Source organism: Corvus hawaiiensis, chromosome 21 (assembly GCF_020740725.1).
Source record: "Corvus hawaiiensis isolate bCorHaw1 chromosome 21, bCorHaw1.pri.cur, whole genome shotgun sequence".
Lineage (NCBI taxonomy): Eukaryota > Metazoa > Chordata > Aves > Passeriformes > Corvidae > Corvus > Corvus hawaiiensis.
In genome coordinates, this window is record NC_063233.1 from 9,184,703 (window position 1) to 9,468,890 (window position 284,188).

The 284,188-nt window shown below is 52.0% G+C and overlaps 4 protein-coding genes and 1 long non-coding RNA gene across 42 annotated transcripts in view; all 5 read right to left on the reverse strand.

Annotated features, from left to right (window-relative positions):
- The window catches only part of CACNA1B (calcium voltage-gated channel subunit alpha1 B), a 268,511-nt gene extending 203,240 nt beyond the window's left edge, over window positions 1–65,271 (reverse strand). For 17 of the 24 annotated variants that reach the window (XM_048325195.1, XM_048325193.1, XM_048325189.1 and 14 more), the window contains exons 1-3: window positions 64,596–65,268; window positions 61,402–61,507; window positions 54,701–54,840 (exon numbers count right to left, since the gene is read on the reverse strand). In XM_048325195.1, coding sequence (XP_048181152.1) covers window positions 54,701–54,840; window positions 61,402–61,507; window positions 64,596–64,855 — 506 coding nt within the window. In that variant the 5' untranslated portion in view covers window positions 64,856–65,268. Of the gene's footprint in view, window positions 1–54,700; window positions 54,841–61,401; window positions 61,508–64,595 lie in introns of all 24 variants that reach the window. The other 7 variants (XM_048325198.1, XM_048325191.1, XM_048325185.1 and 4 more) reach the window with 4 other exon arrangements.
- Window positions 65,272–84,053: 18,782 nt separating this feature from the next.
- On the reverse strand, window positions 84,054–200,710 carry EHMT1 (euchromatic histone lysine methyltransferase 1). Of its 12 annotated transcripts, none has more exons than XM_048325339.1 (28): window positions 200,647–200,710; window positions 147,255–147,342; window positions 135,608–136,161; window positions 133,039–133,080; window positions 125,909–126,086; window positions 124,200–124,336; window positions 123,303–123,491; window positions 122,588–122,668; window positions 120,443–120,563; window positions 118,534–118,665; window positions 115,924–116,069; window positions 112,847–112,990; window positions 110,900–111,126; window positions 110,100–110,264; window positions 108,958–109,040; window positions 107,586–107,692; window positions 105,601–105,723; window positions 103,340–103,441; window positions 102,557–102,661; window positions 99,578–99,732; window positions 98,690–98,857; window positions 98,215–98,359; window positions 97,272–97,349; window positions 95,882–95,997; window positions 93,575–93,661; window positions 89,090–89,168; window positions 86,803–86,978; window positions 84,054–86,009 (listed from the first exon to the last, which is right to left on the reverse strand). In XM_048325339.1, exons 1-28 carry the CDS (start codon window positions 200,665–200,667, stop codon window positions 85,826–85,828), a joined length of 3,933 nt encoding a protein of 1,310 aa, XP_048181296.1. In that variant the 5' UTR covers window positions 200,668–200,710; the 3' UTR covers window positions 84,054–85,825. The 12 variants fall into 12 exon arrangements, with proteins under 12 accessions (XP_048181296.1, XP_048181300.1, XP_048181299.1 ...); XM_048325343.1 differs by lacking the exon at window positions 200,647–200,710 and adding an exon at window positions 194,790–194,942; XM_048325342.1 differs by lacking the exon at window positions 200,647–200,710 and adding an exon at window positions 182,038–182,121.
- A 3,487-nt stretch (window positions 200,711–204,197) lies between these two features.
- Window positions 204,198–240,904, reverse strand: ARRDC1 (arrestin domain containing 1). Its single transcript, XM_048325725.1, has 8 exons — window positions 240,721–240,904; window positions 223,494–223,604; window positions 211,650–211,700; window positions 211,375–211,529; window positions 210,713–210,895; window positions 210,228–210,404; window positions 209,668–210,079; window positions 204,198–208,768 (listed from the first exon to the last, which is right to left on the reverse strand). Exons 1-8 carry the CDS (start codon window positions 240,836–240,838, stop codon window positions 208,704–208,706), a joined length of 1,272 nt encoding a protein of 423 aa, XP_048181682.1. The 5' UTR covers window positions 240,839–240,904; the 3' UTR covers window positions 204,198–208,703.
- Window positions 240,905–254,786: 13,882 nt separating this feature from the next.
- Window positions 254,787–272,982, reverse strand: LOC125336814 (glutamine synthetase). Of its 3 annotated transcripts, none has more exons than XM_048325881.1 (7): window positions 272,496–272,982; window positions 260,589–260,764; window positions 259,853–260,014; window positions 258,048–258,194; window positions 257,059–257,186; window positions 255,825–256,024; window positions 254,787–255,542 (listed from the first exon to the last, which is right to left on the reverse strand). In XM_048325881.1, the coding sequence occupies exons 2-7, from the start codon at window positions 260,752–260,754 to the stop codon at window positions 255,221–255,223; spliced, it is 1,125 nt and encodes a 374-aa protein (XP_048181838.1). In that variant the 5' UTR covers window positions 260,755–260,764; window positions 272,496–272,982; the 3' UTR covers window positions 254,787–255,220. The 3 variants fall into 3 exon arrangements, with proteins under 3 accessions (XP_048181838.1, XP_048181837.1, XP_048181836.1); XM_048325880.1 differs by lacking the exon at window positions 272,496–272,982 and adding an exon at window positions 260,880–260,959; XM_048325879.1 differs by lacking the exon at window positions 272,496–272,982 and having other exon boundaries at window positions 260,589–260,808.
- Window positions 272,983–274,552: 1,570 nt separating this feature from the next.
- On the reverse strand, window positions 274,553–280,943 carry LOC125336843. Of its 2 annotated transcripts, XR_007207860.1 has the most exons (3): window positions 280,700–280,928; window positions 279,964–280,507; window positions 274,553–276,412 (listed from the first exon to the last, which is right to left on the reverse strand). It is a non-coding gene; the product is annotated as an uncharacterized LOC125336843 (long non-coding RNA). The 2 variants fall into 2 exon arrangements; XR_007207859.1 differs by having other exon boundaries at window positions 279,964–280,943.
- Between the last annotated feature and the right edge of the window lie 3,245 nt (window positions 280,944–284,188).

Consider the following 284,188-nt stretch of genomic DNA (forward strand, 5'->3'; position numbering starts at 1 on the left):
CCCTGAGGGGGCAGAGGCACCGAACTCCACACCCAAAGGGACCATGACAGTGAGGGATAGGCACAGAGCAGAGCACAGCCCTCCCCACAGCGCTGGTCCTGTGGGGTCAGCACCTCGCAGCTCAAATCCATTTTGGAAACGCTTCCAGCAGTTCCCCAACCCAGCCAGTCCTTCAACCACTCGCCCTTCATGGTCCCTACCTTTATCAGAAGGAAATCTCCTACAGCTACCCTACAAAATTGTTCTTTGAGTGAGCCCCAGGTTCTCCTCTTTCCTAGGAAACGACCTGTGGAAGGATCCTCCAGTATCCACCATCAAATCCCCCAATAAACACCTCCAAAATCCATCCCAAAGCATCCTCACCCTCCCCTGGAGAGAGCTGGCCGGAACAGGAGCACTGCACCTGCTGCTGAGCTTAAAACCCCAAACAAAGGGAGAGGGAAGACCAGGGGGCAATTAATGGGGAGGAATTGGCTTCTTTAGCAGCTCCAGCTCCATCAGGCATGAAAGTTTTGGATGCTCTCGGGGGAGGGAAGATTCTTGTCTCAAGGCAAACTGGCCTACTCACTCTATTTATAGAGGAGAGGCAGCATTTGAGCCCTGCTGCAGCTCAGCAGAGCCCACTGAGATGCTCTGCTCATTATGCAAGTGCTCCAGAGCCATGTTTGTCCCCTGGCCCGGCCCCACAAGGAGCTGCAAGGACCACGAGATGTCCCATGCAGGGCAGGAGTCCCCACGCGGCACATCCGCGGGGACACTCAAGCACAGGACATCCCTCTCCGCCACTGACACAAACTTGGCCTGGAAAAGCAAAACAGAGCATCCAGCTTTCCCTGACCCCCTCAGCTGGGAAGGACATGGAACTTCAAGGAGAAAAAGGGAGAAAATGGGGTTATTTGGAGGGTCCTGTGTTGATGGGAATGGCAAAAATATTCTGCTCTCTGCCCCAGTGCCAGGCCTGGGGACACTCCAGGTGTCCCTTCATCCGGGGTGGGCCGACATCCAGGGAGCAGAGCAGGGGCTGCTGCTGCAAGCAGGACTTTGGCCTTCAAGGTTCTGTCCTTGCTTTTGGGACCAAAAGAGCCACTTTGGGACCCAAACAGACCCTTTGGCCACCCCATGGTGCACAGGAGGCAGATGTTGGGCAGTGACCATGGCACAGCCAACTTAATGAATACCCCTTAATGAATATCCCCTTTCTTCTCCTTATCTTTCCCAAGCCAGTTTAGCCTCCTAAAGAATGCTTTGCCTGTCTCCCACCTCATCTCAAAGGGAACCATCGGGGGAATTGAATCCTCATCTTTCAGGACGGGTCATGGGATGTTTCAGGAATTTAGGGTGCTCCTCATGTGCCAACAGCAAGAGCAAGAAAGGCACATGGAACAACAAAATCTTATAAATCTCATGCTCGTGGGAGCCCTCAAGACTGAAAATCCATGGCTTTATAACCAAACCCCAAATCTGATCCATCCACAAACACTGAGGCCTCCCTCACACCCCTCAGTCCGACCCTTGGGAGCTTCCCACAGGCATGGGATCAAACAGCAGGGCTGCGAGGGTGAGCAGCAGAATGGGAATGGTTTTTCTTCCCGCAGCATCTGCCACCTGGCCCAGCACAAGGGATTCAAATAAAGCCGCCAAAGAAAAACATTGAAACCTCCACAGATAAATTCCCAGCCAGAGCTGACTCCTGCAGAGTCAGGGACACTTTAACACGGAGCAGGGCTTGCTGAACACAATGGGCTGTGCTGCTTTTTAGGGATAATTCACCAAGAGCCGGGGATTTCTTGGGCATCTCCATCACCCCACCAGCCTGCCTCGTTACTTATTCACCATCTTCAATATTAACCTTTGAGAAACTGCTTAAAACTCCAAATCCAGATGCCACAGGAGTTCACCCTGTGACAGTCACAGTCTTAGAGCCAGAGGGGATGGTCAAGGCCCAATCTCCCCTGGGGTGGGAGATTCGAAGCAAACAAAAGCAAAGCACCAGCTCTGGGTGTGGGAAGGGCACAGATGGCTGAGGCTGGCACTCCAGGGAGGAACACGGGATCTTAGCAAGCTCTTGAAATGTTACTTTTAACAAAAACTGGGTGAGAGCAAAACATTTCTCGAGACAAACGCTCCTAATGGCAGGGACAGAGCCAGGGAAAGCCCTGATGGAGCAGGGAGAGGCTGAAAAGAACAGGAGGATCCTGCAAACACACCCAGAGTCCCAGGTCACATGTGAATATTTGACAGTTCATTGCCTCAGGCTGCAATGGCATCGGTCCTCAAATGGGGGTGACACCAAGTGACAACCTGGCATTATTAAGGGAGGGAAAGGAAAGGGAGGAAGAGAGAGAAAGAGAGAGAAAGAGAGAGAAAGAGAGAGAAAGAGAGAGAAAGAGAGAGAAAGAGAGAGAAAGAGAGAGAAAGAGAGAGAAAGAGAGAGAGAAAGAGAGAGAAAGAGAGAGGAAAGAGAGAGAGAAAGAGAGAGAGAGAAAGAGAGAGAGAAAGAGAGAGAGAAAGAGAGAGAGAAAGAGAGAGAGAAAGAGGAGGAGAGAAGAGAGAGAGAGAGAGAAAGAGAGAGAAAGAGAGAGAAAGAGAGAGAAAGAGAGAGAAAGAGAGAGAAAGAGAGAGAAAGAGAGAGAAAGAGAGAGAAAGAGAGAGAAAGAGAGAGAAAGAGAGAATCTGAGAACAGATCAGTGATTTAGACCCAGGGGCTCCTTGCTCAGGCTCCTGGGGGCATTCTCACAGTGGCTGCCTGATTTCCCCACAGGCACAATCTGGGATTAGCAACAGCAGCCTCCCAATTTCCAGGGATTCTTGCAAGGCTGAGGTTAATTTCTCCAGCTGCTCCATGAGGGAAGCTAAAAGCACGTGGCATTGTTCAGTTACCACTTGCACACGTTTGCCATGTGTCTGCAGTGTCCCGAGAGCTGTTTGGAGGGGACAGAGCTGTCCTTGTCCGTGTCTGTGCCTCCCTGGCGGCAGGTGGGCCACAGCAGAGTGGCACAGCCAGTGTCTGTCCTCACTCCTCCTTCCTGCACAAGGACAGCAGCTTTGAATGGGAAAAATTGACAGAACAATGCTGAATATCAAGGATAATGCCAAGTGTGAGATCCTGGCACCGCTGCTGCCACCTCAGCAATGCCTTGAGTTGCTCCAAGAAGAAATACTGAGATTGCCACAGCCCCGGTGTCATCCTGCTGTGGATTAAAACACACAGGGAAGGCGAGGAAACTGCCTCTGCCACTTCCATCTGGGAAGGCCTGGAACAGCCAGGAAAGGCTTCCTCCATCCACCCCTTACCCCCTTCTCCCCAGGCTTGCTCAGGTGCTTCACATCCCAGCTGGGAAGGCAGCACTGCCCTCACAGCCAGGGGCTGCACTGCCTGGGCAAAGCTCTGCTGAGACAACGTGGTTATCTCGGGATTATCTCGGTTATCCCGTCATTATCTCATGGGTGCAGGGGGAGCACAGTGCCAAGGAGCAAGAGAAAAAGCAAAATAAACCATTTCTCTTTTGTTCTCCTAAAGATCCCCTGCTCTGGGTGAGGACACAGCAGTTTCCCAGAGCTCTGAAGCTTTGATTCCTGTTAGATGTTAAAGACAGGCTCCTTCAGAGACCCCCCAAGCCCAGCTTTACCAGGCCAGACCAGTGGTTTCTGCACAGTCCTGTGTGTTCACAGCAGCCCATCCCTGGGGGCTCTGGGGGGAGCACCTGCCAAGAAGCCTGTGCCAGTAATTCGGATGTTTCTGACTGTCCCTCCTGTCTGGGATCTCATGAACCAGCTCCTGGCCAAGACAGCTCAGTTGGGGATTCTTCCCTCCTCTTTTCAGGGCTTTGATCCCTTCCTGCCTGCTCTCAGCTCAGGGACTTTATTCACCACCCTTTGCTAAATGGGGCTAATGAGTTCCCCGTGATACCCTCTGAACCTCAGGGCTCCCCCAGCCAGGAGCTCAGGAGCTCTGACAGTGAAGCTTTCCTTGGTCTCCATGCCCCTCCATGCTCCAGCCAGCAGAGAAATAAAGATCCTTTAGTGACTTTTCTGCCATGAATAGCACACGCACACAGGGTACCACCCGCAGCCAGCAGAGCCAGGAGCGCTCTGTGTGCCCCAAAGGCTCCAGGAACACATCTGAGGTTACCAAGCAGCATCTCCTGGGAACACAGGTCAGCCCCAGGGCCTGTTCCCTTCCAGAAAACACAATTCTTCACCTAATGGGCAATTTGCTGCCATCTGGACACTGAGAGCTTGACCTGTGCGATGCCAGATGTCCCCATGAGGTCAGTGCTTGGCACCAACGGGGGCACTGCCACTGCCTGGCACTGCTGGAGAAGCGGCTGCTGCCGAGCACAGATCCAGTGAACCCCAGAGCTCTCTGGTGGATCTTCCCAGTCTGCCCAGCAGGCATTCCAAGGTGATGCCCTCCTGTGCCACGCAGCTGTCGGGCAGAGCAGTGTGGGAGGGCGGCCGAAATTCCCTTGCTCTCTCTCCAGAGTTAGGCCCAGCTCTCGCTTCCGTGCACAGCCAGTTCACACTGCCAAATGTCACTTTGCAATCGTCCAGGCTGAGCAGAGCCCACAGCTCCCGGCATCACCCTGAACGGTTCTGTGCGAGAGTCAGGCCCTGGCACTCGTGCAGGGGTTTCAGCAGCAGGAGAACACCTCAAGGTTGTTCCAGCAAAGGTGATGCCAGCAGCAGGTGTGAGTCACGGGACAGTGAGGGAAGGAGAGGCCTGGGAAGGCACCGCTGTCAACAAATCCTCCCCTGCTCAAGTTCCACCTGCAGGATCCCGAGCAGGATTCACTGCAAAGAACAAGGACTGAATCCCAACCCCAGGCCCAGCACCCAAAGAGGGAAGCTCTGCTCTAGTAAAGGAGCACAAAACATGCTGCAGGTTTGATTTTATCAGAGAAGCAGAGTCCCCAGAACCTCTTTCCCTTCCAGCAGCCGACCAGTGACAACACATCCACACTAAGCAGCTCTGACACCAAGCAGAGCAGTGCAAAAGTTGTGGGGATCTAATTCTGCTGCTTTTGGACTCTGAGGGGGAGCTGAGGACTTGGCAAAGGAGGGGAATGAGTGTGTGCATGCAGGCTGGGATGACTGAGCCTGTATCCATGTGGATGAGCGAGTACGTCTGAGCAAGTGGGCTGGAGACGCGAGCGCCACGACAGCAGCGCATCCCGAACAGCTCCCGCTCAGCCCTCGTCCCAAATGCAGGCTCATTTCCACGTTATGAATTGCAAAGGACCCACAATCACACTGGAGCAGGCAAAAAAAAAAAAAAAAAAAAGAAAAAAGAAAAAAAAAAAAGAAGAAAAGAAAAAGAGAAAAAAAAAAAAAAAGAAGAAATCAGACATGAGAAGGGAGGACCAGGGAACAGGAAGCCAAACACAGAACTATTTCCAGGAGGAATAACAGCCATATGGAAAAAGTTACCAAGATGATGAATTCTGCCTTCAATATGTTCAAGAAAGAAACTGCATCAGACCCAGTCTGGGGGTGGCCAGATCCTTCAAGAGGGGAGAGAAAAAAAAGCTGCCACCCCAGCTTGAACTTGAACATTTGGTGTTTCATTTGCATCTTGGAACGAGGCAACAGTTATCAGTCAAACTCTGCATTCCTCGCTTGGATCCCTGCCTTGCCGGGTCACATTTGTGGCTCTCACATAACCAGGAATCCCCCCGCTGCAATATGCTGCTTCTGGCTCGGCCCTGCAACCAAATTCCAGAGCAGCTGACATGGAAATTTACCATCAAACAACTATTAAAGTTTTACCTCAGGCTGTAAAAGCTGGAGTTGATGTGCTCTGCATAAGGAATGGAAATCGGCGCTGGGCTCACGTGCTGCGCGGCACCGTGCCACTCTGCCGTCCTCACATCCCAGAATCCAGGCTGGAGAAGTGCAGGGATGGGAATCGGCCCCAGCCCTACAAATCTGCAGCTCTCTGGAGGCTCCTTGGCTGCACTGCAGACTGCAAAAGCCACCTGAAGGAGCCAAGGATGTTTCCAAGGATTCGTTCTGTTGGGTTTGTGATCCCATCCCACCCAGGTCTTTCCCTCTATTTTCACATCCACTTTTATTTCCTCACTTGAAGAGCTGGGGGAAAGGGAAGCACAAAGGGCCACGGAGGGTTTGCACAAGGACACCTCAGGCAGAGCAGCCCAGCAGCTGCCCTTGTACAATTTCCCAAATTTCTCCCTCTTCAATTCACAGAGGTGCCCCGAGGCCATTTCACCGTGTGGAGACACCTCTCTGATTCCTAATCTTCCAATGCAGGTACATCACTCAAGTGCTTAAAGTTAATTGGGATGAATCCAGGTTTTTTTTCTCCAATTAATGGCAATTTCTTTTTCTACTTTGCATCCCAACCTCATCTCCTGTCTGTCTTTCCATGCAAATCACCACCCACCTGCCTCCAAGGGTGGACAGCCTTTGCCAATACAAGTATCCAGCAGAGAATTAAAGCTAGAAACTATTAACCATCACTGGTTTTTTTCCATCACCATCGAGCTCTAAGTACTCTTTATTCAAGCTACAAGTGGGCTGCTGTACATCTCCTGCAGCTGTCTGTGTTCAAGGGGAGAAAACACAGCAGCAGCGAGATCCTCTCGTGGCTAATAAACAGAAAGGAACTGCACTTGGCTTCTTTGCTGCCTGACAGCATTGCCTGAGAGGGGCTGATTTGTACCTTTGGTTATAGTCCCCTCTAAACCCTGCCCCCAGCACAACCACACCTCTCTTGCTCATCCCTTTTGGCCCCAAATCCCAGATAACGATGGCAGAGATTGTTGCTCTTCCCCATTCCTCACTGTATCACACAACACAGCGACATCCAGCTGATTTTTTCCTAATTCCTACCCAAAACTAAGCCCAGTGAGACATTTTCCAGCCCAGAATAATCCCAACAGTCCCACACCGTGAGCCCCACGGATGAAACGCAAGGGAAGTTGTTTTGCCCAAGATGCAGAAGTAACTCTGCAGGATTAAGGAGCCCAAAGAGATTTTGCCACCAGCAAGGTTAAACAATTGCTTCTTCCTTCCTCCTCTCTAAAGTGGCTGATTAATTCGGGAGCAAGGTAAACAATAAACAGTGATTATGTGCATGGGGGTGATGATTCAGCCAAAGCAGCAGAGCAGCATTTGAGTAACAGGCTCCAAACATGGGCTTGATTTTCCCAGTGACGATTCCCCCGCGAGCAATGGAACAAGATGTCTCAAACAGCCACCAGGCAACAGCACAGCCCCAGTGTCCAGAGCTCCCCACACCAGCAACCCAAAGGGCTGACATGAAAGTTTTAAAAAGAAAAAATTTTTTAAAAAAGTATCAGCCCTTAGGGGATCACACGTCCCAGGAGCAGCTTTTTCCATCCAGGCAGCAGCGAACACAAACCAGCTGGGACATCTCAACTGGCGTGGCAGTGCCTAGGAGAACAGGCTGTGTCAAAAGAGATCTTCTGGAGAAGTGAAAATGTAGCAGGACACCTGCAAAACATCTCCCTTCTGCCTGCCTAACCAAGCCCTGAAAAATTTAAATGGGTACTGCAAGAAAAATGTGCTGGGGGAAGTTCTGTGAAGCCATAGAACCCTGAGCCACCGAGGGGATGAAAGAAACCATGAAGGCAAGCATTTGTGCTTCTGCTTTATGCCTCGTATTTTTGTTTTGCCTCATCATGAGCCTGATTGGATCCTGTCTGTTACTTGGATAAAGAGAAGATGGAAATGCTTTCTGTTGCATCAACAAAAAGCAGCATGAAAGAACTGCATGGGCAGCGAGCCAGCTGCCAGCAGCTCCGGGGCAGCGCTGCTCTGCAGCACTCCTCACGCTGCCTGGAGCCAGGGGGATTTCACCTCCCTGCATCCATGGTCGGGCTGATCTGGGCTTGGAGCAGTTCAGTTTGCAAGCCCAACATATTTTTCCAAACACAATTACCTGGATGGGGATGGGGAAGAGGGAACAGCTCCTCTCCCTTTGAGGGCAGGCAGCTGGGAGTTGCACCAGGACATCACCAGAATCCCAAAAGCCTGGTGAATCCAGCCCCACCTCTGTGGCTTGTTCCCTCTCCCAGCTCATCCGGCCTCACCTTGGCTGTTTAAACTCACCTGATGTCCCCTGATGCCACCTGCCAGGGCTGTGGCACCAGCAGCAAGCAAGAGGTTAACAAATCCAAGGTTAACAAATCCAAGGAATATATCCACTCCACTTAAGCAGAGCAGAGCAGCAAGGGGGCCCCACGGTGTTGACAACTCCAACAGCAAATTAAGAAGCTGAAATAAAATGCACCATCAAGTAAGCAGCTGGAGCAAGGCCAAAAATCAGAAATAGATGTAAAGAAAACTGGATCGAGAAATCAGCTCCAAGCAGGCTCATTGAGCTCAATTACTAGAAATTAGAAAAGGAAATGGAAAAATTGATATTGGAAGGGCAGAATGCATTCTGTGGCATCAGCAATGGCTGCTCTGTTTATTGTCTCCCTCCTAATCGTGTTTTTGCAGCGCGGGATTCGCGATCCCAGCTCAGAATGCCATCGATACAGGAGGACAGCCTGACACTTCCAGGCAGGAATTCACAGCTTACGTTTGCAACAGCAAACCTGAAGTGAAATTTGGTGGCTGGGGCCTGTCCCCGTGACCCTGGTGACATTGCCATGTGCTCACAGCTCAGCACTCAGCCTCCCCTCCTCCTGCAGCCAGGCTGGGGAACATGGAGGCTTTGTCAAGAGTTCCCATCAGGTTCCTTCTTGCACATTTGAAGCCGGTGCAGTCCTGGTTTGAAACTCTACTCTGCAACCAAGAGCACTGGTAGAGAGGAGCCATTTATTTAAAAAGCAAAGAATACCAAAAAACTCATGGGTAGCATGGAATAAAAGAATATTCTGAGTTCAAGAGTCCCATAAGGATCATCAAGTCCAACTCCGAAGAGAACGGCCCAAAAAAACCAGCCGAAAACAACACAAAGTTTTAGCCCTCATGGTTATAGGAGCTGGGAATGCTGCAGCAGTGAGCAGAAGAGGTCTGAGGTCATTATCCCAAGCACTCAGACTTCCCAGACCAGCTCAGAGCAGCAGCCCCTCCCTGCCCACAGCTCTCCTTTCTCAGCACCGCTCCTGAGCCTGCCCAGCTCCTCCCTCTGCCTTTGGAGCCAGCAAAATCAGCCAAATCCTGCTCAGTTGTCTTTGGTGACACACAGACCTGTCCCTCCAGGTGTCCCAGAGACAGAGAGGGTGGGGACACCCCTGAAGTGTTGGTGTTCCCAGCACAGGGCAATGTCCCACCCTTGCCACTGTCCCCTCATCTGCCAAACACCTCACAGGAAGGCCTCTGGTTTATCCCTGAGGGGATATAAAGAGATGCAAACCCCAAGTTCATTATGGACACTCCAAACTGCATCTCCTGTCTGGGGAGCCAGGAACTCAGAAAGGTTGAAAGCAGCTGCCTTGACCTGGTAGCTGCCACGGGTCCAGGTAAAACCACTTGGTTTGGCTCAAGTGCTCCTAAATTTGGGAGAATTCATCCTCAATTCCTCAAATCTTTTACCCAAAAAACCTTTTGCAGGGCCTTGGTTTGTAGCTGCTCAATCACAGTTTCCCTCCAGCCCTCCTGCTACAGCTCTACCTCCATTCTTTGCCTCCATTCCCATTCCTATTCCTCCTGCTCAGGGGTTGTTGGTAAAGAAATCCATCCCCACAGGACAAAGTGCTCCTCCTGGAATGGAGCAGGACCACTGAGTGTCCCCACAAGGGGAACAGCTCAGACTTGTCCCCCAGTGTGAGCAATCCCATATTGCAGAGCATGACAGGGCTCAAACCCAGGTACCACCTGTACCCTGGCACGGGGCAGCCCCAGAGACCCCCCTGAGCAGGACTCCAGCCTTGTCCCTTTGTCTCCCTGGAAGTTCCATTCAGCTTTCCCCTGGCAGGGATGGAGATGGATTGGGAGCTGGAGGAAGCATTCTCTCTCCAGCTCACTGTTTAAATTGACTTAATTTCTTCCAAATGTTTTCTGTTATTGGATTTCAGCAGAGGAATAAAACCCACGTGAAGTTACACAAGCAAAAGTAAAGAGACTGATCCCTGGATGTCCTGATTTAAAGGGCTTGTGGGCACAAGCATCCAGAAGTTTTTACCTTCAAAGAATTCTGTTCACTGGGGTCAGGTGCATCATTCCAGTTTTTTTGGGATGAATCCAGGTTTTTCCCCAATTAATGGCAATTCCTTTTTCTCCTTTGCATCCCAGCTTCACTCCAAAGTGCTCAGCAGCTCTCTAAAAAGCCAACAAAATAACTCTGTCCTCCAAGGATGGCTCATCCCACATTCGGCACTGAAGTGGATTTGATGGGACTGACATTCCCTATCCCTGAGGAAGGGCAAGGCCAAAAAAACCCACCTGGAAGCCGCCATGCTGGGCAGCCCCACATGCAGCACACACCGCCCAGCGTGGCCAGCACGTGCCCAGCCCACGAGCTGCTGGTCCCAGTCCAGCCCAGAACAGTGGGGATGCTCAACCACCATCTGATGGCTGCTTGGGGCCTTGTGGGAAGCCAGTGGGATTGATCCAGGTCCTGGCAGGCAGGTATCAGGCAGGTGTCTCAGAGCTGCTGCCTGCCAGAACCGGGCTGGGAGGGTGCCAGGCACGAGCGGGACGGGGTCCTCTGAGGTCTGCTGGCACCTCCCAGCACCTGCCCCACGCTCAGGCAAGTCTGACACCTTGCAAAAAGCTTCTCCTGCCCTTTGGGGGATGCAGCTTTATCCCTTTTCCATGCTCCAGCTCCAAGGGAAACAGCACAGAGCCCCAGAGCGATCCCAGTTCCCTTCCTTCCAGCAGAGCCCCAGAGCGATCCCAGTTCCCTTCCCTCCAGCACAGGGCCCCAGAGTGATCCCAGTTCCCTCCAGCACAGAGCCCCAGAGCAATCCCAGTTCCCTTCCCTCCAGCACAGAGCCCCAGAGCGATCCCAGTTCCCTTCCTTCTAGCAGAGCCCCAGAGCGATCCCAGTTCCCTTCCCTCCAGCACAGGGCCCCAGAGTGATCCCAGTTCCCTCCAGCACAGAGCCCCAGAGCAATCCCAGTTCCCTTCCCTCCAGCACAGAGCCCCAGAGCGATCCCAGTTCCCTTCCCTCCAGCACAGAGCCCCAGAGCAATCCCAGTTCCCTTCCCTCCAGCACAGAGCCCCAGAGCGATCCCAGTTCCCTTCCCTCCAGCACAGAGCCCCAGAGTGATCCCAGTTCCCTTCTCTCCAGCACAGAGCCCCAGAGTGATCCCAGTTCCCTTCCCTCCAGCACAGAGCCCCAGAGTGATCCCAGTTCCCTCCAGCACAGAGCCCCAGAGTGATCCCAGTTCCCTTCTCTCCAGCACAGAGCCCCAGAGTGATCCCAGTTCCCTTCTCTCCAGCACAGAGCCCCAGAGTGATCCCAGTTCCCTTCCCTCCAGCACAGAGCCCCAAAGTGATCCCAGTTCCCTTCTCTCCAGCACAGAGCCCCAGAGTGATCCCAGTTCCCTTCTCTCCAGCACAGAGCCCCAGAGTGATCCCAGTTCCCTTCTCTCCAGCACAGAGCCCCAAAGTGATCCCAGTTCCCTTCCCTCCAGCACAGAGCCCCAAAGTGATCCCAGTTCCCTTCTCTCCAGCACAGAGCCCCAAAGTGATCCCAGTTCCCTTCTCTCCAGCACAGGGCCCCAGAGCAATCCCAGTTCCCTCCAGCACAGAGCCCCAGAGTGATCCCAGTTCCCTTCCCTTGCGTAGCTCGGGGAGGTGCTGGAGGGGCTCTCAAGCAGCTGGGACTTCCCTGTTCCATAAGCAAAGGGAAGTTGCTTTTTTCCCCGGGAAGGCCACAGCATGGAAGAGAAACCAAGAGGGTGGCGTAGGCCTGAGGCCTCCAGGAAGGCATCAGGGTTCATCAGGAACAGCAGAGAAGCTGTCAGGGAGAAGGGGGCGAGGAACACCCGGCAAGGAAGGACCGCAGGCGAGCAGGGGTGGGTGCTGGAGATGCTGGGGAAGCTGCTGAAGGGGTGGAGTGATGGGGGGGGGGGGGGGGGGGGAAGGCAAAAAGGGATTCTGGGTGTAAAAATTTGAGACTTTGGTAAAGCAGCCGTGATTTGCAGAAGGGAAAATGTGGACAATCAACAAAATCCCAGTCTGCCCATCACAGGAGAGATTCAGAGAGTGGCAAGCACAGAGCAGAGGAGGTGGGAGCCAAAAACCCAAAGCAGCTCAGCCTGGCCTAGGACCACAGTCCCATGAGGCACCCAGACACTGCAGAGCAGTGGGAATTCATCCATCCCTCCTGAATCCTCACCAGCTCCCTGCAGAGCTGCTCCCTGAGGGAGGGATCGGAGCCTTGCTCCTGCAGCGCTGAGGATACGGCACCGCTCCCGAGTGGGCGGCGCAGCCTGATCCTTCATGAATGAAAAATTTTAAAAAATTAAATAAAAAAAAAAAAGAAGCAATACAAGAAAGAATCACACCACCCACCAGCAGGTGCTCTATAAATACCATGGCAGGGGGTGTCTGCAGAGGAACTGGAGGCATTGACTTCATGGCGTGCTCAGAGCCACAGATGCAGCTTCATTACCATGTAGAGCTCTTGGCTGAAACCTCTGAGCTGTGCTGAGCTACTCACAGCTTGGCCTGGCTCTTCTGCCCCATAAAGAGCAGGAAAACCATGAACAAGCCCAATTCCTTCCCCTGGAGAACAGGGAAATTGTTGTATTTGTATCACAGTGGCACCTCCAGGCATCCCAGACCTGGGGAGAGTTTGCAGTGCTATAAAATCTGCTTGGAAGATCCTGAATAAAAACACAACACCCAAAGTCCTTCCTCAAATATTCCAGGTCTAAGTTGGGCTGAAGAAAGTTGGTGCAGCTGACCTTCACTTCAGTATAAACGTGCTGAGCTTTGCAACAGCCAGAGCAGGGCAGAATTAAAAGATTTGGCAAGCTCCAGCTGAGCTCACCTGCCTGATGTGAGGAGGAATCCCAGCAGAACCCTTCACAGGAATCAATTTAGGGGAGAAAGTCATTGCTCTGTGGCTGAAGCAGTGCTGGTCAGGGCCCAAATCCAGGCTGAGCAGCACGTAAATCACAAAACCAGCTCACTCCTGCATCAACGTACCCCATATAGCAGTGACCAGACCCCAATCCTTGAATTCCTCTAAGACCCCCTAAAAATCTCCTACGATGCAGATTGCAGCAGCGTTCACTTACAGAGACAAAAAGATATAAAATCACATAATAGCACAAAGAGACCTGTCTGCTGAGAAAAATGTTTGGGTTTACTGTCACAGAGAAAGAACATTGTTACCTGGAGAATGAGCCTGGAGGCAGAGCCAGAATGATGGGAGCTGCTGGCAGCAGGAGGGGAGGGAACTCTGGATGGATCACAGAAGGCAAAACAGGCTTGGGCACAGGCAGGAGCTGCTTGTGAGGGGCCCTGGAGTCACTTGTACCAATATCCTCTGCAAATGAGAGAACCTGGAGGGCTCTGCTGTGGTGTTGACTGTCTCAGCTTTGCCTGCACAGCAAAGCCAAGGGAACAGGGAAACCAGGTCCAGCCCCCAGGAGGATTCGTGGTGTTCCTCATCTTGAGCCTGTGGGAGCCCCTAAAGGAGATCTTTGCCTCTCTGGCACAGAAGGTGAAACAACCTCAAGTTGTTACCAAGCAGAACAAGCTCCAACCATGGCAGAGCCAGAGCAGGGACCACAGGGCACCAGGACTAGCCAAGCCCAGACTGTCACCTGGAGTCACCAGAGAGGTTTTGTCCCCATCTGGCTGGCTGGGAAGAGCTGGCACTGGGATTCCCATGGACATTGTCAACTCAGTGCTCCGCAGACAGGGGGTCCCATGGCATTGCACAACTCACAGCAACCTCAGAGGCTGAAACGCTCAGCACAGCCAAGGCTCCAGCAAGTCCCGGGGCTGCTTTAAGGGGAAACAATTACCCAGCTCTAAAGCTACCTGTAGAACCTCTCTCCTGTGTTATCCTCAAGATTTAACTCAGTGTGAAGATGCTCGCAGGCTTCAGCTGGCTGTTGGGAGCTAATGGGACGCAGCTTGGGGTTTAGTCCTCTCTGAGCACAACACACCTCAGCAGCACAACAAAACCTCAGCAGCACAGCTGCTCCATCTCCAGCCAGCCCCAAAGGCAGCCTCATGTTCCCCTTTCCTCGGGGGATGTGTTAGGAAAGGGAAATCAAGCTCTTTGCCACAGCAACAGCAGTGCCAAGGGCCAAAGCCCAGGCTCCCCTGTGGAGTGTCAAACCAAACTCGCTGCTCCTCCAAACATTCCCTTCCAAGAGAGACTTGAGCAGGAAAATTTCATTGAAAAGAGATGTACACAAAATTTCCTAGCATTAAGTTTATGTGCCTGTACCCTCACTGGAGCTGTGTGAATGGAGATGTTTATTCTGTTCCTTCACTTCTTTTAGCAAGAACATGACTTCGGGCAGAACCTCTGCATGCAGAGATAATGATAATGATATTTTGCTGCTCGTGGAGGGTGTTTTTGTACAGTTATTCCTTGGATTAACTCCCACACCAGCTCTCCATGGGTCTCATGCCATGGGGCTGGGCCCAGTTTATGGTTTAACCCAGCACTGGCTGATTCAGGAAGGGACAATTGACTGAAATGCCACTGCCCAACACACCGGGGTGTGAGCCAGGGAGCAAAGCAAGAACTCAGTAATTGCTCTGTAATTCACCTCCTCCATGCACCGGGCCCAGAAAGGGCCAAACACAACTGACCACTTATCAACAACAAACTTTTGATGATGTCAGACCCACAGCAAAGCACCTCAGCCTCCCTTTTCCAACAAAACTCATTGCCTGAAGAGCAACAAGGTGGGGAATGAGGCTCCTCGTGGAGACCAAAACAAACCAAGCTTCCCCTGTAGTCACAGTCTGGCCCAGCCTGAACTGCCTTCCTAGATCCTCTAGAAAAAGAAAGGAAGGGGGAAAAAATTGCTTAGCAAGATGATTAAATAAAATGTTATCTATTCCAGCTACCCACTGGCTCTGGCTTTGACGTCAGAGCTGAATGCATTAACTAAATTTGTCCCTCAACAGCTAAAAATATCTAAGGCATTAAAAAAAAAAAAAAATAGGGCAGTGCTGGGAGAACTGGAGGTCCTCAAGAGGCACAAAACCCCTCCAGGTGGGGTTCACTGTGCTCTTGGGATTGGGATGTCGTGGAAGAGCTCCAGCTGGTGAACATCCGAAGGGAAGGGAATGGGATCCTGCTGCCTGTCTGCTGATGAGCCTCTTGGATTGCCAAGGATTCCCAAGATGTTTGAAGATTTCCCCTCTTCCTCAGCTTCCTAACTGATGGCCAGTGGAGCTGTGCTGCTGGAATGAATAATCTGTATTTTTAGGGGTAACTGGAGGAAAGAAAATTCCCTTTAAATGACGTAACAGAACCGTGTGTTGAGTTTAAGAGCCAGCCTTGTTCTTTTCCAGCCCCTTCCAAGGTTTTTCATCTTTGAGGGGGTTCTGCCTACTCTCAGGGGGTGCCATGGACACCACAGGTGCCATTTCCAAAAGAGAGCAGTCAAAGCACAGCAAACACTGGAGTAAAGGCTGAAGCAGCCATTTGCTTTGGTTCTTTGATAAAGAAAGCTCCTGGGGACTCAAACATCCTTCACCACAGCTTGCTCTCAGCCAGGCTGCTGCTTAAATCCAGAATTCCTGAAGGGGTTGTTGCAGGGTGGCAAATAGCTGAGCAGGGAAATCAGCTGCTCAGATATTTGGGGTGTCGTGAACTGCTCCAGGGTCGATGCAGAAGAGCAAAGGAAAAGGGCCAGAGAACTTTGGCTGCAGGACAGAACCATGAGGAAATAAGCCTGGGGTTTGTTCAAAGTCATGGAAAGCAAACTTCTCCTGTTCATGTTTGTGCAGGCCCTGATCCAAGGGTCCAAGGCAAGCGTGCATTGAACCCCAGGAATAAACCCTGCTTAAGTGTGTTCTCAATGTTTCACTGGTAGGGACAGAGCCGAGCCGGTGCTTTGGACTTGGGACAGAGACCTGGAGCACAAGAATTACAGTAAAGAGGTGCTTGGGTTACCTGCAGCCCCTTCCTCTTGCTGTTGCTGTGGCACTGAAGAGGAAGCTTTGCTTTACTGATATTTTACAAGAGTTTTACTTCTTACTCTGCCAGAATTTGCACAGGAAAAACAACGGCAGGAAACAGAAATCAGAGGATTTCACGCCTGCACTTGGTGGGATCATTATAATTGTGCTGCTGGATAGTAAAAGAACACACAGAGTGATTCTGCAAACCCCTGTAGCCAAAATCCTGGCACTACACATCAGACACAAGTCAGTGATGGGGCAGAAACAACATTACAAGTGATTAAGTGACATTAATTGTTGTGAGGGTGGGCAGGCCCTGGCACAGGGTGCCCAGAGCAGCTGGGGCTGCCCCTGGATCCCTGGCAGTGTCCAAGGCCAGGATGGAGCAGCCTGGGACAGTGGAAGGTCTCCCTGCCCGTGGCAGGGGGTGGCACTGGATAAATGTTAAGCTCTCTTCCCACCCAAACCCCTCTGAGATTCCATCAGTCCACAGTAGCAGAGCCCAAACACAGTGGGGGTGAAATGCCACCAGGGAGAGCAAAATCTATTTCCACAAAAACCACGGGCGATTCAAGGTTGCAAAAACCACCCAACGCGGAAAGCTTTAATGGAAGAAGGGATGGATAAAAGATATTTCTCTCACCAGCTGGAATCCTCTCCTACAAACTGCTGACTCCCCTCACCTGAGCCCTGTTGGAGCCGTGTCACCTCCCCTGCCCGACTGCGGCTCCTCCAGCTCCTCCTGACTCTGCTCCTTCCCCATTGAGGGACATTAGCAGATGTCCAATGTGCTGAAGGTGAGGGAAGGAATTTCTCCCCAAGAAAGGTTAATAAACAAAGAAGTCCTGCAGTAACAATACAGCCATTGTGTGAAAACTTAATTGGATCAGCAATGCATCAAATGTGCCAACACAGGGACAAACCTGCAGAGGAATTGTTTAATCTCAGCCCTAGGTCAGAGTCTAAACGAGTGCCTTGCAACAGAGGCTGCTTCTAATTGCGCTGAGAAGCTACAATATGCTGGAAATAAAAGCTGTGGGCAGCTGGCTCCTGTTTTTAAAGCAAAAAAGTTATTTCTTTCAAGAGTCAAACAACTCAGACAAATATCAGCTGTAATAGTCTTTAAAATAATGCATTTTGGCAAAGAGAGGCTTTTTTAAAAATCAAAAATAATACTTATTCCAGCCTGTTTGCAATCAGATTGGACTGGTGAGTAGAGGAATCCACCAGAGAAGGGACAGCAGAGAGAAGCTCTGGAGGTCACTCACCCAAATCTCCACCATCCTCCCATGAAATAATGGGGGACACTCAACACACAAAGTCCAACATTAAAAATTTTATATTTTTGAAACAGCTGCGAAATTGATTGAGTTGATTTTTCTTGGAAATGTCACATTGAACCAACACACTCCAGGAGAGTTGTCAGCACCAGCCAGTGAAGCTCCAGGATTCAACTGGAGAGTAAAACCTCCATCCTCAACTCTGACTCGATGTGAGCAGCCCCTGGGGATCTCCATTTACAGCACTGCTCACAACCACCCAGCAGGATGGAGTCTCCTCATCAAAGCAGCTCATTGCAAGGGGAACAAACTGCTCAAAAAAGGGGGTTTCTGGGGGCCTTGATTGTAATTAGGAGAGAATTAAAAATCAAGAGGAGCTGCCACTGAGAGCCTGATGAGGTACCGAGTTCTGTAGACACTGTAAATAGTATTTGATATATACACTATGCACTAGACACTATAATATGAGTATTTAGGTAGTAGGTACTATAATAGTATCTACTATTGGCACCCCCGAGGCTGCCAGAGCTCCAGGAGCATTTGGACAGCGCTGCCAGGGATGCACAGGGTGGGATTGCTGGGGGCTCTGTGCAGGGCCAGGAGTGGGACTGGATGATCCCAGTGGGACCCTTCCTACTCTGAGTATCCTGTGATTCTGTACTACACAGGATTTACTAAAGGGACCAAAGTTCCACAGGTATCTCACACAAAGGACATTTTTAAAGTCACCACAGGAGCAAAGCAGCAGGAAAATGTCGATCTCTTCCCATGTATATGGAGGATTATACATTTCACAGTGACCAGGAGGGAGTATTTCCCTTGTTTGCTGTTTCTGTGCTTTCCTCCATCTCTGGGCAGGAAATCCATTTTGATGCAGGATGAGCAAAATGGCAGCTTCCCTTGGGAGAAGCCACTCACAGTTACAAATACCAGAGCAGTGACATTTCCCATCCAGTCCCTCCTCCGAGGGCTGAGAGCAGGAATAACGAGTGGCAGGAGGAAGGAGCCGCTGCAAGGCTGTGCTTGGAGCGTGCTCCCAGGTATCCCTGCAGAACGGGCACAGCTCCCTGAAGACTTGGGCAGGTCTGGAATCATCAGCACAGATACTCCAGGGCCAGAAACGTGGGGTAGGCACGACCTCTGGGTGAGCATAAATGTCTTTACAGCACAGCTGGAATGTTTCCTTTATCCCAGGGCACCATAAAACACCAACAGGAACACACTCCATAGACTGACTCCCCAAAAACCATCCCACGGCCTCAGAGCCTCTGTCTGTCCACACCTCAGGTCCTGTAGCATCATCAGTTTGTCTCTCTCCTGCCCCATCCAGAAACCCCAGCCTGTTTTCCATGTGCTGGATGGATTTCAGCAACGCTCCAGCACACCAGATTCAAGATCCAGGTTTGTTAAAGATGCAAAAAGTTGGGAGCTTGGAAGCCTGAGGGTGCAGCCCAACAGTGCTGGAAGTGTCTGATGGTGCTAGGAGCAGACAGACAGATCCCACGGACCCTGTGCTTTGCCCCAAAGGGGATGATTGTCCCACAGTGTCCCTCTGCTGTGTGGCTCTTGGTCATTTAACCCTCTCAAAAAGCTTTTCCAGACTCATTCCTAAGCTCTGGTTCAGAGCAAACCCCACTGGGCACAGAAAGGTCCCTCTGGAAGCTCACACCGGGGTTGCTGCCACTGTCCTGTCCCCACAGAGCATCCTGAGCTGGAAGGGACCCACCAGGACCACCGAGTCCAACTCCTGGCCCTGCACAGGACACCCCAAGGGTCACATCAGGAATTGGGGATGACCCAGAGTGCTGCAGCATCTCATCCAATAATCCCATTCCTGGCCAAACGCTTCCCCCAGGGTTTGCCCAGCACGTTCCTCTTAAGGGACAGACCTTTAAAGACATCGAGGGCACAAATTCCTCAAGTGCAGCTGCTTACTGAACTCAGTGGGGTCCAAACACAATCCCCACGGGAAAGAAAAGCCAGAGCAGCAGCACGGATTGGGTGCAGAAGGGAAAGTGAGGTGGGAAATGCCTGGTCCTGGTCAAGGCAGGGGGGAGCAGAGAGGAGGAGGATTCTCTCCCACGTGGGATGTTGGGTGCACAAACATTGCTGAGCATCACCAGCCCCTCCCTGCACCACCCACCCCCTGCTACAGCACATCCCCTCCACCCTCGGGGTGAGGAGAGAGTTCAGGTTTCTCCAGGGCCAGCCTTGCCCTCCCTGCACCAGGGGATAAACCCCCAAAGCACACAGCAGAGCCTGACGCCCTCCCTGCCCAGTCCGTGGCCATTACAGGGCTGTGACCACTCCCTGTTGCCAGCACCCTCCTTCTCCCAGCCCTGAAAGCGCTCATCCTCCCTCTTCCATCTCCCAGCCTGAATTATTCACGGGTGTCAGCAGCGGTGCAGAAGTGCAGTCAGAGACAGAACCCAGGGGCATTGGGGAAGCTGTCGCCCCGCTCCCAGCTGCAGATCCCCCAGGGCCAGGCTCCAGCCACTGTCATGAGCTCTGGAAGCACCTCAGCACTCGGTCCCCAGCCCCAGGGGGAGAGGAACCAGCACAAGAGTAGTTCTAATGGTGCAGCACACAGGCAGGGATCAAAAACTCCTGCTGAATATGGAGGAGAGGAGATACATGCTCACATAAAACATAAATGCTCTCACCCATCAATATTGATGCTTCCCTGTTCCCACAGAACCAGACCAAGGATAATTACATGTAATTTTTATGCTGCCTCTAACATACTTCAGTCCCTGCACATCAAAGCCTGGGTAGGTGATGCTACAAGTTGCCAGGAGTGTCATGGATCAAAATGGAGCTCGTGGAGAGAAGCAATGGGTGGCGAGGTGGGGGAAGGCAGCAGCCTCTGCCCACTGCTGATGCTGCCTGTGGTGACAAAGGGAATAAAAACGGAGGTGATCAGAGGCTGGGCCCAATTATCCCCGTGTCTGAGCCCAGTGCCCGTGCTGGAGCCTGGAAGGGCAGGGGGAGCTGGCTGGGAGCCTGGTGGGATATCAGCAGAGCCGTGGGGCATCAAAGCCACGCACGGCTCCGGAGCCAAGCAGGGAAACACCTTCAGCAAAGGCCAGGTGCCAGGGAGCAGCAGCAGCAGGATGCTGGCCTGGCAAGGAGCAGGGAGCAGCCGCAGGAGCTGGAGGCAGATGCCTTCCCAGCCTCCCATCCCCAGCACGGAGCGAGGGCTGCTGCAGCGCCTCGGGGGAGCCCTCCCGAAAGCTTTTACGGAGCTGGCACATTTCCACCCCACCTCCATCCTGGAGACAGGCACACCCCCAGCCTCAGCCCGTAAGTGCCTCTAAATCAAAGGCTGGGAAGCGTTTTCCACACCCTTGGGAGGCAAACGCAGGCTTTCCTTGATCAACAAGCCCTTGCTTTCCTGAGGCCACGGGAGCACCTTCACCTGTGGCTGGATAAAAGCTGGGATCACACAAGCACGGCTCCAGCACACCATGGCCGGCTCCTGCTGCCACCTCTGCCAGGCCACAGCTTTCCAGGGAGCGCGGAGGGATGGAATCAGACACAACTTGGACCGACTGCCCCCAGGCCTCTCTCTTCCCTTCAAGACAAATCAAATCCCCAGCCAGGAACACCCAGATGTCCCCGTCCCGTGGATACGAGTGGCACCCGGAGTTGTAGCGCGTGGCGAAAGCGAACGCGCGAGGTAACGTTTCCCCTTGAATGACAGCTTTAATGAAAGACATCTCAGTGCCTGGAAAATCAGCATAAATGATCAGTTGCTAATCTTGTTCTCCCAGTAACTCTGGGAAGGCAAAAATAGAGCAGGCAGAATAAACTGGGGGCTGCAAACGGGGGTGGGGAGGGAAGTGGGGGGATGTTTTGCTCCTCTTTCTGGGAGCTCACATAGCAATTGCCACTGATTAAAAAACCCACTTTTCTTACAAAAGGCACGATTTGCTGAGCACCAGTGTTGAACAATAGTGGGGGCTGTCTCCAGGCTCAGCAGAGGGAGCTGCATCAGTCACTTTTTGTGCAGTCTTTAACCTCCTACACCCAGCACGTCCCTGCCAGCACCCGGGGCCTTTATCCCAGCCTGAGGAACCACAGGCTGGGAACTCCCTGGACCAGAAACTTTGCAGGATGGGAACAGAATAGGAACAGCAAGAGAGGAGTGGGTGATGCAGATTTTCCACCTCTAAATAAGCACGAAGCCACGAGATCCCAGTTCAAGACCAACATCAAGAGGACACCTCGGCACTCACTGGACAGAATTTTTTGTGTGCAGAGAATCCCAGACTGGTTTGGGTTAGAAGGGACATTAGAACTCATCTCCTTCCACCTGCTGCCATGGGCAGGGACACCTTCTACTCTCCCAGGTTGCTCTGGTCATTAAAGCTTCAGGCTAAAGCCCAAGGAGAACCAATTCCCTTCCTGTCCCCAGAACCCTGTTCTGATCCAGGCTGACATTCCCCACTTTCCAAGGCCAACAAAGCATCCTTTACTTTGCCTCCAACTTTTCCATCTCCTCTGTTCTCCTCCGTTCTCCTCCAAATCTAACCCTGGCCCTGTCACCATGGTACCTGAGCTCCCAGTGGCAAATTATTAATCTTTACAGCATAAGGAGGGACAATTTTGACATCAATATATGACCTGTAATAGCTGCTGTCTGTGTGATAGCACCTTTTAAGTACTTCTTTTCATTTCTGTGCTTTTTTATGAGGCTATTTTCTTTATTAGTGCATTTTTATAGCTTGTGCAACACCTTAAGTGCCTCCAAGAAGGTACTTCATAAATAAAATTTTAACAAGATTAAGGATTTAACTCCAAGAAAAAAAACTCACTTGGCCAAGTTATGAATCACATGGTCCCTGTTCCATACCCTTCTTGCTTGTGCATGTCCTCACATAGCCCACAGGTTTTTAGTTTTGGTGCCACACTTCCGGCAAAACAGTTGGAATCTCAGCAGATCTCCGTATTTCATGGGTGGAGAGCTAACAGGGCTTTTGGAGAGGTTATATTTCTTATTTTCTGCTGTATTTCAGAGCTGAGTTCCAAAACTGGAACAGTTTGTATCACTTTGTTCGAGGCTTTTTTAAAATTTTAATGGCAACAGAGGCACCAATTACCTGCGGCCAACAGGAGAGACAAGAAATCCAGCCCAGCAGGACAGAGGGGTTATATAAACCTGCTCCTGTGGCAACTTTATTTTCACTTGCACCACACAAACAGGAAAATTAGGGCTGGATCACTAAATTATCATTAAAGGTGCAGCTATGGAGCAAAGCAAGAAGGATTTGACATAGGGCTGAGCCTCTTTCCCAACACACAATCCCAAATTGCTCTGGTTCTCCAAGGAAATACAGCTCTTGTTTGGTTTAACTCAGGAGGAAAGGCCTTTAAAAGTCTCCAACTCAGCAGAAGGACCTGGCTGCCTTCCCTGGAGCCTGAATTTCACAGCCCAGCTTTAAGGATAACAGCAGAGCTACAGAGCCTTTTTTTTCCTCTTTCCAAAGAAGCCTCAGCAGCTTTCCCTATCAAACCAACAGGAAAACAAGAGACAGTTTCAAAGGGATGCTGCAGCATCACTGGAGTTGAAACCTGGGCACCTTCCCACAGCACATCCTGGGACACCACAGCAGGCCCACAAACTCCCCCACCCCATCACCCCTCATCCAAACAGAGTTTTAAAGACAAATGACACATAAAGAAACCCCAAAAACCTCCATTCTCAAGAGACACAACACTCAAAGACGTCAACCAGATACCTGCTGTTCCCCCAGAGGAGGAATTCAGGAGCAAACACATCTTTGGCCTCAAAGGTAGTGCTAGAATCCAGAACTCAGCCTTTGTGCGCAAGCTCAGCCAGCAGCAACTCTCTCTTTGAAATCAAGGGAGAAGCTGCTCCTCCTCTGCCTTTTTCAACCTTCCCCTCACTCCCCTGGTCCCAGAATTCCGGGAGGGTTTGAACCACCTGGAAAAGATCAGCTCCAGGCCATTCCTCACCTGGTAGCTGGGCCAAAGGTGTCTCGAGGCCTTCAAACAAAACCCCTCCTGCTGAGCTCAGTGGTTTCTCGTTTTTCCATCAGTGCTGCCCACACTCTCACGCATTTTCCTAACAAATGGGATCTTTCACCAGGATCCTTGGGGAAAAGGGCAGGTGCTGTATGGACAAAATAAATTCTGCCCTGAGCCAATCCCTCCATTTGGAGGCCACTTGTTGAGCTGAAGGAAAGGGTGTTAAAGCACCACAGGGGCCAAGATTTGAGGACAAATACATCTCATGGGTCTCACAGGTGGCCAGGCTGGATGTGTGACCAGGCCAGCAGGGTGGTGGCACCCTGGGAATGGCTCAGTGCCTGGATGGAGGCAGCACTTCCTTCTCCATAAACACTTTGAGCTCCTCGTTTCCTTCTCCACAGACACTTTGTACCACTCTGCTGCAAAGTTCTCCTTCAGCTCTGAATCCAAAGCCTCCCAGAGCCTAAAGTTCCTTTATTTCTCCAAATTCACCTCCCAAGCCCCATGAAATGAGCTTTCAGTGTATCAGCAGCAAAGACCTTTGGCACACGGAGTCCATTTCCAGTGATGGCCCATAACTGCTTGTCAGAAATACCCTCATCAACCCACTTTGTATTAATCAGGACTGTCCACAAAAGAAAAACAGTTTCTGCCTGCTCCCTTCAGGTAATTATATTTTGCCCTGCAGCAGGAGATTTTATTATGCTTAGTCCCATTTTATGTAGAGCCTGGAGACCATGAAGTCTCAGCTAGGAGCGATAAAAGGAGATGATGCTCAAGCCCAGCCTTTTGCAAGTCAGGAGCTGACCTGAGTTCAAATCATTCAAGCACAATGGGGAGGGGGGGAAAGTCCTTCCAATTTGTATCTATTAGAAGAGGGCAGGAATGCTGGCTGAATCATGAACTCTGGGGAACATGGATGCCTCCCGAAGGAGAGAGGCCTTCACTGTCAATGTGCTTTAAAAAGAAAAGAATGTTTCATGTGGGTGTGTGCTGATGTTTTTTTCCACTGTGGAGCAAGTGTCCCATCTTATTTCTCAAATGGTCTTTCCTTTGTTGAAGCCTCATCTATTAATAATCCTCTACTGGAAGGGGAAAGGAAAAAGCGAGCTCCTGTCAGACATACAAGCTGTTAGTCTGGGATGGACAAAAATAAACCAAAGCTGCACAATTAGCTGCACCCCAGGTCACTCGTCTGCAGCTCTGACTGGCTATAACCATAACCTTGCTGAACTTCCCTTATGAAACGTGGAGTTGGGCAGTGCTTGGGATCCAGGAGTGTCCTGGAGACCTGGAGGAAACTGAGGAAGCTTCCTGAGCTGGCCAACATCAATATCTTCATCTTGGGGCCAAGAAAATATTTTGGTCTTGAAAACATAGAGGAAAAAGATCAATGGAATCCAGAAATATCGTGGAGTGACAGAATGGTTTGGGGTGGAAGGGACCTGAAAGTTCATCTTGCTCCTGGGGCAGGGACACCTCCCAGTATCTCAGGCTGCTCCAAGCCCCATCCAACCTGGCTCTGGGCACTTCCAGGGATCCAGGAGCAGCCCCAGCTGCTCTGGGCACCCTGTGCCAGGGCCTCACCACGCTCATCCAGCCTGTACTCCTTATGGAGCCCGGACATCCCGGGAGCTGCCCCGGGTTCAGGAGCTTCCTCAAGATGTGCTGTGTTTTCTCCATAGCATTCATTCCCAGCTGCCTCTGAGCCCCTCAGAACCAGGGCTGGTTTTCCCTCAGTCCCTTCTCCAGTCTGAAGCAGGTCCCTGGTGCCAAACTGGCCAAAGAGCTGAGGGTTGATCACAGGTGGCTGGAGCTGAGCCCTCCGTTTGCTGATGATGCTCCACCCTCAGACTGCGGGATGTGGGCAGCAACTTCGAGAGGGACCTGGGATGAGCTTAAATTTGCAACTTCCTAAGTGAAACCTTCCCTTGTTTTCACAGGTCTGCTCCAAACCACGGCCCTTTGCGAAGGAATCGAATGTGCTGGAAGCGTCAGCCCGGAGCTGTGGCGGTGGTGGGGATGTTAAAATGCCACTGGTGAGATCAGTCGTGCCTGGGAGAGGTGTGAAGTGTAGCAGCGAGGCAGCCAAGGACCTGCGTCACCGTGCGGGAGCCTGGCTGGTGCCACCACGCCGCCTGTGAAGGCACAGATGCCGTGTGAGCCCACAGCAGAGCCTCTGCCTCACACAGGCAGCACTCAGCAGGCTCCAAGAGTCTTCCTGGGATGGGAACCCAGCCCTTAAGCTGGGCTTTAACCCGGGGGCACAGAGGGGAAGAGATGACAGTGACAGAGATGGAGCTGAGAGCCCGATAATCAACAGGGCACGGCGAGATGGCTCACGAGCTGCTGGCACTTCTGCACTGGCAGCTCCACGAGGCACAGCAGAGCCCCAGCATTTGGGGTTGCAGGGTCCCCAGGGCACACAGAGCCCCAGCATTTGGGGTTGCAGGGTCCCCAGGGCCCAGCCCCAGCCTGTGGGACTGCCTGTGCCCTTTCTTCTGCTCAGAGGAGCAGCATCACTCTCTGCTATGAGTTCTGCTGCAATATTCTCAGTCTTCCTCTTCCCCCCCAGGTCTCCCAGCTGTAGGAAAACATGTTAAATCATTAAAATAATTCACTTTTCAGGTCTTTTCAAAGGCCACAGCCTGGTTTGCTGGGCTGGGGGGGGGGGGGGGGGGGTGTCCCATTTTCTCGCCAGCTCTTATTTTTTGCCCTCTGCAGCAAACACTCCAGCACGACTCAGGTGGGAGAAGCTCATCTTGGCGTGTGGCAGGGTCACAGCTCTGCACACAGCAAAAGGAAAAACCACCCCTGTCACAGCCAAGGGCAAGTTTGGAATTTTGTTTCCTTTGGAGAAGGCTAAAGAAAATATCTCAGTTCCCAAATAACACCCCGGTCAAAGCTGAGCTGCTGCACCAACAGTGGGACTGAGCCTTCTTCTCCGGGGTCTGAGTGTGGACAGGATCCTGGGGGATCTCCATGACTGGCACTTCCTGTGGGGAGGGATGGGCTGCAGCCGTGTGAGCCAACTAAAGGGAAGGTGTCCAGTCCCAAGAGCAGCAAGAAGTGACCCCATCATCCCTTCATCACCTTCCTTCCCCTTCCCTCACCAGCACCCAAAGCCTTCAGGCCACCTTGGAGACAAACACAGGTGGGTCTGCTCCCAAAGATCCCCCAGGTGGAGTGGGGCTGGGAATGCTGCAGCTCCCTGGTGGAGGGAAAGGGTGTGAATTACTCACCTGGAGCCCACACAGATCCAGCCTGAACACCCCCAGCCCAGCCCCTCTCCCACTGCTTCCAACACCCTTCTCTCACACGTTTTCCCTCCCACATCATGCACTGCATTCCAGCCAAGCCCGAGCTGGCTGTCCCTGAGCTTTCTGCGCCAGGGAACGCAGAGGAGGAACAGGAGAATGCACATTTCCATGTGCTTCCCGGCCTCCCGGCTTCGGGGCACCAAACAGCCGCAACAAACGACCAAAATATGATTTTATGAGCTAATTCCCTCCACTGCCGAATCCAGCGTGGAAAAACCTTGCACCCAGACCCACTCCAGCTCAGGGGCACCCAGCCTGACTTGTTGCCAAGCCCCAGAGCCCAGGCTGCAGTGGATCAGCACAGGCTGCCTTATCTGCCGGGAAATAAACCCAGACCTGCTGAACACAGCTGAGTGCAACATCACCATAGAAACCAGGCGAGGAACTGAGGGAAGTGGCTCTCCCCAGCTCCTTTCAACGTGACAGCAAGCAGAGCCCAGCCCCTCTGGGCCGGGTGGGTTGGGGTGGGTGAGGGGGATGCCCAGAGCAGGGCCAGCCCCGCAGCAGCTGTGTCCCGCTGGGGAGATCCCCCACTCGCCCCCCGGGCTGTGTTTTTAGCCACAGACAGGTCTCCTCCCCAGCCACCCACCAGGCCTCTGGAAGCATCCCCAGGATGCTGCCGTGGTGCTGCCTGGCCCTGCACACCCCCAGCAGGCACCCACGGGCACCAAACACCTTTTTTCCTTGTCACCTGCACATTCCTTCAGTGGAGGGAGGGAATAACCAGCGTGGGATGAGACCACAGAGCCCCTGGACCTTCCACCCATAGCACAGATTGAAATCCATCCCCACTCTGGAGTCAATTTTGTGTGTGACAAGGCATTTTCTGGACAGAGAGATGTCTGAGAAAATCCATCCTCAACTGAGGCCTTGCCCAAATTCCTTGGAGAAGAGGCAGGAAATCCCGGAGTGTTTCACATTTGCCTCCTTCCCTCCCTTCCAGGCCTGCAGGTGCCATGAAACACAACCAGGACAGCTCATCTTCCGTGCAGCACCAGCAGTGCTGGGCTGTTTGGAGACATCATAGACACAGCCCCTCAGCCCTGACAGCGCCTGGAGACCGAGGTCCTGGGTTGTGTCATGGAATCCTGGAATCATGGAATGCTCTGGGCAGGAAGGGACCTTAAAGCTCATCCCATCCCATCCCCTGCCATGGGCAGGGACACCTCCCACTGTCCCAGGCTGCTCCAAGCCCCAATGTCCAGCCTGGCCTTGGGCACTGCCAGGGATCCAGGGGCAGCCCCAGCTGCTCTGGGCACCCTGTGCCAGGGCCTGCCCACCCTCCCAGGGAACAATTCCTTCCCAGTATCCCATCCATCCCTGCCCTCTGGCAGTGGGAAGCCATTCCCTGTGCCCTGGCACTCCATGTCCCTGTAAATTGTCTCTATCCCATCTTTCCTGTTGGCTCCTTCAGGCACTGGAAGGCCACAATTAGGTCTCCATGAAGTTTCTCTTCTCCAGGCTGAACAATCCCAATTCTCCCAGCCTTTCCTCAGAGGGAAGGTTCTCCATCCCTCTCATCATCCTCTGGACTCAGGAGAAGTCCTTTGGTCCTCTGTGGGTAAAAACACGACGCTTCCTCCCACGTGGAGTTTCTTTCTTGTTCCGATTTTCAGTAATTTCCTGCAATTTCCCTGTGTGCATCATGAGGAAGAAAAGGAGCTGCTGATTCACTGGCCTGTTGTTTCTTATTTTTTACATCTCTCCTGTCCCCTTTTAGTCATCTTTTACATTAACTGACCCCAGGTTTTTCATTAATATTGCTCCAGTGCTACTGGTTCTCATCCTGACAGCTTCCATTGCTGTTCCATGAACTCCATTAGACACAGGGGTCAGAGAGCAGCTCAGGAAAGGCTCTTTTGCTGATATATTGACTTTTTTTTTATCCCAGTGTAATGCTAATGGGTTTATTACTATTGTCACTATTGCCTGGCATTGAGGAGATTTTCCACTCACTCTTCACAGCTTCACCCAGATCTCTCATCCCTTTCTCCACAGTTACCACTCTTTTAGGGTGCATTATCATCTAGAAACTCAATTTTTCCCCTCCATGGTGTGAGCTGTCTTTCCATGGCTGTCAGCACTGACTCCCCTGCTCCCATCCTGCCTGCTTGGTCCCCCCCTCCTGAAATCCTGAAATCTTTGGCTAAGCTCACTGATTCCATGAGATTTTGACCCCTGCATCCTCACACCCCACTTTTCTGGACCATTAACACATTCTCCATCAGTGCTAACCGAGGTTTCCTGTCAGAGGAGATGCAACAATTCCCGCCTTCCATGAAAGCTTAATTCCTTCTGAATCCCATTCCCAAAATCCACATGTGGAGCTCTTGTGCTGGAGGAAGGAGTTGGATTGTCTGGCAAACCAAAGATTAATAACTAGCCCACAGGTCAAAATTGAGCCTCTAATTGGTTTCAGATCCAATTCCTGTTCGTATAGGATCGAGTAAAATACAGGCCTGGATCATCTATGGGGTCTTTCCAAATGGAGATAAATAGGTTCATAAAATGAAAGGTTAGGTAATAATTTCTTAAATTAAAATACTCTAGACGTGATGATTGGAATGTAAGATCACCCAGGACAGAGCCCTGCTTCTGCTGAAGAGCTGTGACAAGAAATTCACTTCAATAAAAGCACTTTTTGGATGCTTTGAATTTAGGAACACTGGAAGAAAGCACTCAGAGGCAGTGGTGTGTGCAGGGGAAGGGGGACTGTGTGTGCCCAGAGAAGCTGTGGCTGCCCCTGGATCCCTGGCAGTGTCCAAGGCCAGGGTGGACAAGGCTTGGAGCAGCCTGGGACAGTGGGAGGTGTCCCTGCCCATGGCAGGAGGGTGGAACAAGCCCAACCCAAACCATCCATGATTCTATGTATAAAAAAATACTTTTCCACCTCAACAGTTCTAGAAATGGCTCCTCTTTGGAAGATCCAATGTGAAATGGAAGAAGCTCTTCGTCCCGGATGGGGAATACAACTGATTAAACCCAGTGGGAAAAAAAAAACCAAACATGGACAAAACCCAATTTCTAACAAGATTTTACGTCCCTCCTCCTAAATCAGATGAAACCTGTGCTGGGTGAAACTGCTGTGGCAAGCACCGGGAGAGAAGAGACCCTGAGAAATGAGAGGATCAAACCTCCCAGCTCAAAACAACAACAAAATCTGTAAATATTGAATGAGCGCACACTGAGGGCAGAGGAAATGCCAGGCAGAGCCGTGTTGGAAAAGGAGGCACAGCCCAGCTGCTCCTCTCCTGCCTGAGGGCTCCCAGGACTGGCCTACAACCGGCCCAGGGCCATCTGGGGCAAGTTGTTCTGTAGAGGAGTTACAAAGAGGCTGTGAGAGAATCCTGCCCAGCTCAGAGGCCAGAAAACAGCAGCGAAAAGGAGCCGGGAATGCGGCACTCGGGGCGGTGACTGGGGGCTGCCACACCCGCTCCAGCCAGGAATTCGTCAGGAAAGCTCTGCTCCTTCTTCGCTCGGCTCCTTTTCCCTCTCAGGGAGAGGCAGAGGGTGAATCCTTGCTTTGGCAGAGGGGGTGGTTATTGAAAGGGGGTTTTGCCTCCAAAGTTGTTCCTCCCCTTCCCCACCAAAGCCCCATTTTATGAGCCACAGCTTCCGAAGGAGCATTAAAGCTTCAGAGCTTTTGGTGAAGAGTAAAATGAAGAGAAGGCTGGTTTCTTACAACTTCATTGAAATCCAAGGAAAACTGGGGAACTTCCATGCCCCTCTGGATCAGCAGCACAGAGGCTGAAGGAGATGAAGGAAAACCAAAATGGATTGAAATCTTCAAGTGCCTCTCCAGCAATTCATCTGTCCTGGGAGGAACAGGCCTGAGGATAGAAACTGTCCTTTTTCTAAACCTCTTAAACTTGAGATAATCACTGCAGAGTCGGGGATTTTCAAACATTTTCCTGAGAAAGAAGAGAAAATAAAAGGTCTCTATGAGGCAAGAGCCACCTGTGCTTCCACCTCCTGGGAATTTTGCTTGGAGATGCATCTTCCTACCTCTTGTCTGCCTTGGGTTCACCTCCTCCTTGGCTGCAGCCCTCTGTGATTTCCTGTGTTTGAAGCCTGCTCAAGCTTCTCTTTGTTGCACAAGAACCGACTGTAACGTTCCATGTTTTCCAGGAAAATGCTGGCAGGAGATCCATAACCTTTCAGCATCCCTTTCTTGTTTCCTTCTAAGACCTGAGCTCTCTCAGTGGCCCCTTCAGATCTTCTGAACTGAATTTAACAGCCAGGACCTGCCACCAGCAGTGCCCAAATGCTACACTGAGGAATTGGGTTTATTCCAGGTATTTCTGCTGGAATTACAGGCCACAGACCCAACACGGCTTTGCGTAGAACAATATCCTTCCTATCAACATCCTTCCCAAAAAAAGGTTTTAAAACAGCCCAGATAAACAGAATAAAAGCTTCTTCTTTTTTACATCATGCTTTTTTCCCCCCAGAATCCCTTTCAGGGCTTGCTGCAAGACAAATAATCTCCATTTCCTGATTCTCCTCTATTTACTTTATTGTGTTTCCCTGTCGGGTCCAAGTTCTTCCCAAGGCAGATCCCTTCTAATCCAAGAGGAATGTGTTTCAGAGGAGACTGGCAAAGGAAAATCCTAATTGCTGTCACCTTCCTGAGGGGAAAATTGTATCTCTGAGTGCAGAAACAACAGGAAAAATAATTATTGCCACCTGGAGCTGGACAAGGGAACTTTTCAGTTGGATGATCCAGACGAGCTTTTCAGTTTGATGATCTAAATAATTTGGAGAAAATAATTTTATAGAATCACAGGATGGTTTGGGTTGGGAGGGACCTTAAAGCCCCTCTCATTCCAACCCCACGCCATGGGCAGAGACACCAGTGAAAGACCATTTGCAGACATTGTGCTTTCCCGGGGGAAAAGCATCCGAGAAAAGCCACCTAAGGCCAACCAAATATTTCATTTGACCTGAAGGGAACAGATTTATGGCGTCTGAGTCACTTAATTAATTTTTATTTACAGTTTAGATCAGTGCTGTTTCCAAGCATAAAGTCAAAAGAACCATTTCAAGTACGTAAAAGCAATATATTTCAAAATGAAACCCTTTCAATTTTCTTCTTTCTCCATTTTTGGCTTGAAACGTGCATACTTCACCAAATGGATTAAGAGATTAAAAAAGGAAATCTCATGTTTTCTTCATGGTGTTACTTGTTTCCCTGTGTATGCTCTGAACAGACTTTTTGGCCTTCAGGAGAGCCCTTTGTCCAGCAAAATGTGCTGGAGCAAATTGCAAACAGCTCTTAACAAACACGTCCGAGTTTAGAAAACGAGGGTGAAGGAGACCTGGGGTGGCCCAGCCCCTGGAGAAGGTCACAGCCCAGCTGAGAGCCCTTTGCTGTCTCTCCTTGGCAAGAGCCAACAGCCTCAGAGCATCCTCGTGTCAAGCTCACAGCACCCAAACCTGTAAAACATCATCACCTGCAAAACCAGCACGTTTCCTGCTGAATTTTCATGGAATTGGCAAAGACAATAATTTCTTTTCCCAGGTAATCCCTGTCTTTAGAAGATACCTGAGCTGAGGAAGCTCAGCCTTGCCCAGCACCACACGACTCAGCTGCCCATAACCAGAGGTCCTGCCATTTCTCACTTGAGTCATCTCCAGCCACCAGGCCCAGCTGAATCATCTGTCTGACACCAAAGGCAATTCCCAGATCCACTTTCCAGCCCCTCGGGATGAACCAGGTTCCACAGCATTGAGGAAATCACCTGGGCCCAACCATTTGGAGCCCTCCAGAGCAGCCCTGTCCATCTCTCCCTGTCCCACATTGCCGTGACCTTTTGCTGTTTCTGGTCAACATTTTCCACTCTGACTCGCCAGGATTTTCCTGAGGGTTTCCTGGACAATCCATCTGTGCAAAGAGGCAGAAAGTATCACCTCAGCTGCTCCCAGACTAAAATTTGGATGAAGAAGCTTGTAGAGCTCACTTGGAACAATCTCAGGGAGATCTCTGGCTTCCTTTGAAATAAAGGATCATTCAGTATTTGGTCCACAGTAACCAAAATAAATTGGAATGCAGGGAAACCAAGCTCTTGTGATTCTACCCTCAACCAGGTGGAGGACAAGTTTCTCTTGGTGGCCATGACTTACACCATGGGACAAGACCAGAGTCACAGCTGATATTTCTGCCTGGCTCAGGGAAACAGCATCATCCAGGAAGGGACAGGAATCAACTGACTGTGCAAGAAACAGTCCCTTCCAGGAAAAAAATCTCCAGAAGAACGCCACGGGTGTCTGTCATTGCCATGGAGCCATTTTCAATCTGCTTTTTTTATGTCCCTCCTTTTTTTTCCCCCTCTTTACAAGATGGGAAGGGATCCTCCTAGGATCTAGGTTTAGATGGGATATCAGGGAGAAGTTCTTTATTATGAGGGGGATAAAACACTGGCACAGGTTTCTCAGGGAAGCTGTGGCTCTCCCTGGATCCCTGGAAGTGTCCAAGGCCAGGCTGGATGGGGCTTGGAGCAGCCTGGGATAGCTGAAGGTGTCCCAAGATGGTTTTTAAGGCTTCTTCCAACGCAGGCTATTCCATGATTCCATGATTACTTGGGCAGCAGCTGATAACAGAAAGGTGCTCTCTGCCCTCCAGAGCAAGAAGGTTTCTAAGACACAACTTCACTCTTAACTCGTGACGCAATAAATTTCCATTTTTACAGATGGGGAAAGGGAGGAAATTTGGCCCGGGGTCAGCTGTGATAATGGAGGAGTTCTTGCCTGGCAGCACCTCATTCATCTCATTTCATCAGGCACTTAATCATCATTTAATCCAAGGATCCTCATTCATCCCGGATTCTCAGAGCTCTGCGGGGAGTCTTTCAGTGTCATCCGAGATATTTCAAGCTGGGGGCCTGGCAAGGACAGCTCCGAGGATGGCATCGATTGTCTGCATCGAGTTCCTTGACCCTTTCCTTTGGAGAGCTCCCTTGCACCAGCAGAAAAAGCAGAAGGGGGTTAAATGGCCCTTATGAAGATGAAATAACCCAATGGCAGCACATCCATTTATTTAGATCATCTCGCTTGTGATCCTAAGCATGAGAGAGAGGAGTTAAACCTTTTTTGAAATCTTCTGTTGGAAGAACTAAGGCACATTCACAGCGTCCAGAGATTCATGAGGAGACAGACACCCGAGAGATTATATTTAAATTTTAAATAGCTCTGGTTGATTGGGTCAGGTCCTGTTTAATGACACAGACTGATGGTCCTTCAGGTTGGGGTGGATTTTTCTTGAGGATTCTGGCACCAAGAAGTCATTATGACATGAGGTAATTCTGGAGCAGATTCGTTAGCCCCCAGACAGGTTCAGGTCGCTCCACATACTTTGTCCATCCCTCTGCATCCTTAGATGCCCTGGATGGGATAGAAGGAACGTATCTGCCTGGCTTCCTGCTCATGATCTTTCTGAATCAAATGACAAGAAGGTGCAAAAAGCCCCACCCTGGAGCTCAGATTTGTACAGAATAGCTTGAATAGCACTGTAAAAATTAACAAATTGAAAAGCCACAAAAGGGGAAATGGGGAGCACTGATCATTAGAGTGTAAGACAGAGTGAGCATCCTAAAACAGGGGAGATATTCCTGTTGATAAGGCTTCTTTTGGACACCAGGGTCAGTTCCTCACCTACAGCCAAGAGAGCAACTTTTGAATTCAACAAGATCAAGCACAAAGCACTGGGGAAGTGGGAGAAAAGCCTTTCCTGGAAGACAGACAATTGAAAATTCCTGATGCTCAGTGCCACCAGGTGTTTCTCACATGAAATAAGTGGGGTCAGATTTTCCATCCGTGTGCCTGGGGCACTGGGAAACAGAAGCAAACCTGGCACGCGGAAGGACGAGAGTTATATTAGCCCAGGGCTGGAGTTCTTCTCTCCTTTCAGCAGCAAAATTCTTGTCCTGAGATGTTCCTGAAGCACCTACTCAGAGCCATAAGGACAGGGGAGAACATATTTGCAACAAAAGATGACCACGACAATCTGATTTTTGCTCCAGGAGGGTCAAGAACAAGCTGATGTCACAAGCACCAGGCTGAGCCTTAAAAAGCAACAGGGCCCTTGCAAATCACTCCAGTGTCCAGGACAAAGTCATCCAGAGATCTGCTCCAGCCACACTCCCAGCCTCCAACAGTTCCAAAAAACCAATTAGAGGGCTAAAATCTTATCAGGACCCACAGTCCTTGTATATTTTTGGTTCAGGCCAGCTTGAAAGGGACAGCTTGAAGGACTTTGGGGCATGAGGGGCTAGAAAGCCTCATCCAGAGGCACAAAGGATTCGTTTATGGGACAGTAATTACTGGGCAGTAAAGGACATTAGTTTGAAGTTAGTAGGGTTCAAGATATTCCATTATTCGTCATGCACCCCATTTGCAAGGATATCATTTCAAAGTGATGGATTCAGATTTAGGCAAGTGATGCTGGAATGGGACAGAGGATATACTTGCTGTGTTTTATGGGCATAAAGACATCCATAAATTTTGAATGTTAAAAAGGCATTGCAAAGAGAGAAAATATTTTAGCTGCCAATCTGGCTCTCTTTATTGCTGAGGGAATAATTCCATAGGATACAGGAGCTCTCAGCTGGGAAATCTGTCCTGCAACATGGCCAAAGGATTTTGGGATCTGATCTGAAACCCACTGAAATCAGCAATAAGAGGGTTGAGGATCTGCCACCCACAGCAAACTGCTAAAATGTAAACCCTAAACCCTGCCCTTCCCACTGGCAAAAGGAAAAGCTCTTTCCAAAGGTAGGTGAGCCCTGAAAAAGCAGCTGCTCAGTCAGGTTTTCATCCCAGAGACTGCAGGATGGATGGGTGTGTTGGAAAGCTCCCTTTGCACACCAGAACTGGGAAAGAGGAGGAGCGCTGGGAGCTCCGTCAGCTTCCCATCACACTCTCCATGCAGAATTTGACACACCAAAATCCTTGGGGCTGTAGGTCCCGGTGACACACCCAGAACCTGCAGGAACAGCAGCACCACACGACTGTAGAGCCCAAACCATTACAACAGCTTTAGAAGGGATGAATAAAGAGAAGGAAGAATAAAATCCCTGTGTAGATTTGCCCCAGAACTGAATTCTCCTGTCAGTCCCACAAGTCAGCCCAAAGCAGGTGGGATTTGCATCTCCCCTTTGGAACAAGAAGCACCCAAGTATTACCCCAAAACAACAGCAGAATGCAGGATCACATGGCTGAGAATGTGCTGCCTCTCCAAAAAAGAGTCTCAAAAATGGCATTAGACTTGCTATTAGACAATGTAAAGAACATGATCCTACCTCAGCAAGAATAGAAAAAGAGGAGCTATTTCTTCCTGACGGTCTCGTTCCAAGAAAACTTGGAATATATGCTTAACGTTGCAGACAGCTTTTCCTATGCCTGCTAAGCACTTCTGCTTGAAACAAATATAAACCTAATTTCATTTTATATATACCAACAAAATGCAAATTGCAAGAGCAAGAGTCTGGAGTCTTCATCCTTTAGCTCATCTGTATCCCAGGCTCCCCACTTGCAAACGGTGAATGTCTGCTCATGGGTTTTCTATTTTTTTTCCAACCAAATAACTTCTGCCACATTGTGTTTCTCTCCTGCAATATAAATAATGTTCACTTAACAGTGAATGCATTAGAGAACTATGTTTCCATTGAGTTGTCATTTCCAGAAATATTCTTCTTTTGGGTAGAAATTTTCCATTCTCAGTCTCGGCTGAAGAACAGTTTTTCACCCCACTTATTTCTATTTTTTTCAGGATATCTTGCTCTTATTTTTAATTTTAAAGTAACAGCAATATCTCCCAGTAAGAAATGCACTGCAAACACAGATTTTTCCCCAATCTCTAACTAGAGATTAATTTGGGGGCCATGTATGACCCAGCTGAATTTCTGAGAACAGGTCAGCAGCGTTAAGGTGAATTTTCACTGGAACCAGTGCAAAGCATCAGGAACGGCGCAGGGAAGAGGAGGGAAAGAGGAAGAGCCCCCAAAACTCCCAAGATTTCCCAGCTGGGAAAAGCAAAACCCTGGAATTGCTGCTGAGCAAGGTGTAAACCTGGCATTGAATGGGGGAAGAGATGGAGACAGGGAGAAAGTCTTCTCTTACTTTATTGACTTTCATCCTTTTTAAGTGTTTAGACAATTCTCAGTTCGGACAACTGAAACAAAACCAGAGAGGGAAGAGGTTTTATTCAAAGTTCTCGCATGATTTCTTTCTTACTTTTTCACTCCGCAACTCAAACAACTCAACATGGAAACCAACTGGGTTTTGTCAGCTCAAATAAACCCAAGAAATCCTGCCCATCACACAAAGACTCGCTCAGTTCATGGTTGCTTTCTGCCTTGCTCCTCCTGGAAGGAGTACAGGATCTAGGCCAGCATCTTCATCCCCTTCCCAGCCCTAAAAATAAACAGTGCTTGTTCCTTGCCCCTTTTTTTTCACAAGATCTAAGATGTTAAATATTCAAAAAAGCCACATATAGAAACCTGATTCATCTCAATTATTCTTGGACATTTTCCTCCTGAAGCACAGATACACCGAGGGATGAAATAATGCCACGAAGTTTGCTCCTCCACAGCACAGCTCTGTGAGCAGCAACTTCAAAACCCACTGTTGGCTAACAGATGGCAAAGAGGGCTCAGTGATGGGATGGGTGGTGGAAGGTTCCAGATGAGATTCAGTACAAGTTGCATAAACTGTCAGTTTTAAGTTAAAATGTCCACTAGGACATTCTTTGCCACCATCACCTACAGGATTTTTATTTCCTGTGTGCATCATGAGATGAGAAATACATGAAGTTACCAACAGGCTTAAAGCCACACACTCCCACCTCTTTTTATTGTTTATAGTTTCCTACTTTTAGGTGGAGTTTTCTAGGTGGTGTCCGAGCCCTAAATCAAGAAAAACCATAAGGAAACTCTGGTGTGAGTTCATGAGAAGCCCTAGAAATCTTTCCGTTTGGATTGGTGCCCTAAAACTTGCCAGGGAATGAGCCCATGCAGGAAAAACGAGCCTATTGCTGTTCCCAAAAACAGGTTTTGAAGGCATTAAATGAAAATTAATGGTTACTTTTGTCTTTGATATTCCTATACCTCCCTTTGCACCGTAAAATAGGAAACATCAAAGTCTGTCTCACAGGGGTGTTGTGAAATTGAGTTAATGTTGGTGTGAAGCTCTCAGACTGCAGCAATGAGGTCCATAAAAAAGAGGCCTGGAAGGAAATGAAGATTCCCATGTTCAGCCCACGGTTTGAATAAGACTGTAAATAAGACTTAGGGCTGTGCACTGAACAATAAAGATGGAAAATGAGATTAGAACAATCCCTTCTGCCACCTCAAACAAAGCTGGAGCCCGGTGCAGGAGTGTGGGGGTGATCAAAGAGCAGCCAGGCAGGTAAATGCCAACGTTGCCCCGCTGCCAACAAACTGCTGGGCAGAAAATGGGTTTGGGGCACCGAGTCTGCTTTGCACCTGAGCAAAACACTCTGGGCACAGAGCAGGTGCCTGGTGGGATGTCCCTGTTCCAGGATTTTCCCCACTGAGTGTTTCTGTGCTCCCAGGAAGGTCATCTCCTCCCGTTCATGGTCAGGATGAGGCAGACCTGGAGCCTTCCTCCCTACGTGCTGTACCCCTCAGGAGCTGAGCCCTGAGAGCAAACAGAGCTGGGACAGGACCCACCAGGTGTGTGCTGCATGCACTGGTGGGAAAGGCTCAGGGACAGGTGTGTGTGGAGGGGCAGGTTAATGTTTGACAGCGTGAGGAGGCCACGTGCACCCCGGGAGCACAGGATGAACCACGTCCACCCCACCGGGCACCTGAGCTGACCTCACCTGCTCCGTGTGCTCCGTCACCGGCCTCTCACCCTCTCCACGGATGACAACAACCAAGGGTTTTCCGTCAGGGATGGGCAGGGCAGCCTGGCTCAGAGCAGCCCAGCTCCTCAGCAGATGGAGACCCATAAAATTCCCCCCGGACTCAGCACTCGGGTGCTGCGCCCAGTTCTGGGCCACTCACAAGAAGGACTTTGAGGGGCTGGAGCATCTCCAGGGAAGGGAACAGAGCTGGGGAAGGGGCTGGAGCCCCAGGAGCGGCTGAGGGAGCTGGGAAAGGGGCTCAGCCTGGAGCAAAGGAGGCTCCGGGGGGACCTTGTGGCTCTGCACAAGTCCCTGACAGGAGGGGGCAGCCGGGGGGGTCGGGCTCTGCTGCCAGGGAACAGGGACAGGAGGAGAGGGAACGGCCTCAGGCTGCACAAAGGCTTGGACAGCAGGAAGAATTTCTTCCCAGAAAGGGTGATTAAACATTGGACGGGGCTGTCCAGGGAGGTGGTGGGGTGCCCATCCCTGGAGCTGTTTAAGAAAAGACCGGACGTGGCACTCAGTGCTCTGGGCTGAGTGGCGACCAGGTGGAGGTCAGTCACAGGTTGGATCCGATGATCTCAGAGGCGTTTTCCAACTGAAATGATTCTGTGATGAGTCAAAACAACTCCAAGGACCACAGCTTTGGGGTGCAACCCTAAAATTAACCTAAGTAAGTTCAAATTCAGCTTTTGCAGGCCGGGCCATCACTCCACACAGGGCAATCAGGAAGAGATATTAACAGAGAAAACATTTCATCCAAACACTGCATTTTTAAGGATGCTCTGACTCTCAGCTGGCTCCATCTGCCCAGAAATTGAGTAGCACAGCAGCAGGAGAGAAACTTTTTGCTGGATAGTTTTTGTTGACTTCCCTCACACACATTCCTCCTGGATTTATGTCAACCGCAACACTTCAGTAACTCAAGCCAAGTTTGCCAAAACCTTTCCTTGAAGAAAGGGAGCATGGAGAATATTTTACGTGCCAGCATTGTTAAATTGGAACCTTTAGAGTCTGGTCTTTTCTACTTGAAGGGATGTCACAGTTTAATTTCCCAAATAAAACCGAAGTGAAAAAATTAAAATTGAGAACATTAAAAGCTCAAAATCATCATAATCCAGATTAGACAAAAACGTTACTCCTCATTTTCCCCAATTGTCTTGCCTTTTTAATCTGCTTTTCACACGAAACTCAGTTCTTTCAGTGCGTCTGCACGGCATGAAACAATTCCCTTGATTTTTCAAGGAAGCTGAAATCACAGTGATTTGCACAACCAAAGCAGTTGCACCACATGCATTTCCATACCTCTCAGACAGCTAAATTTAACGAGTTAATTACGTGGGGAGAAGAGGGGAAGTGTAAGAAAGGCTGCACGTGGCAGCAGCCAACCACCCCTCCTTGCTCCAGGAGCAGCTCTGGAGCCCTTTCATGAAGGATCTCTTCATCCTCCATTCACCTGCTCACCTGATGTTGGAACAGGCTCACAGATCTCAGCCCGTACATTTTGTCCCCATCTTAAATCCACGTTTGAAAAAGTACAATAAGTCAAAAAAAAAAAAAAAAAACAAACAAAAAAAAAAAAAACGGAGATAGCTGAGAGGTTTAATTACTTTTATCTCTGTCTGAGAGGCGCTTTCAAGTATAGCCAGGGTTCCTGGAATTGCAGTCCCAGTGCCAGGGAGAAAATGAACAGCAAGAGACAGGCTAAAAAAATCCAGGATATTTGCCTGAAACACAGCTCGTTTCCAAGAACGAGGCACAGCTAAGTCTGGCTGGGGCTGGTCTTCAGCAACGCCCTTCCCATCACTCTGCTCCAAGGTTACACTGAGCCTGAGCTCGGGGATTTACGGATCCTCCCCACACGCACAGCTCGGGCTGGATGAGGTGGGAAGTGGCAAGAGGTGGGTTTGGTTCTGCTGCATTTAATGAAGGCACGGGGGGAGAGGCTCCGCATCTGGCACAGGCTCCATGCCGGAGCCGGTTCCCTAACGGAGGAGCTCCAGAAAAGGCACAGCTCTCCAGCCTCCAATTCCAAAAGCAAACTGAGCATCCCAAGAATGATTTCCATGGAGTCACCTTCGCGGGGTCTGCAGCACTCGGCGCGCGCCAAGCCCCGGGCGCTCCTCGGGCAGTGCCAAGGCAGGGCAGACAGCCCCGGGAGCTCAGGTGCCAGCTGAGATCCCAGCCCTGGGATATTCAGGGCAGTCAGACACGAGTGGAGCCCTTGCCCGGGATGCAGCTCTGCTGAAGGGTACCAGCTCAGCAGTTTCGTACCTGTCGCCTGCGTCAATGCCGCGGCTCCGGCAGCGGGGGGTTCTCTTCAGCTGTGGCTCGTGAGTCCTTCACTCAAGGCACGCAGAGAAACCAGGGGGATGCTCACCCCGGTTCTACTTTAAATCTCTTACACATTTCGGTTTGGTTTTGCTCGAGCCCCTCATTTGTAAAGAGGAATCTGGACCTAAGTATGACCTCATGAGTCTGGGGATGATGAGCTCTTGTAAGTCACAAGCTCCTCCTGGACAAGAGGCAGCACCCAACACTTGTGGCTTTCCCTGCACCTCACAGACACCCATGCACTGCCTGGCACTTGGATGCAAACACCACGGGGCTCTGCCTCACAGCTCAGTCCCTCAGGCCACTCGCCTGCAGCTGAGCTGCCCACGCAGTGTTTGGAAACACTGGCACAAGGCAGCTGGATTCCACAGATCCCTTTCTACGAACATTCCTGCAAAAAAAAAACATCCAAGAGGCTCAAAGTACAATGGAAAGTGCACAACAGACACACACCAAGGCCTCGTCTCTGTCCCTCTCTTGAGCTGTCTTCACTCTGAGTCACAGTGGCCACTACAGGCTCCTTCCCAACCCCACCTCAATCCTTCATCCCAACACCACGAGGATTCAGGTGGAGCTTTCCCCAGCATATTCACTGCAATCGCAGCTCCAGTCGTGTTTCCTACACCAGCAGCAGGGCCAAAGCAGTGCCACCACAGCCAAACATGAGCTGTATGGGGAGGCAAGTGGCTCTACCCCTGCAGCACAGCCCTGAGCAGTGGGGCACCCATTAAATGCCAGCCCATGGAAGGGGCAGTGGACAGTCACCTCTCAGTGGACAGTGACCTCTCGGTCCCACCTTTACACAAGGTCCTGAGCAGCTTTACAGCAGGACTCACCTTTCCATGCACCTCTCCTGCAAGGACATCCAGCCTCTTTCTGTCACCATCCTCTTTCCACGGATAAGGATCCTCTTTCACAACCCACGTTACAATCAGTTTAACAACCCAGCAGCCACGGACAGGAAGTTCTTCTCTCGATCCTCTCATATCTCCAGGCCCTTTGTCACATGATAAGCTCATGGACACTCTGCAATGTCAGCAGCAAGGAGTCCCAGACACCTCTAAGGTGGCAGATCAAGCTGTGCAGAGCTGGGTGAACAAGGCCTGGAGGATCTCCTGGAGCTGCCAGTGATGCTGGGAGGATTTTAACCGAGCAGTCCAACACCATCGCTACCAGGAGAAGGGAATTACTCCCTCCTAACCCCCCTGGCAGTGGCTTTACACCACAGTTCATGACACTGACCCCTCGTCCCTGAACAAGCTCAGCTTCTGCCGAGCTGACAACATCCAAGGCAGGTTTGGTCCACACAGAAACCTGGGAAGATCAAGAGGAATAAATGGCTGCAGCACCAAGGGCCCTGTTTTGCAAAGTCACTTTCCTTGATCCCATCCATATTTCAGCACAGCTCCAACTGAGCCCCATTAATGTAATTGATTCTTAATGGCATTCTCCAAGAAACCATGGGAAGGTTTTAACAGGCTATTAGATGGAAATTAAGCCTCACCCAAACCTTCCTCCCGTGGAACAAAGGTTTCCAAAGATGCAGGGGGGCTATTCCATTCCTGCTAATGGACAAGAAGGTTGATTTGAGGAAAAGGGACACTAATTCTGCATTTTCCACCCCTCACAGTGGGACACCAGAGGTTTGTAGTTACAAGGAAAGGGTTTCTCATCCTTCCCACACAAGCCAGATCAGAGGGCAGCCCTAGAGGGATCAGAAGCAGAAGTGCTGTTTGATGAGCTGGAGGGCTTCCAGGTTCCAAAAAGGAAAAATAAATACAATTTTTGTTTGCTTTTGTCCCCTGGGCACCTTCATGCCAAGCAGGCCTTGGCTGATTGCTCAGACGTGGCCTTTGAAACCCAAAGAGCTGAACCTGGCCTGAGGTCACAGCTGTGGCTTCAGCACTGCTGGACCCCTGGGGAGGCTTGTGCTGCAGGAAACCTTTACAGCCCCATCCCTCTCCTATGGAAAGAGGCACCAGGAAAACACTCCCAGCTTCCCCCTTCCATTCTTGAGCCACCACTTTTGAAAATCTACCTGTGATTCCAGCAATTCAAAGCAATTCAAGATCCCGAGCACTGACTTTGCCATGGGGGACGTTCCCCTCTCTCCCTTTAGCCACACCTGCTCCGTCCAAGGGGAGCAGTGTCACGCCACAAGCCAGTGACAACACTCATGGACATTTTGGCTCAGAACATGTCACCTCCCCCAAAGGTCCAATCCAGCCTCGGGTTCAGCTCTGACAGACACCCACAGTTGCAGTTCTGCGTGTGCCACGCCATGGATTTAACACATTCCCCGTGGAACACGAACGCCGAGCTCCGTGCAAGAGTCTCCCACTCACTGTGAGTGAGCAGCTGCATTTCTAGGAGATGATGCTGTTACCATCTCTTTTACTTCTGATTCAAATTCTCCACACTTTAACATTTTTAAAGACTTATTTTTACTTCTTTTGAGACGTTTTAAACTCACTACTTTTCAGTGCTGACAGCCAGCCTCCTTCACGAGTACGTTACAAAGTCAGGTACCAGTGCTGCCTTCATTTTTAAAGAGGTGGAAATGTGGAAACAAAGGGAAAAGCAACAGCCTAAAATCCTTGATCAGCCAAAGACATGAGCAGAAGAGAAAAACAGAACACCCAAAATCCCATCCATTGCCCAATCTGCTCCAGAAGAGAACTAGAACTGCATTATCCTGGATCTGCCTCAGCATTAACTGCTCCCATAGTCTCATATTCCTTCATGCTTCAAATTAAAACAAAAAATTGGATGAGGCCGAGCTTCCTTTGTCCTTTTCACCCCTTGTGAAAGACAGGGGTTACCATCATTTTGTACCTGTCATAGTTGAAGTTGTAACCTGAGAGAGAAAAAAATTAAATGTTTTTTAAAAATAGGCTTGGGGTGGTCCTATCTTTACAACTGGTAACCAAGCTGAGCATTTCCAAATCCTCTTTTATTGTACCTATCCAATTTTAGGGCTTTATTGATTATTACAGAAAAAGACATTTAAAGAAGATTGGGATTCCTCCAGCCAGTCCTGGAGGTAAATTTGGCCCCAGAACTTCAGGAATTTGGAATGCTTCTGCCCAAGAAGTGGGTAAATAAGGCTGAGATTTGGCATCAGGAGAGAAAGAAGGTAAAATTTTTCATTTCAGCACATTTCCCAGGGCAGAGATAAGCTGCAGAGATCTGTGGTGAGGTTATGGATGTTATCAGCTAAATGATTTTGAACAGGTACAGCATCACTTACTTAGAGCACATGGATATGAACTTCTGAAAATAATGGGATTAAAAAGAAATTCAAGGAGTTTTCTGGACTTCAGCCTTCCTCCTGCAGCCAGAGCAGCCAGGATGCAGCAGTCCATGTCTTTATCAAGCCGATACTTCACCTCCTCTTTTCTCCACACCTATGACCCTCAGGAAAGGTGTTACCCACCCACCAGAAGCCAACACTGCAGATGCCTTCCCCATGCAGAAATAACTCCCTGCAATCTCACAGAGCCTTTGGCTGCCGCCCTTCTCCCAGCGCTGGAGGCCAGAAACACAGCAGAGATTTGTCTTTGGCACTGGGAGGGAGGTTTGTTAATGCTCCTCCCCAGCAGGAGAGCTTTCATGCCTGACTTGTGGCAGCTGGACGAGCTCTCAGGTCTGACTGAAGCTTCATTGAGGACAGGGCCACCCTCTGATTAGATAATTTCACCTGCCAGAATCTTCTCCTCTGTTCCAAATCCTGCAAAGTTGGGAGGCTGCAGCCGAGATCCTCCCAAAGCAAGGTCAGGGGGATGTTCCACCAGGGACAGGGAGCAGTGACACCCCTGCAGCACCTGGTCTGAGGGTGCCAGACCTCCCTCCTGCACAAAACCAGGCCTCCTTTATCAAAGTGACATCCCCATTACCAGAAACCACCTGGGATTCATTTTAAACGAGTGACAGTTTTCAACCCCAGATCTTTTCCCGCAGCTGAGGCTCGCGGGGTTGGAGGGCGCGCTCAGCGCTGGAGCATTGAAGTTTCTCTCTGAGCTGGAGCAGGGAGATGTTTGATCTTTGAATCAGACATTAAGAGATGAAATAGCAGCACTCCTATTGATACTGGTTCGTGTCTGAACTGACACAGCTGTATTCCCAGGTCAGGCTGTAACAGGCTGGATCCTGCTCCCGAGCCGTGGCTCCCGCCGGATTCACAAGAAATTACAAGATAAAGAAAAGGACAATTATGAAACAGCCTGTTCACATTTCCACCTAACTTATTCCAGGGAGCACCAGGGAAAGGGTCTAATCATCCCCCTTCAAAAAAACCCATTTCCCCTCTGGTGGATCTGAAGATGATCTCAAGGCTGCTTTGGTCTCAAGACCCAAACCAGCCTGTTTCAGCTGGAGCAAATGCTTGTGATGATTTCCATGGGTTAATTACATTTCCATTAGTGAAGAAGTTCTAAAACTTCATTTTCGTCACTGATGCTTTTTGAATCCTACCAAAACATGATTTCCTCTTGGCTTTTCCTTATCTACCTCACCCTTATGAGACTTTGCTCTTAATTTTAACTCTCTCAGCCTTTTCATTTCTCCTTAAATGGACATTTCTTTGACTCTTGAATCATTTTTGCAGCCTTCATCCTAAGCTCCCATGCCCAAACTTTATTTAAGGATGTTTGAGAGGTGTTTGAGAGGGGGAAACTAAGCCAAAAGAATGAAAGATTGAACTGTCTTCCTTCTTTTTCTTCTTTTTAATTGGAAAATAAGCTGAGAGCCCCAATTTAAGTTCTTTTAAGTCCTTATTGTACCAGAAGCAAGCTACATCCAACCAAGTATTTCTGATTATCAGAGTTCTTCAGCCCAGGAACATTTTGTAGCTGAAAATGTCTCTGTCTCCTCCAAGCAGCTCATTTTGTCCTTCAGTTCTGTACTTCTACACCATCCCATGGACCATCAACGTGCTCCTAAAGCCTCAGCCTGACTCTGGGAGCTCCCAGTTGTGCAGGGCCCTACAGGGAACTTGTGTAACGAGGCAAAGGAGGGGAGTCAACCTCAGCCCCTCTTCAGAAACTTCCCTAAGGAACGACCTTCTGCCCACAGGTTCCTGATTTAGAGCAGCCCTGCCCTCTTTGAGAGCCCCAAGAACAATTTCTATTCCCAGGGAAGCCCAGCACTGCTCCAATCTCTACTCCTGATCCCTTCCTTGCTTAAATCTCACCCAGCCCAACCTGAACTGACTCGAGCTGAGCCAACAGCTAAACCCATTATTGTCTAAAATTGGGTTTAACTCAGGAGTAACCTGAACTTCTTGCTCCAGAGGGAGGCTTTTAAAATTCTGCAGCTGATCACGAGAACCACCCACACAAACACACCCAGCCCTGCAGCCAGCTCGGAAACCAAGACAACTCCAGCACTGACAGAATAAGAATATCCACCAGAAAAGCCTGACCTGTTTCCTGAACGCTCCACCCTGAGATCACCGAGAAAATGAGTTTGTTTGGTTAATTAATCCTAAACCCATGACAGGTGATGTTTGTGGCCACCAAAATATGGGAAAATGGAGGAGGGAGGAGACGCCATGGCGTCAGGCATCCATTTAGCTGATGCTGACCATGCCAGGAAGGAAAGGTTTCTCCTGTGTATGGGTTCGGTGGCCGTGCTCCTTTGCGAGGATCAGGGGATTTTCCAAGGCCTCTAAGCTCACCCCACAGGTTTGAGGTGTGCCACAGGAAGCAGGATGTTCTCAGCCTGAGCTGCTGGGCTTCCCCAGGGCAGAAGAGTGGCCTTCCCACAGTTCATCCAAGGGAGTCATCCTGAAGCCTGACCTCGTCCACATGGGATCCCTTCCCTCCATCCCACCTCGGTCAGACCCTTCAGCACAGAGAAGATGCAAGAGAGCTGAAGTTAAGCAAAAAATCTTGTGGAATCGTGTGGAAAAGCATCTCCAGGTGCTGATCCTGGACTTGGCTTGACCTGGAATTCACAGATCCTCTGATTCCAGCTTTCAGTGCTGAAGCCTGGCCCTGGCCACAGCATCCTACACACCTCGCTGGTGGTTCAGCAAGAACAGAATGGAAAATCAGTTTTCCAAATCCAAGTTTTCCAAATCCAAGTTTTCATGATGTTTTCAGAGAGCCCTGAGGAAGGGAATGGCCTGAGACCACCCAAAGCCTTTGGGGTGAGATGTGGATCCAAGGACGTGTGTGCAGAGGTGACACCGTTGGCGCTCAGGCTTAGATTACCTTTAAAACCAGGCTGATTTTCCAAATCCTCAGCCTTTTCCACAGTCACAAGCAGGTTCGTCTCCTCTCAGAGGAGCATTTTGCCATCCAAAGCTGGTCCTTTGGGAACTGGGACACAGCAGCAGAAGCACCATTTGAGAAACAGGAGTCTGAGGTAACCTGCACCCTCCTCCTCATCTAATTATGGGATAGCACTCACACCACACACAGGAGTCGGGTATTTTGGGCTTGGCGATTTTTTTTTGGTTTGTTTTTAAACTAGGAAGCATTAAAAATAAAAAAAAATTAGAGCACTTCAGAGCTGCAGTTTGATTTGCTGGTTTGGGGTTGAATTCCCAGTGTCCACACCCAGCTCCAAGAGCAGCTACCAATGTTTTCCACCTCTAGGTGCCCACAGGAGACGGTTGCCAGGGCAGGGTCACACATTAGGAGCAGATCCCAAGGTCCAGAGTCCTCTTCCCACCTGCAGGCTCCCCAGTTGCCTGTGCAGCTGCTTCCCTCACAAGGGAAAATATTTCCCTGCCACCCACCTGCCTTTGAGAGCCATAAAATCTAAAAATACTGTCTGGACTCTGGACTAACAATCCTGCCTGCCTTTGATAAAGCCTTGGCTGCCATGAGAAGCATCCCTTGCTTTCACTTGGGATGATCCCTTCTCCTTGGCAGCTGCCCAGCTTCAGGGAGAGGTGACCACCCCCAAATACTGTCTGGCAGTCCCCTCTTTGTGAGCACAAATCTTCCAGGCAGCACAAACAGGCACAAAACAAAGATGGAAACCTGGATATTTTTGCTCCCTCTCTCTTTAATAAAAAGGAGGTTGTTCATGCCTCAGCTTCCTGGCTCCTCGTGCTGTTCCATCATTATCACTTCCCATCCCAGGTACTCGATACCTCGCGGTCCCTTTTAATAAAGTAAGAGAGCAGCACATCAATCTCATTATCTGCTTGCCCTTGAGAAGTTCTCTGACCTGAAACGTTTGGTTTGCCACCACCAGAGCAGAGCCAGAGAAGGATAATTTCTGCCAGGGAAGGGCTGTCCCCACCTGCAGCTCCTCTGAGGGGCTGGGACCATCTGCAGCCTTCCTCTAAGCACAGCCCCGAGTCCTCCTCTGCCCAGGAAAGTCTCCTGATTTAGCAGCCAGCCACACAATTACTCACCCACCCGCTTCTCTCAGCCTGCCTCCAGCCATCCCCCACCAAAATCGATGCAGAAAAGCCACTACAAGCAACAAAAAAAAGACACGAGCCCTAATTAACACTCCAAGAGGCTCAGCACGGCCTGGGTCCCCCTTTGCCAGGAGAAACAAGCCCAGAGAGAAAACAAGATCCAGTCCCAAGGAAGCTGCTGCCCCACTGGGCAAAAAAGGAAACAGGGACATTTGCCAGATGGGTTTAGAGCCCTCAAACTCTTCCTCCCTGTCCAGGGTCTTCTCTGAAGGGAATGGATTCTGCAGCTTCCAGGAGCCCAGACAGCCAAGGGACAGAGGATAGGAAAACTTTCTGTTCAACCTGAGACCTCCTCCCTCCCAGTTATAAACTCTCTCTGCTTCAAAAAAGAAAATTTGGTTGCTTGCCGTCCTCCCTTGCTGCCCTCGCCCCCCAGCCAGAACACCGGGTAACACCTTGCAGGTGAATCCCTGTGTCTTGTCCAACTTTATCTGATTTAATTTCAGAAGGGACCCTTTGCTTTTCTGAGCCAGCAAGTGTCCATCCATAACCAGAGCATAAAAGAAATTGAAAACAGGGATCAGCTGCATTAAAACCCATAAAGGCTTTGCTCTTGGCATGACTCATGCACAGTGCTGACAGCGCTCGCCCTGAGTCCATCACCACCCCGACCGGAGAGCTCCTTCTCCTGGGGACAGCCAGCCAGGACAGAGCTTGTCCCTTCTCAAAGTATCCCTTTCCCCAGCTCCTGTTGCTGCTCTGCTTTGCTTTCTAGCACAGAAGTGCCAAAATTTCCACCTCAGGAAAGCAGAGGGAAATCTGCACTTCCCTGCTCTGACCCCTTCATTGCCTACATCTCCAGACCCACAGCTGATAAACAAAGCATTGAGCAACCACCTAAAGGGAGGCTGCAGGCCATCCAAGAGGGTTGATTTCATCTGAATTTCATTTTTCTCATTAGCTCTAGGGTTACTTGCAGGTGGAATATAGAATCAAAGGATCCCAGACTGGTTTGGGTTGAAGGAGCCTTAAAGCCCATCCAGTGCCACCCCTGCCATGGGCAGGGACACCTCCCACTGTCCCAGGCTGCTCCAAGCCCCAATGTCCAGCCTGGCCTTGGGCACTGCCAGGGATCCAGGGGCAGCCCTAGCTGCTCTGGGCACCCTGTGCCAGGGCCTGCCCACCCTTCCAGAGAAGAACTTTTTTCCTAATATCCCATCTAAATCTACTCTCTGCCATTTTGAGGCCATTCCCCTTGTCCTGTCACCCTTGTAAACCAAGTACACCAGAGCCAGTCCCACAGGATCCCATAGCTCAGATATCCTCATTTAGGGGCTTCTGAATGCTCAGGAATATGCACATGTTAAAAAAAAAGAAATGTTGGAGCCAAAGCATCCATGAATATTTGCCAGCTTTAAGAATCCCAGGCCTCAACCAGGCATTTCCTTCTCAAATACTTCCCTGCTCTCATGTCCCCCCCCACACCCTGTCTGGGAGGTACATCCACCTCAGAGGGGAAGATCCGAGGTCCAAACCTGCTGCACAGCCCAGGCTGGGTGGTTCCTGTGCCTCCCACTCTGTCAGTCATTGCTGCATCCAAGGCTGCTGCTCCTCAAACACAGCACCAGGAATAGCAGCTCCCACTGCCCACATAGCAGGATGATCCTGGTAACCAGCAACGCTCCCATCGAGGATGAACAGGGCTTTATGCTGTCACTAAATGAATTGCCTTCCAAATTATTAGCAGCATCAGGAGCTGGGAGCACATTTCTCAGACAATCAAGATAATTCTGGCTTTTGTGATTTGTTCCAGACAGCCTGAGACATCCGTACCCACACCGAGACTTTGTGCACATCATTTGGCAGCTCCGGGCCTGGCACACGCTGTCTCTGCCAGTCCCACCCAGAGATCCAGGCAGCTGATCCAACTGGCTCAAGAAGCCACCAGGACTCTTCGAGAGTGTTTAATCCAGGCTGATTGGAAGCCAAAAGGAATTAATTCTGCTCATAAAGGACAGAGCATGATCCTGTCAGGCGCTCCGTTATTTCATACCAGCCTTTAGCCACTCTTGGTGTTGGACAAACATCACATGGTTGTGGTCACTCCATGAGGACATGGAAGATCTGGGAAAGGAGCAGAGCAGCAGCAAAGGCCTGTGGTGCACAGAAAAGCCCTCAGGTCAAGGGAGGTTGGGCAGCATAAATCTCTGACTGGGGAAATGCTGGCATTTCATAAAACCATAGGCATGCAGAAGAAGGAATTCTTCTTCCAGCCTTGCTAGAAGGCACCAAGGGGAATCTCAGGTAGCTGGTGATGAAAAAGGGAGAAGCAGCTCCTTTCTTGGGGTATGGAATTAAACCCTAAGGCCCGTTATCCATGATATGATGAAACCAAAAGGCTGAACAAGCCCCAAAACACAACTGCGCATGGACCCCTTGGACATCACGGTTTAAAAGCCTTTTTTTCCCCCCTCAAAAATCCCTAGATATCTGAATTTTGGGAACCAAAGATCAATGTCATTTTATCCATGCCTTGTTCTCCATTCTTCCCCTCAGCAGGCAGCACATGACACAGCTCTATGGAAACCCAGCAGTTCTTCAGGCTTTGCATCCAAAGCCCAGGAAAAAGCCTCCCATGAACTCCAAGAGGAGCAGGTCTGAACCCCCCAAGCCCTGAAGCAGAACCCATGGCTCCAGCTGAGGAGTCTGAGGACAGGACAAATTTGTTCCCAAGACAACTGTGGATTTCTGAGATTTTCAACCCAAAACATGTTGCAGCAACAGAGTTTAAAAATCCCTTTTGCCTCCACCTTGGAAAAAGTGCATTAAGATCATCCAGTCCCAGGCCAACTGAGAACCTGCAATTTTGTGTGATTTAGAGCTGCTAATGGGTGATGTCATCACTGGAGCCAATGCAATCCCACAGAAACATGGAAATAAAATGAGCAGGACCTATAAAATATGTGTTTTTCTCCCCAACAGCAACAGGCCCATCCCAGCAGGGCAGCTTCCATTGAGATGCGTCTACAACTGATGGAGATCACAAGAAATCACTAAAAAAAATTACAGGGGAAACCAAATCTTGCAAGAAGAGCAACCTATTCTTTTCCCAGGCCTTTATTAAGAGCAGATCCGCAGGTTTCCTTGGAAGCAAATGAGAAATAGGCACCACAGCATTGCTGGGGAAAGAAACCGAGGGAGTGTTTTCTGGAACAACAAACCAAAGCCATTTTGGGCCACTATCTGTTAGACTCGTGTTTAGCTCAATAGGATATTGATCCTGGCTGCACGGAACACAGCCCTGATGTATTTCCTGATTAACAAGTTCTGCTGTCTGCTTTTGACAAACAAAATCTCCTTCGCTGCAGGTAGATAAAAAATATATTTATCAATAATTCCAGGGTGCAGGCATTGAGTAGCAATCCAAAAAAAGAAAGAAAAAAAAAACAGAAAAGGGTTGGAAAAAGCAGGTGGGAAGGATTGCTGCATGATCACTGGAATATTTACATAAGGCTAAGTTCAGTCGATGCAGAGCCTTCCCCCACAGCCTCCTCCAAAACACACCCAGACTCTGGCTGGCCTTTTTCCTATGGAAACAGAGAACGAGAGCAGAGCTGCTCTTTGCTTTTCTGGGGCTTAGCTAAAAGATGAAAATGAGATCAGATTTTTCTGCCATTCCCCATTTACCTTAATAGAAACGGGCACTCGGCCGGACTAGCTGGCACACAACCCTGTGTGGGGCATCATGGAACATTGTCATGATCTTTCGTGCTTACAGAGAAATTAAAAAAAAAATAAATAAATTAAAGGAGAGGAATCAAAATCCCTCTTTAATATTGAAGATCAATGTAAAACTGAGCTTGGGAACTGAGCACTGCCTGGGAAACACGAAGTAACATTTTCAAGTTGAAATCTTGCACATATGGCAAAGGGAAGCTTTGATGGAGTAGCAAAGTGATATTTCAAAAACTGATGTCCTACCTATCTATATTTATAAGAACACGTTAAGGACTGGCTTAGCACTGTCCTTTTTTATTATTCCCTAATAAATTACAGCTAGATCATTTTTTGAAACACAGATCCGAGTCTGCCTTCCACAGAAGTGAAAATGAAGGTCCCACTCGTGTCACCACCTTGCAGCCCCTCCCTGGAGGGTCTGCCAGCAGTAAATTTCTTGCTCCACAACCTGACTTTAAAGTCTTGATGCAGAAATTAAGAGGATTTTGGCTCAAATAAACAGCCCTGCCCAGGTTTCCCCTCTCAACCAAGCTCAGCCAGGCAGTGGGCACGTGAAAGGGTTTCTGGCCACTGAAGGAAACCCAAGGAAGAGGAACTCCAGGTTTCCAGCACAACCCCATGGCAACACAGGAGTGAGCTAAGAACTTAATCAGGATCTGGGAAATGCAGAGCAAAACACACCAGGCAGCAGAGAAAACACTAATTCAACCCCCTGTGTGAAGCTGCAGAGCTTTCAGTGCTCCCTCCACCTGGGCTGGAAATATTCAGGAAAGCATCAAACCAAGCATGAGTAACTGTTATTTTCAGTACCTTCCCCCTAACACCAAAAACCGGGCACCAGCTCAAGCGCCTTGTTAAATTACAAGGATTAGAGGTCTGGATTTCCTCGGTGGAGATGACTCTTGGACTTGACGCCGATGAGTTCAGCCTTTGCCACCCCTGCACTGCTGCCTGGTGGGAAGCCCTTGTACAAGACAATTTCAGCAGGGCCCAGTTGGTGTCACCATTGGAAACAGCAGCGGTGACGTTAACAGGATGGCACTTCAAAGGCACCCGCGGGCTCGCAGATGGCACCGGGGGTCCTTGTTCCAGCTTGTTCCAGCTGCCTCATTGAGCTGATATTCCACAATTATGCTCCAGGATCAAACAGTGCTGCAAACAGCTCCCACAAGGAACCCAGCACCGGGGAGCCGCCGGAGGCACCGCGCGTTCCGGGGGGATCCCGCGGCTGTCTCAGCCGCTGCTGCAAAACTTTGAATGTCTCGGTTGTAAAACAAAGCCAACAAACTCTGGAGTCTTGTGTTTATGAAGAAAAAAAAAAATAAAAGGAATACAAGCCATGCCTAAACAATATGGCTGGGATTCAGAAAAGCTTTTCTGTAGAGCCTGAGCTGTCAGTAGAGAACCACTGGAGTCAGCTGAATCCCAGCATACACTGGAATGCTTTGCTGTAGGATAAATTCAACCAATGCCAAAGCCCTTTCCAGAATCAGGGCCTTGATTTTATATTTTTTTTTAACGTGTGGAGCTAACTAGGAATCAGAACAGAGTGTCAGTGAGAATAATTGTAGCATCTGTGCTAATTCTCTTCTCATCCTGGTACCCCCCGTGCTTCTAAGTATGGAAATCTGATTCTCCTTGTGCCTCCACTGAAGTTTCTATTGATTAAATACCCAGCCCCAGCAGCAGGAGAATCAAGCCCTGCATATTTATTCTCTTCCTCTTAATACATCAAGAATTCCCTTTGGCCTCTCAAGTGCTGTATCACAGGGTGCCCTGAATGCAAATGGAATTACAGTGATCATGTAGCTAATGAATACATTTGTATATGTATGCAAGCATTTCCCTGCTCCACACCACCACCAGGAGCAGGGAATATCCACGTTCACCAGGCAGGGAAGGTGTGTGAAAGGATAGATTTGGGAAGCATATCAATACCAGGAGCCAGGCTGCAGTTTCTGGGGGAAAATGAACTGAAATCCTTCCAAGATGAAGGCTGCAAGCTCAGGACCTCACGCAGACCTTTGGATCGTTTCCTCTGAAGCTTTAAAGGCCAATTTGTCAACTAGAAGTGTTCATGTTTATGTTTTCATTATCCACCTCTCTTTATATAAATAGGCAGAAACTGCTGCAATGCATAATGTAAAATATCATCAGCATTTTCAAGAGAGAAATCAGTGATATCATCTCAAACCAGGGTACAAAACGCACACACAACCTTTTCACCTCCATCCTTAATAAGACATTTTGAATTCTTTTCAAACATCTTCGAGTTCTTTTGAGAAAAGTTATGTTACAGGGGAATAAATTCATTCCTGCAGAAACCTGGCCAATTTCAGAGTTGTAACAGCCTAAAAACGGGATGCATTTAATTTGTTAGCACACTCCAGGTTGACTTTTAAAGTCATCCTGTAACGTCAGAAAAGAAATTGATTTAAATCAGGTTCAAGTGCCAGTGGCAATTAGAAGCTGCAAAGTCACGGAAATGTCAGGAAGTGTCGGGATCAGATACGCACTGGAATATCTACAAAGAAATATCCTCAAAACCACTTTTGAGTTGGTTCAAACGCTTGGCAAGTGATTCATTCAGCACAAGAGCCATTCTTTAGATTTACTCCAGCCAGAAATGCAGAGGTTCAGTGCTGTTTCACTCCAGTCAATCCCAGCCCAACCCAGAGCAAACGAACACCACAAAGCAGAGCGAGAGCCCCCGTTAAGCTCAGGGTGAGGGGAGGTCGCTTACCCTGTGAGGACCACGACAAAATCCATCACGTTCCAGCCATTCCGCAGGTAAGAGCCTTTGTGGAAAACAAAGCCCAGAGCGATGATTTTGATACCAGCTTCAAAACAAAATATTCCAATAAAGTACGGCTCAGTGTCGTCCTGGAAAAGAAGGAAAATTAAAGGAGTCAAGGAGAGATCCATGCTCCTGCTCTGATGACCAGCCCTCTAAACAGCTACAGGCACCAGCTTCACACCTTTTCCACTCTTTGAACAGAGCTGAAATTAGAAGGTTTAAGTTTACTGGAACTCAGCTCAGAGAGGAATTTCATTATCATTTCTCTGAAATTAATTTTCTTTTCAAATTGGCAATTCCATTGGCCTTCATCCCGATGGTTTCACCCCGCACTTTCCACCTTGACGGAATGTTCCGGAGGGAATTTTGATGCGGAAATTTTGCTCCAAGGGTATATTTAAATTAGAGATCACAGATTCCTGGAGTTATTGGCACAGAAGGTGCTCCACAATTCATCCAGGAACATGAAACAAGAGGGTGTCTTGGGCAGCAACAGCTAGCGCAGCAAGCCTGACAACACTGACAGGAAATTATTTATTTATCATTTATTCCATCAGTTCTTTCTTCGCTCTTTCTCCTCCATTTTATCAATTTTCACAGCTGCAGCCTCATTTGTTTTCCTTTCACTGGGGATCTGGTTCAGGGAGAAATCCCCAGTCCCTCCCATGAACAGCAGGAGCAGCAAGATTTGTGTCTCAGGTCCATGGTGCAGACTAACACATCCCTTGGGATGGCAGATTCGTGTCCTAGCTCACTACAGAGAAAATCAAGCTCAGTCTCCACAGTTTTACTAAGGCCTTTATTCCATCTCTGCAGCAGATCTCGGGGGAGTAGACTCTATTGACAGGAGTTTCACCACAAACTCGGAGCCAAATGGAAGCATCCACAATTGGAAGGAAGATTTGGGCAAGAAACGGGAACAAAGCAAGAGGTAAAAGCAATGGGCATCAATTTCAAGAACGTGCTCATCAGCTTTGGCACCAGTAACCAATTCCAAATGTGCCCTAAATCTTGGTTTTCAGCTGAACTCAGTGGAAGTAAAGCAGCTGTACCCAAAAAGAAGCAAACTTCCACATTGAGAGATTTGAAATCCTTTTTCCAGTGGCTTTGGCATTTCTGGCCACCAGAACCAAAGAGCTGAGCTGCTGTTCGAGGCACAGTTGTTTCTATTTTGCAATTCTCCCAAGGACAAAAGGGGATTGTTTGTTCTCTGATGGAAAAAGAGCAGGGATGTTGAGGCTTGTGGCCCCAGAACCAAGGAAGAAGCAGGTTTGACACAAGCACCGCAACTCCCGCTCAGCTCCGGCACAGACCCGCACTTCAGGACAGCACTTGCTCCAGAAATTAAGGTTTTCACCCCTGAAAGTTGGGCCTGGTCAGCCTTGAGAGGTGACACAGCTGAGAGGGGTCCTCAGCCCTGGGTGTCCCTGGCTGCAGGGAGGGGACAGAGCGTGGATCAGGCTCTGCTCCGGGGCCCGGCAGTGGCACCAGAGCCACGGGCAGGGACTGATCCCAGCAATTCCCCTGCACAGGAGGCAGAACTGCTGCCCTGGGCAGTGCCTGAGGCCTGAACACCGACCAGAGAGGGGTGGAGTCTCCCTGACTGGAGATATTCCAGAGCCATCTGAACACAATGCTGTGCCCTGTGCTCTGGGATGGCCCTGCTGGAGCAGGTAGGAGGGAGGAGGAGCCCCTGTGGTCTCTTCCAGCCTGACCCACACCGGGATCTGTAACATGACAGCACAGCCCTGCCAGGGAGGCTTGGCTGGTTAAACCCAGCTCAGCAAGGCCACCAGAGAGCTCCAATCACTGAGGATGCCTCCAAGCTGCTGGAAAATACAACCTCTGGAGAGGCTTTTCCATCAGTGGCTGAATTCAAGTTTTGGTCCCCATATCCCCACACACCTCAGTGGGAAGAGCTCTTCCACACCTTCCATCTTTCACCCCGTGTTACCTCTATTTCCTTCCACCTTTCTGACCTCACAGCCCCAGCAGCTCCACCTCTCACGCCCCATGGTGAGATGACAGTCACCTCCAGATACACTCACTGCTGGCCAGAGAGCAAAACAGAACAGGGGCCTGTTGAGCTCCCACTGAGCCTCTGGCTGAAATGGAGAGGAGACAATGAAACCCACACCCAAAACTGCCTTTCCCTCCAGACAAAGAGGGGTTTCCACAAGCAGCAGCACCTCCAAGCCCTCTGTCCCTCACTGATGCTGCTCAGAGGATGCTCAGAGGAGCCAGCACTGCCAGACCTCCAGCTGCCCATCTCAGGGCTGTTTGCCCACAGAGAAACAGCAGCAAGGGCCATCAGACCTTTTATGACCTTCAGCAGAAATCCTACAATGCTCTTCCAGCAGCTGCTCCACAGCAAGAGCTGGAGGCATCCCAGGGCTCCAGCCCAGTACAGAAAAGAGGGAATAGGGGAGAAGGGGTCAGAAATCATCCTCTGTGATTCCAGGAATTACCTTGCTGCTCCTCTGCCTTCCCTCATGGACACAGGAGCCCTCTGACAGCCCAGTCCGCCTGTTCCTCAACCCCCCAACAGCTCCTGGTTCAACAGCTCCAAATAATCCCTGCACACAAAGGCCTCCCAGCCCATCCCATCCCATCCCAAATTCCCATCCCACAACTACTCGCATACCTCTAAAAATAGCTCTTCTAACACACACAAAAAAAGCTACCTTTACCCACATCCACTCCTCCACATTACTCCCTCACTTCCTTGAAGCCTGGTATCTACTCCAGTCTCTGCTCAATCTAGGTCAGGTGCCTGGTGATTACAGCTCCCAGCTTTAAAGAGCCAGGCTCCAGGTACTCCAGGGTTTGATGGGATGTGCTCTTCCCAAAGCTAGGGCTACACAGAGCTCTCAGGAAGTGGGTCAAAGGAGTTTTTGTCAGCTTCTAGGGAAGCAGGAAGGCTCACAGATGGATTTGGGTATTTGTTACAAAGAAAAACTCTCATCTGTAGGGTTGGCAGCGAGTAGCTGGGGAAATAAGAGGTGAAAGAAAGAGGGTCTTTTCTAAAGCCTGCCTAAATTTACACTGACTCAGCCCAAGAATCAAGGCAGTAACGATGAGATGAAAAATAAAATTTATGCCCCAATGGGGAGAGGTCTTTCTGCTGGAAAAAAGGATTTGCCTGACTGTGTGTGATGGAAGGAGGGAAGGATGTGGGTGAATTCCTGTGCAGCACTGAAATGGCCCTGCCTCAGCTCAGAGTCCCTGCTAGGACACCCTGCAGCCCCTTCAGACCAAAGTCTGTGCCCCTGCTCGGGTTCAAGAGGGGCAGAGCAGGTGATAATGAGGATCCGCGTGCCTGCTTGGAAGGAGGGCGGAGAATCTGGGCAGCAGCCAGGGCTGTGCCAGCAAGTTGTTTGCTGTGGACACAGCAGAGCTTGAGACTGGGCCAAACACACATTTAATCAATATGTTTCTGATCAGAAACAACTTCTGAGGCTGGAAAGTCATTACCATTCCTACTTCACGTCCTAGTGTCTTTCCTTGGCCTTCAGATGTGACAGCCTGGAGAGGTTTGGGTGTGAAAGGCTTTGTTCATGCAAAGGTTAATATGAGCAGCTGACATATTGCTGCTCTAAGTGCCTGTGGATGGGAGAAAGCATTAAATCCATTAGGAAATTGCCGGAGCTGTCATGCTGAAAATCTGGGAAAAGTTACGTTCTGTCCTCACTTCCAAAACACCCAGGGAAGCCAAACACCCCGGGCCTGCAGCGAACACCCCACAGCCCCTCTGGTGCCTTCAAACAGGGGCAGAAAAGGGATTGCCCACCCTGCGAGTGCTGAAATCATCGCTGTCCTTCTGGGAGAAGTCTCCTGAAGCTTCTCATGGAAAACTGAGCAATCAGGAAGGAGTCAGGGAGAGAAGGAGGTCTCTGTCTGGACAGCCTCGAGAGCAAGGCACCCGCAAGGCCGTTCGGGGCTGCGATGGGAAGTTCACATTCCCACATTTGGAGCTCTCCCCACCAGGCTCTGGGCTGCTCAGAACAGCTCCCTCAGCATCTTCGCAGCTGGCATCACTCCAGTGTGTACAAACAATGCAATATTTATTGGGATAGAGGGAGGCTGACTCCACAGCCCACTGGGTGGAGATGGACAGGGGCAAACCTGTTCCACTGGACAGTTCCTGATGTGAGGGAAACATTCCCAGCATCCAGAGCATGTGAGACTTCCAGCTCGGAGCAGGAAAGAGCCTCGGGGTTGGGTCAGTCTGCTGCTGATGGGAAAATGGCTTTATCCCTCTTGTTGGATGATCAAGGACCAGAGCCAATCCTCCGGTTCACCACTAAATGCTCTGATCACCAGACTGGTGCTTTTGTTTTGACCAGAATTTCCAGCCCAGAGCCAAGTAATGCTTTTCTGTGCATGCAGAAAATGGGCAGAGAGAGAATTATCCTAACTCAGCCACTCAGAATCTTGGAATATTTCATGTACTGAGACATGTGCTCGGTTAACCCTGTCTGATAATAACAGGAGCACAGAAAACATCCCAGTGAGATTGCACTGCAGGATCATATCCTGGCTCTTGGGGAGATAAAAAGAGGAAAATTTTGATTAAAAGACAAAAGGCAACTTCAGTTTTCCTTCCACAACTCTGCCTACATCTCCCAGCGACAAAAGGCTTGTGATGTGCACCTCGTATCTTTAATATCTGATTAACTCTTCAATGATGATCTCCAATTTGGAGATTTTAGTGAACCCAGGAGAAGAAAAGCTGTATGCATTAACCATTATCCAAAAAAAGACCAATTCCATTCCTGCTAAAGACAGCAATAAAGCACCTGCTGTTCTGCACGGACTTAGAATTTGGCTCAGCAAGCCTGCAAATGTATGGGAAATGTACGGGAATGTTCCCCCACTGTGGTCAATGCGGATTTGTAACATTTGCAATGAAACAACTTTCAGTTTATAGACCTAACAGGAGAATTCTAAAGAGGTTTCACTTTGAAAACTAGAAGACAGTTTTTCTTGCTCACAGTGCTTATCTTTCCAGCTTATGTCGAAAATAAAAACTATTTCATGACTTGTAAAGATTCGCAGTGCTGCTCTATGAAAAATCCCTTTATGTTTCAGAGGTAGGAATGTGCTGTGGTTAAAATGGCTTCAGAATACCTGGAGCAAACACAACGGTGCTTGGGACAAAAATTTGGGGTTAATTCTTCCCTCCACACCAAGGCAGAGCCAACAGGGCAGAGATTGTGCATTCAACTCCCACAGCTCTCTCGCACTGTTCGGTGGCAATGCCAGTGCCCCCCTTTGGAATGTTTTAGGCAGGATCTGAAGGTGTGTGTGCTGTAAAATGGAATTATTACAATGGGGAAAAGGACAAGAAAACACCTCTAGGATGCCCTTATAAATCAAAGGATATAGAGGAACATAAAGCCAACATGAACCAAAGGATTGCCAAGCCAGAACATCCCCAAAACTACTTTTCCCCTCACTAATCCGTATGTTTAAAACCACAGAAAGCACTTTCCCAGCTCAGTCCTGGCTCTAAACCTGTGCTTTTCTCACACCCCCAGGCTGGCCTTGCCACCCAACCCCAAAGCACACAAAGCCAGGCTTAATGGCAGAAAGATCTACATACAATCATTTATTCATTTTATCCTCGTATCTTCTTCATTAAAAATAATTCCAGCAGGGAGAGGAAGCAAGCCCCCCAGCAAGAGCAGATCCATTTCCAAACCAGCATCAAATTCAGACCCTGGCTCTCCAGATTTCTCACCAACACACTTCTTCCTGCTTCTGAAGAATGAGATTCTGAGAGCTGCCCACTGGCATGGACCATCCTTAGGAACTGCAGCAACCAATACTCAGAGGCTCTCATTTCTGGCAGCAAGCCTAATGTTATCTTTGTTTGCATAATATAGTATCTACATGGAAAACACATATGGATCCATATTTATCCAGCCTTTCAACATGCACCAGGATTAATGCATTTAGGCATGCAAGACATTCCAGATCATTAAAAGCAGGAGAAAAATCAAACCAAGAATTACACAGTTTTCCTACAGTGATGATAAATGGGAGAATTGTTTTGAAGCTATTCTTCTATTTTCTTTTGAAATAAGGTAATTGGGCTCATTACCATAAAGCCTGCGGGTGAATTATTTTTCTCTGTAAGCCAGTTCCGTTGTCGGGTTGTTTTTTTTTTTGGAAAGGAAGTCTGATCATCTGAACCCAAAGTTTGCTTTGAAGGATCTGTGCTGTGGCAGGAAGAGACACACGAATCCTAAAAGGTTACTCTGTTCTACCACTCCCTGGGAAAATGGAAATGACACAGAAGTTCATTTGATTCCAGAGATAGTTCTAAGCATTCATCAGCCCCTTGCTGTCCTGGTTTAGAGACAACCTAAGTTTGAAGCCCTTCTGATGATAACACAAGCTCCAGCTCCCTCCTGCAGCTGGGCAGGGCTGGCTGGAGTGATGAAGCATTCTTGTGCAGATGGGATCGGGAGGGGACAGTTATCCTTGCTGTGACAGATATTTCCCGACTGTCAGATCAATGCCTGTTTGTTTACGCGTGGATCTTTAAAATAGATCCAAACACTCCCAACACCCCGTGGCCGACTGCTTTCTGTATTAGGCCAGGAACAAAAAATAGCTGGAAATAAATGAATGCAACTCACCAATCTCTCTGACATCGGTGTCTTGTCTCCATCCGGCAAATGTTGTTCCAGAGCCAGCACGATACAATTGGCTATGATTGTAGCTAAAATCATGTATTCAAATGGAGTGGGGACCACAAGTTAAAGAAGACACTGGAGCACACAAGGAGAACCCCATCCAAATCCTGTTTCTCCCCACAGAGTTGCATTAACTGAGCATTCTAAGATTTCTCATATTTTTTTAAGACATTTGGACTCCTTGACTTCCTTGGTTGTTTCCGGGGTGTGTTTGGAAGAAAAGCAGGCAATTGGCTCCTCTCTTCTTTGAGAGTTAGAGACTCACACACAGTCTGAGCTGCTCAAAGAATTTGGGAGCAAGAAAGCAAAAGGTCCAAAGGAAATAAAAAACTACTAGTCATTATTGGTTTTCAATGAGATTGATAAGCTAAACTTCTTCCAAATAGATTATACAGCTGAACACCATCTGCTGAATTTTTCTCCCGAAACATTTAACTTCAGCACGTGGTGCAAATAAGTGATGGGCATGAAAAGTTTGATTTAGAGTATCTACACAGGTCTAAAACATCAATTACTGCTCGATTGCAATGTCCACTTCCCAGCGAAAATAAAATGCTCAGCACCTTTTTGGGTTGCAGGAGGGAAGTGGGAAGGGGAAAGAATCCAAACCCAGCACCAGGTCCCCCCTTGCCTTTTGCCAGCATCTCCCACCCTGAGCTGTGCCAAGCCCCAGCTCTCCCAGGGCGGAGCCACGCCACGGGCAGCAGCGGGGCCGCAGGCGGGCGATGGCTCTGCTCAGCTCCACGGAGAGATGGACCCAGCACCGCGGAGAGATGGACCCAGCACCGCGGAGAGATGGACTGAGCACCATGGAGAGATGGACTGAGAACCACGGAGAGGTGGACCCAGCACCGCGGAGAGGTGGACCCAGCACCGCAGAGAGATGGACCCAGCACCACGGAGAGATGGACTGAGCACCATGGAGAGGTGGACTGAGAACCATGGAGAGGTGGACTGAGCACCATGGAGAGGTGGACCCAGCACCGCAGAGAGATGGACCCAGCACGATGGAGAGATGGACCCAGCATCATGGAGAGATGGACTGAGCACCATGGAGAGAGGGACCCAGCACCATGAAGAGATGGACCCAGCACCGTGGAGAGATGGACTCAGTACCACAGAGAGATGGACTCAGTACCACAGAGAGATGGACTCAGCACCGCAGGGAGCTCAGCTCAACACCACGGGGAGCTCCTCTCAGCACCGCGGAGAGCTCGGCTCAGCAGCAGGGACAGCGCTGAGCTGCACCGCAGATACAACACCCTGGAGGGCTCAGTTCAGCACCACAAAGAGCTCGGTTCGGCACCGTGGAGAGGTTGGTTCAACATCACGGGGAGCTCAGCTCAGCACCGTGGTCAGCTTGGCTCAGCACCACCATCAGCCCGGCTCAGCACCACAATGAGCTCAGCTCAGCACTGTGGTCAGCCTGGCTTCAGAACTGTGGTCAGCGCAGCTCAACACCGCGGTCAGCTCATCTCAGCACTACGGTCAGCCCGGCTTCAGCACCGTGGTCAGCTCAGCTCAACACCATGATAAGCTCAGACCAGCACCGCGGTCAGCCTGGCTTCAGCACCGTGGTCAGCTCGGCTCAGCACCGTGGTCAGCTCAGCTCAGCACCGTGGTCAGCTCAGCTCAACACCACGATAGGCTCAGCCCAGCACCGCGATCAGCTCAGCCCAGCACCGCGGACAGCCCGGCTCAGCACGGCGGACAGCGCCCGGCCCCGCCCGCCCGCCGGCCCCGCCGCGCCGGCTCGGGGAAGGGCCGGTGGCTCCGCCGGTCCCGCCGGCTCCGCAGCGCCGGGGGTCCCCTCCCCACATCCCCCGGAAAGGTGCAGCCGAATCGCCCAAGAGGCAGGAGAGGGAAAGACTGAGTCTACCCGCACAGTCCAGGCGATGCTCTGCCCGTCACCGGGGGTTTGGGGGCTTGTTTATCCACACTTAAAAGCAGGGAAGGAGAAATGGATGAGGAAATGCAGTGGTCGCTGGGATTGTATAATATGGACAGAAAGAGCAATACGTGTGTGTATGTGTGTGTGTGCTCAAAGAGAAGGGAAGTGCATTGACTCCACTGGTGTATTTTTCCTGTTAGCCCCTCAGGAAGTGAAAACTGGGGAAGTCTAAACAGGAGCTGGCCTCTGTGGCAACTGAAAGTGTTGCTAGGAGGCTGGAAGGAGGCCCTGCTGCTGTTAGCTGAGGATTAACAGGGGTGTGATATGAAATGAAAAGAAAACAAGCGGCTCCCTCGAGACCCCCAGTGTAAAGCACTCCTGTACACACACACACACACACACACACACAAAATCCGCTCCCTGGGAGCCTCAGCCTGCTCCCCTCTGCTCACAGCTTACAACCATCATTCCGAGCAAAGCCCCCTTCTCACTGCAGCTCGCCTGGCCTGGGAGCTGGGTCTCAGACAGAAAGTATCTGCCTCTTTCACCATACAGCAGATGATCCCTCTCCCCACTTACTGCCTCCTTCTGCCACAAGGTTTTGCTAATTTTAATTTTTCTTTTCGTGCAGCCTAAGCTCAGGCTACGCACCTAATCAGAGTGTCGTGATTCACGTTGATTCGAATGGATTCAGGAGGGGATGTGCTAAAACCGAGCTGCAATGATTGCATTCCGGGGATTTACCTGGGCTGTCAATGTCCCCTACTACCAATGCAGCTTCAGTGCCAAGGTGTCACCATTTTTATCCCACGTTCCTTCTACCATTCACAGGAAGACAGAAGAGTAGAAAGGCTCCAAGATGGAAATAAAAATCAGGATTCATGGGCACGAATCTCACAGAACCTGACTTGAATTGTAGGAAATGTCAGTCCGTGCACCTGTACATCTCACCCCTAAAGACACCCTGACACGTCTTACACACACCCCTGGTATCAAGCACACCAAAAGCACCCTCGGTGCTCCCACGGAAGCGATTCCCTGATTCCCATATTCCCACTGCCACGGCCGTGCATCATGTCGGGCACACGGCTCCCCGGCACACACACCCATCGCACAGCCCGATCACACCGTCTGCAGCAGCACCAGACACTCGCTCTGCGCTGCCTGGAGGGGTCTCTGCCCCTCAGCCTCCCTCTCCCCTCCCCACCTTCCCCTCCGTGCCCACACAGCCTCCCCCAAAGGATATGGCCACTCTGTTATTCGCTTGGCGTATTTCCGTATAACATTATCTTCACTGAAGATGAAGAGGGATCTGTTGACTGTGAAGCAGTTCTGTTTGACAGGGATGGGGTTGTAGAGAGCCATAGTCCTGGCTCTCTGAGCCATCGACTGTTTATACATCCTCTGGCCGGCTTGGGGGCCACCTTGCCGGCTGCTCCCTCTTCCAGCCCCGGCCGGCCCTCCACCTCCATAGCGGGTTGGCAGATCATCCCCAAACCGAGCCATCCTCGCAGTGCACGGAGCCGGGCGCTACAATCCAAACTGGCAGCCGAGGCGAGAGGAAGACGCATCACAGCGCGCAGCACTTCTCCCTCCGGGGGCTTCAGTTGCGGGATCGGGATGGATCGCGGCAAAAATAGATCGATATATTATAAAACAAAAAAATATCCCTTTTCCTTCCTCCACCCCCTGCTTTTCCCCGCCGCTGTGGCTGCCCGGGGGTAGGAGGAAGGCGCCGGAGCTCCGCTCACCTCCCCGCACAGGTGGCGTCTCTCCGGCCCGACCTCATGGCCGGGGCGGCGGCGGGTGGCCGCGGTGGCCGCGGTCCCTTCGGCGACGGGGCGCTGGGCTGGGAAGGGGCTGCGCTGCTGCCGTGCCCGCCGCGGGAGCGCTCCGCCGTGCCCAACCCAGCCCGGCACGGCTCCGGCACGGCCCGGCCCCGCCGCATGTGATGCCCGGAGCCAATCGGCCGCCGCGGCTCCGCCCGCTCCAGTCACCGGCACCGGGGGGCGGGCGGGGAGGGAGGAGGGAGGATGGAGCCGGCCCGGCCCGGCCGCCGCCGCCCACCCCGGTAAATACGGCGGAGCCGCGGCCACTCCCCGGGGAAGGAGGGCTCGATGCCCCCCCCCGCCCCTGCGCAGCGCTCCGCGGGCGCGCAGAGCCCCGGGCGGAGGTGCCGCCGCTTGGATGGGTGGGGGGCACGGGCGAGGCAGCCCCCGCGCCTGCGCGCCGCTGCCCAGATGTGCGCTGCCCAGATGTGCGCTGCCCAGATGTGCGCTGCCCAGATGTGCACCCACGGGTACCCCGAGCCGCGGCGCGGGCAGCGCTGGGCAGCGCAGCTCCGGTCACCCCGCTGTGCCATCAGAACCCCGCGGCCGCGAGGGTGGGGGGGGTCACAGTGGGAAATGGGGTGCGGGGCGAGGGGGGGGCTCAGCTGGCAGCCCCCGGGGGCTCGGGGCCGGGCACGGAGGGGTGCGGGGCGGGGGATGCGGCCCCCGCGGCGCTCCCGGGGCTGGGTCGGTGCGGGGATGTGCGGCACGGGCTGGCCGCGAGCAGAGCTGCGCCCTTCTGCACAACTTACTTTGTTTCTCCTTGGTTTGAATTACTCCTGCAGAGCGCTGGATACCTTTAATCCCGTATTTATGGATGAAATCCTTTAATCCTGTTTATTCCAGCACCCTCTGTTGCTTCCCTCCAGCACAAGTCAGGGAGATAACTCCTCCTTGTTCCTGGAGCGCCGCACGGCAACAGTCACTGCGGTAGCTGGCGAGGAAATGCTTTTGCATTTAGGCTAAATTTGGGATAGAAACTATTAACTTTGACAAGGGACCCTCCGAAGAAGTCAGGGCTGTCAACAGGGGGACATTTTCACTTCCTCCACAGCAAGGAAAGCCTGGACTCTGCCGCTGATGTGGTTTTTGCCTTAGTCATCCAAGCTGTCTCCGTGCAAAACCAACCCACCGACCAGGCAAGCCTGGAGCAATAACATCTGCTGGCTTCAGGAGCCAGGCAGAGCGCTGGCAGCAGCCACAAGTGACACAAATAAGGCCTGGCAAGACGCAAAGGGTGACTCTCCGGAAGAAACCGGCTCCTTGCGCCGGGGCTGGGTGTCTGAAGGGCTCGCACACTGCAGCACAGCCGAGGGGAGCCGGGAGCGGCTCTAACGCACGGCGAACAGCGAGGGAAGGAGGTGAATCACATCCTGCTGCCTCCAGGGTCGCACGCAGCAGGAACCACCAGCCCCGGACACGGACAGGGCTCTGCGAGCCCTGGGGGACCGGGGCAGCGAGAAGCAGCTCCGGTCTGGAGGTTGCCTTCCCCTGCCCTTGCTGGCGATGCAATAAAAGATCGTTTTCCCCACCCCAGGTTTGGGACTTGCAGATTAAGCTGAGTGCTGGAGTCTTTGGGAAAAACTTTGCCCGGAGACAGATGCTGGAGTGGTTCAGCAGCCCTGTTCCACCCAAACAGACCTCGGGCAGGGATTCGAACGAGTGTTTCCTCCTAGGAGTCTTCACCCCTGAGCACTGCTGAGCTGATCCACACGAATGGGAAAGTTCCCTTATTTTGTGGACGGAGAGGGAGGGTGCAGGGAGTTCTTCTTCCTTTAAAATTTTCCCTAAAAAACATTTTTATCCTCACTGCATTTCATTCTATGATGGATTTATCTTTCAGCTGAAAGCCAAGTTTCCTCCAGCTGATTTATTTAGTCGTCCCATTCTTATTAAACTTACTTATTTAGTGGTTTAATTTTTCACTTTTCTGCTTCTGGCCACTACATCTCCTACATCCTTTTTCAGTGGAAAACCTGACTTCTTCTTAGTGACCACTAGAAGAGAAAACGCCCTTTTCAATAATCCCTCACCTCTTCAGACAGAAATCAGCATCTGGAGAAAAAAATACATTGGTTTCCACAAATCTTCATCCTCCTGTGCTTACGAGACCAGGGGGATGGATGGATGACACAACAGCTCTGAAAAGGTGAAAAATAAAAAAATGTTGGGTTCTGCATCAGGTCTTATTGAGAATCAGGGAAAATCCTGACCTCCACGTCCCCTTCCCTCTTCCTACAGCCACCAAACCACTCTGCCTCTCCCGGAACAAACTCCCCACCACAGCACTGCAGTGAAATCAGCAGCCAGGGTGGTGGGGGTGTTCGTGACAGCGAGAAAATGATGTGAGTGTATCATGAGGATGCTCTGTTCAACCAGTTTGCCCTTTCCTCAATCTGCATGCTCAGGGCTTTTTCCCTGGATTGTTTTCTCTTTCACACCCTAAGGAAGATCACGCAAACCTTAAGCACTGAAAGCCTTAAAGAAGAGAAGGAGATCGCGATTGCGAGGATTAATTATTCGGCTTTGAGAGGGGAAGCGTCAGGGTTTAGTTGGGCTTTTCAAGATTAGGAGAAAAGCAGGGGAGTTAAGAGAAAGCAAAAAATTTGGAGCACCGAAACAGGTCAGACATCCATAATCTCCCATTATGGGAGGGCAAAGAGCATTCCATGGAAAATTCTAAAAAAGGACTCGGTCATGAGTGACTCCTCCTCGCAAGCCCCGAAGACAGAGGTGAGTGAATCACTCTGCTCTCCAGCACTGCTCAGCGAGGAGCCTTCCTCCTCCCCGAGCAGCTTTGCCAGGCAACCAAGCGTTTCCCTGGACTTTCACCTGCATCCCAAGCCTGAGGCAGATGACTGGGCTTAATGGAGCAGCACTTCCATCTGGCAAGGTGCAGTTGGGGCAGAGGAAATGGCCCGGAATTGCAGGAGTTTTCCTGCCGGATGACTGGGACGCTTGGATCATGGCAGGCACCCGTGGCACTGTTTGTTTGCCCTGGCAGGGCAGCTCCCTGGAGCTGCTGGGACAGTCTGGATCCACCTCTGGAGGGGTTTCTGGTTAAATCACAAGGTGGATTTCCAGCTTGCTGTGCTCCAGAGGCAGCAGCACACGCTTCCAGTGTGAGGGGCAGTGGCTAAAATTCAGGGACACAACCCCTGAGCAGGACAGAGCGGGGACGTTTGCAAAACGAGCAGCAGGAAAGGAGATTTCAGCCTTTAAGAGACGAAAGGGCTCCCACCATGCCGTGACTTCCCTGGATCCTGCCCTACACCTGGAGTGGCTCAGAGGGAAGGGCAAAGCCCACTTGTGTCCAGGTGAGCTGAGGAACTGCAGGAAGGCTGTTATTTACTCAGAATTCCTGACTGAGGAACAGAGGAGCCTCTTCCATCCCATCTCGAGGCTCTGGGCCCAGGGCATTGCCCAGCAGAGCAGCTCCCAGGACCACATTTCCTTTAAAAAGAAACAAACAACACAGGCTGTACATCTCCTTCCAGCCCACAGGAAGGTCCAGAGCTTCAGGCCAAGAAAAGCAGCTTCCCAAGGTGTTCCTGGCCAGGGATTTCTGCTCTCCTTGCTCTCATTTTGCACCAGCTGTGCTGGAGGAAAGCCCTGCTGCCATGCAGGCAGAGGAAATTGTTAAAGCTGGTGCTCAGGTCTGCCAGAGGATGTAGAATGGCTTTGAGCAAAAGCCACAAGGAAGATGCTCTGATACTTTTTATCGAGAATAAGAGAGTGAGCAAAGGCAAAAGAGGCCTTTTGAAGGTACAGCTCCTCCTATGAAAGTCCTGATCATGGCATTGTTCAGTGTCCTAAACCCCCAGGGCCAATTCCCCTCAGCTGCTGCACAAACGTGGAGGAAGAGAGAGACCCTGAGCTCACCCCTTGTAGGGGAGACGCTGCTGGCAAAGCCCCCGGGCTGGCACGAGGGGCTGCACAGACCTCCCAGGCTGGAGCCATCCCAATCCCACAGCACCACACAGCTCTCCCAGGCCACGACAGACCAAGGGTGGTGTTTAAAGAATCGGTTGAAATGGCCAGAATTGAGGAAAAGGGAATGGATTAGTGCTCAGAGCCCCCAGCAGGGCAGGGAGGGAAAGCAGGAGCTGGGAGTCCCTGCTCAGCACCTTCCCCACGTCACCTCCCCACCCCAAGTGAGCCCCAGGGGACCAGGAGCTGGTGTGCTCGTTCTGTTCCTCTTGAACTTGGTTCCTTTGTAGGTGGATCACGACTCGAAACCCAGCTGCTGGATGTGGCAGGAGCAAGCTGAGCTCAGTCCCAGGTAGCTCAAAAATGAGGTTTCCAGCTCAGAAAATGCATCAACAAGCAGGGCCAAAGTCTGCACCACACCATGCAGGAAAACGCACAGCAAATAACCAGGAAATCACAGGACACAAGGAAGCAAAGCTGCCCGTGGGATGGAGAGGGACAAGAAACCTCTGTGGTGCTCAGAGCTCCCTCCTGAGCTCCAGCACCACCAGAGCAGGGTTTGCTCTGTGGGAAAGGAACATTTGCACACAGACAGTGCCTGTGGCAGGGAACTAACTCTGAGAGGATGAGAGATAAAAGGGACTTAAAAGTATAACAGGCTTCATATTTTTATTTCCCTCAGCATTTCTAAGATCATTTCTCCCCCATTGGTCTCCCAGACCTGCCAAGCAGGGAAAGACAACTTCACACCTTCTCTTCCATTGTTTGGGCCTCAGTTTAACTGAGGACTTGATCACCAGGAGAGGGAGATTTGGGGAATCTTTGCCTGTCTTACAGCACATCCCTGTCTGTGGTAAATGATTAGACATCTAATCCTCCTTAAGATTCAGGTCTCTCCTCTCCTCAGGCTCTTCTGAACGTTTGCCTGGAGCTCAGATCTCAGCATCTCGATGTCAAAACAGCTTTTCAAATCTGACTTTCTCTGAACTCGAGTCGTGTACAGGCTCAGCTCTGCGTGAGCTTCACTCTGGAAATCGAGGAGGGAGAAGCATCATAAGAACTGACGGAGCACCAGATCCAGATCTGGAGCCAGATGGGCAAAAGAAGCCGGAGAAATTTGGGAATTTCACCAGTCACTTGCCCAAAGGTTAATTCCAGCTGAAGACACAAGCCCAGCCCTCTGTGCTTGTCCCCCACAGGAGTTTGCTGGACATTCTTCAAATCTCCCAGTGCATCAGGTGTCAAATCCCGCTGCAGCAGGAGTCACACCTTGCCTGGATTATTTTCAGCGTTATTATTGGATACAGATTGATTAAAGACCGAGAGTTTTTCTTCTTCTCAGTGATGGGCAAGAGAAACTATCCAGGCATAGAAGAGAAACGAACACCCAGGGACACAGCTCCGTGTTCTCAGCTGCCACGCCTTGGGTTGAAATGCCCAAAGACAAAGTGCAGGAGAGCCCAGATTCCCAAAGCCATCCACAGTTTTGAAGAACTTGGGGACCAAGCCAAATATTTCACAAGGAGAGCACCACACTGCAAAGCCTTCTCCTTCCTCACTTAGAGGACGGCTGTTGCTGTGGAATTAAGGGAGAAAACAGACCCCTGCAGCTGCTGGGGGGGGGGGGTTCTGCACCCAACAGCTGCAAAAATGTGGCAAAAATGTGTTTGCAACATCAGTAATCAGGGTCTTGCTTATGCCACACGCCTGAGGGAGGGCATGGAGGGGGAGCAGAGAACCTCTGTGGTGTTTTCTTGTACTAGAAATAAGCCTTTGCTCTGGAACAGCTGGAAACAGCTGGCTGGGCAAGCCCAGCTCCCTGAGGGCATCACCATGGAGCAGAGAACAACCTGGAGCAATGACAGCACCAAACCTGCTGCAGCTGCAGTCACTTCATCCTTCGTCCTTTGGAAATGCCGGGGCAGCTCGAGCCAGGCTGGTGGCACCCACCTCACACAGCACCACCTCTGCAGGAAATCAGCGCAGGGTAATGTTCCCGGGAATGTCTTCGAGTCCATCCCAAATATTCCCATTTTCAAGTTGGTTTTGGCCTTTTTAACTAGGAAAAGGAATAGGGTTTAGTGCCATGTGAAAAGAAGGATCAGTTTCCCATATGGGGTCTTCAGCTCAATGTGGCACAAACCAAAATGCATCCTGCCTGCAAAAATGTGGGGAAGTTGCCTTAAAAATTGGGTATTTAATTAACTTTTCCCAGGTGAGGTTGCAGATACCTTCACTCACGTCACATACACAGGAACACAGGCAGGGCAGGGGTAACTCTCCCCTTCCCCAAGCCCTGCAGGTGCAGGAGTTATTGTGGCCAACGTGCTGCTGTTTGTGCTCTTACAGGGCTGAGGTTCGCTGGCCAAGGGCTGAAACCAGAGCCGGGACACCTGGGGTCCCCAAGGCTTTGTCACGAGCATTTCCAACACCCCCCAGGCACACAGCCACCCCTCCAGCCTTTACATCACCATTTCCTCCATCTCAAAACAGGCATCAGGATCCCTTTGCTTGTGTCTTCCCTGTTTCAGTTGATCCTGGGATGTTCTCTCCTCCTCTGCAGAGTGAGGCTTCAAACCCGCTCAGCGCCTCCAGCCCACCTAAGCCACCAATTCAAGGTCTGGTGAGGTGCTCAGTGAGCTGCAGTTAATGGGGGAATGGCTGTCACTCTGCCTAGGACTGGATCAGGAGCCTTGCAGCAAGCACGGATAGTAGGAATTTAAAAAAAAAAAAAAAAAAAAAAGCAATGCCCACTGCCCAGCCTCCTAAATCTGAAAGGTTAATGCCCACGGAAAGGGAGAAACACAACAAAAAGCTCTGCAGCCACAGATTGAGTTTCACTTCCTAGGATCTGTTATTGTTATTAAGGAAGATATTGAGAGGCAGGAGCAGGAGCTGGCTGCCCTACTTCCACTGCCTTACATGGGGGTTGGGGTTTGCTTTTACGCCTTTCAGTCTCTCCCCCATTTGTTTTTTTCCAAACCTGCAGTGGAATGCAAATGACAACGACTTGGAGAAGCAGCCTGAAAGCTGAGTAACACTGACAGGCTGGGAATCCCCCAGGCCTGGGGCCGGTTGGTGCTTCAGAAAGCAGCTCCCAGCCCCAAAATCCGCGGCCTCGCGGAAGGAGGCGGAGGGCACCCGAGGCTGCCCAGGAGACAGCTCCGCTTGCGGCCCCGCATCCGCCAGGCAGCCGATCCGTTTAGCTCGGGTGCTCCTTGTTTATTCAGCTAATGGTGGAAGTTATGTCCACATTCCGGTCTAAATTAAGTATTCAGCTGTTTTACAGACACAGTAAGTCGGTCAGCCCTAGCCTCGGTAATTAGGGCTTACTGTTTAATTAATCTCTTGTGGTCACACAGTCTCTATGACTCTCTCCGTTGGCTCACCCGGCGCAGGGAGGAGAGGCTGAGGAACAGGAGGAGTTAATCCCTTAAGCTGATCCCCACTGCACAGACGGGAAGCGAAACGGGGGAAGGGGAGCTGCTCTCTCTGGCTGATGGGAGAAAATTGGGATCACAAGTCCGCAAAACCCCTCAGGGTGAGCTGAGCTCGCTGCTCGGGAGCGGTGTCACGCCCGGACAGGGACAGAGCGCAGCCCCGGGGACGCGCTGGCTGCAGCGGGGAAGGAGGGACCTGCCCCACCTTTGTGAGCTACCGGGGCTGCTCTTCCCCCTTCCCACAGTCCCACAGCCTCCCAGGCTCTCTTCGGCAGCTGCAGCCCCGGGGTCGATGCCCAGAGACCGCCCGGAGGTCTTGGGGGACACCTGAGGAGCTCCTCCCCGGGCAGTGCCACGGAACCGGGGCAGCTCAGGCGGGAGCCGCGCTTTCACTCGCTGCAAGCGGGAGAGTGCGAAGGGGTCAGAGCTCCTCTGGAAACAGAATCACGGAATTTTCAGGTTGGAAAATGCCTCTAAAGTCACCGAGTCCAAGCGTTCACCCAGCACTGCCAAGGCCACCATGTCCCCAGGTGCCGCATCCACAGGACTTTTAAATCCCTCCGGGGACGGTGACTTCACCACCGCTCCGGGCAGCCTGTTCCAGTGCTTGACACCATTCGAGAGAAGCAATTTTCCCTAATATCCAATCTAAACTTCCCCTGGAGCAACTTGAGACCATTTCCTATTGTCTTACCAAGATATCGGAGGGAAGCAGAGCGCAGCCAAACAGAAACCTGGTAAAGCCTGAAAATCAACTCCCAGCGTGCCGGAACAGGGGAAAAACTGTCAGTGAACCAAGATTACCGCATTAAAGTGATGAATAAACAATGTGAGGATCTTCTATGGGTTAGAGAGCCAGCAGGGAGGGGCTAAGAAGGTGCTAATTAGTGTCGATTCCAAATACGTAAGCAGGTGACCACCATCATGTTCAGGTGCTTTTCCCTTTCAGGATGTCAAGGAAAAGAGCCTGGAACCCCAGGAGATGCCGTGGAGGGCCAGTAGCACACGCTGCCCTGAGCTGATGGCCGAGGGACACAAACCCAGCGAAGGTCTGGTCTCCTCGGAGTGCGCGGAGCTGCTGGGAGAGGATGGGAAAATGCCTCGGAGGAAAATCATCACCTCCAGCCGCCGCCGCCTGTCCCCTGCTCGGCCCCAGGCTGCCGAGACGGGCACCCCGCGGGACAGGGACCACCCAGATGGGAGCACTTCCCATCCCTGTCCAACCTCAAGGAGCGCCTGCATCCCGCAGAATCCGCTCCTCAACCCTGGCAGCGGCAGGAGCGGCGGGATCGGGTGGGTCTGGAGCCGCTCGCCGCATCCTCGGGAGTTTTCTGGGGCTCCAGCGCCCTCTGCTCCGGCACGGGCAGAACTGAAGCTCCGCTCACCCCATGCGGGGCAGTGGGGCAGGGGCTGGGGGCGGCTTCCCCCGGCTGTCACCCCGGGTGTCACCCCGACTGTCACCTGCGCGCTCACCCGGCACTCAGCAGGGCGGCCTCAATTAGACACCTTTCGGTCTTAGTCTTTGAAAGTCTAATTATTTGCAAGGGAAATCGCCGGGGGAGGTGTCCCCCCAGCCGGGGGACAGCGGCTCTTCGGGGCACCGGGAGCGTCTCTGCCGCCAGCCCTGTCCTGGCTGCATCAGGAGCAGGAGGGAGCCTCGGGAATGGCGCTGGATGGAGGCGCTGCCAGCGCCGTGTGGCAGCTCCTCCACCCCCTGCACGGCCACACGCAGCTCCTTCGGCTGTTTATGGAGACATTCGCTCTCTTTCTGCCCATTCCACCCCAAAAATTTCTAGCGGAAACTTGGTGCCTTTAAGTCTTGAGAGGAGCCCAAATTTAGGGAGCAGCTGGGCAGAGGGGACACCTGGACATCTCCACCCAAATCTGTACACCAAGCTCCCAGCGGAAATTTTTCCCTCATCTCTAAACCCCCACCTCTGGCCATGCCTGGAACCACCCAAGCCTTCACCATGCCCAGAGAATCAGGCACACACAGCCAGCAGCAATCAGGGATGAGACGCTTCCCTCCTAACACGATGGGCCCCGTTAGGAGCTCCTGATGCTTTAAAACAGAGGCACCATCAGCTCCTCTGACCCAGAAGGTCTTCTGAGAACAACCTCGAGCAGACAGCAAATGAGTTAAGATTCAAGGAATAAGCACAGAGTAAGTTCAGAATCCACAGCCATGTCCTGCTGGGTAGTCGGTGCAAAAGTTGCTCCTTTCCCATATTTCCCCCGGTTTTCCCCAGATAATCTCTTTGTTAGGCACTTCTCTCTTCCCTTACAGATACTCAGTCCGGGCTCCCAAAGTTCAAACAACAACAAAACGAAAGACAAAACCCCCAAATGTTGCTATTTACATGGATATGCATAAAAACCTATATATATTTAAATGTAAATGTGTATTTATGTGTCCATAGCCCTGGGTCCTGCCAGGCCAGGCCAGGTTTCACTGGCGTAGGGCTGGCAGCGCTTCTCTCCGTGCTGGGGCTGTTTGGAGGAGGGACAGCCCCAAATCCTCAGAAACAGATCCCATAAAGCCCTGCCAGGTGCCAAGCGGGCCCTGGGGACACCGTGGCACTGCCAGAGCCTTCAGGCAGTGCCATCACGGGTGGCATTAGGGGCCAGCAGGTGACCAGAGCCTGCTGCCACCACTCAGCGCCAGGACACGAGGAGGTGGCACCTCAGGAACACAGCTGCTGATTTATGGTGCACTCAGGACTCTCCAAAGGCATTATTTATCTGCATTACTGAGAGGACTTAATTGTTCCTGCTCACATCAGAGGAGACACTGAGAGTTTCTATTGCTGAGAAAATCATTTTAATCAGCAAACAGAGCACAACCAAACATTTATTTCTTCAGATGGCTGAAGAATTGATGTTTCCAACGTCACTGAACTGCACGGGCTGGCCCAGAAAGGAGGGGAAAACTGCCCAAATGCAGCAAAGCTGAGCAAGCTTTTCACTGGGAGTACTGCAGGAGAGGCCCAGGAATGCCAGAAAATGGGAAATTAGAGGAAGAAACCGCAGCTGACAATTCCACAGCACAAGAACTGGCAAGAACAGGGGTTAAAAACAATAAATAAAGTGAAGCAAAGCAGATGTAGGACCAGGAGGGCCATTTTCTTGTCTCAGCTTTGGCAGCAAGTGGAGCCCAGTGGTCAGAGAGGGGCCTTGAAGGGATCTGGCAGCTTTTCACAAGCACTAAACCCACTGCCAGCTTCTGGAACACAAACACGCTGTCAGTGTCTCTAAAGCATTTCCATCTGTAAAAATCGAGGCAAAGTTTCAAGAAGCATTTGTAGCCCTGTGGGATTCCCACAAGCACCTCAGCGAGAGGCACCCAAGTCCTGGAGCTCCAAGACTTTTCACACCTGACTGCGGTTTTTTCACAAGACAAAAATTAAAGTAATTCCGAAAACCTGTGGGATTCCAAAGGGAGGTCAGGTGTGGTTTTAAAGGTTCAATTCAAGCCCGTGCTTGCATTATTATTTCTATTACAAAGCAACTTCTATCCTGTTATTGCTCCTGTGCCATGGCTTGGTTTTCTGCGGTCACAGAAATGCCCCACAGTCTTAGAATAACAAAAATAATCTATTACGATCCCAACCAAAAAAATTCCAAACCCCACGGCCTCTCTCTCTCTCTCTCTCCTCTTGGCGGTTACCCCAGCTCAGTCTGCTGCAGGCCTTGGACTTCTCCTGGAGGAAGAAAACGGAAATCCAGGGAGAGCTGGTGCTGGGGAGGGTGGGCTGGGTGGAGGAGCCCATCCAGCAGGGGCACTTTCACTCTGCCTTTCACGCCAGGTGTTCGATGTTTTCTTGAAGACCCAAGAAACCTCTGTAATCCTCAGATGAAATGTTCCCCCAGAGAGCTAATCCAGGGCCTTTGGATGCAGCCAGGACTGGTCCTCTCCTCAGGTTGGTTTTTTTTGCCTGTCCCTCTGCCCTCCCCGTGTTCCTGTCGAGGGATGGTGTTTGCTGTTCCTTGGAGAAATCCAGGTGTCCAGCCAGGATCTGCAGCCCTGGCATCTCTGCCGGTTGCACACACTAATTGCAGCTCCCAGGCCTTCAGGGGAGGGACAGCTTCCCTGCCAAGGAACTTCAGGGGATTTCAGAATCCACCTGACATCCTCTCCCGGAACCTGAGAATTAGAGGGACCATCACTTGGGTGGAGTGGAAATGAGAATTCGTGCCAGGCAGCTGAGGGGTCAGCTCAGCTCCCAGCACTGCCACCACCCCGCGGGTCATCTGTCCAGTGAGGAATGAAGGCCAAAACCACCAGAAGCAGGGGTCAGTCCATCACCAGAAGGGTTTGGTAAGGGTGGAGTGAGTTCTTTATGCTTTAGAGCAACAAGGACCGAGTTCAGCGCCATGGGAGCTGCTGTGGGAGCAGGGCTTGGGTGTCTGAGCACGGCTGGTGGCACCTCCTGCACAGGCAGCGAGGTCGTGGCAGTGTCCCCAAGACACCCCTGACAAGCCCCCCTTGGTTTTGGGGGCTGAGCTGAGTGGGAACAAAGGGGAACAGAACATCCTTGTGCTCCCGAAGCTGCCAGCATCACTCCCTGCTCCCAAGGAGCCCCTCAGGCAGGGGTTTGGGGGGACACAGCCTGGATGAGCCCCACAGAACACAGCCCAAGCAGGGCAGGGAAAGGGATGGCAGCATGGAACAGGCAGCCAGAGCCACACAGGCTGATTCTTCTGTCCAAAACCACCCAGGGAGCAGCTCATCCTGCAGGAAAGGTGGTTCCCTAAAGCAGGGAGAGCTGGGAGCAGTGGGAATTGAATCCCAGCAGCAGCAGAGGGCACGAAGTGGGGCGGTCACCAGTGAAACCAGTCCCATATAAACCAGCAAACATCACTGAGACTGATTTACACTGCCTGGGGAGAGGAAGCCGGACAGGAGCGAGACCATTTTGCCCACCCTGAGGTGTCACCTCCCTGCTGGGATGGGGGACAGCCCTCCAGGGTGTTTGTGAACAGTTCTGCTCTTCTATATACTCCCAGCCCCAGCAGCCTCCCCTGCAAACACCAGGTCCAGCCCGTGCTCACCCTGCCAGGCATGGGCTTATTTCCTTCATCTCCCAACCCTTCTGAGTGCCTTGTTCAGTTTATGTGTAACCACAACAACACATCAGTGTTTTAATCAGAAATTGGTTGCTTGCTCCAGTCCTGAAACAACCGCTAACACCCAACATCTGAGCAGCCCAGCTCTCTGTTTAGAATATTTCTCTTTAGTGGGTCTGTACTGTTCCTGTTTCAGATGGTTTATGGAAGGATTAGTTCTTGGGAACAGCTGCATTTCTCCCTCCACTGAGAAATAAACACATCAGGCTCCCTCTGCGAGTGGCATGAAAGCAAAGGAGCTCAATACTTCCCAAGTGCTGTTCCCTCCTCATCCCACCTTGTGGCCCTACAAGTCCTCTCCCTGCTCAGAAGGTGTTTGGGGTTTGTGACTAACCCCAAATATCATGGGATCACAGAATCAGAGTGGTTTGGGTTGAAGGGACCTTAAAATTCATCTCATCCCACCCCTGCCATGGGCAGGGACACCTCCCACTGTCCCAGGCTGCTCCAAGCCCCAATGTCCAGCCTGGCCTTGGGCACTGCCAGGGATCCAGGGGCAGCCCCAGCTGCTCTGGGCACCCTGTGCCAGGGCCTGCCCACCCTCCCAGGGAAAAATTCCTTCCCAATATCCAACTAAATTTACTCTCTTCCAGTTTGAAGCCGTAGCTGGAGGACCATTGGGCTGCATCCTCATTTCTCCCCATTGCCTTCTCCTCTTGCTGTTTCCTGAAGGAACAGCCAAAAATAACCTTTGCCAAGCCCCTTGGGCTGTCAGGGGCCTGCAGGACGCAGCCCATGTGAGGCTGCACTCCAGCAAGTGTTTGGCACCTCTGATCTTGGGGGGGGCTTTTTCCTGGGCTGGGAATAAAAACAGCTTCTTAATTAAGCCCTGGATATTGATTTCATTTCCATCCTATTAACTCCCTTGCCCTACATGGGTTTGCTACACTCCGTAGGATTCCCCTTGCCCCCACTCTGTGTACACACAAATTGCCAAGATAAAAAAGCTTCATTAGTCCCCTCTACTCTTCAAGCACCCATTTCTTTGTATTTTTTTTCACTTTCAAGTGCTCATAAAAGAGGCTCCTTGACAGCTTCCAGACCTGCATCTCTCCAGCAGAGCGAAGATTCCTGAACCGACATCAAGAGCTCAGCTACTCTGGGAAGAGAAGGAGGAAAAAGCCCCCTAGAGAAACCCAAGCTCTGGGTACCCTCACGAGTGGGGAGCTGGAGGTCTCAGAGCAGCAAAACCCCCGAGCTGATGGCACTTGTGGATCTTTTGTGTTGTTGTTAAATAGCAGCAACACTTTAAGCCCTGAGCTCCTGGCAGAGCCTGAGCAGCTCAGGGCTGGGTCAGCCCAGGTGGGAGCTGCCTTTCCTGCTAGGAGAAAATCCAAAGCTTTTGTGTTTCCCCCCTCACAGCCAGAGAGGGGAGAAGCCTCAGAAGGGAAACGGGAGAGACAAGTATCGAACTAGAGAATGAAAACACAGAAAAATGGAAAAGAGGAGAAAGATGATAAATCAAGCAGAAAAACAGTGTTTTCCATGAGGCTCAAAACCAAAGGCACCCAAAGATTTGGGGGTTTATACTTTACCCTCAGAGGCTGTTGCATCAGTTACCACAAACTTCATGAACTTACACAAACACGGGGGCTGTTTAATTAATTAGCAAAATTAAGACTTCCAACAAGAAAAGACAACAACCAGAGGGAAGAGGTTTGCAGAGAGGCATGGGGAGCTATTCAAACATTTGGGGGAGAAAAAACAACCCACAACTGCTTTTGAGTCTTCATCATCATTTTTTTTAGGATGCCACAGGAGGGGACTGAAGGAATGAGAGGTGGTTTAGAAGCTCAGGGAAAATATTCCCTGCAGGATTTGTGGGGCTGTTCTGTGCAGGGCCAGGAGCTGGACTTTGGGGATCCTTGTGGGTCTCTTCCAGCTCAGGATATTCTGGAGATGTGGGGAGGGTAAAACCCAGGTCAGAGCTGCAAAGCACTTCCCAAACCTCCAAGTGTTTGAACTTCCTTTGATTCTGAGCTGAAATCTCGGGATTTTTCACCACTCAACAATGAATAAATAATTCCTGCCACCCAGATTTGGGAATTGGCCTGAAATGCAGCTGGAGAAAGCAAAGGGCCTGACACTTGTTGGTCTCAATACCAGGGGCAACTACTCAGAAAGTCAAAGAAGAATAATCAGTAACCTGAAGAGTGAAATTAAGTTTCTCTACCACAAAGATCTGGCTTTAAAACCCAGGGCTGATCTCCAGCCTTCTGGTAAAGCTCCACATCGGGATCTGGGTTGTTTTTCCAGAGCAGAGCTGAGCTGGATCATTTGCCCCGTTCCAGGCACTGCTTTGATGTTTACACTGATTTAGGAATTAGCCTGGAAATCGCTGCATGTGCCAAGGGAAGCGGCAGCGAGGACTGGCTGCAGGAGAGGTGCCCCAGCTCTGCCTCACAGTCCAGATTCTTCCTTCTCTGTTCTGTCTCAAGAAATAAAGCTCAATAACATCCAACCAGCCTCTCCTCAGCTCCAGCCCCCAGACACTCCCTGGTGCTGCGGGAGGATCTCAGCCCTGCAGATCCCCACACTTACTCCAACTGAATTAGCCAGAAGGGTCTGGAATGGTTAATTGGAATTATTTAGCCATAATGTTTTGCCCTTCTCCTCCTCCTCTGCCTGGCGTGATGCTCTCTAAATTGAATTCCTTTAACAGAATCCAATATGCAGCACAACTGTCGCTCCAGAGAAATGTTTCATTTGGGGTCTGGCTGATGGACCCGCCCGGGGGGCTCCCAGGGACCACTTTTGTGTCCCCATCCTCTGCCCAGCACCAGCACGGCACTCATTAGAGCTCTCTAAGAACACTTAAAACATCCCAAACCTTCCTGGGGGGTGAGTGAGGAGCCAGCGAGGGGAGGAATTGCTCATCCAGCACCGACCTCAGCCAGCCCCGAGGCAGGGCAGGGCACATCCGCGTCCCACAGTGAGCAATTTAACCCTATTTGAGCCCAAAAGGAGCATTTACACCCAAATGAAAGGCGGGGGTAGCTCAGGCACAACCTGCATCAGCACAAAGCTGCCTCAGCTGGGTTTTGCCTCCCACTAAAATGCATCATTTCGGCATTTCCCCCCCAGTCCCTGCGTGCTGCTGCTGAGCATCAAACCCCTGCCCGCTGATCTCCTGCTCTTTCTCCACCCCTGACCGCGGCTCCAGCATCCCTCGGGTCTCTGACTCGTCCTGCTCCCCCCAAGAGCTCCGGGGATTTGCTCCAGGGCAGAAAAGCAGCTCCCTGGAGCAGGAGGGGAGCGCAGCCATCAGGAGAACAAAACGCCGCAGAAGTTCTTCAGCTTCTTCCAGCTCATGCCTGTGCCAGAGGGATTCTCACGATATAAATGAGAATATTCTGCCCGCTCCCCTTTTGTTCATTTATAAAGTCACTTTGCTAATGGTGCGGGCCACGTTCGCTGCTCACGAACTCCCAGGCAATTTATTCCAGCTCTTTTCCCCCAACAGCTGCACGACCAGAGAGAAATTCTCTTCCCAGCAGAGGCAGGAGAAAAGGATATTTGGCTTGTTACGTCTGGGTAAAGCTTATCTGCTTATTTGCTGCTCAGAATTGTATTTACAGAGCACAACAAAGGCAGAGCCGAGTGCACTAATTGCTGTTGCTCAGGTGGAATATTTTCTGCTCACCCTGAGCCCTGCATCAGTGGGGCTTTATACTTTATCTAGCACGAGTGAGCTCCACAGAAGGGTTTTATTATTCACCCATCACTGCTGTTTCATTGCCGCTGTATTTTCTGAAAGGAGGGAGAAAAACCTCAATGATTTCTTGCTTTTCAATCCAGGATTGCTGAGGGGTTTTTTTCCGAGCTCATTGCACGTTGCAGACAAATAAATCACCATTTAAATCAGCCTCATTCTGAGCTCACAGATGGAGGCTCCTCCAGAGGGAAAGCTCTCCATATCCAGGTGCTTTCCATCCTCCTCACAGTGGGCTCCGCATTCCCAGGCTCCCAAGGGATGAGCACAGAGCAAAAAGCAAACCCCCAGTAGGGAAAAACTCCAGCCCCAAAATCGTTTTGGTTTCTATCTGATCAACAACACAGATCCTCATTTTAGCTCTGCTCCACATTATTTGGTTGCAGAGCATCCCTCCAGCCCTTTGCTCACACAGCAGAGCCCAGGGCAGGCACCAGCTGCCAGCACTGGCTGTGTATGGCTGGGAAGGGGGGCTGGAAATGGGGTAGATTGGTCTGAAAAGAGGATCGGGGGTGGTTCTTCCCCTGTCCCTCCTTTCCTTGGGGAAGGGAAAAGCATCCCAACTGCAGAGCTCAACCTTTGGCATGCCCACAGCTCCCTGCCAGCTCCTGGAAGTTAGCTCATCCCAAAGGCTCTGCTGGGCTCCGAGGAATTTTGTGGCTTTTGCAAACCCTTCTTGGAGGGGAACAGGGCAGGAGGCTCCACGTGTCCAGCGCTGTCTGTTCCTGCAGGGTTTTGCAGACTGCAGCCAGGAAAGCTGGCAAATGGATCCTGTCCAACAGCAGCCCTTTTAATGGAATCTCTTATCCCTGCTACAGAGCAGAGCGCTGAGTGTTTAAACAAAGCCTGGCTTTGCCCAGGCCCTGCTGCCACCAGCTCAACTGGGACACTTTGTGACAAGGGGAAATTAATCCCAGCTCAACACCAGGCTCTGGTGGCTTCACCAGCAGCCCTGGGGCAGAACCCCCCAGTGCAGGTGTGGGACCTTCATCCCAGCTCCCTGCAAACCTCCAGGGGCTCCAGGAGCAAGGAGGGAGAGGAGCAGCTCCACAAACCCCACCTTTGCTGGTGCTGATCAGGGCGTGGCGAGGTGGGGACACTCCTGGTGCCCCAACTTCCTTCCACTCCCACACCCATCCCAGAGGGCTGGAGAGCATTTATCCATTAAAAACCTCCCAAGCACGGGGGCATTTCCTTGCTGTGGGGGCTGCTGGGCCCCTCTGATGCTGCAGGGACAGCAGAGGTGACCCAGGTGCCCCTCCCTGGCCGGGTGCTGTCCCCTCCCATGGCACCTGAGCAACACCTCCTGTGTGTCCCCAGTGCCACCAGCAAAGAGGGAGCCCCAGCAGATGTTTAACACAGTCCTGAGGGCCTGAGCCCTCCTTAATGACTCTCACGTTGGTTAATTAGAGATTAAAAGGCAGAGATAGCAAAAACTCATGTGCGGGGCTGAGCTTGTCCTACCTCCCCCTCCCAGGTGAGGCACAGCTCTCCCCGCAGGCAGCACCCAGCAATATTGGGTTTTTCTGGGCATTCAGGTCGTTTCTGGGCCCGGGGGAGGGACAGGGAGGCCGAGCCTGACCTCCCCTGGCACCAGCTCCTGTCCCCCCATCACTCCCATCCCTCCTGCAGCCTTAAACTTGAACCCCAGGCTGGTTCTCCCTCTCACAGCCATCGAGGCCTTTCTCTGCCTCCAGTGACAGCAGCCGAGGCTTTTCATCCTGCTTGGAGCACCAGAAAGGAAATTAAAAGGGTGATAAGGGAGCTCCTTCAGCAGACGAGGGAATATTCTGTGCTAGCAGGGAGATAAAGCAATATTTCTTCCAGCTCTGGCAAAGGCTCAGGAATGAGACGTGGGGTGAAATTCCACATTTATAGAGGTTTTTATAACTCTTACCTGGGCTGCAGGATAACCATCAGCCTCGCTCATATTTCCTCCTCAGAGGAGGTCACGGCAGCACAAAGAGAGGGAAGGAGTCTATAAAGAGAAGCCAGATGAGCTCGGGTGTCCAGGGTAATTTTATGGCTCTGCTGGCCCAGGTCAGCCCAGGGCGATGGACGCTGCCTTTGGGTGCTTTTTAACACCCCCCTGTCCACCAGCACCCCGAGAGATGAGCCAGGAGAACTCCTCAGCTCGGTGTGCACGGGCTTTCAGTGCCCTGTGATCCCCCCGAGCTGGCTCTGACCCCTCCACGCCCCACACCCCTGGCCCTGGAGCAGGAAAACCCTCTGGGAGCAGGTGAGGGACTGGGCTCAGCCCCAGCACCCCCTGTGACCCCCAAACCCAGCCCCCCCAGAGCCCCGTGCTGGGAACACCCCCAGGGATTGCTCCCAAGCAGCTTCTCCCCCTCACCTCCTTCCCTGGCGTTTTCCATTTCATTTCCCCCTGGCACGGGGTGGGGAGACATCCCAGGATCGCCAAACCTCAGGGTGCCCATCCAGAATTCAGGCTCCCAAACTTTTAATTACACAAAATTTTAACAAACAGCCTCAACCCGCCCCCCCCCAAAATAAAAGGCAAACAGTCACTCAGGCTGCTTTTCTTTGCAAGAATGGGGATTTTTGTTGTTACTTTCTTCATTTTCAAGCCCACCAAGGAGCAGTTCAGTCCCAGCCTGCGCCATCCCTCACCCCAGCAGATAAAAAAAGCCAAACTCCTTTTAAAGCACTTTTTTTTTCTTTTTTTTATTGATTTCATTGAAAACAGAACAAGAAAATGATCAGAGCCAAAAGGCTGCTCCTTTAAAACTGTCAAAAACATTAACAGAAAAAAAATAATAATAATAAACATGATGGCATTATGAATGTTCTAGAAGAGATGAACAAAAAAAAAAACAAAAACAAAAACTTGTTACTGCACTAATTACAGTATTTAAAGATATATGCAAAAAAAAAAAAAAAAAATTAAGATAATGACCTGCCCAGCCACCACACAAAAGGTGATGGCAAATTTATTCACACTACAATACTAACAATTTAAAAAAAGTTTTGTTTTTTTTTCCTGCATTTTTATACTAAAATCACTTTGTTCTTTTTATACAATTGATAAGTTTATATTCACGTGGTGAGCAAAAATCACACCAGAATCAGCACCGTTTTGTTTTGTGGTTTCTTTTTGTTGTCGTTTTGGTTTTTTTGGTTTTTTTGTGGGTTTTGTTGGTGTTTTTGTTGTTGTTTTTTTTTTTTTTTTTAAGCTTTTTTTTTTTTTTCTCCATGTTTTTAATGCTTGTCCCCGATGTTTCAATAATGGTAAAAAATAAATCAGTTTATTGAAACCTCATAGCATGTGGCTTAAAAATCAATCCAAGGTGCCCGGCGTGGAGCAAAGGGATGGGAGCAGACGAGCTGGTGGCATCTGGGATCTTCTCACCGTGACACATCTGTCCACCCCAGCCAGTCCAGGTTCTCTATAATATATATATCATTCATTTTATCTTTAAAAAAGGGGGGGGGGGGAAACTGGTTTTCTTTAGGAATTAGTGTCTTGTAAAATCCTCTTCAGCCTTCCCTCTCTAAAACCACTCCTGGGACGGGGTGAGGGGAGTTCCTTCACGGAGGAACCCAACACTGAGACACGACCAGGGCCTGGACCAGAGCTGGTTTGAACGGAGAAAATCCAGGAGGGAGAGAGCCAGGGGTCACAGGGATTGGAAGGACTCTGGCATTCTTCTCATCAGATGAGAAAAAAGCCGTGGGGGTTGGAGAGAACTGAGGGTGGTTGTAGGAAACACCCCTGGAAAGGCCCCACCACAACGTCCTGCGAGATGGGGGAGGAATTAATTCATTTATAGGTCAAAAAAAAAAAAAAAAAACCAAACCCAAAAACAACCAACCAACCAAAAAACCAACCAAACCAACAAAAAACCAACCAGCAGAACCTGCCCCGGGGCTGTGCCAAGCAAACCCAGAGCCAGCACCTCCCGCTCCCTCCCAGAAACGAAGTCCCATCAAGCATCCAGAGTTTCTTGTGGGTGAACTGGAGTGAGTGGGCGGGAGGGATCCAGGCAATGAGCGACATTCCGAGGACGGGCGGCTCCCCCTGGCTCTGACAACAGCACGTTCAGAGAGGAGGCCAGGACAGCTCGGGTGGCAAAAAAAAAAATGCAACAGCCACCCCTGCACACACAGCTGTGAAACCCAGCAGCTTTCCAGGAGCAGGGAGGGGAGAACAACATCACGGAGGCGGGATTTGCTTTCACTCCTTCCTCAAGTAACAGTCGGTGGCACAGCCCTAAGTGTCACAAACCCTTGGCTTTCCTTGAGCGGGTTTTTTTTCTTTTTATTTTTTTTTTCTTTTCTCTTTTTTTTTTTTTTTTAATTTTTTGTGTGGTTTTGTGTCTTTTTTTTTTTTTTTTTTTTCCTCCTCTCTCTCTCTTCTTTCTCTTTTAAATGGAAATTCAGACAGTATGTGAATCTATGGGGTTGGAAGGAGTCAGTCTCAAAAGGGGCCGGCGGCCGTGGCGGAGCTGGTGTCGGGGAGCCCGTTCTCCTGCATGTCCTGGGCCGAGGTGCTCGCCTGCCGCTGGGCCAGCGCTGAGCTCGAGTGTTTGCACTTGGGTGAACCACACTGACAGCTGAAGAATTTGCCTTTGATGTCCCAGAACCTGTCCCCGTAGTCGAAGCTGCAAGAGAGAGACACAGGAGGGGTCAGGGAACGGCAGCAGCAAAGGGGAGCGAGGGGACGTCAGTGCTGCTGCGGCTTCGGGGAATCCCGGGATGGTTTGGGGTGGAGGAACCTGAAAGATCATCCTATTCCATGGGCAGGGGCATCTTCCATTGGAGCTCCATCCAACCTGGCCTTGGACACCTCCAGGGATGGGGCAGCCCCAGCTGCTCTGGGCACCCTGTGCCAGGGCCGCCCCACCCTCATTGTAGGGGATCCTTTATCTTATCTAATCTAATCTAATCTAATCCAGCCCTGCCCTCTGGCAGTGGGAAGCCATTCCCTGTGTCCTGTCCCTCCATCCCTTGTCCCCAGTCCCTCTGCACCTCTCCTGGAGCCCCTTTAGGCCCTGCAAGGGGCTCGGAGCTCTCCCTGGAGCCTTCTCCTCTCCAGGTGAGCACCCCCAGCTCTCCCAGCCTGGCTCCAGAGCAGAGGGGCCCGTGGAGCAGCTCTGTGGCCTCCTCTGGATTCACTCCAGCAGCTCCAGGTCCTTCCTGTGCTGGGCCCCGGGGCTGGGGCAGCTCTGCAGGTGGGGTCTCACCTGAGCACAGGGGCACAATCCCCCTCCCCTGCTGCCCACACTGGGGCTCAGCCCAGGGCAGGGGGTTCAGGGCTCTGAGTGGACACAGCCAGGTTGAGCCTGGGGCTTTGCAAACTTCAGGGGGATCCCCGAGACACAACCCCTGGAGCAAAGGGCTGGAGAGACCCAGAGCTCTCGTCCCCCTCGATGGTGGCAGGGGGGTGGCACGTACCCGATCTCCTCTCCAGCCTCTATGTGCCTGGTGCTGAAGAAGGCGATCCTGGGGAAGCGCAGGTCCTGGTGGGACATGAACACCCGCACTGGGATGAGGTTGGGCTCGCACAGGTGGTTGATGAAGCGGCTGATGTTGCCGTAGAAACGGGCATCGATGCAGTAAACCTCTCCATCCTGGGGAGAAACGGGGCAGCGCTCATTAGAGCACGCTGGCCTTGGGAGTTACTGGATTAAATAAATGACCAGGCTGTTGGTGTCCCCATTAATACTCTGGAGAGCTCCGGGAACAGCCAGGGCAGGGCACTCACTGCGGGTTTGGAAGGATTGAAAACACACACACACACTTTTATAATCAATTTATATTCAACAGTACCCTGAAAAAAGAGTGTTCTGCACAGCGCTCTGCCCCCACACACCCCAAGAGCTGTTTTTTAACACTCTGGCACGCCACTTCTCCCAACCCAAGCACCAGTTTGGCACAACGGGATTGATGTTCAGTGCAGACACCTTGTGGGTACCAGCTCCTGGATGGGGGAACAGGCATCTGTTCTGTCCTCTAATTGAACATGACAGCTTGGAAACACAAAGCCAGAGCCTGGAGAAAACACAGGGTTTTGCAGATAAGAGTGAAAGTGAGAACACAGAAATTCCCTTTCCAGAGAGCCCAGAGAGCAGTAATACTTTGTTTTCCTTGAAAATAAAAGAACTCCCCTCAGGGCTTTTTTATTCCAGCAGAGAATGACTGTGCAAAGCAGAGGCTTTAATTACAGCAGCTAATTTCAGTTGCAAAGAGGCCAAAAGCAAAAGGATCCATTAGTGGTGCTCCAAGTCCCTTTTGGACAAGCACCTCGGATCATTAATGGATGAACTGTGCCAGGTCACACTCAGGGGTGCAGGAGCCCAGGAAATCATCCCAAAAACTGGGGGAGGCACCACCCCAACGGGCCTGGAGCACACACAGTGTCACCAGCTCTGATTCCATAAATCAATGATTTAAATGATTTCACTCCCCCAGTTTCATCCATGGAAATACCATGGTGGGGCAGGATGGCAGCACCACTCCCACACCCACAGCAGGACCCGGGACACTCCATGATCACCTCACACGGGGCTGTGAGTGACAACTCAAGGAACAGGGACAACAAATGACAACCCAGACAACAGCAAGGACAGCCCAAGCACTCTCACCACAGCACAGATCCATTCAGGCCATTCCGTCCAGACACACCAGGACCTCAAGGCTCCTCTGGGGTTGGGATTCACACCCTTGGCAATGCCCCATCGCTCTGGAGGACACAGGACCTGCTGGCTCTGCCCTGCCCTTCTCTGCCCAGCCTGATGGGCAGCTTTAACCATCCCTCAGTGATTTGGTGCCTGGTTTTCTACAGATGCTCCACCTTGGCCTCCCTCCCTGCTTCCCTGATGGCTTCCCAGGAGCCAGCACAGAGGTTCTCCCTCAGGGATGCAAGAGGCAGGGCAGGGCCCAGGCGGGCTCTTGCTCATAAATGCACAAACCAGGCTGAAGTCCCTTTCAACTTCTTAATTTCAGTCCAACCCCCTGTTTTCACACCAGACTCATTGTTTATCCTTTTTCAGCTCTCAAACGTGTGTTGCTTTAAAAAACAGACGAGAACAAAAAATAAAGCCCAGCTTCTTTGTCACCAGCTGATGACAGAAACAAGGCACAGAGTGTTTTACAGCCTTCCTTGGAAGGCACCCCACTCCTGCAAGTCCCCAGCTCACCTTTTCTCACTTCTCCTTCCCCAGGAGGAGTCTGAAGTCATGGCCTTGCTTAAAACTTTCAGATGGTGCTTTGCAAAGCCAAATTGCTGCCCTGAGAGCCCTCACAGAGCAGTGCAGGGAAACAAGCAGCAGAACAAGCCCCTGCCAGGGTATCTCATGGATCCTTTATGAGTGAACAGGGTTTGCTGGGGGTTTTTTTTTTCAGTCTTCAGCTCATCATCACTTTATGAAGAACTCACAGAGCTGCCAATCACACAGGTGCCAGCTTCGGAGTACCAAGCCCTGGACAATTGACCTCAGGATGCTCCAAGGGCTTTGACAGAGGAGCATCTTGCTCAGAAGTGGCGTGGGCAGCACGAGTTGGTTCTGCTGCCCTTTTAACCAGCCCTAAATCTCACCTCAACCACATTTCCAACAAAGCACAGCAGTTGTGCTCTCTGCAGGATTTTGCTGTACATCAAGATGGAGACAAACTTTCTCTGGGCTCTTTTGGGGAGGCAGGACCTCGGGTTTGTCTCTCTGGACACCTGCAGACACCGTACCTTGTTGTCCAGGTCGAAGAGGTAGGAGTCCTCCTCACGGACATCGGCCTCGGAGTCGGAGATCAGCTCCCCAACGTACCTGTGGGCAAAGGACAGGCAGGAATGAGAGGCTCCTGTGATCACAGGTTTGAACACTTCTTTTTGGGAAGAGAGAGGTACAGGGAGGCAGCCCAGCCACAGATGGGCAAGCACAGCCACAGTGCTGGTCAGCTCCGAGCCACCAAACAGAGCCCTGTTAATGTCCAGCAGTGAAAATCTGGCTCCAAACTCTTTTCCCTTCAGAGCAACACTTAAATAATATTGAAAATGACTTTAATGATATTAAAACCACTTTAATATTAAAAATCAATTTACATTTTTCCTGAGGAATAAGTTTCCTTTTGCAAATCTCTTTGTTGGCCAAGATCAACACACGAATCCAAGTCTCCTGAAGTTCCTGGTCAGACTCAGGTTGTCCCACAACCACTGCAGTGCTCGTGCTGTTCACACCCCAAAACAAAACGTTTGTGTCTGCCCCTCCTGTATTTCCCAGGGTATTTTGAGCAATTATAGGCTACACAACTTAAAAAATTTTGGTTTAAAAGTCCTAGGTCCTGGCAGGATCCCTGGAAGGATCTGGGCTTCTTTCTCAGAATAAATCCGAGCTGTGATCCCAGCTACAACCACCCTGTTGTAAAAACAGGTGACAGGCAAGTCCTCCAAGCAGAATGATGCAGATTTTGCTTGGCCTGGGCTTGCTGGGAAGTTCCAAATGCAGCCCCACCTTTCACAGCCAGAGAGGTCTGGGTTTGGTGCAAACCTCCCTTGCTGCAGGAGTCCCCATGGCACTGGTGTTCCCACATCTCCCTGTCTCCATTTTAAGTAGCTTGGCACCATCAAGGTTCAACACTTCCTGCCCTGAGCTGCTTCAGTCAAAGTAACAGACTCAGAGTGGAGGGACTGAGGGAGGATGTGAGAAAGAAGCAGCAGCACAGCAGCTTTGCAAGTGTCCAAGGACAGGGCTTGGAGCAATCTGGGGCAGTGGAAGGTGTCCCTGCCCATGGGACAGTGGAAATGAGATGGGATTTAAGGTCCCTCCCAACCCAAACCAGTCAGTGTTTCTGATTTTGGTATGTGAGTGTTCCCAGCCTGCAGTGAAACACAAATTATTGCACATGAATAAATATTCTTTGCAGCATCAACAGAACTCCCATGACCAGCAGTCCTCTCACAGCATTCCCACAGCCCTCAGGCACATTCCAAGTGTTAAACAACGGCCTCCAATCCCCCTGGGGCTCAAGGCAGCATTTAACTCCCAGGCTGGGGAGGCTGAGAGCCAGGAAACACAAACCTGGAGAGGATCCCTGTGCTCCGTGACCAGGGATTTTCGGCTGTAGCTCCCAACTGGGAGCCTCCTGTTTGCCCTCACTGCTCTACTGCTGGAAATCACCCACTCCTTGGAGGCCTAAAGCACAGAAACGTGGCCAGAGAGGGAGAAGTTGCTGTGGAAAGGCCCAGCGGGCAGCAGCAGCAGCTGAGAACAGCTGAATAATTCTGCCCAGAGAGGCCTCGTGCCCAGGAACAGCCACTGCAGGGTTATAATTCCATGAAATAAAATACCACAATCAAATGAAAAATTGTTAGTTTGATGCTCCTTTAAAGCCTATTTCTTGTAACTCATTTCCTTTCCAAGGCTGTTCACAGATAGCAACAGGTTCCTGATTTTCCAGGCCCAAAGTTAGGGGAGGACATGCAAGGGATGCATGTTCCTACCCAAAAAACAGCAGGAGCCCCTTCATTTAAGAGCTCCTGTGGTCAAGGCAGTGTCTTTCTTCCCACCAGGGTGTTCAGCAGGCTGATGGCAAATAACTCCATCCCAGAGCTTCACAGGGCCACTCAGCACTGCTCAAACAGGCTGGCCTTGACTGGGGTTGGAACTGATAATCCTGGAGGTCTTTCCAACCTTAACGACTCTGTGATCAGAGGGCACTCCATGCAAAAACCAAGAGCAACAAGCACTCCCTAGCACAGGCTCCAGTGTTTTCCACAGGATGTGGGAGCAGGAGGCCGGGGGCTTCTGTGGCTGAAGGTGTGGCTAAAACACCTGGCCTGATGCAGCTGGTACCTTCCTAAAGCACTGCTGAAACAGAGTGAATATTCCAAACCCATAAATGGATGCAAAAGGAACAGAGCAGATCCTCTGCTTTCTGCATCCCACTAATTCCCAGCCTTTCCAACAAAAGTCAGCAGCAGCTGTGCTGTTTGCAGAAGGAGCAGCTCCACCACCTACCAACATGAACAGAACAGATTCAACCCAGCCCACAGCAACAGCTGCACAGGGTGAGCAACAGCAGCTTCTGAACAGCACCAAATTCCAAGGCCAGGAAGAAACCTGCATGTGAGCACAGCCCTGAGGAGCTGCAGAGCTCTGGGGGAGCCCAGTGGGACAGGAGGGTGGCACTGCCACCTCCCCTCGCCAAGCTGCTGCTTCCAGGGCTGTGCTGGAGGGACAGGAGGCAGCTACAGAGTCACAGAATCATCACAGTTGGGAGAGACCCTCAGGATCATCGAGTCCCATCATGACCCCAGCACCACCACAATCACCCCAAACCACATCCCCAGCTGCCACATCCAGATTCTTTTTGAACACTCCCAGAGGTGGTGACTCCAACACCTCCCTGAGTGACTCATTCCAGTGCCGGACCACTCTTTCAGCAAAAAGCCATTTTCCTGTCTCTGATCTGAACCTCCCCTGGTGCAGCTGGAGGCTGTTTTCCCTTTCACTGATTCCCTGGGAGCAGAGCCCGACCCCCCCGGCTGCCCCCTCCTGTCAGGGACTTGTGCAGAGCCACAAGGTCCCCCCTGAGCCTCCTTTGCTCCAGGCTGAGCCCCTTTCCCAGCTCCCTCAGCCGCTCCTGGTGCCCGTGAAGAGTTACAGAATAAAGGTCACACCAATGCAATCATCCTTCCAAAGCAGAATAACGACCCCTGGACAAAGCAACTGCCCTCCCAGGGCTCTAATCCAGGTGTTTAACACCAAATGCTCTTCCAGAGGAGCTGATCCCGGGATCTGCTGTGTCCTGGCAGCCCCAGGCACTGCCAGCACTGGGGCTGATTCCAGAGAGGAGGAAAAGAAGGAGCCAGGTCTATGGGATGCTCATAGAGAATCACAGGAAGGACTCATGGAGCAGAGGACTGAGTTGGTGAGTGAGTAAATGAGTGCGTGGCACAAGGAGGAATGTGCACGGGCACCACGTTAATTAGCTCAGCTGGTTAGTAAGCAGCTCATTTAGATAACGAAGATAGTGCCCAGCACTGAAACAGTGCCAGCAGCTCCCGGCAAGCGTGGGGGCAGAGTCAGGCTGTGGGATCTGTACCCCATCAGCCCCACGTGCTCTGCAATGTCTGTGTTCATCACACCTTCCCTGGGCTGCCTCCTCACTGCCTGCTCCTGCTGTGTGCTGCCATTCCAGCAGGATTTGCTGAAGTCAGTGCCTTTTTTCCTTTGGGAGCAGTTTATTCACGGGCTCTGGCTCATCCCTGGGCACTGCACTGGGACTCTGGGACCTTTGGTGCTTATGGAAAGCCTGCATGAGGACAGGCCTGAGCCACTCCCCACAAACAGCAGCTTTTGACTTTATCTCTAAAAAAAAATTTTAGCAGCTGGCAGCTCCTGACACAGAATAAATACTTGGCCAATTTGCTGCAGAATTATCTTTTCCTTTCTTTTTTCTTTAATACTGCAATAATCTCCCTCAATCCCCCACCCCAATTCCATAACACATCAATAACTAGTTCTAAAAACCCCCAGCAGCCATTTCCATGACGGACACGAGTCCAGCCTTATTTAGAAGGTCTTCACTCACTGTTGTATTGCAATGAAGACAACACTTTCCAAACTATTTAATAAAGCACACATACCACTTTAAAGCCTAAAACTGTGAGGTCTGATGACAGGTTTTTCACTTGACATAAATCTGAACATTTCTGTGCCTAAGTACTTTATTGAGTCAGGGCCAAAACATGTGCTTAACCCCAAGTGCTTCACTGTTTTGCTGAATCAGACTAAAGCCAGAGCTGTGACACTGGAAAACCTCTGGAGAAGTCAGGATTGAAGCAGAGAAAGTTGTTCCAAACTGCCCTGGCCCGCAGTGTCCCATATCCACGGCACATGAATGAGTTGAGCACATTTGCAGCACAACCCAAATGTGCTTTTCCCCCATCACTTGGGTTCCAGAGGGGGAAGAGCTGAGCCCAGATCCCAGCAAGACAGAGGGGGGTGGAGAAAGCTCCACGCTGTGAGGAAAAGGACAGACAGAGCAGGAAGTGGAGTCAGGAAACCTCTGGTTGAGGGCAGCAGCTGGGCTCGATGCCAGCTTGATTTGCATGAAAACCTCTCCTTAAAGAAGAGCAAAGTTTGTGTGCCCTGGGGAAGTGCTGGATTTGGGAAGTGCTGGATTTGGGAAGTGCTGGATCTGCTGGGCTGATGGAAGCTGCACAACTTACTCGCACACAAAGGTTCCCAGAGGAATGTCCTGCATCGTCCGCACTCCCCAGCCCATCTTTTGTGTCCGGTAAAGCTGCAACCGAGTCCTGGGAAAGAGGAGAAGAGGAAATGAAGCCACATTGATGGCAGCACTCCACGGAAAGAACGGATTTTCGTGGAGAGGTGAGCAAAAAGCCAGCACCTTCCACCACCACGCACTCCCAGAGGATTTGAATGTTCACCCTCCGTTCTCACACTGCAGGGATGCTCCACTCCCACAGCTCCCAGCTGCAGGCAGATGCTGGCATGGAAACAGCCCAGAGACAAGGGACAGGTGCCAGGCAGCCCCTTCTGCCTGCCCAGCTGCACCCCTGGGGAAGAGGGGACAGGGCTGGATGCTCTGTGTGATGATGATTTACAGAGGATATCAGAATCTCACAGCATTTCCTTCCCCTCCATGCTGCCCTGGGAGAAGCAGGGAAGGTGGAAGGGGATTTAGGGCAGTGGAGCTGTGCAGGGAGTGGTGCTGAGGGCGAAGGCAGGGAGCTCCCAGGGACTAAAGAACACCTTGAGCTAAGTGCTCTGACCCCTCTGCCCCTCTGCCAAGACCAGGGCATTCAGCAATTCCACCATATCCAGCTGCCTGGCTGAAAGACAAGGAAGAAACGCTGCAACTTGAGACTTCTTGGTGTAACAGCCGCTCTGTGGAATTTTACTGATGGGGTTTATAGGCAGAGAAACAATCCTGTAAGTCATTCTGCCTCATGCTCAGCCAGAACCTGAGTTAAGTGCAGGATGAACAGTCTCCAGGGCTAGGAAAAGCTTGCTCTGTCCCTGAGGGAACCCAAAACCACTCTCAGCAATGCTGTTATCGGAATTAAGTGAAATCTGATGCTCACCTTAACTTCACCCTGTTGCTTTTCCCAGTACTTCTCTTCCCCCTCCCCACTCCCTGCTGCACTGTCAGCTCAAACCATGGGATGTGAATTTCATCCTGTTTGCCCACAACTTCACTAAGGCAAACCATGACCTCAGGAGAATGATTGCTCTCAGAGACACTGGGTCTAACACTGGGTTTGGGGCTTGGGGAAGCTCCCCCAGGTTTTGCCTCGTCCAGCAGAGCAGAGCAGAGCAGAGCCCAGCTCAGGTCTGGGCTCTGCACTGGAGCCGACACCGGCGGCACCGGGGCCACGGCTCCGAGCTGAGCCTGCCAGCTGAGCTGGGCCAGGCTGCCAGCTGGATACGTGTGCTCTGCCAGGCAGAGTTAATTTGAGTGAATCTGACAAAGGAAGCACTGAAAATGGAGCAGCAGCACCCCTGTGTCAGCTGCAGCCCCACAGCAGGAGCCTTTCCCGCTGCTTCCCTGGGGACTGCGGGCTCTGCCCAGCACCTGACCCTCCTTCCCAGCAGAGCTGCTCCCCCCGGCTCATGGGGGGGCTTCCAACCCTTCCCATCTTTCAGAAAAAATGCTTCAGCAAGGCAAAAAATGCAAAAGCAACAGCTCTGGCTGTACAGCTCCTGAAGAAACACCCACGGAGGCACTGGAACTTGGGAGCTTGGCAGGGAAAACCAGAGAGAGGTAAAGTTCTGTGGAAACACATCGAGTTTCTTCCTTGCTTATTTTTAACATTGCAAAATGCCATTGAAACTACAAAGCTTGCAAAAAGAGTGTTGTCAGCACTATAAAAAAATTCCAAAAAGTCTTTTTTTTTTTCCAGTGGGATCCCTTTGAGCTTAGTGCAGTGTCAAACTCCTCCACAGCAGAGGTCCAAACCAAAACATGGACATTTTTAGCCAGGCACCAAAATCCCACTGGTCTTACCTGGAGCAGCGAAGCCATCAGGTGTTCAGGTATCCAGTTCAGGGGGAATCATGCCACTAACTTGGGAATTTTAAGCAGCCCAGTCTGGGCATGCTGGCCTGTATTTCTGATCTAGACTGCTGGCTCACGAGACCTTCGGAATTAAGACTCTGCAGCTCTGTTGCTGTCATATCCTTCTCAGCTCTCCCTCTGAGACACCACACTTGGGCTGTGCATGCAAACCCACAAGCCATTTGTATGTTTTATGCTCAGCTGATGAAAGAACACTGCAGTTCCCACCTGACGGTGCTATGGGCAGGGTGCAAATACTAATTGAGATGTTAATTGAGCTCATCAACCCACTGCTGCTTCATTTCCACCAGCAGCAGGCAGGAACCCACTTTCATCCACCAGCCCCAGCTTCTGTGCTGGGTTTTGTGGGTTTATGGGTGAGCTGAGAGCAGAAAGCTCATGGGTTTGGGGTTGGTCCTGCCCAGATCAGCTGTGTTTGGCCCCTCCTGCTCACCTGAGGCCGTTCTGCACCACCCGGTTCCTGCAGGTTCTCCAGCACGAGCACGCGTGGTTGCACTCAAAGATCAGGGGGGGCTCAGCCATGTTGAACTCAGGCAGGAGTCGGCCATCCTGAAGGAGAGAGCCACCCCAGACTGGGTTATTTGTCTGCTACTGGGATCCCCAAAACCACAGGGCGAAATTCCCCCCAGGGTAAAATCAGGCCAGAGAACCCCAAGGCGGAGTCGTGCCCTGACCTCCCCAAACCCAGCGTCAGAGCTCAGGTTCTGCAGTGATTTTGCTCTACCCTGACAGCAGCACTGTCACCCACAGCTGACAAACAGCCAGAGAATTTAGATTTTTGCTGCCTGGCATCACCCTACACAGCACTAAAAAATACCTCCCGGTGCTGTGCAGAAAACTGGTGTGCATCATCATCATCATTATTGTCATTTGCTGTGCTGGAGGGGAGAAGTGGATGCTTAGTCTGCCTCTGGAATAAGGCCTGAACTTCCAGAGCCCAAGGCCAGTACACCCAAGTTCTGTGAACCACATTACCTTCCCAAATAACAGTCCCAAAAAATTCAGTTCAATTATTTACCAACATACAGGATTAAGGAAGTGATGGATGCAATTTATCCTATTTAACAAATTTGGCTTTTAAGGCTTGAGAGGTGTAATTACCTATTAATGTGTAAATAAAATGGCTACAAAGCCAAGAAAGATGCCAACATTCCTCGTGGGAGAAACGTGCAGAGATTCACAGAACTTCTGATCTTTGCAGCACCTGCCCAAAGAAGAATCTCCAAACCTCCCTGGAGGGTTGAAGCATTTACCCGAAACAAACCTGACTTCTGGCAGTGTGGCAGTGAAAACATCTTTACTTTGCCTTCAACCACAAGAATCACAATAAATAAAAGCAGCTAAAAAAACAAATTCTCTCTCTCCTCCCTTCCCTTTGTTTACATCTTACAGCACTTTCCACGTTGCTCTGAAATGGAAGCTGACTTCACGCATGGGTTATTAAATGCTCCCTATCACATGGGTGTAACTAATGGCTCAGTTGGCACGAGAGGAACACAAATAAGTAACACAAGAAAAGCTGCCCTAAGCACGCAGTTTGGATTATCACACGTCTCAGAGCTGAGACTACAACTTCAGGCATTTTAAGTCAAGAAGAAAGGAGCTGGAATTACAGAAGCAGAGAATGGTTTGGGTTGGAAGGGACTTTAAAGCTCAGCTCATTCCAACCCCTTCCATGGGCAGGGACATCTCCCACTAGACCAGGGTTGCTCCAAGCCCTGTCTGACCTGGTTTTGAGTTGGTTTTGAGTGAAAGGAACTGAATTAGGCAAAGTTGAGCTCTCAAGCCCTGGTGTGAGCCAGGAGGGGGCTGTGTGTCCTCACCTTGTCGTACCAGCAGCGCATGCTGAGCTGGCCACACATGCAATTACTGGAGGAGCAGTCATCTATGCAGACACAATACTGCAAGAGAAGCAAAGGGTCAATTCCACACCACTCACACTACTGAAACCACATCTCCTCCTCTTGGTGCAGCTCCTCGGCCAGAAGGATCAGCAGCTCCACCATTCAGTGGCAGTTTAACTCCATTCTTTATTTCTGTGTGCACTGAGCACCAAAGGACTCTGCCCTGCAAGGAGGGATCTCATTCTGAGCCAGCCTCACTGCTCACGGGAGGATGTCCCTGTTATTAACCCTCCCCCACGCCCTGTGAGCTGCTCTCCACACTTGGGGACAAGGAAAGCTCCAAGGAGGGACCAGAACTGGGAGATGATGCAACTGTGCTCAGTCCTCCCCTGCTGCTTCCCACTTCCCACTCCAGCTGGCTGCTTCCCCGGCATCCCCCAGCCAGCACAGCCCCACCACCAGCTGCTGCACAACAGGGACTGGCCACAGGAAGGTCACTTCAGCCACCTCAGAGCTGTGCCCAGCAGGGCTCACCCTCACCCTAACCCTAAACTTTCCCCACCCAGCCCTTCCAGGACTGCAGCATCACAGCCAAGACCTCGGCCTGGGTGCTGCAGTCCATGGGAAAGGTCTCTCAACAAATCCCTGACTCTCCAGCCTCAGAACAGAGGATAAGGATAAATGGGAGCCACAGCAGCCAGCACCAGATGGCCGGTGCTACAGCTGAACACAGAGCTCAGCTTAAGCCTCAAAACTGAAGAAAATCAAAATCCCATCTCCTACATAAGAGCTGGAGGTGAGGAACTCAACCTTAGCTGGAATTTGACAGCAATATTAGGACTCAGCATTCCCAACTGGAATGCCAAATCTGTTCTGAGGAGCACTGCACAGCCCAGAACAGGAGCAAACCAGGATCCCTCACCTGTAAATGAGTGATGTTCCTGTCAATGTCCATCGGGGAGGTGACACAGTTCTGTGACACGTATTTGTAGTTGCTGGGACAGGGCTCACTGTCCACGGAATTGACACAGGGAATGGGGATCCGCTCGTAGCCCCGGGCAATGTCTCTGTCAGTGGAGAAAGAACTGTCACAGAAGGAAAGTCCCCCCAAAGAAGGGGCCATTCATACACCATCCTTGAGCACTGAGCACTCAAAGCCATTCAGACTAGAACAGAGCTCATGTTTTCCCACCCTGACTCATAGATGGTTCTTTGTGCTTGTGAATATTTCCATTTGGAGGACGAATTTGCAAACCATGGACTGAATCAGCATGGGCTTAGTTCTGGCTAAGCTCACACTGACCTTCACACCAATTCTTTCTTAAACCAGGCCCCCAGCCTTCCCTGTGCAAGGGCTCAATTTCATGACCCACAAGCAAAGCCAGCCCTATTCTCACCTGCTCACCACCTTCTCTATCTGGGCAGGCTTCTCAGAAGATGATTCTTTGAGAGTCTTGTTCATCTGTAGGGCCACCCAGACCTGAGAGTTAAGGCTGGAGCACTGCAGCGGGGTCTCACCCTCCTTGTTCTTTAAAGTGACATCCGAGCCACGGGAAAGAAAGAGACTGCAAAACAGCAAGGAAGGATAAGGATTCCCCAGGAGAAACCAGGCAAGGGGAAACCAAGCTGCATCACATCCTCCAGCCAGCCCTTAAGGGACGAGGAAGAATCTGTAGTAGTGAATAATCACCTGAATTTTCTTTATTAAGCATGGTTCAGTGAATCCTTCTGACAGAAGCCACAGACTGGAGCTCTGGGCACCCATGAGAGCTCTGGGCAAACCTTGCCTTGCTTCAGGTACCTTGCTGGTACCAGCCTAACTTCAGATAGGCTTGAAACTCTCTCTGGCAGGGAAAGATATGGGGTGGGAAGAGTAGGCTGGAAATGGAAGAGTCCCACAGGAAACTGGTGTTGGACTTGGCCCTTGTTTACACTCACCAGCTTTTGGTGAGAGCATGATGGTTTTATTCAGAGCAGGGATGAAGCAAAGGAAAAGCCCTGTTACCATGCTAGTTGTGGGGAAAAAAAAGCTTTAATCAAGGAAGCCTGACACCTTCCTGCTGGGAAGCCCAGGCTGAGCACAGCCCCTCAGACTCCAGATCGCGCCACGTCTGCTGAGCAGCTCTGGCAGCAGCTGGTACCTCGCGCCCACCACCCCGGGAGCAAAACAAGCCCTCCATCCCAATCCTGGGCTGTGTGTGAAGGCCAAAGGCATTCCAGAGGCTCTCCTGAGCCTGGCAGGCAGCAGCCAGAGAGGCAGGGAGAGGGGTGAGCAGTGCACTTACACCACACACTCGTAGCGGTTCTCTCGGGCCGCGATGTGCAGGGGCGAGTCGCCGTGGATGTTCACGGCGTGCAGGTCACACTTTGCTGCCAGCAGGATCTCAGCGATGTCAACACAGCCAGAAAAAGCAGCCCAGTGCAAACAAATGTTCTCCTCCTGGAAGGAAAGAGAACAGAGCAGAGATTGTTTAAAACCCCCTGGCTTCGGGACCTCACCTTCCTCAGCTCCGCACCTGCAGCGTTCAATGTGTGGCTGCCATCCCCACGCTGCTCCCTCTGGCTGGGAGTGCCAGGGTGGACAGGGAAACCTTGGAGCAGCAAAGGAGGGAGTTCCCACTCCATCCACCTCTGCATACCAAGCACAGGGAGGCTGCACACAAGGCAATCCATCACCTTCCCTACACACACACAGACAGCTCGTCTGTCTCTAAGCCGCAAACCAATCTGGATCAATCCAGGAAAGAGGTGACAGACATGAACAAACATGCTGGAAAAGGCTGGAAGCTGAGTTTCCCCAGCCCCAACAGCCAGGAAAGCTACTGTGCCTCCCAGGGCTGCAAAATTAAGGAGAAAAAGAGCACAGCACGAAATTAAGGAGAAAAAGAGCGCATAGGGTATGTGAAGGTGCCAGAAAGAGAATCAGGAGCCACGGGGTAAGCAATCAATCTGACTCCAGGCATCTCTTAAATACTGTGTGTACTCATCTCTCACCAGCAGCACTGGAAATAGCTGAACACTCATCTTTCTGATGGGGATATTTTAAGTGATGATGCTGTTTTCTGTTACACTGCAATTTGCAGCACACGTCGATCCCTTCCCCACAACAGGCTCTGAAGACGTCGATGACAACAGTGAAATGATAGTAATGATCACACAGCTATTCTGCTTTTTTCTTCTTTTTAAAGCAAAAACAAAGCTGCTGCTGGAGTGTTTGCGGGGTTACCACATAACTTAAGGTCCTGCCTTAAATGGGGAGCTACTGCCACCCACCAAGGAGGGGGAGACACTTTTCTACCCAGCTCCTGCCTCCCTTTATGGTATCATCTAGAAAAATCCCATACCAGTGTACAGAAAACATCCATCCTGTGGGTTGCATCCACATGCTGCAGCCCAGACAGGCCACAGACACCTGGCCTGGGGCTCTGCCTTGCATTGCTCCTGCCTAAAAGGCAGCATCACAATCAAAAGCATTTCTCCCAGAGTGGGATGTTTCCCAGCACGAGTGACATTTGTCCTTAAATGTCCTTAAACCACATCCATCAGGACACCCCAGCTGCAGGTCCAGGATGGATGTGTGACATGCACAGCTGTTAAGAGCACAGTTTTCTTTCAAGTAAATTGTTGACTGAGTTGATTTGATGTTCATCATTAACGTGTGATCTTGAAGCTGTGACAGATCAAACGAGTCCGTTTCGTTCCAAGTCAGCAATCAGATGGAACAGCCCAAGAAGCTCCCTCTCACCTTGTTTTTAGGAACAGCATTGGATCCAGACCTGCCTGGGAACTGGGAACTACCTAAGTGTGCTGGTTTTAGCTGTGGTTTCTTCCCAGTGGCTGGTGTGGGGCTGTGCTGAACACAGGGGTGGTGACACAGAGATGGTTTTGCAGTTGCTGAGCAGGGCTGACACAGAGCCCTCCTCCACACTGGGGAGGAGACTGGGGGACATGGAAAGCTGGGAGGACACAGCAGGACAGGTGACCCTGACCAAAGGGATATTCCAGACCATCTGACATCAGCTCGGGATATAAAGTGGGGGAAGAAGAAGGAAGGGGGATGTTGGGAGTGATGGTTTTTGTCTTCCCAGGTCACCGCTCTGTGGGATAGGGCCCTGCTCTCCTGGTAGTGCTGAACACCTGTCCAACCATGGGAAGAGGGGAATGAATTCCCTGTTTTGCTTTGCCTGTGTGTGTGGCTTTGGCTTTCCTTATTAAACTGTCTGTATCTCAACCCAGAAGTCTTTTTCTACCTTTTACCCTTCTGATTCTCTCCCCACTGGGACTGTGAGGGGCTCGGTGACTGGCTGGGGTAAAACCACACAATCACAGAGACACAGAAGGGTTTGCTTTGGTTTGGGTTGGAAGAGACCTCAAAGCTCATCCAGTCCCACCCCCTGCCATGGGCAGGGACACCTTCCACTATCCCAGGCTGCTCCAAGCCCTGTCCACAACCTGGCCTTGGACACTTCCAGGAATGGGGTGACACCACACTTCAATATCTGTAGAGACTCCAAAGAAAAAATGAGAAACATAGTATAAGGAAAAAGAGGAGCTGTGCTGCTACAATGACACTCCTGAAGAAGCTGGGAGAAAAGCAGACAGTATCTCCTTTGTATCTTCTCCATTTCCTTGTAAATCCCTGGGAAAACAGCAGGCACAGCCCCTCAGGCAGTGCCCTGGGTCCCACAGAGCTCCCAGGGACTCAAGCACTGGGTGCATCCCACTGCAGCAGGATTTATGGAGGTGAAGAGCAGGCCAGGAGCCAGCTCCAGCCTGGCCATGCTCTGGACACATCAGAGCTTTGTGCTGGTGACACCCAGGAAAAGCCAGGCTTTGAGAGCTGCTGGCAGAGTGCCCAGCCCATCCAGAAACACAAATACGAGCTCATTCCCCTCAAAAGGCACACAGAGTGCCCCTAACCCACACCCAGAGTCACTGGCCTGGGACAAACATGGAGCTGGTAGGTCTGGACTCGAGGGGATCTGCCTGGTGCAGTGTCCAGTGGCAGCACAATGGACCCAGAGGGATGGGAATCAGCGAGGCTCAGAGCTGAGAATTCCAAACAGCATCCTTACAGGCTGTGACAGAGCAGCTGCAGGGAAACGACAGCCCAGCAGCCGCCAAACTTCTTCCCAGAATACAGGAAAACTCTCTCACTCACATTGTGGCAAGGGACTGAGCCCAAAATCTGTCACCTCGAGCGTGGCTGGGGTTTAAACAGAGATTGTTTTTAATTCCTGAAGGAGATTCCAGAGGAGCCTTACGTTGTCACGGATGTTGATGTCCGAGCCCTTGGCCAGCAGCAGCTTCACCAGCTCAATGTGCTTGTACTCCGTGGCCCAGATCATCGGCGTCCAGCCCCCGTCATCCTGGGCAGGGACAGCAAAGGGTGACACACAGGACAGACACAGCCTCCTGGCGGGCTCCCCACACACCCCTGCCCTCCCCCTGGTCCCTCTCATCATTCCCCTTCAGTCTGCACTGCTGCAGGTCCCTCAGGTCATGCAGAACCCAGCGTCACTGGAGCAGCACACCTGAGCCAGCTGGAGTTTATTCCGGCTCAGCAGGCTGGCATTACATCTCCAGGTTGTCCAAGTACTGTCCAAAAGGCACAATGAGCACCCAGGTTGTGTAAAAGATCTTAGAGAAACTCCCTGAGAAGCCTGGAAGACCTGCCTCAGGTGCAGCTCTGTGTCACCCCACACCAATGGACAAACCTCACAATGACAAGTGCCAGGCTTGACCCATCCCACACCATTGTCCATGATCCCCCCACTAGGAAAAGCACAAGGACACCCTGGAGCAACTTTGCTCCACAGCAAAGTCAGGGCCAAGGAGAAACTGCAAACCAAGGGAAGTTTCCCTGAGGGCAGTGAGGGCATCGCAGTCCCCAGCAGACGGGAGGCCCACAGGATTGTCACCCTGGAATGATGTGGAGGTGTCCCCCCGCAGCAGGACCGTACTTAAGTGAGCCCTAGGCAGTCAGCACAGTGCTGAGGGAGTCCCTGGCCTGGGAAAAGCAGCTCCTGGCCGAGGGAAGGCCTCACCTGGCAGTTGACATCCATCTTCCCATTGGAGAGCAGGTACTGAACCACGTCATAGTGTCCCTTCTTGGCTGCCAAGTGCAGACACGTGGAGCCCTCGGCATCCTGCACGAAAGCACAGAACAAACCCTCAGGGACGCTCAGGAACAGCAGAGAAGTTCCCAGATGGAGCAGAGAACTCCAAAAGCCCCCAGCCCACTGGCAGGAGGGCAGAGAGCAGGAGCCAGGGCCAGCACTGAGCAGAGCTCAGGAGCTTCACACCAAAGAGGTGCCACCCATGCAGAGAAGGAGGCTGAGAGTGCAAAGGGCTTTGCAAAGCCTGGCAAAGGTACCAGCCCCAAACCTTGGCAGTGATGCCCCCTTCCCCACTCCTCTCCATGTGCTGGAGAGCCAAAGGGAAGCAGAAATTCCTCACGCAGGCAAAGTTTGCACTTTACATCAGAAAAGTCGCCTTGTCTCTACTTGAAATGATCCATTTCTCCAGGTTTTTTGCTGGGTTTTGTTAGCCCAAGGTCTTATCCCAGCACCTGGCAGCAGGGCACAGGGGTGTGGTGTCTGTCCCCAGCCTGCCCACAGCCATCTGCCCAGACAGGAGATAAAAACAGCCTCGAGGTTTGAAAGGAAAAACGCCTTTGGGAGCTGGGAATACAAGGTCTGGAGGAGATGGACAGGCTGTGAGTCATGATGGAGATGCTCCCACCCTCACACCAAAGATCTCTCTGGCTGCAGCCTGATTTTATCAGGCATTTACATCCCAAGAGCTTAGCACAGAGTAAGGCTAGGAGAGCAGGAAATCAGGAGGATGAAACAAAAGACTGAAAACCAAATGACTCCTTCCAGCTAAATCCCTGGAAGCACCACTGGAGGTGAGAGCTTTGGGATGGAGCTGATGTGATGCAGGGTGAGGGAACAACTCTCTAAGCAAGGAGGGGACATCTCAGGTCAGGGATTGCAGCATGGGGGCTCCTTGGGACACAGAAGGAGTTTCTCCACCCCTGTAAGTCCCTGCTCCATCTGAAGAATTCCACAGCTTTCCCCTTGGATTGGCAAGGCCCAAGCACAGCCCCTCAGCCCTGGGAGAGCAGGCAGATTTTATTGTAAAATCTCTTCAGGTTTTGAGTGGGGCTTTTCCATCCTGGTAACAGGACCAACAGCTTCCCCCTGGGGGCTGGGAAGCCCCCACCCAGCTCCCTCCCCTGCAGCCCCAGGGCTCCACACACATCTGCCCCAGGTAAGGGCTGGATTTCCCATGGAAACAGCTGGAGCTGCTTCCAAACCAACGCTGCTGCTTTCAAACAGAGGCCTGAGCTGGCACAAGAAACTAATTAACATAATAAACCAGCCTAGTCCTCAGGTGTGATCTCAGGCTTCTAGTTTGCTTTTGCAAGCTCAGAATTTATCTCCTTCCCTTTACCTTCAGAAGCACAAATTCCCCTCTCTTCTCTCCCATGGGAATAAATCAGGTGAGATGTCTGGGCTGCTCCAAGACGTTTGGGACAGTGGCCAGCATGAACCCACACGTGCCTGTCTTGTCCTTTCCCCCTTCCCAGCTCAGAACCAGCCTCCCAAGGATCCATTTAAGGCTTGGATTGGGCAGCACTTGGTACCCTGTGCAATCCTGCCAGTTCCTTCCCAAACCCAGCCAAGAGCAGCAGGTTGTGACAATAAGGAGTTCACATGGGGAGGGTTCCTGTGCTCCAAATAGCATTTGATTTATGTGACTAATAAATGATCTGTATATTTTCCAAGATTGCAATGCAACCAGAGCATGCTAAAGGCAAAGAGACAGCTGCATTTTATTGTTTTGGTTTAAATTAAGGGGTAGAGTTTAAAGATGGGGTTCAGCTTTGCCACTTGCGTGACTGCAAGAATCCACACATCAGTCCTTTGAAAAGGAAAGCTTCCTCTGTCATTTTTCCTGGCTTGGCAAGCATCTAATTACCAGCCCACTTTAAAACATCACCCCAAAAGTCTCATTATTAGAGTCTACAGAGAAGGGAACTCTGAAATCCAACTCCACTGCAACAGATTTGTGACACTAAGACTTATGAAATCAAATCCCCCTGACAGTTGGTGCCACAAAGAGGCAACACTTGCCCCAAACAGCTCATGGCCAGCAGGAAAATGAGATTATGACACTTCCAGCCTTTGCTCCAAAACAACCCAGCCCATTTCTCCTCAGCCTGGGCACTTCCACCCAAAACTCCAAGGAAGAAATGTTGGACAGAGGCTTCCTCAGGAGAAAAATATAAGGAATAAACTACCTTGGGATCTACAAGTGCTCCAGCCTTGATCAGGTATTTCACAGTTTCCAGGTGGTTGTTTTCTGCTGCTTCCATCAGTGGGGTCCTCTGGTCCTCGGAGCAGGTGTCAATGTTAGCACCAGCCTGTTGGGAGGCCAAAGACAAGGCCAATTAGCACAGGAAGGATGTGGGAGTAGAGATTTAATAACAAGACTTTTTCCTGAAATTTAGCCATATTAAGCAGGGGAAAAAAGAATAAAAAGGGAGAAATAAAACCAGGAAAGAAGGCAGTGCAACCCCACCTGCTCTGGAAACAGCACACGCTGCCTGCCCCCTCTCCTGCCTTCCCCAGCCAGGAAGGAACTGTAAGGAAGCCAACAGCTGGTATTAAATAACTCCTGTTATTAATAGATTTTGTACTCCTACTTTCTAGATATTGTTTGTGTAACAATTTGGAAGAATCAGCCTCCTCCTTCTTGCAGCAGCTTTGTTTTCCCTGGTCTATCATTTAGACTAAAACAACCAGCTCTTCTCAATGTCACAAGCAGTAGGAACAACTTGCTGATTGCAACAGAAGCAGGAGCTGTAAAAAACATCCTGGGGATTGGCTAAATATTCCTGTGGAAGGCAATGGCACCATTTCCACAGAGGTCTCTGAGGAGATGTTCACTTCAACCCAGAGTGCCTTCAACCAAAACCTCACTCTTTTCCAACCCGTGGCTCTGTCAGGTTATCCTGCCTGCTTTAACCCTTGGGCTGAGCTCAGGAACCACCCAAAACTCAGACCCAGAAGGTCTCAGGCACACAGCTCTTGGCAGGTGTGTGTGTGTGTGTGTGTGTGTGAGGCTCAGACCTGTTCACAGCAGCTGACTCAGGTTCACCTGGCACAAGGAGTTGCTTTCAGGTGCCTCCCACTGAATTCCTTTGTTTTGATTCTTTTGCACAGCCAGAGCTATTTGAAGCAGAGGAGAGGCATTTCACGTGGAACAGGCTGGGGCCATGCCCAGCCAAACACTGGCTGGTGCAGAAGCCAGACATCAGGGAGAGACAAGATGAAGCACTCTGGAAACAAACCAACCCTACTGATAATTAAATTGTTTGTAGTATCTCACAAGTTTTGCTCCTTTTCCTCATTCCACTGTCTTCACATGCAGTAATCTCAGTGAGAGCAGCCATTGCTGCCTTCAAACAGCACTTGAAAGCCTCCAGCTCCGGGTGCTGAAATGCATCCTCCCAGCAGGATCATTTCCAAGGGTCAGTCACTGCTGCCTTCTCAACAGCCCTTTAAGGTTTCCCAATCCCCCAGGGTAAACAAAACACTTCCAGTCACTCCAGAGCAGGTACACCAGTACAAAGAAGAAAAACTGTAACTTTTTTTAATCCTTCTTTTTCTTCTTCACATCGTTTCGGAGAAGGCTCAACAACATCTCTACAGCTTTGACCATCTTCCCTCAGTCAGAATCCATATCCCAGACAAGAAACCAAACTTACACCATCCCTTCACTCCTTTCCACAGGTGAGACATTCACACTGCAGAGGAAAATCCTGCTGGAGTTCCTCAGGTTTTGACAGAAGGGAAGGCAGGGCCTGGCAGCTGCCAGGCTCCAGAGCCTCACTGCCCTCGTCACAAAGAGCAGCCTGGCTTGGAGGTCAAAACAAAGAGCTTGGAGATCCCCTGCAGCCTGGCAGCACACCTGGCAGTGCAGCAGGCTGTGCTGGCACATCTGGCAGCACCCAGCTCTGGCTGTGCTGAGGCACAGATCCCCACCTGCCCCACAGTGCCCTGCATCCAGTCTTCCCCTGCTCCTTGCCTGGAGAACAGCCCAGAAGGACGATTTCAGCTGTGTCCTCCAAGCCCTCCCGTTACTCTGCCCCACTCCTCCCTCAGCAAAGCCCTGGCATTGAGGAGGTTTTTTACAGGAGGGATTTTCCACTGCTGATTCCATGTGGGACAGACCAAAGCCCACAGCAAATGGCTCGTACAGAGGACTGGAGTGCAGACAGACCTGAATGAGCATATGGCAGATGTCCACGTGGCCAGACTCGGCGGCAGCATGGAGAGGGGTTCTCTTACTCTGATGCTCCATTTTAAAATTAGGGTCAATTCCATCCACTGCAAAACAGAGCAGAGACACTTTCAACCACAATTCAGAGATTGAAGTGTAACAGGAGAATCATGCCTCAGCCACAGGCTTTTAAAGGATGGGTTCCCAGCCCGTCCTCAGCCCTGCTCACGTCTCAGTGCACATTTCACCAGAAAGCTCCCAGGGCAGTCCCCTGAACATTCAATATGCAACAGCCCTCAAACCCAGGGCTTAGAAACACCATGGAATTCAATACTTTTTTAAGGTATTGCTACCTCTCCAAATCCACGTCCCTCAGATTCTCAAAAACAACAAACAGCACACGAGGATAAAAAGAAAAAAAAATCACTGCTAGGTTTAAAGCAACCCAGAAATTAGGAACAGCAAAGGGTTGGCACCACCTGGCCTCTGTCCCACCACTGTTAACTGCAATTAATGTCAGTGATCCTTGTTGCACCCCTGCAAAGACAGAGCTGCAGCATGGATGGAATTTGTCCACGCAGGCTCAGGATCTGGGCAGAGATTCTCACAGCTGTGCAGAGACTGACAGATGATGCTGACAGCCAGACAAAGATGTCTGGGCATGATAACACGTTGTGTATGATGAGGCTGTAGTTAAATATCAATGAGTAACATTTCTGTGCTATTGAAGACAGGAACAATGGAGCAAACACTTGCTAGACAAAAAAAAAAAAAAAAAAAAAAGAATGAACTGATAAAGGGCAAGAACAGAAAGCGTCCAAAAATGTACAGCAAAGTACCGGAGAGGAAAGGAAGCATCCTGAGGAAACATCGTGTCCTTCAGAGGGGGAGATTCCTGGGGAATATTGCTTGGTAAAAACAAGCTCAGCAGCTCAAAGGCATCTGGTGACAGGCAGCTCTGTACCCCAAAACAAACCCCATGGACTGAGCTCTTCCTTTTTGCCCTCTTGCTGACGGGTCTTGGCTTAAGCTGACTCCCATCTTTTCCCTCTCTACTGGATTCAAATATGGATCCACTGCATGGAGAGGGGATGGGAAAAACCCCATGGAGGTCATTCTGGGGACACAACCAGCTTGTGTGGATAAACCCACACTCGAATGCAGACACGAGTGGGGAACAGTGCACATTTCCCAGGGAGATGAAGCCCTTTGCAATGACACATCCCTTGCAGGAGTGTCTCTGCTCCAGCTCCACTCTCCGGGGGCAGTGGGAATGTGACGTGATGCCATGCTGGGAAGTGGCCGCTGGCACTGCCTGGCAGGAGCTGGGAGTGCTGCCAGACGGGCCCTGGCGTGGGGAGGAGGCACCTACCCAACATCAGCAGGACCTTCTGCAGCTCCCCTTGCCTGGCAGAGAAGTACAACTGCTTCGGGTGGAACCGCAGCTTCTTGGGCCTGCAGGAGCGGGGAAAAGGTGAATTAATGGAATTAATCCCCAGGGAAAACAACCAGGAATGTCACTCCCCCACGGCCACCCATGGGCGTGACAAAGTCTGGCCTAGGGAGTTCTGGGCTCATCCCTCAGTGTGAGCAGCAGGGGAGAGGGGGTTCTACCCCTCTGTCCCACTCAGGTGAGACCCCACCTGCAGAGCTGCCTCCAAATCTGGGATCCCCAGCACGAGGATGTGGAGCTGCTGGAGTGAATCCAGAGGAGGCCCCGGAGCTGCTCCCAGGGCTGGAGCCCCTCTGCTCTGAAACCAGGCTGGGACAGCTGGAGGTGTTTATCCAGAGAAGAGAAGGCTCCAGGGAGAGCTCAGAGCCCCTTGCAGGGCTTAAAGGGGCTCCAGGAGAGCTGGAGAGGGACTGGGGACAAGGGATGGAGAGACAGGACACAGGGAATGGCTTCAGACTGAAAGAGGGGAAATTTAGGATTAAATATATGAAAGAAATCCTTCCCTGGGAGGGTGGGAAGGCCCCGGCACAGGGTGCCCCTGGATCCCTGGAAGTGTCCAAGGCCAGCTTGGACATTGGGGCTTGGAGCAACCTGGGATAGTGGAAGGTGTCTGTGCCCACAGCAGGGGGTGGAACAAGGTGATCTTTAAGGTCAGTTCTAACCTAAACCTTCTCTGATTCTCTGATACAGCTCCAGAAAAACAAGTCTCCAGAATGAGGTCTTAAAATTTCCAGCTCTAGCCTCAGCCAGCCCTGTTCCAATGAGGACTGGATCTGTTCAGTGCAGCTCAGCAACAAATTCTGGGTCTCACTGCTGTGAACAGGAGCCCCCAGAAGTTACAGCTGCAGCTGAAGAGCCAGTGAAAAACTAAATCCTCCAGAGTAATCAATAAGACATTTAGAGCTGTAACAGTTCTCCCAAATCTGTTGGGGATGACTAATGAGCAAAGTGAACAATAAAAGCTCTGAGCTGGACCAAAATCCAGAGAAGCTAAATCTCATTTTCTCTAGGCTAAGCAACTTTGCTGGGAACTGGAGTGACCCAATGGTTTTTTTTCTTACTTTTCGGAGTCCAGGGCAATCAGGGCACTTTCCAGAGTTTCTTTAACTGGTCCCTGGGTCAAGCTAGTAGTAGGCTTTGGAAAAACTGAAGACCCAGCCATGTCAAACCCTTCGGCAGCCGAACTTTCTGGCTTGTCTTCCTCTGACAACCTCATCCCAGTGCCACTGAAGAGGAAAAATGAGAGACAGCCAAAGCACAACCATTAAAAATACACAACAGTGTCTCTCTTATGCCAAAAAAGGAAAGCAAATGCATTTTAAATACAGATAAGTGTAACTGAAATCAAAACACAAACCAATATATTTTTCGGTAAGAACTTGCCCCAGAAAGGAACTGCACTGCCTTGTGATTACATCTTGATGTGCTCTGTGCTACGGGAGACCCAGGCACGTGGGACAAGACTTAAAGCCACCTAAACAAGGCCAGAAGGGATGGGAAGTCAGAGCACTGTGCAACACAGGGCTGGTTTGATTTGTGCTTTCCTCCTCTCTTTGCACTTGTGCTCACGGGTGCAAGTCAGGAGCTGCAGATGGGAATCTCTGCCACTCAGCAAACCTGGCAACATCAACTAATCCCACTATTATTCCGCTCCTAGCAATAAGAGGAAGGAATGGTTTAACTCCTGAACCCTCCCACCTCCAGAGCCTCTGCCTCAGCTCTGGGGCAGCGAGTGACACAGAACACCCCTGCGGATTCCTGCAGCTGAGCCGGCGCAGGCAGCACTTGGCTCGTCAGGAGGAGCCCAAACATTCAAATCAGAGCCTGGAGGTTTGAGATCCCCCCATGCTCCCGAGCTCACCTCCCCGTCGTGGTGTCGGCCCTGCCCTCCACAGCCGCCGGTTTCTGCTGCTCGTAGCTCAGGGACACCGTGGAGGTCGTGTCAGCCTTGGCTATTGTCACCTCCTTGGCCTTGGAGGCCTCCTCCCCGCAGTGTGGGCAGTAGCTGGTGTCATTCACCTGCGAGGCACAGCTCTTGTGGAAGCGGTGGGAGATGCTGCTCTCAGGCTGACACTCCATGAAAGTGCCCTTAAAAAACCACAGAGAAGGAATTCAGCCCCGGCTCGGGCCGTGCCTCACCCCTTCACACGCTCCATGCCACTCCTCTCACCACCTCTCTCGGCCCCGCTGCGTCCAGTACAGTAAAGCAAGCACTGCCACTTCTTTAGAAGAGAACAAAATCAAGGTAAAGGGGGAAAAACTCACTTGGTTAAGGACTGCAAAGCAAGGTTTTGAATTGTGCTTGGGAAACAGAACAAAGGAGTCCCAATTTCCAGCTCTTCCCTCTAACGCTTGAAGTTCTCGCTTCTGTCTCTAGAAGTGCCAGTGCACTGTAAGGACGCCCCCAAAACCGGAAAAGAAAACTTCAGACCTGTGCTGAGCCAGCATTAAAGCTACCTAAAACACAGCTGTACACAAAGCATTCAAGAATCTGCAAGAATCTGTCACTGACCCCACTGTAACCCAAATTATGTGACTCTTCTGCCTGGACCAGCCTAATTAACCCAACCAAGCTGTCTGCTCATGCAACAAACTGGGCAATTCCTCTTCTAATTATTTTCCTTTTCTAGCAAAGTCCCTGCAACTGCTGTGCAGGACCCCAGAACTCCTTGCCCTGTGGTGTCAGTGCTGCCTGAAGCCCTGCTGTGCTCTGGGCTAGTGATGGGTGGCACAGACAAACACTCCAGGTTCACCTCTGTGCACCAGGACACAGCACTGAGAGATGTGAGAGAGTGCAAGGAAAGGCCAGTCAAACCCCCTCTTCTCCTGAATTCAGTCCTCCCAAGCCATCTAATTAACTCTATTTCAGCTTTGCAAAATGCCTTGAAGGGTTTTGAGGGTTTTATCTTCTAAATGATCTTTGACTCAGCAGGAAAACCCAGGATGGCTCCATTTACTACAATAACGCTTGAGACTACTGCAGCATCTTTCCTTGAGTCATCTCGAAAATACCAGCATCACACAATTAAGCCTCATCATCACTCCGTGAGGCCTCGATTGGTGCCCTTCAGCTTTATCCACAGGGAAAGCAGGACACTGGCCACTAAAGGACTGCACCAAGTCCCTTAAAAGCCTCGGTGGCAGAGGTGGAAGAAGCAGCAGGAGATCACAGAGTGGTTTGGGTTGGAAGGGACCTTAAATCTCATCTGGTTCCACCCCCCTGCCATGGGCAGGGACACCTTTCACTATCCCAGGTTGCTCCAACCTGGCCTCGGACACTTCAGGGATCCAGGGGCAGCCGCAGCTTCTCTGGGCACCCTGTGCCAGGGCCTCACCACCCTCACAGGGAAGAGTTTCTTCCTAATATTTAATCTTCCTAATATCTGATCCAATTGAGATCTCCAACACTGCCTTGGTCCAGTGCCACCACTCAGGATCCCCATCCTGAGGGGACACAGAAGTGGGGGCACAGGTTCATTTACAAACCAAGCTAAGACATTTTTTGATGTGATTGATCTGTACACAGAAAGAAAAACAACAAACCCTTGTTCCAAAGAAATTCCAAAGGCAACACTTCCAGCATGTGAAATCCCTTTGGTAGCACCCCTTGGGGGTCTCCAGGAAGATAAAGCTGATGATTTCAGCTACCCTCGCACACATTCCTATTGAAAACACCTCCTGATGTGCTGTGGAACGAGGTGGGGCTGATGCCAGGAAGTCAGGAAACCCCTTTAGGGACCATCTCCACCTTCAGCTTCCAGCTACTGCAACAGGTACCCCCTTCCCTAGATTGAGAGCACGGACTTACTGCAGTGCAAAAGTATCCACAGCCAGGGCAACACTGGTGTTTCACCATCCTCCCTCTATGGTCCTCACACAGCACCAAAAGCTGGACTTTGTTAGACGGGCGCATCAGTTCATACTTAACCACACTGTTTGTGCATCGGCCCAGCTGGAACAGGAGAAATTAAAGGAAATGAAATTACTGGAGACCACAACACTCCCTGTGCTTGTGCAGAGGAAGATTTTGCACGCTGCCTCGAGGAGGCCTGGCTTTTTCACAGGAATTCAGCTGTGTGCCAGAGAGCATTAGCAGTGCAGCAGGAAGCTGTGAAAGCTGCTCTCAGGAAGGAATGCATCATTTACTAACTAACATGCATGTGCACCCCGAGTCATTTGTTCCTTGCAACAACGACAACAAAATCATAACTGGAAATAGGCAACAGCCAAGCAGCAGAAGGGGCAGTCCCAGGGGCCTGACTCACACAACACACACTCTCCTCTTGCCAGGAAGAGCGGGTGTCAGTGACCAAGAGAACGAGACCGTACGCACTAAATCTTGTTACTGCTCAGAAGTCGGAGTCACAGCAAGATAAAGGGAAAAATAATTGCTCCTCATTGCCAGAGAAGTTATCGTCTGTGCTGGTTCCAGCACTGGCCTCTGCCCAGACCACAGGGATGAAGAGCCAGGCTTTCATGAGAGCTCAGCTGAAGTCGTGTTTGGAGCAGGTTTTCCAAAGGATTTCACCAATCTACAGCTCTGGGCTTAAAAATCAGAGAATCACAGAATCATGGAATGGTTTGGGTTGGAGGGACCTTAAAGCTCATCCAGTGCCACCCCTGTCATGGACAGGGACACCTCCCACTGTCCCAGGCTGCTCCAAGCCCCAGTGTCCAGCCTGGTCTTGGACACTTCCAGGGATCCAGGGGCAGCCACAGCTGCTCTGGGCACCCTGTGCCAGGGCCTGCCCACCCTCCCAGGGAACAATTCCTTCCCAATATCCAATCTTCACCTGCCCTCCTACAGCTTAAAGCCATCCCCCTTCTCCTATCACTCCAGGCCTTCTTGTGCCCCACCTTGTCCTGCTACTGGCAGCAGGTTCCATCATTGGGGTTCCCTGTTCCCAGCCAGTGTTCCTTGCTCTGCTGCACAGAGGGATCAGCACCTCCTGCAGCCACCACACTGTCCCAGCCCAGCTGTCACCTGCCAGCACGACACAGCGCTCTCTGCATCCTGTTTCAAGCTCCCCTTGATAATAATCCTGCTTTACCCAAATACCTGGCAAAGGAGATTTATAAACTAGGAATATGAAAGTGAGAGGCTGCTCCAAGGAAATGTCCCTTGCAGGGAAGGTGCAGAGTTTATTGTCCTCATGACAGGGTCAGTCAGGGGCTCAGTGCCACAGACTGTCCCTCTGCTCCAGCCAAGGATTTGCTGCTTTTTCTCAACAAAACTAAACTTTCTCTCTAATTTTTTTTAATTCCACTCCTGCAGAAACAACACCCCTGTGGGAAAACAGAATGGATATTAACCTAGGCTCACCATTCACCCCAGCATCTCCAACTCAGCTTTCCCAAATTCCAGCTGCAAAGCCTTCCTGTGGCTGGGACACCTTGGCCAGACTGATCCCTGTCACCACCCCGACCCCGGGGGCTGCAGGGGTGGCACGAGGGGACCATGGATCTTTTCCTGAGGAGGGATTTTACTGAACTGAGGAAATGCCATTAACAAGTGGAAAGCTGCGCCACCCATGTGAGGAAGACCCTGCACTACTATGCCACACTTTATTATTTGTTAGAAACTCTAAGAAAAGTTCAACATGATTAATTGCTGTTTTCCAACCATTAAAGAGTGCAGCAGGGTGCTCATAGCTATTTATAACACTCTCCAAGGACATGACAGTCTGGAGAAGCCACTGTTCACACATAAAATATTCCTATAACATCTCTGAGTCACTTATCCCATTATTAAAAAGAATCTAACATAAAGCATGGCCTTTGCTATTCCTCCCTGTGATTTATCCAGGGACAGAACTGTCAACCCACCGCAGCCAGGAGCAGGAATGCTTTCCCACACCTTGTGTTTGTTCAGAAACCCTGGGGTCCCCCCTCTCTCTGGACAGAGATGTCTCCCAGGACATTTTCTCTTTGATGAATCAATTTTGCCATTCTTTGGAAATTCCTCTCTCCAGCACACACTAACAGAGTGGTCTAACATACTAATAGAGCTGGTCTACAAACCTGATTATCCCTTTGTCTCTCCATCCTCCCTTCTCCTGGGATCCTAGAGGAGAACTAGGGATGTTCTCACTCCTTGTGCCACCACCAGTGAGTGTGAGAGAGCTGCAGAGAGGCTGAAGCTGAAAAGAAACCCCAGCGCCTCCCAGTAAAAGGAGAATCCATCAAGTGCATCCCTGCCCTGCAGTTCTCACTTCCCACATTTTGGAATGGAGTCACTTCTGCCACTTCCTTCCACACTTCTGGAACCAGCAGAGCCAAACCAGCCCAGCTGTGAGCGACCCAAAGGCATAGAGTGCAACCCCTGTCAGGCAGTCAGACCTGGGGCTGCAGAGCTGCCAGGACATGGAAGCTTTGGGAGAGAACGAGAGGAGGAGAGAGGAAGGCTGGGGCAGCAGAGGCCATGCCAAGCTCCTGAAACTCAACACCTGGCCACAGAAAGGTTTGCAGCAGTTCCTTCGTGGTCAAGGCAAACCAGCTCCAATCCTTGACTGGATTTGCTCCCTCTGATGCAGGTTCATGTATTTTAGCTCACTTGGCCTCAAGCGTGAATGTTACACCAACCAGATCCAGCCACACAGGCCAGGACAAGCCAGAGAGACCCACCCAGAGCCTCTCCCAGCGCAGACACAGCACCCACTCCCTTCCCAGTGGCCTCACCCCGGCGCTGAGACAGGCACAGAGTGCTGGAGCCCTCAGCTGAGTGAGGGGGACCCTGGCCCTGCCATTCTTCACACCAGAGGGTCCCAGTCTAGCAGGCCCAGAGCCCCTGTGTGACCCCACACGTGCTCCTGGCACAGCTTTTCACTCTTTATGGCCTTGTCCTCGGCAGGAAAGGCTGTGGGAAGCTAAAGGACAGGCTCCTACCTCGTTATCCACACTCTCCGTGGCCATGCACTGGTTGTTGGCTAACGTGGTGATCTCTCTGCTTTTGGGGGTTTCCATTCGACAGCTACACAGGGGCACTTCCTGGAGACCATCCACTTCCATTGCTTCAGGGCCATTGGAGAGACCTGGGGCACACGAAACCAGGGAATCAACTCAAATCCTCTTCCAAAAGAAAGGATTCTGTCCATCCACACCAGCCATGTCCTGTGACTTCTTCCCATTCCATGTCCTGAAATGCTCTCAAGGCTTTAGCCCTGTAAAAGAGACCCTTGAACACCAGCTGGAGTTTGCAAAAGCCTCCTGTGCTTCTCCAAGTCCAGCCACACTCAGCTGACTGTGCTGAAATCAAAAGTGGTAAGTTAAGATCAGTTTAGTCTGAGAAAACCTCAGGAAGGCAAAGCAGTGAGGTGCAGGTTTTTATCAGCCTCTCTCTCCTCCCCACAACACTGGGCTCCGGCACCAGGAAATCTGTAGGAAACCACCCGGAGGTGGAAATTTGAATAGGCAGTGTGGAGTGATAAATAGAGATGATCAGGAAAGCACAAACTCCTGTTCCCAAAGGCTGATTACACAGATGGGAAAACAAAATTCCTGGGACTGTTTGGTCTCAGCCAACCAAGAATTATTTATTTTGGAAAGAGAACAAACCAGGGAAAAGGAAGCAGCAAGATGCTCCCATGTTCTTGCCTTTTCCTCATCTCTTTTGCTCAGATGTTGAACATTTACAAACCTGTGAAAAGGTGGATGAGGGCTTTTGAGGGGGGTCACTGTGGGAATATTCCTGCGGTTCCTCTGGATTGAAATCAACCACTGGGTTACCCAAGGCTGCAAAACACTGGCCTAGTGACAAAGGGGTTGATTCCAGCCCTACCCTCCTCTTCCAGTCCTGCCCCAAACTCTCTCTTTGCAATGTTTACAGCACAGAAGCCTTTGGGTTTTGGGCTGGTTCACCCTGAAGCATCCCAAGCTTTCCCTACCCGCTGCTACGGGATTGACTCACACTGAGAAGGAAGCTCGCTGCTGTTTTTTAAGCTTTTGAATGGAGAGTTATCTTGCTGTGAGGTTTTGCAGATTTAACTTCATCCCTGGGGGAGATTCCTCTTCAGCTGCCCTGGCAATGGCAGCCTTCCCCCAGAGCACCCTGCCCATGGCTCTGACTCCACCAGCCCAGCACAAGCCCTTTTCATCCCAACAGGAATTCCTTTACGGAATCACAGAATCACAGAAATTCACAGAATTTGGCCAACGAGTTGCAAGCCCAAGCCTAGCAAAGGGATATCTCAAGACACACAAGCCCAGGAAAAGTCCTTGCCGTTTTCATGTAAAATCCTGTCAAGATCTTAAAGGTTTAAGAGTTTTCTCTGGGAGCACAAATCACAAAGCTCATTGCTCGCCTTCCGAGCTGTCACTTCCCTAATCTGTTTGACATCCACAGGCTCTGGTGAAAGCATCCCTCGTCCCTCCTGACCCTCCCTTGGTGGGGAAGGCTCCCACCCTCTCTTTGATGTGGCTCTATCAAAGGAGCCACACAACCTTTGAGGGAGCAGCGGGGACAGACGGGCGGATCCAGCCAGGGGATGCTGGATCAGCACTGAGAGCAGCAGCTGGGGCTGAGCACCCAGGGCCCAGCTCCAGTCCCTGCTCTTCCCAGGGCTGAACAAGACATTCCTGAGGCGGCAGCGATTTTGGGGGGGTATTTCAGGGAGTGGAGGGGAGCTGCTGAGTGGGACAGGGGGACTGGGGCAGTGCCTTGGACCCTTGGTGAGTGCATTCCCAAGGTAATGTGCCCCACTGGAACTGGGATCCCTTCTGCACCCTCATTCCATCCCAGCACTATCCCTATCCTCATCCACATCCCCAGCCTCATCCCCATCCCAAATCCATCCCCATTTCTATCCCTGCCCTATCCCAGCCCCACCCTACATTCATCCTCAACCCAAGCCCAGCCCCATTCCCATCTCCTCTTCATCCTCAGCCCCATTCCCATCCCTACTCCAGACCTATCCCTATCATTACCCCAGCCAATGCCATCCCCACCATCGTCCTCATCCCCATCCCAGCCACATTCCTATCCTCATCCTCATCCCCAATGTAGCCCCAGCCCCTATCTGTCCTCATCCCTATCCCTATCATCATCCCAATCCCTATCCCAACTCCATCCCTATCCTCACTCTCATCCCTATCCCAGCCCCACCATCCCTATCCCAGCTCCAGCCCTATCCTCACCCTCTCCCCATCCCTAATCCCCATCCCTCTCCCCATCCCTATCCCAATCCCACCCCACTCCCGTTGCTCTGCGAGCTCTGTGGCCGCCAGGGGGCAGCCGGGGCCCCGCACGGCACCGCCCGCCGAACAAAGGGACCCCAAAGCCGACTCCAAACCCAAACCCGACCCCAAACACAGTCCTGACCTCAAACCAGGCCCCAAACTCAAATTCAAGCCAGACCCCAAACCCAGCCCTGACCCAAACCCAGCCCCAACCCCGACCCCAAACCCAAACCCAGACACAAAACCAGCCCTTACCACAACCCCAGCCCCAACCCCAAATCTAGACCCAGCCCCAGCCTCAACCCCAGCCCCAGCACTCACCTCCTGCTGGCGAGGAGAGGATCCCCTTCACCCGGAGATCCAGGGAATCCAGGGACACCTCCATGTACTCCATGCTGTTCTCCTGGCCGGGGCCCTCCCTGCTGCCCAGCGAGGGTTTATAGGCTTCAGCACCTGGATGGGAACAGGGGATTTACACAGAGCCCACAGTAAACCCACCCCGAGGCTGTGAGGCCGTGCCTCAGGCCCGGGCTGTGGGGGCTCCCTGTAGGAGTGCAGAGCACAGGGAATGAGCCAACACATCTGGGCACACAGGGCATGGCTGGGCACTGGTCTGGCCACACTGAGCTTCCACCTGCCCCCAGGCAGGGAACGACAAGAAAAGGGAATAAATGAGCCGAGCTCTGCCTCTGCAAGGGCACAGGGAAGGGCAGAAGCAGGGCTTGAGCATCCACCTGCTGCGCAGGGCTCAGGTACAGGCCAGCCATGCAGAGCCACCTCGGGAGGAGGATGAGACAGGTGACACCCAGCTTCAAGGGAGGGGAAACACATAAAAGCCAAGTTCTGGCTCTATGTGAACCGAGCTGCTGCTGGGAAGAGATTCTGGGGGACCCCTCAGAGCCTGAGAGGGAATTTTCAGTCTCTTCACACTCCCTTGGCTTCGCTTTCTCTCCTGGTTTGTTTCTCCCAGTCCAGCTTGGCCAAGAGGGTTTGGTCACTCTCTAAGACCAGCTCCCAGCTTTACTGGGGGCAGAGAACCAGCCTGCATGTGAAATGCAGAATGAGGTATCTGCAGTGACAGGGACCAAGGGTCCCTACAGCCATTGGGAGGAAGAGGAGCAATCCAGGTGTCTGACAGAGCCCAGGCACAGAGCAGGGGCTGGAACGATCAATTCACTCAAAAGTCCCAAAAAGCTGCTGACACAAAAATGACCTTTTTACATGGAATTAGTGAGCCCAGAAAGATAAAAATAAACCCTTTAGTGGCAGTGGATGTATGAAACCTTAGCAATGAGGCTGGAGGCACAGCTGCACTATCCACTTCATCTCTCCCATGCTGTTATCTTTCCCAAAGAAGCATCATCACATCCAGCCTGCACTCCTGGCTCTCCTCACCTCTCAGCTTCCAACAGAGCTCACTGAAACCTTCTTTGGTGTCAGGTGGCTCAGCACAAACAAGAGTGACCCCCTGAACAGCACCCACACTTGAGATGGGCCCGAGGCAGCTCCTCCCAGACACTGTGGTGCTTCCAGAAGAAGCAAAGCCAAGCTTGCACATCCCATTCAGCTGCACAAACATCCACACAAAAGCAATGGAGCACCATTCCAGGGTGGTTCTTTCATCTCCTTCTTCATCTAAACATGTTCCCCTGAGCTCATGGGACAGGAGTCCACATGGACATGGGTCACAGAAGCACAGCCTGGTTTGGGTTGGAGGGAACTTTAAAGATCATCTCATTCCAACCCCCTGCCATGGGCAGGGACACATCCCACTATCCCAGGTGGCTCCAAGCCCTGTCCAGCCTGGCCTTGGACACTGCCAGGGATCCAGGGGCAGCCACAGCTTCTCTGGGCACCCTGTGCCAGGGCCTCACCTCCCTCAAAGGGAACAATTTCTCCTGTATTTCTAACCTCAATTTCCCCCTTTTAGTCTGAAGCCATTCATTCCCCCTTGTCCTGTCACTATCTACCCATATAAAATTCCTCTTCCTCCTCTCTGTAAGCCCCATGAGGCCTTTTTTTGGATACTCTAAAATAAAGGGATTTCATGAATAAAGTAAAATTCCTCCAGCATGCCAAGGACAAAGCCACGTGTTCTGCTGTTGAAGTGACACCAGCAGGTCCTGCCAGTGAGAGGCAAGTTCACAGCCCAACCTCGGGAAGGAAGAGTGAGCCCTGCACCTGGAAGGTTCATTGGGGTGGAATTAAGGCACAAAACCCCATTAATTACCTAGCACACCACCTTGTTTCTTTTTATTCCTCCGCCTCCTCTTGCGGGTGGGTTTCAGCCATGGACTGTCCGTCTTCCCTTTCCTCTTCAGCAGCTTCTTCTTGACACTGGACTCGGAGCTCTGAAGGACCAGAGAGGCCACGTGCACATCAGGCATGGTGGCACCAGGGTCTCTCTGTGGAACAGCCCTCACCCAGCTCGAGTTGTGTGAGAAGGACCAGGGGTTTGAAACCAAGGGGTGCTAAGAGGCCTTTATAGCACTGAAAAGGAAACTCAGGCACACGTGTGGGTGGATTTCCTGTCAGTTCAGCAGGGCAGGCTGCACTTTCTCTTCCATGGAGGCCCTCACACCACACTCATGAGCAGCACTGCAAGTGGGCAGGCGCACACACACACTCCCAGCTTCTCCCAAAAAAAAAATTGTAGAATCACAGAATCGCAGAATATCCTGAGCTGGAAGGGACCCACAAAGATCACCAAATCCAACTCCTGGTCCTGCACAAACACTCCACCCTGTGCCTCAGAGTGTTGTCCCAATGCTTCTTGAACTCTGGCAGTGGGGTTTTCAAACTAAAATGTTCATATTTCTCCACAAAAAAAAAGGTTCTGCATTTGAAGAGCCGCCTGTGAGGGTTGGGGTGGACCCAGGGGAACTGAACTCTAGAGCAGCAGAGCAGCCCCCTCCCTGAGCCAGGCACAGGGCAGCACAGACCAATCATGCAGCAAGTATTCAGCCACATGTATGAATCTCAACAGACTTCGGGGCTTGGTTTAAAAAAAATCAGTTGTGTGGGGCGGGGTTTCAAAGTCAACAGCAGAACGGGAATCAGGCACCCCAACCCTGCCAGGGTTCAATGCATCAATCATAAAATTCATGTTCAGACTGAAACTGTCGGCTCCTGATGCTTATCCAGCTGCCAGCAAAGGCTTGGAAAAACCTTCTGGTACCACTACAAGCAGCTGGATCAGGCCCTACCTCCACAGGCAGCTGTGCAGGGCCCTGCTCTCCCCGTGAGGGAACACGTGGAGCTGAGCCCTGGCTCTCTGGGGTGTCTGTGCTGCCCCAAAATCCCTGAGTGTGGGCTCAGCACGTGGCTTTACCCCAGCTGCATCACTCTGCTCGTGGGGGAGAGGTTTGTGTGTGAGCCAGTCCTGTCTGGGAGCTGAGTGACTCAGCAGAGCTCAAACACTGTCCAAGATGTGGAGATCTCAGCTGCAGTTGGGATGCGAGTCCCAGCCCAACCCTTGGTGTGGGCTCACACGACAGACTGGCCTCAGGTACCCAAAAAAGGGACAGGCTGCACAGCCCCTGCTCCTCCCAGGCTGCTGGAGTGTCAGAGCACAGGGAGCAAGACCCTAAAGAGCTTCAGTGATTCACTTGATGTGTTTTGTGTGTATGATTCTACCTTCAGCTCAAAACACCAAGAAAATGAAGTCAAGAATTTTCTCAAGGTGACTGAAGAGTTGGGGTGCCTTAAACTTGAGAGGCTGTGGAAAAGGAGCACAGTTTTTAAGGAAAGGGGAGGGTGGAGGACAGAGATAATCAACAAACAATTTAAATTAAAAAAACCCATCAGGTTCTCTTCACCAACCATCTAAAAATAAAAAGTAGAAATCCCCAGCAGCTGCTGACAGGCTTGACCTGGTGCTGTACAACCAAGGTCCCAGGGAGAGTGTGTGTCTGTCTGTCTGTCTGTCTGTGGGGTGTTTGTCTCCCTGGTAAGAGCTGCTCATCAGGATCAGCGAATTTAGGCTGGGCCAATGGGTTTGGGAACAACCCCACCCCAGCAGACCTTCAGGTTGGTAAGGAAGCTTTGCACCTGCCAACTGTGCATTGGAGGAACTCAAGCACCCTTCAACACCTCTGCTAACATTCAAATGATTAAAAGCAGTCAACACCTTGTTGAAAACAACAAAAGCCCATTAGTTAGCATCAGAAAGCAATTAATTGTGCCACGGATCAGGGTTAAGCACCTTGTGGAAAACAATACTCCGTGTGTGGGTGGTTTCAGAGAATGAGTTTTGTCAAGGAGGATTGAAACTGCAGCGCTTTGCCTTTGCTCTCTCTCTCTCTTTCTGGCAGCGGTGCAAAGGGGAAAAATTATTATCAACAGGCCACGGAACACATTTAGCAGCCCAGCTTACCAAGTCAGACTCGTCTCCATCCTCTTCCTCCTCCCCAGATTCTACAGACTCTTGTTCTTCCTCAGACTCGCCATCATCGATCTGCAGCCACCATTTGCCCGAGAACAGAAGGAGTCAATCAGGTCGGGAGTCCCAAAACAGAGCATCCCCCCCTGCCCCATCCTGTTGAGCCCCACACCCATCAGAGCATCCCCCCAGCCCCCAGCCTCAGCCTGCACATGCACAAACAGGGCAGAAGCTCCAAGGCTGCACCTCAACACATTCCAATCATGTCAAGGAAAATCCATGGGGATGGTAGAGGGAGAAAAAAAAAAAATTCTACTCCAGAATAAAGTTTCCCAACCAAATTTCAACTTCCTTGATAATCCCAAACCAGCATCATGACTGTATAACGTATCAAAATTTTGGGAAAAACCCTAACTAAATTATTTTAGTGCTTTCCCAAGCAAGATTGGGAAGATGTCTCCTGTTGGTTCAGTGAACCCCAGAACCACACGAGGTGGGGGTTCTGCAGAGTGGATCACAGACCTGTGTAGGGAAGACCCTCACAGGTGCAATGGGAAGCAGGAAATGGTCACCAAAGAGCCTCTCTACCTATGCTGATCCTTCTGTCATCTTGCAGAGGAAAAAACCTAGAAATTAGTTCCATCCATGGCCCTCCTATCCCTGATACCCCAGCAGTGTCCCATCCTGCTCCCCAGGGCATGGGAATCACCTTCCTGGCGTTGTCTGCGTCGGACGCGCTGTCCTTGGAGGTCCTGTTGTCATCCCCAGGGAACACGGCCGCCTGATCTGCTCCGTGATCGTCCTCCTCTTCCAGCTCATCCGAGTCCTCCTCTTCAGAGTCCACATCTATGCTCTCCCCGTTCACGTGAGGGCTGCCATCCCCCAGCTCCTTGTCACTCTGCAAGTCGCCCAAGCACACGAGACGCAAAGACAACATCAATTCCTGGGACAGAGCAGCTGGATCCATCCCAGATCTGCTCTGTGCTGGGAGCTCTACAGCTGGCTCTGTGTCCCTTCATGCGTCACCTCACCCTGTTGGACCTGGGGACCACAAGGAGTCATTCCAGACTGCACAGGGCATGAGGGGAGGAGAACCCCACTCAAACATGGAGGGGCAGCTCCACCAGGGGTGCAGGAAAGCTTCCAGGGAATGGAAAGGGAAGTTATATCACATTGGGATTTTTGTATCACTCCTTGAAATCCTAGCACTGCTCTCCTTGCATTTTAAGACCAAAACTTCAGGGCATGGGTCGCAGCAAAAGCAGAATTTAATCAGGGGTGAGTCCCTGTCAAAACTTCTGTAAGTAACCAAGTGTTTTTCTGTACAGCCTCAAGCAGCAACACAAGACCTTGAGAACCAAAACAAAAAGGGGCACGCTTGAAATCTCTCCAGTTGCCCAGGATTCACATGCCAGAAGGGGAACACTCACTGGAAAAGGTTTGTTTAGGAGCTGGTATGTGAGCAGCCACTCTGAAGCTGTCATTCCCAAAGCAGCAAAGCTGCACAAAGCAGCACATCCCTGCACCTCCACGCGGGTTTGGTGTCTAGAAAAAGGGACATGTGACTGACAACAGACATGTGGAGCGGGCTCAGTGCTGCCCTTACCTTGGCACCCACAGAGGAATGAGTTATGCTCTTAAACATCTCAATCATTGTTCTCTGTTTTAACACTTTGGTCTTTTTCTTGGGAACCAGGCTATAGGTTCCCATTCTCCGTTTTTTCTTCCGAGATACTGCAGCAGCTGGAAGAGAGAAGCAGAAGGAACCCAAAGTTTGCTCAGGAATGAAAAGATGGGATAGAGAGCAGGGGCTGTACTGGAGAGGGATTTTGGACAAAGGCCTGGAATAACAGGACAAGGGGGAATGGCTTCCCACTGAAACAGAGCAGGGCTGGATGAGATATTGGGAAGGAATTGTTCCCTGGGAGGGTGGGCAGGCCCTGGCACAGGGTGCCCAGAGCAGCTGGGGCTGCCCCTGGATCCCTGGCAGTGCCCAAGGCCAGGCTGGACATTGGGGCTTGGAGCAGCCTGGGACAGTGGAAGGTGTCCCTGCATAGGGGTCAGAATGGGATGATCTGAAAGGTCCCTTCCAACCCAAACCTTCTGTGATTCTATGAAATCACACTTGAGGGCACGACCTGAGGAAACCTCCCACTCCAAACATCTATTTACAAGTCAAGCAGAGCAGAAGATTACACACACGGATGTGCAGACACACAAACAGCTTCCTGCCAGGGCTGCACAGCTTCCCAAACTCTGAGTACCCTCTGCACACTCCTTCTGGCCCCTCCATCACCACACAAATCCTTAAATTATCCTGCATTTGGCCATGCTGCTGATGTTGTAGGAGGCTGAATGGAATCCAATTGCTCAAATTGAGACTGCAAGGCCAACAATACAGACTGACAATGGAAGCAATCTGACAATAACTGAAGAACACAAAAGGAAAAGGCACCTTACATTAAGAGCTGTTTGCCACTTAACCTCATTTCACACCTACTGTGGAAGCCTGTTTGATTCCTTTCACTCTTTAGATTGGGTCTTAATTTGTTAAATCTCCCTCTTGGCCTTCTAATCAAAGCAGACATCACAGCTCCCTGCCTGCTGCTGTCTTTGGTGAATGCCCAGCAGAAGGATGCTTGGTGCAGGCTCTTTTAGGAACAGCCAGCTTCAGCACCACTGGTGTTGTTTGCACTTGCACAGCCTGTCCCTTGAAAGCATTTCTTCATCTTCCATGATAATGAAATTTCACCAAAATTTATGAAGAGACCTCTAAAAAAAATTCTGCAAACCAAATTAATTTTATTTATAAGGCTGTAATTCTTGCCAAGCAGCTGTGGTGAGATTCAAAGCCCTTCAGAATTGTTAGAAATCTTCAGAATATCCCAGAGGAAAAAGGGAGTGAAGTGTCCCCTCCAAGGAAAGGTTTTAGCAGAGGCACGAGAGGAGCCTGGCAGAGCACACCTGGGGGATCCTGCATGCCAGGACACAGTGGGGCAGCAAGGACTGCACGGGAAACGCTCCCTTCACTTGGGAGGGGACTTCAGCAGGGGGCTGCAGGGATGTCCCCTGTCCAGCACCCAGAGGGGAGCAGCAGGAGCCTGGGGACACGATTTCTCAGAAGAGACAACTCTGACAGACAAGGGCTGTGGCAGCACAGCAACAGGGAGAGGAACCCTGGAGGGGATTGAGGGGCAAAAAGGTGCTAACAGAGGTTTTAGTCCTTGTTAACCTCCTCATCTCCACAGCCCCACCCACAGGTTTGGGAGGTGGGTGATGCTGAGGATTAAAACATTCCAACCCTTCCCTTTTTACCTGTCTGCGACTTGGTGGTGGCCACATAGCTCTGGTTCTGAGGTAGTGACTGGTGAAGGCCCGGGAGAGAGGGCAACGACAACGGCTTCACAAAGTCCAGCATGTTCTCAAAGTCCTTCTCCTTGGATTCCTTCTGATCTCTGCTGTCTCTCCCATCTTTGGGGTCTTTACTTGCATGCTGGAAAACAAAAGGCAGTCAAATTGAGTTCCTGCGTTGAATAAGTAATTTTTAAAAAATTAGGAAATGAATTTCAATTCCTTTCTCTCGACCATAATCACTTCCATCTGAAGGCAGGACCCCACATTCCCAGCAGAAGCACACAGCCCCTCCTCCAGCACGTCAGGGGGCTTTGCCCAAACACTGCCAGCCTGGCTGAGGTGAGTCCCTCACTGGCTGAAGGCTGTGCTGGTGACAGGTGACCCTGCACAGGTAATGACAAGGAGCAGACCCTGTTTACACAGCTTTGGGTGACTCTGGAAGGGAGGAACCAACGCAACCAATGCACCTGGAACACACCCTGAGTGTGGCTGTCATGCCAAGCAAGCTCAGAACACTCATGGAGAGCTGTTTTGGAGGAGCAGGCAGCAAAGGAAAGGGATCTTTCCTTCTGGACAGCATTTGGCACCATCGAGCCTCAGCAAAGGCTCCCCCCTCTAGCCCAGCACACGACAAACACAGGCAAAGAAGCTCTTTGTGTGACACTGCAGGTGCATCTACAGACACCTGTCCAAGCTGCCCTTAAACCACGTATTCCCACTCCAGCTGTTGCTATTCCAAGCCCCAGACAGGCTCCAAGCTCCTGCTGCAAACTACAGGAATTCTGTAGTTGCTCCTGCAGCCCCTCTCAGGCACCACAGCCTTTCACACCTGCTCTGATCTAAGCTTGAACTCAATACAAAGTCTCATCCTGCACCTCTGGTTATGAAAGAAGGGTTCCTGCAGCTCCACAGACAATCATTTAGGCTGGACAAGACCTTTAAGGTCACCAAGTCCAACCATTAACCCAGCAGTGCCAAGCCCACAACTAAACCACGTCCCTGAGTGCCATTTCTCAGCTTTTGATGTTACTTCAATGTTTTCTCCTCTAATTTAGGAAACAATTCCCTTCCTGAGTGTCTAACTCCATTCTGTGTTCCCTAAAAGCCTCAGAGAGGTCCAGCCTGTATCTGTGTCTCCCTTTTCCATCTGTGTTTATTCTTTAAACAGTCATGGTTTAATGGCGCTTTTACTCCCGTGCCTTTCGTGGCAAGTGTGGCAAAGGGAAGTCAAGGTCAGTGCAAGGCCCCTCAGCCCAGCTCACTGAAACATCTTCCTGTTTCAGCCCAGCAAGGAGGTCCCTGGTGAGTGAAAGGAATGAGGGACTTGTCTTTACAAACAAGCTGTGGGCCTGCTGGAAGATAAAACTAGTACTGAGAGATAAAAGAAACAATGGGAAGGATTCCACTGATAGATGAATGGAAAGAAAGAGATTTGTCTTTACAAATAAACTGTAGATCTGCTGATAAATGAAATTGGATATTGAGAGATGAAAGAAACAATGGGAAGAGCCATAAATTCCATAAGAATTAAAATAAAGGGGGGTTGTACATTAGAAGGGAACCTTAGGTATTAGGCATTTTGGGAAGTCTGCACCTCTCAAGTACCTCAGCCAGTGGGGAAAGAGAGAGGGAAATGCTGCTGGGAAATTGGGATAAAAAGGAGGCTGCGCCCTCCAAAAATCTGAGAGACCCCACGGGAATGCCCCATGGCCTTTCCCTTTATTCGAATAAAGTAACAGGACTCCTCTGTCTCCTTTCTGGACATAAACCTTTGGTGTTGGTGGATTAATTTTCCTGACATGAGCAAAGGAAACACATGGAGGAACCTGAAACAAAGTCACTGCTTGTCCTTCTCTCCCACAGTGTCAACAGCCAGTGGGGTAAAAGCTGCCTCTGCCATGACATTTTACACTGGATTTGTCCTCTGATTTATCCCACAGGTGATCCAGCTGTACAGCAGGCACGTTGGGCAGAGCTGCTCCAGCAAAACAGGAGCACAGGCAGCAGAACACAAGGAAACACTGGGAGAACTGGGATTGTTCAGCCTGGAAAAGTGAAGGCTCTGGGGAGACCTCACTGCGGCCTTCCAGTACCTGAAGGAGCTACAAGAAAGACAGAGACTCTTTACAAGGGCACAGAGTGACAGGACACAGGGAATGGCTTCACACTGAAACAGAGCAGGGCTGGATGGGATATTGGGCAGGAATTGTTCCCTGGGAGGGTGGGCAGGCCCTGGCACAGGGTGCCCAGAGCAGCTGGGGCTGCCCCTGGATCCCTGGCAGTGCCCAAGGCCAGGCTGGACATTGGGGCTGGGAGCAGCCTGGGACAGTGGGAGGTGTCCCTGCCCATGGCAGGGGTGGCACTGGATGAGCTTTAAGGTCCCTTCCAGCCCAAACCATTCCATGATTCCAAGGTTTAAGTGCTGCTCCACTTGCAGGAGAACTCTTCTTACGGGGACCTGTGAAGCAACAGCTGAAAAACCCAAACAGAAAGAGGAATCCAGGCAAAAGCAAGGCTGGAATAAAAAGCAGGAAGCAATAAAAGCACTCAGGTTCAGACAGGCACCCTCAGCCACTGCTCTCAAGCAATGTGACCTTGGGAACAAACTGGGAAGAGGCTGATTCCCCTAATTAGGCTGTGCCACGTGTGTGGTGCTGGCAGAGCCAGGCCAAGCAAAGCTCTAATGATAATCAGAAATGACCCACAGCAAAAGGCCATCAAAGTGCCAATGATTCCTGCATCAAGCCCATAACTTATGGCTCAATTGCCACAGCTTTTCTAAAAAGGGCACCAAGTCTTGGATTAACGATTTCAAAGACGACAAATCCACCACAGCCTTTGATATGTTGTTCCAATGCTTAATTGCTCTCACTGTCAAATAATTAAATGCATCATGCTCTTGCAACTAAATTAAAAAGCCCTGTCTCATCAGAACCTCTCACTCTCAGGAGATACTTATGGACTATGACTAACTGCTGCTTTTTTTTTGAACTTCCTCCTCAATAATTTTAAAAGAATGAGCAAATTAAGTGCCCATAGGATCATCTGCTGGACCTCGGATCACTCCTGAGTCTGCTCCCAGTTGTTCCACCCCTTAAAAAATGCACGTCAGGAGCGCAGGGTACAGTATGCCAAGAATAGTCTCAACAACACTATTTATACCTCTGAAAAGTCCTGAGTTTATAGATCTAAAGGTTAACAGTAACTGTGGGCTACAAATTATTCTGAGAATTCCCAAGTTCCAAATGCCTTCCATTTCTAACTTAAAATTAGAAAAATGAGCTTGGGACAGGCAAATCTGACACAAATGTAAACAAGGGCTGCACTTTGTGTCCTGTAAGTGCAGGGTTTTGCAACTGGTCTCTGATAAAAGGTGCTGTTACTCCAAAAACATCAGGAATTCATATTCAGGACGTGCCAGGCTGTTTGAAAGAATACAAACCAAAATTTAAATTAAAAAGTAGTATGCTATTAGCTTGGGGGTTTTTTTTCCCTCTGTAATTACAACACAGAAATAAATTTAAAATCTTCAACATGGTGCATGACAACTGCTAAATGTGACTGCTTCATGGCAATTCTGGTCAACGTTTTTTTTAAATTAAATTGAGTCTTGTGAGATAAAGATTTACTTGGAGGCATGTGCAACAATGGTAAAGAGCAAGAATTCCCAGAAAGAGGTGAAGAGATCTCTCGTGTGTGTGTATATATATATATATATACACATTAAAAAATGTTCCATCTAAGGATTGTAATAAAAAGGATCAGCATGAATTTTTATACACCCATAGTCAGTCCTCTCACCACCCTTCCTGGTTCTCAGCTACATAAAACAGTTACATCTTTGCTGTTCTTATTAAACAGGTTTTACCCACAGTTTGAGAGAAGTACTGAGAGCAGAATCCCATGCAAAGGAAACTCCAGGATGCAGTTTGAGCTCCCCATGGGCACATGTTGTCCTAACCCCACACGTGTGGGCCACTGGAGGCCAAGAAAGGACTATAAATGAGAGAGAAAAAGAAACTGCAACAGCAACATCTTCATTTCTTGCAGCTTCTCATGTGGTATCAGCTCATCCTCTGCAAAAGACTGTAAAGTCACAATTTCATGATGGGAAAAGTGAAGAAGGTGGGCAGATGTTCCAACAAATGCTTGTGCCTGCAAACAGCAAACATGGGAACACCACTTTGTCCAACCCCCTTGTGAGAAATACAGCCAAGAAATCTGCTTAGACTGGGGCAAGAACACAACATTCGATGTGTTTACAAAAATTAAACTCAAGTGCTGTCTACATTTTAATGAGATCGACCACATTTGTATCACTGGCACAGAAGTTCCCAATAGCAGCAGGGAGAAGTTACTAAGAATGGCAAAAGATAGAGTACCCTCAGTTGTTTTGGTTTTTTTCCTGAAAGCAAAACTACAGAACAAACCAACCTCTGTAATGGATCCCTGTGCTGGCTCCCTAAACCCCACGTGGCATTTTTCCCACTGCTCAGCATCTAAAGGGTTTTTCCATTACCAGAATCAGCAGGCTGGGAGAGAAACCAGAGTGTTGATGGAAGAACACAAACACAGGTCCTGCCTGGGAGCAGGGCAGCTCTTAGCCCTTTGCAGAAGGGCTCTTTAGGCCTGAAACCACCTCAGGCTTAGATTACACGCTCCCTTATCTCTCTTCTTTGCAGGACTTGCATCTCCAGCACAGAACGAGCTGTAAACCAGAGCCAACCGGGCAGGAGGAGTGAGGTGACCAGCACTGCCACTGGGAACAGGGCAGCTGCCAGGGAGCGGCTCAGCCTCTCCATCCATCAGGCACAGGGTCAGGAGATTTGTACCAAGGCGCTGCCTTTGAAGAGCACAAAGCAGCAGCTCCCAGGGGGATCCGCCTCTAACAACTGGTGAGTGGTGGTTAAGCAAGAAATATCAGTCTGCTATAAAAAATTGATCACAAGCAGATGATAGGAGCGGTAGTGGTGCTGCTCTGCCTTTGCTCTGCTGCTGTAGGATTGTGGTTTTCACTGCTGAATTTCAGGAGCCTGATCAAGTCTTAGCTTGGAGCAACAAACCCGCAAGGCTTTGGTCTTAGTCTAGATCAGACCAGCTGCAAGGCTGATCCACCTTTCATCTGCTGATTAACATGTGCCCATTAGAGGGGGGATTCCACTGAGACTTGATTGCAACTGCACTGATCTTAGTGCAGTCATGTATCTACATAAAAACATAATTTGGGCAGCCAGGTAGACTGAGCTTAAGCGTAGCTGTTCCCCCAAACCTGCATTCAATGTGTTTCTGAAGCAGAGCACTCAGGGCTGTGGATCTCATCCCTGTCCCCTCCTACACCAAGCAGCTCCAAGGCAAGGGAGTGTCACACATCAGTCAAAACGAAACAGGGGAGCCCAAGCCAGATGTGACACCAGGGCTCCTGACAGAAATAAACTCCTCTGCTGGGGCCAGGGCCGTTATTTCTGTGGGCTGTGGTCAGAGCTGGGGCAGCACCTCCAGCCAGCACGGCCGCCCTAGCAGCACCAGCACAACCGGTTAAATATTGAATTAAATGTACTGCACAACAGCCCTCATTCTCACTTCCCTCCACAGCAACCCCTCTGTATAAGAAGCCCAGTGGCAACCTTGCCACTCCTGAAGGAGATTTTCCATCAGGGAAGATGGTGAAGGGTCTGGAGGGGCCCGTGAGGAGCAGCTGAGGGCACTGGGATTGTTCAGCTGGAGCAGACTGAGGGCAGAGCTCCCCGGGGGCTGCAGCTCCTCCCGAGGGGCAGCTCCGATCTCTGCTCCTGGGCCAGGGACAGCACCCAGGGAGCGGCTGGAGCTGGGCCAGGGCAGGCTCAGGCTGAGAGCAGGGAAAGGTTCTTCCCCCAGAGGGTGCTGGGCACTGCCCAGGCTCCCCAGGGAATGGGCACGGCCCCGAGGCTGCCAGAGCTGCAGGAGCGTTTGGACAGCGCTGCCAGGGATGCCCAGGGTGGGGCTGTTGGGGGGTCTGTGCAGGGCCAGGGGTTGGACTGGATGATCCTGGTGGGTCCCTTCCAGCTCAGGATATTTTGTGATTCCATGGCATTTAACTCTGCCCAAGCTCACACTGATGGATTTCACACTTTCAGTCCCGTGGAGCACACCTGGATACCCATCTGGAGGGGGTCCTGGATGCACCTTCTCAGTCCTCCCCAAGGACACAACATCCCCATTACCATCACCCCATTAGACCCTGCCCTTTTGCTTTACGTTTGCTGCACATGGGAGGGTCAGAGCTCTCTGAGCAATCCCAGACCCCTGCAATTCCCCAGCTGCCACCTGCCTGGCCTCGAGAGACGGGCACAGGGTGTTCTCAGGCCAGGTGTTCTCCGGCAGAGCAGCCCCAGCCCAGGCAGGTGAGCACAGCAGCACCTGTGTGCACACACAAAGGAGGAAGTTTAAAAGCTCTGGGATCAGGAATTTAAAGGAATAGTTTGATGAATATTGGTAGAAAGACCAACATAAGCAAAGCATCTCCTGCTCCACGCTCTTCCTCCCAGTCCACATTGTCTCCCCAGTTAATCTGGTACCTGGCATTTTAGGGATGTGGCCCACTGTGCATCAGGCCAAAACACTCATTTAAAGGATTTTTGCACTATTTCCTGACCCAATCCTCTGCACAGCATAAAAAAATACTACCAGAGACACACACCCCAAACTCCAGCCTTGTGGTCACCAAGGAAAGGGAACACAACCTGGGATTCCCAATTCAGACACCTGCTCCTCTGGGATGCTCTCACTCCCTTTATCATCCTTTATCCCTTATGTTTTCCTGATGTTAAGCTCAGAAACCGTGGTTTCCAAGCAGGAGGGGCCTTCTCCAAGCACAGGACACACACACAGACACACACTTGCCTTTCAGTCTGTGGCCTGGCCCTGGGAACTTTTGGGTTCTTAACAGGGTTGTAAAATGGATTAGGAGTGAAAGAAAGATTCCTCCAAAAGGTGCAATGCTTGTGTGACTGCTCTGTTCAGAAGGGGAGCAGAAATGATGCTGTCAACAACTCTGCCGAGGTCTCTGTTCAAAAACCACCTTAACATGCGACAACATCAATTAAAATTGTCACCTGTTTCAGATTCAGCTTCAATCCCAATTCAGGAAGCAACTCCTAAACAGAGAAAAAGCTCGTTAAATTGGTGAGAAAATTCTCTTCTTCCTTTCAGAGACCAATTCACGTGTGCAGGAAAAGGCTACCAAGGTCCCCTGGCAGCTATTGGATTACAGAAAACAATTTTTTGGCCCCAGTGGGTTTCTGCAGGAACCAGGGGGAACAAATGTTCGCACTTTGCAGGCAGCAAAATACCTTCCTCCCCTCCTCCTCCCGGGCAGAACAGTTCTGCAAGAACAGTTTCACCAAGAAAACAACAATGCTCTAAAAAATACTAGCCAAGCAAACTTCCTCTGTAATATCAGCTTCTGGGTGATTTCCACAATTTATTTCCTGGGATACAGCACCTGATTTCATGGTAGTTTTGAAGGGGAAAGGTGTGAACGTTGGTGCAGGAAAAGCTCCTGAGCTGCTGGGCTGAGGAGCCTCCTCTAAGCAGTGCAACAAAGAAATAATCGGGATAGAAAAATGACAACTACCAAGGACTCTGCTGCTCCAAAGAAAATAGCATGTAAATTCCAGAGACAATGGGGGAAAATGAGGTAGCAATTATCAGGAAGGCTGAACACAACAGATGTTTCATTGTCTTGCAGAACTGAGATCAAATCTTGGGTTCCCATTCAGCTGCAGAGGCTTGAGCTGAGAACATAGGAACAACCTCTTCTCACCACCCTTCCTGGGAATGTTGCTTCTCTCCCTATTTTAAGCCCAAGGCAAATGGCCAGAGGAGCTGAGGACAGGCTGTGTACCTTCTAGAGCAGCCCAACAATTGCAGGCTTTGGGTTTCTGAAGCTGCTTTTGTCCTGTGAGCAAATTAGGATCAGCAGCACCATCCCAGCGAGCCACGTCCCAGCACTCCCAGAGCTCCTGAACACCACACGGCACTTCCCAGACACAAACCTTGAAGCCCAAGGGGCTGAATATAAATATTCTTCTGATGTATCATAAAATATGAATGAGGAAAACACTCCCTCCTAATCTAGCAGTTGCCTTTTAGGCGGGAATTGCCTCTTTCAATTGCTCAGCCCCATGGGATCTGTGTGTGTTAAATTCCACAAGGGTCTGGGAGTTTGCCCGGCCTAATTCCAGTGCACAACTGGGGGCTGGAGGCAGTTTGGGCTGCAAAGCCTTCCTTGGGTGAGAGATATCCTCACGGGAGATTTATGGCAGCTGGGCTTCCCTGTGCAAGCCAGGACGCACAGCCGGGGCGAGAGCAGAGAATTCAAACACGGCCAGGGGAAGGCAGAGGGGAAATGAGTGGCTGGGGAGGGCTGGCTGGAAATCCTGGCAGGCAGGTGTGGTTTCTGCCCCTCTCCCAAGCCTGGTGCCCACAGGTTTGTGATCTTGCTGTGCTCTTTGGACTCCCAGCTGCTTCCGGAGGCACAGGTGGTGCCGCAGCCAAGAGACCTTTCCCCATCTGGGGCTGGCAAGGTGCCACCCCTCTCTTTTCCCTTTTTTCTCTCTGTTTCCCTGCTCCAGACCACAGGGACTCACAGCTTTGAGCCCTTCACACCACACTACTGCTGTGCTGTGATGTGGGAGGCATCTGAGGGCCACTTTGGATCTGCTGCATCACAGCACCAATCCATCCCAGAGAACCCACCAAGGCTGCAGCAGCTCCCATGCGTTTCTGGGAATGACTCCCATGGCTAATCCTTCCCTTGACCCAAAGGCCAGTCTCCCTCCACCCTCAGGCACAGCACAGAGAGAGGGTTGAGCTCACTGTAGTCACATAAAGCATCTCTGGGATGAAAACCAACTGCTTGTAGTGGAGATCTGCCTGTTGCAGGATCTATTCCCTGCCTCTGGCAAAGAACAAAAAATAACCAAACCTGTCCCATGACAAAGCAAGGCCCATTTCTGCCCTCCCCTCTATGACATGAATGCACCAAATGACACCTCCTTACGCCTCCCAAAAAAAAGCAGGGCTCTGCTTTATTGAGTGATGGTAAATCCACTCCTAAGGATTCTGGAGAGAACATTTCCCAGCATGGAGAGAAATCATCATCTGCTTTAGCCCTATAATGATTCCTACAGCAATGCAATCAAGCTGCCTAACAGATCAGCTCCTTGACAGCTTCCAAGCTTAGGAGGAGCCTCAAGTTTACATGCTATGCTTAATTTCCTTTGGGTCGACCTTAGAAGAAATCTAATTTGTTTCACAAGCAGCTCTGGATGTCAGCAGAGGCTGATGAGCAATAGAGCCATGAGAGAAAGGCCATTTAGTGTCTCACATAGATCTGTTGGAGGAGGCAATTGATCAATTACATATTTAGAAACACACTGGGGACAGGAGCTGGTGGGGGCCATGTGACCATCTATTTTAACATCTCTGTCTGTCTGTAGGAAGAGAAAAAATTAAAATAAATAAATAAATAAATAAATAAATATAAAATAAAAAACCAATCCACTCAGTGGGCAAGCTCTGAATGCCACGTGTTGCCATGCAGCCAGGTATCCCTCACACCCCCAGAGAAAGCCAAGAGCAAGCCCAGCAGCAGCACTGGGTGCTGGGCAGGTACATTACCAGGCTGGGGGTGGGTTTAGGCATTGTCTTCCGTGCTCGGTGGACCTTGACTTCAGCGTTAGCAGCGGGGCCTTTTTTAGCATCCGTGTCCTTACTGCCCTCCCCGAGCTTGCTTGGCATCGTGGCTTGGAGCTGGGCAAAGGACCCCACAGTCCTGCCTTTGCCTGCTCCTCCAGGCAGGGTTTTTGCAGCGTGGCCAGTGAGAGAAGCAAAGCTGGTAGTCCTTAGAGGCTGCTCCTGTGCCATCTGCTTGGTTAGGATATATCCATTGCTCCCTGTGACTGAAGTCTGTGTGAAGTCATTTGCTTTCAGATGGTTTTGCTTCCCAGGCTCGCCGTCCCGCTCCGAAATGCCGTTCTCTGCTATCCTATTTAATTTAGTAGTAGAGTCCTGCTGGCTCACTTTCGTGTTGTCCTGAGTGTTTTTCGCTGGGTTTGGGTGGCCCCCACCCTCGCTGTGCTCACAGGAACCGTTGGTTTCCCCGTCTACTGCCATTTTTGGTTCCCCCACTTGCTTTTCTGTAGCGCTTTCATCTGCAGCCATGGCATTAAACCCTGGAGGGAGAGGGAGGACAGGGAGGAAGAGAGGAGAAAAGGGTCACAAGCGGTATTGAAACTCCCAGGAGGAGATACAGCTACTCACAGTGTAAGAGCAGCCCTCTCCTCCAGCAGCCTGCCTGACGTAGATCACAGAATCCCAGAACATTTAGGGTTGGGAAAGACCTGCAAGACCATCCAACCATGGATCAACCACCACCACCACATCAACTAAAGCACAGCACTGAGTGTCAGGTTGTTCCCTCACTCACCTGCCCAGCCCTCCTGGATCCTCACACAGTGACATTTGGGGTGGGTGGCCCAGGTGACAGTAGTGCACTCACTCCCACTTGCCATTTATTCCCAACAATGGATTTCTCAAGGTAAATATTATCTCTGGCTTTTCCAATAACTGCATTTATTGGACCATATGTCAACAGCTCGCCTGGCAAACAAAACTCTGCCCCATCTTGCATCCCGATCTCTGGCAAAGCCCTTCCCAGAGCCACAATGACATGGAAAAGCTTTGCTGGTAGAGCTGTCCCTGTGAGCTTTTGTGGCACAGACACAGCCCAGCAGCCAAATGACCACATCAGGGCTCTGCTGCTGCAGGGAACACCACAAGGAATAACTCCCTGGCTGTCCCAGCTCTCCTGGGAATGTTGTTCAGTGGGAATTGGCTCTTTCAGCACGACAAAGCACGACAGGACCAGGATTCGTGGTGTCATTTCAGAGGTAACAGCAGGAGTAAACACAGGAGTGAAGCGTGGTAAATGCATTTCTTGATTAAAATAGTTCTATGATTCAAATGCAGCAAGGTTTTCACAGTCTGACAGAGCTCATGCTCAACAATGCCCATGTAAAACATTCCTTTTCCTTCCCTTCCAAACACTTCCCTGCTCCCCCATCAATGATTTCATCCTATCAAAGATTTCAGATCCAAGCTGAAAAAAATCCGACTATGAATGTCATGTACTGGCAGGAAAGTTTCTGACACGACAAACCAGCAGCTCCCCAGGCAACCAGGAGTGATAACAATTCACTGGCACGCTCAGTGCAATGATTACATCAACCTGCTGTTAGGGATTCCTTGGCTTGTTTTCCTTCCAGAGACCAGACAGTCATGAAAAGAAACACAAGAACTGTCAGAGCAGGGGGGATTGATTCAATCCAGCTCCCACCAAAGCAATTTTCACCTGCAGGATCCAAAGAGCCTGGAGTCACACTGGATGAGCGCCAGACCACTGGGTATCAGCACCTCATTTCACACTGCCCTTGAAGCACAAACAGGCGAGGAAAACATTCTGAATCCCAGAATCTAGGTTGGAAAAGACCTCTAAGACCATCGAGTCCAACCTGTGACCAACCCCCACCTTGTCACCCAGGCCAGAGCACTGAGTGCCACGTCCAGGTGTTCCTTGGACACCTCCAGGGATGGGGACTCCAAACCTTCCTGAGCAGCCCATTCCAGGGAAGAAATTCCTGCTGCTGTCCACCCTGAGCCTCCCCTGGCCCAGCCTGAGGCCGTTCCCTCTCCTCCTGTCCCTGTTCCCTGCGAGCAGAGCCCGACCCCCCCGGCTGCCCCCTCCTGTCAGGGACTTGTGCAGAGCCACAAGGTCCCCCCTGAGCCTCCTTTGCTCCAGCCTGAGCCCCTTTCCCAGCTCCCTCAGCTGCTGCTCATAGGACTCACAAACGTCTCTTCTGACCTGGCAAAACCTGGTGCCAGGCTAAAGCATGAAGGACCACCAGGATCCTGGGATGCCAAGCCCAGCATGCCTGGGCTGACTCTGCAAAGCTGAGCTCCAAGCACAGGCAGCTCCCTGCAAAGGTCAGCAGGGAGGAGACCCAGCACTGCACAGCTCACCAGAACAGCTCCTCCCAAAACCCACCCAAATTCTCTTTCCACTTCCACTGGGAAAAAGAAATCTCCTCCTTTTTCCACCCTTTTTTAATGCATTTGTTTAGTCCATTTCAATCATGGAATCACTGAGTATCCTGAGCTGGAAAGGACCCACCAGGATCATCCAGTCCAACCCCTGGCCCTGCACAGACCCCCCAACAGCCCCACCCTGGGCATCCCTGGCAGCGCTGTCCAAACGCTCCTGCAGCTCTGGCAGCCTCGGGGCCGTGCCCATTCCCTGGGGAGCCTGGGCAGTGCCCAGCACCCTCTGGGGGAAGAACCTTTCCCTGATATTTAACACCTCCTTCCCACTGGGTTAACCTGAAAGATTTGGGTACGATTCCTGCCCAAACAGCACTGGCAGCTCTAGATTCTAAAAGTGATACATTCCAGTATCTCAATCTTTTATTCCCGAAACTCCCTGGGTTTTGGTGCCCATCTGAGATTTAAAGACATTTCCAGCAAACTGAAAGCCTTCTTAGGCCTGGTCAGTAGATGGAGCATCCAATGGACACACAGTCCCATGGCCAGTGCTGAACTCCCACCAGGCTCTGCCCAGGGGGTATCAAAGACCTATTGCAGCATCCGACCCCTCCAGCCTCATCCTGCTCATCAATTAAGAGGGGGACAGTCCCACTGATGCTCTGATTTCCAGCTGAAAGCCACAGATGTTGGCACAAAGCATGTTTCCAGACACATCTGGAAAGTCTCTTCAAACCCTGAGTGCTCACTTTTCCCTGGGGATCAGCTCTGGCCATTTCTCCTGATGTGACATCTGCACTAAGAGATCCATTCCCCCTAATTCCAGGCAGCCCAGGCTGGGATTGCCTCCCATGTGGCCCCTGCTGGCTCACAGCATCCAGAGAGAGCTCCAAAGCATCCAAAAATCGCTCACCAGTGCTCTCTGGAGCACACAGAGACACAAACCCCACCTGCAGGAGCAGTGATTGAAGGTTCTCCAAGCAGGATTCGATGTTATCACCTCCACCTGCTCCCTCTCACACCACCCAGACCCCCCTGTGTACAGAAAGAGGCACAAGGGTTTGGTTTTGATAGCTACAACTCTGAGAGAAGATAAAGTGCTCCTTTTTTCGCTGTTTTATTTAACTATTTGAAAAGCTGTGGGCAGAGGGAGCCACAACTATGCCTTTATTCTTTCAATTCTTGTTTCTCTTTCTGCATTCAGTGTCTTTAAAAGGCCATTAAAGCAATTATTGCAGCAAAGTCAGTGCCAGGAAAAAAAATAAAAACAAAACAACAAAAAATAAGATCTCTAACCACAGCTGGAGGTTTCTAGAGCTCAGCTTTAGGCACCTGGCTGAATGAAGCCTTCAATATTTGTTGATTTAAATACTGTGCTCTCCCACCAGAGCAGTCAAATAACCTCAGTGGCTGACTATGAGATAAACTGAATAAGCAGAGGGCAAGAATTGCTCTACCTGCCATGAAGACAACCAAAACAATGTGAATTAGAGCACTGCCCTGGGGAAAAAGTAACTGCATTACTCCAGAAAGCATCACGGGCTTTATGAAAAATCCATGAGGCTAAAATTAAAATCACACACACACACACACTTATTTCACTTATTGTGAAATGCAATCTGACTGACTGTGGAAGTGGCATCAGTCCCCTATAAACAGGCACCAGCCTTCCCACCCTGTGTGAGCAGAGATTTGATGAAACAGAGAGATGGAACTTGATAGCAGAGGGCAGGGACGGAATAGGAAGAGAAACCATGTCCCCCTCCAGCCTCCAACAAGTCTGAGACACCGCAGGCAGGACCTTCCCTTTGTTTGGGGAAAAATCCTCTCCATTTTCCCACTCCCTCTTCTGGCAGCACTAAAATCCATGAATAGTTTGGAATGGCTTTGTTTTCTACACACTGAGCTCCTGCAAGAAGCACCACCCCATTGTCCCAAATTTGAACACAAGTTAAAGAGCTGCCCACAGAGAACCAGTTATGTCAGGAGCTGCATCACTTAATTTCTGTGGCCAACTCAAGTGAGCTGGTCTGGTTTTCCCAACCAAAACACCTGATCTGGTAAGAGGAGAACAGGAATTGCCATCCCAGGCTTGGCTCCAGCTCCACTGGCACTCCGTGTGCTCCATCCCCGTGTGACAGGACACGTCTGCAGCTCTGACCACGCTCAGCAAGCCTCAGATTCACCGAGGGCACCTGCACAGCACTGCTGAGTAGACAAAACTCAACATATTTTACAGCCTGGCTGAACTGTGGCCCGCAGACAGGGATGGGAACACAAACCAGAGCCAGCAGGTGCCTCACAATGACAATTCACTGAATGAAGCAGCCCACAGAAGCTCTTCAGCAGCTCCAGACACCTAAAGAAATGCTTCCTCCTGACGTGGCCTTTTCATCCCCCCCTTTTCCATTCCCAAAAAGAAGCTTCACTGAAAACCTGCTAAAATCCTCATTTCAACTACACCTCATGGCAGTGAGTTCTCACCTTGAAAACGCTGCTCAGCTGCTTTTCTGCTCCTGTGCCACAAGTGCAAGGGAATTATAAAACTAAAGTTGGTACTTCTCTAAAACTTTGTGACTTTACAGCTCTCATCCCTTCTAAGTAGGCCAAAACGAGGTTTTCTCCACATTCAGTTTTCTCTCCCACTCATTCACTGCTCTTTAACCTACAACCATCCTTTCTTTAATTAAAAAGAAATAAAAGGTAGGAAGCTCTAGCCTGCATCCATGAAGTGTAACCTTATTAATTAGAAACATCCCGGTGTTTTCAAAGCTCCTTTAGGCATCCCCAGTGCCAGATGCAACAGGAAAAGCTTCTCCCGTGGACCCCAACACTGCCTGAATGTCCATCTGAGCCTGGATTCATTTAAAACCCAGGTAATGTGCCCAAGAGATTTACTGGTGGTGTTTGAAGTTGATACCAAGTTGGCACAAACTTCAGTAAAAACTTCATTTAGGGGCTGGGTATGTTCTAGAAACACAAGCAGTTTAAGACTCAGGAAGTTGGGCTATTCCATTATCCCCGTGACTCCACGTGGCAAAAAGAATACCCAATAATAAATTTAAATCCCTCCTCTGAGTTACCAACCCCCTGAGAGCACTGCAGAGCTCCCAGCCCTGCCCAGGCTCAAGCAGAAGGGTCAGGCTCAAGTTTTCTTCTCAGAACATCACAGTCATTCAAAATGGAATTAAAATTGCCCTGAAGAAAACAGACTCTGGTGAAGAGAAGCCAAGACAGGATGAGACCACCTCATCTAATTTTAGGTGTCAGACTTCAGGGTGTCCCTAAGCCACCGCTGCAACCAAAGGAGAGAAGCCAACACCTCAAAAGCAGCCCAGGCTGACTTTAGACATCTTTGGACAAACTCACCCCTGCCTGGACCATGTCCAACCTGCCTGCTACCATGGATAAGCAGAAACAAGCTGGATTAATTCAGAATTAGAATGGTAACTTCAAAAAAAGCCCTAAATTAGGTAAAATTAAACCCACCTCTGCTCTCCCAGCCCAGACATCCCTTCTTTGCTGTCTTTGCCTGCTGGGGTTTCCAGCCCTTTCAGCAGAGCCAGACCTGGCTCCAGTCCTGCCCTAGAGCTTGCCAGAGCTGGGTCCAGCCTGCCAAAACTTATCTGTGGGCAGAGGCTGTCTAACAGATGTGTTACTGTCCCCACCAGCCATCCTGGCCACAGCTGGAGGGGACACCATCACCTCTGTGGGGACCCAAGGGGACGATCACCCACCAGAAACTTCCCATCTGGGGCAGGCCAGGTATCAACTCCAAACTCAGTGTAATTCTGACAATGTTCTGAAAAATGTAAAGGCTTAAATGTATTTTTAAAGTTTGGAGTTCACTGCTCAGTGAGACAAAATAAGAAAAATATGCAAGCGTTAGGAGCCCTTGTACTCCAGGCCAAACTGCTGCCACCAGGTCTGAGGGAAAAGGGAGAGAGAAAGAAAAGAAACAGAAATAAAAAATTATTCTCCAACAAATGCACTGTTATCTGATCTGGAACTTTTACACATTTTTCTGAATATCTTGGTGCTGAGCTCTGGTGGAGGCAAGACACTCTGCCCATGGGATTTTCCATGCCTTTCCAGAGCCCCCAGCACAGAGCCCTGGCAGAGCCAAGAGGCTTCAGCTGCTGCAAGAGAAACGTGTAATCAAAGACAGGGCTTAAATGAACTTAGCTTAAATGAACTAAGCACAGAGAGAGCTTAAAGGAAAAGCTCAGGATTTGGGAGTGCAGTCCAAGCAGTGCATACAGCTGTATTTACACACACATCTCACAGATGTTCCACCTTAACCACTTTGCAGATCATCCTCGTAACACTGCAGATCCCACAGACTTTGATTCAATACCCAACTGTCCTGCTGGATAAAAGTGAGAAATGCACCTGTTTTTAATCCCTGTGTTACAGCAGTTCCCTCCCCTCTTCCTCCTCTGACAAAAACAAAAAGCAAAACTGCCAAGCAGAGAAGAGCCCAGCTGCCATCAAAAGGATGAAGATGTTGGGGCTGAAACCACACAGATCAGAGAGAGGTGGCAGCTGGGGACCCTGAATCCATGGGGAAGGAAAGCACCTTTCACTGAAGGCTGGAAGGGGTCCTGAGCAGCCTGACCCAGGGAATGGCCTCGCTGTCCATGGCAGGGGGTTGGAACTGGATCATCTTTAAGGTCCCTTCCAACCCAAACCAGTCTGGAATTCTGGGATTCTGGGATCGAAGCCAAAAAGCAGAGCACTTTGAAGCCAAGAAACACAGATGAATGTTTTCAGGCAAAAGTTCCTCTCTGGGATGAGTTACTGATGGTCTCTTCTTCCCCCCCAACCCCTTGTGAAGGTGGGTGGTGTCCAGGTGTTTCCAGACCACAGATGTCATTCCTCCCTGAAGCAGGTGACACAGGAACACATCCAGGTGGGTTTGGAACATCTCCAGAGAGGGAGGCTCCACAGTCTCCCTGGGCACCTGTCCCAGGGCTCTTTTTACCTTCCTCATGCTGAGGTGGAACTTCCTGTGGTTTAGTTTGTGGCCATTGCTCCTCGTCCTGTCACTGGCACCACTGAACAGAGTCTGGCAGCATCCTCTGACACCCCCAGGAGATATTTATGTGCATTAATCAGATCCCCTCTGAGTCTTCTCTGCTCCACACTAACCTGACCCAGCTCCTGCAGTCTCCCCTCACATGAGAGATGCTCCAGACCCCTCATCATCTTTGTAGCCTCCACTGGAGCCTCTGCAGCAGCTCCTTGTCTTTCTTGAACCATGGAGACCAGAACTGAACCCACAACTCCAGATGCTGAGGCCGAGTAGAACGAAAGGATCATCTCCCCCTGACCTGCTGGCCACACCAAAATGCCCTCCAGTATTCCCTTGGCCCTCCTAGCCCCCAGGACACACTTTGAACATTAACAGTTAAACTGGCTCAACAGTTTAATGACTCAGAGCAGGTTAACAGCCTCCAGGAAACTCACTCATCCCTTTGCTAACAATACTGGCCACGAGGCCCCAAGCCCAGCTGTGCCCAAGGGATGCTCCTGCTCCAGAGCTGCCAGCATCCTTCCTGGAGCAAGAGTCCCAAACCCAGGGAGTGCTTGGGTGCACAGCTGGGTGAACATCTCAAATGTTGAAGCATCACTTTGCTCTGCCTGCTCTCCTGCTGTCAGCCTCAGCAGGGGCTCCCAGTGCCAAGTACCTGAGGAGAGCAGATCAGTCCTTCCCTCCTTTCAAGCTGCCATCCCTGCACCTGGGCATGCAGAAGCTGCAGCTGCTCAGTGGAAAGCAGCACTTCCCGTGCTCACAGCAGCTTCCTACCTGCAATAATTAGAGGGAGAAAAAGGGGGAAAAAAAGGCCCCTCCAAGAGTTTAAACCCCTGACAGTCTCTCAAAGCAGGCTGAAGTTTATCTGAGAGCAGTGACTGTGCAGGTCTCACCCAGCACTAGGCTCCAGCACCGTGGCTCTTGTAAAGCAGCTGCCCTGGGTGAAGGCTCAGAAACACCGGAGCTAATGGGGAACTTCATTCCCAACACCCATTCCTGCTCCTTTGCGCTGCTGCTTTACTGGAACTTTCCATCCCTGGGCTTGGGGAATCACAAAAGGAGTGGTTTGCCTTGAAAGGTCAAGGGAGACGCAGAGCTGGGAGTGAAGCACATGAGGAGAGCTGAATTCACTTGCGATTCTTGCAAAGAAACCACTTTTTAATAGTTTCTCTCTGAGTCAGACTAAAGACAATATGGCCTAATAAAAGCTTTTTTCCACTCATCTCCCATCTCCCTGCCCCCTTCCCCACCCTGTCAAAGGGAAATACGGACCTAAGCTCACACCCACACGTAAAACTGAACTGGAACATTTCCCACCGACAACAAAACAGCCTCATCCACAGCTTTTTTTCTATCTGTGTTGAGCAATTTTACACAGACAGCGACACTGAGCCTAGTGAGCAACTTCCACAAGCTGGGACTCACCCCCAGAACTGGAAATGAAAGTGCTGGAACATGCAAAGAGCTTATTCCTACAAATTTGTTACATTTAGAGTTCAATTATTTGTCTTTATCAGGATGGAGGCAGAAGAGGACAGCCCCGGTGGGAACCACAGGGCATTTCTGCAACACCTCCCTCTCGAGGAACAGAGAGCAGAGCACCACAACTGCCCACCCAAGGGCCTCCCACCCTCAGGATGCTCCCTGAGAGCACCCACCCCATCCCAAACACAACAACCCATCCCCAGCTGCTGAGATGTCCCAAATGAAGGCTGACAGGCTGAGGACCACCTCAAACCAGCACATTAACAAGGGCCGGGCCGGATGGGGCTTGGAGCACCCTGGTCTATGGAAGGTGTCCCTGCCCATGGCAGGAGGTGGAATGAGATGAGCTTTAAGGTCTCTTCCAACCCAAACCAGTCTGGGATTCTATGAAACCAGAGCAGGAGCCCTCCCTGCAACAGGAGATCTTCATGGAGATCTCCAACACGATGATGTTCACCAGAGCTGGAGCCAGGCAGTGCTCACAGGCACCACTGCAGCTGACAGGCCTTGCTTGGGGTCAGACCCCTAAATATCAGCCAAGGCTTCAAGCTACCTGAATTTCCTGTCTCATCTTGGATTCAGGGAAAGCTGAAGTTTGTTCAGAGGTGTAACTGGTGCAAGGCCATTCAGAGGCACAATTCCAATGGGGAATGACCTGCCCCCTCAGCATCAGCACCTTTCTGAGTCAGGGGGGAGTGAAAAGAGGGGAAAACACAGCAATTCACACTCAGCCTGTAGCCCAAACAGCACCTTTAGTCAGCCTCTGGATCTGCAGCTTCAAGCCTCTGGAAGTTTAGATGCCAGGTTTAATATTGACAGGCTACCTGCCAAGGGGGTTTTCCCAAAGGGAACACAATCCAGAGCAGGTTCAGTCACACATTGCAGGCCATGGCTGCCATCAAACACACCCTCAGCAGCCCAAACGAAACCAGTCTGTGCCACTGACAAAGATATTAAACAGTACCATCCTCCTACCAAAGGGAAATGACTGTTCAAGAAAACTTGAGGAGAGAAAGCTGAGACTTCAGGGTGCTTCTCCCTCTACACATCCCAGCTCCATCCCCGAGCCAGGAAACTGGGCTCAAAGAAACTATTCCATGCCATCCTGCAAGTCTGCTGGAATGATTTCATGTTCATGCAACAGTCAAAAATGTGAATTCTGTGCCGGCTCTAAACACTGTCATTAACAGGCTTTTGGGATGTGAACCGACATTCTGGTGGTGATGATCCTCCAAGGATCCCAGCTGGGGAGCCAGGGCAGGAGGGACAACGTCCCAGAACTGCACCACACACACCATGGTCTGTGACACACGTACTGTGCCTGGGGAGGGAGAACCCATTCTGAACGCTCCAGAAGAATGGAGACCACCCAGCTCACATTTAGGAGCCTCCTTTCCCTGGGAACAGAGCTGGACAATGAACTGGAGTGGAAATTTCAGCACCTTGTGAAGTCTCGATGCTGTTCCTGCACAGGGAGGGTTCCCAGCTTCCTTCTGACACAGCATTTGCTCCAAGTCAAAATCAGCCAAGAGGCACAGAAATGTCTCTTCCCACCCTCCTTTGGGGTTTTTTACCTCCACAGACTCTTGACACCTTAGGATCAGCCAAGAGCTACACAAACAAGCTTTATAGTCCTGAGCTAAGCAAGGCATGGGATCAAAGTGAGTCTCCCCCAGAGCAACACAACCTCCCACTGACACCTCCTGACATCTCAGACTTTGTCTCTGCTCTGCCCAGACCAGAGGTCCCTATGCCACCACTGTTGGCAGCAGGATTCCTGTGCTCCCAGTTAATATCCAAGCACCTGACACAGCATTCAGTATTTCTGCTTCCTCTGAGCTTTACTTTCTAACTAGAGCAGCTTGACAAAACATTATGCTGGACAGAAAAGAAAGAAAAAGCAATGCTGTACTCACACACAACAGAGTTAAGTCCAAAATTTTGCTTCTAGATAAGAGCAGGGATTTCGATGGGGCCAGTTCAGTGCTTTCCTAATGCTCTATTATGGAAAGGAGAACAAAAATACACCAAATCCCTGAAGAGCTACGAGAAGTAACTAGTCCAGGAATAACAAAACCATGGAAAGAAAGGAGGGAGTTGGGGCAGAGATAAAGCGTGGTGGGGTTTTTTTCCCTAATCCCACTGACACATTTATTAAGCCCTTAGATTTGTGTGCATGTAACTCACAGACAACCCTGCAGGAAAAGACTTTGTCAAATGAACCTGCGCTGCATCCTGCACAGTGAAAGCTGCAGAACCCACACAGGAGCCACAAGGTGTAGGGTGCCTGACCCCTCCAGCCACCCTGCAGCCATTGGGGTTGCTCTGCAGTGACAGAGAAACCCACAGCAAAACAGAAAGTCAACATTCCTAGAGGGAGGAAAAGGTCAGCATGGGAAGGGATCAGAGTTCAGCTAAAACCAGTCACACACAGGAAGTTCAAAGTAACTCCTGTGCACTTCACAGCAAAGCAGAAGTGAAAATTAGATCTCCTTCAGGGGAGTGGTGAGGGATGGACTGAAAAGCAAATCTGCATCCTCAGTGGAAGAGCCCTGCTGAGAATAAACACAGGAGAAGGGAGCCTGTGCTTGTGGAAGCACACCTCAGGTGCTGAGGGGACTGAGCACAGCTCCAAGCCCCCACTTATGTCCCCATCACGTGCCCACCTCACGAGCCAGCTCTGACTCTCAAACCAGGGCAGGTGCTCACCTTCCTCTTTGTTGTTGGTGATGTCTTTCAGCAGCTCAGTCTTCATGCAGCCGTCTTTCCTTGGCTCTCCCTTACTCAGCACTGCTCGCTGTGGTGGGGCAGAAAAAACAGCAATATCAGGGTTGAGCTCAGTGCTCAGACACACGTTGCATTCAAAAGAAGAGACAATCATGGACACATCCTGTTTACAGCACGGCCAAACCTCCCTCTGCAAAATAAGGCTGCCAGGAAGCTGCCACCAAGGCACAGGTCACAGATAAAACACGGCAAGGCTGGCCCCGGCTGACAGCCCAAGGAGCACAGGGGCTGCGGGCTGTGCCCAGGGCTGGCACCTCCCAGCTCTGGGTTGGATGCAGCCAGACAGATTTTCCCAGTACAACGTGCCTGGGAATCCAGCTGAGTCCATCTGCATGGAAGGCGTCTCGAGAAGGTGACTCTGACTCCCCCAAAAGTTTCTAGGCTTTGGGTGGGGGAGGTAGATCTATCAGACTTCTCACTACAACCTCATTTATCAACATTTCCAGCCCATGTGCTTTTGGTGGCTTGGTTGGGTTTTTTTGCAGCTCATTCAAATGAACATCCAAAACACAAACCATCAGTCAGCTACAGCTAACTCCTCATTCATAACACCCATGTTCATTAAAGTTAATGAGCTCTATTTTTAATTCTATAGAAAGCAATTTTTCTCTTTTCCCCTCCTTTTTTAAAAAAAATTTTATGTAAAAAGGGAACACCTGCTCATCTCCTCTGTCTTTCACATGCCTGGCATCACATTGTTAGCTCAGGTTTGCAGCCTTAGTACCTTCTCTTTCTCCTTCTATTTTGAAGTAGCAAGACCAAACAACAACAAAAAAAACCCAACCAAACCTACCAAAATAAACCAGAAGGAAAACGGTATTTCAAAAATAATAAACTAGAAGGGGTCTTCACCACAGCTGTGTTTAAGGAGAGAACTGGTGTGGAGGCAGAGATGGGGAGTGCCCTGCAGAGCTGGAGGTCGGTGCCGGGTTCAGCGTGCGCCGCCGGCGCCGCCGGCACAAGAATAAGCCCAGGTCAAGCCAACTGTTGTAGGCCAGCACGGGGAGCAGATGGTGCCTGCAGCCATGCAAATCACAAGGTTTAAAGCACACTGGGTGATAAAGAAAGAAAAACAACCTGCCCACCTCCCTTCCAGCAAGTGAGGGGGATGAGACACGCACGGAGCCCGGCGTGGCAGCTCCCAAACCTTCCCACAGCAGCTCGCCCATGCCCATGCGGGGTTGTCCAGGGCTGGCAGGGGAGCAGGGCTTTGGTGCTGCTGTTTCAGTCACCAGCCACCCTGCCAGGTTTGTGAACTCAGTGCTGCCAGAGCAGCCCCCAGCCCCACGCAGGGCTCATCCAGCCCCAAATCCCTGCGGGACTGCCCTGTCCTGCGCCCAAATGCCACCATGGCAAGGAGACACACGCTAAAGGAAGGAGGGAGAGAGATTCCTGGGAAAGCCTCCACCACCTGCCAGGCCTGGAGCTAAGAGCACTTCAAGGATGGATCCTGCAGCACAGGACAGAGGCTGTGGGTGGCTGCCCGTCCCTGCCTGTCCCCAGCCTGCCCTGAGCACAATCAGACACAAACCCAGCCCCATCTCAGTGCTCTCAGCACCAGGAACTTGTGTTCCAAGCACAGCACCTTCAGATCTCCAGTCACAGACCAAAAAGCTGCTGTGAGCATCGGAAAGCTCAGCTCAGCCCAGCCTGACACAGAACCTACCTTCAGCAGACACTGGCCAACAGTTTCCATTGAGAAATGATCATAAAACACAGCCCAAAGTCTGAGCATTGAGCAGCTGTTTTATTTATTTCTTTGCTGAGCCAGTAATATATATCCTTGCTGCAAACATGAGCTTGTAAACCCTACCTCTCCTCTAGCCAGACCTCTTGTAAACTGGGAGTAACCTCGGTTTTTCTCATGGACTATCCTGCTGCAAGACTTGAGCAAAGAGAGCTCTGAGTGCTCGAGGGCACCCCTGGCTCCCACCACAGCCAGGGGCACCCAGGCCCTCGCCACAGGCACCAGCAGCAAATAAAGAGCCTCAGTCAGTCTAACAGGGACCAGTTTGTTTTCCCAACCTTTGTTGCAACAAGGAGAGGTCTTGATATTCCTGCTACTACACTGACTCATACAAGAAGCCCCAGGATTTCCAGAGGCCATTCTTAGCCATCTGAGCCTAAGCTTTTCTGCATTTTCTAAGCACTACCCTCACTCCACACATCGCCCACACTCTCCCTTCCACAGAGGCATTGCTGCTGCTCGCCCATGAAGAAAAGCCACTGCAGGAACCCTGGAGTCAATCAGACCTTGACCACCCTCCCTCCTCACTGCAGTCACCAGGAGCTCAGAGCTGCCTGCCCAGCTCTCAAAGCAGAATTCCCAACTCCAAGCGAGAAACCACCACTTTTGTCCTTTAAGAGAACAAAAGCTGGGTGCCAAGGCAAGGCTGGCTGAGGTGGCATCTCACAGGCTCTCCTGCTTCCTATCTCAGAGACAAATCAGAGGTGACAACGTTACAACCTCCCAACAAAAACTCGGCATCGAGGTAGAAAATAAAATAATAATTAAAAAACAAAATAAAAAGCCAACTGTGAATTTTGAAGCATTTTTTGATCAGAAGGAAGCTACAGGAAACCCCTGCGAAGCACTCGAAGCCTCGTCCCCCCAGGCCAGCGCTCTCCCGTCCTTGCTCCATCAGCACCCGGCAGATGCGCCCAGCACCGAGGGGCACCCACGGGGCACCCAGGACCATTCATTCCCACCCAGCTCCACCCAGCCAACTTAGCACCAACTTCACCGCCAGTGTCAATACCTCCAGCTTTTGTGTGTATGTGTGTGTGTGTGTGTGTGTGTTGGGTTTTTTTGCCCTCCCCTCCCTTAAATCCAGAGCAAACTTCCCTTTCTGCTCACCCTCCCCATGCCCCATCCGTCCGCTCCCGATTGGCAGGGAAATCCTATACCCACCCTCCCCGCCGAGAAATGTCTGCTCTTGCAGCAGTCCCAACAAAGCCAACTGCCAAGCACACGCTGCTTCACAATAAAAGTCTCACTCGCTCCATTTATTTTTTTCCTCCTTTCCCCCTTTCCCGCAGCCGTCTGCCTCCATTCCCTCGCCCACCCCACACTGATTATTAACCATCCGTGGCTGGAGAACCTCCATAAAGAGCACACACCACCAGCCACGAAGCGTTCTTGCCCCCCCCCAACCCTTAATTTTTAGGTTTCAAAGGGTAGAAAAAATTAGTGCATCTGAAGAAAGACTGATTGGGTCTTTGAAAGGGCTTTAAGAGCCATGAGGAGCCAAGCAGAGGGGCTACTGCTGGTTTAGTTTTTTCCTCTCTGCCTCTGTTTACAAGAAAACAAGCTTCCTCTCCTCCATGAGGTCTTTGGAGGGGATGGAAGACAGGTCAGACCGGCCATGGAAAGGCTCTGCAGCATTTCCAAACAGATGATGACTACAAACTACAGTGGTGCCTTTAAAACAAAACAAACAAAAACCAAAAAGCAAAAAAAGCCCACCAAGGGGAAAAAAAAAAAAAAGAAAGGGGAAAAGAAAGAAAAGAAAAAGAACAAAGCTGGGAAACACAGAAAGAGCTTTCACAGCCTCCTCTCCATGGCATTTTCATCAGCCATCCGGGTGCCCTTCGCAAAGGTCCAAACAGGTTTTATAGGCAAAGACAACACATGCACAGCAAAACTCCAACATATTGCAGCTTACCAAGCCCAAGGGAGCAGAGTTACATCATGAGCCCGAGCTCTCTGCTCTCCCGGCAGCCCGGGAAGGAGCGCAGGCTGAGGTGCCAAGATGTCTACCTTCACCAGGGTCTTTTTTTTTTTTTTCTTTTTTCTTTTTTTTTTTTTTATGTCTTAAAAATCAACGGTCTGGGAACCTGAGGCTCGGCAGCAGCGTTGCTGTGAGCAGAGCCGTGCACACACAGCAGGTCCATCTGGAAGAGGGCTGGGAGCAGGAGACCCCTCAAAGTGCCCGTTCCCATCCGGGGCAGCGGATGCACCAACACCTCTGCGGGATGGCCAGCACTGATCCTGCCTGGAAGCCTCCAGCTGGTCACCAACCCCTCTGAGGTGACACCAGACCCCACTCAGGACACAGCCCCAGGGAAAGCTCCCACCAGCCAGGAAAACGAGGGCTGCAGCAACGCCGGAGCAAGGCACAGGCAAATCTCTCAACAAATGATGCAACCCCAGCAGCAGCAGATTCTTATTCACTCATTTTTTCCCTCCTTCTCCTAAAAAAAAAATAAATAAAAATAACACAACCCAAACCAGCCTGCTCATAATAACCTTTGCCTTGAAGAGAAGACAAACATTTTGTAGTTAATTATATAGGAAGTAATGATTAAGAGAATGTTTGTAGAAAGAGAGTGTTTCTTTTGTAGGCATGGGGAGGCTGCTCATTTCAGATCTCGCCACTGTGCTTGGGCAAGGCCTGGGCTCAAGGCTCGTGGGGACGCTGACCACGGGCCTGTCATTAGAAACAACAGAAGCATTTGATCTGGAGAAGGAAAGAAACACAACCACCAGCATACCTGGCCTACAAAGCAGTCACCAGTTCCAAAGCTCCTTTTTTTCAGGCTAAGGCCACTTCCTTATAAGCCTCATGCAATCATGTGAACATGGAATTTTATCTGCAGCTCACAACAAGCACTGCCCTCAGCCTGAAGTTTGCTCCCAAATCAAATTCTTTGCCATGCTTTTGTCTCCTGAAATCCTTTCATCCAGACTCTTCTCCATAGAAAAGAAACATTTCCTTCTCAACCCCCATGTCCACTCTCCTATTCCAGCCGCACACGTCAACTCCCCGAGAAGGGGGGAAGCACAGAAAGAGGTGCAAGTCCCTGCATGCAACAGCTGGGAACACGGAGACACGTGCACGAAACACAACAGGACTTAAAGTGACTTCTCCCAAGGCAAGGCATTCCACGACGGCGTGCAGGCTTCAGGCAAGGGGGGTCTGCAGAGCCCGTGCCCTCCTGGAAAGGGGAGATCGATTTACACTTCCTCACTGCTTCCAGGCCCATCTAGCTGCATCCCAGTAGAGTTAAAGCCAGTGCAACGTGTGTGTGCAGGCAAATGTAAATCCAGAGCAGACAAAGGCGTCCCCTCCTTCCATGGGCTGAGGGTAGCAAGGAGTCCAGCTGCTGCCTGCCTTCTCCTAGCCCCCAGAAGGGGAGGGGGGGAAGAAAACCCTAAAATGGAGACCAAGATTCATCACTATCTCTAGCAAAAGCAAACCAGCCATTTCAGAAACACCCAGTCTCCAGGAACTGGCTGAGCCAGGACAAAACCAGAGCACCAAGAGGAGCCTGGAGCAAGCAGAATCCAGCAGTCCAGGGCAGGGGAGCTGGGAGGCAGCTCATCCCCATCAATGGGGCTCAGGTACCTCTTCAGCCTCCACTCTCCTCTTCCTCCCACCCAAAAGCACCACAGCCAGCGGAGCGGGTCCCTGTCCCCCTGCTCATCCCCACAGTGCCCAGCCAAAGGGCACATGGGGCAGCAGAGGAGGGAAAGCCCCTCGTGGGTTCCTGTGGGACCACAAGGACCTGGCTGAGCTGCCCACACCACCTCCACCTGGGTCACCTCCGGCCGTGGAGCGGCCAAGCAGCGAGACAGCAGTGCCTGCGAGCCGGGAAAGCGGACGGAGAGAAGGGGGGGAAAAAAAGACAAAATAATAATGAAAATAATCATAATCATAAAACTTGCACCCTCGGGCCTGTCCCTCTAATAACTACAGCAAAACCTCACCAAGGCCTTACTCTGCTGGAGGGCGAGAAAGCGACACAGCGCTGCCCAGCACCCGAAGTCCTGGAGGTGGGAGATCCTCACACCCTCTCCTCCATGGCCTACGGGCTTCGTCCCCGGCGTGGGGCCTGGTTTTTCTGCTCTGTCATTAAGAGTGGAGCCTGGTCTTTTCCTTCAATCCCAAGAATTGCACGGAATTAGATCATCTTTCTGGCTCGCCTCCCCCTACAGGCAGCTCCCGAGCATGCTCAGCGCGGCCGCGCTGCCATTTCATAACCGCATTGTTTACGGACACACGGACCTGCCATCTTTTGACAGGGACACAGGGCCCGTGTCCCTGCCCAGCGCCCCGGCCCCCGCCACAAACACCCCCTCGGGGGAAGGCAAACTGCGAAACCTTGGACAAGTAGAAGCCTGGGGGGTGATGGTGGTGGGTTTGTTGTTTATTCTGGTGGGTTTTGTTTCTTTTTTCTCCTTTTTTTCCTCCTTGATTTAGGTGAAAATCCACCTGCTTTGGAGGGAGAGGTTAACCCCTGTGGGGGCTGTGGGGAGGAGGAACTCGCAGGGCTCGATGCAGAATGCCAGCCATGATTTTTAGCTTCTTCGAATCACAACTGTGCTTCGATGTCACCTAAAAATGTAATCCCCAGCCCAGTCTGCCATCCTCTGCTGAGCCTTCCTCTGTGAGAGAAGGGGTTGGAAATATGGTATTTCCCTTAAATAAACAAGTTGGCTTAGTCCCAGCACATACAGTTTTCTCCTTTAAATGCAAACCAGAGTATTTTTGCAGGCACACAGGAAAACGAGGAGAGGAGGAGGGGAAATGTTCCTCATTTAACACCAAGAACTCCATGAAAAGCCTTGCAAGGTTGCTCAGAGCCCCACTCCGTTCCAGCCCTCTCCCCGTCTGTGCTGATCATACTTCACAGGTGAAAGCAGCTCTGACTTACGACAGAGAGAAAATGCCAGAAGAGCTGGAGGTTTCCTCATCCTTGGAACAAGGACAAGTTGTGAAAAGCTTCCTTTGCAAGAGGCAGTGTGCTGCTTGGGCACAGTATGGCAGCATTGCAGGGAGGACACTTGCACGTCAGACCTTCTTAACCCCCACTGCCTCAACCCTCCTCCACGTCCTTCCCCCTCCTGATGGGGACTGAAGGAAAAACATAAATAAATCACCTGGTTTGGGGGATGCAAGCTGTTGTGTTGGAGTCCAGGATATTTTTTAAAAGATTGCTCAACATTTTCTCCCCTTCTATATTTTCCTTTTCTTTTTTTTTTTTTTAATGGATACTTTCCAATTAGCTCGTACAGTTTGAGAGCTTCGCTCCTGCTCCATTCCTGACTACTGTAAATCCTGGCACGCTGCCCCCCTCCAGGACCAACACCACCCTACAGCAAAGCCAGACACGTATCCTCCACCCGAGGGACCAAGGAGCTCACACGGGCACAAGAGGGACAAATCCCACTGGAAACATGAGGGGCCACAAGGGTCTGCAAAGAGGGGCTGGTGTCAAAACTCTGAATTCAGAGGAGTCAGAGAAAATAACTGGCTGAAAATGGGAGTTAAGGATTATAAACTCAGGGATTCGTTTCCAAATCACTGACATTCCATGTCACTGCAGGAACATATGGTCCTCCAAGGCTTGCAAGCAGGGAGCACACGCCATCAGTGCCCCAAGCCTTTGGGCTGACCCCAACACACGGTCACTCTCCTGCTGCGGCCATTCCTCGACCACTCTCAGCTCCAGGAGCGGGAAGGCGAGAAGGAAAAACTTCAGGGAAAAGCAGCAAAAGGAAAACAAAGAGGAGCAGCAGGAATCAAGCCAGCCCTCCCCCAAACCAGCTGGCCAGGAGAGTGAAGCTCCTTAAAACTCCTTGTTTACCTGAATAAAACAACTCGCTGCCATTGCATGAGGTGCACACAATCCTCTTTCCTTAGGAGATGGCACCACATGGGAGAGCTCAGGGGAGCCAGACCATGGAGCTGCCTCTGCCCCCTGCCCAGGGCTGGTCCCACAGAGGCTGAGCAGCAGGAATATGCCCCGTGTGTGCCACAGAGCCAGCTCTACCCAAACATGTTCTGGGACAAGGGCAAGAGCTCATGCTGGCACTGCACAGTCAGTTAAATACATGAAACGGAACAAAACCAAGACCCAAAGGCCCCACTTTGGGCTCTTAACCCTTGCTGAGAAGCAGTGCCAAGCCCAGACCTCGGCTGCTCTCTTCCCTCCAAAGTAGGTCAGGCTTTTCTGCGTCCCTGCAGACGCTTCCAAAGGGCCCCAGCCGGCAGGGACGGAGTGTTGGGTGCTTTCAGCCGGTGCCACACAGGTGTCACCGTGGTCACCACCACACAGGAGCACACCTCACACACCTCAGCGGGTTTTTGGCTGTCTCCTCAGCCTTCATCAAGCCTAAAGCCCATTTTCTCCCTGGGTGGAGCTGCTCAGGCAGCAGGTCAAGGCCTCAGCTCTTCACTGTTAAAGAGAAATCTCATCTCTCTCCTCGTGACTTCTGATGCCTTTTCCTTTTCTTCTGGATGATGAACAACGAGCACATTTATAGTTCAGTGGAGACACGATAGATATTTAGATCAGGTATCACAGATTGTCCTGTGTAAGCTTCCTAATCTTTTAAATGCCATCTTCACATCTTGCTCCTTGCTTGAAAATTCAATATTGTGTCTGCACTGCAGCTTTGAGGGTCTCCCTGGAGCACAGCAAGCTCAGGCCAGTGTTTTGCAGGGGTGTCCGTGCCTTCCACGGCCCTGGGACCTTCTGTGTCCATCCCAAATCTCACCAAGGTCTGCGGCAGCCAACAGAGTTCTTGCACTAACACAAATCACAGGGCAAAAAAAAAAAAAAAAAAAAAATTTCCCAAGGGCAAAACCAGGGGGCTGGATTTTAAAATATGTTGCAGACATGGACCTCCTGCCATGAAATCAACCGGGGATGTTTCCTTTTAATCAGCTGTTTCCTTGGATTGCTACTATGAAGAAAAGGGAAAAAAAAAAAAAAAAAAAAAAGAAGAAGAGAGGGGAGGAAGTCACCCGAAAATAAAAAGGATTGTTTCTTCCTGGTAAAATTTTGTTGGCTCTGGCCTCCACCCAAGTGAGCCATAGGCAGAGGCTGTCAAGAGACCCAGTGAGGAGGTGCCATGTGGCCACAGGCCCTCTCCTCCCCTTCAGAAGATCAGTCTTCGAGCAGCTCAGACACCCAAAGCTTTGCTCCTTTTTCTTCTAAGAGCTACAAGCAGGGAGGGCTCCTTGGAGAATTTTCCAGAAACTTCACACTTTAAAAGCACAAACAAACCCTAAAAATACCCAAAAAAAGCCCAAAACCACACCAACCCCAAGCAAGCCTCCCCACCCCAGGAGACAAACGAAAGGCACGAGGGAACAAAGCCCGAGGTTTCCCGGGGCGATGCCGGGTGCTGAGGCCCCTCGGAGCCCACGGCACAGCCCCTGGAACAGCCATCCCAGCAGGATGGAGCATCCCAGCCCGCCTGCCCTCCCGCGCACGGGGCAGCCGAGCGCAGGAATATCCAAACAAATGAACAAATAACCCCGGCCATGCTTCCCCGGCCTCTGCTCCTCCTCTCCAAGGCTTCTCCTTGCCCGGCAGGACACAGCCTGCCCTGCCAGGGCCTCACCAGGCACGGGAGGTGGACGGACCCTGCGGTACCTGCGGGCAGCTGTTGTCTTCTTCTGGTGAAGACTCCAAGAGTTGCATATTCCAGATCCTCATGAGCAGTGATTCAGTTTCTGCTCATGTGATAAAGCTCCCTCTACAGAGTGAGCATGCCCAGAAGAGCCCATTTCACTGCTCCCTCCACTGCAGCCATTTCACAGAGAACCTGCCGGCTCCAGGGCGTCCATTGGAGCGCGATTATCCCGGGCATCCCGGGGACGCACCGGTAATGCAGATCATCTGTCAACTTTCTGACAGGGCGCCAGGCCTCAAAACTGATCACTCGCCTGAAAAAAAGAGAAAGCTTTTTAAACCAGAGTGCTGTCCCGTGGCCTTCAAGAGTAGCACTTGCCCGTGGGAAAAGGAGAGGCAGGAGGGACACGGAGGGATGTGAGTGGCTTGGGGATGTCCCCAGGCTGATTTTGTTGTGCTTAACAAAGCCTCTGACCTCTGAGAGCTGGGATGAAGGCACATGGGTTAAACTGATGCAGTGAGCAGTGTCCAAGACAGTGTCTTCGAGATCCGAACTGCTGATCTGAAAGGGAGATCATTTTCACTTTGGGGATTAATAACCTGACCTGGTACAACTGACTTTAAAAGGGTATCTCAAACACAGTCATGGAAAAGCAGGGGGGGAATGGAATGAAGGGACATCTTCATGGATCCATCCTCATCCTCACCCTAATGAAGGGATAGTTCACTTCAAGGTGCAGGAGCTCTAAGCTCAGCCTATGTCAAACCCTACGATACTGCTGGCCCAGCCAGCAAGATAACAGAAGAAATTTTAACTTCAAAATAAAAGTAGTTTGACTCTGTTCCACTTCACCATTAAGCATAAACTCTTGGCAACCTTCATATCTGCTCAGGCTCCCAGTAAAACTGCCAGAGCAGCTCGCAGGAACATCTGTAAGCAGAGCTCGGCTGGAAGGGATTCAAGGAAGACTGGCATTTATCGAAGGCAGGAGCAGGAGGCTGCTGGAGCCGGGTGTCAGGCTGGAGAACCTCCCCCCGAGCAGGGGGAGGGCGGCCGGCAACCTCGGGGAAGAGGCCAGAAGGAAAAGGAAACTCCGACATGGCCCCGTGGCACCACCCGCATGCTCCTGGCCAAAGGAAAAACAGCTTTCCAAAAGAGGAGAGCACAGGAGAGCGTCCTCCTTAAGAGACAGAGTTCTCTTTAAGAGCAGAAACTAAAGTGAAGACGAGTGGAGTGTAACGTGTGACAGTGAGCTGGGGAGGGCAGGGAGCAGCCTGCACTGTAGGGAGGGAGAAGCCATCCAAATCCATAGGGAGGTTTGGAGGAGCCCGGGGATGGTGTCTGCCCTGCCCCAGCACCAGACGAGTCCAGGCCTCAGCACAGCACAAAGCCATGGCCAGCTCTGCCAGGCTGGAAACATCCACAAGCCACGTTTCCTCCAGTCCCAGCAGCTCTTTCACCACCGTGGCCAGGCACATTTGCAGAGCTGCAATAATGAAAGCAGCAAAGAGCTGCTACAGATCTCCCTCGGCTATGAGGATGTTGTTTTCCTCTCCACACTCTGGAGAAGTTTCACTACTAAACAGTTAAAACACACAAGGCTAAATCGAGATGATTGAAATTCATAGGCAAGGAGTATTTGAGGTGACAGTATAAAGAAAGGATCACTCCTTCACCCACTGGGTTTTTGTTTGATGTAAATCTTAAGTTTTAATATACACAAAATGAGATTTTCCTGGCCTTTCTCTCAGCCGCTGAGAGGTGTAGAGGTAACTCATTTAAAGACAAATTCAAAAATCCCCAAACAAAAGCAACAAACCCTGGCTATTCAGAGAGAAGTTGCATTATCCACTGCATCGAAAGATTACTGTACTTCAAACCAAAGATGGTTTTAAAACAGTTGACGTGCTGCCCTTCCTTGCAGCATGAAATTACCAAGCTTTCATTAAAAACCCAGAAATAGAAACGAAGATATTAACAAAGGCAGTGTCAATGATCCACCACAGTCAACATTCCCTTTCCGAGAACAGCGGCACAGCCGCAGCCTCCCCACTGCATCTCCACACCAGACATGTTTTCACTGCTGAGGTTAAATATACACTGAGAGCAGATGCTACCAGAGACGCTTTTCACATCTCATGGCCATCCTTGAAAGCACTAAACACTGTTTAGAAACAAAAAGGAAAAAGCAGAGCTCGTCAGGGCACTGCAGATGCTTCAACAACCAACTTGAGTAAAGCAATCGATCGGCGTTGTAGCAGCATCTCTGCCACAGGGAATGCCTGGGTGTCAGTCAGTGAAACCTGACATATATGTCATCCAAAAGGAGCAAGAAGCTCCCAGGGCACAGCCATTGGCTGTGGGAGAGGGGCCTCCTGCCTGGGACCCCCTTGTCCCCCCTTGGCAGGGGTCAGGTGCTGCACACCAGCAGTCACACACCCATCTTCAGGCTGGCTGTGGAAGAGGTTTTGCTGCTGATGGAGGATGAGAACAGGCCCGTGCCCCGAGAAGCTGTGCCCTTTACTTAACCCAAGTGCTCTCCAGCAGCCTTCCCACCATGCCTGACACCCCCCTTTCCAAACATTCCTCACAGGGCCCACAGATTACAGGGTATTTTCACTCCACGTCTCTCTGGCCTCCCTTCTCTGATGGAAGGCTCGAACATCCCTTTCAGAAATTCCACATTTTCAGGAGGAAGGGAGCAGCACAAACACCTCCCTTCACAAAGGACACCGGGTTCCTCAGGGCTCTTGCTTAATGACACCATTAAGTCCAGCATTTTCACAGCTCCCTTGCAGGGGAAGCCAAAGTGGGAGGCAAAGGGAGGTTTTTCTTTTTATAGGAAGAACAATATTTAGCTCTGCAAAATACAGAGGGTTTTCCTTACTTCCTTTTTTCCATCAGGCTCCTCTTCTTGCAGACCCTCCAGCTGATCAAATCTGATGCTCCCTTTCAGCCTCCTCGGAAGCAATCCCAAAAGCACAACAAGCTGAAGGGACTTTGGGTATGAGATGAGCATTTCTGCAGGAATCCCGATTGTTTCTGCACTGCTATAAACCATTCTCCAGCTCCACCACAAGCTATTCAAATGTTCCTTTCGCTCTTCAACCATGATATCCAACATTTCTTAATCAGAATGTCCCAGGGCACACTGGGTATCCCCAGTATCCTCCAATGTGCACCTCCAGGCTCAGGTAACAGCTTTGGAAGAACAGGCAGTCATTAATGCATCTGTTGGAATCACAGCTTTCCCTGCCTTTCAAAACCTGGTTTTTTTCCCCCCAAAGCTTCCAAGCTATCTCCCTTCCTTCCCCCCTTTTCCCCAGCAGAGCTGAAAACTGTTTTTACTTAATAGGAAACAAGAAATGTTCTCCGGGACGTTGCATTGAGTACATCATACACACTAAAAAGGAAAAAAAAAAAGGAAAAGAAAAAAGATCCTCTTGGACAGCAATTGAGATGTGAGCTCTCTGGGAGATGTTGCTATGTTTTGATAAGAATATGTGTTGAATATTTCATTTACAGGGCAATCCTAGAACTTTATTTAGCAGCATATTGGCCAGACAGCTGTAATTTAGAACATACTGTATTCCTAACAGTTCCCAATTATAAATTCCTTCAGCTTTAACTTACAGTAACCACAGCTCCTTCTATTTTGGAACTCTAAATCCACCATTTCTCCCCTGCATTCAGCTATGGCATAGCAAGAGCTCCTACAGTACAAACACAGCCTTGCTGCAGAAGGGTCCTAAATCCAGCATGCTACCCCCAGCACAGCGAGCAAGTTTGTGCTTCCAGCACACTCACTGCTCCACAGACAAATGTTTTATTGGTTTATTTGGGGACAGTGGCCCCATTTGTCAGTGCAAAGCCATCCTGCAGTGCCCTGCCAGCAGCAGGCTGGGAAAATGGCTGTGCACATTCCATCCTCCTCCTGCTGCAACAAGCGCTGGAGATCCTGCCAACGAGCCTCACGTGTTCAGTGTGGCCCTGTTCTTTGACCTCACACCTATTTTTTTTAAGGATTAAGGCACTGACATGAAAATAAGCAAGTTCTTCACTGGAGGAGAATCAGTGCTCCACGAAGCCTTTGTGTCTCTCCCCACATCGTGAGCTCCTATGGAACAGTGCCCGTTGACGGCTCTCCCAGCCATCCTGCTGACTTTATCAAATTTCTGCAAGGAACAGAAGGAGCAGATGAACTCTGTAAAAACAAAGCTCCTGCCTCCATGCAAATATCCCTGGTTAAGAGGAGCGGAGAAATAGAGCGAGCATGATGTGTGTACGGAATTGGCTCCACAGACGCTGCTTCTCAGCAACTGCCATAAGGTGGCAGTGGGTCTTTAAGGCTACCTTACACCTTCCCACAGCACAATAGGAATTAGCACACCAGTGGGCTTCCAGCAGCTGAAACTGATTAAGTCCAATTTCCTCATCAAGGGAACCAGACCCTACATGAAAACTTGGGGCTGAGATCACCTCCACTGCCAGAGTCACACAAGGAGGAAAAGCCACCAGGGTGAATTCTGCAAAGCCATAAAGGCAGCCCCCATCTGAGCCAAAGAAAATCAGCCCCTTTTCCCTCTCTCTGTACAATCACAAAGCTGTTTGTTTTACAGAAACGCTTCTCTTTGTGCATTCATCCAGCCATAAACAAGCTAGTGACCATTAAAGAGTAGGAGAAGTTCTGCCTGGCCAGCAAGCTGGGCTCCAGCAGGATTTTATGCAGGGAACATAAAAGCCAGCTCAGTAAGCAAGCTGCTCACCAGCTCAGCACAGGGCTGAGGTAGCAAAACAGGCCCAGAAAGCACCGAGGAAGAGTTGGGTTCACAAGAAAGATGGAACCAGGCAATAAACAGGCAAGTAGCTTTAGGTAATGAAGAGACTCATCATGCAGAATGCCCATCACCAGGGACACAGCAATAAAATCAAATCTTTGCCAGTCACCCCCTGAACCATGCTGTGAAAAGTGGCCAGAGTTGCCCTGAAGGAAGAGCTGATCTACCTTACTGCACACAGACAGCCCATGATCACAGAGATTTCTGTTCAGAAAGTCAAACACATAACTCTGTACCACCCAAGGATTCACAGTGCCCTGACAGAGCAAACCCCTTGCCTTACCTGTCTCTACAGCCAGGCCGGAATGCCGGGTGGGCCCCCCGTGTCACACCTCCCATGTGTGAGGGGACAGGTCAGAGGGAGCTGACTCCATACCAACTCCACACCAACCCAGAGCTCCCCTACACCTCGCTAACACAAACATCCAGAGCCAATGTAAATGTTTTATTGGCACCTCACCACGCAGCGTGCTTGTACAACAACTGGAGTCAATCGGCTCGTGCAGCACATACCTGCTGGTGCTTACACATTCCTTGTAAAAAGCTGGCAACTACGGGTGAAATCCAAGAGCCCAACCGAGCACAACTCGCACTGCCTTCCCCCAAACCCACTCACCAACACATTAAACCCCTGCAAGAAGCACAGAAAAATCCCTCAGCCAAAGGAATAAACGTGCATATTCCCTCCTCTCCATGCCAGTTTGGAGGACCTGATGTGGCAAGGTTTCTTTGCCATCACTGGAATGCAAAATAAGTCTGAAAGAGGGGAGTTTGAGCTTAACATTCTTTCACCCTCCCACAGTCCCAGACGGATCTGGGTTTAAACTGCTCAGAGCAGGTCTGAGCCCTGTGAGGCTCCCCATTAATAATAATTAGCGCCCGAGCCCACGATGAGACACAATCACGTGCCTGCCAATATGAAGGCTCAGCCCTGGCTGCAGCCCCTGCCTGCTGTCACCTCATGTCACCACCCTGACATTACACAGGTCCCTTCCTCACGCAGGCCCGCCAGCCAGCAAAGGTCAGTATTCCAAACCCCTCCCCGCGGATCCGCAGGAAGCGTTTGAAGCCATCTCGTGTCAGTGGTTTAACTACGCTGCTTTTGAATCAATTCCAACAGTTTTCACTCCATCCGGTCTCCTGGCTCCCCCAGCCCAGGGGCACGGCAAGGAACCGATGGATTTGCCCTACCTCCATCCCGGCTGCGGGTCCCTCCAGGTCCTGACTCCAGGCCTATCCCTCCTCCAGCCACAAATCCATCTCACTCCATGGGTGCAGCCTCCACCCCGGAGCATGCTCAGTACGGGCTGATCTTCAGCCATTTCAGAGCTTTAATGAAATGTAAGCATAAGGAAGTGTCATTAGCAAAAAAAAAAAAAAAAAAAAAAAAAAAAAAGGGGGGGAAAAAAAAAAAAAAGGTGCAGGATTCATCCCGATCCAGCCAACCTTCCTCTTCCCATCCTCTTGTCAAGGAGGCGAAGCTCTCACTGCAGGGATCGCAGGCATTTTTAGGCAGCAAGCATCTCGTTTTAGAACAAAAGCAAGGAAAATCCTGTCTCAGGCAAGCCTTGTGCAAGAGGAGCATTTCCCAGTGACACTCAAACCAGCCAATTTGTCACTCTGGGCCTTCCACAAATTACAATGTTTTCATGAAATGCCATTAATATTATTTTTTCCCCCAACAGGCTTCAAGCGAGGCTTTTAACTGGCAATGCAAATAGTGCTTCCCAGCCATCTTAAAGCTAAACCTACCCCGGTCTACCCTAAGCTCCTTGAAGGTTATTTTAACTCCATTTGCAACAAAGTTAAACAGCAGGATGAAAGAGGAGGAAAGAGAGTGCAGTGTAACACATTTCATGCTACGCTTTCCTAAGGACCTGAATTTTAAGAGAGGTTTGTTTTTCACTCATCAGCCCTGAAATTCCTCCATCATTGCCTTGTCCCCTCGATGCAGTAGGACTGTTTCAAGGAAGAACTAATAGAGGATTTTTTTTTTTAAATCCTTCCCAGGTTTTCAAACAACAAAATATGAAAGACACACAATGTTGGAGCACACCTGGGGAATGCAGCCCTGCATACTCTGAGTGATCTGCACATGGAGCTTGACTATTCCTTAAAAACTTGTATTTCCCCACATATCCTTTGCATGTCCCCTACAGATCCCTTCCAGCTCACTGAACTGCTCCAGAAAGCAAAGACAGTTGGTGCAAAAGTAAAGCTTTGCCAGGGCAAAAAGTGGTTATTCAATCCCAACAAAGTTGGAACATATATATCCTGTTCCTCATGTTGGGCCCAGGCCAAAACCAACTCTGGATGTTGAAATCCGTGAATTGTGTGTGCTCTGCCGAGCGATGTTCGCTTCCCGTGGCACACGAGCAGTGTCTCCCCAGAGCTGGAGTTTGAGGAAAATTCAAAAATAAAACGATTTACTTTATCAACGCAGCATTTCAGGAAACACCAGGGTGGCAGCTGAACACCAAACCAGCTTTTTTCCTGAACAGAACTTCCAAGGGAATCACAACAGCACTACAGCCGTTCTGTACAACGCCACAAGCCAAGTTCAAGCCAAGATTTTCATCAGGCCCCAGCACATCTGTGCCAGACGCACTACGCAAACAACTCATGACGTTGTTCCCTCATCCCTTCCCTGATAAATACAGCCCAGTCCTCAACACCAAGCCACAGCTTTTTAGCAAATTCTTTGGGACCGTGTCCGCCTCGGGAGCGCCAGGCAGCCTGGCACGCCAAGTGCTGGCGAGCTGCTTTTTACTGAAATATTTTTAGAGCACAAAACATTTGGTAAAGTGACCCAGGATAAACCACACTAATTCAGCGTGCTCAGCTCCCCTCAGACCTCTCTTCCTGCTGAAGGATGCCACCAAAGGCCATTTGGCCCCAGGCTGCCCCTTACCAGAGACCTTCATCAGGGCCCTCTGCTCCCAGAGCAGGATCAATTCCCTCCACGCCACACTGGGCAATCCCAGATACCGCCCAGTGCCTTCATTAAGCACAGATTGATACACCCTGCCAACAAATTCTATTCCCATCCTCTGCCTTGCCTTGAAATTGAAGGTAGTTTAAAAATAATATTCAGACCATAAAATCCCGAGGCATGTCTGCTGAATCGAGCGGTGTTTGCATCTCGCACAGCTCAAGCATGTCAAATTTGTTTCCTTGGAAACAAAGACTAATTTGCGAGCATTGCTTTCTTCCCTTTTTTTTATTTTATGTAACGAAGACATCCATACCTGCAGCTCTTTCTGATACAAAGGAATTAAAGCAGATTCACCTACCAACACGGTTCATAAGAGAATTATTAATGTATTTCACTAATGAACCATTGGTTTGCTGCACTAAGGGAAAACCAGAGTTCATTACTATTTAAAAACCCTGTTTTCCCTCAATGGATGCACACTCGAGGCATGGCATTTATATTGTTTCCTTGGGGACAGGTAGAAAAAAACCAACAAAAACCAGAGTGATTTGTTTACCCTGGGCTAGGGATGGTGGCTCCAGTGGAGGAGCAATCTAAGAGGGAAATCCTGTCCTGCTCCTGCCACATCTCTCCAAAGGAGACACAGCTCAAACACACCTGCCTCCAACACAGCCTGAAGAGTCAACACAAGCTTAATAAAATAGAAAAGTGATAACATCTTGTAAATGTGTTTTGGCAGTTTTAAGCCCAACTTTTCCCCTAGACACACAGTAGGGAAGTGGGAAGCCAGACTTTCTGTGCAGCCATAACTCTTCTCCCAGACCCACTCCCACCAGATCCTCCCAGGGAGGGCAGTAAATCCTAAAGCAATGACACACAACCTCTCTGTGAGGGCATGAAACAGGAGGGAGGGCAAAAGTGTCAGAGCTGAGTTATCCATAGGCTCATTTACAAAGGGAGTCGGTGCCCCCACCCTCCGGAGCCTCTGTCAGGAGCTCAGCACCTCTCACAAATCCGTCAGAGACGGAGTAAAATGGACACGTGAGAACAGCAAACAAAATTATGGCTCCTCAAACACACCCTCCCCGAGGCCTGCTCAGCACAGACGTCATTCTCAGCATGCCTGGGTTGCAATCTCTACCTGAGAAGGTGATCTTCACATCCAAGGGAACAGAGCCCCAAACTTCTCCTGTTCCTGTTAGGATCACTGGATAGAAAAAGCCATGGGAGCTGCACAAACAGGAGGTGACAGAACAAGAACAGTCTCCTTCCTCCACATAAGGAACAAAGCCTCGCCATTCCCTCTCCCTGGAGAATTCCAGAGTTGATACTGGAGCAAATGGCCAGCACTAAATCTGATGTGAACCTTGGATGCTTCACACTTCAGGCCTTGGAACTCCAACATTCCAGGTATTCCGAAGGGGTTCCGAGCTTGGCAAGGCCACTTCCCTGACAGAGCAGCCTTGCTCTCCTCTTCAACATGCCCACAGTAGGACCAATCACCTGGGGGGCAGTCTGTAAACAAAAGGCACCAAAACCCCAAACCCTGCAAATGTCCAGCAGAACTCCCACAGGGTCTCACCCTAGAGCTTGAAAAATTAAAATCTCTGTTCAGTACATTGACTTGAAGAGCACTCAGCACCACCAGCTCAGGGTTTCATTCCTGCTGCTGTCGGGGAATCCTGGAAGCAAATCCCCCACACCCAACAACAATGTGCACCCTTTACCAAGTATTGTAATTACTACATTTTATTCCAACCAATGCCACAGTCTCAAGGAGTTTTGGAGACTGTTGAATGAATTCTGGGGGAAGACCAAGAAAAGCCACCTAGTTCTTCCTCATCAAAAGCAGAGCAAGTACTGAAAAAACATCTAAACATCACCAGGTAAAAAAGAATCTGAGAGATACATGGTGATTTGCTTAGAGATATTGTAACAATAAAAATAACTAGGACTTTATAAAGCAATTTATAATAAGAGATGGGAATAGCAGGCAATATTAATGTATCCACTTTCGCAGATGGGAAAACTCAAGGTTTGGAGAATTAAGTGCCAAAAATTTCTGGAGTGGTCCTTCACAAACAGAGCAGAGGAACAGGATACAGGAGAACTGGATGTGAAGTCATGCTCTGCTGCTGATTTACTGAGTCACCTCAACTGGCCAAGCTGGGCCAGCAAGGAATGTGTCTGGACAGTCCATATGGGATGAGTCAAATTTAAATTCCAGTGAAGTTTGAGCACTTCAAGCTCCCTTGAAAAAAATCCTCCATTATTTAAAAACAACCAGAAAACCCCAAACCACATCATGTACGTAACAAACACGTCAGTATTTTCTCCCTCTGTCTGATATTCCCTTAACCAACAAGTTTTTGGAGGGGAGGGGAAATATTTATGCAGAACAGTGACCTTGCAATCACTGAGGAGCTCTTTATGCCCGTTGCCAAGTTTGAAAGTGGGTGGATGCCACGTGGGTGAATCTGTGACACCAGGACACAGGCCAGACTCATAAAAGGAGTCAGACACGTTGGAATCAACCAACAGGAGCAATAAATTCCCAGAAGTTCCTTAGAAATGTTTTGTCAGATAACTGGGCTGCAAGTCAAGCCCCTGGGGCAAGGGCATGAGCTCCGTTATGGGGTTTTAACGCAGATGCATGAAACACCTGGCAAAGGCTGGGGTGAAAAGATGGGACCAAACAAAAGGAAATGTGGAAATAGAGGGAGATGACACCACTTCCTATCAGTTTAAACGCTGTGGGTTTGGGAGGGACAATGAGCTGATGGATGCTGTGAGCCCCAGGTGTGTCTGGAGACCTCAGAACTCGGGTTTGAATTTGGGATGACACTCCTGGGATTTATTTTAATATCTGAAGCATTAAACCATCCTATTTCCTTGGGCTCCCAGAGCCACAACACTACAGCCTTGCTGTATTCTGAAAGACAAGAGGCGAAGGCATTCTGGGGAGCTCAAGGCTAAGACTGACAAGCTCATTGTGATGCTTTCCCACAGGAAGGCTCTGTAGAACAACAAAAAAAAATTAAATCAAAAGTCACACACTGATTTTGAGTGGCCAGCTCAGACAAAGTTTTTCAAATCTACTTTTAGAATCACAGACTGTCCTGAGTTGAAGGGACCCACAAGGATCATCTAGTGCAGCTCCTGGCCCTGCACAGATCCCCCCAACAGCCCCACCCTGGGCATCCCTGGCAGCGCTGTCCAAACGCTCCTGGAGCTCTGGCAGCCTCGGGGCCGTGCCCATTCCCTGGGGAGCCTGGGCAGTGCCCAGCACCCTCTGGGGGAAGAACCTTTCCCTGATATCCAACCTGAACCTCCCTGGCCCAGCTCCACACCATTCTTCTAGGAGAGCATCTCCTCCCCATGTGCAGACATTACAGCAAGATGCAAATGGTCTGTTCACTTGAAGATTAGGCAGTGGTTTCACATCAAAAATTAAACCACTCTTTCAAAAATAACTTCCCTCCAGTTCTCCCCCCTTCCCACCCCCCTGTATAAAACCCATTCATTTGCCTCACAAGGAGGCACAGAGCTTCATTTTGTTAACATTTTAAACTGAAGGACTCAAAATACAGTGAAACACTAGGAAGAAAAAGCCAAACAAACCACAAAATGCTGCAATAACAAGCAGCTCTCAGAGCTGTGAACCAGAGATTGGGAAAGATGAACTTTGCAGAACGTCTGCCCAGCAGCCCCTCTCCTCCTCTGCCCACTCTTGGCCACAGCAACCAGAATCTGTTTGGGAAGCAAAGCAAGGGAAGGCAGGATTCTACCAGGGAGAAGTTCTGCTCACAGAGAAAAAGACCATTTGCACTATTTTTATTACACAAGAAACAGGAAAGGGCTGTGCAGGGCCCAGACTCTCCCTCCCAGTGCCGATCTGCTGAATTCAAATGTGCATCAAAAGTATGATGGACTTTTGGAAGCTTCTCCTCCACTGTCATACAGCCTCACCCCAGAGAAAGAACAAGCAGAAGTCATTAGTTCTGGTTTGGTGACAATACCAAAAATAAAATAAAATAAAAGCAGACGGGCAATGAGGGAAAAAAAAATCCTGAGTATTTCTGTTCTGCAACAGGAAGCCAAATGCCAGCCTTGATCACCCCTGAGCTCCAGTTAAACAAACTCAAGGACTGCTGGAGTCAGCTTCCCTTCCTCCAGCAGTTTTGTAAGACATTAACTTGGTGGCTGGAAGCTCTGGAGTTTCACGTGAAACTTTTCAGCAGCTGCATCACAACCACAAAGCCAGGCCCAGAGCAGTGCACCAAGGCAGCTTCAATAATGACTCTGCTGCACTTGGGGAATGGAGCTGCAGCAGTGTTTTCATGCAAAAGCCAAGAAAAACCAGCCAGGGGGGCAGAATATGGCCCTCCAAAGAAGATCTCCAGGATTCCCTGCCTGTGAGAGCTGAGGATACCCAGCCAGACCCCAGGAGCAGAGGGGGGATCTTCACAGCATCACCACAGCACATTCCCCAAATCCACAGTCTGTGGGGTGATCCTTCTCCAGACACTGAGATTGGAGCCCAGAGCTGCTGCATCACCTGGCAAACATCACCCAGCTTTTACTGCCTCCTTGGTGTGCTCAGCTCTCAGGACAGATCCCATGGGAGCTGTGGCTCTGCACTGGGAGAGCACTAGGAGCTGCAGGCATGGATGGGACTTGCTCAGGGCACTCCAGAACAATCCCACTCATGGGAAGGCTTCCAAATAGAAGTGCCCTCATTTAGGCTCAGGGATACAGTGTTTCAAAGCAAAAACCCTGGGAGGAAGTCAAATCCTTCATCATCTTTTCCTTGGATGTGCACCCTTCCCTATTCTGCATTGGCAGCCCCGAGGCAACAGAGAGGGACCCTCCCAGCTGTCCTGTCCCCTCCTTCCTGGATCAGGTCTATCAGCAGGCACCTGAGATAAACACAAATGCTTCTAAGCCTCAAGCACAATATTCCCATCCCAGCAGCAGAATCACTCCGTGGCATTTTTCCCTCCCTTAAGGAAGGAGGAGGGAAAGCCCCGCTCAGCCAGGTGGGTATTAAAAGGAATATCCCTCAGGTACGGCCACCACCACTGCAGTATTTCTGATATTCCCCTTTCCTGACGTGTGGAAAACCTGCAAGGCTGGATGTTTACAGGTCAATATGCTGTGACCTGCCTGGAGCACTAATACTTTTTTTTCCTAAATCCTTTTTTAGAAGGAGCAGAGTTAAGGATCAGCTCTAAAGCAGCCCAAGGTGCCTGTCATTTCAAACTGCATCTAACACTCCTCTTCCTCTCCACACTGAAAAAAGCCTTGCAGAAGGTCCTGTAAAGCCCTGCACATCCCTCTGTGAATCTAAACATGCCCCATTCCCAAGGGAATGAATGGATACCACAAATCCAAGTTTGACTCGAAAAACTCAAGACAAGGCTGCATCCACTGCGATGCACAAGCAAAAAACCCACAAGTACACACAAATCTTCCTTCAACAGCATCATCCCTCCACACCAGCCTAAATAAATGCCAGGTGTTTGTACAGCAGGACTAACTCTGCAGGGAGGCAAGGAGCCAAGTCCAGTAATTCAAGGGATTCGTATCCATTCGTTTTTCCCAGGTTCTTACACCCCATTGCAACCCCAGTAACGCCGCCCTGCTCTCAGCAGCTGACTTCACCTTCAGTCAGTCTGCTTGGGAAGAAGGGGGGTTGTTGCCATCATTTTGTTTTAAAGAGCTACTTCCCCGTGGATCCAGCTGTGCTGATTTGCACAGCTGTGTTGCAACAAGATCCTTCCAAAATTAAGGTCAACTCAGCCTGTGTCCCGCCGAAAAATTCATCAAATATTTTGTCATGAATTTTTCTAGAGGTGAAAGCCAAATTTTGCAGGGAGAACCAAATTCCACCGAGCTCAGGCCTTCCAGACTTACCACAACACAAAATCTACCCCTCGGTGTTGGTGGAACCCTCCACGTGGTACATTCCAGAGCCACAAAACCCAGCCAAAATTGGGATTGCTGCTGATTCCCTTCCCACTCTGGAGCTCTGCCTGCCCTCCCCAGCGTTCCCATTTGCTTTTGCAGAAGACATTTTCAGCAATGACCCCATTCCACTGTGCCTTCTACTTTCACTTGCTTTCTTCCATCATGAATCATTAACCATCCCCATTTATCATCAGATATAGATATATATATAGCTTGACTTTTTAATATATATATATAACTCTGCATATGCTTGAAATTAAAATAATAAAGAAAATTGCACTGAACTTCAGGGTTTGGAGGGTTTTTTTTTAAAAAAAACAAAGCTGCAAAACTATCCCATAGAAAAGTATGAACGTTATACTAAAAAGGCAAAGTCAAACCTGGCTGAATTTTTTGAGCCCACCAATCTTCTACCCCTTTTGATGCCTGACAACAGAGGTGTGAATGCCAAAGAGTCACACACAGGTACAGGCAGAACCATCCTGCTCTGGTTTTGATGCAGCACAAGCTGCCATGCAATTCAAAAAGCCCCAAAACCAAAGACTTCAGAAAACCTGCCCATACACCCCACTTCCCTCGTTTTTAACTTTAAATGAGGGTTACAAAGGCGCCAGTGTAGAATTGCTTTGGCAATGTGTCAGATTTAAAATCAAACAGCCCCTCCTGCCCCGTTAGAAACCCTCCCACAGGGATATTTGCTATACCCCACATGTATTATGAACGTGTCCTAGGGCACAGGCAGAGTTTCATGGCTCCCTGTGCCACTCCCACATTCCCAACTGCAAATTCCCTCCTTGGCTTGGCTGCATTAAAGCAGGAAGAAGGACCTGCCTTACCATGGGGCAATTAAAACCTCGGAGGGGGGAAATAAAGAGAAAATAAATCCTCAGCAAGTCAAAGTGTCCTTGCAATCCATGGCTTTCCGTGCTGGGAAGGAGCCCTCCTGCCACAGCACTTTCAGAGCACAGAGCCTCCATCCTGCCAGAGCCACCAGCACAGGGATAAACTAACCAGGAGCCAGGCAAGTTCAGAGGTGTTTGGTCCCAGGAAATCTTTGGGAAACCCCAAGAGAGCGAAGCATCAGCAGGAAAAACCTCGTAGGGCAAGTCTGGGGTGACAAATCCCTCAGGCCATGCTGGGTTTTTACATTCCCAACAAGGAGCCTACATGGGTTTATCCAGAAGTTCCACAGCGTGGAAGGGGGTGACGAAGATGCTCAAAGGAGCAGCATCCTCCTGGCACAACACAAATCCATCCCCATCCCACGGTGGGACGGAGGAGTCAGGATCCTGTGCTGCTCCCAGAGCCTGGCAGGGGGAAGGAAGCAGCTCAAGGAGAGCAGGGACAGTTTTTAAGCACTCTTGATCATTCCTTGGAATAAAATATATTTTAAAAAATTGCTCATCGAGCGATTAAAATGTGCAAACATTTTGCTTGGTGTTCCGACTGCCACATTTAATATTTCAAACAACATCCAGGCCAATATTGTTGCTTAATTTAACATAACTGGATCCTGAATGCATTTCTAACAGATTAAACCACAGAAATATCCACATGTTTTAATGAGGATTTGGCACTACTCGGAGCCAAACACATTTTAGTAATATTTTTGGACTACAAATTCTTTCATAAGAAAAGAAAGCCCACTGGTAATGGAGCTGCATTGCCTACATTTCAAGCCTCTTTGGATTTATGTAAATTGAAAAACTGAAATATTTAGTGCCATTATAATTCAAGCAACATCTGGACAATTTTCTTTGCCGCGTAAAAGATTTCAGTCAGCTTTGCAGAGGCTCAGGCCATGTTGCTCAGCAGAATGGCTCCTTTTACATTTGCATGCTTCACTTCCATTCTGCAGTTTCTATGCCAACAAGCATTTGAAACTCTTTAAAAAGCACATTTGGAACTGGGGGGAGATGGAAGATTGGAAATGTGATAAAGATTTGTTTGTTTTGGGGGGTTTTGTTGGTGGTGTTTCCCTAAATCTAAATCATCTTTTTTTTTTTTATTCTTTTTGAGCCGTGGAAACCTCAAAAAGGCCCAATAACCATCACTGCAGCCATGGCAACTCTTCCACCTGCTTCAAAATGCAGCAGGGACTTGGTAAGAGGAGTTTGTTCAGTCAATTTGATGTATAATATATATATAAATATCTATTACTCCAGTTCCCTCTCCAAAGAAAGAACCAATAGCAAACACCACAAATTTAGGTGTCCATCTCCTAGTGCAGCATCCAGGCCCTGTGTGAGTTTCCAAATCCCAAGGAAAAGTAAACAGGAAAAAGCAGCTATGACTGAACTGTCACTCAGAATCCAGCAGCTTGATTTTTAACCAGATTTTTGGAAGCAACTCCTCCCCTTCCTCCCCACCCCCAGTCCCAGATGGCTCAAATTTTATAGTTAAAGTTCATGCTTAGTGCTTTGACATTACAGGTGTGAGGAGATAAAGGAAGCCACAACCATGAAGAGGCACAATACAGCATTCAGAGCAAACAGCAGCAATGATCTTACAAAACTTACAGAAAAAACTGTATTTTCTTTATAGAGATGCAGTCTACATTGTGAATTCCTCTCCTCCTGAAGTTCCCCAAGGGACCAGGATGGAGCTGCCATCCTGGGACACCAGCAAAGGTGCCCAAAAAAAAAACCAGTCAGACCAGGCCATTCCATGGACAGTGGGAAGAAGTTGTTCCCAGCAAGCAGCAGGACTAGGAAGGGGTTTCCTGAGGGAGCTGCACAAGCAGGGAGCACCCACCAACACTTGCTCTTCAGCAGTTTTATTATTTAGTGACAGGACAAGGGGGAATGGCTTCAAACTGAAGCAGAGTAGGTTTAGCTGGGATCTTGGGCAGGAATTGTTCCCTGGCAGGGTGGGCAGGCCCTGGCACAGGGTGCCCAGAGCAGCTGGGGCTGCCCCTGGATCCCTGGCAGTGCCCAAGGCCAGGCTGGACATTGGGGCTTGGAGCAGCCTGGGTTGGGGGAAGGTGTTCCTGCATAGGGGTTGGAATGAGATGATCTGGAAGGTCCCTTCCAACCCAAACCAGCCTGGGATTCTGCGATTTTCTTGTCCATGAGCTCCAGAGGATGGAAACCAGAACCCATGGTGATCTTGCCAGTGCTAAACGTTCCTTTACAGGCTCCTGGGTAACGATGGGGATCTGTCAGCCCCCTCCATCCACCCCCTGTGCAGATGTGACACTGACCTGACGTGCTGGGAGGGGACAGGATGAGGGAAATGCTGTGCAATAATCAATCCTAACCACAGCGCCGTGAGAAAATCACAGAATCCTTAAGGCTGGGAAACACCTCTAAGATCATCAGATCCAACCACCCCCATGTTCACCACTAACCTGTGTCCCCAAGTCCCACATCCACATGGTTTTTGAACACTTCCAGTGATGGTTACTCCACCACTGCCCTAGGCAGCCCCTTCCAATGCTTTATAATGCCCACATGTGATAAATTTCTCTTCCTTCAGCCAGACAGGACACAGAGAAAGGGAGATTGGGTGCCCTTGTCCAAAGCAAAATGTTTAACACATTAACCAGCTCCTTCCCTCCCTGGACAGCCACAGATGATGCAGAGCATCAGACAACTCATTTCAGCACCAGTCCAGGATTTATTTTTGCAATAAGGGATCAGAATGAGACCCAGGAAAGGCAAAAACTCCCGCAGGGAGGAGCAGGAGACAAAAGCACATGATTACCAGTACAGTGGTGGGGACTAGAAAACAGTTATTAATTTTCAAAAGCTGTTTTGTCTCCTGGGAGAGGTAACAGCCCCCAGGTCCCAAACACAGCTCCTGCTGCACAGAGCATCAAAGAGCAGGAGCAAAGGCTACATCTGTGAAACTCCTGCCATTTGAAAGAGGCCTACAGGCCTGGCACACGGAGTTCCTGCAGCACAAGGAAGGGGTCTTGCAAAAATAAAGCCACAAACGCTCACTTTTCCAGTCCTGGCTGTGCCGTAGGAAGGGGCAGCTCCTCCTCTGGCCCCGCTCCGGCCTCTGGTGTTTCCTGCCATGATTTCACAACCTTTGCCATTTCAAAAGTCCTTCTGGCAGCCACAGCAGCAAGCAGGGAGCTATTTTACACGAGAGCGTGACTGACGCATCCAGGCTCCTCTCCCCACGTCGTGCACAGGGAGCTGACACTGCCCACGGATCGGGGCCATAACTGCTGCAAATTGGAGCATTTTCACCTCCCTCAATGAACTGTATGGGTGTGTACTAGCTGGAAATACAGCTCCATCTGGGATTGAAGGGACTGAGCCTAAAATACTGAAATCAACAGCAGCTTTCGACTGACAGGAGCTGGCCACATGGGTGTTGTCTGTCTGGGATAACTTCTTGCATGCTATGCACGAGCCAAAGGCACCAACAGCAAGAAACAGCAATCCCTAGCAGCTACAGAACGAACAAAACTGGGCAGGTTTCTGCTGCAGCCCACACCTACACCTTCCTAAGATGTCTGCACAGGGAGAGGAGAGAGATCTCCCCTATTAAGAGGAGGGAGAGTGATTTGAAATCAATGTTTGGCAAAATCAAAGTCTATGGGGACTCGTGGTAATGAGTTCCCCTGCTGGGTTTATGATGTTTAAAGGAAAACAAAACATTGCTGCAAGCACAGCAGAGCAGGTGAGACCTGGGGAGGTTGCTCACACACCTGGTTTTATATTCCCTAAACTCCCTCTAAGCAGGAGAGGCTCCCTCCCTGCCCTGTGCTCAGGGACACTCGGGTGATGAGCCACTGTCCCACCTGGGCACGGTGGTCTCCGGAGCTGGGTGGTGTTGAGATGCCCCTGTTGTTCTCCTGCTTGAGATGGCAGCTCAAAACTAGCTGGAAATGGAGCAGATGATCTCATGTGCTCCTCAGCTAATGGAAATACCCAGGGGCCACGGGTCCTTCCTGCCCAGCCCTCTCCCTGTGGGTCCCTTATGGGATTAGGCAGCAGCCAAGCACGACAATTCACTATTATAGCTGGACTAAGTGCTACGGAGAGATCATGAAAATGAATTAACTCCTGCCCTTCTCTCTTCTGTGATGGATTACACTCTGCTCCTTCAGAGCAGTTTCACATAAGGGGAGAGGGAAACATGGGAGAGATATGAGGAATTTATTCCCACCTGGTTTCTTGTGTGGACACACAACGCTGGAACTGCCCCACGCCTCCAGTCACGCTGCGAGGTGAGGAATGAGCCAGGGCCACATCCAGTGCCAGCAGCTTTTCCCTGGATACAGAGGAGACGAGCTCCACCTCCACTGTCCCTGTGCCTGGGAGCCCCACCTGGATGTGCAAGGCTTGTGGGGACATGAATGACTGGGCAACAAACCCTGGTCATCACACAAGACTCTCAGGTTACCACACTGGGCTTTTTCTCTTCACCCACCCTCAGGGTAAACCCCACTGGAAGCACAACCATCCTCAGCTCCAGGTTTTTACTGATTTCCCAAAACTTGTTGGGATAAAACAAGAAAGCAAAGCAGAGGGGAGATCCAGCACTGCCCTGATGCTGACCTGGAGGCTGGAGCTCTGTCAGTGCTCCCACAGCACCTTCCCCAGAGCAGGCCTGGGATGAAAAATAAATGTGTTGGGTGATAAAACACAGAACTCCCTTCCCCAACCAACGCACCCACCAAGGCACTCATTTAGCTCTGAGATTCAGCACTGAATATTGCATCACTCTGGAGCCTTTTAAGGAAACATTCCAGCATTTTCCCATACTAATCAGGTAACTTTTTTTTTAGCCAGACAGAGTTTAAAATAACCAAGAGCCAGGTAGGTGTCAGTGAAAAGCTCCAGCAGGGAAAATCTTGTCCCATCACACCTGAAAGGAAGGAAGTCCTTGCCCATCTCCAGGCACTGCCCCTGCAGACAAACACAACCAAGCCCAATGACAACTCTCCCCATTAATGCTGGATAATTTTAGGGTCTCAGCTGCAGGCAGTCCATCTCTCCAGCAAAATCCTACCTAAGACTTGCACTATCTACCACAGCAGGCTTGACCCCATTTTCATATGCAGAAGCAAAAAAAAAAACCCTCATAATCCTCCAGAACCCAGAGCAAATAACACTCTGGGACTGTGTGATACCACCCTATTAAATACAAACATGTTCCTACAGTAGCTCCATGATTTTAAGCATTCACCATCTTTTCATTTCAGTTTTAAGCACTTTGCCTGGCAACTGTCTGAAGGGCAAACCATTATGGAAATAGGAAAACAATTAATTTTCCTTTATTCTGGAAGAGAGGATTATTGGAATAAATAAAATAATCAGCTTAAACAAGAGCACAATTCACAACTTCTGAAAAACAGAAGACAGGTTTCTTTCATTTTCCTTTCCAGAGAAATTATTTCCTGGGGTGGAGTTTGCAAGGGAAGTGCAGAAGTTTTGGAGTTAACCTTGGACTGCTGACTCACTAATCACTGCCTCTATGCCTTCAGCAGAAGGAAGGCTGGCATTTCACTCTTAGAGCCACTTTATATATTTATTTAATACAGCAAATCAGAACAGGCCCCCAAAAAGATACAGAGGCCACTTCCCAATCTCATTTGGACCAGAGGTAAATCTGAGGCAGCCACTACTGGACACCAGCCTTTGGCAGCAGATGTTCAGCATCACAATTAACGTGGTTAAAGGAGGCTCTGACACCCTGTGACACACATGTACACCTACATATGTGGATTATATTAAAGGTATTTCACTCCCAAACCCCAGAGGGAGAAGGCAACAAAAGGAAGAAGAGAGCCTTCAAGTTCGTATTAGCAAGAGATGAAATTATTTACTGAGAAAAATGTGGGGTATCTTGGTAAGAACTGGAGAGTTATTTCTGGAGGACTCCTCTAATAAGCAGAATGAGTTACAAAAATAGGATGGAGACTGTGGTTCAAGGTTGCTACAGCCTCGAAAAGAAACAGATATAATTGATGGAGGCACAGATTCCCAGGAACACTAAGGACTGCAGAAGTACTGAGAAATCAAATTGATGATCTGGAAAATAACACAAGATTAAGAATGATCAGGTTAGTGGGGGCTCCTGGAGGAGCAGAAGCAGGAGAAGGCAGACTTTCAGTTTGCGATGGATTATGAGGAGGTGGGGGATGAATAATCCCCACTGTCCAGGGTGTCTGGGTGAGCCATGTCCCCACACAGGCCAGTTTTCCAGTGCTCCACATCCCTAAGGGAAGGATCTCCAGCATCCAGGAGCACATGTGTTCATGGCAGCTCACAAATCTGAGCCTGGTTCCAGGATCCAGCACTGTCTCCCTCCAGCAGGAAATGGCTCCAACCGCTCCCTGTCCTTCCTCCAGTCACAAACTCCAGGTGCCCTGGCACAGCCACATCCCAGCAGCTGGAGGAAGCACCACTGGGAAGAGCTCCTGCACCTCCCAGCACCCTGTGCTTCCCACAGGGCACAGCCATTTCTTCTGTGTGCTCCTCCAGCTGCAGAGCACTGTGGCAGCAAGTAGGTCACAGACTTGACAGCGCCTGAAGAATCACCTGCAGTTTGTTTCCTCCTCCTTTCTCTGCCTTTTTGGGTTTTTAGGAGCCACCAAATCACTTCACCACCACCTTCAAACCCCATCCATCCATCCATCCATCCATCCATCTCTCCCTCCCAGACCTCTCCTTACAGCCCTCTTTCCTGCGTTTCTGCTCTCTCCCAGCTCTGTTTAACTCCACCTCTCCCCTGCAGGTCCTTAAAGCAGGATTTTTCTTCCATCTTCCCTTTCCCACAACCATATTTTTCCCAGCATGATGTACCCTGTGCACTGCTTCTGTCACCCTCAGAAACCCAGATGTCCTCTGCGCTGGTCGATGCATTAAATCCCATCCACCATAGGAACGGAGTTACTCTATAATTTCACATCTGGGTTAAAAATCGCAGCTCCTTCCCGTGTCTGTAACTTCACTCACTAATCCTCAGGGAAAAGTGGGTAAGGAGTCCCCTCTGCCAGCTGGTGCTTTCAGGCTTGCTCAGGTCCTCTCTCCATGCAGGGCTCCATCAGCTCCAAGGAGCACAGGATGCTCCAAGACCCTTCCCTGCTTCACCCAGGAGCGTTTGGGCAGGTGGATAGTACTGCCAAAGGACACCAAACAAGGATGCAGCAGCAAGGACTGAGCCCAGGGTGTTAAGGAAGCCAAAATTCAGCCATAAGTTACATTTCAAACTGGCCAGGAAGGCAGGAGAGCAGGAAATAAAACTCCTCTGAAGGTGGAGAAATGCTGTGCGTGACAGCAAACCCTTCCACCCAGCATCCCCACAGAGAAGATTCATCACAGCCAATAATTACAAGGCTCATGTCATAATGTCTCCTCTTAAAGGCATTGCCATTTGAGTCCAGGCTGGCTGAAGCAGTTGGAAGGGAGAGAAGCAAAGCCACCAGGCTTTGAAGTGGCCACCATTTGATTATTAAAGACTGGGACTTGCATGCCACGTACATCCAGCAGTCACTTCCTCCTCCCTGGGATTGCCAAGGTTGCACGAGGTTTTTTTAGGTACACCTGTAGGATTCAGTTCCATCTTGTTCTTTCTGGTTTGAATACAGTCCTGGGCTGATACGATACCAAAAAGGTGAGCAAGTCCCAAATTGAGGTTTCAGTTCCTCCACTGAACAAAGCTGTGCTGGTGGAGAAAGAGACAAAACTGGCCACACAGGCAGAACTTTTCACACAAATCTAAAGACAGGAATGTGCAAATTCAAGCAATGAATCCTCCTGCAAAGTCCAAGTCACCCATCTCAAAAAAGCATCCAGGAGTCCCTGCCCTGCATTCCCTGCACATCCCACACCCTGCAGCAGGCACTGGACACAGTTCCATGGGATGAAGAACCTCCCTCGGCTCAGCCACACCAGAGTGCTCGGGGTTTGCAAGGAGAGAGAGGCCCCCACTCCATGGGAGCACCCAGTGGGGACCTGCAGAACTCCTCTGGCAGAGCCCAAGAACAAACCCACAAACTGAAATTAAATTTGGTCGTAGCTATTTTCTTCCTTCCAGACTTGTCAGTTCCAGGGCTTGCTGGAAAGGAGCTGAATGTCTCCCTGGAAGAGAGGAGCCCTGCACAGGAGGGATGAGGCTCTCCCAAAAGCTGCTCCGATCCAGAGGCATCGAGGCCCCAGGCCACCAAAGGCTTGGTCAGGCTGAAGCACGGTCCTCTGTGCTGGAGACTCTCCTCAGCCACTGAAAATAGCTCATCTCCCCCATTCTACTCTAAAACAAGAAGAGGATGAGGGTTTTATCCTCTGCTTTGAGCCAAAACCCATGGCACTAAGGAACGTGTCACCTTTGTCCCTTTGCTGAGCCTTTCCCCCATTCTGGGACTGGAGATGGGAGGAAAATGTTTAAAGCTGCTCCAAACCATTTCAGGGATGAACTTGATTACTCTTCCCAGTGAGGCTGAAATAATGAATGAGATGATGGATCCAGGCCAGGGCCCAGCACCTTGTCCCAGACCAAGGACCAGTCCTGGTGTCCCGGGGCCTCTGGGCCCTGGCCTGGTAAAGCAGCCCCCACCCACACACCTCAGAGCCTAAAGATGCAATTTTGTTATACCCTGATCACAGATTTTTAAGGTTTCCTTTAACTTTCTTGCTTTCAACTTTGCTTCTCAAAAATACTACTTCCCAGTTCTTCTACCAAATGGGCTTTTAAATAGAATTTGATCATTTTTCTCTGAACTAAAACCCCTTGTCATGGTGACAGATACATCGCTGGCATCAGTTAAAATATGTGAAAGAGAAAACATTCATCCACCACTGAGAAACAAGCAGCACCACCAAATCCTGACACAACCGTGGTCCTCCACGACACAAGTCTTTGTTCCCACCATCATCTCCAAAACAATATTCTGACAACAACATCCCTCCCTATATAGACTTATATTGCTGTATCTCTATCATTTCCCTCACGCCCATCAAAATGAAGTTATAATTAACCCATCATCAATAGAAATTACAATGATTTTGAAACAGCAAGAAACAATCTATTTGCATTTGGTAGCTAATTATTCCCCCTACGCACACAGCCACCAATGTTCCCTAAAACGATCCACAGAACAGACAGCCTGTGCTAGCCAGAGCTTCTGGAAAGGAGGGGAAAAAGGAGGGACTAAGCAAAAAAACCTCAACGTTGGGGTGGCAAAATTTTCTTCAAATCTGCAGCATCTCAAGCTCAGCCAAGTCTGTAATAGAATTGCCCTTCTGAACTCATCCAGCAGTGTTAGAATCCACCTGGGTATCACATGGAAGCTGACAGCAACCTCAGGACGAACCTACTGGGAGCCACTGACATTTGCTAAATTATTGAATTATTGTTATTCCCTTCTTCACACCACACCAAGGAAACGTGAAGCCATTTTCCGATAAAAGCCGCTGGACATAAATTTCACACCGGCCAACACCAGGACTGCTCCCAGAGCCAGAGGTTTGCAGTGGCACAGGCAGCGTTGCACCAGTGATTATTCCCTCCTGGAGGGAGGAAGGGTGTGCCCTCCTTCCAGCCACGCTCAGTCCTGGGGGACTGCCCAGGGGTGACCTCCAGCCCCTCCAGCTCCCACTCATCCCAGTCAGGTACAGAACAAAACAATGCCCTTCCCCACCCCCGCCCCCACGCCAGGCAAGTTTTGCTGACAGATCACCTCCATTTCCTCACCATCCCCAAGGATCAGAGCGATGCTTGTGAGAGGTAAGGACACAAGCCGTGGCCGGGGAGCACTGCCTCCCCCAGCTCGAGCAGCCTGACAAAAATCAAGCCACCCAGATGTCCTGGGAGCCCCAGGTTGGCCCTCCATGGCTTGTGCAGCGTTCAGAGGAAGCTGATACAAAGCACCAGGGATGGTAAATCACATCCTCCTTCACCCACGCTTCTGGAGGAGAGTAGAGAAAACACTCTTTGCTCATTAGGAACTATCCGAGGTTTCCCTTCCTCCAGGATGCCCCCACAAAGCAGGGATTGGGGAGGAAGGGGCTCAGTTTCACCTTGACACAATCCCTGTGCCTGCAACACTTACCTGGCTGCCAAGGCATCCCTCCTCAACACGCCGAGAGTCATCAGCCTTCAAAGCAAAGCCAAAATAGCTCAAGGATTGTTTTCCTTCCCCCATCTGACACGGGATTGCAGCTCCTCAGGCATGGGGAGGAGGGGGAGCAAAATAATAATAATAATCAAAAGCAAAAGACTATTCTTCTGTAGGCAAAGCTAATCCTGTCACACATTTTCTTCCCAACAGAAGCATGATAGATCGAGTCCCACTGGGTTCTGCTCACAACTAAACAGGACGAGGTGTTTTCAGCTCCCTTCTGCCAACACAGCTCAACGAGCAGCAAGGCCTCACCTCCTCTCATCATTTAACTCAACACGAAGCCACCCTGGTGCTCTACCCCAGCTCTAGAAAGTCAGCCCGAGCCTCAGTATGGCCTTGCACGGAAATAGGATTACTTTGGCCTGGAGGAAAAAAAGAAACCACAACATGAAGGTCACCCATAAAATCATTACACAGCTCCCTCTTCCCCGGCTCTTAGAGAAAAAAACCTTTCTCAAACCCTCAACCTGAAAGGAGAAACACAAAAAGATATGTACATTAATGCCATATACCTCCGTCAATTTTTTTCCTCGTGTCTTTAGAGCAGTTGTTTACTGCAGCCAACTGCAGAGAAATTACAGTAGCTTAACTCTCCAACTCCCTCTAAAGGATTAATCTTCCAGTGAGCATGCTCACGCGGGAGCTTTTTCAGCACTTGCATCCATTTCATGAGTGAGGGCTGCTGCACACATGAGGAAATGCCATTTCAGGGCTCCAGGCAGAGCGAGCAGCCCCCAAACCAAGGGCTAAAGCCCTTCCCAGGGCTCCACAAAGGATCTCTGCCCAAGCCTCCAGCTCCAAGGAGGTTGAAAGATTTCACGTCCATGGCCCCTTTCAGGAAGGGGGGGGCGGTGGTTTCCCTGCGACACTCATTCGAAATGTCTGACCTTGGCTTTTCTCTACAGGATGGTGGACAGTTCATCCACTGAATCTGGAGCCAAAAACAGCTTCTTCTCGCTGGCAGATTTTTCCTTTTGCATCACTTGTTGGCTCATCTTTGCTTTTCAGAAAAAAATCAGGAAGATAATTTGGGGTGCAGGGAGGGGGAGGGGAGGGGAAACATTCAAATAAAAAGGAACAGCTTTAAAAAATCTAGTTCTCAACTCTGCATCACAGTTGGTAACAGATCCTGAGACACATTTAACTCCACAGATTAAGGACCCATGCAAATGAGGATTTGCTGGTAGACAACAAATCCAGTACCTAAGCAAGGCTGTTCAAGTAATCTTGTCCATTCTCTCCTAGACCACTGTAGATTAAACTGCTCTATTTCAGATATTTCTCCCTCACCTCAAATGATGCACCTCGAATCAAAGCCTTCCTGGTGAAAATAAAGCTCCAAAATTAAGGACAAATACACTGCAGAATGGAAGTTTCTTCCATTTTCATCTTCTCATATTCCAGGGTTCTGCCCTTCCCCTTCCCATTTATCTATTTTATGTCCTGTTGCTTAATTGCTCTTTGTAGCTGAAAGAGATCCAAGCCTCCCCCTCCCCCCAAAGGCTCTTATTTCAAGTTTTAAACCCAGCCTGAGTCTAGGACACATAGAGACCAGACTGCAACCCCTGAGTCCAGGGAAAATCACAACCCCTGAGCCCAGGGAAAACCCAGAGGGGGCTGCAGCTCAAGGTCTGCGATCACTTCCCAGATCCAGCGCCAGGCTTCACCCCAGCCAGTACAACCACCTAAACATGTATTTATTTTTCCAGAAGTCCTGAGTGTCTTTGATGCCATGAAGCCCCTTTAATGTTTGAAGCCCTACAAGTGAATCCACAGAAAGGCAGGATGTCAGGAGAGTGTTAAAGAAGGGCTATGGCTGCGTTTGACAACGAGCGCTCACCATAGCGACCGTCCCCGCAAGAAATGATAAAACCTGTGGTGACACTGGATATTTTGCTCTGTTGCCACCTAAACAGAATCACCCCCAGAAAGGGAATCTCTGTTATCATGCATTAAAATAGAGGCTTTGTTTTATTTATAAAGCATCCAAACTGGTTGGTTTGGATGTGTCAGAGCACAGGCTGTTCAGCCACCCCTCCCTTGCTCCATCCTTCGGGGACTTAATGACTGATGGCTGCACTTCACCCTGCCCTCTCCTCCCACGGATCTCGGGTGCTGCTGAGCCTGCCCCAGCTCCTCCAGGGAAGGTCTGGAGCCAGGGTGGGATCTGACCCTGAAAACCCCTGCAAAGAAAACCCCGGCCTTTGGAGAAGGCAGATGTGAAAAAGCCTCGATGGAGGAGGAACATGTCCCACGCTTCCTCCTCCACGGCAGGATTACACCCATGAAGGTGGGACAGCAAACATGGAGTTATCCTGACCTGTCGTTCCTAATTTGGAAACCAGTCATACTCCCTGAGAGTTTAGACTTTGAAGATTGACTACTATTGATTCTTCTGCAAGCAAACAGCCCAAGCTGGCAATCAGTCAATAATAAGCAATTACTCGACAGCCTCTTATCTGCAGATGCCAGCCCAGACAGCTCGATTTGTGGAGGCAGCAGGTCAATAAATCAAAGCTGTTCTCAAATTTTAAAATATCATCATTTAAAAACCCACCCAGCCTTCAAACTGGCTGGAAGAGCAGCCAGGTCAGGGAGATTCCTGCAGAACATGTGGTGGCTATCACTAATTTACAGCACAGGAGATAGAACGTGGTGTGCTGAAATCCACCCCGACACTCCTTATCTCTCAGGAGTAGCATGAGTGGCAGCTGGATGAAGATGATGAGAGGGAGAGGAGAAAGCAAAACCCTTCTCCTTTGAAAAATGACTTGCAGGGGAAAAGCAGAGCATGGCAGCCTTCCCAAACACTCACCAATCCCTGGGACACACCTTGCTGCTCACCAGGAGCCTCAAACCCCAACAAAAACGTGTTTAACACCACCAAGACGGCAAATTAATGGCACCTCTCTTATCCCCCTGCTGTGACCTCGGGGCCCTGGGTGTACAATTAATCATTTCATCCCAGGAAATGTGCTTCCCTGCTTTCTCATGGCCTAAACACAACACAAGCACATGAGCCAAAGGCTCCTCTTGAGCATTTCAGTGTGACCCAGGGGCGAGGCTTTAAACCCAGCGGTGCCAACAGTGCAACAAAGAAAACCAGCTGAAAACTCATGGAGGCTTTTATGATCTCAGTGCAGACTCCCTTTACAGGCTCATTTATATGAAAAGAGATAAAGATTGCCTATTTAATTTGAAAAAGACTGAGCACGCAGCTGGGATGCCAGCCCACTGCAATGGCAACCTTCTATCTATCTATCTAGTGTATCTATTTATCTATCTGTCATTGCAAGGGCAATCATAACCTTCCATCTAGTTCTGGAGACTCCAAAAACTCTGGTACCTTCCCTGCTTGTCCATGGCTTCTTGCACAAGTCACGGAAACACCCCAAAAGTACCAAAAGAACAGCATAATAAGCATAAAAAGGGGTGACCCACTGGAAACAAGATCAATCCCATAACTGGTACTCACTCTTCATACTCCATTTGCCACGAAATTCAGGTATCTGAGGATACATTCTAAATGTCCTCAGTCTTCAACACTTTTCAGTGGTCTGGGAGGGAAGGTTGGGTGAAAGGCAGCAGATAATGGATTATTTCAACTGTACTTGGTAGTTGGGACAGACTTCTTGAGGGGGAGCCTACTGAGGTTTTCACTTCCATCTACACACAGTGCACTCGGGTCCTTTCAGCAGTGGCTGGGCCAGCAGGAAGCTGTGGGAAGCTGTGGCCAAAATCTGAAAAGGATTTCCTCTCTTCTTACCCACAGAGCACCTATGGGTGGCCTCTACACTGCCAGCCTTGTCTGCAGCACCCTGGCAAAGCACAGGAGAGCACTCAGGAGAAAAAAAAAGTGTTAAATGCATCTTCCTGTATCACTCTCACCATTTATAGAGAAGCTACAAAATGCCAAAGCAGCTGACAGGATGCCACAAACTGCACTGCAGAGCACCAGTGGCTCCTGAGTTTTGCAGGAAACCCACCAGAAAGATTTTCACACAATACCTGCAGTTTTCTGATATAAAATATGGACCCTTTTCCTTCAGATGAACAGCAGGTCAGTGCATCCACGCCGTAAGGACAGTCCAGTGGCAGCACAGCTCTGGGGAGGAGCCTGCAAAGCTGCTGGAGTTGCTGAGCATGGAAAACATTATTTATCTGCCCAGAAAGGAGCTGCCTGCCATGGGCCTGGCTCCCACAGCCCCACTCGAACCTGTGCTGTTCTACTCCACACAAGGAAAATAATGCAGCAACTTCACAAACCACAGCTGTGGCAGTAACACAAGACTCTTTCTCACCTTTTATGACAAAAGCAATGCCAGTTGCAAGACAATAAGATATCACAACCTGCCATTCATCCTCCCATCTCAAGGCACAGCCATTCCATACAAAAGCTGGAGATCACCTGTCGTGCTCTGCTTCCTTCTTTCAAATGCAGCATTGTGTTAGCACCAGGATCCCGCTGCTTTGGGGCTGAAAGTGTTGCTAGAGCAACAAAAATGCTGGAAAGTAGAGCAGAGAACAAAAGGACTCCACAGCCCCACCGAGGATGTGATCAAGGAGACAACAACAATGTAAAATGGGACCAGGAGACCTCCCTTGGAGCAGGGAGCTGCCATCTCCAATCCTCTGCTGGGCAGAATGGTAATTTAGCAAGGAGATCATGCCAGTAAGAAATTCCAGCAGCTCAGCCCCACATCTGCTTCTTATCAGGAGCCCCATGACTGACCAGGGCACTGCTCCTCTCCATGATCCATCCTTTCATGCCCAGCACGAGGATGCCACTCGCAGCTGACTTTGGCGCACAGAGGCAGGAATTAGGAACAGACTTTTCTGTCAAGGCAGAGTACATCCCTGCTTGCATGTCCAGCAGGTTGTCCTTGCAGCAGCAGACACGGTCAGAAATCCAAATGAGGTGCAGAAGTTCACTGGGCTGGGTAGACACCATCAGTCTCTTCATGGGATCCCACTGCACCTTGTAGGCCTTACCAGAGTGGCCCTTGATGTAAGGAACACGGATACTTTAGGAAACAATCCTCAAAGCAAACTGATTCAGGCATTCCCTTTGTCCCTTCTGGCACCTTCAGCATGGGGACACTGTGCCCAAGGTGTGTGGAGAGCGTCCTGATCGGAACTGTCACCCCCTGGAGCTGGGGAGGGACAGACAGCAAACACCAGGCTGCTGTGTGATGATGGCAACCCACTGCCAAAACCCACCCATGGAGGGTTGTGTTTGCTGCATCAGGCTGCCTGCAGCCCAACCCTAATCCTGGAGAACTTTGGAAGAGCTCAGAAGATCCTTCACACACACTTGGAGTCGTTTGCTCTGCACTGGTCACAAGGATCTGGCTAACTCTGATTTGTCTCTCACAATAAAAAAGCACTGTTTAAGGGCAATCTTTGTCATGTAACAAAAACTGTCCCTCTGTGCCTGGTCTTCCTGTCACCTGCACCAGTGGCTTTAACCCTGGGGCTGCCAACAGCTTCCAGAAAGCTCTGAGAGGAAAGTGAGCCCCTTGCAGGAGTCACATTTGCTACATGGGATTACAAACCACTCAGACAAACTAAGTGGCAGCATCAGGAGAAGTCCTGGAGGTGTCTGGCTTGAAGTATAAAAGCAAAAAAATAAATCCTTTTTTTTTCAAATCTTAAGCAAATCCTTCAGTGAAGCTGATGAAGACACAAAAATCCTCAGGGTGGCTTATGAAATGAGGACCAGCTTCAGGGAAGTGAGGCTCAAAGCCGGCCTCACCTCCTTGTGACCACCTGCACAGGTTACAGACCAAGCAGCAAAGAGGATGAACAGTATTTATCCACCCTCTGGATTAAAATTCAGAGGTGGAGAAGCCACATGAGCTGCTGAGGATCCCAGCACCGGAGCCTGCCTGGCGCTGGGAACAGATGGCCACGGCTGCCAGAGCGAGACTCCACACCTCAGGAAAACTGAAGGGTTTGCTGCAACTTGATCCAAGGCCCTGATATCCATGGCTGTGGCTGTGACCTTCCAAACCAGCCCAGTATCACTGCTCAGATGTCTCCTCGTGCCTGCTCACAGCTCTGGGAGAATCACGGTCCCCTCCTCTGCTCTGCTCAGCAATGCACCTCTCCCATGGCACACAGAGCACTGGGATGTGCTCCAGCCTCACCTCAATTGGCACCTACAGCCCAGCTTTTCAATTCCAAAATAGCTTCTTCCCCATTTTACCAATAAAACAAAAACCACAGCGAAATACAAAAAAATTCAAACAGAATGACAAATGCTGGATCTGTATCATGTAAAAAAAAGTACTTTACTCCAAGGACCTGAACACTAGTCCAGCCACAATTCTGGCAACTTTTTAGCCATCCCTGATAAAGGCACCTTTATACATGACAGTTCTGTTGAGACAGGTCAAAGTTAGACCAACAGAAATGCTCTCCTGTCACACCTGTGTTCAGTAGCCTGAATGAGCCCCAAGACTTCCCACAAAAAACTTCAGTCTGGGTACCAGCATTATACAAATACAGTCCTCATCAATAGCTGTTGCTTTCAAAATGCAAAGGAACTGCCATGATCATCCTGTCAATTATTTCCACAAATCCAGTGGATAAAAACCTGTAACTGAGGGGAAAACATGCCACATCTGCTTCTTCCTGGCTTTCCTGCTCTGCTGAGGAGGGCTGGGAGGAGCCCAGGAGCCCATCCAAAATTATCTTTATGCCATGGAAGCGGCTCACTTCACTCAGCAAGGCTAATTTTGCCAGCAAAAACTGCAGCCACGTTCAAGCCATCCAAGACACCCACACAGCGTTCCGAGGCAGCATTCCTGGATGGAGGCATGGCTCACACCTGCCCACACAGCCAGGGCCTGGACGTGCAGCCCTGTTCCCAGTGTCTGGGCCATTGTGTCACCACAAACACCTCTCCCTGCACTGCTGAAAGCTCTGGCATAGTATTCCTGTAATAATTAGTGATTATTACTCTGCAGCATTAATGTTTGCAAGTCCCAAAGCCTCCTGTGTGGCCTCGTTGGGTAATTCCAGAGCAGAGCTCTCAGCAGCACAGCCCTGATCCTCTTTCTCCTGCTTTGGGTCTGTGCTGGACCATGGGCTATTCCCCCATATAGCTCAGCAACTCCAGCAGCTTTGCAGGCTCCTCCCCAGATCCATTCAAACAACCCATGCCACAGGTAGATCCCCCACCACAGTCCTGAGAGATGGCAGGGCAAAGAAAGGGTTTTTAATCTGATTTTGGGCACCACATCCCTGGAGAAGCTGCTGCTGTCACATCAGCAACTCAGAAGATGCATTAGAAAAGATAGAGATGTTAACTGCTCCTCCCAGCAGCTGCCCAGACCAGCAGGCAGTGATGTGATACAGCCTCCTGTGGGGAGGGACAGATGTGCCCAGTGCCACAGCGCAGCTGGGGAGCTCAGGGGAGGAGACACAGCACCCAGATAACAGCAGCAGTTACAGGGGATTAGCTCTGAAACTCGGCTTGGGAAAACTCACTGCTCAACTCACATGGAGATTAACAATCATTTTGATTCAAGTATTCCCATGGAAAGAAACTGGATGAGCCACTGTGGTCCTTCCAACCTGATTGATTCAATGATTCTGCAGTTACCCATTTTTTTGGGGATTCACTTGCAGAGGTGGCCTGTGCCTCTCAGTCCCTGGGCAGCAAGGGAAGAACAATCTGTTCAGACACCCAGGGAGCAGGGAATGCCTGGCAGAGGCAGGAAACCTTCTCTTTCCTCCCCGGGTGATGTGACACGCAGGGATATTTCCAGTTAGCACAACCCTCACCAAGGGCCAAACCTTCACACAGTTCTGATAATGCAGTGAGAAAACAATCCTGGCTGATTTTCCTTCCGTGCAATTTAACTTCTAGTACTGAATATAACACGCTCCTTCCCACTCCTGTGCCCAGAGCCAAACAAAGCCGATCTGCTGGAGAGGGAGGTTTAAGTAGGATTTAAGAACTGCCTTGAACTCCTGGTGGCAGCCCACGACGGAGTGGATCCTACCCAGGCTGAGCAAGAGACTGCAACCACATGGGTTTGTCACATGTGGAATAAAAGAAAGCACAGAGAACTTGTGCCAAAACATTTTAAGGGCTTTTTCTCATTCAAAAAAAAAAATTTTTTTTTAATTACAAAGTAAATCAGCTGAACCAACCAAGAGAGCAGGGTTTTTCCCAGGGTTTCTGCAAGGCCAGATGCAGCCTGTGGCTAGGAGGATGCTGCACTGTGACACAGCAGGGCAGGGGATGCTGGTGGGGGGACCCAGCCCTTGTGATCCCCTCCCTGCTTTCCTCCACTCCCCTGCCCTGTGAAACCAGACCTGAACCTCCAGCTGCAACTGCTGTGCTCTTGCAAAGCCACGTAAAAAAACCAAACACAACAGAACAAAAAGGAAAGGTCACTGAGGTGACACTTTCAATTTTGCTTTAGAAAAGTCCTTGACAGGTTGTCAAAGTGGATTTGTTTATTAAAAGTGTATTTTTCCTAGCAAGGAGCACAGAATGTCTGTACAATAGGTGCCATAATTGCCCAGGTTTGTTAATAATTGCATTGGCTGGAACAGGATGCATTAGCCTAATTTAAGAACAAAATAAGACCATATGAAAGATCACAGATCCCATTTTCAAGGTGAATCCGAGGCTGCTATCACAAGTCCAAAGAAGAGGAGCTGGACATTCAGAGTCACACTGGCTTTGATCACAAATAGATCATACTTTACAAAGTGCTTCTAGAAGTTCTCTATTCCCTTCATCAGGCCTGGCCATGATGTCAAGGAATAAAGCCAAAAACCAGAGCACACATAATAGTGACCATTATGTAACTCGCCATCTCTTACCTAATGAAGATAATCTGTACATTTAAAAATTAACATTCAGCAGTTCTTCAACACTTCCAGTTAAAGGCTTCCAACACCAAGTCAGGCCTTTGAACTTTGGGAAAATATTACCTCTGTTTTACAGACGGGAAAAGCATCACAGGCAGCAAAACCTCAACCAGCCTTGCCTGGACACTTCTTTCACTTCTTTTGTTTAAGCTGCTGACTGCCCCATTGCCTGGGTACGCTGCAGGGAGGCTGCTCTCACTGCAGCTGATGGCAAATCCCTCCCTGACTCCTGTAGGTTTGGATCAGGTCCCAAAACTCTTTTTAATATTATACTCCCATCTGGGTAATCTTCTGTCTTATGGAGGGTCAATGCTGCAAACGCTGCTTGCACTGAAGTCCTGTTATCTGTCTGCACTAATTCTGCATAGACAGCACCTCCTCAGCCCTCAGCTCAGACAGCACCACACTCACCAGCCCCAGACACAGAGCCAGGAAGCTGCCAAGAAGGGAAAAAAGAAAGCAAAACCCACAGATTTACCTTTTCTCAACACTCAACCACACAGTCCAAGCCTCATTTCGCACATGGGACCACGCTTCAGGAACCCTGGGCCACAAGCAGGTTACGCTCTGCGCTTGCAAAACACCCTCCATACTTACAGGGCAATAAAAATTAGCTTAATTAATAATACATCAGCAAGGAAATGTTAACGAGCACCCAGCGGGGGAGCAGGGACTGTTGTCTAATCTCCTTGTGTGGACTGCTTGCTTTGGCAGGGATCAGCAACTGCATCAGCATCACCATGGGGCAGGGAGGGCTCTGAGTCACCGGGGACACACGAAGGAAACGTTTACATCGCTCTTTAAAGCGGACACTGTTGCATCAGGAGTTACTCTTGGCAGCCCCATGCCAACTTCCACTTGTGGAGTTTTGGTCATTTAAAGAAGAATTTCGGCTATCCCTGGGCATCCAGTGTATAAATACACACAGACACGGGGCGTCCTCCTGCAGCTCTTTGGACACATCTGCAAATTCTGCAGCTCTGCCCACGCCGGCCTCGAGCTTCTGGGTCACGAGTGGGGGGGGACCAGATCAAACCTCCCTGTTCTTGGGAGGTCACTGGGAATATCCAAGCCATTTCCTTAGGGTTTGCCCACCCTGGAGAGGCACAGCGTGCTGAGGCTCATCCCAAGGCAGACAATGGAAATCCTCCCTCCCAGCTGGTTCTCCTCCCTGTCACAGGAGGCAGCTTGGGCACCCCACAAGTGCCAGCCTGGGGGTCACAGCCCCAAGGCAGCCCTGGAGGGGATGGGCTCCAGTGCAGCGTGGGGAGGAGGTTTCCTGCAGCCAGCGGAGCAGCTGCCGTTCCTGCCTTTCATCGGAAGCGTGGCTGGGAACAAAGGCCCGGTGAAGAAAGGCAACTTGGCTGGTGAAACTTCCAGCACTGGCCAAGGCCCAGACCTGACGGATCAACCTCATTCCTCATCACCTCCTGCCCTTCTCCTCCTCCTCCACAGCACTGGGATCACACTGGGTCGGTGCTTCAGCCCACATGCTGGCTGGGGATGGGGTTGGGGATAGGGATGGGGATGGAGATGGGGAGGATCCGAGTGTCCCGTGTCATTCACACAGCCTCAAACCCCAGTTCCAGGTCAGACACGAGCCACAATCCCAGCAGCAACAGCCACGGAACGTGCACGTCCTCCCTGCACAAAGCACCAGCATCTGCAGCAGGAGGGAAAATTTGGGGCTGCTGTCACAACAGGGGCAGGAGATAAATGATATCTATAAAGCAGCCTCTGTGAGGGCAGTCTGGAGGGCTGAGAAAACATCAAACCAAGAAGGTTTTAATGAAAGTCATAAATGATTAAGACCAATGTGCTCTTATCAAAGGCAAACTCCTAGAAACACAGGAACATAACCAGATCACCGGCACAAAGGGCACCTTCTATAGGGAAGGAGACAACAAAACTCACAAAAAAAACCCCAAAAGAACTATGAGATAGGCATGGAGTTCACTGTGTGTGGCAGAAATCTTAAAAAAATCTTGAAAAAACCATAAGAAATATAACTTGCAGTTCCTAGAAACCAGAGTGGAAATAAAAGACAGAATATGATCCCCCCTCGCTGGCCTTTCCCAACGCTGCACGCCGGAGGCTGCGCTCACTCCTGGCGCTGTAAATTCCCAAACTCAAAGCAGACGGCTCTGCAGTTTGTCTGCTCGCTGGTGGCATCTCCCTGGTGCAGGGGGATGTCGATTAAAGGACAGCCAGGATGGTCACCTCACCTCTCCACACACGCTCCCGGAGCTACAGGAGCTGGCACTACAGCAAGAGGAAATATTCCAGCTCATCCGAGGGCCATCTTTAAAGGAACAGTCGTTATTTGTCCTCAAAGTGTGGCAAAAGGGATTAAATATTCCAGATGTCACCTCCAGGCCCGACGGGACACCTCATAAACAATCACCTTTGCATATTAAGAAGGCATTAAAGCACCAATCTGAATCCAGCCTAGCAAGACTGAAAAACACCCTTCCTAACCCAAAGAACAAAAGGATTTCTGGCGTATGGGATTCACGGATCCTTAACATTTAAAACACAGAGCTGACAAAAGCCATTACAAACAAGTTTTCAATTAAAAGCACCTCATGTCTTGGTTACCAGTTCAGCAGTGGTGCTTTTTGCAGAGCCTTCTGGGTGTTGATTTAATCCATCAAATATTAATAATACTCTTCAATTAATAAAATATTCAGACCCATGTTTTATATTCTCATAATCTGGAGGTTTATGTGCAAACTGGCAGGATCCTACATGGAACCACACACACCAGCTCCCAGACCATTGTTGATGCTTTCATCTCCCAAATACATTCTCTTCTTTACACCTCCAAACCCACACTTGACAGGCTGTGAATTTGCTGCCAAGCCCAGTGGACATAAGAAATGCACCAAAACAGTAACTTAATTTCTCAGGTCCCAAAAATGCAAGTGACTTAAACACCCATCTCCTATTTAGTGCAGGTCCCAGTGACCTCCAGGCTGGAGGTGCTGCCCCTTGAGATGGCAAATCCTCTTCAAAAGGCAGGAGAAGACTCCAGCACCTTCCATGAGTCCCTTCCATGTGCCTAAAGCAAAACTCACAAACAGAGAATGAACTTCAGTCAAAGCAGCCTAAAAACGTGCCTTGGGTGACACCCCAGGAGCTGAGATAATCAAGAGAGGATGAATTAAAACTACAGGAAAGAAAAAGTAAAATATACACAGGGCTTTTCCACCCAGCTGCTCCCACCTGGGCTGAGCTAATCCAGCATCAAACCTGGAGTCAGTCTGGAGGTTGGGCAAAGCTTTGGAATCACAGATTTGGGACATTTGCATTCATCAGACACCAAGGAACACCACGTTTCAGTAACTCCCTCCCAATCCTGCAACAGGCATACTTTCAATTCCCAAATCAGCAGCTGGATGAAGCATGTAATTTTGAAACCCATTAATCCTTTCTAAGTCTTCTACCATGTGCATGTTTAATTTCCCACTTCTTGAAACAATATTATGATTTTTGAGAGAAGCAGAGCTTCTGAATGCTCTGGGTCAGCAGTATGAAACATCCCCAATTCCCACTGAAGCTGGATAAAGCATTGGGGGTAATTTGCCTTTTGGCTTTGAGCCTGTGGGAGAAATTACCTATTAGAACTTCCTCTGAAACTGCAAGGATTGGAAATGTGCAACTGCAGAGGAAGAAGGTAGCTCAGATTCTCAAGAAACCAGGACTTGATGCTTAAAAATGAAAAGAAGGAGGGAAAAATTTATTTCACTGCACTCAAGGCTGTACTGAAATGCACCTGCAGGTCACGGCCAAGAGCCTGGGGAGACCAGGGCTCCTTTTTGCAAGACAACACGCTCAAATCCTTCTGTCCACATCTGCACTTGAGTTCCAAATTATTAAAAGTCTGCAGCAGCACTCTGAACAACTCTTACCACAGCCAAGGCCCCAGCACAGCCTGTTGCAGCTCGGACACCTGGACTGCCATTCCCTCTCCAGGGAGGTGCCCTCGTGCCCTGCTCCCTCTGGCTCTAGGGATGGCTCAGCCCATCAGGTTCATCCTGGCTGCCCCCTGCTCTCAGAAGCAATAAACATCTCATTCCTCCTCTTTTCACCAGCAAGGGCAGCAGGAGCAGGCAGTGTTGCTGCAGCATCCCAGGACTCCTGGACTGACTCTCCCCACACCAGAGAAATGGGCCTGCACTGTCTTTGGCACCACTGATCCCCACTCAGCTCAGCTCCCCAGTCTCTGCTGCTGCTGCAAATGCTGTACTGAGCTCACAACACCTTCTGGAGCAGGTACAGGCCCAGCTGACCCAAGGATATGTAATCACTGTCATTATTTTTATCCCTGTTCGCACAATTTCACATTTCCCTTAAACGCTAAGTCACTTACCTGGCTTTATTTTGAGTTTATCCATGTCAGCCTGGTTATCTTGCTCCATATTTACTTCCTCCCCAGCTGCACCACCTGCAAATTTCCTCCCTGTCCATGTGCTGGCTCTGCAGGATGATCAGCCTTATGCAAACAGAAGCGGACCTGAATTTTCTGCTCTGCCACTCAGCATCTCCCTGTCCTGAACTGACACTGCGTCCGAGAGCTCTCCTGCGAGAAGGAGACACTGAAAAAGGATGCATTTAATATTGAACAGCCCATCCCCACTCCCAAGCCAGCCCCTGGTACACACAGACAACTCAGGTGGGCTCACCTGGCTCAGGACTGCCTGCACCATGAGCCAGGCAGCAGCTTTGAACCATCCCAGATGGAAACCCAGGCTGAGACGGAAGCAGACAGCAAGACAATGGTGGGGATCACGCTGGGCATTAAGGAAACAGGAATCCTCTCGGAGCAACATTTTCCACTTGAAAAGCGGGTATGTTGGATGTGCTTGATACTTTGCTATGCTACAAAGTTTTACTTAAAAGCAAGAAAGCATTTCTATTTCAGACACAGAAGTCCCACAGCGAGCGCTTTTCCAAACCGGGTTTGTTCCAGGTTTATGAACTTCCCAGAGCCAGGAGGGCCACACCAAACTCCTCATTCCCTGTTGGATTTTCTTTACCACTTCAACCAGACTCCAGCCATCACCAGTGGGATGTTTCTACCCACACAGCCCCACACCAAGGGAGGACAGAGTCACAGGACTGCTCCCTGTTCCACCTTCGTGGTGATCTTTGGCTTCCACAACAGTCAGGAACAGGGAACTCTCCAGCCAAATGTGTCTTGAAGCACCCAAACAGACTCCTTGAACCTCTCACAGCCCTGCACAAAACACAATCCCCTCTCACCTCCTCCTTTTCTGGGATGCAGTGATCCAAACCAACACTTTGCCGGGAAAAAGAGGGGAAGAGCATTTCTGGGGTGGAGAGGGGAAGGGACAGAGAACAAAAGGCCAAAAGGCCAGGCAAGCTGATAAAGAGCAAAGCCTCGGACTGGTGTTCCAGATCATTCCCTGATCATTGCAATACCAGCTGTCCTCGTGCACATTTGGAAATGGCACTGGTTCAGGGATGCTCGTGCCTTCCTCACCTGGCCCAGCTGCTCCAAGGGGAGGCATTCAGCTCCAGAGACTCCAACAGGCTCCCTCCATGCAGGAGCTGCTTCTTTTCCTTGTTGCTGTGGGGTTTTTGCTGGTAATTGCATCTCTCCCAGGGCTTCTGCTGACACAGCAGTGGGAGAGCAATTGCTTTGTATTCATGGACAGAGAATTAAGTGGGCAAAACTTCCCAAATGGAGACCAAGGCTCTGCTTTGGAAAGCAAAAAATAAGCCACCTTGGTCTGGGATCACCTCTAAACTAATAAAGCTGCATCCACAGCAAGGACTTTTATTACAATTTCAGCAAGAAGAAATGAAGAATCATCCTCCCCAGCCAGCATAATTATATTGGAAGAGTTTATTTAAAGTATAACCCAGGCCTTTGATTCTGCCTCGACTGACAAAACGTTCTTCAGACGCTCTCTTCAGTCACATTGGCTCAGTCACATCAGCTTAGCACAACTGAAGGGCACTTCTAAGGCTTTCTTAAAGCTTCACAAGTCGTATTTGCTCATTCCGTTATTATTTAAAGTTTCTCTAGATGGAAGAAAAGGATGAGTTCCCCACAGGCCTTTGCTAGCCCATAGCATGTGAGAATTCATGGAAAAACTAGAAGTTAGCACCCATTTGACAGCGGGTAAGACTTTGCCAGGGCTGTGGGTAATTATAACCATGTTAACAAAGCAACCTCCCCAACTTCAGGAAAGTTCTAAAACCACCTTATGAGTATCAGAGAGGGGGGAAAAAAACCACAAACACCTTCTTTCCCTGCACAAAGACACAGTTAAAATGTATTAACCTGGTGCCCTGGGAGAAATGTAACACCAGTGAAAGCCAGGTGTGCTGCCCGCGTTCAGTGCGGTGTGAACACACCTCGGTGCACTCCGGATCCCCAGGGAAGCAGCAGGACACAGCTCTGAGGAGGGATGGTGGGGCTTGGAGTGCACCAGGTTTTCCTGAGGTAACTGATTTAAACGGGATGTGAATTAAAAGCCACAGAGGCCTCTCCTGACTGGCGGGAAGGAATGAGGGAGGGCAGGCCTGAAAGCAGAGCTGCATTGTGCGACACCTGCCAGACAAAGAGTGGGAATCTGCAGCACTTCCCTCCCTGCTCGCTGCTCCAAGGCACTGCTCCTCAGCTCCTGGCTGCTCCTGTGATCCCTCCTGCACTCAGCACCTGCCACAGGAGCCTCTCTCCAGCCAGAGCCAGGGAAATGTTGTCCCTTGATGCCATGGGGAGGTCACTGAGCTGGCAGGGGGCTCAGCAGAACTCCCAGGACCGGCTGGAGGGGGATGAGAGCCGGGATCAGAGCCAGGGCAAAGCCTCAGCATCACAGCTGGTCTGAGAACTGCTCAGCCCCAGCACGGGGAGCTGCTGGGTGCTGAGTCCATCCCAGATCCAGCCGAGAATCCTGCCCGCTCTGCCGGCTCGTCGCTTTAGAGATCAAAGCTGCACCTCCAGAAAAGAGGTTTTACAGATCCGAACAGACGGAAGGGAAAAAATGATGAAAAATGCAGCGTGACTTCTGAAGGGAACCACTTCACTCAAAGCCACACACGCACCTCGCTTCCTGCTCCAGCCTCTCCAGGTTACCACGAGCCCCAGGAAAAACATCACAGCTTGAACTTCAAACTGCACCTAAGAAGTATTTTAGGAAACACACAAACGCAAGGGCAGCTCTTCACCAAACTGATGCACACTGGAGGAGAAGCATCAAATCTGATGAACATGCACCATCATAAAACTGGCTGAGCAGGGCTCAATTCCTCAAAACTCAATTCCTTAAATTTTAAGCTTTAGTACAGTAGGTCTAAAGCACGTAACAATGCCAAACTGGACTGGATGTAAGATATCTACTAAAGAAAACCAACAGCAAAATCAGATTTCTCTGCAGCCTCGTGGTTCCTGCACCTAAGGACTGCAGCGCAGCCATTCCCCAACACAGAGATCACCTGGGGCAGGTAACAGAAGAGAACAACCACTGAAGGTCACAGGATTTAGCAAGAACTTGGTGTTTAAAGGGATTCTCCCTCACCCATCATCAACACTAAGATCTGTCAAGAAGCTGTTCTAGACTGGGAGTTTTTGTCTGGAGTTCAGTGACCGCCAGCAGAGTTGTCTGCAGGTGGTTGGGCACTCCCTGCAGACACACAGACATCACCTTCCCAACCTGCCCCCTCCCTCTTTGCTGGGAGCAAGGATCTCCTCCCAAAAACACACCTCTGCACCTCTCTTAACCAAGTGAAACAATTCCGTGTTGCATGTGGCAGAACACTGTGGCTGTGGGATGTTTTTCCTTGCTCTCCCACACCAGCACTGGGGAAGCAAAGAGCTTCTCCTCCAGTCCCCACATTCCAGCCTGACTTACACCAACTTCCTCCCCTCTGGCCTCAGAGGGGTATAAGCAAGATGTGGCCTCAGACAGAACTGAGTCCATGGGGGAGGGGAGGAATTAAACTCCAAATGAGTCACTGTTCCCTCCCCATAATCCACAGCAACATCTGTGGATATTCTGCCTGACTCCCAAGAGCAGTGGCTCTTAATGCTCTGCACACGGGGCAGACCCAGCGAGGGCTCCTGGGAGATGCTTCCCAAAATAAAACCTGTGTGTCTGGAGGGTTAGGACTGACCTGTACATCAGGAGTTGATGAGTTATGAGCCAACTCCTGCCCCAGTTACAGCCGTGCCACTCTCCTGGAAGCAAAACTGGACCATGGAGTCACAGAGGCACTCAAGGGCTGATTCCTCTATCACAGGGAAAAATTAACACTGATCCTCTTCAAAAGCACAAGGGAAAGGCACCAGGATCAGGCCAATTGTGATGGAACAGAAAACATAAAGGAAGCCTTGGACAATCTCCCAGCAACAACGATGGGAATCTTGTCTGAGTAATAAATCCAGGCTGTCTGCAGCACTTTCAAAGCCCTGCCAGTGTCACCTGCGTGGCCGTGCCACAAACTTCACCCCACCCAGGGCAGACGTTCCGGGCCAGAGCACAACCTTGTCAACAAGGTACTGCAGAGAGAGAGAGCTGGGAGAGACAGCGGCCAGCCTGTCACACCTGGGTGGCCACAGATCAGTGACCACACCTGGCTGCGGTCACCAGCAGCCGCTCAGCCCCAGCTCCGGTTGATCCGTACACGAGTGTGCACCTGGACCACAGTCTGAGTGTGATGCACACCTGGATGACAGTCTGTACATAGGTGTACACCTGTATTACAGCCCATGTACAACCGTGCACCTGTGTTAGTCTGTGTACAGTGCACACCTGTATGATAATCTGTGTATGACATACACCTGAACTACAGCCTGTGCGTGACTGCACACCTGTATTACAGTCCATACACAAGTGTACACCTATATTATGTATGTAATACTGTGTATGATGCACACCTGGACCACAGCCTTGCATATAATGCACACCTGTATTACAGCCTGTGAACGACTGTACCCCTGTACCGCAGCCTGTGTGCGATGCACACCTGCACGACAGTCCCTGCACACCTGTGTCACAGCCCGTGTACGATGCACACCTGTCCCATCACCTCGTGGCTCCCTTCGTGCACGAAGGCTCGGCACCAGCCCGGCTGCACTCCAGTGCTCACCGGAGGGCACGGACTTCCAGCACCTCTGTATTCTCTCGCCCAGCCGGGCAGGGCTTTGAGCCCGGCCCGAGGAGCGGTGCTGCAGCCCTGCGCGCCCTCGCCTCCCTGGGCACGGTCACAGCCCCGGCCGGCTGCCAGCCCACGGCAGTGCCCGTTCTCCCGGGGGATGGGGGCCGGTGCCCGTGTGCCCCCGAGCCCGGCGGGGCGACAGGGGCTCTGAGGGGCTCTGCGGGGCTCTGCGGGGCTCTGCGGGCACAGCCACCCCCGGCCCGGCTCCGGCTGGCACAGGCATCCTTGGGCTGCCCCGTCCCTGCGAGTGTCCAAGGCCAGGTTAGACGGGGCTTGGAGCAACCCGGGACAGTGGAAGGTGTCCCAGTGGAACTGCACGAGCTTTAAGTCCCTTCCAACCCAAACCGTTCCATGACTGATTCTACATGCCCAGTGCGGCAGGGCAGCCCCGGCCCCGCTCGGGAGCAGCCGGGCGGGTCGGCGCGGCCCAGGGGAGGCACGGAGCTGTTACTCTGTTCCCGGAGGAGCGCACCGGGAGCACAGACTCCCGAGCTGGGCTCCCCCGGGATGCGCAGCCCCGGGTCCCCCCTGGGGCTCCTCCCGCCCCGCGGGCCCGGGACCCTGCATGGCTCCCGCCCGCCGCCGCCCCGGACCCTGCATAGCTCATAGCACCGGCCCGCCCGCCGCCGCCGCCGCCGCCGCGCCGGGCCGAGCCCCGGACTCTGGATGGAGCCGCGCCAGCGCCGCCCCGCCGCATGGGGGGGCCCCGGAACATGGATCGCGGCCCCGCCGCTCCCCCCTCCCGCCTCCGCCACACGCACTCGCTCCCATTGGGGGGAGCCCCGGAATCTGTATGGCACATACCACTGACTCACCGTGGAGGGGTGTAACTTATACAGAGTCCCGGGCCCCCCTACACACAATGGCAGCAGCTCCCACATTCTTCCCCTCAGAGGAGTTGGACTGAACCATGGGGCGGCGGGGGCACGGCCCCCCTCCCGGCCTCCGACAGAACCCGCCTGGCCCTGGGCGATACCACTCCACGCTCCCCCATCTTCCTTCCCCCGCCCGGGTAGATGGACGCCGCCGCTCTCACTCACCTCGGCATCCACTGTGGCCATGGCCGGAGCCCCGGAGCGCAGCCCCGCCCCCCCGGCGGCTCCTCGCGCCTTGGCTCCGCCCCTTGCCCCTCATTCTTCTCAATGGAGACGCTCGGCCGGGCACGGCGCATGCGCGCGGCAGCATGGCGGCCCCCAGGGGCCCCGCTGTCCGTACGGCGTCATGGCGGCGCCCATCGGGAGGTGCCGTACGGCCGGCGCGGGGACGGGGATGCGGTGACACGGGGACAGCGGTGACACGGGGACAGACCCCGCGCTCCCCGCACCCGCAAACCGCGGCTCTTCACTGTTCCTGCCAAGAGCTCCGGGTCCCCAGCATACCCCGAGACTGCGGGGGGAAGGGCAGCCGCCGTTCGCAACTGAACACATAATGAGCTTCCCAAACTTTCAGCAGCACCCAGCACCAGAACTTGCCGAAAAACCTACACAAAATCCCTGCAAGATCCCAGAACGAGTCAAAAAGTCCCTCTGTCTTTCCTGCCAAAAAGATAACCATCGAAAATCACCTCCTTTTGTAGCTTCTCCCACATTTGGGTCATTTTCAGCCCAGCTCGTGCAAGGTTTTTGTGTCTGTGTCACCTGAAGTCAGGGATGGGGCAGAGGGAGCAGCTCGCCCTGGCTCTGCCCCATAGAAGGGTGACTTCCAGCCTCTTCACTCCCTTTCCCACACCCCGAGCACCCACAGCAGCTTCGACCCTCCCAAACCCCACAGGACTCCTCCTTTAATGCCCAGGCCCTAAACCCATGATTGTAAAACAATTATGGCTTTTACAGCTCTCCAGTAAAGCAGAAAATAGCACAAGGGGGGAGATAAACACTTGCAAGGGCTCATTGACCCCACAGTTGCCCTCAGAAGCCACTCAGGGGACATCACACCTGCCCCAGGGAGACACAGGGATGGGCAGGTACTGCTGCACCAGCCTCCTGGACAGAGCAATCCGTGTTTCCCGGAGGGAAACAGGAGCCTCTGAGTGCTCTGAAGTCAATTTACACATTTACTATCCACTCTCTGGAGGACACACACCATCCCTTGGTCCTCAGGCCGCTCTCCTGCAGCCCCAGCTGTCACCTCGCTTCTCTGAGTGGCCAAATGGCCAGTTCTGTTCCAGCTCCTCCCGAGGGGCAGCTCCGATCTCTGCTCCCTGGGACAGGGACAGCACCCAGGGAGCGGCTGGAGCTGGGCCAGGGCAGGCTCAGGCTGAGAGCAGGGAAAGGTTCTTCCCCCAGAGGGTGCTGGGCACTGCCCAGGCTCCCCAGGGAATGGGCACGGCCCTGAGGCTGCCAGAGCTGCAGGAGCGTTTGGACAGCGCTGCCAGGGATGCCCAGGGTGGGGCTGTTGGGGTGTCTGTGCAGGGTTGGGCTGGATGATCGCTGTGGGTCCCTCCCCACCGAGAACATTCTCACTTTGCTCTGCCGGAGTCTCTCACCCTGCAGCGCTCCGGGCCGGGGGCAGCGGCCATGGGGAGCCCTTGTCCGGTGCTGGGGCCAGGCCGGGGTTACCCCGCTCCCGCCCCACACCTTCAGCCCCTGGCCCCTCCTGGCACAGCTGTGCCAGCCCCGGGGCCGTCGCTGTCGCGATGCACGGAGTGACACCGGGCAGTCCGTGCTGCTGGTGCGGCGGTGCCGCCGCTGCCCGCTCACACCGCGGTGACCCACCCCGGCTTTGGGACGAGCTGTGACAGCAAAGCGCCGCAGCTCTACCGGAGCATCCGCAGCGGGGCCAGCCCGGGCTGCGTGTCCCTCCCGGTCACCCCGGGCCGGTCCCCACGGGGACACCCGGACCCCGCGGGTGCCGGGGAGCGGAGGCACTCGGGGGAGTGTGAGGGACCCCGAGAGGCTCCCAAAGCCGCTCAGAGCCTCGGGCGAACCCCCAGGACACGGCGAGCGGCTCCGGGGCCGCTCCGGGCGCTGCCGGCCCGGGAGGGGAAGGAGGCGGCGGCCCCGGAGCGCGGCCCGACAGCGGCAGCAGCGCCCGCCCGGCAGCGCCGCGGTCAAAATAAGAGTCCCCGGGCCTGGGGACCCGCCCCCCGCCCGCTCCATCCCCTCCGAGCAGCCTCTCCCTCCGTTTGGCAGCGGCAGCTAATTAATTAATTAATTAATTAATTAACCAACCCCCCAGAGAACCCCCTGCGCACCGGCAGGGCCGTGGCAGCGTCGCCGCGGAGCCCCCGGCGCGGCCCCTCCGGTGCCTCTCGCTCGGCGGGGACACAGAGGGGCCCTGGGGGTCCCATCGCTCCCGGGGGATGAGCTGAGGCTCGGAGGAGGGTGGTGGCAGGGTGGGTGTCCTTCCCCTGGGATTCCCCGGGGATGAGGCGACTGCTCCCCGCACAAAGAACCACCTCTGGAAACCTCTGCTCCAGCAAGGGCCGGTGTCAGCCTGGACATCCCCAAATCCCGCACTGGGGACACCCAGCATCGCCCCATCCCGCACTGGGGATGCTCCGTGTGGGATGTTGGGAATTGCCTGCCTTCATCCCTGCCCCTGCAAACCAGACCCGGCACGCCGGGGTGGCACCGGGGCGGGGATGAGGGCGGTGGGTGAGGGCGGACGCGCATCGGGACGGGCTCTGGTGGCTCCTCTCCAGCATTTGCTGCAGCTCTTGTCTTTCCCAGATGGACACAGGGACGCGGCAGCCACTGGGACAAACCTCCCCAAGCCATCAGGGAAGGGAAAGGCTCCCAAAAGAAGCCGAAATACCCGGGAACACACAGAGCCTTTGCAGCCCATCACCATCGGCCACGGCTCTTGTCCACCTCAAGCCCCTCCTGAGCGAAGGGCAGCGGGGCGAGGACGGGCTGCGCTGTGCCAGAACTCCCTGTTTTCCTGGAGCAGCTGCTGGGAGCCGGGACAGGGCTCGGGGCTCGGCTGGGCAGCCGGAGCCGCCTCGCAGGCTCTGCGCGGCCGCGCCGAGCTCCAGCCGGGCGGACATCGCCCTCTCCCGCCCGAGCCGGGCGAGCGGAGCCGCAGCTCCACATCCTGGGATTCCTGGCAGCAGGAAGAGCACAGCCCCAGCGCCCCGGCGCTTCCTCCGGCCGCAGCCGCGTCCTTCCCGCGGCACCTGCCCACCAAGATGCGTCGGGGGGGTTTTAGGCTGGAGATGAGGGAAAGGTTCTTCCCCCAGAGGGTGCTGGGCACTGCCCAGGCTCCCCAGGGAATGGGCACGGCCCCGAGGCTGCCAGAGCTCCAGGAGCGCTTGGACAGCGCTGCCAGGGATGCCCAGGGTGGGGTTGTTGGGGTGTCTGTGCAGGGTTGGGCTGGATGATCGCTGTGGGTCCCTTCCAGCTCAGGATATTCCATGATTCTGTGATTCACCATGTGAGCGAGCAACAGTTCCTTCAGCCCACCATGGTCTTCCCACCCCAGCCACTCCTCTGCCTTCGCTTTAGCCTCCAGTCTAAACCACCTTCCAAGCTCCAGCTCCAGTGGGGATGCCTCCAGTGACAGCCCTGAACCACTTCTCACTCTCAGGTCTCAGCATCCAGACAGCTGAGGTATCATTTATGATGATCACATACCCCAAGCAAAACACCCATGGTCTTAAAAAAGATCATCTTTATTTACATTTTTCCAGTTCTTTACATTTGGGGGGTTAAAACCCAGAACAAAAATACCCCCCAGAAGCCATGGTTAACATGGAAAACTGCGAGTTTACATTTCAAAACCCAGTTATAAATTGTACAGAAGTCTTAGGTTGTACAGAGCCATCACAAATTGTTGTATAAAACCCCAAAATCCGTAAAGAGAACCACAGGAATAAGGAATTACAGCCATGAGTAGTGGTACAAGAAAGGGCACAAGTTCTGAGGGTTTTACCTCACCAGTATCTCTTGGGGAGGAGGGATGGGTCATTCCTGTTGCAGATAGTTTGAAATATTTTAAAATATAGAATAAAACCCAAATGGAGCCTGGAACACCCTGTATCTCCTGTCTTGTGCTGGCTTAACAGGAAAACGTCCTAGCAGAAAATATCTATTTTTACAAAACTCCTGGAAGTTCAGTGGAAAGTTAAAAAAGAATCACTGTCCAAAAGAAAGAAGAGCCTTTGCATCCCCCGACTCCCCTTTCCCCATCCCCTGCAGGCAGCGGGACAGCAGATGCCAAAGTAGAGTTTAGTGGGACACAAACACTGAAAAAGCCAAAGATACAGAGGTGGGGCATGTGGAGAGCAGGAAAAGAACAAAACCATGAAGGACATAAAAGCAACAGAAAAGAAATTTTAAAAAAAGAACTAATGATATTTTTGGTTGTTTCCATTGAACACTTGAGTTTGGAAACAACTCGCAAGCTTCTCTCATGCCCCACTGCTCCCCCTCCCCATTTCAAACAAACTCAGCAACAATTGCTTCAAAAATCTGAGCCAGGAATTTGAATGAATCCCCAGGTGCTGAGTTTTTTTACCCAGAGCTGTGTTTGGAAAAATGGGTGCTTTCTCCCCCCTCTTTATTCCAGTGCTCAGCAAAAGGAGGGAGGGATGACCAAGGCCCTAAAGGAGCTCCCCAGGACTTCAAGGGGCTGTGGACAGAGGGCAGAGGGGTTGATCCTCTCTGGAGAGGGTGAGCAGACAAACTCAAATCCAAACCCAAATACTGGGTTTGCCCCACTGTGCTCATCCAAAGCCCTCATACACCCCAGGACCTGCTGACTGTGCCCTGGGGCCACCTCTGCAAGGGGGGCTCGAGGAGAGCTGGACTAACCCCTCCATCCTGCCCATTTCAGTCCTGGCCCATTTCAAAGGGCTCGATAAAACATCAGCAAGGCTCTTTGTGTCAGGCTTCACTTCCCTGCGCAGCCTGGGACAGGCAAGGCGGGGCAGGAGGGTTGGAAAACACTGATTGTCATTTGTTATGTCAATTCTCTTGCTCAGAGACAACCCCGGGGTGATGACCTGCTCACCCTGGCCAGAGCCACCTCGCAGGGCTGAGAGGGGCCCCTGCACAGCAGCTGTGCTGTGGAGCAGCCCTGGCATCCAAAAGGTTGAGGACCACCCTGAGGTGTAGCTCCAGCTCCTTCCTGCTCCCTCCACAGCAGCCGGTGGTGATGGACACTCCTCACTGGTCAGGAGCGTTCCCGTTTGCTCCTTGCTTTCCAACGGGGACTCCGTGTACAGGAGAGCTCCCAAGGACCAGTTTGTAGCAAATGTAATTTGGGAGAGCAAGTTCAGGAGCACTGCAGAGACACAGGGCACAGCATGGGCTGGGTGAGGGCTCCCTCCTCCACAGCCTCCACCGTGGATGGGATGTGCCCAAAGCAAAGGTGAGACAAGGAGGACAGGACAGATGGTGGCTGGGAGTCTGGAAAAACAGCCCGGGGCTCTGGCCACAGCAAGCAAACAGCAATCCCATTTTCCAGCCAAGGAACGTGGGCTGGACACAGCAGCAGCAGCTCAGCTCCAGGGACGGAGAAGGAGCTGGGAAACCAGTCCTGGTCCCAGCTCCATCTGCCTCTCCCAGAGCCTGGCTGGGTCAGGAGCCTGCAGCCCAGCCCAGAAGCTCCAGAAGCATTGACACTTTATAGGAATTTTTCCAGAGGTGTGGAAGGGATTTGGGTTGAAGGATATGCACAGCCAGCAGCAAGGAAGGCCACGGGAGCTGCAGGCAGGCTGAGCCAGGCCAGACAGGTTCAGCCAAGTGGGAGGAAGAGGAAGAGCACTGGGAAGAGCTGTACCTGCCTTTGATCCATTGTGGATCAAGAATGCTGCTCATGGCAGGCAAAGGAGAGTGAAATCATGGAAGCTGGGCAGAGGCATAAGCTGAGCAGAGAATGAAGAAGGATCTTTGTGTCCAGGACACAGATCACAGCCTGCAGTGACAGCATTTAGGGAACACCTGCATGCCTCAGACATGGGATCAGCAAAGAGGGGGTGTGGGGAGGAGCCTTCTTCCACTTTCAATAAATTTATTCCTTTAGGAGAGGGCTCGGCCTGCTGGTCTCCAGCCCTTCCAGCCAGACCTTGGCTGTGCCATCTCCATCCTCCTAAAGGCAGAGTCTGCTCTCCTCTTCCTCCCCACCAGCAGTGAGCACTGCCCAAGACTCCTGGGCCACTCGGACAAATCCTGGCTTCAGGACACAGAGCCTGGGGAGCAGCAGTGCAGAGGCTGCTCTCTCCAGAGCCAAGCCCATGTGATGCCAAATTCCCTCCAGCCATGTGGAATTTTGAGCCTGGCACTGTGGTCAGCCCACACTGTGTTTGTTTTCCCCGAGCTGCCTTGGCAGAGGTCACCACCCTTCCTGGTGAGAGCAAAAAAACCTCACTTCATTTTGTAAGAAATCAGCAAGGTGCATTCCTGGATTTGGCATGAACAGGCACATGGATCAGCATCAGAAATGGATGAAAAGCACAGCATTTCTCTTAGAATAATTTATTAAATACAGCATTAAAATTTGTATTTCTGAATTCAATCATTAAAAACAAAACTTCATCTCTATATATATATATTTATATATATTCAGGGACAATGACAATCACTCTATCAGCGTGGTTGTGCCAGCACTGCTCAGAACAGCACCTTTGCTACGTTACCCTTAAAGCAGTTCGATGCTTAAAAAAAAAATAAAATAAAAAAGCATTTGCAAAGAAAGAGTGCAAAGCAGGGCCTGTCCCAGCTGCCTGAGGGGTGTGCAGAGGTGGCTGAGCAAGGAGCAGCAGCTGGAAATGCTCCTAAAGGTCTGTCAGATATTGCTTGCCCAGCCTGAGGCCATGTGGGGACCAACTCTGAGGTGCCAGAGGTCTGGAGGCCACAACTCCAGCCTGGCTGGGCACCTGTGGCTCTGAAGGATGTGACTTGTGGTTTCCTCAGCTCGGGTAGTCAGTGCTAAACAAGCTAAACAAGGTGGTGGGGGGGGTGGGGGAAAGCACAAAAGAAAAATTGCAAGAAACCCCAGCTTGTTGCCCTGACTGCCGGGTGCAGCGGAGGCTGCGGGCGAGGCGCAGCAGTTCCCATGCAGTTTGTGTTCATTGTCACATTCTGCTGAGGCTCAGGGGACACACAGTGCCACCACACACCCTCGTGCACTGCCTTGGCAGGGACAGCCACTCCTGGGGACAGCCCAGGCTGAGCCCCGCAGAGGGTGGGCCCAGAGGGAAGGGATGCCACGGGCCAGGCCCCCGGGCAGACTCAGAGGTAGCATCAGACAGACTTTTGTGATTGATGGTCACGTAACTCTGGCCTGGGAGGAGAGGGCACCCTGCAGGGGCGGGAGGTGGGACATGGGATGTGGTCCCCCCGCTCGCAGAGTGACCAGTGCTGTTGTCCTGTGTGCCAGGGCCCAGCAGCGAGCGAGGATGGGCTGTGTCTCACAGGGCTCTGTGGAGAAAAGCCACCCGTGGTGGAAAAGGGCACCCCATGGAACACCAGGCTCCCCCCACAGCTCATCAGGGCTTATCAGCAAGTGCCCCCATGAACCACCCCCCTGCCCATGGCCACTCACACTGCCAGTCACTCCCCCACAGCTCAGGTACAGCGAGGGCTTGTGCTTTTGGCTTTTTAAAAGTCCCTGACCTTCTGAACCTGCTTACTCCAAGAAACCTCCTGCTACCCTTAGGACCTCTGAGGACAAGGAGGAAGGGCTGTCAAAACCACTTGTGGAGAGCACATGGGCCCTGAAAGAGGAGAGAAAGTCCACACAGCCCAGCCTTCCCCTACAGCGGAGCTGTGCCAAGTCAGGAGTGTTTCAGATAAGGCATCGCAGGTGCTTTGATAGTAAAGCAGTTAGTGTTGACTACAGTACTGGAACAGGCTGCTGCCCAGGGCACCCCGGCGGCAAACCCAGCTCTCCAGCACTTGGTGCAGCAGCAGGAGGCAGTTCGGTTTCCCAGACCTCTCCTACACGCATGCAGGCTGCTCTGGCTGCTCTTTTTGGTTTTTTACCCCCCTCCCTAGAAAGAGACTTAAAAAGCCCAGGCTGGGATGTGGCAGCTCCCCCCCCAAAGCAGCCAGAGAGACAAGAAGACACCTTGTGCTGTACCAGACTTTGCCACAGGCGGGTGCCCCGTGGTACCAGGGTGGGCAGCGCCGGCGGGGCTCAGAGCAGGGGAGGGCTAATTGCCATTGCTGATGCTGGAGTTGGCACTGCTGCAGCTCTGCTCGTAGGATGGAGGTGCCTCTGCGGAGGAAAGGAAGAATGAGAGAGGTTATGGTGTGTGTTTGGGAGGTTCCCTTCACCCCAGTCTGTGTAACCCAGGGCAGAGTTAAGCAATCCACCAACACACACTCCCTGCCAGGGCCCCACAGCCTGCCCTGCTGAGGTACATGGGGTTTGTAGGATTTGAGTCAGCCAGTCCCATCCCTGCCCTGATGCACACAGAGATTAAAATCACCACCTCACAGTCCTGTTCTGTTCCTCCCTTTCCTTCCCAAGCATCCTCCTGTCCTCCAGCAGCTCCAGATCACCCATGCTCCATGTGCCCCAACCCAGGGCTGAAGTGACACATGGAGTGTCCCGTTACCCCAGTGCAAACAGGGGGGTTGATTTGGGTAGGACTGTGCTAAGAGACACTGCTGGCCCTGCCAGCCCAGCACAGCTCCAGGAACCCAGCACAGCTCCACAGGACTCTGGCACGCTGGGATTTCCCTGAGCTGTTACACCCCGGACACTTCCTCAGCTCCCACCCCCACAGCTTCAGACCAGCTGCAGGCCCACTCCAAGTCAGACAGAAGATTTCAGTGACATCATTTTCCTGGCTCTGTTCCCACCAGCCTCACCACAAGCCAAGAAGTTTTTCTATCAGTGGGAGGCTGAAAGCTCATTTAAGAACAGGGAGATCCTCTCATGAGGAGCCCAGGGCAGGCATGGGCGTGGATATGGGAAGGACAGCTGGCTTTTACAGCTGGAAGAGGGGACTCCTCCAGAGGATAAAGCAGGCAGAGAGATGTCACAATCCCCTCTGACAGTAGCCTCCAGCAGACTGACTGAATCCCCAGATTCCCAACAGTTCACAGCTAGCACAGACTGGTGGTAGGAGCCATTTCCCCCCAGTCCCAGATCCCGGGAGCGCTGCTCACCGTAGGGGTATCCCCACGTGCTGTACTCCGGGGGCAGGATGAGCGAGCTGGCTGTGGGGACAGGCACCACGTTCCCCTCGGCGTAGTAGGGGACAGTGGCTCCCGTGGACAGGCAGAGCGTGGGGTGGTTTGGGGAGCCCGTCTGCTCCGAGTCCGCCCGTATCTCCTGGAAGCTCAGTCCTGGGGCGTAGCTAAAGGGCTGCTGCTGGGAATGGCTTTTGGTGGGGATGGAGACATTGTCCATGGGGTGATAGCCACTGGCAGCCTCCTCTTCCTCTGGGGGGGCACTGGGGACCACCACAGATGGGATGTGCTGGATGGAGCGGGAGGGGCTCAGCGGGACTCTGTTCACAGCAATGTTACCAATGTAGATGGGGAGAGTGACAGAAACTTCTGGGGACTTGAGGGAAACCTGGAAGAGAAGGGAAAACAGTGGCATCCTCGTTATACATGGCAGTGGGAAGGTTCACCTGGTCTCAGGACCACCCACACCACACAGCTCAGCCTGGGAGGGGGCACAGAGCTGCAGCCCAGCCCAGGGATACTGTGGATAAACTCACCTGGATGTAGTAGTCGATGTGGATGAGGCTGCAGCCCTGCAGAATGGACTGGGGCAGTGCTGGAACCAGGATCTGCTCCTTCCATTCTGCATGTTTCCAGGCTTTCACCCCGGAGCCTTCCACCTCGGCGATGGTCCTCAGGTCGTAAATCCAGCGCTTGGATTTATAGGCCACTTTCTGCACAGGCAGGAGGAAACACAGCTTGCACAGAGGCTGCAGGTGGTCTCCTGTCTCCCAAATATAAGTCAGGACACAAACCCACCCAACTGCTTTGTCAAATAGGCACAAGCACAAACCCAAGGAATACCCATTGTTGTGAAAGACTGAGCAGGGATAAGCAAGACAAGTTCTACCTTTTCTTTCCCCAGGAATGTACAGAGAAACAGAGCTGGAGATTTGGCCTCCTCGCTGACCCCAGTTTCACAGAGGCCTCCATGGGGTGGAGCACCAGCACAAGCCAGAGAATGGCCCCACTGGACACTGACCTGGAGCAGACTGGCCACCACAGCGCCGGTGTCCCGGCCAGACTTGTTCTCTATGTCCGTGCGGAGCTGGATGGCCTGGCCCACGATGTAGCCCTTCAGATCCGACGTGGCCGTCAGGATGATGTTGCCACTTTTCACAAGCTTGTAGTTGAACTTCTTGGTGATGGACATAGTGTTGGGCTGCTGCAGGACGGCACAGACAGAGGTGTTGGCTCAAGAGAGTCAGAGAGCCTCTGGGAAAACACTCAAGAGATTCAAAACAAGCAAGCAGAAATATTTGCATCTAAGAGGATGCAAAGAATCAGAAACATGGCAACACCATACACAACAGGTCTCACTTCCCCAGCCCCACTGTTCTCCTGTCCTATTAGTTGCTTCCCCCTCCAAAGCAGGTTCCCCAAACCCAGGTCTCTCCAAGCACCTGAAGCTGTTGGCTTGCATGCGTGAAAATTCAGAGAAATCTTTCAAAGCAACACACACAAGAGTCAGAAATCACCTGGAGCAGGTACTGACAGCAAGGCAGGAGAGATGAGGACTATGCTCTTGCATAGTCACAGCATGCAGTCAGAGCTGTCCAGCCACACAGTGACTCCTCAGACAGCAGGACAAGGACAAGTGCTGAAGCGTTGGCATTTCCCAGCCAAGCCCCTCCTCGTTCTTACCTCGATGTCAGGGATGTCGTTCAGGTTGAGAGGGCAGAGAACATAGAAGATCTTGTTGCATTTGTAGTCCTTGGAGAAGCGAGGTGTGTCTATCACAGCTTTCACCTGATGCAGGACCTTGCCAAAAGGGCCTTCAAATGATGTAGGAGCAGAAGCTGGAGTCGAGAGAGAAAGAAAAGATCATAAGGCTGAGTCAGGCCAGTTTCTGAACTGGAAGGATATGCAAAAGCCAAGGCTTCCAGGGAAGGGCCTTCAGCCACATTTCTGCATCTTACCTGGCAGCAGGAACTGGAAGGGAAAGTTGTGCTCTCCAGCCGTCAGGACCCCTGTGGAAACAAGAGTGAAGGGTAAGTGAGACAGGCTGAGAGGCTGCTCCTTGGAATGTGTGATCTTGTGGGAGAGAGGCCACCACCCAGGGAATCACACACAGCCTGTTCAGCTGCCTACAGCCACCAGACAGCTCCAGATCCGATGGGCAGTGCTTGAGCCACCAGGAGCACCTGCTGCCACCCACCCCTCCTTGGGACAGGAGAGGTTCTGCATTAAGATATCCTGTAAATAAAGTGGTTTGGGGCAGGGTCCAAGGGATCCCAGTGCCACAGCAAGTGGTCATCCCAGGCTATCCACACAGGGGTCAGCAGGGCCGCTGTGGGTTTATTTTTCCTCAAGTCTTCTCCCTGTCAGGCAGTCAGGGGGAATGTGAGAGATCACAGGCACAGTCTGAGGGTGGTAGGGAGTTCTGGTGGGCATCCAGCCACACGCCAAGCCCCTCACAGAGGCACAGGGTTCAGGAGCTGGAACCAGAGGTCCACCCACCCCTGGTCCCAAGAAGGGACCTGCGATACCTCAGCCCAGCTTCTGAGACAACAGGAGAGCAGAAAAATATTGCCACAACATCAAAACCTCAGCACTTGTTTTTTTCAACCATTGCTCTGGAATGGCCTCGAGGGCACAGGGCAGAGCCAAGATCCAGCTCATGGCTAAAACAACAGATTCCAACTCCTCAACTCCATCCACCCTCCAGCACTCCCAGATCCCAGATTCCCTCCAGGGTAGTGTCACAGCTGAACTGGACCCACAGTGTGATCCAGTAACACCAGGCAGCTCCCAAAGTTGCCTTCAGCAAGAAAACCTTTGAGGTTTATCCACATTTGTCAAATCCACGTACACACGAGAGGTTTTGTCAGAGCTGAGAGGAGACCTGGATACCCAGTAAATTGAGCTGTGTTTGTTCTGCTTTGTAGGATCATTGCTGGAGGTACCAAAACCCCAGATCTGGCTGGTGCTTTTGTTGTTGCAAGACAGGAGGAGGCAGCTTGCTGGTTAGCAGTGCTGGCTCTGCAGAGCTGACAGTAATCGAGTCCTGTCGTCAGGGGATTAAGTGGATTACATGGAAGGGGGAGGTGGGGAAGAGAGGAGTAAATCCCCCCCACTGACACCGCAGCCCAGGCAGGACTTGGTGCATCATTCATGCTATGAAAAGCTGGATCTCTGCCTCTCTGCTCGCTCAGCCGCTCCATGGGGACGAGGGACACCCCAGTGAGTGCGTCCTGCCCGCAGGGACAGCGGGATAAATAATCCAACACGTGCCTCATCACGGATCTCTGCAAAGGCTCGTCGGGACAACATCAGAGATGTCTATTTATACACTTTGTCCTCACAGAGAGGAACGAGATTTGCTCATTGCCATCACCTCCCTGCTGATTCCCCTCCCGTCCTCCAAACAAACCCGAATTATGTAGGCTAAAATGCAGCACCCGGCGCTGTCACCAGGTGGAGGCACCAAGCCAGGCTCTGCCCTCGCTGCCAGGCCTGATGCTCCAGAGCTGGGCAGGCTCGGAGGCAGGTGTGGAACAGCCTCTCCTGTTCCCTCCTGGGCAGCCTGGCTCAGCAAAGGTGCCAGGTGAGATGCAGCTGGTGCCTTGGCTGGTTGGTTCCAGGATAAGCCTGGTTAATGTGAATGACTCGATGAACCCAGCCCTTGTTTGGTGCCCTGAGGGTTTCTGTCTTCTAATGGGCACCATTCAACATTGATCTTACACCCATTATCTCTACTTCCAGAAAGCAAATGGGTTACTGGAATACATCGGCTGTCCCGGGCATTGCAGTACAGGGACTCTCTCCACCTGAAAAGGAGTGGGACCGAGTCCTGCTCCTGCCCTGCAGAAGGGAGGGAGGTGGCAGTTCCAGAGGGGAGCGATCACCGAGTTTCCACCAAGAGAATTCCCAGCTGTGTGACCTGCAGAGCTCCAAATGAAGGTGCAGGCTGTGATTCCAGGTCTCCTGCTAGGAGCATGAAACTTCACAGCCTTTCCAGGACCCTTAGGATGAGCCCACAGACCCAAGTAAAAGCCCCTATTCTACATTACAGGCAGCACCATCCAACAAGCCGTTTCTGTCCAACTCCTGCCCAGCTCAGGTGCACCAACAGGAAGTTGGGCTAGAAGTGAGCCTGTGAGCACTTTCACAGTTTTTAACTCATACAGCATCACTGAGCAAGGCCATGAACTCTCCCAGGAACATGCGTGGGCAGCATCACCCGTGGAGGATGTGGTTTGGCTGTCAGAGCCACCATGTGACTCGCTGGCACTGAGGCAGTTTCTGCACAGGTAGCCCAAGCTCTGAGTAGGTCACCAGATGGGAACTGCCCACAGGTCAGCCCAGACCACCCTGATGGTCCTGACCAAACCCAAGTGCCCACTGACCTGTTGGGTGTGACCCACTGAACAGCCTGCAAATCCCCAGATCACAGCAGGGGAGATGCAGCATCAGGCAGCGTGTCCAGAGCCATTCCACAGCTGCATCTGCTGTGCAATCCCAACATCCCAGCAGCAAGGGGAACACATGGCCCATGGAAAGCCACTCATCACCCCTGTCATTCCAGCCCAGAGAGCTTCAAGCAACAATCCAGGACGTTTAATGTGCTAATTTCATCTACAAGTGGACTTTGCAGCAGAGACAGCTGTTGGCAGCAGGCAGAGGTGAGCTGATTTCCAGCCATGGTGGGACCCATGGCCATCCCAACACTTGGGAAGAGCTGCCCTTTCCATGCTGCTCCAGAACCAGAGGCTTTGCCAAAGCACCCCCAAGCCTGGGCAGGGCACAGCAGGTCAGCAGGAGTTCAGCACTGCTCGAGGGGGGCATTGAGACCCCTCCAACAGGGGCAGGTCACAAACCACTGTGAGGGGACAGGGCTGTGCCAGCCACCGCAGCCACGCTGAGCCGGCACCTCCCCATTCCCAGAAGCCGGAACAAAGGCCACAGTGTCCTCGGCTGCAAAAAAGCTTTTCCTGAAGTTTATGTGCAGCTAAAAATACCTTGAGAAAGTCATTAGGCAGCAGAGGCAGCTGGCCTAGCAGGGCTCTGCTGTGGGGCCATACCTGCAGCAGCCTTTCCTCCTGGTAGGAGTCAAGCCAGCAAAGACTGGCCGCCCCCGCACAGCCTTGGGAAACTTCCTCCTGAAAAATTCCTGAAGGGAAAGAAGCTGCTGCCCCAGATAGCCTAGAAAAAAACCCAAGTCCAGACAGCAGGAGCAGCAACAACACACTAACAGTGCAGAAGAACCTTGGAGATTTCCCTGAATCCAGTGGAAAGCTGTCTGGTCTCTCCCATTCATGGCTCAGCTGCTCCCCTCCGTTCCACACAGGCACTGGGGTTGTTCACTTGTACCACTGGATGTGGAGGACTCCCGGAATATTTCATTTACAGAAAAGAAATGCCTCGATCCAGAGGGCTGATGCCAAGTCTTCTGGCTCCCCTGGTCACGCTGGGTTGCCATCCAGAGAGACCTTGCCAGGCTGAAGGGGTTGGGCCTGTGAGAATCTCGGGAAGTTTGACAAGGCCAAGTGCAAGGTCCTGCAGCTGGGTCAGGGCAAACCCAAGCAAAAACACAGGCTGGGCAGAGAACGGATAGAGAAAAGCCCTGAGGAGAAGGACTTGGGAATGTTGGTGGATGAGAAGCTCAGTGTGTCCCTGCTGTGTGTGCTGACCCCAGGCACCCCCTGCGTGCTGGGCTGAGCCCCCAGTGTGGGCAGCAGGAAAGGGGGGGATTCAGTCCATCAGCTCTGCTCAGGTGAGACCCCACCTGCAGAGCTGCCTCCAGCCTTGGGGCCCAGCACAGGAAGGACCTGGAGCTGCTGGAGAGAGTCCAGAGGAGGCCATGAAGACGCTCCAAGGCTGGAGCCCCTCTTCTCAGAAACCAGGCTGGGACAGCTGGAGGTGTTCACCTGGAGAAGAGAAGGTTCCAGGGACACCTCAGAGCCCCTTCCAGTGCCTAAAGGGGCTCCAGGAGAGCTGGAGAGGGACTGGGGACAAGAGCATGTAGTGCCAGGACAAGGGGGATATTGGGAAGGAATTGTTCCCTGGGAGGGTGGGCAGGCCCTGGCACAGGGTGCCCAGAGCAGCTGGGGCTGCCCCTGGATCCCTGGAAGTGTCCAAGACCAGGTTGGACAGGGCTTGGAGCAGCCTGGGACAGTGGAAGGTGTCCCTGCCCATGGCAGGAGTGGAACTGGGTGATCTTTAAGGTCTCTTCCCACGCAAACAAAGGTTTCCCTGCACTCACTGCAAACCAGAGCACTGCTGCACCACTGCAAGGGAAAACTGACACCATCACACCCGTTGGGGGTGAAATGACCACAGGTCTGTATTTACACTCTTAAACAAATGATCCAAGTCGAGTTTACTCCACCACAGCTGCTGGAAGTGTCTGGGCTCTGGTCCGAGCAGTGCAGCATCCCCGGCTGGTGCTGCCAGGCCCCCACCCAGGCGGAGTTGGCAGCCAGAGAAATCACCAACCCTTCAAAGCCATCATCCCTCCAGAGCGAGGGGAAGCTCCCTGCCCACACCCTGCCCTGCCTGCAGCTGGCCAAGGGCTGGGAAAGGTCCTCCAGCAGCCTCTGCCCGGCACAAGAGCAGGGCTGGGCTGGGGCTCAGGAGGATCCAACCCCACAGGAACAAGGACACAGCCCTGCTTGCCGTGTCCCACCCACCTTCCCAGGGCTGTCTGGCAGCTTTCTGTGCAAACAGCCCAGTCTGACAGCACCGGCGGGGCCAGATCTGCCTGGGCTGCACGTTCCAACCAGTGCCACTGCAGGGACACCTGCCAAACCCTCCTCCCTCCCACGCTGGCTGCCCCAGCCCCAGAGCCTCCGTCTGGAAGTACCAGGCAGTCACAGCCACCTCTCCACAAGGGTCACGGCCACCATAACAAAGCCAGGACCTCCAGGATGGCAGAAGGGAGTTGGGAGGTGCCTTGGTCGCTCCTGCACAGGCACGGCAGACTCAGATGAGCCTTCATTCCTCTCCTATGAGGGTTTGCCCTGCGGTGTGCTGGGACAGCCAGCCCAGACGTGTGACACACAGCAGGCTGCAGGCCAGGAACCACGGCGTGTGGCACAGCACACACCTCTGCCTCACCAAGCTTCACTCACAGCTACGCAGGGCAAAAGAGGTGAATATTCTGTGTGTCACTCCCTCCATCCCCCAAAGAGGAGGATGGTATCAGTTCTGTAGCCACCACTAGGAGCCTGGAAGGTGTCCCTGCACCCCAGGCACAGGAGACAGGGAGTGGCTGAAATGGGGCTCCTGCCCCAACCCCCGTCCCTCCCCACCAGTCCCTCCCCAGCTCTGCTCCCTCCTGCTGCACACACGGATGCTAGAATGGGAACAGGCTGCACCTTTGGAGTACACAGATTTTTTGGTTCTTCTAGTAGAGGAACAGCAGGCCAGACCATATGGCAATTTCTCCCTGGCTACTTAACGAGTGATGCATTAACTGTGTTGGCCAATTCAAGGAGTATAGAAAGGTACCTAGTGCCTGCTGGTCCCTGTGCCATCACTTGTAGCAATATGGTCTTTCTTCCTGCTGCCTAAAATCGGCCCTGGGGAAGGCAAGCTCCTCCAAAGGTGCTGAGTTAGACTGATTCTGGTGTTGCTGATGCATGGCTTGAGTACTCTCCTCTCAAGGCTCTCCAGGCAGAGAGCAGGGAAGCAGCAGGTTCATGTTTTCCACTTCGGGGTGGAGAAATGAGCAGCCCTAGCTCTGCACTGTGCCACAGGACCCCAAGTGCCCAGCCACGGGCAGAGATGTCACTCTCACTGCTGTCCCAGCAGCCAGCACCCCGCTTACTCCTGTCCTCCCCTCTCTCCTCATCCACTTCTGCTGCCAGAAAACTGAATATTAGATGTAAGCAGGAGGCCAGAGCTCCTTAGCTCTCAGGAGGCTCTATCAGAGCTGTCAGAAGGGACGCATTAAGTCTGTGCCAGGGCACTTGAGGTGACGCTGAGCCACTGCAGCTTTAGCACAGGACTCAACTCGGCCTCCGATGAATGAAGTTAATACAGGGGATTACAAACTGCAACAAAGGAGGGGAAATGCACACATTTGCTCGTGCCATCAGCAGGCACAGGTGCCACAGAGGGAGCAGCCAAGAGCCAGAAGAGCAACCTGCCAGCAAGCACAGCCAAAGCTGCTGGGAAAACCTCAGTGTTCAGCTCCAACAAGAGCTCTCCTGCTCTGTGTGGCAGCGATGGAGCACAGCCCCAGCAGGCTCCACGCTCCCTTTCAAGGCAGCAACTCGCTCACTCCAGCTCTGCAAACGCACAACACACCGCAGGAACAGCCTCCAGCACTCCAACACGGGTAATGCTGCTGAGATAAACCTTTCTGTAACACAGGAGGTGCAGCAGAGTGCCCAGCACTGAGGCGAGGGCTCCACTGCTCATAAACCTCTGTGTCAGCAGTTTCCAGAGACATTCTCAATGAATTAGCAGGATCTGGCAGTATGGCAACGCTGCAAAAAACCCCAGAGGATTAACTGGTCTACTGAGGCAAGAAATTGGGAAGTGCTGAGGAAGCGGCTGTGGCCCAAGGCAACTGCAGATCCTTCGGTGAGGTTTTCCTGGGCTGAACCTGCAGCTACTGCTCCTGAACCTGGCAGCACAGTGTGGCCAGGAGCTGGCACCAGCACACCCTTAATGGCTCACTGCTGCCCATGGACACCCTCCTGCTCTCACCTGGGCAGGGGCTGTCCAGGAGCATCACCTGCTGCTCTGAGACCTCCTGCTCGCACAGAACAAGCTGCACAAGTCTCACAATGCTGCTTAGTCAGGTCACCAAGATTTTTAAATTCAGCTGGGAGCCAAGATTGTTACCCTGTGCCAACTGCTGGCCATGAAGGTGATGTGCCAGGCCGACAGAGAACCACCCCAGGGAAGAGGTGATGCACAGCTGCCTCTTTTCAGCTCTTTGTGCAAGAAATTTGCCAGCAGAGGAAGCATGTGGAGCTGCCAGGAAATCCCTGCAGCGCTTTCAAGCTAACTAACAAGCTGCCAAAAGAAAGGTCAGCTGGAAATTACATCCAGCTCCCTGCACAAGTTCAACTCAGGTACAAGGAGGGAATGAAAAAACCAGAAGTCTACCTTTGCATGCACAACCCTTCCACAGGGCAAGAGCTGTGCATGCAGCTGGAGATGCAGGGAAGGGACAGCCCCATGGGGGTACAGGCACAGGATGGACCTGCTCCTCTCTGGCTGAACAAGGGCAGAGCCACAGCAGGGAGGGGGAGAGGAGCAGGAGGCTCCACAGAGCTGAATCACTCCATTATATTGGATCAAGAGAAGCATCTCTGTGCCCGAGAGCAGTGGGTACAAGCGGTGCCATTCTGTGCTCGCTGCCACTTGATCTCCTGCACTGCTGGCACCTACAGAAACCCAGCAGCCCCCACCCCTCTCGCAAGGAAAAACCAACACCAGCAAGCAATCAAAGTCCAAGTGGGAAAAGTAAATACCCTCTTAGCCTGCCCTCCAGGGGGCAAACAATGAGCCCCGCTGGGAGCCCTCGGTGGGCTGAGTGACCTCTGTAGCACAGCAGCCTCTCCAGCAAACAGAGCAGCGAGAGGCTCCGGAGCAGCTGGCACACTCTGCACTTCCCAGCAGCTTTTATGTAAAGAGCCCGAGTTCATTAAACTACTGGCCTGTGTGTGATTGCCAAGGCTACAGCACAATCCCCTGCTCCTCACGGCTGCCTGCTGCCTCCAGCTCCTGCCCTGCCCCACCAGAGGCTTTCCCAGAGCACAGAGGATGCCCTGCTCGAGTGGGGACAAGCCCTGAGGGGAGCAGGGTCCCCTGCAGCAACATTCATCACCAACCTGCAGATGCTCCAGTGGCACAGCCGGGTCCTCCACACCCTGTTCCAAGGCGGGGAGAGAAAGGAAAGTGCCTTAAATGAGTGCCAAAGTGGGCATCTGGGTTATTTCAGGGCCTGCCTCCTTTTTCATGCAATGTACAGCCTTAAGAAAAAACCCAAAGCAGTGTGTAATACCAGCAGCGGCTGATGCCACAGAGGACGAGCTGCCCCCTCACTTATTTCAATGCAAAGGTGCGTGGGACGAGAAGTGTGGAGTCACTCTTGGAGGCTTAAAGAGCAATCTGAGCCTCAACAGTTTTGCAAACCTCCTCTCTCCTTCCCCCCCACCGTGTCCTCAAAGAGCACGGATTTGTGTTTTTTAAAGTTCCTGCTCAGGATGTGGGAAGGGAGAGAGCGAGGCGGGCTGTTTGTCAGGCTGAGCCTGCCTCCCTGCACCACCTCCACAGGTGCCAGCACTGCAGTGGCACCGCTGGAGCTGGGCCACTCACCAGGGATGGGCAAGACAGAGCCCCATTCGCTGTGTGGCCTTGGGGACACCTGGGATTCCTCCTCTAGCCAAGCCAATATTATCAGGCTGGATGAACTGGGGATGGTGTCAGAGGACAGCCTGGCATCCCCCTCTGCCCCAGGGCACAGCCTGGCTGCCAGCTTCCCCCCAGCAGGGACATGCTGCTCCTCCTTACCTCTTTTTTGTTAATGCATTTGTTCAAAAAGAAGAGGTAACAGCACTGCTGTAGTGGGGGGAAGGCAGGAACAGAAGAGTCCTCTGAGGCAGAAGCAAATTCCTCACCTTCCTCAACTCATTCTCAGGCAGTGACATCTCCTGTGTGGGTAAGACTTCTGGAGGCACGGCAGGAAGGCAGTCCCTCCACCTGACACCAGGGCCTCCCACAGTCCTGCCCTCCCTTCTGCTGTTTGCTTTTTGGTGGGAGGAGGTGAGGCGGGCACAGCCAACCCTCACCTGGAAGAACAAGCACGGATTCACCCTGGGAGGATTTTGCATGGTTTTTATACACCTGCAGGACCATACCAGGTGCCACCACAGTAACCTTTGTTTGTGGGGCTCTGTCACGGGTGGCTGCTGGTGCTGGCCAGGGAAGCAGTTGTGTGCTGGGCCAGTGGCCAGGCTGGCCTCATGCTCCTTTAGGAGTCCTTGCTTGGAAATGCTTCCAACTCCCTTAACTCACCCTCACCCTGGGCTCCTGCCATCACCCTCACCACCCCATGCCCCAAGAGCCAGGAGTCCAGCCTGCCTCAGTTTCCCCTCCCTGCCGGGTCAGCCCCGCAGGGAGGCACCCAGGGAACACCCACATGGGACACTCCATCTGTCTGGAGCTCCTTCATGCTCTCTTTAGGAAAGGCCAGGACAGCTGAGAGCTATTCCTGGAAAGCCTAAAAACGCCACGGCTGAGTCAGCGCCGAGGCTGTGCCTGCACAAGGCCATCGCAGGGCTCCCCCAGCACAGCCCTGCCACCGCCTCACTGTGCCAGGACACTGCACTGCCAGCAGCCCCTCGGAGGAGGCAGACAGACAGGCAGACACAGAGGCAGGGACACGGAGACACAGCCCAGCTCCCTCTGCTCGGCCAGCCCAGACACGCATCAATGTCACAGCGAGGGCTGTGACAGCAGACAGCTCTCTCTGTCCCCGTGCCGCAGGCTGGAGCAGTGCCAGCCCCCAGGGCTTTTGTTCCACATCCCTGCAAGCCAGCGCAGCAAATGCAAGGGTCAGCTTCGAAGCCATCTCTGCTGGTGGACTCGGGTCCAAAGGCAGCATCGACACTGTCCCTTCCATCCACATCCCATTGCTCCCCTCTCCATCCTCCCAGGGCCCAGCTGTCCTGCCTGAATGCAGACATGGGACAAACCTGCAAGTCCAGGACAATAATTCCTGAGCATGAAGGGCAAATCCCCCCTTGGCTGCAGTCCCACACACAGGGACTGCCCACTCTCTCCCTCTCTGCTTCCCTACAGCTGGGAATTGGGCTGAGAGCTCCCAGCAGTTGTGTCCACACAAGTTTTTGGACACAAAAAGCTGAGGAACAGAGGTCGGTGACTGTGAGTCCCCAGCACACTGCTCCAGACCAACTGCTGGTACCTGGGGCTGGGCTTTCCTCACAACCTCACTGCACTCTGCAAGGCAGGACAGGAACAACAGCACAACACAGCTCAGTTTCTGATCACACGACTCTACAGGGACAGATTTTCCCTTCAGTTCATTACATCTCAGGTAAGTCACGCACTGCAGTTTCTTGCCTCACCTGCAGGCAGCTGTGGCAGCTCTGGGAGACATCAGCTGGCCCATCCAGTCCAGGCACATGGCTCTGTGACCACCTCCAGTGCAGAGCCAGCAGCCCAGCCCTGCTGCCAGCCCCAAGCACCCGCTCAGGGCTGGCAGAGCCTGTGATACCAGTGGGTGACAGATAACAGCAATGCACAGGGAGGTACACACGAGTCTGGGTCCCAGAAAAGCAAGAGCCAAAAGACCACCGTTTCCCACAAACACTTTAAGAACTGAGAACACCAAATTTTGGCCACATTTGGATGTCAGGCCTTCAAAGGGCACACTTCAGCACATGGCTTTTCCCTCCATCCTTCCCAATTCACTCTAGTCCTATTTATCAAGGGGATGGCTCTCAAGGCCAACCTCACAAGAACCGACTGCCAAAGCAGCTATCAAAGTCTTCCAGAGGCTGCAAACCCAACAAACAGCACACCCACCTCCTCCCACTCCACCCTCCCACCTGGCTTTTGCCACTGCTCAGCTTGACCGGCACAGATCTGCCCACAAGATCACAGCTCTCCCTCAAATCATTAAATATTAGGAATAAAAGTTGGAAGGAGCATTTTTCAGTGCAGCTGCAGGTTTAAACCTCCCCACAAGTCCACACTCACTCACAGCCTACAGCTCCCAACTCACCTAAGCCCAATGGTCTGCAGCACCTTATAGACCCCTCTGTGATTGTGCCCCCCGACATTCACAGCTGGGCTCTCTGTGCTCAGCACATCCAGAATCGGGCAGGAATGTTTCCCATTGCCCTCCCAGGCAGTTTATCTCTGACTGCAGCCCCCAGGCCGTGAGCCAAGAGCCAGCCAGGCAACTGTCTCCCTTGGCAGGGACCTGAGAGCAAGCAGCACTCGCACCAGTTGCTGTGAGGATGAGCTCAGTCTCCCCTCAATGCTAAAAGCTCTGCTTGGAAAATTGCTGAGCTAGCAGAAACTGCCATTTCAGTTTTACCCATTTCCTGTTATTAGATAAAACAGTATCAGAGGGCTGAGCTTCTGCTATCCTGGGCTTTTGCCATGTTCCTGTTACAGCCACTGCCTTCAGCAGGTGAGTACTGGCACATCTTGATTTCAACAGGAGCCAGGGCACAGCATGAATTATTTGTGGTAGGGCTGACCTATTTAACAGCAGAAAGACAGCATTCATTCAGGCCCAGGTCCCCCCAGAGGCTGCTGGTGTCACTTTACCCACAGGACAATACAACACCATTGCTATCTCTGTCCATCTCACTGGGAGCAGGGGTAGCTGTCCTAGGCTGGTCCTGCCATGCTGCCAGCGCTTCTCCTGGAGCACAAGTGACACCTCCACATCCCTTCAGAACAAACTCCTGCCTGCTACTGACCAGCTTTGATCAGTGTTTCGTGACAATCATAAACACACGCAGGAAGCAGAGCAGGGGGAGCCCACAGAGCCTTGAGACAGGGAGCAGTCCCTGTGACAGCTCTGCTTCAGGGCCACAGGATGCCAGCAGTGCTTGCAGGGCGGCTGCCAAGTTCTGCTCAGGATCCTTCCCTGCACAGCTCCCACTAAGCTCTTGCAGTCTCTAATCCTGGCTCACATCCTCTGTGCACAAGCCAAGGCAGCCTGTGAGGGGTATTTCACATCGAGGGGATGTTGAAGTCTTGGTGATACATTTCTGTAAAGCATCTCTGGACCACACATCTCCACCAGGCCTTTGAGACCGTACCTTTGTCTGCCAAGGACAGCGTGCTGTTGAAGTACTGCTCCTCCACAGTCCATGCTGTGTCATTGATCTTGCTGGACACCCCACAGGATCCAATGCAGCTCACCTTGATGGCTGTGAAGAGACAGGACACACGTCAGCACTGGGAGAAAGCAAAACCTCAGCTTCAGACTTGCTTCAGGTACTGTACTGTGCAGGAGCAGTGTCTCAGAAAAACACACACAGGGTGGGAAAATGGAGCAGAGGAAGCAGGTCATGCTTTCTTTCCAAAAGCCTGTTTTTCAGCACTCCCAGCACAACTGAGCACTCCCTGCTACCCCAGTGCTATTCCTAGATATTATCACCTTAGAAATCCTCAAGCTGCTTTCCTTGCACTGTGGAAGCCCTTACCAGCTGTGATTGCAGCTCCCTGACAGGTAAACCTCGCTCCAGTTTTCCCCCAAATGAAGCAGTATTCCCTCCCAAAACCTGCACCAGCCTTGGCACTCTGGCTGAGAGCAGAAACCTTGGGTGTCCCTGTCCAGACAGGGATGAGCAGCAAAGGCTCTGCTGCCTCCCACCCCACAAGGAGCCAGGCATCCCACAGTGTCCCACTGTCCCTGGGAGGAGAGACGAGTCTGGCACAAGCCCATTAACCAGCTGAACAAGGGGTACAGCCCTATTTGAAGCAGCAACAGAGAGCTGGACTCTCCAGTGCAGCCTGGACAAGCTCTCTGCTGCTTGACTTCACAGCCCTGTCACCCTCAGAGGACATTCCCAGCCCCTGGGAGCCTGCGCCCAGCTCCTGGGGTCAGTCTCAGCTTCAAAGGCTTTCAGCAAAAGCACTTTGCCCATTAACACCTGTCCTGCATCAGGACCTCCAAAATGTCCACACACACATTGCTTCCCCACAGCCACTTCCAAGGGAGTGGCTTCCTCCTCTGTTAGAGACACAGGGCTCAGCAAAGCCACACAGCAAGGTCTGGAAGCATCAGAGGTGCCATCTGACCCTCCCAAAAGCAAGGACAGTAATTTGAGCCATGTTTGTGCCTTGCCTGGGGAAAGTCACCCCACAGCTCAGCCTGCAGCGTGGCTCAGGAGAGCTACGTGGCTCTCAGAGGAGCTCCCCACAGGCATTTTCAGTTAGTCTTGGCCAATACTCAGCAGGTTGAAATTAGATTCTGATGTCGACACCAGACCACAGACACAGACAAACGTGACAGACTGACCTTGCTGCACAGCAAGAGGCGATCTGCAGAGCTGCCCCCATGCAGAGCACACAGGCAGACCTATCTGTGGCACAAACAGAGCCTTCAGGGCTGTCCCAGACTGAACATCTCCCACCTGAATCCCATCAGGTTTTGCAAGACCTTAACTGGAGCCCACAGAATGTCCTTAGCCCCATTTGCCAGGTGAATAGTTCTGCTGGCAGAAAGGTGACAGGATCCACCAGACAGACTCTTTGCCTGTTTGACCCGTCTGCTGCCCCGTATTCCAGCTGCATCCACAGGAAGCATCTCCCTGGGAAGCAGGTGACCAGTTTGCCTCGGCTTAGGAGCTCTCCCCCTCCCCTCCACAAGAGCACTCAGCCCTGTTGATATCAACACCTCCAGCCATCTACCCAAACACTGAGGGCTGCACGTTATTGCTGCTTGCAACCACCTCAAACAGCTCTCCAGAGCACCTGCCTGGCCAATGTGACCTTGTCTCCCATGCTGACTCGAGACAGGGTGGAAAGAACCCCAAATAGAGCCCTCTCTGCGGGGGGAACACATAGTTCTTACCCCAGTCACAGCGAGGGGGGTCATGCAGTCAGATGGAATGAGCTCCTCAGGGCTTAAAGTCTGTAATCCCACAAGGAAGAACAGCCTCCCCCATCAGAGCTCCTGCCATACCCTCACAGCTGATCATGGCTGTGAGATGAAGAGCCCGTTGCAGTCCAAGTGTTGTTCTACACTCAAGGACAAAGGATAAGCAGCTCCAGATGCCAGCTCTCATTAACCAAACATCAATACAGCAGTGAGGCTGACACATCCCTGGCTTGTTTGTGTCTGTGATGTGCTTCGGCATTTCCAAGGCAGGGGAAGAACAGGATACCGTGGCCTGGGATGGGAACTCGCCCAGCACAGCACAGAGCACATCTGAACAGATGCAGGCACCCTCCCGAGGTGAAGCATCCAATGAACCCTCCACACATCCCCAGGTGACATCCAATGCTCTCTTTTGCCAGATGGCAGAGCCAAAGCCACGGAGGGGCCTCAGCATCAGGAGCAGGAAAGGTTTTAGCAGGGCGGTGTCCTGTGTATCCACACACTGGTACCATGCTACCACATCAGACACACTGCCACATCTCTGGGCTCACACCAAGCCTGTCCCACTCTCAGTTAGTCCACGTAACACAGATGGATCCAGCCAAATCAACCCCAGGCTCACCCGCTCCATTCCCACATTTTCACACAGGAGATGGCGAGCAAGAAAAACCCAACCAAAAACTGGAGAACGTTCACATCCTTGAGGAGCAACAGCCCCTGAGCAGGCTCCCCCTCAGCCTCCCGGCACCACAGGAGTTTATGGATCACCACCATCTGTTCAACGCCCAGATAAGGGGCCGACAGACTCTGACTGCAGCCCGATGCTGCACTGTGGTGCAGAGGCTCTCCTGCTCCAGGGAGGCAGGCGGGTGGGAATGCTCAGGAACACATGCTGTGGCCCAGCTCCCCTCCCACAGCAGACAGGCTCAGCAAGCAAAGGTTTGCAGTCTGACACTCAGAGCCAGCCCATGGCTGGTGGGCCCTGCTGCCATGGCTCAGCACGAGGACCAAAGTCAGACCGTGTCCAAAAGTACCCCTGCAGTTTGCTAAGGAGTTTTCCAGCACAGGAGCTGTCAGCTCCAAGGCTTCCCAATTAATCACTGACATCCCAAACTGGTGTGGTCACAGGCAGCCTGTGCCTAGAGAGGAGGGACAGTCCCTGGAGGGATTGCTGTGGGGCTCTGAGGGGTTCCAGTCCTTCAGCCCCACCAAACCCTCTCCAGCCACATTCCCTGACCATCACACACCCTGGGGCTGCCATGTCAGCCCCAAGGGACAGAAAGCAGCATTTCCAGCTGAAAAGTTTGAAGGAATTTCACTCTCCCCTTCCCTCTACGCTCCCCAAAGTTCCCAGTGTCCCATCATCAGGCACACGAAGTCACCACATGTAGGACAAGCCTTGGAGCAGCTCAGGGGGCAGAGATTTGTTATGGAGCATCTTCTCCAACCTGCTCCAGACACATGAGCTCCCCCCACCTCCTTGGGGAAGAAATGGGGTGGACAATAGCTCTGAGCTATTGCCCCACAGCTGACAGTGTGGCTGGACACAGGGACTGCATATCCCTGGCTCCTGGAGGAGCCCAGCAGATCCCCAGGCCCCCACAGGGTGGGTGATGCTGGGGGCAGCAGGTCCAGGACCCCCAGAGAGCCCCCCCCAATTTCACCCCCAGAGCAGGAAAACCTGGGGGCTGCAGGGCTGGGATATTTGGGAGGTTTCTGAGGTGCCTGGTTCAACAGATCAAACAATTCATCTCACTTCTAACCAAGTTTTGGAGCAGTGAACCATGAAATCAGCCTCTCATGAGCATCCCATGGGCAGAGTGAGATACTGGGGACTTGCCTGGCTCTCTCGTGTCCAGGCTCCTGCCCACAAGCAAGACGAGGGACAGGGATGTGTGACAGGCACAGCTTGGACACATGGTTCTGGGGGCAGCTGGAACCTAAAAATGGCATTGCCAGGACATACCTGGCAAAGCCAGCAGCACCAGAGCTGCTGCAATGGACCCAACCTGAGCACAGAGCTCATCAGCCTGCCTGTCAGGAAGCAAAATGCACAGTCTGGGCCTTTCCAAGGAAATCTTGGAACTATCCGGCTGCAGACACAGGAAATAACAAGAGTTTCTGCATCAGAATAGGCCAGTTCCAGTTGTTAGAAACCCATTAAAAACACCTCAGGAATCCAGTGTTACCAGTGGCCCCAGTCACCTCCCTCCTGCTCCCTGTTTATCCAGGCTGATTTGAATAAATATAGGAAAAAAGCAAAGTCCAAAATCTCTACGGGGAGTGGGAGGGGGAGGCAGAGAGCAGCAAGTAGAGAAGAAATGAATGATGAAGCCATGCAGAAGGCAAGAGCCCTTCACCCCCGCAGTCCCTCGGGGATTGAGGGAAGCGGGCAGCTCCGCATCCAGCCAGGCACATCTTTAGCAACGCGCTGAAGCACGCGCCAAACGCTGGAAATAAAAGCAGACAGCTCAGCCATATCCATCTCTGCACAAAGTAAAAATAGAGATGCCAGGAGCTGGGCACGTCTGCCTTCTTCCAAGGTGATTTAAGGAGAGCAGCCGTAGACTTCAAACTGCTTTTTCTCCTGACCCAGAGAGCCACCCTTCTCGGGGGAGCTGGCGTGGCATCTTGGGCATGAGGAAAGCACAGGACACGCATACCCTCCTCTGCCAGGGGCAGCTTGTGTGTGCACACCCCTGCTTCCAAAATCCAGCCATGTGCTGAGCATGCAGAGGCTCAGTGGCCACTCTGCACTCAGCTCCAGTCACAAGGGAACACCTCTGACTTCAAGTCCCACCTGTGTCACACACCTGCCACAACAGGTATGGGCAGAGGGGGAGGGAAGGAGATGCTGCCTCTTAGTCAGTTTGGATTTTCTAGGCTGGGCAGGGGAAGCAGCAAAACCAGTTCATAGAATCACAGAATATCCTGAGCTGGAAGGGACCACCAAGATCATCAATCCCACCCCTGGCCCTGCACAGACCCCCCAACAGCCCCACCCTGGGCATCCCTGGCAGCGCTGTCCAAACGTTCCTGGAGCTCTGGAAGCCTTGGGGCCGTGCCCATTCCCTGGGGAGCCTGGGCAGTGCCCAGCACCCTCTGGGGGAAGAACCTTTCCCTGATATCCAACCTAACCCTCCCCTGACACAGTTGGAGGTGGTGGTTGTTGCAGTTGGCAGCAGCTTACGCAGGACAAACAGACCATCCCAGCCTTCCCTGTCCTCTGCAAGGACAGACGAAGAGCTGGCAACTGAGCTCTGAAGTGGCACTTACAAGCAGCCCTGGGATTTTGCCAGCTGAAGCTTACAGGTCACCACGTGGAGACTCACGCAGGCCTGGATGCAGCTAACAAGAGAGCAGGGGAAGAGAAAGTGCTGTGGCAGTTGTGGGAGTCAAGTGAGTCTGCATCAGAGAAGTCTTAATTTTGTGGAAACCAGCCTTGGGAAGCCAGAGCCCCCTTCCCTCATCCCCCTCCATCAAAGCCGTGGCAGACAGCGATCACCACATTTTAACTGGCTCTCTCAAGCTGCCATCCGAGCACCCAGAGCTGCAGGGACTCAGAGCATCCATGAGCTGGGAATGAGCCATTTTCCATCCTAGGGGCCAGAAGCAGCCCTGGGAGAAGGGGGTGAAGGATCCCCCTGAGCCCCAACCCCTCCCCAAAGCACGGTAGTAGGGACCCGTGCTCGACAGAGGATGGGCAGCAGGAGGTCACCTCAACACACAGCACCACAGCTCCACCTTGGAGTGACACCTCTGGGTTCAGCAAAGATCGCAAGTTTGGGTACACCCTGAGATCCTCCAGTCCTGGATCTGTATGAAGATGAGGGGTTTGAGGTTCCCCATGCTGCCAGCAAAGCAGGACCAGATAGCGCTGGAAAAATGGAAAGCCTGGGAGAGAGCAAGACCCACACGCAGAGGAAGTTACTCTCAGTTTGTAGAGACTGGGTAATTCCTAGAAAAGTTCCATGAAAAGCAGACACCGAGGGAGCTGAGGCAGCAAAGAGGGGCAGGATGAGGTTTTTCTACTGATGGCCCTTACACAGAAACACACCCAAACAGCTTCAGACAGAAAGGGCTGAGCAGGAAGACTGAAAACTCACAAGATACACAACTCTCTTGAGCATGAATATATTGAGACACTACTAATTAAACCCACAGCTCCTAATTAAATCTCAGCTGTCCCCATCCTCCTGGGTCCATCCTGTCAGTTCTTGAGACACAAATAGTCTTGCACATTTCACAAGCCAGTGAGGCAAGAGCAGAGCTTACAACAAGTGCTGGAGGCAGCAGCAGGTTTGGCACAAGGTTAAGGATTGTCTGGGGAGGTTTTTATCTTCTTCCTTCACAAGAGCCCAGCATAGGGGCAGGAAACGGATCTGACCTCTCATGTGGAAAGAGAGGAGTTGTCTGGAAGAATCGCCTATGCTTTCCATCTCAACTCAAACCCAAGCCTGTAGCTGGGCTCCGGGAAGTGATTTGTCTGGAGCTGACACACACGGAGCAGCATCTCCCACAGCACCAGCAGCCTGCAGCTCCTGGAGGACTTGGCTGCTGCTCCCAGTGACCCAGGGGGGCATCCCACCTCCCACAGCCTGCCAGCCATCACACAGCTCACACCCAGCTCAGCTCTCTGCTCAGAGCTCCAGACAGGCTCCCTGTGCAATACAGAGTGGTTGCTGTGTCTGACCCCTCTCTGTCCCCAAGCTGGTGGCGATGCTCCTGCCACGTATGAGCCCAGCTGCAGCCCCTCTGCAGCGGCACAAACTTTAGCATCATTTAGCCCCCAGGAGCAAGAGCAAGCTCTGCTGCTCAGCTGTTCCTTCCCCAGGCTGGCACTTGCCCTCTGCACCCTGCAAGGGCTTGGATCAGCCAAACCACTCACAGCAATGAAAGGGACAGTCCCTCCCTTCCCAACCTCCCAGCGAGCTCATTTCCAGCCCTGCAAATCCAAGCTCAACAAATGCCATCCCAAGAGCCAGCAGTGCCTGTCGCCCTGGCTGTGGCAACAGGGTTGTACATGTCCACTGCCAGGCTGAGGCAGGAGGACCCACCTGGCTGTCCCACACAGGCTGCAGGAAGCCCAGGCCCTCCAAAAGCAGCCCCACGCTGTAGGAAGGCTGGAGCAGCTCCTCAGCACAGCCTGGAAAAACTCCACCTGTAGCAACCCCAGGGGAGTGACAGCTCTGCCACAGGGGCAAAGTGACCCACAGCCATTATTTCAGCTATGCACAAGCTCTTTAGCCAGAGTCCAGCCCAGCACGAGGAGGGGCAGGTAGTATGGGCACACACGGATGTCCTCATTCCAGCAACACAGAAGTCTCCAGAGGGAGGCTGGGCAGGTGTGTGCCTGCAGAAAAGCAGGAGAACAAATCTTGTCTGAATCCTTTCCCAGGCAGGTCAATCCTTCCCCCTCTTGCAAGCACTTTCTTCCATCAGGCTGAGAGCAACAGGGAAACCTACATTTTCCAGCTCCTCCCCAAAACCAAGGGTCAATGTACCTCCTGAGAGAAGAAAACCAACTCCTGGGCTTCTGTTTAGAACAAACTCCTGCTCATACTGAAGGCTTTTCTCCCTTGTGGAGCCGACATGTTTATTTATAGCATCACAGTGTTTTATCAGCACGCTGGCTGCCCTCAGAGGAAGGGGGTCATCTCGAGCATCTGGAATTAAATCCTCAGCTGAGTACACTGAGCAAGCCTGGCCCTACACATGCAGGGGGAAAGCTCACCAGTGAACAAGGCCACACGGGCTGCTGTGGGAGGGGGATGAACATGTGCCACAAAGTCTGGGCCTTGGATCTGCCAGAGGCAGCTCCTTAGCAACAGGCATGAAACACCACAGCACCTGCACACAGGGCCTGACCGAGGGGCTGCACCCCACCCAGCCCCTCACCCCAATCCCCTCTGTGCTACTGCTGCTACAACCACCTCACTGCTCCCCAGACATGCTCCAGAAGGGGATGCTGGGGTAATCCTTTCTCCAAAACTGCCTCTTGCAAAATCAGGACAAGTTTGGGATTCTTTTTTAAGCTTCAGACTGATGCAGGCCCCAGTGCTGAGCGACACAGCCTGGGAAGAGGTGGGGAGGAGTGGGCTTGCTCTGCTCAAGAGCCCACAAGGGCAGAGGTGGTTGTACCATAGCAGCCAGACAGAGCGGAGTCTGTGGACGTGTCCTGGCAGTGCCTCAGACCAGTTTTGGGAGCCCAAACTCTCACCCCATCCTAAACAGGTGGCACAGTCCAGCAGAGCAGCTCCACGCAGTCCCTGCTGCCACACACGGGACAGAGGTCAGCGATGCCATTCCTTGGGTCCTCCTGCAAGGAGAGCAACTGTGCCCCACCCCAGCATGCTGGGGACCATCCTCCTCCTCCCAGGCCAGGCTGGCAGACACAGGCACCCCTGAGTGCTGGGAACAGCCAGATCAAACAGCAGCGAGAAACTATTTGGCAGAGAGAGGCAGATCTCACAGCTCCCCAGGGAACATCTCCATGCCAGCCACCCACCTGAGCCACACTTCCAGCACTCACAGCCTCCTCCTCTCCCAGCATCCATCCCTCCAAGTACTGGAGGGGAAAAGCAGAGAGGTTGCAGAGGAGCAGAAGGATGGAGGAGAGATGGAGGCAGCATTTCATGTGGAGCTTCAGCTGCTCCAGGGTGTGAAGCCAGCTCAGTCTCAAGAAATTTCTTTCCTTTCTGGACAGAAATTCAGAGGGGGGAAACTGCGACCTGTTTGGAGACTGCAGTGCCTGTCCTCCTCGTAGACCTGCATTTGAGGCTCACTTCTGTTCACCCCATCCATGAGGAAGCAGCCTCTGTTGCTCTCAGATAGGATGGACTAGGATAGGACCAAGCTCCAGGCAGGGCCTGCAGCTGCCAGCCTGGCACAGGAACATCTCATATTTAGGACCTCAGCAGGGTCCAGAAAAGTTTTACTCATGATCCCCTGCACAAGACAGATTTATTTTAATAAATTTAATGTAGATTTAATTTACTCCATCCTTCTCAGGGGACCTGGGTTATAAGCTGGATTTTGTGAGCCCTGAATTTAAGCGATGCTCTTCAAAGCAAAACAAGGCTGTACACACAAGCAGTCAGGGCATCTTAATCTTCAGCACTTGGCCCCTAGAGCAGCCCTGTGGGAAGGGAATGCAAGTCCCAGATGCCCAACATGCAGCCAGACAAGTGGAACAGAATCAGCAGCTCGCCCTGGCTCACAGGAATGCTGATGGATGCCAGGACCTGCCAGCACTCAACACTTCAGCCAGCCAGGGACCACAGCCACCCTTCCTCAGGCTGAGCAGTGCTAAAACAGAAGTGAGGAATCTCTTTTTTTATAGCTTGCCCAAAGTGAAATAGGTTTCCACCCAGCACTTAACACTACTTTAGACCAGAGGAGTTAAGATATTCTGGTACAATTGGCTTGGCTGTCTAAAAAAGGAAGACCTGGGCAAGAAACTCCACCTCAACCTACCACAGAGCACTGCAGGTCCCAGGGGGGATGTGCTGGATGCTGCCGTAAGAAAACACCTCTTTAAACTCATTAACAAACTCAATTGTTCTTTCCCAGCAAGTGCAAAGCCTGGCACATTCTCCCACCTCGCTGGCAGAACAAGCTGCGATTCCCATGGAAAAGGAGCAGCCAGGGAGGCTGAGCTCTCTGACGTCCTGGGAACACACCTCTGCGCGACCACCGCCAGCCCTGCTCCACTCTTCCCACAGCCCGGAGCAGGTCTGACGAGCTCTGTCCCCAGCCAGCCCCTCTGCCCCCGCCGCAGGAGCATCACCCTCCATGCTGGGTGCAAAAGCCACTGCAGAAGATAAACAGCTGCCTGATCAGGTTTCCCTACTCACCACAAAGAGGTTGATTCACCAGAGCCTACTCCCTTTTCAGATTCTTTCTAAATAAAGGCTTCAAAGACTTCTGGAAATTCATGCTTAACAGGCTTACTGTAATACCAGAGCACCAGGGCTCCTGTGTGCCAGACTCTGCTGTGGGACTGAGTCACGTTCATTTTCTTCTGAGACTCTCAGATAGCCTTTTCTAAGGGGTAAGGCTGCAAGTCCTGTTGGCTGGTGCTCATTTTGGCAGACCCTCGCTGCCACCCATGACACAGCCAGAGACATCTCCCCTGGCCTCAGCAACAGACAGCCCTGCAGATGTAAAGTTCAGGAGAGATGACACTTCTCCATCCCCTCCTGGGGCTCAAGGGATGCTCCTGAGCACAAATTCCCCAGCACCCACTCTCCAGAGGAGAAGCACATGCAAAGTCAGCCCAGCACTTGGTGGGACAGGAGGTCTGTCACAGGCTGGACACCCTGTCTGGGCTGCAAGGACTCAGCACAGACAATACTGTCACAACCTGGTGCCCTGAGCAAGCCTCTGCCTCCATGGCAGGAGAAGGATTAAAACAGCACACTCAGGACTGCTCAGCCATCCTGGGAACAGGAGTTTTGGTGAGGGGTTGGAGCCCACTTACAGGGAGAGGAGGCAGGAGCATGGAGACAGACAGCAGCACGGAGTCAGGCAACCACGTGGAACCACACCAGGGTCTGTCCTCCTGCTGTTCCAGGCGGTGAACTCACAACTCAGCACTCAGAACTGCTGAGACATCTCCAAATGATTTAGTGCTGCTGCAGCTCCCAAGCACGAGCCTGGAGCCAGCTTCCCTCCTCCTAGAAGGGGAGGAGGTTTCAAGGGCTTTTTCCTGAAGAGCCTTATTTACAAGCAGTAAAGCAAGCCTGCATTTGGTGCCTCCTCATCCTGGCCAGGTACCAGTGCAGGCAGGTTCTCGTTGGGGAGGCAGGAAGGCACAGCATGGGATGGGAGATCCCAGCCTTCCTGCCCCCTTCGAGAGATCCCAGCATGGCATGGGAGATCTCAGCCTCACCTGCCCCCTGCTGAAGATTCCACACGTCACACTGAGCTCTCTGAGCTCTCGTGCGCTGCTTTCGCACATCTCAGTTGCCAAGAAATCTTCCAACCCCAGCATCTTCAAAGAAAACAGCCAGAATCCACTTCACTAAGCATAAGAGCTGCTCCTATGATTTTCTTTGATGCCATTCAACACAAGCAGCTGGATTCTCTATTTATAGCAAGATCATCATTTTGCAAAGATGACTTACGTTCTTGTTATTACCAGAGCACCAGAAACATAACAAATCTCGTTGTGCTGGGAGTGCTACAAGTTGGTAAGACAGTCCTCATGGTCAGGCTGGGCTCCTCAGAGATCCCAGCAGACAGAAAAGGAACATCTGGGACCTGAGCTGAACCTCTGGCCCTGACATTCGGACCCCTGCTGATACTCCCCATCGAGAAGGACCCAATTTCTACCCACACACTGAGCTTTCCTCCCTAGAGCTGTTGCCTTCCAAGCCAGTTTTATCCCACTCTTATCACAGGGAATGTTTGGGATTCAGGAGGATGTGTTTGGGAGGGATGAACAGTGAACTGCTGCAGCACTGTTACCTCTGGTCTGAGCTGCCTGAGAACTGTCAGAGAGCACAGTGCCGTCAGCAAGAACAAAGGAGTGGAAGTCATAAGCATTAGTGCTCCAGAAATGATTCATGCTTCTTGGAAACAGCTTTTGCTACGGATATCTGACAAACCCCGGTTTTTAATGAAGATTAAGGTGCTCAGAGATCAGAGTGTTTTTAAACTAGGTCTCCAAATAATTCCAGGTTGGCACTACCTTGCCACCCTCATCTTGTCAAGGGGGTCAAAAGCAGCTCCCTGCTTACCTTAGGACACCCCATATCTTCTCCACTGCCATCATTCAGCATCTCAAGATCCCAATGCACCTGTGGGAATTTACTCAAGCCATGCAATTCAAAACCATGGCACTGGCCACCCCTCTGCACAGAGCAATACCCAGCCGCAGGTACCGACATTGTGATAAAAGGCCTCTACCCACAAACTCAGCCACGGCAAAACACCTCACTCCCACCTGACTTGTGCACCCCATCACCTACTTTTAATTTACCATCAGAGAATTGGGAATGTGGATTTGCTGTTTAAAAGCCATCACAAGCAGACAGAAGCCTGAACACCTTTGTGGTATGGATCCACTTCGGGTCCTGAACACAACCCAGGGACTCTGAGCACACTCAGGCACAACTGTGCACAAGGCAAAAAATCCCCTGACTGGCAACAGTCCTGTCCTTTGCTCATTTTCTCCTCTCCTAAGCACTTTGCATTTCTCCAGGAGAGATTTGAAGAGTGACAGATTTTAAGAGCAGCACAAAGAGGCAATTAGCTTCCACAGCAATTCCTGTTGCCAGACTCCAGAGGTCACACCAGTAGCCCAAAGGCTGTACATTGGATATCTCAGCAATCAGCCCTCAAGAAAAGAGGCACCAAACCAAAGCCCAGCACTGATGTGTTTGCCAGGCCATTTCAGGAGTAGCTGCCCTGAGCAGGAGAAGGAAAAGACCTTCCCCAATGCCTGGCAGAGCACCTTTCTCTGTGCTTTGGCACGGGTCAGGTCTGCAGCAGCCCTGCAGCATAACCCAATCACCCCACTCCCTTCTTCTCTTGGAAGGGCCTGAGCATCCCCTCTCCAGACAGCAGAGGATGATCCACGTGTCCATCCTCCTCTTACTGGCCGTGAGAGCCTCTAGCAAGACTTCACCAAGTCAAGTGACAGCTCTGTGTCTTCTACACACCTACTTCTTCGCTGGGGATGACTTTCAGCACAAAGTATTCTGCAGCACCCTCTGAGCAGAGCGCGCCCGTCCATGCGCCTCCCGGGCTGCCGCTCCTCGCCCAACACAGCCTGGGATAGGGAGCTGCCTTGGGAGGAGAGGGATGGAAACCCACAGGCTTCCTCCTCCCAGCCAGGGAGCCTCCCTATCGCCTACCTGAGTCCAGCCCTGAAAGACAAGCTACATCTCTGACAGCTCTGCGCTGCCCCAGGGAAGATATAAGCACTCACACCCCACTTGTCACACTTGGAAGCAAATCAGACAGACAGAACTCCACTCCACTTGTCCTCCCATTTTGTTAAACAAGGGATGGGAGGCCGTGGCATGTCTCCTCGCCAAGAAAAGCAGCAAATAGTTTTTCAGCTGAGCACAAGTGGTGCGCGGGCGGGGGGAGGCAGCGGAGAGTGGCTCACTGCAGCGACAAGAGACACAAACCCATCTCGTGATTAGTTATTGACTCCAGAGAAGTTGGAGCTCTAGCAGCAAGCCAGCCAGGAGAGCAAAAATCCCTCTTTTGTTCCCCAGCCTCAGACAGACTTGGCCACACAGCTCCCCGCTGTCTCGCTTCACACAATGAGAAAAGAAAGTTAATCCAGCTCCCCTACAGCAGGAGCCATCCAGCCTGCAGGAGTGATGCTTGCAGCCATCCACGAGCATTCCTGTGCAGCAGTGCCAGCCTTGCCGCATCCTGGCACCCAGTGCTGCTGGTGGATACCAGCAGCTTGAGGACCTCATGGGACATTGCCAGGATCACCAGGGAGAGTGATGGAGCCGCTCCTGCCCTCCAAACCCCCAGGCCTTGCTCAGTTCCGCGGACCACGCTCCCTCTCCACACTGCACCCCAAAGCAGGGACCAGCCATGGGGTCCCTGCTGCCCCAATGGTGGGCGGGTGATCTGTGCTGCCAGCACAGGGATTTCCAATCCTCCTTCACAGACAAACTTCTGACTCGGGAGAGAGCCAGACCACTGTACAGGGACTGAATCCACCTTTTCCCCAGCACCTTCCCAAGCCACAGCCTTCCTGCACGAACAATGTCTTCCACTGTATCAGAGGTCAAGTGGCAGGAGAATCGTGGCCAACAGAGTCCTTTGGTGTCATTCCTTCCCCTCAGGAAGGGCACAGGTTAGAGACACATCAGAACCACCAAACCCAAACTTCACCCTACAGCCCTTCCAAGGAACAGAAGTTAGCTTTTAGTTCGGACACATGACTCAGGATTCCAGTGCCCTGATCTGCAACCCCCTTCACCACCAGCTTTCTCTGTTCTCCATATGAGAAGTGAGAATATTTACTGTATTTAAGATCAGACAAGAAAATTATGGTTCACAGGCTCTCTGCAGAAACGGGAATTATGTATCCGTATTTCTAGAGCATGAACAGACACAGGTACTTGTGTCTGGAGCTTTGTAGTCTAAGGGAATAATTTTAAAGTCAAGTCATTCCTGCATAAACCTGGACAGCCAAATAACAGAGTGGAGAATAGCAAAGTGCTGAAATCTGTTCCGGAAAGCACTTGCTGTTTCTTTACTCTCGGTGACCTGGCACAGAGGGCTGTTATTTTAACATTACGCTTGCTGGAGCCTCGCTGAATGGCAGGTGGGACCGAAAAAATCCACATGGCCCCTGCAAGGCACAGAGTTGAGAGGAAAGTGCTCCAGCATCTCCAGGCAGCACAAGTCTTTGTTCCTGCACGCTCCTGCCGGCAACCAGGACTGCCTGCCCTGCTCCAAATGATCTGGCTTCCCTCCTCCCAAATTAACTCCATCTCCAGCTGTCCCTGCGCAAGCTTCCTGTAAGATTAATTATTCTTTGTACACATACGTTTGATGATTTACCCAGCAAGCCAGGCACAATGATTAGGAATTCTCCATTTCCATCAGCACTCTCCCCTGAGGCTCAAAAGTTTTCTGGGAAGGTCCTTCAGCCTGGCACAAGCACAGGAAGAAGTGTGGCTCCTCAGAAGGTCCACGTGGGTCACCAAGGACCAGTCGGTATTTGTGCTGGTGCTGCAAGGTCAGCTGAAGATGATGTGCTCCTGAACAGCCCTCGTTGCTACTCAGCAGGCACTGACGCCAGCATAAGTGGGAACATTTATGATCCCAAAAGGTGTGTCCCCAGCTACGCTGTCCTATGACCCAAGATTTCTCGCATGTTTAGCAAGGCACAACGAGCTCTGTTTGTTTGCACTGTCACCTTTCAGAAGGTGTAATTTTCAAGAGCCAGAAGTTACCGTGTGAAGAGTCACCTGCAGGCTGGTTCCGGCTGTGATCTCACACACCACAGCACCGAGAAGTCACCGCACCGGACTCGCCTGGCTCAGGAAATGGAAAGCACCAAACCGTGGTGTTGTGGGCCAGGCCTGCCAGGGGTGAGGACTTGGCGTCTTCTCCTGGGAGCAGTTTGTTAGTCTGGAAAGCCACAGTTGGCCACAGGTGGGGGGTGGGGGTGAAGTGTATACAATGTAAGATAAATTGATGCCACCCAGCTCTCCCCACAGCCCAGCAGGATGCCAGAGCATGTCAGGTTGTCTGATCCCTCCAGTGCTGAGCCCACAGAGCTCAACAGGCCTCACAAGTCTCTTTAAGATCTATTTCAGCAGGTAACCTGCTGTTGCACCAAAAGGATGTTTCAGCAGCTGTATCAGCCTCTTTCTCTAAGGGTGAGACATTTCCTTCATGCAGAAAGAAGGAGAGGGTGCCCAAGAGATCCCAGGCAAGTGTGATGGGTTTAAATGCCAGAGACCATAAGATACACAGCAAGAGGGAGAACACACAGCAAAGAGTCACCTTGTGCTTGGCAGGAGTTGGTTTCACATCCAAATGTGACTTAACTGGGTGAGTTCACACACCAGTAATGGAAAGTTTCTACCCCAGCTCATGAAGCCACTGTACGGGAAACTCAGCCTAAAAGAGCTGCTTAGGTGACCTCAGCACAGCAGAAACAACAACATGGAGCCCACCTCAGATTTTGGCTCGACGCTTCTGCCAGCTTTCCTAGAGTTCAGCTGCCCCAGCTTTTACTAAAATCCCTGCACTAGCACCAAACACCAGATCCCACCGCAAAACCCCTCCTGAGTTCAGGACCTGTACTTAACACCAGACCCTGATGCTTCTCAGAATCAAAGCAATCAGGAAGCATAAAGAAGGTCTAGACAACACCACCAGGAAGCAAAGAAGAGCTGGTGTAGAGCAGAACCTGCCAGGTCCTCTCCAAATGGGAGTTGTTGAAGCAGCAGCAAGGTGTAGCCGTGGCCAGCTGGCAGCACAGGGGGCCAGCACACCAAACCCTCCAAGGCTAAACTCTTGTCCCTCCCAAGAAGCACCTTCAGGAACGGATGGAAGTCAATGGGATGGGCCGAGGAGGGAAGCCAGCCAGACTTCATTAAGAACATTTTGCTGAAAGTAGTGCATCTGGGAGTACTCTCCGAGGAGATAAACACTGGATCTGCAACTGTTCTGCTCTGACAGGAGTTAAACAGGCTACAAGTCTGCACTTGTCCTAGATACTTTTTTCCACAAGGAGCTTCCAAAAAGCTATTGCAGACAACTGAGAGAGGTGCTCGCAAAAGCAAGACACAGGCAAGCATAGGCACCATCATCCAGGCTGACAGCTCTTGAACAGAGATTTCACATTTTACATTACTTGGTCTTTTTTTCCCCCTCCAATAATTTGTTACAAAGGAAGCAGCACGCACACACGAGAAGCAAGCAAGACCTCAGGGAAAACAGCAAATCGGTTCACATTTCCACAGCACTGAGCAGAAAGCTGACTTGCAAATGCGAATGACTTCTCTAAGGCGGGGGAGGAAGCTCCCAGTTTGGATGATCCGAGCCCAGCAGCTCATTTCCCTGCAGTCCAGCCCCATCCCTCTGTCCTGACGGGCTGCACCCGCCACGAGCACGGCCTGAGCCTCGCGTGGAGCAACAGCCACCCCGTACCCAAACAGCTCCTGCTGCAGAGCACTCCTGCCCGGCGGGCACTCTCTCCTCCGGCACACACAGGACCTCGTACACAGCCTGGACATCTCCCAGACTCGTACAGCCACAACTCAAACGTCCGAGTTCATTCGAGATGTTACAACGCGGCTGCCTGCGAGCCGGTGGGTGGGTACGGCTCCTGCCAGGACGCAGCATCGCCCATCTCCTCCCTCCCGTCGGGGCAGGGCTGCTGCCCACCGGGACACGACAGCGCCCACTCCTCCCATCGCCCGGCCCTAACACATTCGGACTCCGTCCGACCCAGGGGCACCAGGTTCGGGGGCGATGCCAGCAGCCCTGGGAAGCCGCAGGGCTCCGGGAGAGCAGAACGAGGCGGCCGAGCTCCTCCACCACCTCCCGCTGCCACCCTGGGCACCCGCCAGCTCCGGAGGCTGCCGTGGCACGGCCCCGCGCTGGGTTGTTTTGGGAAGGGGGTGGGGAGGGTGTTTGCTTATTTATGGGATGGGAGCAAAAAGTAAGAGGAGGAAGCGGAGGAGGAAATAATCCAGCAGGTTGCTCCCATCAGCCCCTCCCGGCCGCCGCATGGCAGCAGGGGCAGCAGCGATGGGGCAGCCCTGGAGCTGCCGGTCCCCAGAGCCGGAGAAGGGAACCCGTCTGCTCTCCGGCACCATCCCCACGGCGTCCCGCGGGCCAGGGCAGCCCGTGAACCCCCCCGCCCCGAGATATCCGCACCGCCGTGTGACCCCGCGGGCTGCGGGCACGGCACGGCAGGGCACGGCAGGCCGCGGGCTCACCTCGGTACTGCAGCGAGCCCGAGAGCCGCACGGTGACGGTGCCGGCCAGCGGCTCTCCGGGACTGTAGACGACGCGGCTGTCGCCCAGGCGAATCTCGAAGAGCTGCACCTTCCCCATGGCCGCGCCGGCCCGGCCGCTCCGCTGCGCTCGCCGGCTCCCTCCGTACCTGCGGCCCGCGCTGTGCCTGCCCCGGCGGGCGGGACCCGCCCCGCGCCCGCCCCGCCCCGGCCGCGCTGAGGGAGCGGGGCGGGCCTGAGGCACGGGGCAGCGGCCGGGCGGCGAAGCGGGGGCGGCTGGTGGGTCCTTGAGTGCCGAGGGAAGGCGCCAATTATGCGACCAGGCTGAGGGAAAGGAGCAGGTTGTGGGGCTGGGCTGTGAGGGATGGGGCAGGTCATGGATCCCTGACTGGTGAGGGAAGGAGCAGGTTGTAGGGCTGAACTGCAAGGGAAGGGGAAGCTGATAGATCCCTGACTGCTGAGGGAAGGAACAGGTTGTGGGGCTGGGCTGTAAGGGAAGGAGCAGCTGATGGATCCCTGACTGCTGTGGGGTCAGGCTATGAAGCAAGGGGAAGCTGATGGATCCCTGACTACTGTAAGAGAAGGAGCTGTTTGTGGGGCTGGGCTGTAAGGGAAGGGGCCTTTTGTGGGGTCAGGCTATGAGGGAAGGAACAGGTGATGGATCCCTGACTGCTATAAGGGAAGGAGCCAGTTTTGGGGTCAGGCTGTGAGGGAAGGAGCCGGCTGCCCAGCACGGGGCCATCTTGCCTCCTGGTGATCCCTGCTCCCTCTAATCTCATGTCCTCCCTGTAATTCTCCAGGGCCAGCTGTCACCTCTCCCTGCTCCTGTTTTCATAACCCCAATCACTTTAAGTGTCCAGTAAGAGGCAAATACAAGGGACCTGACAGCCACCTGGGACTGGGGCTGAGGAGTCCTTCACAGCTTCATGCTCCCTGTGAATCAGTGGGTGAAGGTCAGGGTGTTCCATGAAGCCAGGGATGACCAGCACACTTCATACACTTGCCATAGACACACCCCTGAGTTCTGCCTGATTGAATAGAAACCATCTGTAAAACCCACACCAAAGGCAGCACCGGGAAAAGGCACCTCCCGGCTGCTGGCGAGCAGGCTGTGTACACAAGCGGAATGAATAAGTGTAAAAGGAGCTGTTATCTGCAGAGCACACCCAGCACGGACCTGGCTGGACAGACAGACGTCCTCCCACGGCCCCCGCGGTGACACCAGCCTGGGTATGCGGGGCTGTGGGACCCTCCGTGCTGCCTTATGGTGGCTGTTGCAACCTGAAACCCCTCACAAGGCACCAAAGGAGTTCGTGTGCTCCGGGCACACAGGGCTCCTGCTGGGAAACCTTTCCAAGCTCTCCCTCCTCTGCTGTTTAAGAACTACCTCTTGTTTCCAGGCTGCGTGTAGTCACAGGCTACAGACACTCAACAGTCTTGTGCCAAGGCTTTCTGCAGCTCATCTCCTCCCGCAGGGCGTACCCTGGGATCCATCCGCACACCGCTCTCCTTGTGCTGCCCTTAGCTTTTGTTTTCCCAGGCTAGGCACGCCAATTTGCTCCAGCCTTTTTATTTTGTAAGACGAGCCTGCAGCCTTTTTCATCAGTCTCTGCAGCCCCTGTTTAGCTCTGCCAGCAAAACCAAACAAATTAGGAGAAGGGGGGGTTAGGGGGGAGTGAAAACACCCTGAGCTACAGCAGATTTTACTGAACCCTCTTACCCCATGGCAAGTGGCCAAAGGCTCATGGCTTGGTGCACAATTGGGGCCACCCCATCCCTGGGGCAGCACTGGCACCCTTGCCCCAGAGGGACACCACACATGTGACAACTCAGGTTAGAAAAACCCTTCACCAAACCTGAGCCCCTCGTGCCGTGCTGCAACTTCTCTGGAGGTTTATGCACCATGTTTGCAGAGAAGTTAATTTTAAGCACAGCAAAGTTTCTCGCTCAAGGTCACGATGTGAATACAAAGGATTCCTGCACCAGGAGCTGAACAAAAGCACCCAGGTACAGCTACAGTACTGCAAGGATTTGTGCTAAGATACACAGGGTCCCTTGTCATGTCATGGCCAGCAGCGATGCCACAGCATTGACCCATCCGTGGATCACAGCTACGCTGTGTACAGCGGTCTGTAAAATGTAACTAGAGGGATATAATTGGAGCATGGAGAAGAGAAGGCTTCGGGGAGACCCCATTACAGCTTTCTAGTACCTTAAGGAGGCTTAAAACATGGACGGGAAGAGACTTTTTATACAGGCAGATAGTGACAGGACAAGGGGCAGTGGTTTTAAACTGACAGAGCAGGGTTAGATTGGATGTTAGGAAGAAAATCTTTACTTAGAGGGAGGTGAGGCCCTGGCACAGGGTGCCCAGAGAAGTGTGGCTGCCCCTGGACCCCTGGAAGTGTCCAAGGCCAGGCTGGACAGGGCTTGGAGCACCCTGGGATAGTGGAAGGTGTCCCTGCCCATGGCAGGGGGTGGGACAAGATGATCTTTAAGTTCCCAAACCAGTCTGTGATTCTGGGATTCTATAATTCAATGTATTCAATGCCTGCAGTGCCAGGGCACCCGTCATGCCCCCGGTGATGCCAGATTCAGGAGGATTTTACTCATTGCAGTCAAAACGTGTATTTACATTTCTGCCTCCCTGCTCACCTGCCCATGCCCCAGAGTCATTGCTCTTATCTACTTGTGTGAGGAGTCACTGGAGTTAAAACTCAGAGCAGTTAAAAAAAAAAAGTAAGCTAAGGGTTTTTGGTAAACTGCCACAATTTGCTTTCTGATATTTCTGACTATTGTTTTGCTTTAAAAAAAAAAATTGTTTTGAAGAGTTTTGTTGTTGTGGTGGGAATTCACACTTCCTCTACATTCTGTCTGCTCTGCCTTCCTCTTTTTCCCCTTATTAAAAGGGAGATTTAAAAAGAGAGAAGAAAAACACATGTCAAGACAAGCTTTAGAATAAAATTTTCCTTTCAGATCCCCCTCACCTGAGCATCACCTGAGCCATGCTTTGCCAGCAGCACAGACAAGCTCCAACCACAGGTGCTGGGAGAGCAGCTGTGAGTGGTGTCACATGTGGGCAAAATGTGCCCACGGAGGGCTCAGCTGTGACTGCAAGTGCAAGGCACACAAGACTCCATCATTAAGTCACAGACATTGTTTGTGACTTGAATTTGTTCCCCTCTTGTCTTTCCAGGAGTTTCCAGCTGCGCCTGGTGACACGGAGGAGGCACAGCTCCGCCTGACCGTGCCTCAGTTCCCCCTGCACTGAGGCTGAGCTGAGCGAGAGGAGCCGGGACTGCTCAGGGAGAGGCACCGCGGAAATGCCTGGGCATACCTGGGCCGTGAGTGATGCCGGGTTAATGATGTGAGCGCAGCTGGGTGAGGCAGCAGCACTTTGTTACCCCGGGGCACTTTGTATCTTGTGAGGTCATTTCCACCTGCCCGGCGCTCCGCGGTTCGTGGCTGCAGGGGAGAGGGGCGAGCCTGGCCGGTGCTGCCCGGCACCGTGGAGACACCCAGAGGTTCTCCTGCTCTCCTGTTACAAGATGAATCTTTCTCTCCGCCCTCAAATTCTCTTGCTTTTGCTTTTCCAGCCTCTCCCCCCTCCTTCTGGGGTTGGCGAGGGCGTGACTTGTGTGAGCCCACCACACCCCATAAGGGCAGGCACCGGAGTGGCTGTGATGGAGGGGGAAATAAAGCAGCAGAGCTTTGTGGAAGTTGGCTTTTAGGTTTCTTAAGTTTCCCTCGAGCTAAAATACACAGATGTGAACTGTTATGGAGGGCTCCCTGTGCTACATACACCACTGACAGCCGTTCTGTATTCCTGTGTAAGTAAAATCCATTACCCTGATACGTTTATATTACACATAGGTTTATTACCTTTCTAAATGATTTCCCTGCTTCACTCAGTGCCTCACCGCTTCTCAGCTGATTTGCTGGCCAGTCAACTACGTCATCTGATACCAACAGCAATAACAATAACTCATCTGTTTCAGGCTGACACCTCCCAGCAGTTTAGGCAGAGGTGGTACCGTTCAGCCACACCTTCCTGCACACCCTCCCTCTCCTCGCAGGAGGCCACAGCCAAAGCCCCCGATCCCCCTTCTGTGGGGTCATCTGCGAGGCAGCTCCCAGGCAGCTTCCCCAAGGGTGGAGTTGGAATTGAACGTCCCACCAGCGGCGTACAAATCTCTGGGATCAAGATGTGATAGAATTATAGACTGGGTTGGGCGGGATCTTAAAGACCATCTCATTCCATCCCCTGCCATGGACAGGGACACCTTCCACCAGACCATGTTGCTCCAGTCCAACCTGGCCTTGGACACTTCTAGGGATCCAGGGGTAGCCACGGCTTCTCTAGGCAACTCTGGCACAATGTCCCAGGGCTCTGCAGCAGCTCCCCAGTGCTCCTGGAACTCCGCCTGCCTATTGTGCCCCTTGGTCTCAGCAAGCCTCCCAGACACAAGGGCCACCAGCCCCACCACAGCCCAACCCCTGGGAGGATGAGAGGAGAGCAGAAAGCGACCAGAAACAACTCACAGTGCAGAGCCAGGAGGCACCACTGCTCAGGGGCTCTGCAAGGAGGCCGGGCAGCTGCTTTGGGCTCCATCCCACAGATGCTTCACCACCCTGTACCCCAAGACAGTGCCCCAGGCCTCAAGGAGTAAGAAAGAGGCTGAAATGTAAGGGGCTCTAACAGCATAACAAATAACACTGGCTTACCCTCACACCGAGTGCCTGATTATGGAATAACTTGGCTGAGACACCAGAGGGACTGCCCTTCACCAAGTGAGAGGAACCCTGCCATGCCCCTGGCAGCTTGCTTCCACTGCTCATCCCCTTTGTGCCAGCGTGCACACCTGCTCTTCAGACCAATTTTAGCAGCTTCAGCCCTTGCTTCTTGTTCTGCTGTTCTCAGATGTTAAAGGGTCCTTTGGCACCACGTCCTTTCTCCTTGTGACAGTGTTTACACATCAGAATAAAGACACCTCTCAATGTCTGTGGTAAACGGAGTGATTTGAGATCTTCAAGCCTCTCCCTGTAAAGCATGTTCTCCAGCCCCTGTGTTACTGTGCTGGCTTGTGTCTGTGCAAGCCCACGGACTGGCATTTGTGTGTCGACTGAAACGTGTGTGCAGGAGCAGCCTCCCACATACAGACACGTGCACAGACAGGAGTCGATGCATTAGAGCTCATTTATGCCCCTGCACACAGAGACACTCACAGGCCCTTTAGCTCACATCACTGGGGCCAGACGAGCACCCCTGGGTAACACACAGAGTGCCCCAGACCTGGTCTTCTCCCCCATCCATTAACCGTCATCCCTGGGATTCTTAAAGCAGCTCTTCCTAATCTTCCCCTCCAAACCACGGAGGAAGGTGAGGGCAGGGAGAGCGAGTCCCCAGCTGAGGCACTGAGGTCCCGTGGCCCAGCTGGCACCCATCCCTTTCATGTGGGTGCTGTGGCTTTGATCAGTCAATGCCCAGCCAGCACTTGGCAAGCCTCACTAGAAAATCCTTAGAGAGAGGCAAGGCATTAATTACTATTATTATAATTCTAATTGCACTGCCTGGATTTCTACTCTCCTTTGCTGGAAGAGTTCCCGTTGCTCAGCGTGGGCCTGGGGAGAGGGATTGGATGGTGGGATGCTTGTCCTCCCTTCCCCATGGGGTTCAGCATCTGCAGGGACAGCAGTTTGCACAACTTACAGACTGTGGGAATAGGAGGATTCACTCACTCGACCTCAGTGATCCCAGTGGGACCTTGCCTGAGAAAAAATTGAAACCACAGGCTGGACTCTCATACTCCAGCACCACTCAGGATTTTGCATTTGTCACTCACTGCAAAATGACATTTCATAGACTCATGGACTATCCTGAGCTGGAAGGGACCCACAAGGACTATCAAAGTCCAGCTCCTGGCCCTGCACAGGACCACAACAAGAATTACACCAGGTTTATCAAGGCCAGGGAAAGGCAGCAGTTGCTGTTACACACGTAGGAGCAGGCTGAGGTCAAGGGTCATGGGGATTCCTCCAGGGAAACCTGTGCAGGGCAGCTCCATCCCCAGGTGTCTGCCATCCCAAGAGATGTCCTGGGCAGGCAGAGGGTCCAGCAGCACGCGATCACTAACCCTGCCTGACACCACCTGAGGTGCAAGAAATTTGGATCCTGTATTTGTCCTGGCTCTCATGCTTTCCTCCCCTTCACTGCCCAGTTCTTCTACTTCCCTTTTCTCCTGTAACATCTCAGCATGGCTGCCCGGGACATTGACCCGCCATGGACCCAGCCAACAGCTCTTCACGCACTCCTGATGTTTGATCCCATCCCTCTCGGTGGGCAGATCACTTCTCCACCATAGACTCACCACCAGGGAAGTGACATCTTATTAGCGACTCCCAGGCAAGGTCCACACCTCCTGCAGCACTTTCACCTAAATCCACTGAATTCCTCCCAGAAATGGCTGAGGAACACTCCCACATGGTTGGCTGTAGGGGAGACAGCCTGTGACAGAGAGCCAGTGACGACAATGGTGTCATGAGACGACCATAGCTGCCAACCAGAGGATTCAATCTCTGCGTGGCTCAACAGCCCTGTGCTAGGATTAATTCACTCAAGAAGCCCAGATGTCCCAATTCCAGCTGGTAAAAAGCTGTGGCATGGCCCCTGACCTACATGCCAGGGACAAAAGTCACCAAGAAATCCCCCAGAAAGCCCTCAACCCTCCACACAACCCAGGAGCGCGTGTCCGGGGACAGGAGATTGTGCACCAAGGGTCACATCAGTGACAAAGCTGGAGAACCCTGGGGTGCAGGAACCCCACAAACACCCCTCCTTCTCTCCCACACCTGGCTATCTGTGACAGCTCACAGAGAGTCCCACTCCCTCTCTCAGCTCACATCTCCCCACCCCGCTGCTGAGAAAAACACTTAATTTTCCTGCTTGTCACCAGTACTCCATGTGTCCAGAGCGAAATAAAGCAATCCCCAGCATGGAGAAACATGTCCCAGCAGCTGCTCCTGCAGGAATGCAGAGAGCAGCCCTCTTGGCACATCCTGGAGCAGGATGTCTGAGCCAAACTATGGCTTGGTGCAGGAGCAGATGCATCCTGAGGAGCAAGGCTCAGGGTGACACGGACCCCCCTCCACCTGCTGATGTGAGTGGCTCATGGAGTGAACAGCCCAACCAACACCTGGTGACACAGCCAAGGGTCCCTTTCCAAACAAAACCACCCCTCCATGGTGTAAGGCTACGTGCGGAGCCCTTCCCATCACCCAGGGCCTGGGTAAGGGTCAGGATGGTACCCCAGCAGTGCTGACACAAGGACCAGAAAAGCAGCCCGAGCCAGGCGTGCAGGGGAAGGAGTTAATCTCTCAGCCCAAGCTGCTGCTGAAGCAGCGCTCTGCCTCTGCCGGAGGGCATCATCAGCCTCGGCACATTTTTCTTTGTGAAGTAATGCTTTCCAAAGGAGTTTGCTGGCTGGCTGCATCAGACGGGGATGCTGGGGGAAAAAGCCAGGGGAGCACAGCTGTCCCCCCCACCACACCTTGCTGTTCCTACCCCTGCTCATCGGGGCTGCCCGGGAATTGTCCCTCACCAGGTATTTCCCTTTCTCGAGTCATTATTTGGGTTTCCATGAGCTAATCCGCCAGACTCAAAGGTCACCGCCCCGAGGCCAGCCAGAGCCGTCACGCGGCAGGTGAGTCACACCTGACAAACCTGCCCTGGCCAGAGCGGGAGGCAGCACTAAAACATCCTCCACTGCCAGGGCAGCAGCGATGCCTTCCCCATCCACACCCTGCCACAGCGCTGCTCTCAAGAGGTGAGTCCCTGCCCATGCCAGAACCACGTGCTGGACAGCACAGCCCGTGCCACTGCCAGCTGAGCTGGTGGCAGGTAAAGCAGATGAAGGGAGGTCTACGATGTGTTCTCACCAAGTGACCAGGCAGCAACGACAGCCATTTGCTTTGTGGCCCTTGAATTGGGCTGGTCATGGCCATTAACGCCTGTTGGAGGTCTGACACCCCATGCAGCTCCCAGCCTGCAGCTGGTGGGTGCCTGTGATGGCTTCCCTGGCCCTGCTCCCCCATCAGTAGGACTGAGAGCTCAGGAGGGGTGCTGGGGCGAGCAGAGGGAGCTGCTGCAGTTCATTAAGGACTCCTTTGAGGAGGCTGCTCTAGGAACACCTGGGGCAGCTGCATTCTTTGCAGAACTTTCTCGAGTCAACCATCAAAGTGCTGCTGTGACCTCACGGGGACTCTGCCCATCCCAGTGTGACTGAGACAAGCAGGACTGTGGTGGGGGCAGGCGGCAGATCTGCTCTGCAGCGTCACAGCTTCTGCTGCCTTCTCTCCCAGGCCTGATGACTCCTCTTACACCCAGGAGCAAGCCCCAACTTAACCCCAACTGCTCACCCTGAGGCCATTTGTGCCCTACAAACACCCCTAGACAGCGAGGGCACCGCAGTGCTCAGGATTGCTCAGCTTTGCACCATCTAGATTGGTTTGTTTTTTTTTTTTTTTTGCAGCGGCAGCAGCTGAGCCCTGCCATGGTAACGGGCTTTCCTGGAAAGTCTGATTGCTGCATCTTCCCAGCAGAGAGGGAGCAGCAGGTCTCGGGCAGCCTGACCCCTTCCCCAGAGCCCCTGGTGATGCCTTAGGTTTTAACCCTTATATTTTTCCAGTCCTGCACTGCCTGGTGTGTGACTCTGGAGTTTCTTGGAGCCTGTTCACTTCTGCTCTCTCGTGCTGGGCAGACATAACAAAGCCTCTCTGGCCCTGCTCTCCAAGGATACCTAGACTTTCCTACACCAAAAGTATAAACCAAAGAGCTGCTAAGGGGGGGATAAGCTGTGGGGGAAACTGGAGCTTTAATTGGAGAATTAACCCTGCTATGCCAATGAACCAAACCTATAAAAGAGTGAAGAACTCGTGACCTGGGGTCCACCTTGGGGTCCATCCTGGCAGTGGCCTCTGGCTCCCCACGGGTACCTTTGAAGGCCTTTCAAATAAATACCTGCCTTTATTCCCTTGCTCCTGTCTAGTCTCTCTTTCTGGGAGGTCTCTCAAGGCATCACTGGGACCGAGCCCCAGCCCAGGTGTGGAGAGGGGGTTTAGCAGCAGCAATACAAGAAAAGCCATTGTGCATTGCCAGGTAACTGCTGCATCTCAGTAAGACATTGCTGTCACCGGGGGTGTCCCCGAGGACTCCACAAACGGCCCACCTGGAGCTCGGGTCGGGCTCATGGGGCTCTTTCATCCCACATTTTTGGGGACCAAACCAAGCTGAGAGCAGCTGGCTGCAAACCCAGACCAGCCTGGTGACCACCCACCTGCCAGCCTGGGGGCCAGACTCGGGGCCAGGAGAGCCACACAGGGCTAGTGGGGTCTGGGGACAAGGACCCCCCAGCCAAACCTCTCCCCGACTCTCTCCCCATGGTGCCTGTCCCCCTCCACTTGCATTCCAACAGCAACAAATTGCTGGTAATGAGCTGCGTCTCTCTGCGAGCTGAGAGCCTTTGAGATCAAAGATGCTCTCACACAAAACCAAAATATGATCAGTGGCCTTTAAAGGCCAGACTAAGCTTTTGAGGGAAAAAAATTCAATTTTCTGTAGATCTAATTTGAAACCATTTTAATGCTCATTAAGATAGACGGACCCAAGCAGATTGTGTGGGCTGGAAGACAAGGAAGGGACAAAAAGGAGTTATTACTGACATTTTAGTTTAGGTCTTTATTCTATCCAGAGCTCCCCACTTCTGGGCAGCGGCTTTGAGTAATGCTATTGTTAGCACTGGAATTGTAATTCCAATGCCCTTTTTATAACTGGCTTGGAAAAAAAAATTAAATCCCGAAGGCTTTGGCTAAATTCAAAGTAATGGAATTTATAGTGGTAAAAAGAGTTCTGAAAAGGGAGAAATGTGCAAGCCCCTGCGCTGTCGCTCCCTTTCATGGGGTGGCCTCGATGTTCACCCACCACGGGCGGCCTCTCTGCAGCACCTTCCTGGGGCGCTTGGTGAAGGAAGGGACCCCAGGGGATGCCTGGATGAGGATATGAGGATGTGTCCCACCTTGGTCACCCTCTGGAGCCACATCCTGGAGTCTCTCATCCATCTGCTGAGTCACAGCCCTGGGGAAAACTCTTCCTGAGGGATAATGTGTCCCTCAGCAGCACCCAGCTCCGTGCCTCCAGCCCAGGGCTGCGATGGGGGCTGGATACAGCCCCACGGGTTTTAATTTGCCACTATCTGTGAGTGCTTGTGTGGAAATACAAGGTTTGTATCTGCCCCGTGGGTGAGGGTGGTCCTGGGGGCTGGTGGGCACAGCCTGAGCCTAAACCAAAGAAGTTTGATGTTTTGGTTTGCTGTGGTGCTTTTCTCCCTAAAAGTATTGCTGACAGTTCTGGTTGATGCAGGCAAAGGTTCTGTTTCACTCCTCCCATCTTAACTTGAATTTTGCTTTACAGCAGCATGAAATGATTTGGAGTGTGTTAAGTAGATTTATTTTCCTTCACCTCCTAATATTTAATTGTCCTTCTGTAAGGGTGCAAGAAAGCCAAATCAGATCTGGGACCAGATTGTCTGTTAGTTATAGTCACTTCTCTTGCGCTGTGTTATGGCAGCTGCTGGATTTCTGGCTATCAAACATCTTTATTAGAGGGTAAAAATACGTGAGGCAGGAATCCATGTTTTACACAGCACCTTCTGCAGCCACCTGAAAGGAAGGTGAAGACACGCGGGGATCGGTCTCTTCTCCCAGATAACAAGGATGAGAGGAAACAGCCTCAAGCTGCACCAGGGGAGGTTTAGGTTGGCTATCAGGGAAAATCCCCTCACCAAAAGGGTTGTCCAGCCCTGCCCACGGCAGCGGTGTAGTCACCATCCCTGGAGGGGTTTAAAAGCCGTGTGGATGTGAGGACATGGAGACCTGGGGACATGGGGACATGGGTTAGTGGTGGCCTTGGCAGTGCTGGGGGAACGGTGGGACCCGATGATCCAAGGGGATTTTCCCAGCCCAAATCGGGCGCTGCTCCCTGCGATCCCTGTCCGCGCCTGCAGAGGGCACCAGCCCCCCGAATGTCCCTGTCACCCCCGGCCCCGGCAGGTGCCACCACCGGGACACCCCGGGATGCTCCTCCGGGAATGCCCTGGATAACACCGACCCATCGACCCCGGGATGCTCCTTCGGGAATGCCCTGGATAACACCGACCCATCCACCCCGGGATGCTCCTCCGGGAATGCCCTGGATAACACCGACCCATCCACCCCGGGATGCTCCTCCGGGAATGCCCTGGATAACACCGACCCATCCACCCCGGGATGCTCCTCCGGGAATGCCCTGGATAACACCGACCCATCCACCCCGGGATGCTCCTCCGGGAATGCCCTGGATAACACCGACCCATCCACCCCGGGATGCTCCTCCGGGAATGCCCTGGATAACACTGACCCATCCACCCCGGGATGCTCCTTTGGGAATGCCCTGGATAACACCGACCCATCCACCCCGGGATGCTCCTTTGGGAATGCCCTGGATAACACTGACCCATCCACCCCGGGATGCTCCTTTGGGAATGCCCTGGATAACACCGACCCATCCACCCCGGGATGCTCCTCTGGGAATGCCCTGGATAACACCGACCCATCCACCCCGGGATGCTCCTTCAGGAATGCCCTGGAAAACACCGACCCATCCACCCCGGGATGCTCCTTCGGGAATGCCACGGAAAACACTGACCCATCCACCCCGGGATGCCCCTTCGGGACAGCCCTGGAAAACACTGACCCATCCACCCCGGGATGCTCCTCCGGGAATGCCCTGGAAAACACTCACCCATCCACCCCGGGATGCTCCTCCGGGAATGCCCTGGATAACACTGACCCATGCACCTCAGAAGATCCTTCGGGAGAGCCCTGGATAACACCGACCCACCCCAGCAGCCCCATTCCAGGCTGCATCCCAGCTGGGATCCGGCACTACTCCCACCCATCGCAGCCCAGCATGGAGCACCAGGAGATGCTGGGTGTGTCTCCTCCCAGCGTTGTCCAACCCGTGGATGGGGACGGGATGGGGAAACCATAGCCTCTGCCATGGCCTCAAACCTCAGCCCGAGGGCTGGCTCCATCCCCAGTACCTTGCTGAACCCAGCAGCCCACCTTCAACAGAGGTAAACACGGCAAAACTATTGGAAAAGCCCTTGTGGGAATGTGCCGTTGTCCTTGTTTCCCCTGTGCTGAGGGCCCTGTGGGTGGGAAGCACTTCTGCTTTAGGAAAAAACCCAAAACCCTGACATGTGTTTTCTGACCCATTTTGACCTCAAAAAGTACAAGTGAGAAGATGTGTGTTTTGGCAGAGGACAACAGGAATGTCTCCAAGCACACAGTGGCTCCTGGCGTGTGGGGACAGGACTGATCCCAGCTCAGGGAGTGGCTTTCGGAGAGCTCCTGGATTGCGCCTGGAGCCTCACTACCCTACCCTGGAGAGGATGGTCCTTGGTTGGAGGGGAACCACAGGGTGAGAGCCAGAGACACAAAATGTTTGATGTCCCACGGTGCTGTGTCCGGCCACAGATGTTTCCACATTGGGAATGTGAACTCACACGATTCCCAAATTTCTTAGTGTCTGTACAGCACAGTGTGATGAAAGCTGAAGTACTTCAGCCCTTGGTACAGCCAGCAAAGCAGACAGGAGTCTCTCCGCTCCTGATTTAGCTCTTTATCGATTTTCCAGCTGCATCCATTAGTCGCTGTCCCAGTGCTCAAATTACCCATTAGAGACATCATAAAAATGAGAGGAAAGCAAGACAGGCTTGTGGTTTTGATGAAAAACATTAAACATCCCAAACAGCAACTTGTGGAAGGAAAATCATTCCTTTTTAGGGTGCAGACTGGGTCCCATTTACTCTTGAACAGCTCAGAGGCACTGAGGGCTCCTGGCTGCTTGTGGGCTTGACCATCTCCCATTCCCTGTGCCACTCATTCCCTGTGCCACTGGCAGTACTGTGACCTGCAGGAGGGACTCAGAGACCTTTAGTCCAGGTTGTTACCTGTGTCAGATTCAAGGATAAACATAAAACCCATTTCAGAATCCACATGACTGCACTGCAGGTGATGTCCACGCTGCTGCTTCCCCTCACTGACAGTGACCCCCCCCCACTGGTGACTGCAGCTGGGTCAGATCCAAAAGCCTGACCTGACTGAGAGGTCCCTGGGGTTAGAGGGGTGGCCCCTGTGCTTGCACCCATCATCACCACAGCTGCATTGTGGAGTGACCCGAGGGTCTGGGACTGGAGATGCTGTTAACACCCATCTGCATGGAAGTGCCTGTGAATTTGATAGGGTGTGGGGCAATGGCTTCAAACTGAAGGAGAGTAGGTTTAGATTTGATGTTAGGAAGAAATTATTCCCTGGGAGGGTGGGCAGGCCCTGGCACAGGGTGCCCAAAGAAGCTGTGGCGGCCCCTGGATGATCCCTGGCACTGCCCAAGGCCAGGCTGGACAGGGCTTGGAGCAGCCTGGGACAGTGGAAGGTGTCCCTGCCCCTGGCAGGGGGTGCAGCTGGATGGGCTTTTAGGTCCCTTCCAACCCACAGCTCTCTGTGATTCCATAAATAAATCTATGACCTCTACCTTGTGAAGAGACTCCAACCCAAGGAGCTGCACCATGACCCTGTGGTTCACCAAGGAAGCAGGAGGGATGTCCCCAGGGTCCCCTCCTGCACCCAGAGGGGAGGGCTGCGCTGGCTGTGCCGGGGCCAGGCTGGCTGTGCTGACTCAGCAGCACACACCCTGTGTAAACGCCCGCCAGCTGCTGCCCCGGCCGCTGTTTGCTCAGCCCGCACTGCTCTGTTTGCCTTTGGGATCACGATGGAAGGAGATGGCCTTTGGGCCAGAAAATGAGGCAAGGTAGCTCCAGACACCTGCCTCAAGGATCCTCCAGCAGCTCTGCTCCTCCAGCTCCTGCCCAGGCTGCTCAGTAGCTGCAACCTACCAGCAACACCTAAATTAAAACCTCCTTGGAGCTCTAGGAGCCACAGAAAAATGCACTTGCCACGGCATAACCCAGCTGCCACGCAGCCAGGAAGATTATTTATTATAATTTCCTTGCGACAGAGATATGGAAAAAAAAGCACCCACCCTCCCCAGGTGCCAACAGCAGCAGCTGCAGCATCCACATTGGGATCTATGTACATCACAGTGTAAAGTCCATTCGGGAAAAAAATTCAATCCAAGTTTTAAAAAAAAAAAAACAAAACAAAAAACCTCACGACCTAAAACCAGGAACCAGAAAAAACAAAGTGGTTGAGAAAATAGGTTGGGCCCCTCCCTCTTGCTATAAAATACGTATTTCTAAGGCCACGTTTCACAAGAGCAGAAGCGAGGTTCCTAAAAAGAGTCTGAGCTTGCAGCCGAGGACACTGTACAGGCACAAATCCCACGTGAGAAGCTACTGTAGGCACGAGAACCTCCACCCAGCCCGCAGCCTCAGTGGTCAGCGTAGTCCTTGGTCTCCACCCCGGTCTCATTGAGCACCGTCGTCCTCATGATGGCCTCGGTGACCGCGTAGGGGTCGCAGTTGGCTGCCGGCCGCCGGTCCTCGAAGTAGCCATAGCCATCCTGGCCCACCTGGCGCGGGATGCGGATGCTGGCACCTCGGTTGGCCACGCCGGCGGAGAACTCAAAGATGTTGGAGGTCTCGTGGTGGCCGGTGAGGCGCCGGGAGTTGTCCCTGCCGCCCCGCGGGTCGTACACGCAGATGTGGTAATCGTGCCGCTTGCTCAGCTTCTCGATGGCAGCTTCGATGTGTCTGTGGGAGAGGAGAGGGGGTTCAGGAGGTCCATTTGGGGGGGTGTCACCCCCTCCTCCTGTGCAGGGACAAGGACAGCTCAGGGGACACCCTCATAGGATCAGCTGCTCTTAAAATAATGAGCTGGGACAGCCCCAGCCGTGCCTGGTGCAGCCACACAGGTAGGGAGACACTTCCACATGGCCCAGGACACCCCCAACCTCCCCAGGTACATCCCAGGGAGCCCTCCAGGACTCATTTGAGTCCTGAGACTCCCCCTTGAGACCCTCCCCTAGGACTCACTTGAGACCCCCCTCTCTCCGCATCTCCTCGGTGCTGTAGTTGGTGTGACACCCGGCGCCGTTCCAGTTGCCGGTCATCGGTTTGGGGTCCAGTGTGGCCACAACTCCAAAGTCCTCGCAGACACGGTGGAGGATGAAGCGAGCCATCCAGAGGTGATCCCCCATCTCAATGCCTTCACACGGGCCCACCTGGAATTCCCACTGGAAAGGGCGAGCAGATGCACAGGTCAGTATGGGCAGGTGGGTGCCTCCCCAGCCACCACATCCCTGCCCCTCCCAGCCTGGGCTGCAGCTGAATGTTACCCTTGGGAATCAGCAACAAGGACGGGGAGCAATGAGTCAAGCAACAGGACAGCTTTGGCACACAGAAAAATGGGAATAAACTGCTCATGACGATGTAGAGCAAATCAGAAGGATTTTAGTTTAAAACAGAGGGAAATAAGCACCACATCTGACCGAGGCTGGTGCAGGACCCCCAACCCACACTGCAAACAGGGCAGAGGATTAACGAGGAGCCTGTTAGTCCTTCCCAGGGCTGCTTCCTGCCCAGCTGGAGCCAGGGTTGCACCACCCATGGTGACTAAGCACAGGGTGACGTCTTGACGGCTGCTGGCGTGGAAGAGCCGGAGCCCAGGATGTGGAAGGCAGCCAAGAAGGACCCTGAAGAAGTCGGGGCAAACAGCAGGGTCGGTAAAAGTCCTGTCTTGGCTCCACTGCAGATAAGCCCCTGTTTATCACGGCCACATCAGCAGCAGGAGAGTCAGCGACCCAAAGGTGGTCAGTCTGGCCACCTGCCTAATGCAATCAGGGACTCCTTCCTGCTCACACCCAGATAAACCCAAATCCTCCCAGCTGCTCCCCTGGGCCATGTCCCATCCAAGTTTCCCAGTTCCCAGGCAGCAGGACAGGGCTCAGACCCCATCACTCCACATGGTGCTCCCACAGCCTGTCCCAGCTCCTCTGTCCCCTGCATCCCCACTCCCATGGGGAGCTCCCAGCTCTGCTCTGGCTGCAGAGCTCAGGCTGAGCTGTGCGAGGAGCTCGGGGTGAGTTACGAGAAAATCAAATGCACATTTCCATTCTAGCAGTGCAACTGCTCCCATCCAGGCAAAACCGATGTGAGGAGTGACTGGATTTGGGTTTCCAGAGGAGCTGGGGGTTGCTGGGTTATTCCAGCCTCAGGATAACTCATATCCATCACTGGGAATGGGCTGCCTGGGGCCATCCTCACATACCTGGGAGGGCATCACCTCTGCATTGGTGCCACAGATCTTCACCCCCGCGTAGAGACAAGCCTTGTAGTGGGACTCCACGATGTCACGCCCATACACCTTATCTGCTCCAACCCCACAGTAATAGGGGCCTGGAAAGAACAAGGAATCACCACCCAAGGAAAGCTTTGGGGAGCAACAACAGCATTGTAGCATAATTCCACACTGCCGGGTACCTGCTGTCACGGGCAGAGGATTTATGGGAATTAAAATGATGTTTCTCTCCACAGGACATCAAGCCACTGACCCCCAGCTGCAGGACCAGCAGTGTGAGCAGTTCATCTGTGCAACCTCAGCCTTATCTGGGCAGTTAAATAAGACTTGTAACACATCAGTTGGGAGGTGGCCTCGAGATAAGGAAAGCTTGGTCTGCCCCGGGGCACCTCCCTGACCCTCTGAGCACATCAAGCATCCGAGATTGTTCTGACAACAGCTGGCATTATTCACGGCTAGGAAATCCAATTCGCTGGGGTTTGATATCTTTCTTATTCAAGCAGGTCAGGCAAAGATCTTCTCCCCGCCTGGGGGAAGGGAGATGTTGCAAGCGGCCGGTCCACACAAAAATCAGGTTGGGAAACCTCTGGCTGTCTCCCAGGAGGCAGCTGAGGAGCTGGCTCGCTGCTGCAGGAGGGCACAAGTGCCATGCCAAGCCCTTTCCCCAACAGCCACGGGGAGGAGGTTTTTCCAGCCCAGTTCTCCAGCCCTTGCCAAACAAGTCGTGCAGCTGAGCTGTTTGTGCAAGCAGGGTCCGGCGGGAGCGGCGTGGCCACCCGGCTCACGTGAGCCACGGGGCACCAGGTGCTCTCGGTAAACAGCTCCTACCTGGGGTCATCCCTGACAGCAAAGCTGCACCGAGCTTGGGGATGGGGGAACTGCCACCGTGCAGCACCCCACAGGCAGCAGGGAGGGAGGTGAGGGGAGATTTCAGGCTGGGGCAAGGAGGGAGTTCTTACCCTGCGGGCCGGGGAAGCCGTTGTCGGGCCAGCCGTAGGGGTGGCCGTTGATGCCCAGCAGCGTGTACTCCTGCTCCATCCCGAACCAGGGGTGGCTGTCCTTCACCAGGTCCATGACTTTCTTGCATGTGTGTCTCAGGTTGCTCTCTGGGAGCAGAGAGGCCTGGGTTAGAGCCATGCTGTGAGCCAGCACCCCCCCACACTCTGCTCCAGCCCTCTCCGAGACCAAGGCTCCACCACTGCCAAGCGCTTCCCACAGAAGCCTTAAGGAAATCATGAGTGAATCCCCCTTCCTGCTCACCAAATTCCTCCTCGAAGTTACTCCATCACCAGAGCATCAGGTCAAGAGGATTTAATTACCCTATTCCCCAAACCACTGCTGATGGTCCATGAGCACCCTCTCCTCCTCTTACTCACTGAGAGACCAGGAGCTTTACCCCAGCCCCATCCTACAGGCATTCAGCAGACCTGGGATCAGGGACCATATATCTTCCATCACTCCTTCAGCCCTCATCCTCATCTTAATTATCCCTTATCTTTCTCCAGCTCCATGGTTTTGGTTAGCATCCAGACTGGCTGGCCCTGCCTTGGCCTTTCCAAGTGCTCAAGGCAACTGGGGCTTTGCCAGGAAAACACAGATATAAGAGAAGAGTCCAGACATGGGACAGCATGCCAGGCACGGGAAATGAGAGCTTGGACCAAGACAGCAGGGAAAGAGGCTGAAAAAGTGCTGTGACAGGGACAGGCAGGCTCCAGGCTGCACATTCTGCCTTAACTTCCAATAAAAGCCTCAGAGCAGCTGGGGAGAGTAGGGCTGGAGGGAAGCAGTGGGAGTGGGAAGCGAGAGAAAGAAAATTTCTTCCCCTGAGCCCACACAGCCCTTACGGTCCACAGAAACCCACCACGGGGAGGGCTGGAGGGTGCACCCCTCTCGCCAGCAGGGCTGAGCTCTCTGCCCCGGGAGCTCCAGGATCAGGGGCTCTCTTTACAAACTCCTCTAGTGGAGGAGCTGCCGGGCAGGAATCTCAACCAAGACACTTCCCCCCACCCGTGGCTGAAAGGCAGGGCGCTGCTGGAGGAGGAATCAGCCCCGTCTTTCACCGTCCCTGCCCGCAGTCCCCGCTCTCCCGGCAGAAGTGCATCACCCGCAGATGCCCTCTCCCTCCCCCTCACACCCAACGGGACACAGCCTTGCTCGAGTGGCAAATATCCCCTCCGGGAGCCCCTCAGCGCGTCCCTGTAAACAGGCTCCTCTTCCTGTGTCTGGGGCTTTATCAGAGGGACAAGACGGACTGCAGACTTGTGCGGCTGCAGACTCGGTGATAAGACCGAGAGCCGGCGCGTTCTGGGGCTGTTTGCAAAAGGTCACTCTGAGCGAGCACATGCCATCTCAGCATCTTCTCCTTCCTTTTCTGCAGCCTCCCACCGGCGGGGAGAGCAACCACAACCTCGGCAAGCTAAAACCCCAGAGGGGAGACCAACCACAACCTCGGCACGCTAAAACCCCCGCACTTCCAGCTCCTGCTCCCCCCAGGGCTGGGCGAGCTCGGGCCCGAGAGCCGGGCGACGCCTTTGGCGAGTGCCGTGAGTGAGCTCCACGTCTCGCTGCTCTTCTCCTCGCCCTGTGCCACTAAAACAGGTTCCTGCAAGCAACCACCGCCACCAGCGCTTGGATTTCGGAGCCTCGGGCCAAGTGCTCGGCGCTCAGCTGCGCCCCGGGGCCAGCGGGCCCGAGCAAGCGGCTCCTGGGGGAGGTGACACCCTAAATAATAGGGGGGTGACCCTCGGGAACTGGGGGTGCTCACCTGCGGGTTTCCTGTTGTACTTCAGCACTTCGCAGAGCACCAGCTTGTTGGGGTCCAGGCAAAAAGGGTCCCTGAACATGCAGACGGGCACCAGGAACATGTCACTGTTGGAGCCCTCTGCCTGCGCCGTGCTGGAGCCATCGAAATTCCACTCGGGGACATCTGCGAGGCAGGAGGGGGACGGAGGAGGGAGTGAGGTTGGGAAAAGGTCCACATATGGGTTGTGCCAAGTGTTGGTGGCTTGGATCCAGGATGGAGCACCTAAAGGGCACTGGGTTCCATGGGATGATGGCCACAAAGGTTTTCTTGCACATCCCCGGAGCCCGTGGGTGCTCCCTGACCCTCAGTGTGTCCACCCCCCCCAGCACCATCAGGCACGGGCAGGATCAGTCCCAGCCACTCCACCTCCCTCTGCCAAGCCCCATCCAGATGCCGACACGTCTCCATGCCTGTTTGCCTGGTGGAAAGGGGCGAGGAACTCATCCTTCCCTTCCCACCCAGCACTAATAGCAGAGATTAGCGGATTAAGCAAACCGCAGGGACGCAGGTTGGATATTTACCCTGCTGCTCGGTGCAACCCCACCGGGCAGCTGCAACAAGTATCACTGGTGCTACGCAACCAGGGAGAGCCCGTCGCAACTCCCACCGCCCAAAGCATCCCAGAACTTTTCCCAGGCGATGCTCAGGGCCCTCCACCCCGCCACCCATCACCCTGAGGGACAAGCAGCCGCATTACCTTCGATGCTCTTGGGCTCCTTATCAAGGGTCCTGCTCTTGCAGCGCACTCCCTCGCCGCTGCCGTCGATCCAGACGTAGGTGACCTGAACCCTCCCATCCTGGGGCAGCCTCATGTACTGCTCCCGCACCAGCTTGTTCAGCCTGGAGCTGTGCGACACCGACATGGCGACGGCCCTGCGAGGGCGCACAGGTGAGTGCCACATCACCCCCGGCCCATCTCCCCACGGGGATTTCACAAACCAACCTCCCAGCCCAAAAAAAGCCGCCCCAACCCCCCCACCCCGGCTACCTCCCCCAGCCAAGCGGAGCGGCCCTGGCGGGACTCGAACCGGCAGCCTCTCGCTCACCGGCCCCAGCGCTGCCCGCGCCCGCTCCGCCCGCGCTTTAAGGGCGCCCGCGGTCGGGGGCGGTGCGGAGGCGGCTCCGCCCCGGGGAGGCAGCGCCGGGCCCCGGCCCCCACCCCGGACACCCATTGAGGACGTTTAGTATTGTTTTCTTATTAAAAGTACTTATTAAAAACGACAGCTATCTCATGGCTAAAGCATCAGTTTATTTAAAAAGTAGTGAGTTACTGGCTAAACAACTTATTGTTTGTTAAAAAATAACAAGTATTACTCATTGAAAATACTATTTACCACCTTCCATCCCCTCTCTGCGTGTGTCATCCCTCTTGGCCTCTTGTTTTCGTAGGGTTGCCCTCTTACACGTGTGCAGGTGCTTTTCCCCCAGCTCTGCTAAGTTGCTGTGGGGTGAGGAGCTGGGGAGGCTGCTGAGTTGTGCTCCCCCCAGCACCCCAAAAGCCTGGCTGGGACCATGCCCTGGGGATGTGTGATGGAATGGATCTGGGTGCCTGCATGGTCCTGGGGACATCAGTGGCAACGAGATCCCCGGAGACAGAGGCAGCCCAATCCTTGGGGACAGGAGGAGCCAGATTCCCGGGACAGGGGCAGGCAGATGCCTGGCAGCCCTACCACTACCTCTCTCACCGCATCCTGCCCTGGACACCCCAGGAATGACCCCTTCCTCCCCCGGCTTCAGCCCTGCCGTGGCTGCAGGGCTGCGTTTGCCCCCAAGGCTTTCCTTCGAAGGGAGGAAAGGCTGAGGGCTGCAGGGAGAGCTACTGGGAAAACACTGAAATCTCCTACTGCAGCCCTTCCCATCTATAAAGCGCCGAGCTAAAGTACAGTTTTTAAGCACCAGAGAGTACTAAAGTCTCTTTAAACCCCCAAACTATCCACGCTCAGCACAGGCTCTGCTGTGATTTACAGTCAACTAAAAATCCTTAGCCAACAGGTGTGAATTTGGGTCGATTATTTCAATATAGCTGCAACTTCCACCTATCGAGCCGAACGCAGATCCAATTAGGTGAATTAAACGCCTCGCTGCCTTCCCAGTTTTCCATGGATCCTGCGTGAGAGGCTCCCACGTGTCAGAGCAGAGACCCCAAACGTGCCAATGCACAACCAGCACGGGCACAGCCCGTGCCATCGCCTCCGGGGGTTATCTCAAACACTCCCGGATTTTTTTCTGGGAAGAGGGTAAGATTCCAAACAACTTCCCAGCAAACTCAGCGGAGGAGTGCACCTCGACTCTCCAGCCTCGGGTTTCAAGCAGTTTTTCGATGTTACAAAAGGAGAAAAGGCTTTAAGGCATGACTGGGCTCTAAAGCAGCTGGGTTTTTGCTAATTCCCCCTGTTCTTAAGGCAGACTCAGGCTTGTGGCTGCCTGACTCACCCCCAGGAATGTTTTTCTGCAAAACAATAAAACATCTGCACCAGGGCAGCTAACAAAACCACTCCACGGTTGATTGCCTCCCCCAGGACATCTCCTCCCCGGGCACTGACCCAAGACATCGGCTCTGTTTTTCTTCTGAAGGTGTTTTGGTCCCGCAGGCAGATAAAGAATCGGGAAGAAATCTGAAAGCACTTGGGATTGCACAAGAACCAGGAAATGAGATTGGCAGCGAGAGAAGCAAAACTTAATTAGCAATTTTGGTGACCAGGCGGTGACATCAGTGGCAGCAGGCTGTGGGCAGGCCAGACGTCACCCACCCCACAACTCGTGGGTGCTGCCCTGAGCAGAGCACCTGGGAAGGAGGTTGGCATCCAGGGATGTGCCCAAGGTCCCTGAGCAGCGGTGGCAAAGCCAAGCAGGTCTCCCTCATGTCCTTGACGCTGCCCTGGTGACATTCAAGGTCTCCTGCAACTGAAGCTGGAGTGCAGCTCGAAAGCAGCCACCTCCCTCTGCGGGGTATCTTAGGGACACATCCATGAATGTGGTTGCAAAGCTCAGCATTTCCTCATTCTTCTTTGGAAACCGTCCCGGGGCAGGAGGAAATGCACCCCTTGGTGCAGCCATTTCCCGGAGGCCTTGCAACAGAGCTGGCGCCGTGCCGGGGAGGCATCAGCGGCTCTGCCTTGGCTCCCTGCTCCCATCTCCATCTCCGTCCTGCCTGGGGAGCTGGAGCCCGCGGGACCGGCCTCAGGGCTGGAGAAGCAGGGGCTGATGCTGAGCAGGAAGCACGGAGATGGATCTGCATCCCTTGGGAAGCGTGGCAAACCCCAGCCGAGGAGAGGGGAGCTGCCTCCCCAGAGCCTGAAGCGCTGCGTCCTTCACAGGCAGCGGGGCCAGCACCGGTGTGTTCATTGTGATACGGGGGTTCAGCCGAGACCCTGCACCTTCCTGGCTCAGCTGGCTATGGGAGAGCCTCATTTTATTCCCAGTGAAAGCTCTGGCTTCCCTCTTGGATGTGCCCACCTGTGCAGAAACAGCCTGGAGCTTGAGTGGGCTCAGACCAGGGAGAAATGAAACAAAATGCAGGCTGTGCTAATGCTCACCAGAAACCTGGCTTGGGAAGCAGAGATCCTCTGTGAACAGCTGGAATCACTGAGCATCAAACCACCCAAAAGGGGAAGTCAGAGCCCACCCACCCCAGGAGGGCAAACATGGTGGGTTTGTGGTGTTTGGGGACAGAAGGGACAACAGCAGCCTGTGGGTGCACAGGTGTGGAATCATGGAGTTCCTAAGGGTGGAAAACATCATCGAGTCCAGCTGTTACCCCAGCACACCCAATGCCATCACTACACCATGTCCCCAAGTTGCCAATGGTCCCATCCCTGCCCAAACACCACCCCTGAGGCAGCTCGCCAAATGTACAGAATTATTTCATACCAAAAAGGATTTTAGTGAGCAGGAAAGTGTTTCTGCCGTATAAGGCTGAGCACCTGCTTAGTCAGTTTTTCCTGGGATCAAGCCTTACCTCACCACAGCCTAATTCCAGCCATTTCTATAGCAACAACTCTGTTACACCAATAACAGCGAGCACGATTCCCACCTGCATCCTTGAGGCTCTGGAATAACATTTCACCCCAAACAAGCCCACGCTCCCTGCAATCACCGGGCTCCTGCCCGCTCCCTCCACACCAGGTACAGTAAATATTAACCACCACGAGGCTCCCGACTCAGGGAATCAGTGACTGGCCCAAGGTCGGGCAGGCGGCGGAGCTGAGGGCAGGAAAGCGAGCAGGGGTGTCCTTGGAGAAGTAAAAGGTCACAGATGAAATCTCCGGAGGATTTTGTGGAGCCCGTTCAGAGCTGCAGCTCAGAGGGGTTTCTCTGCATGGAGGACAGCAGGGAGAGAAGCTAATTCTGCTTTGCTGCTACAGCCCGGACCAACCATCACCTCTGGTGTCCTCTGGGATGTCATCCCAGGGCCCACAGGGATGCAGCAGGGCTGTTCCCCTTCCCAGTGCCTTTTTGGGGGGCTGATGGATCAGTCTGCAGGCAGCGATGCCTGGAGAGCCCTCCTGGGGAGACCTGGCCAAGCCCTAAATACTCCCAGTTTTTATCTCTCTGACTTTGAAGCTTTATCAGCCCCAGCACTTTCCAGCCTTGCCAAAACACACCAAAGACGTTTTTTGCTTTGATAGGAGTAAAAAATCCTTAGGAAATTCTTCAGATTGAAAATCTTCAGTAACACAACAACGTTTTACCACAAAGGGGTTAAACACGGACTAATTTACCTCCTGGGGTGACTTTTTACACCTTCCCCGTGGTGCTGCAGCAGGGCAGGGGGCTGGGCCTTGCCCGTCAGATCCCTCCCCACACCGGCCCAAGAGGGATCATCCCTGGGCACAAAGCAGGGATACTGGGGTGAAGAGTTTGGGCTTTACTCTAAATCTTCCTCCAGGATTCAGGAAGCCACTCAGAACTGAGGGAGTTTCTCTCTGGTCGCTAAACCTCCAAAGCATCTCCCAGAGACCTGGACCACGGAGCCCCATGGGAGAGCATTCCCTCTCTCCGGGTTGGGTGATTTTTGTCCTGCCAAACAGTTCGATGGGGAGATTAGAGGGAAGGCAAAGAGCAGGATCGGCAGGAGGAGCCCGGCACAAACACCATAAAGGGATTAGAGGGGCTGGGGGCAGAGCAGGCGGGAGTTTTCCTGCGTACACTGCGCTGGAAGAGACGGCTTCTTCCAGCTGAGGAAACCAGGGGGATGCTTTGAGGGAAGGGGGTGGCCCAGCAGGGCTGCTGGAACGGGCTGGGAATGTGCTGGGATGTGGCAGGAGGCGGCCGAGGTGGGTCAGATCCATGCTGAGGGGTCCAGCAGAGACCACCCAGTGGCCAGGGGGGCTGTGCTGGCATTCCCCTGTCCCCAGTACACACCCACTTTTACACTTTTCCTGCAAAACAGCTGAACTGACAGTTTTCCTTTACAGTTAAAACACATTTAGGCAACAGCAAATCTCCTTAGATTTGCACCCAAACCACTTTGCCTTCACTCAAGTAGTGCTGCCACACCTTTTTCTGTGCACACACATATAAATACAGGCATATATGACATATAAATACATACTATATGCACACACACATCATTCTTTACGTCATACTTGAATATGCCTGGGGAACCCACAGTCCCAACCCAAGCAGCTCTTCAGTGGCCACCAAAGCACCCAGCACCAACGCTGTGAGGCTGAGATCCTTCCACTCAGACAGGATCCCCTGCAGGGATTAGGAACCCCAATCCCCTCCAGGGGCTCCCCTCTAGCCTCACAGGTCTGTGGGAGCTGCAAATGCAAGCCAAGCTCCCCCACAGCACAGAGCTGCATTGGGGTGTGCTTGCAGAAAGCTCTTACAAATTATTTTTGCAGAATCACAGAATCAGTGAGGTTGGAAAAGATCCTGAGCCTCCTTTTCTCCAGGCTAAACAACATTTTGGAGGTTATTTTCAGCTTGAGGGATGTGTGGACATTTGTAAGGGTGAGGCTGCTCTCCACAGGCAGCAGAAAGGGCTCAGAGCAGAGCTGCCCTGAGCATCCCCACTCCTCCAGCCCACAGACAGAATAAACCCCAGCTATAAACCCCAAACAGCTCCCCCCCGACAGGCTTTCGTTTTAATATCCTTTGTAATCCTGTGACAGCGACTTGGGGCTGTAGGAAAAGAAACTGGGGGAAAAGGACGTGGCACATGGCCAACTTCAGGAAACCAAAGGGAGAGGGGACAATCTCCGGCTGAACAGCTATACTTTGCTGATTGTTGAGGCAGGAAAAGCAGCACAGGCAGGAGTAGGAACACGAACCCCATTGGACAGGGGAACAGCTGGGCTGAATTTCACCCAAACCTTCCCTGGGATCACTCACAGCCAGGAAGGAAAAGCTGCCTGTGGGACACAAACCAGGGCTGCCCCTGGGAGCAGGTGGTGGGGGCCAGGGCAGCCCAGGGCTGCTTGGACAACAAAAAGGATCAGATTCCCTGTGATCTCTGCAGAGAAGGACCCAGCAGGCTCTGACTCACACGGGGAACTTCTTTATCATCTCTTCAGAGAGAGAAAACACCATGAGCTGGAGCTCCCCACAATGGAACCAGGAGCCCTCTCCCACGGGCTTTCACCCAGCTCTTCACTTTGGGAAAGGACAAGTGACAGAACGAGAGGAAAGCTGCACCAGGGGAGACTGAGATTGGATGTTAAGAAAAAAATGTCATTGAAAAGGTTGTAAAGCACTGGCACAGGCTGCCAGAGAACTGATGGAGTCACCCCTCCCTGGAAGTGCTAAAAAAAAAAATGTGTGAATGTGGCACTTGAGGACAGGGTTTAGTGGTGAGCAGTGCTGGTGCTGGGCTGACAGTTGGACTTGATGATCTTAAAGGTCTTTTGCAGCCTTAATGATTCTATAATTCTGTGGTTGCTGCCCTGTGACATCCCTCCCCAGAATCCCGGAATGCAAACCCAGGGAATTTTAACCAACAGCATTTATTTCAGCACAACTAAGTATCAAAAACCTCAACGTGCACCCAAACTCAAATAGCAGCAGAGTGCTCAGAGCAGAGTCTAAACAAGCAGAGAACCACCAAAAGGTTTAACTCCCTTTTAATGTAAACAGAATTATCAGCACCAGCAATTGATGCAGCCGGGCAGGCCTCAGCCTCCTCGCCCAGCTGGTTTCACAGCCTGCATCCTGTTTGGCAACCCCATTTTGCAGCCTTACACAAATGCAAAGCTTTTTCACTTCCCTCCCTGCCCACACCGAGCCCTGCTGCTGCCAGCAGGGCCTTCAAACCAGCGGCACTTTGCTTGTCCGAGTCATGAGGGGATTTTTCCCAACAAAAGAGGAGGAGACTCCTCACTGGTGGTTTTTTGTTTTCTCAGTGCTTACCCAAACCCAGTGCTGCTTTCCTCAGCAACATCATCTCCTCGCGATCACATGCTTTCAGGAGCTGGGATTTTAAAGGGTAAAAAAATGAATGAAGCACTTTCAAGGCAATTTTAGAGCTTGCAGCGTTTGGCCTGCGATGCACAGAACAAGGCTGCCTTGAAGTGGTGCCGTGTCTGAGGCCTCCAGTGCAGCTGGGTAGGTATTTTGGGGGAAAAAGGTTTGTTTTCTAGGGAAAAGCACCTCACTGCCAGCTGATTGCAGGCCTCTTCACAAAGAAAAGGTAAATTCTGGCAGGTTCATGCAGGGTGAAGCAGCCAGAGGTGCTTCAGCACTTTGGGCAGTGGGTTTGAACTTCAGAGGCTGTAACTCCATCCAGATCCTACAAAGGCAGAACCAAAAGCTCCCCTTGGTAGGGCTTTAATGGGAATTTAAACCAAACCCAGAGCCCTAGAAATCCCTTGTTCTTGGGGAAAACACTCTCTAAGCACTTCATTTTGGCCTTGTTTAACTCCTTTTGTGAGTAGATTGGTCCTAAAGGAGTTCCTTTTGCTTCCCAGCAAAGCATCCCCATCCACGCTGGTTCCCATCCCCTTCCCAGCTGAGATTAGGCTGATCAGGTTTGTTTTCCTGCCACAGCAACAGCCACTCCAGAGTTATCATCCCACCTGGGTGCTCATCCCGAGCTCCCAACACGATCCCTCTCCAGACAGAGACCCAAATGCAGCTTCTGTCACTGCCCAAATCTTGGGGAGCTCTCCCAGATTGGAGCCACCAGATCGGGGTGAGCTGGCAATGATGTCCCACATCCTCACCTGCCCCTCATCTGCTGCCCAGCATGACCAGGGACATTTTTGACCCTGTGGATTTACCCTTCCTCAGCAGCCAAACCCAAACCATCAAACTGGCGACATGGGGCTGATGAGCCCTGAAGGGCATGGTCACGCACAGCAGCCCCCTCTGCACCCCCAAATCTGAGCCTGCAGCCTGGCCCGTGGGGCTCCAACCCCCCAGAATGTCTGGAAATGCCCCAAAACATCCAGAGCCAGTCCCTGGGAACCTCTGTGTGCAGCTGGAGCAGTGACACAGCCGGACTCAGGCCCCCCAAGCCTCATCCCCTTGCCCTATTTTACCCCCTAGGATGGAGCACATCCCTCCAGCACCTCCTTCTTCAGCTGCCCAAAATTTGGCAGCAAAATCCCCTTGCAAGGATCAGCTTTGTCTCTGCTTCCCCTCTCACCTGCATCTCCACAGCTGCCGGCTCCTGCACTGCTTCCCACACAGCCGGGGCACGGCTCTCACACCCTAAATCAACCCCCTCTTCCACCCTCCGGCCTCTCCAGGCTGCAAAGTCACTAATTACCCCTTGGTAATGAACACAAAGAGCTCTGGGACGTCCCTGATGGGCTCGGTGTCATTACAGGTGTCATTTCCCCCGTGCCCAAGATGCTGCTGAAGGCAGGGGCTCTGCTGCCCTCTTGGCTCAAGGCTCAGGTGGCCACAGAACAAGCCAGGAAAAGTCACAGAGAAAAGTCAAATTTATTGTTCTGTGGGACCAGGAGCTTGTAAAAAACTCATCGTTTTTCAGCTGGGCTGGGCTTGGAAAGGCTGGTACCTGCCTTGGGGGAGAGAGGTGCTGGGGCCAAATGAACATTGGCATTTCCTAGGGGTAAACTGAGGTGCAAAGCAGCCACCGATTGCTCCATTCCCAGCAGAAATGGATTTGGGATGTTTTTTGCTCATTTTGGAGGGACTGACCCCAGTGGGGGCCACAAGCCAGCTCAGCACGGGGCTGAGCACAGGGCAGTGGGACAGATTTCAGTGAATAAGGGGGTTTTTAACCAAAACTCATGCCTGGGACATCCAAAGGCACCTTTTCACACCAAGCCCTCTTGTAAATATTTATCCTGCTCCAGCCTCCACCAGCGAGCAGCCCTGGAGGTGCTGGCAGGCTCGAGTGGCCTCTTGCCAGGACAGGATCTTTTAAAACTGCTTTTATTTGTGCTCAGAGCAGGACAAGTCACCAAGGTCCTGGTTGGTGGGTCTCAGGGGATGTGGCCTTTCAGTTTCCAGCCTCTGCTCCCTGCAAGTCACCCTCGATGATTGACTGGCCCACAGATTTTCCCACGGCCGTTTTCCAGCTGTTTTGGGTGCAAAATAAACTTGAAAATGCATCTCATCCCCTGCAATGCTGCAAAGCTGATTTGGTGATTTGGAGCCCTCACTCTTGGGGCTGGAGGAGCAGAGAGAGAGAGTGGATTGAAAACTGGGGGAGTGGTTGGGTGGTGATGGGTGGCACCAAGTTTAGCTGGCAGCCAGTGACTGATTCTGTATCCCAGGGGTCAGTCCCAGGAATCCTGGCTCCAGTCCTGATTAACATTGTCCTTAGTGATCTGGATGATGGGGCAGGATGTCCTTTTGACAATTCTTGCTGTTGACACCAAACTGGGTGGGCTAGGTAATGTGCCAGAGGGTCGTGGTGCCACCCAGAGGGACCTGGACAGCTGGGAATGGGGAGGCAGGAATCTCACAGAGTTCAACAAGGAGAAATATAAAGTTCTTCCTCAGAGAGGGACAAGCACCAGCACATGCTGATCAGCTGGAAAGGCAGGAAATGACCTGGGGGCCTTGGTGGCCACTGACTGGAACTGAGCCACCAACAAGGGTGGTGGCACCCTGAGCTGCCAGGTGTTGCCTGAGGGAGTTGATGTTCCATCCTTGGAGATGCTCAAAAGCCACCTGGACATTGCACCGCTCTCTGGGTGACCCTGCTTGAGCAGGATTTTGGCCTGGATGGCCTCACAAAGTCCCTTCCACCTCCACAGCTCTGTGGGGGAGGAATAAAGCTCAGTCAGAGCGGGATGAGTTTTGGCAGGGCACCTTCATCCCCGCTGCGGCGAGGCTCTGCCAGCTCAGCAACAGGAAGCACCTTTGCAAGTCACCACCTAAAAATGTGGGTAAATGGCCCCTGTTGCTGCTGGGCAGGGGGCTCTGGCAGCCCGGGCTGCCCACACACCAGACTGGCACTGCTGGGATCCCACAGCAACCTTGGGGCAGATCCTCAGCCCTGCACCCGGGGCTTTCCCCAGCCCTGCGTCAGCAGCCTCGAGTCCTTCCTCCCACGGGTGACCACTGGGCTCTGAAATCACGAGAAACCTCCCAGCCACTCATTATCAGTATTAATATGCAAATAGTTGATGTTTCCCGGGGCAGGAAGGGTTGTGGGAGGACCAGGGAATGCGCAGAAGGAAGCGTTTGTACCCGTAAGCTTCTGCTGAAACACTGAGGTGTGGCTGTGGGATCTGCTCCCAATTCCCTCCCAGCAGTGATAATCGGGATTAACCAAGGAATGGTGTGGTCATGCTCCTTACAAGCACACGAATCCATCTCAGAAAGGCATAAGGAAATCACCTGAAAATACTACAAGCTTAAAACCATTTTCCTCAAAGTGAATAGGGACCATATTCCCAGAAGTTCCTTTAAATCAAACGTGTCTGGAATGGAAGGATTTTACTGGAGTTACTAAATGCTGAGTAACTGCTCAAACTGAGGAGAGACCATAGGGTCTGGGGGGTGCTTAGGGTAGGTTTTGGGGTTTAAATGTAGCCTGAGCTACCACTGCTTGCAGGGCTGTAGATATACTTTAATTCCTGGTTATTTGCCATGCCTGGGGGCAGCTCTGGGTTTCACAGCTGCCAGTCCCGAGGGAATCACTAATGAACAGTTAGTTAAGAATAAAAAGGTGAATGTTGACCCGCAGAAGTGTTTAGGACCAGAATCGTTAGAGTTATGCTCCCTGGTGGAATGAAAAGGGATTATCCTGATTCAGTTCCTTGCTGTCCCTTGCTCAGCTGGGTGTTGAAATGTGAGGCTTCTTCTGTTTGCTGGCACTTTGGCAAATGTGGGGACAGGGACAGAAACTTTTCCCACAGACATAAACAAACATCCCTCATTTATGCCTCAAATCACGAACCCAGAAGTATTTCCTCCTCCAAGTAAGAGCCCAAATCCAAGGTGTTTGCTGCTACCCACAAGCCTCAGGCAGACTCTGGGCCCTGGCAACGGGATTTATCCAACAAGAGTGTTCTGACAGCAGGGAACAACACCTTTCCTCTGAGCCTGCCAGGTGCACAAGAGACACAAATTCAATTAAGCTTCAGAGCAACCCTGGTGAGGCAGGCAGGTGGGGATTAATCAAGGAATTAATTAGTACAGAGAAGCCAAGTTAGAAAACAAACCTGTCAGTCACTTCTGCCCTGCCCTTGATAGCGAGTTCTGGGATAAACTGGTTATTTGGAGGTTGACATTAGACCCCAAACCCAAAGTGGAGTACTGGGAAGAAAAACCTTGGTGGAAATCCCAACTATTGCCCAGCTCCTCTTGGAAGATGAGGAATTGCTTCCTCTCATCCTCTCATGGCAGCACTCACTGCAGCATTTTCCAGAAACCCAGAGAAAATCCAGGTCTCTGTGCCCGGCTTTGCTGATGCAAAAAGCAAATCCCAGTTACTCTGTTAACTGCAGGTTTTCCATTGGAAGAGGCGAGATGGAAAGGGGAAGGACATTTCAGACAGATTTGGGGAATGGAGAAGTGAGGTGTGAATCCTGTGTCATGCTCACGGGTTGAGTCTACAGCAAATCCTAAAAATAAACCCTGACTTCCAAGCTGTTGCCTTACCTCTCTCTGTCTCCTGGCTCTAGTCCTCATTTCAATCAATCAAGAATTTTGAGTGGTAAGAATGACACCCAGGAATTACTACAAAACTTGAAACTTAACAAGACAAAGCAGAAAAAAAAAATGAAAGAGTTAATTTTTGTTTAACTCGATGGGGAGTCACACAAACCATTACCTGGAGAGCAGCAGTAGAAATGCCCCATCCCTGGAAGTGTCCAAGGCCAGGTTGGACAGGAATTGGAGCAACCTGGGATAGTGGAAGGTGTCCCTGCCCATGGCAGGGGGTGGAACAAGAGCTTTAAGGTCCCTCCAAACTCAAACCAGCCCAGGGTTCTGTGATTTTATAATCAGAGCCGATCTGGATGTGAAGGGGAGGAATCAGGACCCACATCCAGCCCTGCAGCTTCGAGCATGGCAGAGTTTTTCTCGCCCTTCATGTATCAAACCCCTTCACATATCCCAGCCCTTACAACCCCAACAGCATTGGGCTGACACCTGTGGAAAGCTTTGCCTTTAGAAATAGCTCCTGTTAAAGCAGAACATGAAAAAATCATCACCCAGAGCTACAGGGGACACTTACCCTGTCCTCCCACGAGGGCCAGGCCGTGGTGCAGCCGCTGGCAGAGCAGCAGAAGCTCCTTCAGACTCCCCAGGCAAGAACTGAAGGGCAGGAGGAGGCTGCACAGCGGATGGGAGATTTCAGCAGTGAAACTCCAGCAGCTCAGACAACTGCAGGCAGCAAAAGCAGCAGCTGGATTACCACAACAGCTGGGTTTTGCTCAAAATCCCCCAAAAGCAGGAGCCTCTGGGCTTGGAGATGCCGGTGAGTTGAGCAGAGGCAGGGATGGAGGCGAAGGCGTCGTTTGGCCCCGCTGGGCGTGGGGAGCAGGGTCTGGGCACGGCAGGAAGCACCGAGGGGTGCAGAGCTCAGCAGGGCTGGGCTGACATCACTTCCCAAACCGCTGGGCTGACACCACCTCCCAAACTGCGGCGGTGCCAGCGGGTGAGTGACCACGGCAGCAAGGCCAGGTGAGCTGGGCAGCCAGTCAGGGCTGCTGCAGACACCCATAAATGTGGGCAGCTGTGACCTCAAGGGCAGAATTTGACACCAACGGGGCATTGCAGCTCCCTGGCTTGCCCTCAGCTGCAGCACTGAAATCCAGCAGCTGTGGGTGCAGTTTGGCCCAGTACAAGCTGCAGAGTGGTGGGATCATAAGCTCTGGATGGGGAGAGGTGTCCCCAAGTCACACCAAATGCCCCAAACAAGCACCATATGGTAGGCCAGAGAATGGGAATTTCTGAAAATGTCTTCCCAGGCAAAAGGAAGTCCCGAGAGGGCTTTGCTGAGATGTTCAGAAGATGATCTCCAGTTTGTGGGCTCCAGCAGTGTCCTGATCCGAGCCCAGCCTGTGAAACTGCCTCCACCTTCATTTACACCAACCCTTCTCTCTGTAAGGCAGGACATGTCCACAGCTGAGGTTAAAAGCCCAGAAAGTGAAATCCAGATGCTCCATTCCGATGAATTCTTTAGGACCCGATGGAAACAGTCCCTGCAGGAAGGTTAATCCATGGATGGTCCAAACTTGATGCTTTAAAGCCTCCCTGAGCTCTCCTCTGAGCAGCTCTGGGGTGACCGGGACTTTCACTGACTCACTGTGAAAGGGCTGCAAACTTAAATTCAGCTAAAAAAGAAGTTTCTGACAAAAGTGTGGTTTAGGGTGCAGCCCACAGAGTCTATTTTGAGCAGGGCCACCAGCCCCCACAGCCTCCTGCCCCAGCTGAAGCCACACGAGGTGACATCCCCCTGTTCTCCCCTTCAGGGGAATCTGCACATCGTGACCTGGAGCATCCATAAAGTGCTGCTTCACGTCTTTTTTGGGGTATTCTGGGGTGTATGTCTTCTTTTGGACCAAACAGCACAGCTCAGTGCAGTGGCTGTGCTGGTTTGGGGTCAGAGGCACTGCTGGTTACAGCACCTTCAGGGGATTCTTGGGAATTCCTGTCCAGAGGCATTCCTGGTGTATTATGACATCACAGCACGGCCCTTCCTCGCTGAGGAGTCACCCCCTCTCCTTCCTTGGGGAAATGCGTGTCCAAGGGTGCTGAGGGGTGCAGAGTCAGACCCAAACCCCTCAGGGGGCTGAAGGTACAGACAGGTGCCCACTGGCCACCCTTGGCTGTGTCCTCCTCACCCTGGACCATTGGTCAGCCCGAATGCCAAGGGGAAGGTGAGTCCCCACAGAGTCTGGACTCAGCTTTGGGTTTCACCACTCCCTCAGGTCTCTGGGGGTCCACACCACTGCAGACTGGTGGATCCTGAGCTCTCCACCACCACCAGCTCCCACCCCAGGGTACGTTCCTTGGGCAGGACTTTCTCCAACAGAGCTGCAGAGTGACCTGAATATTAAAAAACCCAAACCAAACCTACAACCACCACCCGAAACAAGGTTCTGGGTGGCAGTCCTGGGTTCCTCTGCATTAAAGGTGAGAACACAAACATTTGTGCTATAAATTCAGCTTTTATCCATGCTGGATCACCACCAGCTTCCAGCCAACACCTTCACTGGGTCCCAGGCTGGGAAAGCCAAAGCCGGCAGAGAGACACAAGGGCTGCAGGAGAACAGAGACAGTCTGAACTCTGTGTGTGTAAAAGAATTTATTGGGAGTAAACAAGTTTATATTTACAGGGATAAATCCAGCATGTGATCATCAGGGCAAGGCAGTCCTGGCCCTTCACCCTTCCTTAAAGGTGCATCTCTCTGTCCCTGCTCAGTCTGTCTGTCCTGCTGAGGCTGGGAGCCCAGCGTGGTCCCTGGGGCCAGTCCTCCCCTGCCCTGCTGCAGGAATTAACTCAAACCCTTTTTCCACAGCCAGTGTTCCCAAACTCCCACGGGCTCGGGCAGAAGAGCAGGGAGAACATCCCCCAGACACACACTCAGCTCCGGGGAAGCAAATTCCCCCAGCACACAGCAGCACTTCCTGAACGTTTTCCCTCCTGACACCTTCTCCATCTGCTGCTGTCGCTTGTACCTGCATGGATCAGGACAGGGGAACAGAGCTGAGGCACAGTTTCACAGAGTTTATGCTTTGAAATGTGCAGAAACTGTTCACAGCTACTTCTGCCTCCCTTTTCAAAACCATCTCAACACAAGGCATGAACTTCAAGGTAGAAACTTCATTTCCCCTGGGTGAAAGTAGAGATTTACATCCAAATTACTGCTCCAGCCTGCCTGGGGGAGAGGATTGGGATCTTCCAGCCCTGGATGACTGAACAAACACAGCATCAACCACCAGGAACGATTTGCAAACAACTGAGCAGCAGACAAATGTGCAAATGTATCTGGTGGCTACTTCTGGATAATGAATGCATAATCTATTCCGACTCCCCTTCCTATCTGCTTCTGGATAATGCATCTGTGAGCCTGAGTCAGGCTCACAAATGGTTGGCAACGAGGAAAACAGGCTGTGTTTGAGCCAAACATTATGTTCAGCAAATAAGGAGCAGTTTGGCCACGGGCAGCTGCTGTTGGAGCCCAGTGTCAGAATCCCTCCCGTGCTCCACGATTCCCACCCTGCCCACAACAGCTCTGGGGGCTGCAGGGTGCAACAGCTGACTTCTGCCTCTAAAATCTGATTTTATGCCTAAATAGCAGAGTCTGAAAGAGCACTACGGTGTTCCTTCCCCACCTATCTGCTCATTAGAAAATGGCTCTTACATTTATTTGCCTCAGCTGCTGGGAAGGCTCCAAAAATGCTAATTCCAAGGCCAATGCAGTAAATTGCATTTGGTGGCATAACCCTGAGTCACTGGTTCAGGGCATTTTTCCTCCTCTTTCCTGGATTAACTCATTTTAACAAAGGTGAGGAAAAGCAGAAAAAAAATTTGCAGGCTCTTAGTGCATGAGACTTAACAGGGAGCCAGCATTCCCAAAGTGCTGTGACTTCTGGGTGTCCCAGGGGAGGCAACTTCTCCTGGGAGTGGTGACAAACTGGATACTGAAGGTTTTCCAGCCACTTTGGGAAACGCTGCTGCCTGGCCACGCGGTCCTGGAGCGGGAGGAGAGGAGCCTGAAACCACTGGGAGTCTTCCCAGGGCTGCCCATGCAGGAGCAAATTCCATTTTTCCCCTGGGAAATCTGCTCTCCATCCACTCAACCCTTGGGGAAGAAGGAAGCAAAGTCACACCTTGGGCTATGCCACTGCTCCACAGTGGCTCCTCAGCAGGCAGGGATGAATCCCCAGGAGGAAGGGGCTCATTCCCTCTCAGCCCTGGAAAGCTGCAGGATTCAGATCCCTGGAGGATTCTCTCCGTGTGTGAGGTGCTGCAGACCCTGAGGGGTGGCTGCCTCTGGCTCAGCAGTGTCCCCACGCTCCCAGATCCGTGCTCAGGCTTTCCGGATGATCCTTCCCGGTTTCCTCCAGTCCCGGTACCTCTCCCTGCGCACGGAGTGCACCAGGGGCCTGGAGAAGCTGGAGGGGGCTGATCTGGTGGTGCTGCTGGTGAGGAACAAAGCAAGACATCGTTACTGGCGTGGGACAGGGCTGGGGCACTTCTGCATGCAGTGGAGGCTCCTAAAAGGACAGGGAATTTTGGTTCACCACCACCAAGGGATCAAGTGCAGGATTCTCCTGCAGCCCCTGATGCTCAGAATGGGCAGAGAACCAGGGCTGAGCCTCTCCTGTGCACCTGATGGGTGATGGGAACCTTCCCTGGAGGTCTTGGAAAGAGCTGCTGAACTACAGGTGCAGCTCAGAACCCCCTAAACGGAGCCCCATAAACCCCACGAACAGACAGAGCCCCCAGGATCATCCCCTCTGGCCAGGGGGGTCACTGGAACCAACCCCCTTCAAAACCTCGAGTATCTTTGAGCATCTGTGAGCAGTCTTCCTTAAAACCACTAAACCCAACAGTGCGAACTCCTGGCACTTCTTTGGGATTTTTGCCACCCTGGGTTCTCTCAGGGAGTGATCCTGGGGGTGAACCAACATTCCATGAACCAAGCACACCCTGATTCACCACACCACGTGCAGAGAGGCCCAGGACAGGGTCACAGAGCCCTTCCAGGGCCTAAAGGGGCTCCAGGAGAGCTGCAGAGGGACTGGGGACAAGGGATGGAGGGACAGGACACAGGGAATGGCTTCCCAGTGCCAGAGGGCAGGGCTGGATGGGAGATTGGGAAGGAATTGTTCCCTGGGAGGGTGGGCAGGCCCTGGCACAGGGTGCCCAGAGCAGCTGGGGCTGCCCCTGGCAATGGCCAGGGTCGGATGGGACTTGGAGCAGCCTGTCCCAGTGACCCTGTGGGGTCAGTGGAGTGGTCTTTACGGTCCCTTCCAACCCGACCCAGCCTGGGATTCTGTGACAGATTCCCCCCCTGCCCATAGCGCTGGAGGAAAGGCGAGCAGGGAGCGCAAGGGACACGGGACTGTGCCGGGAGAGGCTGGTGAATGGAGCAGGGGCGGGGGAGCCGCCAGCCACGACAGGAGCGGAGGAAGACGGAGCTGTGGAAAAGCTGTGAATGTGAGAAAAAGCTGCCTCACAACAGAGCCTGTTACTATTCAACAGCCACAAAAGGAGGAAGAGCCCTGAAACCCGCCTGGGCTGAGGCTACAGTCGAGAGAGAGCACCATCCTAATTCCTAATTAGCTCGCTGCTTTATAATTTAATTCCCTAATTGGTGGAGGCGGCACTCAGGGCCCGTGGCAGGAGATGATGGAGCTGCAGCTCCCCAGCGCTGGCGCAGCTCCAGGCTGTGCTGGGAAGCAGAGTGCCCTCACATCCAGCTCGTCCAGGGAGCTCTGCCTTGCTCTTACCTCAGGGTTAAGCCCTTACAGAAAGGTTTTGGGTGGCAGCCTTGGCAATGTCTGCAAATCCTTCCTAAAATCCTACAACCCTTGAGTCCCAGATCACATCAGCACCTTGCTGTCATTCCTCCTGGCTGGAAACGGCACCAGCCCTGCCCAGGCTGCACTGCCACTGCCACCAGGGTTGGGCTGGGCTGGGCTGGGCATCCCAGGTCCCTGTTCTCACTCTGGAGCAGGTGCTGCCTTGATGCTGTGCTGGTCCTGGCCTGGTGCAAGGCATGAGGAAGCTTTTTCCCGCTGCTGAGCCATGGCTTGAACTCCACGGACAACCAGGCCACAGCTGTGGCAGCTGTTTCTGAGCACTTTCTAAGCCCAGGACCACACTGAGGGATGAGCATTTGGCTCCAGCTGTGCTCGCTGGGCACTGGAAACCTCGTAGGCTCCTCAGTCAAGAACACCTGAGCATTACTGCAGCAGGGCTGTGTGAGCCCAGGCTGCACCGGAACCAGGGAGTTCACACGGGACCATCTTAATTCCACTGAAAGTGTTCCAATTCCTCCTGTAATTCTGCAGCTCTCTGGGTCACAGAGCTTCACCTGTTTATGGTGCAATCACTGAATTATCCAGGTGATCCACGCAGCCCTGGTGGCTCTGCTTTCCCAAGCTGGGGGCAGCTGGAGGAGCAGCAGGAGTGGGGCTGTGACAGCAGGGTGGGCAGGGTGGGCTGCACACCCAGCTGGGATGGAGAGGGATGGGATGTCTCCAGGGTGTGGGGCCCTGCACAGATCATCCAGCTTGGTCCCACATCTTGAAACGACTCTGGGTGAGGCAGCAACTCTTGGGGATTTTTGGTTTTGATGGGGTACCTAATTCTCTTTAAAAAAACCCAGTCTGGCAACATTATCCTGGCTGCTTGATGCAAGTTTGGTGTTTTGTGGCTTCTAGTAAATCAAACAACTCCGGTAGGTTTTCTCTCTGGCACCAGGGTGCCACAGAGCTCAGTGCAAGTTGTGTCCCAATTCCTCCCTGCACTCTGCCTTGGGCACAGCGAGGAAATCTGCCTCTGACCTCGATCAGAACCCAGCCAGCCCCATCCCTTACAAGCTATTTCTGCGCTGTCTCCACCCATGGCAGCGTTCCCAGTGCTGATCATTTCACTTGCACAAGGTGCAGCTCAGCCCTGCTGCTCTGGAAATCCAGCCAGGGAATATATTCCTGAACTGTGGATGAAGGGGCTGGGAGCTGCTGGATGCTGATTTCCAGCGAGCCATGGGTGCAGCCTCACACCAGCGCTTTCTGTTGGGGTTCTCATGGATGGAGACACCTCTGGGGGTGTTTGTCCAGCTCCAGGCACAGCGGGGCTGGAATTGTGGCTGGGAATGATGCACATCAGAGGATTAGGACAAGGACTGAGCTGAGAGCTCTGTGCACTCGAGCTGCAGCAGCCAGACCTGGAGCAAACTGGGTCACAGGAACCTTCTTAGGTCCAAAGCTCTGAGGTGTTGGTGTGACACGGCCTGAGATCTGGCAGGAGGTGGATTTTGGAGTGTGATTCCATAATCACACAGCTGATGGAAGATAAGGAATATCTGATGTCCGGATATTCTTCCTGATAAGACCCCAACACTGTTACATGTGAACAACACAATAAACAATGTTTGCAGGAACAGATCTGATTTTTAAAGATATGTAGCATTTTTCATTAATTGCCCTTATTTCTCCAGCTCATTTTTATTGTTGGGCAGAAAACAAGGGATTGGTGTAGTGGGCACAGCCCAGGGAGTGGGAGGAGACGGAGAGATAGTGACATGCACCGTAGTGATTTAACATGAAATACTCTGATTGCAAGCAGTCTCTGGAGGTTTGTGCCTCATTGATGAATATCATGCATGAAGCGCAGCTTCTCGTGCTACCCACATTTTTCTCTTCCAGGTCTGGTGATTGGGAGCCTGAGTCACAGCAAATATGCTGAGTTACAGCACATTTCCCCAGAAAAAAAATCCCTAAAAAAACCCCAGCCAAATGCCAGGCATGTTTATCAAGGCAAGTGTGTCAAATGCACGGGATGCTCAGACAATGCAGGCTCAGAGGATTAACAGCCCTTAATCCTCCCTCAGTGCAGTAATGCCCGGCAGATCAGACACGGACACATCCACCAGGAGCAGTGGGTGCACTCACAAACAACCCTCCCCATCAAAACACCCCTGAGCCGTGCGCCTTTGGGAACAGGACGGGCAGCAACTCACCTGGAGGACCAAACGGGACCCGCCTGCTTCTTCGGCTTGGCCACCTGCTTCTGGTACTCCATCCATCCACTCACCAGCTCGTGCAGGATCATCACGTAGAGAAGGAAAATGAGAATCCTGGGATCCATCCGTGGCACCTCGGGGTCTGCCTCATTGGGTACGGGTGACATTTGCTCGGGGGCAGCCGGGGGGGAGCCGCTGCTGCGAGCAGGGCTCCGGGAAGCCGCAGGGATGCAAAGGTTTTGCTGCGGCTGGAGAGCCGGCTGGGCTCTGTGCAGAGCGAATGAGCGCTGGGGAAATGCCCCGGGGGGATCAGAGCCCGGTGCCTCCGGCGTGGAGCAGCACAAACACAGCTCCGGGAGGGCTGGGTCACACCTTCGGGGGCTCCAGCCCTGTGTCCCCCCTGTCGCTCATGGCTTTGTCTGCGTCGCTCCGCAGCCGGGAGCTGCCCACACTCGGATGCAGGAGCAGCCGCCCCTCTCGGGTGGAGGGGAGAGTTGGCTGCCGTGCCTGAGCAGCGGCACAGGCAGAGAGCACTGTCTGGCTGCGAGGAATAAATTAAACCCCCAGTCAATCACTGGGGATTCTCCGAGCTGGCTCTTCCCAGAGCCTCAGGATTTGGGGCTGCACCGAGCCCGTCCTGTTTAGCAGTGTTACTCTTTTGCAGCTGAGAATTTTTTTCTCCTGCTCAGTTTTCTCTCGCTCTTATTTTGTTTTCCTCGCTATTATCCCTTACCTGAATCTTCAGCTGCTGTTTCCCCAGTGTGAGGCTCTGACGGGCTCCTGCTGTGCAGGAAAGCTGCGGCCACAGCATCCAGGCTTCCCAAACCACGGCTCCTCTCCCAGCCCCTCAACCTCTTTCTGCTCAGAGTGGAGGATCCTGCTCAACTGAGATCTGGTTGTGCCCCCAGAACACAGAATCCCAGACTGGTTTGGGTTGGAAGGGACCTTAAAGCCCATCCCGTTCCACCTCTGCCATGGGCAGGGACGCCTCCCACTGTCCCAGGCTGCTCCAAGCCCTGTCCAGTCTGGCCTTGGGCACTGCCAGGGATCCAGGGGCAGCCACAGCTGCTCTGGTCACTCCGTGCCGGTATCTGAACACCCTGAGATCCCCTCAGCCTCTCCCTCTTTTCCTCTACGGACACAGTGCAATACTTGTGCCTGGAATTTCTAGCAGGAAAAAAGCATAAGCCAGTCCTGCTAAGACACTTGTATGAACTAAACAAAAAAATGCCCTCTCAAGAATTGTTTTTAAGACCATCTTCCTCAAAATTTGTGTTACTCCAATGCAATCTTTCCATAAGTGAAATAATAAGCCCTCAATAACTAATTAGGATCATCCAGAACTAAACCTGTGCCCAACAGCAGAAAAGGGGGCCCAGAGGAGGGGCAAACCCAGGGACCCCCAGGGATCCTCCATCCCACAGCTCCTACACAGGGAGAGCTGGGCTTGGGGTTCCAGACGCTGGGCAGTGCAATTGAGGTGTGGCAAACACATCACAACCCTCCCACAAGAAACTCGCCACGGGGAAGCTGCTCCTCACCTGACCCAGCTCACCTCACCCACCTGAGGTCAGAGGTTTCTCAGAAACTTTTCCCTTGGGTGTGTAAGTGCAGACAGGTGTGCAGTAGCCAGGGCTTCGATAATTTCCTATTAAGTACCATTTCAATGCACATTAGGGAATGCTAATTCCATGACAGATCTGCATGTGAAATAAACCCATCAATGCCCCACACAAACGTGCACCTCCAAGTGCTGTGTGACTTTCTTCAGCCAACTCATGACAAGCCCAGAAGTGCTGAGTAACTCTAAATCGGGAGGAGAAGAGCTCGTGGAGGGGAGTGAGCAAGTGAATGAAAGCAGCCAGGACTGGAGGTGTTCTAGCAGCTCTGAAAATGGGAATATCTGAGGTTCTCCATGAAAGGATAGTGGAGCTGTTCCCACGGCAACGGAGAGAGTTGCCAGGCTGCGCGTGATGGGTTCTAATGTATGGTACGAGTCAGACGTGGTGAGGGGTTGGAGACCAAGGACAACACTGATGTTTTATACAAATGCAATTTTTGATGAGTAAACCCAACGTGACTCCTTTGTTCCAGGAGGGAGCAGCTTTTCCCACAGAGAGAGACGTTACCAGGGTAGGAGCAGCGGAATAACTCCCAACAGCTCACTCAGATCTGTTAGAGATGCTCCAACATCTGAACAAAAGTAATAATTAACGCTAGATAAGGTAGGAAAGCCAACAGCTCGTGAGCTGAGAGCATGGCAGCTGACTCCCAAACTGTGACTAGTCACGAGCAGCAAGTTCTTTGACAAATGACTCAAAAATATTTAGATTTTAGAGTGATTAAAGCCCAATTTAGGAGGGCAGGGTGGGAGCTGGTGGTGCTGCTGAGGGGCCCCTGTGGTGGCCATGGGGTACAGGGGGTACAGCAGTGGGGAGCCCTGGGATGTTGGTGTTTCCCCTCTGCCCCCCAGCCTGAAGGCAGATTTAGATGGGATATTGGGAAGGAATTGTTCCCTGGGAGGGTGGGCAGGCCCTGGCACAGGGTGCCCAGAGCAGCTGGGGCTGCCCCTGGATCCCTGGCAGTGCCCAAGGCCAGGCTGGACACTGGGGCTTGGAGCAGCCTGGGACAGTGGGAGGTGTCCCTGCCCATGGCAGGGGTGGACGAGATGAGCTTTAAGGTCCCTTCCAACCCAAACCAGTCTGGGATTCTGTGCTTCCACAACTTCAGCCCAAGGGCATGGCCTCGTTCTCCTGGAGAAGTTTGGTGGGAGCAGAAGCACCTGTGAGGATCCTTCACATGTCCAAACACTGTCAGTAGAGCCCAGCAGCTGTCTGCAAACTCACTGTGGATTCCTAAGAGCTGGGAGCAATTAACAGCTGGGCTCTTGCCCTGTTTGATAAGCATCAGTACCCGAGATAAGCCAATAAAATGTGTGTACAAGGTTAGTGATAACACAGGTACCAAACAGAGCTCACCTGCAGGCCAGAGCCTTGATCTGCTCCTCCAGTTCTCCACTGCTCTGCAAATGGCTTTAATTGAGAGCCAGCACTCCTCAGAGACACCCTGGCCCTGCTGCTGCTGCTTTCAGACAACCCCACAGAGAAGACAAGGAGGTGGAACCTGGGTAGAGACTGTGGGAAAGGAGAAAAGCTCCCCAACCTAAAGTGAGAGGGGAGCAGGACCTGGGGTGATGTCAGAGAGCCTGGAACTCAGGCAGGCTCTGAAGAGCAGGGAATGAAAAGCAGACTTTGGGACACAGAGCAGTCTGCTCCAGTTTTGGTGGGGCACAAACCTACGCAGAGGAGAAGCAGACACAGAAGGGACACAGCCGAGCTCCGGAGCTATGACAGCATCTCATTCCTAAGCAGCAGCAAGGGCAGGTTTGAAATTCCTTTGTAAAACCAAGGTGGACATGAGGCCACGCTCCTTTGTCCAAGGCTGAGTCCAGCTGAGTGGGCTGGAATTAAAACCCAGAATAACTGACTCCTTGCAAGCCCGGCTGCTGCAGCATTCCCGTTGTTTGGGCTGTGTATTGTTGGAGCAGAGGTCCTGAGGAACAGGACTATGTCCCTGTGCTCCCCAGGGCCTGTTTTCCTCACTTTGGGTGTCAATCTAAGCCTCTGCACTGCTGAAGAGATTCTAATAAACAGAGGTGGGAGGTGCCAGTTAATATTTCTAATCATTGCAGCCCTGTAACACCAACGATCACCTTCCTTCGGGCTCCTGGGAAGCATCCATCATCCCATTCCTCCACTTGGAACGTGGTGTGACTGACTAACAAACGGGAAAACCCACCTTCCTAGGGCTCACCACTGACCCAGAACTCCCACAACCCCCAAGGTGCATCACAAAAAGGCAGCAATAACTGTTTTCTTACAGTAAATCAGGGTTGACCTAAACCTTGCTGCAATTTTTGGCTTTTTAGAAGGAGCTCCTGAGCTTCACTGCAAAGACAGTGATCTGCATTTCCCTTTTGGGGCCCAAAGGCTGCAGGATCCCTCCAGCTACCAGGGTAGACAAGTTCTGGAAACATCAAACCTCCCACACACGGGTCAAACTGAAAGATCAGGACAAGGCAGCTCTTGCAAGAGGCCACGAGGTCACAGCCCAAAATTCCTGAGGCACCCAGAAGGTCCAGTGACCCCCCAGGCACAGTCAGGCCACAAACACCTGCAAGTGCAAGTCCCTCTGCTTAGCCACAGCACTGGCCAAGGTGGAT

What these genes read in the sequence shown, in the direction of transcription:
- EHMT1 (XM_048325336.1), bottom strand. Translation starts at nt 181,546, where the DNA reads ATGGGGGAAGGAAAACAATCCTTGAGCTATTTTGGCTTTGCTTTGAAG. An exon ending in TGCGCTGCTGGTACGACAAG is followed by an intron (nt 95,998 to 97,271) that starts GTGAGGACACAC and finishes TCTCTCCTTCAG; the next exon opens with GATGGCCGACTCCTGCCTGA. An exon ending in GAGGCTGGAGAGGAGATCGG is followed by an intron (nt 86,010 to 86,802) that starts GTACGTGCCACC and finishes TCTCTCTTGCAG; the next exon opens with CTTCGACTACGGGGACAGGT.
- ARRDC1 (XM_048325725.1), bottom strand. Translation starts at nt 240,838, where the DNA reads ATGGGGAAGGTGCAGCTCTTCGAGATTCGCCTGGGCGACAGCCGCGTC. An exon ending in GGGCTCGCTGCAGTACCGAG is followed by an intron (nt 223,605 to 240,720) that starts GTGAGCCCGCGG and finishes GTCTCTTCACAG; the next exon opens with CCATCAAGGTGAGCTGCATT. An exon ending in GCTGTCCTTGGCAGACAAAG is followed by an intron (nt 211,701 to 223,493) that starts GTACGGTCTCAA and finishes TTGTTTCCACAG; the next exon opens with GGGTCCTGACGGCTGGAGAG.
- LOC125336814 (XM_048325879.1), bottom strand. Translation starts at nt 260,793, where the DNA reads ATGTGGCACTCACCTGTGCGCCCTCGCAGGGCCGTCGCCATGTCGGTG. An exon ending in GGAGCCCAAGAGCATCGAAG is followed by an intron (nt 260,015 to 260,588) that starts GTAATGCGGCTG and finishes CCTGCCTCGCAG; the next exon opens with ATGTCCCCGAGTGGAATTTC. An exon ending in CAGAGGTGATGCCCTCCCAG is followed by an intron (nt 256,025 to 257,058) that starts GTATGTGAGGAT and finishes CGCCCTTTCCAG; the next exon opens with TGGGAATTCCAGGTGGGCCC.